This window comes from Balaenoptera borealis, assembly GCF_965194805.1.
Source record: "Balaenoptera borealis genome assembly, chromosome: 7".
NCBI classification, from domain to species: Eukaryota; Metazoa; Chordata; class Mammalia; order Artiodactyla; family Balaenopteridae; genus Balaenoptera; species Balaenoptera borealis.
In genome coordinates, this window is record NC_138864.1 from 62,563,321 (window position 1) to 62,851,678 (window position 288,358).

At 36.8% G+C, this 288,358-nt stretch overlaps 1 protein-coding gene across 11 annotated transcripts; it reads left to right on the top strand.

Annotated features, from left to right (window-relative positions):
- Positions 1-128,402: 128,402 nt before the first annotated feature.
- ETV1 (ETS variant transcription factor 1) lies at positions 128,403-223,509 on the top strand. 11 transcript variants are annotated; one of them, XM_082398467.1, is made up of 14 exons: positions 128,403-128,821; positions 128,920-129,116; positions 129,228-129,386; positions 130,185-130,272; positions 131,650-131,697; positions 140,971-141,024; positions 179,195-179,324; positions 183,581-183,769; positions 188,159-188,406; positions 205,227-205,293; positions 206,888-206,958; positions 210,005-210,174; positions 215,772-215,873; positions 220,754-223,509. In XM_082398467.1, exons 3-14 carry the CDS (start codon positions 129,342-129,344, stop codon positions 220,973-220,975), a joined length of 1,434 nt encoding a protein of 477 aa, XP_082254593.1. In that variant the 5' UTR covers positions 128,403-128,821; positions 128,920-129,116; positions 129,228-129,341; the 3' UTR covers positions 220,976-223,509. The 11 variants fall into 11 exon arrangements, with proteins under 11 accessions (XP_082254593.1, XP_082254594.1, XP_082254595.1 ...); XM_082398468.1 differs by having other exon boundaries at positions 129,255-129,386; XM_082398469.1 differs by lacking the exon at positions 128,920-129,116.
- Positions 223,510-288,358: the final 64,849 nt, after the last annotated feature.

The window sequence follows — 288,358 nt, forward strand, 5'->3', positions numbered from 1 at the left end:
TTCTCTAATAATTAGTGATGTTGAGCATCTTTTCATGTGCTTTGTGGCCGTCTGTATGTCTTCTTTGGAGAAATGTCTATTTAGGTCTTCTGCCCATTTGTGGATTGGGGTGTTTGTTTCTTTAATATTGAGCTGAATGAGCTGTTTATATATTTTGGAGATTAATCCTTTGTCCATTGATTCGTTTGCAAATATTTTCTCCCATTCTGAGGGTTGTCTTTTCGTCTTGTTTATGGTTTCCTTTGCTGTGCAAAAGCTTTGAAGTTTCATTAGGTCCCATTTGTTTATTTTTGTTTTTATTTCCATTACTCTAGGAAGTGGATCAAAAAAGATCTTGCTGGGATTTATGTCAAAGAGTGTTCTTCCTATGTTTTCCTCTAAGAGTTTTATAGTGTCCAGTCTTATATTTAGGTCTGTAATCCATTTTGAGTTTATTTTTGTGTATGGTGTTAGGGAGTATTCTAATTTCATTCTTTTACATGTAGCTGTCCAGTTTTCCCAGCACCACTTATTGAAGAGACTGTCTTTTCTCCATTGTATATCTTTGCCTCCTTTGTCATAGATTAGTTGACCATAGGTGCGTGGGTTAATCTCTGGGCTTTCTATCTTGTTCCATTGATCTATGTTTCTGTTTTTGTGCCAGTACCATATTGTCTTGATTACTGTAACTTTGTAATATAGTCTGAAGTCAGGGAGTCTGATTCCTCCAGCTCCATTTTTTTGCCTCAAGACTGCTTTGGCTATTCGGGGTCTTTTTTGTCTCCATACAAATTTTAAGATGATTTGTTCTAGCTCCGTAAAAAATGCCATTGGTAATTTGATAGGGATTGCATTGAATCTGTAGATTGCTTTGGGTAGTATACTCATTTTCACAATGTTGATTCTTCCAATCCAAGAACATGGTATATCTCTCCATCTGTTGGTATCATCTTTAATTTCTTTCATCAGTGTCTTATAGTTTTCTGCATACAGGTCTTTTGTCTCCCTAGGTAGGTTTATTCCTAGGTACTTTATTCTTTTTGTTGCAATGGTAAATGGGCGTGTTTCCATAATTTCTCTTTCAGATTTTTCATCATTAGTGTATAGGAATGCAAGAGATTTCTGTGCATTAATTTTGTATCCTGCAACTTTACCATATTCATTAATTAGCTCTAGCAGTTTTCTGGTGGCAGTTTTAGGATTCTCTATGTATAGTATCATGTCATCTGCAAACAGTGACAGTTTTACTTCTTCCTTTCCAATTTGTATTCCTTTTATTTCTTTTTCTTCTCTGATTGCCGTGGCTAGGACTTCCAGAACTATGTTGAATAATAGTGGTGAGAGTGGACATCCTTGTCTCGTTCCTGATCTTAGAGGAAATGCTTTCAGTTTTTCACCATTGAGAATGATGTTTGCTGTGGGTTTGTCATATATGGCCTTTATTATGTTGAGGTAGGTTCCCTCTATGCCCACTTTCTGGAGAGTTTTTATCATAAATGGGTGTTGAATTTTGTCAAAAGCTTTTTCTGCATCTATTGAGATGATCATATGGTTTTTATTCTTCAATTTGTTAATATGGTGTATCACATTGATTGATTTGCGTATATTGAAGAATCCTTGCATCCCTGGGATAAATCCCACTTGATCGTGGTGTATGATCCTTTTAATGTGTTGTTGGATTCTGTTTGCTAGTATTGTGTTGAGGACTTTTGCATCTATATTCATCAGTGATATTGGTCTGTAATTTTCTTTTTTTGTAGTGTCTTTGTCTGGTTTTGGTATCAGGGTGATGGTGGCCTCATAGAATGAGTTTGGGAGTGTTCCTTCCTCTGCAATTTTTTGGAAGAGTTTGAGAAGGATAGGTGTTAGCTCTTCTCTAAATGTTTGATAGAATTCACCTGTGAAGCCATCTGGTCCTGGACTTTTGTTTGTTGGAAGATTTTTAATCACAGTTTCAATTTCATTACTTGTGATTGGTCTGTTCATATTTTCTATTTCTTCCTGGTTCAGTCTTGGAAGGTTATACCTTTCTAAGAATTTGTCCATTTCTTCCAGGTTGTCCATTTTATTGGCATAAAGTTGCTTGTAATAGTCTCTTAGGATGCTTTGTATTTCTGCGGTGTCTGTTGTAACTTCTCCTTTTTCATTTCTGATTTTATTGATTTGAGTCCTCTCCCTCTTTTTCTTGATGAGTCTGGCAATGGCTTATCAATTTTGTTTATCTTCTCAAAGAACCAACTTTTAGTTTTATTGATCTTTGCTATTGTTTTCTTTGTTTCTATTTCATTTATTTCTGCTCTGATCTTTATGATTTCTTTCCTTCTGCTAACTTTGGGTTTTGTTTGTTCTTCTTTCTCTAGTTTCTTTAGGTGTAAGGTTAGATTGTTTACTTGAGATTTTTCTTGTTTCTTTAGGTAGGCTTGTATAGCTATAAACTTCCCTCTTAGAACTGCTTTCGCTGCATCCCATAGGTTTTGGGTCATCGTGTTTTCATTGTCATTTGTCTCTAGGTATTTTTTTATTTCCTCTTTGATTTCTTCAGTGATCTCTTGGTTATTTAGTAACGTATTGTTTAGCCTCCATGTGTTTGTCTTTTTTACGTTTTTTTCCCTGTAATTCATTTCTAATCTCACAGTGTTGTGGTCAGAAAAGATGCTTGATATGATTTCAATTTTCTTAAATTTACTGAGGCTTGATTTGTGACCCAAGATGTGATCTATCCTGGAGAATGTTCTTTGCGCACTTGAGAAGAACGTGTAATCTGCTGTTTTTGGATGGAATGTCCTATATATATCAATTAAATCTATCTGGTCTATTGTGTCATTTAAAGCTTCTGTTTCCTTATTTATTTTCATTTTGGATGATCTGTCCATTGGTGTAAGTGAGGTGTTAAAGTCCCCCACTATAATTGTGTTACTGTCGATTTCCTCTTTTATAGCTGTTAGCAGTTGCCTTATGTATTGAGGTGCTCCTATGTTGGGTGCATATATATTTATAATTGTTATATCTTCTTCTTGGATTGATCCCTTGATCATTATGTAGTGTCCTTCCTTGTCTCTTGGAACATTCTTTATTTTAAAGTCTATTTTATCTGATATGAGTATAGCTACTCCAGCTTTCTTTTGATTTCCATTTGCATGGACTATCTTTTTCCATCCCCTCACTTTCAGTCTGTATGTGTCCCTAGGTCTAAAGTGGGTCTCTTGTAGACAGCATATATATGGGTCTTGTTTTTGTATCCATTCAGCCAGTCTATGTCTTTTGGTTGGGGCATTTAATCCATTTACGTTTAAGGTAATTATCGATATGTATGTTCCTATGACCATTTTCTTAATTGTTTTGGGTTTGTTTTTGTAGGTCCTTTTCTTCTCTTGTGTTTCCCACTTAGAGAAGTTCCTTTAGCATTTGTTGTAGAGCTGGTTTGGTGGTGCTGAATTCTCTTAGCTTTGGCTTGTCTGTAAAGCTTTTGATTTCTCCATCAAATCTAAATGAGATCCTTGCCAGGTAGAGTAATCTTGGTTGTAGGTTCTTCCCTTTCATCACTTTAAGCATATCATGCCACTCCCTTCTGGCTTGCAGAGTTTCTGCTGAGAAATCAGCTGTTAACCTTATGGGAGTTCCCTTGTATGTTATTTGTCTTTTTTCCCTTGCTGCTTTCAATAATTTTTCTTTGTCTTTAATTTTTGCCACTTTGATTACTATGTGTCTCGGTGTGTTTCTCCTTGGGTTTCTCCTGTATGGGACTCTCTGCGCTTCCTGGACTTGGGTGGCTATTTCCTTTCCCATGTTAGGGAAGTTTTCGACTATAATCTCTTCAAATATTTTCTCTGGTCCTTTCTCTCTCTCTTCACCTTCTGGCACCCCTATAATGCGAATGTTGTTGCGTTTAATGTTGTCCCAGAGGTCTCTTTGGCTGTCTTCATTTCTTTTCATTCTTTTTTCTTTAGTCTGTTCCGCAGCAGTGAATTCCACCATTCTGTCTTCCAGGTTACTTTTCCGTTCTTCTGCCTCAGTTATTCTGCTATTGATTCCTTCTAGTGTAGTTTTCATTTCAGTTATTGTATTGGTCATCTCTGTTTGTTTGTTCTTTAATTCTTCTAGGTCTTTGTTAATCATTTCTTGCATCTTCTCAATCTTTGCCTCCATTCTTATTCCGAGGTCCTGGATCATCTTCACTATCATTATTCTGAATTCTTTTTCTGGAAGGTTGCCTATCTCCACTTCATTTAGTTGTTTTTCTGGGGTTTTTTCTTGTTCCTTCATCTGGTACATAGCCCTCTGCCTTTTCATCTTGTCTATCTTTCTGTAACTGTGGTTTTTGGTCCACAGGCTGCAGGATTGTAGTTTTTCTTGCTTCTGCTGTCTGCCCTCTGGTGGTTGAGGCTATCCAAGAAGCTTGATGGGAGGCTCTGGTGGTGGGTAGAGCTGACTGTTGCTGTGGAGGTCAGAGCTCAGTAAAACTTTAATCCACTTGACTGTTGATGGGTGGGGCTGGGTTCCCTCCCTGTTGGTTGTTTTGCCTGAGGCAACCCAACACTGGAGCCTACCTGGGCTCTTTGGTGGGGTTAATGGCAGACTCTGGGAGGGCTCACGCCAAGGAGCACTTCCCAGAACCTCCGCTGCCAGAGTCCTTGTTCCCACAATGAAACAGAGCCACCCCCTGCCTCTGCAGGAGACCCCCCCAACACCAGCAGGTAGGTCTGGTTCAGTCTCCCCCAGGGTCACTGCTCCTTCCCCTGGGTCCCGATGCGCACACTACTTTGTGTGTGCCCTACAAGAGTGGGGTCTCTGTTTCCCCCAGTCCTGTCAAAGTCCTGCAATCAATTACCACTAGGCTTCAAAGTCTGATTCTCTAGGAATTCCTCCTCCTGTTGCCGGACCTCCAGTTTGGGAAGCCTGACGTGGGGCTCAGAACCTTCACTCCAGTGGGTGGACTTCTGTGGTATAAGTGTTCACCAGTCTGTGAGTCACCCACCCAGCAGTTATGGGATTAGATTTTACTCTGATTGCACCCCTCCTACTGTCTCACTGTGGCTTCTCCTCTGTCCTTGGACGTGGGGTATCCTCCTTGGTGAAGTCCAGGGTCTTCCTGTCAGTGATTGTCCAGCAGCCAGTTGTGATTCTGGTGCTCTCGCAAGAGGGAGTGAGAGCACGTCCTTCTACTCCACGATCTTGGTTAATCCTCACAGACCTCAGTTTGCTTTTGGATAACCATAATGGTACTTCTTGCTCTTGAGTGTGGAGCAAATACCTATTAAATACATAAATTATGCTTAGTACCTGGCAAAAGTTTGCTGTCTGAGTTTTATTTGTACATCGGTTTGTTTGTACAAAAAACAATGTTAAAACTTTGGTGACTTGAAATGGACAAACTGAGGTTTCCCTTCTAAACGAAAGGAAAAAAAAAAGAGTAAAATGGCAATATAAGCATGAGAGTGTACCAGAAATAAAAGATTTCTGTGATGTGCTGTAGAATGAAAAATAAAATAAAAAGGAGTGACAATCAATGATTCTATTTCTCACATCTCCAAAAAGAATGTGGAGAAAATGAAATACATAGTAGAATACGATATTCCCAAAGAAGTTGGAGAGCCCTCAAAATCTTTCCATAATGGACTTCCCTGGTGGCACAGTGATTAAGATTCCATGCTCCCAGTGCAGGGGGTCATGGATGGATCCCTGGTCAGGGAACTAGATTCCACATGCATGCCACAACTAAGAGTTCGCATGCCGCAACTAAAATATCCCACAGGCCGCAACCAAGATCCCGAGTGCCGCAACTAAGACCCGGCACAGCCAAATAAATAAATTAAATAAATAAATATTTTAAAAAAATCTTTCCATAATACACAATGCCTGTCTCCTTCTAATGCTTTTTTACTTTTTTTTTCTTCTCTTCTGTTAACTCTCAACTCTGTTTTTTCAAATTGTTAAGAATTTATCAATTTTATCTTTTATCTTTTGGCTATCAGATGTATCTCAACTTTACCACTTAAAAAAAAAAAATCTCCCTGACTTTTAAAATTTTCCTCATTTTGAGTATTATTTTATTCTAACTTACAAATTCTTAGTCTTATAGTTTTCCAAATTTTAGTCTCTGGTCTTACTTTTTGGTTATCTCTTTCTCATTAAATCAATTGTTAGGTTTAAAATTTTGCTTTAATACCGGTTGAATGTTTTCCCTTCCTTTTAATAACCATATTTCCTTCTTAAAGTTACCCATTCCTTACTTTTATTTTTATGACTTATCTTGATCATAGCTGAACAGTGAAGAGAATGGCCATCATGTGTAAGAGGATGGCATCTTTTTTTGATCTTTCTGTTCTAATGGGTGCCACCCCTGTTTCCCAAACCTTGTTGTATTTATGTGTTTGTTTTAAATAAACAGTGATTTTTGTATGAGCAGAGTGATACAGAAATCCAATTTAGCTTTTTCCATACGCATAATTGTCCCAGTGCCATTTATTCCATAGTTTTGTCCCAATGATCTCTTAATACCATCTTTGTTATATATCATATTTTCATATAGGTGTTAGCTTCAGAACTCACTATTGAATTTTCATTGGTTAATTTTTCTAAAATAAGGTGTATATATATATATATGAGTATATGTATATAAACATATACATATATAGTTATATTCAGACACCTACATACATGCAATAACCATAAGAAAAATTGAGAGCAGTCAGGATTGTGATTACATGGGAGAGTTGGGTAGGAGATGCATCTGAGAGGGTCATGCAAAGAACGTCAAAGTTACTAATATTAATCTATTTCTTAGGGTCAGTAGCATGTACCTATGTATTCACTTTGTTAATAGTCATTAAATTGTACATATATTATGTACCTATATATCTTTTGTACATCTGTTTTATTTTTCAACAGTAAATAAATGAGCAAGATTATGATTTATTTTTCATGTTTGCTAAAATGCACAATCACATGGAATGCCAGGTAGAGATCTGAGACAAAAGTAAACTTCTGTTTTGTTTACTTAAGTTGCAGATAGTTGTGAACTATCTAAGCACAGACAGACATTCATTTTCTGGAGCTCCAAGTAGAAGTTCATGCTGCAGATAACAGTTTGGAAATCTTAGCCCCGGTAATAGGTACGTAGCCAGGAATGAACGAGTGCAGAGGAAATGAAGATGGCTCAAGACTGTAGCCTGAAGGAAACTTCCCTTCAGAAGACAAGGAGAAGCATCCAGCCAAAAGACAGCAAAATCCCTGCCAGTGAATTAAGAGCAGTTTGTTTCAGGCAAGCCCAGAGGGGAATATATTTTTTTAAAAAGCCAGTGGACAGTCTTAGTAAATTATGTTGGGAGATCAAGAAAGACACATTCAAAGAATTGCTTGTTTTTTCCACAAGGAGATTACTGTACCCCCGATGCAAGCAGAGGAGTGATGGGAGCAGTTCAGAAGGATTAGGAGTGAATAGAGAATTTTACCCTAAGAAATTCCTCACAAAATCTACCTCTTGTCTCCTAGAGTAAAGCCCATGATAAAATTTATAAATAGTAGTCAAACAAGCAATAATAACCTAAATTAGTAAACTGGGAAAAGGAAAAAGTATAGGACTCTATACCAGAGTAGAAAGAGAGAGCATGGTACGGATCCTGTCCCTCCCTGTGATGGTTGATTTTATGTTTCAACTTGACTGGGCTAAGGGGTACCCAGCGGACTGGTAAAACATTATTTCTGGGTATGTCTGTGAGGGTGTTTCTGGAACAGGTTAGTATTTGAATCAGTAGATTGAGTAGAGAAGATGGCTTTCACCAATGTGGGTGGACCTCATCCAATCCACTGAGGGCCGAATAGAACAAAAAGTCAAAGGAGGGGCAAATTGTCTTTCTCTTCTCCAGGTGGGAAGTCCATCTTCTCCTGCCCTTAGACATGGGAGCTCCTGGTTCTTGGGCCTTCAGACTCTGGGTATACCAGTGGCCTCCCCATTTCTCAGGCCTCTGTACTCAGACTGCATTATACCACTGGCTTTCCTTTTTCTCCAGCTTACAGACAGCAGATCTTAGGACTTCTCATTTTCCATGATGACGTGAGCTAATTCCTAAAATATATCTCCTCATATGTATATTATCAATATATGTATCTTACTGGTTCTGTTTCTCTGGAGAACCCTGACTTAGACATGCTGACATTTGCACAGACATTCCCGAGCAATATGGCAAAATCTTGAGTGAAGCCACCAAAGGTGGTACACTCTCTTTTTCTTCTTGTGATCATGAAACAAAGGAAACAGCATCTGGAAAGTGCTGTAGAGTTATGTAAAGTGGGGAAAGAAAACAGAAGATGACTCTGATAGAGAGAAAGGCTTCAGGACTATACATTGCATAAGAAAAATAATCTTGAATCACATGGGTACGGAATTAAGGCAGCACCTAGTTAAGGCAGATTTACTATAGGGTAATAAAGCTTAAGCTTCAGGTTTCCCTCACTTACGTGAGTCTCTTTTAAGGCCTTGAACCTAATTTTATTTTCATAATTTTGCCTTATGTTCCTTAACAAGGGCCCTAAAATTTGTATAAGCTCACTAAACGTCAGTTTACCCTTGCCTATAACTAACAAGAGGAAACCTTGGTAGTGTACATAAAAAATTCATAAAGGAAAAAGCAGAGATTCTGTTAGAAGTAACACCACCATCTCTACCCTCTTGACTGTTCCCTGTCCCACAGAAATTGGATAGAGACAATTATTCAGCCTTCACACCATATCTCAGGGAGAAAATAAAGCAGTGCTGGCCTCGATACTGCAGGAAAATAGCTAAGTTACTTTCACAATTAGGCAAGCAAATGTAGTGTCTAGATAGGCACAACCAGGAATAAGAAAGAAAAAATTAACTGTCATGGCATCTAAGCAAATACACTATGGCAAACAACTTAAGAAAGAAAGCATGGGAAGAAAGAAAAAGAGCTCATCCAATAGGAAATCATTACTTGAAGAACAAAATGAAATTCTTCCTAACTGCTTCACCTTGTAGAACAAATTAAGAAATGTGGTTTCTATAAAAAAGCTCCAAGAGGAAATGATAAGATAAAAAATAGTTTGAAAAGAATTGCAAATGTAAGGGGGAATGAGGATTAAAGCATCATAATAGAATTAATAAATTAATTAGAAACAAAGAACAAAAATGACAAAACTAAAAATAAAATTGCTGACATAGAGGAAGTGTTTGAAATAATCACAGATTTAAAAAAAAAGCTTAAAGAAACAGAATGAAACAATTGGACACGGATGATAGAGCAAGATAAGCTGACATTAATTTTTCTCTTAATGTTGAAAAACTCAACATTAGAACAGAAGATTATTTTTAAATTTAATACAAGAGGAGTTCCCTGAGATAAAGAAATAATTAAATCTGATAATTGAAAGAGAACCCTCTTCAAGGATTTGATATAGAAATCTCAAGACCAACGTATATTATAAGTCAGCTATTTAAGCGGTATTTTAAAGAAGTCTTTCTAGAGCATCTAGACTTAAAAATCAACTCATCTACAACAGGCTCACATCAAAATTCTCCTCAGCAAACTGCAAAGCCAGAAGACAATGAAGTAGTTTCTACAACAGTCTTAGAAAAGGGTGACCCAACAATATTATGCCCAAAGTATCAGTCAAGTATAAAGGCAACAGGGATGTATTCTCAGCTGTGAAAAATATCAGGGAATACACAAGCTAAACACCCTTCTTGGAGGGAAACAATGTTTGACAAAGAAATTCAGAAAATTAAGAGAAGGATGAAAATGAAGACAAAAGCATAAAATAATTAGTGGTAAACATTAAACCAAAAAAAAAAAAAAACCCACAGAAATCCAATTGTAAACAACATTGAGAATAATTATTTTTATAAAAGAAGTAAGTCATAGGTTTGCAGAATATAAAATATTAATAGCAAAATTCAAATGAAGTATCTTATTTAAAATAATATGTACAATATGATTCCATTTCTATAAAAAATATCAATCATTCATTTTTACATGTACTGAATGATATATGCATTTGCTTTTTATAAATGAAGATAATTTCAGGTATATTTGGAGATGTATTTGGAGATTTTTTCCAAATCTTTCATCTTTATAATTTCTCTGCAAAACTTAAACTTTATAACTTGTATTTATCACTTTGAAAAACAAAGTTATTTTAAAAAGTAAAATAATAAATTTCATAATGTTATCAGCGTTAAGGGTGGTAGACATGTGAATGATTTTCTTCTTTGTGTTTTTTTTTCTACTGTGTTCTGAATCCCCTCACCCCACTTTACTGTCAAAAAATTATAAAACATGCATGTAAGGAAAGTGGTAAAATGAGTAAATGTAAGAAAGTATTTGAAAAGCTTTGGTTAAGTCAGAGAAAATGCTATAATTGAAAGGAAATGTGGACTTAAGGCAGGGTTTTTATTAGAGGATTAGAGCATGTTTCTATGCTGATGGGAAAGATCCTATGTAGCTAGAAATAGATGCTGTGGGTGAAATGGAGATAATTAAGTGAGGGGCCATGTTCCTTGAAGAGGTTATAAAGGATGGAACCCAGAACGTTAGCAGAGTGATTGTCCTTGGAAACAAGGAGGGCTAATCATTCCACTGTAACAAAAGAGAAGAAGGAAAAAATGGGTACTAATATAAGCAGGTTGTTTAGGGATGGAAGATGGAGAGAATTTGCTTCTGGTGGTTTCAGTTTTTCTTAATGAATTGTATATTACCTGACAATACACTAGGAAGAAATAATATTCTATTAGACTAAAAATACTAGTTATTACAACAAAACAAATCCCAACTTCTCAGCAGCTGAAAACAACAAAAAAACCCACCTATTTATTGTGTACGCAAAACCAATGTGAATATTCCTGATAGACAAGTTATCTTTTTCGTAGTCACTCATGACCCAGGTTCTTTCCAACTTGTGACTTCACCATCTTCTAGGCCCTCACTGTGCTCTTCCATTCAGCCCGCAGAAAGAGAAGGATTGTATGTAGAAGATATTTATGGGCCAGGTCCCAAAGTGATGGATATATCTTCTGCCTACATTCCATTGCCCAGAACTCAGGAACATGACTACTTCCAGCTGCAAAGGAGGCAAGGGGAGCTTGTGAGTCCTGGAGAAAACCAAAATGATTTGGGGAGAAGTGAACCAATTTTTGCCCCAAGATAGCGGTATAAAATAATTTCAGGTAGTGGGGCAATAAGTCTATTTGAGATGTAATATGATTGTTGGGCCACACTGAGTGCAAATCAAAAAATCTTAAATGAACCATGTTAAATTTGTAAATGTGAATGTCAAAAGTGTGCAGCAAAATCTCCTTGGCTCAGGTGGGTGATTTCCTCGATAGCTATTCTGCAGTTCAGTTCACATACAGAAAAGAGAGCTGTTAGGGCTCATCCAGACCTACTAGTTGAGAAAAATAGAGGGAAAGCTGCACAACCAATTGAGAATATTTGCAAAAGCGAGATGTTATTTATGGACCATAGAAACCAGGCTGATCTAGGAAGCAGATGGATATTGAAAAAAGTGATGGAGTTAACATATCGGAGGTCTCAATGAGGTCAGATATTTGTAGCCATAGAAATATTTGATAGAAAAGCTATAAAAATGAAGTTGTTGATCTCACAGTGGATTACTTTGTCTATTTTAAAAGTTTCTAGTGATAACAAGGTTTATTCATATTATCATAAGAGGTAATGGCAGCACTAAAATGGATGGAAAAGTCATTGGAAAAGAGAAAGGCAGAAAACTGAAAGACCAGGGGAGAGGATTTGTACATATTGAAGTTGGAAAGAAAAGTGACATGAGTAGGGAGAAAAATTACTAGCTAAGTTCTAGCGTTCAGTGAATGAGCTGGGTGAAAGGAAGACTGTTAGATGACAGTGTGAATGAGAAGGATGAAGTAATTTATCCAGAGGAATAAATCTGAAAAAAATGAAGTTGAAGTAATGGATTGCAAGGAATATTGGAAAGAGGAGAAAGGAAACAACCTCAAGTGAAGAATAGGAAGAAGTTACTCCAGTAGATATCTGGAGTTTACATGAGGCAAGGAGAAGAGAAGAAAATTCCAAGAGGAGGTTAAAGGTACTAGGGAGCTTTGTAATCACAGTGGGCGAACTGGTAGTTGTGGGGTTTTTGTGAAGAAGACTGTGTGGGTGCTTGGGTCAGATGAATGGATACGAAGCACGGAGAGGAAAGTAGAATGGTAATACCTGGAAAGCTCCCACATCTGGTCGTGAGCGGGATGAGCAGAGATAGAAAGTATGATGCAATTATAAGACTGTTAAGTATTATAAGCGATATTCTTAGTATTATTCTGGATTCTTCTTTAAGGAAGCTGCTCATGGCATGAGGGGAGAATGCAGAGAAAAGAAATAAGACAAATGCGAGAATATTGGAAGGGTAAAATACAGTTATTGGTGATTGAGTAGAAGAGATAAAAGAAGTAAAAAAGGATGACTCCCTCATTTCTGGTTTAAACAATGGAATGACTGTTGGTGTAATCATCAAATATAGGAAACATGGCCCCAGGAGCATAGGTATCATGGTCTGTTTTTGTTTCTGAAAGAGGAAAAGGACAAATTAATTATTCAAATGGAGATGGAGTTGTTTCATTAAATATCTGCAAAAAAGTTCAGGAGAGATGTCTGTGCTGTGGATATAGAAGAACATCAACATTTGCTGGTTGAGTAAGAAGGGGAAAGCAAAGAAGATTCAGAAGAAACAGCCAGAGAAATAAGAGAAAAACAACTAGGGACCTGTATTATAAGAGTCATACAACAAGAGGGAGAGATAAATCAATAAGGTAAAAAAATGCCAACAGGTAAATAAGCAAGAAGGTTCAAAAGTGTTAATTGATTTGTGTGACATGGGACACATATAGTTCTTACTTCTGTAGTTGCCCAAAATTTTCTGGAATGAGACTCTACTGGATTTTCAGGTTTTCTGAAAATCATTCTACTATACTCAAATATATCTTAATTTCATCAATGTATGCCTAATCTATTTTTAAAAGATTGTATCAGATATAGTAATTTAAATAACACTATTATCAGATAATATATTTAAGTATAGCAATTTAAAAATACATCACCCTCTGCAAATGCCATTTTCAGTACAGGTACTAGTTCAATTTTTTAAAGTAAACTCCAAATACTCATCAATAGTGGAGAAATAATTTGTAAAGTAAAATAATCCATCACACATGATCATTATGCAGCACAGTTTCTGCATGAAATACAATATATGGGAATTTCGTGTGAAACTTTCTGAATTAGTGATTCAAATTTCCATTTCCTAATAAATTATTATACGTATAGTAAATATACCTTAAGTGACTATTTTTTCAAAGGCAAAAAAAAAAAAAAACCACAGAAATTAATGAAAATGTAACTTACGTGGGAAAAGGAATTTAACTTAAAACTGCTATAGATCCTGTCAGATCCTCAGATACTCTTTTACAATAATCAGTTACCAAAGAGAAGCTGAATTTGAAGCAGCAGGAAATGCTTTGACAATTTAGGAAATGCCTCTCTCAAGTCTGACAGCTTTATTAACACTACTATTTTTTTCCCTACAAATGCATATTTATTATTTACTCAGTACTATAATGACTTACGGACCCAGCAGATTCAAAATTTGTTTTTACAATACAGGGCTTGATGCCTAGTATGTGTCTACTTTTTAACCTTTCTTCCCCCTTCTTTTCTATTTCTTAAGGCAACCTTAGATTCATAATATATTTATTCCACGGCTGAAACGCAAGGCAGCAAGCTGTTTTTGTGGGTTGCAGGGAGTCCCAGATACTAGCTTTTTAAGACTGTCTAGATTATTTTCAATTTTTGGACCACAGAAGTCTACATTATCATACTTCTATTCTCATTTTGACAAGGATCATCAGGCAGCCAATATGGTTTTGGAAGGTCAGTAAGGCAATGCGAAAAGTAAAAAATCACAAGTGGCCAGCCATGTGAGAATATGTAAAGCTTTCTTGAGTTTGCTCATTGGTTTAACAAACTTTTAGCTACATTAGAACTATGTGGGAGAGCTAAGTAACTACACTTTCTCAGATTTGCAAGCCAAAGTCGATGGCAAAAGATTTTTTGCAAAATCAATCCTCTTTCTAAATGGGACAATCCTTTACGTTTATCCTATAGAGTTATTTCTTTTTAAATAATAAAGACAACACCAAAGGGAATATTTTTAACCAGTATAGCTGATTAAGAATTCCTCTGAATGATGTATTCCAATTCTAATGAACTAAATCAGCTTTATTAATTCAAAAATTATGGTTCTGGGACTTCCCTGGTGGCGCAGTGATTAAGAATCTGCCTGCCAATGCAGGGGACACGGGTTCGATCCCTGACCAGGGAAGATCCCACATGCCACGGAGCAACTAAGCCCGTGAGCCACAACTACTGAGCCTGTGAGCCACAACTACTGAAGTCTGTGTGCCTAGAGCCCGTGCTCCACAACAAGAGAAGCCACCGCAATGAGAAGCCTGCGCACCGCAACGAAGAGTAGCCCCCACTTGCTGCAACTAGAGAAAGCCCGTGTTCAGCAACGAAGACTCAACGCAGCCAAAAATAAATAAATAAATAAATAAATAACTTATATTAAAAAATCACCGTTCCACCTGACTGACAATGGAATATAGCTCCAGAGAACCATAGCATAAATGTTTAAGAAGAGGAACATTGTAAAAGGTCTGTGTGTGTGGCTTTGATTCCCAGCTCTGCCAACGTCTGTATGACTTTGCTGAAGTTACTTAGCCTCTCTGTGCCTCAGTTTCTTCATCTGTAAATGGGAATAATAATGACATCTTTCACCTATGGTTGAGTAAGGACTAAATTAGTTAATATATGTAAAGAATTTAGGACATAGCTTGGCACGAATTAAACTCTACCTGAATATTAGCTACAATAGATATTAGCTAGAATAAAATTTTTCTCTATCATTTTCAAAAAAGCGACCTCACTTCCGCTTAAATTTGGGCCATTAATTTCTTGGGCCAAGTTCTGCCATCATCTGTTGCAGAACTTGTAGCAAAGAAATTCCAGAGGATGTAACTAGTATCTGGGGAACATTACTCATAGGTCAAGCCAACAAGCATTTAGTAACAGCCTCCTAGGTGCCAGGTGGCTCCTAGTTGCTAAAGTAGAAAAAATGGACAAGTCTTTGCTCTAGGACTGCTCCATCGTATTTGCAAACATCTAAGGAGGTAGATTGCGTCAAGAAGTGATGGGTGCTGAGGTGCGTGTTCACCATGGAGACTGGGCATAGAGAGTGGTGGAGTCTGCTCAGGGGAGGCAAGCAAGGCTCAGAGGGGGTCCCGTGTGGACAGAACCTGAAGCCTGACTACAAGCCCCAGCCTATTTCAGTGATGACACATCTTAGCTCTCAAGGAACATGGTAAAAATCTCTGCCCTTTAAAATTAAATGTGTCATGGAACTTGACCTTAGCATCTCTCTTGCAATTTTAGGTGAAGCCATATGGGGTTCACACCAGCTCCAGATGCCTTGCTCCTCTTTAATTCCCTGTCACAAAAGTCACAGATGAGTACAGAGCCTCAGTGATTTGTATGAGGAAACCCATTACTTCCCCCTCCTTATACTTCTTCACAGATGAAATGCCACAAACATTATTCTCAAGGATAAAATGCTGAGGCGGCAGGGGGGAACACTATAGAAATATTTGAATATAAAAATGGATTTAAATGACAATACTATCATTGAATACATAGTTAAAGCGTAGATGGAATCATAGACAGTTGTCATAGCATTTAACTTTTCCTGTGTTTTAGGCTAATGTTCAAATCCACAGTTTCATGGTGTTTGGCTTGGCAGGCACATCCCACTCTGAGGGCGTGTGGCAGGGAAGAGGAGCCAGGCTGCTCGCAGAGTAGATGGATCCCAATTGCTTACTCATCTCGTGACAGAAAGGCTTTTTTTAGTTGTAGTGCTGCCAGCATGTAAAGTGAGGAGCAGCTGAAATGACTTATAATCATCTGCAGATACTTGGGGACCTTGGTACTTAGTGTTTAGACAAAGAACATCAGAGGAAGCATGGCAGCCTAGAGTTAGAAGGGACCCACTTGAGTTTACTACTCCACCCTTCACCCCTACAGTTAAGAGAGAAAGGATCCAAACCCAGGAAAGAACAAGTGCCCTGAACAAAATGGCACATCTATCTGGTACCAATATCAAGGCTAGAATCCAGATTTCTTGGATCATGTTTTATTTCCACTACACCATGAATTCTTCCTGATAATTATGAGTGAAATACAGTAGAGCCTTCATATTCTGGTAAAGTGCTTTCTGAGACTTTCTCAAATTTGAGAACACAGCTCTAAGCATATATTCTTTCAAATGCAATGGCATATAACTGAAAAATGCCAATGATATCTTTGGACTTTTCATGCACGTGTTATATGGGACTACTGTTTGTTTATACAGCTATTAAAATACGTGTCTCCAAAAGCAGGTTTCCTTCTGAAGTTACATGTTTCTTACTAGGAGTTAATTGCTTTTTCAGATTTTACTAAAGTTTTATCTTTCACAATAAGAACAAATTTTGGACTATTTAGAACATTTGCTGAATTAGATTCACAAATCACTTATTCTTGTTTTCATGTAGAACTTATGGTGGGCTTGAAAACTTCAGATTTCCAAGCCAACATATAAGATGACAATCCACTTTGAATTTATCCAAAATGTTAATTTATGGATAAAAAGGTTAATACTTTTAATGAATATCTGCCACTAGCAGCTGGATTTCTTTCCAGAGTCATTTTGCACAATAAAACACAGTTTTATAGCACTTCGTTAGGATTTTATAAACTATAAATGTTAGACAAGAACTCAAATCTACAGTGAATGTGGGTGCTCAGTGGTCATCTCACTCACTAGCTGAAGTTCATTTCTGTCCATCAGCCTTGGGCTGTAAGTCACTCTCACAATTAGCAAAAGTAAATATTGCTATATAAAACAGATGTGTACAATGACTCAGGAATCTAAAGCAGTGTGTTAAATGTATCATGTCAAGATATCTTTTACTCTTACTACATCCATCTTCTAGCCTGTACCTCAGAGTGCAGTGTTTTCCCCATTTCACAAGTGGAAACTGAATTAGCATTAAGTTTGATTACGTAAAGTGTGTCCCTGTGCACCTTTCTTTTTTTTTTTTTTTTTTAACATCTTTTTTGGAGTAAAATTGCTTTACAATGGTGTATTACTTTCTGCTTTATAACAAAGTGAATCAGCTATACATATACATATATGACCATAGCTCCTCCCTCTTGGGTCTCCCTCCCACCCTCCCTATCCTATCCCTCTAGGTGGTCACAAAGGACTGAGCTGATCTTCCTGTGCTATGCGGCTGCTTCCCACTAGCTATCTATTTTACTTTTGGTAGTATATATAAGTCCATGCCACTCTCTCACTTCATCCCAGCTTACCCTTCCCCCTCCCCATGTCCTCAAGTCCATTCTCTACATCTGCATCTTTATTCCTGTCCTGCCCCTAAGTTCTACAAAACCATTTTTTTCTTTTAAATTCCATATACAGGTGTTAGCATACGGTATTTATTTTTCTCTTTCTGACTTACTTCACTCTGTATGACAGACTCAAAGTCCATCCACCTCACTAAAAATAACTCAATTTCATTTCTTTTTATGGCTGAGTAATATTCCATTGTCTATATGTGCCACATCTTCTTTATCCATTCATCTGTTGATGGACACTTAGGTTGCTTCCATGTCCTGGCTATTGTAAATAGTGCTGCAATGAACATTGTGGTACATGACTCTTTTTGAATTATGGTTTTCTCAGGGTATATGCCCAGTAGTGGGATTGCTGGGTCGTATGGTAGTTCTAGTTTTAGCTTTTTAAGGAACCTCCATCCTGTTCTCCATAGTGGCTGTATCAATTTACATTCCCACCAACAGTACAAGAGGGTTCCCTTTTCTCCACACCCTCTCCAGCATTTATGGTTTGTAGATTTTTTGATGATGGCCATTCTGACGGGTGTGAGGTGATACCTCATTGTAGTTTTGATTTGCATTTCTCTAATGATTAATGATGTTGCGCATCCTTTCATGTGTTTGTTGGCAATCTGTATATCTTCTTTGGAGAAATGTCTATTTAGATCTTCTGCCCATTTTTGGATTGGGTTGTTTGTTTTTTTGATATTAAGCTGCATGAGCTGCTTGTAAATTTTGGAGATTAATCCTTTATCAGTTGCTTCATTTATAAATATTTTCTCCCATTCTGAGGGTTGTCTTTTCATCTTGTTTATGGTTTCCTTTGCTGTGCAAAAGCTTTTAAGTGCATCGAAAAGGATCTTGTTGTGATTTATGTCATAGAGTGTTCTGCCTATGTTTTCCTCTAAGAGTTTTATAGTGTCTGGCCTTACATTTAGGTCTTTAATCCATTTTGAGTTTATTTCTGTGTATGGTGTTAGGGAGTGTTCTAATTTCATTCTTTTACATGTAGCTGTCCAGTTTTCCCAGCACCACTTATTGAAGAGACTGTCTATTATCCATTGTATATTTTTGCCTCCTTTATCAAAAATAAGGTGACCATATGTGTATGGGTTTATCTCTGGACTTTCTATCCTGTTCCATTGTTCTATATTTCTGTTTTTGTGCCAGTACCATACTGTCTTGATTACTGTAGCTTTGTAGTATAGTCTGAATTCCAGGAGCCTGATTCCTCCAGCTCCAGTTTTCTTTCTCAAGATTGCTTTGGCTATTCGGGGTCTTTTGTGTTTCCATACAAATTGTGAAATTTTTTGTTCTAGTTCTGTGAAAAATGCCAGTGGTAGTATGATAGGGATTGCATTGACTCTGTAGATTGCTTTGGGTAGTAGAGTCATTTTCACAGTGTTGATTCTTCCAATCCAAGAACATGGTATATCTCTCCATCTGTTTGTATCATCTTTAATTTCTTTCATCAGTGTCTTATAGTTTTCTGCATACAGGTCTTTTGTCTCCTTAGGTAAGTTTATTCCTAGGTATGTTATTCTTTTTTGTTGCAATGGTAAATGGGAGTGTTTCCTTAATTTCTCTTTCAGATTTTTCATCATTAGTGTATAGGAATGCAAGAGATTTCTGTGCATTAATTTTGTATCCTGCTACTTTACCAAATTCAATGATTAGCTCTTGTAGTTTTCTGGTAGCATCTTTAGGATTCTCTATGTATAGTATCATGTCATCTGCAAACAGTGAGAGCTTTACTTCTTCTTTTCCAATTTGGATTCCTTTTATTTCTTTTTCTTCTTTGATTGCTGTGGCTAAAACTTCCAAAACTATGTTGAATAATAGTGGTGAGAGTGGGCAACTTTGTCTTGTTCCTAATCTTAGTGGAGATGGTTTCAGTTTTTCACCATTGAGAACGATGTTGGCTGTGAGTTTGTCATATATGGCATTTATTATGTTTAGGTAAGTTCCCTCTGTGCCTACTTTCTGGAGGGTTTTTATCATAAATGGGTATTGAATTTGGTCAAAAGCTTTTTCTGCATCTATTGAGATTATCATACGGTTTTTCTCCTTCAATTCGTTAATATGGTTTATCTCATTGATTGATTTGTGTATATTGAAGAATTCTTGCATTCCTGGGATAAACCACACTTGATCATGGTGTATGATCCTTTTAATGTGCTGTTGGATTCTGTTTGCTACTATTTTGTTGAGGATTTTTGCATCTATGTTCATCAGTGATATTGGCCTGTAGTTTTCTTTCTTTGTGACATCTTTGTCTGGTTTTGGTATTAGGGTTATGGTGGCCTTGTAGAATGAGTTTGGGACTGTTCTTCCCTCTGTTATATTTTGGAAGAGTTTGAGAAGGATAGGTGTTAGCTCTTCTCTTAATGTTTCATAGAATTCACCTGTGAAGCCATCTGGTCCTGGGCTTCTGTTTGTTGGAAGATTTTTAATCACAGTCTCAATTTCAGTGCTTATGATTGGTCTGTTTATATTTTCTATTTCTTCCTGGTTCAGTCTTGGAAGGTTGTGCATTTCTAAGAATTTGTCCATTTCTTCCAGGTTGTCCATTTTATTGGCATAGAGTTGCTTGTAGTAATCTCTCATGATCCTTTGTATTTCTGCAGTGTCAGTGGTTACTTCTCCTTTGTCACTTCTAATTCTGTTGATTTGAGTCTTCTCCCTTTTTTTCTTGATGAGTCTGGCTAATGGTTTATCAATTTTGTTTATCTTCTCAAAGAACCAGCTTTTAGTTTTATTGATCTTTGCTATCGTTTCCTTCATTTCTTTTTCATTTATTTCTGATCTCATCTTTATGATTTCTTTCCTTTTGCTAACTTTGGGGGGTTTTTTGTTCTTTTTTCTCTAATTGCTTTTGGTGTAAGGTTAGGTTGTTTATTTGAGATGTTTGTTGTTTTATGAGGTAGGATTGTATTGCTATAAACTTCCCTCTTAGAACTGCTTTTGCTGCATTCCATAGGTTTTGAGTCATCGTGTTTTCATTGTCATTGGATCCTAGGTATTTTTTGATTTCCTCAGTGATCTCTTGGTTATTAAGTAGTGTATTATTTAGCCTCCATGTGTTTGTATTTTTTTACAGATTTTTCCCTATAATTGATATCTAGTCTCATAGCATTGTGGTTGGAAACGATACTTGATACTATTTCAATTCTCTTAAATTTACCAAGGCTTGATTTGTGACCCATGATATGGTCTATCCTGGAGAATGTTCCATGAGCACTTGAGAAGAAAGTTTATTCTGTTCTTTTTGAATGGAATGTCCTATAAATAACAATTAAGTCCATCTTTTTTAATGTATCATTTAAAGCTTGTGTTTCCTTATTTTCATTTTGGACGATCTGTCCATTGGCGAAAGTGGGGTGTTAAAGTCCCCTACTATGATTGTGTTACTGTCGATTTCCCCTTTTATGGTTGTTAGCCTTTGCCTTATGTATTGAGGTGTTCCTACGTTGGGTGCATAAATATTTACAATTGTTATATCTTCTTTTTGGATGGATCCCTTGATCATTATGTAGTGTCCTTCCTTGTCTCTTGTAACATTCTTTATTTTAAAGTCTATTTTTTCTGATATGAGAATTGCTACTCTAGCTTTCTTTTGATTTCCATTTGCATGGAATATCTTTTTTCATCCCCTCACTTTCAGTATTTATGTGTCCCTGGGTCTGAACTGGGTCTCTTGTGGACAGCATATATATGGATCTTTTTTTTGTGTCCATTCAACCAGTCTGTGTCTTTTGGTTGGAGCACTTAATCCATTTACATTTAAGGTAATTATCGATATGTATGTTCCTGTTACCGTTTTCTTAATTTTGGCTTTTTTTTTGTAAGTCTTTTCCTTCTCTTGTGTTTCCTGCCTAGAGAAGTTCCTTTACCATTAGTTGTAAAGCTAGTTTGGTGGTGCTGAATTCTCTCAGCTTTTGCTTGTCTGTAAAGGTTTTAATTTCTCTGTCAAATCTGAATGAGATCCTTGTTGGGTAGAATAATCTTGGTTGTAGGTTTTTCCCTTTCATCACTTTAAATATGTCCTGCCAGTCCCTACTGGCTTGAAGAGTTTCTGCTGAAAGATCAGCTGTTAACCTTATGGGGATTCCCTTGTATGTTATTTGTTGTTTTTCCCTTGCTGCTTTTAATATTTTTTCTTTGTATTTAACTTTTGATAGTTTGATTAATATATGTCTTGGCATGTTTCTCCTTGGATTTATCCTGTATGGGACTCTCTGCACTTCTTGGACTTGACTCACTGTTTCCTTTCCCATGTTAGGGAAGTTTTCAACTATAATCTCTTCAAATATTTTCTCAGTCCCTTTCTTTTTCTCTTCTTCTGGGACCCCTATAATTTGAATGTTGGTGCATTTAATGTTGTCCCAGAGGTCTCTAAGACTGTCCTCAATTCTTTTCGTTCTTTTTTCTTTATTCTGCTCTTTGGTAGTTATTTCCACTATTTTATCTTCTAGGTCACTTATCTGTTCTTCTGCCTCAGTTATTCTGCTGTTGATTCCTTCTAGAGAATTTTTAATTTCATTTATTGTGTTGTTCATCATTGTTTGTTTGTTCTTTAGTTCTTCTAGGTCCTTGTTAAACCTTTCTTGTATTTTCTCCATTCTATTTCCAAGATTTTGGATCATCTTTACTATCATTACTCTGAATTCTTTTTTAGGTAGAATGCCTATTTCCTCTTCATTTGTTTGGTCTGGTGGGTATTTACCTTGCTCCTTCATCTGCTGTGTGTTTCTCTGTCTTCTCATTTTGCTTAACTTACTGTGTTTGGGGTCTCCTTTTTGCAGGTGGCAAGTTCGTTGTTTTTGGTGTCTGTCCCCAGTGGCTAAGGTTGGTTCAGTGGGTTGTGTAGGCTTCCTGGTGGAGGGGACTAGTGCCTGTGTTCTGGTGGATGAGGCTGGATCTTGTCTTTCTGTTGGGCAGGAGCACGTCTGGTAGTGTGTTTTGGGGTGTCTGTGACCTTATTACGATTTTAGGCAACCTCTCTGCTAATGGGTGGGGTTGTGTTCCTGTCTTGCTCGTTGTTTAGCATAGGGCATCCAGCACTGTAGCTTGCTGGCTGTTGAGTGGAGCTGCATCTTAGCGTTGAGATGGAGATCTCCGGGAGAGCTTTTGCCATTTGTTATTATGTGGAGCTGGGAGGTCTCTGGTGGACCAATGTCCTGAACTCGGCTCTCCCACCTCAGAGGCACAGGCCTGACACCCGGCTGGAGCACCAAGACCCTGTCAGCCACACGGCTCAGAAGAAAAGAGAGAAAAAAAGAAAGAAGGGAACAACCAAACCAAAAACAAATCCACCAGTGATAACAAGCACTAAAAACTATATTAAAAAAAAGAAAAGAAAAACGGACACACAGAACCCTAGGACAAATGGTAAAAGCAAAGCTATACAGACAAAATCACACAAAGAAGCATACACATACACACTCACAAAAAGAGAAAAAGGAAAAAATATATATATATATCTGTATATAAAAAAGAAAAGGAAGAGAGCAACCAAATCAATAAACAAATCTGCCAATGCTAATAAACTCTAAATACTAAACTAAGATAAACATAAAACCAGAAACCAGTCAGTCGCATACAACAAACCACAAGTCTACAGTTGCTCCCAAAGTCCACTGCCTCAATTTTGGTATGATTCATTGTCTATTCAGGTATTCCACAGATGCAGGGTACATCAAGTTGACTGTGGAGATTTAATCCGCTGCTCCTGAGGCTGCTGGGAGAGATATCCCTTTCTCTTCTTTGTTCACACAGCTCCTGGGGTTCAGCTTTTGATTTGGCCCCACCTCTGCATGTAGGTCGCCTGAGAGCGTACCTTCCCCACCCAGACAGGACGGGTTTAAAGCAGCAGCTGATTAGGGGGCTCTGGCTCACTCAGGCTGGGGGAGGGAGGGGTACGGATGCAGGGCGAGCCTGTGGCGGCAGAGGCCAGCATGACGTTGCACCAGCCTGAGGCGTGCCGTGTGTTCTCCCGGGGAAGTTGTCCCTGGATCATGGGACCCTGGCAGTGGCGGGCTGCACAGGCTCCCAGGAGGGGCAGTGTGGACAGTGACCTGTGCTCGCACACAGGCTGTTTGGTGGTGGCAGCAGCAGCCTTAGCGTCTCACGCCTGTCTCTGGGGTCCGCGCTGATTGCCGCAGCTCGCGCCCATCTCTGGAGCTCCTTTAAGTGGCGCTCTTAATCCCCTCTCCTTGCACACCCAAAAACAATGGTCTCTTGCCTCTTAGGCAGGTCCAGACTTTTCCCCAGACTCCCTCCCCGCTAGCTGTGGTGCACTAGCCCCCTTCAGGCTGTGTTCATCCCGCCAACCCCAGTCCTCTCCCTGCGATCCAACCGAAGCCCGAGCCTCAGCTCCCAGCCCCCGCCCGCCCCTGCGGGTGAGCAGACAAGCCTCTCGGGCTGCTGAGTGCTGGTCGGCGCCGAGCCTCTGTGCGGGAATCTCTCTGCTTTGCCCTCCGCACTCCTGTTGCTGCGCTCTCCTCCGTGGCTCTGAAGCTTCCCCCCTGCCACTCCCTGTCTCTGCCAGTGAAGGGGCTTCGTAGTGTGTGGAAACTTTTCCTCCTTCGCAGCTCCCTCCCAGTGGTGTAGGTCCCGTCCCTGTTCTTTTGTCTCTGTTTTTTCTTTTTTCTTTTGCCCTACCCAGGCACGTGGGGAGTTTCTTGCCTTTTGGGAAGTCTGAGGTTTTCTGTCAGCATTCAATAGGTGTTCTGTAGGAGTTGTTCCCCATGTAGATGTATTTCTGATGTATTTGTGGGGAGGAAGGTGATCTCCACGTCTTACTCCTCCACCATCTTGAACGTCTCCCCCTTTCTGAACCTATATATATACACAGTAGATATTTCAAGACCTGTAAAGTTTTTCAAGTCAAGCATGGCACATTACATAACAAACTCCTTTTTTCTCCCTCTTTCAACTAAAGAACTTTTAGCTGTTAGATAGATTGAGTCTCTGAAGAAACCCTTCTGTGATGTATTCAAAGTATTTTTGGAATGAGGCAACAAAATTTCAGCAAGTTCATTCCAATAGGAGAGAGCTTACTTCTTTTTTTTTTTTTTTCCACTTTTTGTAAAACTTTAATTTCTGAGCATTTGGTGCCAAAACCCAGGAGAGAGCTTATTTCCATGATCACCTCCCCAAATTTTCCTTTTGCGGTTTTTCTCTCTGTTCTTAGGGCTTTGATCCTTTTCTGAAATAGGCTTTTTTATCTCTAGATTACATGTCTTCAATGCAGTTGTCCCAGGTTCCTGCTGATCTTTATGGTTCTTTATTCTACTTCTTACTGGTTGGTAGTGATCTCTTTGTACTTAAGATATTTCTCTTTCCAACAGGCAAGTCCTCCTCTTCATGTCAGTACAATTTAATCTATAACTATTGGTGTTTTGGATAATTTATAGATTTGGTAGTACATGGAAGAGATTGTGCAGAATAACCTTTCCTTGAGGACATAAGTTATATGCAATCTTTTAAAATTTACAGGACTCAAACAAAACACTATAATAAATTTGAGCTTATATGCAGTCTTTTAAAATTTACAGGACTCAAGCTAAACACTATAATAAATTTGAGCTTATGAAACAATCACAGTAAAAATAATTGCTTCTTAGATTTTACATTCTATATTTGTGCTAATATTCCATATATGTTCAGAAATGAACTCCCAAATTTCGAAGATGTAAAAAAAAAAGTAACATTTTACATTTTCACAGGGCCTCACCCTTTCATTTGTGTTCTACCAAGACAGCTGTCCAATCTATTGGTATTTATTCTAATAGAATGAAAATCTTCCTTATGATTTCATAGTATTGTGTATCAGAAGGCAGAATTTTGAAGCCTTTAGTTACATGGGAAAGAGCAATTTTAAAGTGAAGAATTTGCCTTTCAAATGTCATTAGAAAAAGTAATTGACTTCATATAACCCAAAGCTTTGAAAATATATATATATATTATAGTTTGAAATAAGAGCAAGAGGTCTATTTTTAAAAAGAATATTATGTTTAGACTGAAATGTGTTATAACTAACATGTATTTCCTTGGTAATTCTTCAAAAATAGACTTAAGATATATGATCTAAATCAGGCTAAACAAATTATTTTCTGGGGCATTTGCTGAAGTTTTCAAAAGTAAAGCTAGTGTTTTGGGACTGAAGGTGGTATTATTAACCTGGAGTTGTTGTAGCCATCTCTCTACTGGGAGACTGTTGCCTGAAAATAAAAAAGAACCTATAAGAAATGGAGATTAGAAATGGAAGAGAGAGATCTTGCTGATTCCTAGACATTTCATTTATGAAAGTCAATATATTCCATTTATTTCTTAAGCAAAAATAGATGATTAAGATTTATCTGTCATGGAAAATTGACAACAGAAAAGAGAAACACCAAAGTGAATGAATAGAACAGTTAAGCCCACAGAAAGGAATATAATACAAGAAGTAAAAGAATTTAAGAATTATAATATTTTCAGAGTGTTTGGAAGTTACTGTACCTAGAAAAATAAAAAAGAGAAAATGGGATTGTAGGAAAGATTCAATGTATGAACAAGAAACAGTTAAAATGTCATTGCCAAAATAAAAATTTACTAGAGTAAAATCATAAATAGATGAAGAATAAATAGTACTATACAAGATAAAATCAAATTTCTGGACTACAGAGTGAAACCAAAAAAAGTTTAGGTATCAAGTCGAAAGACATAATGTTTTCAGAAAATACAGCATCTCATCCCCAGAGGGTTAGAAGGAACAGAATGCAAAGGAAGAAATTTGAAAAGAAGGAAAGAAAATGAGAGAGAGAACAGCTAAAAAACATTTTCCCAAGATGAAGAAAAGACTCAAGTCTTAAAATGGAAAGGAAATATCAAAGACAAAATTAAAATATAAGGAAAAAAACATATATAGATACATACTACATGGAAGTTCAGAATAAAAAGCATAGAATATCTTAGAGGCTATTTATTACAGTTCACCCTCTGACATCCAAAATTCACAACACTTCCACAGGCAAAATATTCTCATCCCCTCCCAAGATCCCTCAAATTCTCATCCCAAAAAAGTATATAAGCTCCAGGATCCAGAATCTCATCTAGATCAGTTCCAGGTAAGGATAAAGCACCTCTGATGTAGTTCCTTATTCAAATCACTTAACTACTATAACCATCCCATTTCATGGAAGGAAACAGAGATCTTAACTATTTATTGTAGCCACACAACAAGTCCTGGGAAGGCACTGGTAGCCCTCTGTAGGAGGTGATACAAAGATCTAAGGCCACTTAAGAAACTCCCAGGTCCTAGACCAAACCAATCATGTGTAAAAAAGAGGAGTTCTAAAATCTTTTAAAAATTAATAGTGTGTGATTCCTTCAAAAAAGAAGAAAAAAGGAAAATAAGAAATCAACCTCAGGCTTCTCATCACAAGCAGGAAGTCAAATGAAAATGAAAAAAGAAAAATTCACAGACATGAAATCTATATAATCATCATCTTTCTTTAACATGTTTTTGGAGGTCCTGGCCAATGTAATAGAGTAAGAAAAAAATCATAGGGAAGCAGGAGTGAGTTAGGAAATAAAAAACAACCAGTACAATTCCTGAGCTGACCATCACTTGGTGTCAAGCACAATTAGTTGCTCTGTCTCATAGAACTATCTTTAAAAAGTCTCGTCTGGGAGGAAAATTAAGCTAAAGATTTAGCCAATGACTTCTATGACCCTTTGGTCTCCCATAGGGAGCTAACACACCCAAACTTTTTGTTTTTAAATACTTGAGACTCAATAGGGTTTCATACCTTCATTATTAAGAAGGAAGTACTGAAGTCTGTGGCTGGGGTGAACAGTGGGAGCCTTGGCAAGACTAGAGATAGGTGAGTGAAAGAGGATCTAAAGCCTCACATAAGATGTGTGTAATACAAGGAGTATAAATGTTAGAAAGTAAGAGATAAAACTGCAAAACATATGATTGCCTTCTTTGAAATCTAAGGCACATCAAACTCTGATACATGGTTAATTTTGAGGAGAAGATGGCAATTGGTGGGGACCAAGAGAGGATTTTTATATTTTATTCTAAACATGTTGGTTTCAGTTCTATAATGGACAATTTCACTGTATAATCATTATTAAATATGAAAAAGTTAATGTATTTTAAAAGGGTACAGTCTTAGGGGGATTGCCCACATTTTTTTATGAGTTTTACCTTCAGGATCCTCACCAGATTCTCATGGTAAAGATCAGAGAAAAGTCCCCTTGTGCTCCAGAATGGCAAAAGGAGGAAAGTAACCATTTCAAAATATGACTAGAGCCTTCAGGTCTCCATATTGAAGGCGGATCCTCAAGGCAAACAACCTTGGCAAAGCCTTATCTAGCCTAGGGCGAGAGCTATTAGACAACTCCAGCCATGCTAGCCTTCCTGTCTACATAAAGGAAGGGAAAAAATGGTTAAGAAACTCTTCTGAAAGTCATATACCAGAAATTAAGGCCTCTTTAAAAAACCCGAGATTTAAGCAAAATATTATAGAATACTTCATCTCCCCAATGCCTACCAACACATCAACAGACCCTAAGACAATAACAGTAGATTACAACTAAGAGAGGTGAAAGACACCGACTTTAAGATGGTGTTTCTATGGAAGCCCAAAGGTAATAACAAGAACACTAGAAGATAAACATAAAACCTCAGAGTAAAGGCCTATTTATCTCAGTTCCTGTTACCTGATACATCTTGTCTGGCTTTAAACAAAAAAATTGCAAGGCATGCTTAAAGCTAGAGAAAACACAGTCTAGAGGGACAAAGCAAGCATTAGAACCAGATGCAGACATGGCAGAGATTTTGGAATTATCAGGCTGGGAATTTAAAACAGGATTAATACGTTAAATGCTCTAATGGAAAAAATAATTGACAATATGCAAAAACAGATGGGTGATATAAGCAGAGAAATAGACACACTAAGGAAGAATCAAAATGGAATGCTAGAAATCAAAATCACTGTAACAGAAATGAAGAATGCATTTGATGGCCTGTTTAGTAGACTGAACACAGCAGAGGAGTGAATCAGTGAGCTTGAAGATATGTCAATAAAATTTGTCTAACTGAAAAGCAAAGAGGCAAAAAGAAAAACAACAACAACAAAAAAAAGAAGATCCAAAAACTGGGACAATTACAAAGGTGTAATACGCACATATGAGAATAACAGAAGGAAAAGAGAGAAAAAAAATCAGAAAAAATACTTGAAGTAATATGAGCTAAAAATTTTTCAAACTCAATCACAGACACCAAACCACAGATCTAAGAAGCTTAAAGAATATCAAACAAGATAAACACCAAAAAATCTACACCTAGGGACATCATGTTCAAGCTGCAGAAACCAAAGACAAACAGAAACTCTTGACCTATGCAGGCAGAGGTTAAGAATTACATCATACATCTCTTCAGAAACCATGCAAGCAAGAAATGAGTGGAGTAAATTATTTAGTGTTGAAAGAAAAAGAAAGGCTGGGTCTGGATGAGTTTGACCTTCAGTCAGACCTTCATCTGGGTTTTCGATTGAGAGCCAGGCAGATCTCTGCTTCCTTGGTCCTGAAACACTGGGAGGGATTAATTTCCACCATTATTAGGTTTTGAGAAAAGCTTTTTAAACTTCTACCCTGTGGAGGTTCAAAATATGACATATATCTAGAGACAGAGATGGCTGTGAATTTGAAGCAGTCCCTCTAGGAGAACTTTCTCTTAAGCACCACAAAGCTACAGAATATTTCACTCTGCCTTTAAAATGTTTCTCAGTCCCCAGCTTCCCACACCACCATAGAAGTCAGCAAATATCCCAGGATGAAAGCCAGTCATGCGTTTGAGATTCCTCAAATATCAATCCATAATTTTAAATGTACAGTTGTTTAAAGCTCTGCTGGTTTCCCTTTCCCCCCAGTAGGGACCCTCTCCCTAAACCAAGCTAACCTCAGCTCATACTAATATTTGGCAAATACTCCCAGGAAAGGAAACAGCTAGAGGTCTGGAGCTCTCTCAGAGAACCCTTTCATTTCTGGAATTTTATTTCACTTAGTCTTTGCTAATCCAGAGTACTCTGATGTTCTCAAAATTAGTTTTCTTTATGATATCCTTTTTTTTAAGTTTAGTTGTTATATGTACCACGATATATTACATCCAACACAGAAACCACTTAATCCTTTAAAATATCCTTAATCCTTTAAAATATAGATATAAATTATATATAATATATATTTTACATATATTTTATAATGTAGTTTGAATGCTAGAATAAAAGTACAGGTTTATTCTTTATTACCAAAATTAATACACATATACAGGGTGTACATACATTAAAATGTTTCACTAATATTGATATGTGATCAGCAGTGTTTAGAGATCAGTTTATGAAAATTATCCTGTTACACTGCTCCAAAAACCACCCATATTTGACTTCTTAGCATGTTCACAAATCTAATCCAGAAGAAATTAAGCTTTTCAATGGTCTTTGCTGAAAAATTTTGATACATACATAGAATCTGATTTTATAGGACATATATATCCACAGAAATTTGCAGCTGTCCTTAAATAAAGATATAGCAATGTTCTGCATTGGAAGAATTTTTTTCTTGAAAGAATGATGAACTATAGGAACACTTTAAAAAAAGAAGATAAGAATCATATTCCTTTTTCTGAGAATCATTTTACTTATTAAAACAAGTAACCAATATACTAGTTTTCTTCTTGTTGAATTCTTGGTGTTCACAACTGATGGCCTAGTAAAAGAAGTATATTATGTTTCTTACTATTCAAGTTAAATAAATTATGATGAGCTTTACCTTTCATGAAGTGAGCCTAAACTGGTTGTTCTATTTCCTAGTGCATCTTCTACATATCTTCCAGATGTTCCCATCACCAAGATTTTTTGAATATCCACTCCTTTATGGTGGGTTCATATTTCTCAAACTTCAGTAGTGTTTTTTTTTTTTTTTTTTAATCTCTTGCCTTACTTTACTTTCTTGGAGTTATTCTGTGAATCTTTTTCTGCTGTTTGAAAAGCACTCAGCTATCTGAACATCTGGAACTAGAACTTTGCAATTAACAGTCACATTTTCATCGCTGGAAGCCTGATAGTTTGTAAACATCTTGTTGTTGCCTTTTTACTAGGTATGTTGAGAAACTGCACCATCTGGGTCTAATGAAGGAAATGAAAACTGAGCATCAGAATACTCATGGCACGGTTGCCCAAAGCATCCCTGTACCTTATTTCACCTTTGCATTTATTTTACCTTTCTTGGGCTAAGCGCTTTTTTCCTCTATATTGCTGAATTACCATTGACACAAAATAAGTAACAATGTCCTTTCAACAATTATTTAAAATTTAAATGCTTTGATAAAACTGGGGTTCTTAAACTGAGTTCTGAATTTTAATAAGACAACATATTTCTTTTGTGTATCTAGTCTTGTTTTGACTTGAACTAAATACGATTTGAGTATGAGATTTAGGAATCTCATACTTTCTCTTGGCTGTCTCACAAAAAAATGGGATCTACTTTAATTTATGAGGCTCTAGGCTACTGTATCTCAAACTCTGACCCCCTCACTACAGAAATATAAAATATCACTTTGCTGTATTTTTATGTTACTTTGTCCTGAAACCTTGCAGGGACAAATTAGAAATGACATTTAATTCCTTTAAATAATTAGAAATTTGCTAAAATATTAGACTGATTTTAGGTGAATCATTTACATGTAAATTAGGTTTTGTACTTGGGATTTTAAGTCAATAAATGAAATTGAAAATAGTTGAATCCATAGGTTTTTCAAATTGAGGTAAGTGGATTTCCGGTAATTTCAAAGAGTCTCTTTGGGTGGGGATTTAATGGAAACAAGGGTGGGGAAATGTGGATAATAGAAGTAAGCAGGGTTCCTCTAGGCCTTATCATGATCAGAGAAGCTTGACTTTCATCTGTTTTTGCATATTGTTTCTTTGTAAGATTTGATTTGAAAGAACTTTCCAGGACCTTAAAAAAAAAAAAAATTGAAGTCATTGACATTATCAGTGTCTCACTCTGGAGTCTAAAAACAAACAAACAAACAAAAAGGAAACCTAGAGATGAAGGGCTTTCCCAGAGGCTAATTCACAGCTAACCCATGAGAGAATTTTGACAGTTTCTCCTAACTTTAAGTTTTATGGTTATTCAAATGGACCAAGTAGAGAACTGAAGAAAGTACACAAAAATAGAAAGAAATATAGGAAAGCACCAAATTTATAACATCATTTAAATTAATAGAGAATTTGCAGAGACATTTATAAAATGTGCCATTTTTGAGGAAAAGAGTTGTTAATGACTATAGACAACTATCTATAGCTTCACTTCTGGAAATCTATATGTATGTGTGTGTTATTTCCTTAAAAATAGCCAAATAATTATATATGTGGTAAGATAGCTGGTAAAAATATTTACATCACTCTTTACTCAACAGTTCTTTTTTTCCTCAAAACTGTTCTGAAAATCCCCAATGTGCTCAATAAGCATCTTACCAAAAAACATTTTAAAAAATATGTTATAGTTAATATTTATTATCCAATATGGTACTAACTATTCCAACTTGGGATAAAGGTCTCAAAACCATTAAGATAAACTGAACAGACAAGTCCTTCAGTGTAACTGTAGAAAAGACAATAATAATTGAATACTGTAACTCCACAGTTGATGTCATAAAAATTATATAATAAATGGAAGAAGTATCAGATTTTAAAATAACTGTTATACCAGTTTTAATCATTTAGTATGAATAAAGGAATTGACCTTTCCTCTATATTCCTTAAAATCTAACAAATTTTTAAAAAATCTATCAGCATGTACTATTCTTTAGAAGAAGAATAGAACTAAAAAGTAGAAATCTCTTTGGTATAGGAAGACAGGCCACAAATGACAATTATTCCTGTGTATATGTCATTTCACAAAACCTACTAGTAGTAGGAAACAAAGTATACAATTTGGGTCAAATGTGCATGTATTATGGTGAAATAATAGATTCAGGAGTGATAGTGATTCCATTAGTCATTAACTGTTCCCTTGTCTGACAACACTGCATAATTAAATACACAATTAAGATGTCCTACAGATTACATTTTGTACTTTTGTAATAGTTGGTATGGATTTAAACAGACAGCTGAATCATCCCATAACATTAGCACAAACTTTCTTGTAGTTTTGTACTAACTTTACAATTCTTTTGCATCTCTGATCTTCAGCTATCTGTACTTTATGGTACACATTTACTGAGTGATTAACAACTATAATAAGTCTAAAAAAATATATCAGTAGTCAAATCTGAATCTTCTTCAGGGCAATTCTCCTCCATAGGTGTAAAGACCTGGGGAGGTTTTCATTTAATCTACCCATGCATTTGACATCAATATCAGTGGTTTTTAAAAAATTTTTAATTGTGGCAAAAAGAAAAATATAAAATTCACCCTCTTAACCATTTTTAAGTGTACAGTTCAGTAGTGTTAACTGTATTTAATTGTTATAGATCTCTAGAACTTTTTCATCTGGCAAAACTAAAACTGTATACCGATTTCCCCCTCATTGCCCATCCCCCAGAAACCACCTTTCCACTTTCTGTATTCATGATTTTGACTACTCTAGGTATCTCATATAGTGGAATCATATGGTAATAGTCCTTTTGTACTGGCTCATTCAACTCAGAATAACGTCTTCAAATTTCAATGATATTGTAGCATGTGACAGTATTTCTTTCTTTTTCAAGGCTGAATAATATTGCATTGTATGTATATACCACATTTTCTTTATTCATTCATCTGTCCATGGATATTTGGGCTTCTTCCAGTTCTTGGCTATCATGAATAATGCTGCAATGAACATGAGTGTACAGATATCTCTTTGATATTCTGCTTTCAACTCTTCTGTATATATGTGTATACCTAGAAGTGGAATTGCAGGATCATGTGGTAGTTCTATCTTTAATGCTTTGAGGCACCTCCATACTATTTTTCATAGTGGCTGCAACATTTTGCATTCCCACCAACTGTGCACCACCATTCCAATTTCTCCACATCTTCATGAACACTTGTTGTTGTTGTTGTTTTATAGTGATCATCCTAATGGGTGTGAAGTGATATCTCATTGTGGATTTGATTTGCATTTCTCTAATGATTAGATTTTAGTGTCTTTGCATATATTTGATGGCCATTTGTATATCTTCTTTGGAGAAGTGTCTGTTCTGGTCCTTTGTTAATCTTAAAATTGGGTTACATGTTTTTGTTGTTGTTTAGTTGCATTAATATCAGTTTTATCTTAAGTTTTATTAAATTTTACAGTATTAATTTCTACCCACAAAAACAGGGCAATTACCTATTTTTATATATAATATTATGACAGTTGGGACATGCAGCAGATAATCTTACATGAGCAAATCTCAGCACCTTTTTAAACTTTTACCCTCACAATTAATGGCCACACAGTGTTTATTCAGATTATTATGAATTTTTGTTCTCCAGATTGCACTGAGTAAATATTCCCTGTAAGTTTCCTCCTTTCATGTCTCTTTGGTAATAGACACATCCCGGAAAATGAGAATCAAGATACATAACAATATTAATATTATTTCATATGATCATAGTCAGAGCTCCTATCATTTTATCCATTTTGAGCACACAGACAACTCCTGAATGTGTGTATATTAGAATGGCTATCATCCAGCTCACTACTTAGTTCTTTACTTGAGGAGGAAGTTTCAACAGAGTGCTTCCCTCCAAGTGCATATGAGTCAAATCTAAGGGAGCTATTATTTTTCTCCAAGTTTCTCTCAAGGCACCAAAATTATATTAGCATTTCCCTTTTGTTATATGAGTTCACTGACTCCTTCTCCCTCAGTTTACAATCTCTTTTTTCTTTCATTTATCATTAATTTTCATCTAAACCTTTTCTGCTGAGATAGGTTCAGACACTGACCCTTCATATTGCTGGTAGCTAGATGAAACATCTCCTTTATTCCATTTCTGCCTACGGAGGGTCAGATTGAACAAATACTCCGAATGAGACTATCACATTCACTAGGCAACAAAACATTTACAGCCATCAGCCCCAACTTGGCAAGGTATGGAGAAGAAATAATCCATCCCACCCATCCCTTTGGAATTTTTTTAGATAGGTTCAGATTAGTAGATATAATTTCTCATTTTGGGCATTTCACGCTCTGGGACAGTAGCTCTAGTCTAGGAACTACTAAGACTGGCGTTGAAAAAAATTGTGCTTAAATATAAGTCTTGAATATAAGCTCCTGTATCCTCCCTCATTCCCTTTTCCCCAATTTCACCACAAATGCATAACAAGTTAGCAAATGAACACCCATAATTAGACCTCTTGATATTAAATTGCAAAATATAAGGCCGGAAGTTTGTAGACTAGCCCTTTAATCTTTTGTCACCATCAATCATTTTAAACAGGTATTTTAATTGACCATGTCAGTTATTATATAAAGAATATGAAATGTTCATTGAGAGTGATGTTTCTATACCCACTGTTGCATTAGGTGGATAGAGAAGTGAATGCCTTGATCTGATGAAATGTAACTGGGAAGGCCAAACTGGTACAGTATTTTTTTGTCCTAGTCTTTTTATAGTATTATCAGTGACTCCTTTTTGCCCCAGTCTTTTAATAGTATTAACAGCATTGGCTTCAGTTTACTGGGTATGGAAATCCAAACCCGAAACATGAATCAAGTCCTGTCAGTGTCCATTTAAGTACACTTCCCTACCCTCAGCCATAAGTAAAAAGCGAAAGTAATCTACTAGCCCACTATGTGCTGGCAAGGGTAAACTTTAGACTTTGCCTTTTCTGGTTGTTAAACGTTTGACTTTGGTGGGGGCTACCAGTACATATCACCATTTGGCACATGGTTGCATGACTTGAGTTCCCTTACATCTGTTCCTCTCACGGACCTAAGCTGTCACTTCAAGAGATCAAACTAGAGTGTCAACTTCTTGACTGTGATCATCTTCAGATCCTGGCATAGGGTTGTTTTGGTTAAGTCTCAGCATACCTTACTTTGATTTTATCTCAGAATTTCCATAGAGATTTTCAAAAAGTAGTATCCCTTATAAAGGTCCTTTTCATGACCCATTTTGTCCATTTTGCAGAACAAATTGCAAGCCCAAGAGTCAGTATACCCAAATAGTAGGGCTTTTATTTTTTTTTTTCCAGTTCTTTTATCATTGCAAGGAACAGAGCCTGTAATTCAGCTCTTACATGAGGATTTTACTGTTTGGTGTTTGCAGGGTAGCTGATTTTTACACTGAGTCATGGCCCAGCCATGGTTCTGGAATTGCACTCTCTAAACCAGACCAATTGCCTGGCATCTTTAGGCACCCGGTCAAAAGCATGCCCATTAAGCAGTAGCTATCAGTAAGTCCTCAGGCAGCTCTACCGTAGGTTATAGGAGAAATGAGACTACTTGCTTATGAATGCAGTGACTATTTCTTGCAGAAAAAAAAAAAAGCATGTTCTTGTACATACCATTTGCATTCCATCTTATGAGGGAGCTTCTTTAGGTGTTGCCCTCTGTTGGAATGCTTTCCTGCTATCACCTATGGTTATAGGTACTTCAGGTCTTAATACAATCTCAAGCATTTACTTATTTTGGCTGTCTGCAAAGGTGCTCAATAACAAGTCAGTAACTGTCTTTCAAAGGGAGTACGCCAGAGAACCTCATCTGATAATTTTCTAGTCCAGAAGACTAGATAGGTTGCCATTAAGTAGTAGTAGTAGGTATAGACTTTTGTGAGAGGCTCCAGTTGGCATGAGTGTAGGTGGCCAACACTTGTTAATGTCATCTCAACATTAGGGCTATGTAGTCATAAAGAAATAGCTTGATTTACAGCCGTCTGCTGTTCTAAGAACACTTGTTTTTGCTCAAGCTCCCAGTTAAATATGAACTTTCTTTCAACGGTTTTAAGGATTTTAGCCAACAGTATCCCAAGGCAAGGAGTATGAATTCTCCAAAAGTCAAGAAATTCCAATAGGCATGGTTCATACTGAGATACAGGCAGTGAAAACGATTTATTTTTAGTGATCTGTGATAAGCCATAGGTTACTCCCATCCAAGTAATCCTTAAGAGCCTCACAGCCTATGTGGGGTTCTGGATTTTTGTGGGGTTAATCAGTAATCCCTGATTATCATGTAATTTATGACCATAGTAAGGTTGCTTTGAGTTTGATCCTCAATTTCAGAAATAATTATAATATCATCAGTATAGTGTATTATAATTTTGCCAGTTGCATTAGACTTGGTCCCACCTCATTAGATTGTGACAGTATAAGGGAGAGTTCAAATATTCATCAGTTGAATAGTGTATATCATCTCACAAAGTGAGGATATTGAGAATACTGAGTTGTTGAGTCTCTTATAATTTATTGTTGGTGTCTTAATTCCATTGGCTTGCCTCATTGTCCACACCAGGCTATTATACAATCAGTTTTTGAGCACTAATATACCTGAATCTGATGTTTTCTGATTTGAGTTGGCTTGGGTAATTCTGAATCAATTTTGCTTGTCTAATTAGCATTTGACAAAGGGCAGATATCTTTTCATGTGTACCTGGTTAGGAGGAATTTTCATTCAGATATTATATCTATACCAATTATCCACTCAAGTAATGCAGATGCCACCAGGACATACACTTTTTTATCATACATTCCAAAATTTAACCAGACATTTATTTTTCCCAACTACTGTAGTATCTCCATATCCCCATACATTAATTCTACACCTGGAAGAGGCTTACTAGGAGGTCTAGGCAGTACTATACACTGTATTCCTTTATCTAATAGGCTTAAAGATTTTTATTCAGCCTTCAAACCATTGCACCCAAGTTATTGGGGTAACTTATTGGAGATTGGGTCAAGGGACCCTGACGTTCATGTCAATTTTCTTCTTATATTACAAACTTAATGTTAAAAGAGGACATTTTGACAACCAATACTGGAGCCTCATCAGAACTTTTCTTAGTTATTGGTCTAAGCTCAGACTGAGCGTATATGCCTTGAGGTTTTTATATCCTAGAAATTTCGAGGTTAGAGAGTTGTAAGTTCCTAAATTTCCTATAAAATTCCACCAAGCTTTTGGTGAACACACTGTCAATTTTCTCCTTTTACATACCATTTATAATTAACCATCTCAAGACTTCCATGTAATTATGCTCTGAATAGCTGTCTCCTTTTATTATGTTAAAGTCCCTTATGAGGAAGCTGGGAAACAAGATCTGTGATAGCTGCTTTTACATTTTCCTATGGTTCTCACAGCAAAAGTCACTTATAGTGTTTTCCTAGTAAGAGTCCCTTTATTACAGTATAATTATAGTTGGGTGGGGGACAAGAATCCATTAGGGATTTCATTTCCATAGTGGTAGAATGTCACAAGCAGGAACCTGTGGGCCTGAGACTTTCGTACTGAGCGACACAAAGGAGACTGCTTTGGTTAAATCCCTATCCCATCCATTCCCCCCCCGCAATACCAGCAAGAAGCAGTGAGAGCCCCAGTAGCATAAGATGAACCAAGAAGACCAAAATAAAACCATGAAGGCAAAAAAAACAAACAAAACAAAACAAAAAACACCACAAAATTAAACTGTCAATGGAACAAAACTAGGCTTAAATCTGCATGCTAAACAGAGTGAATGATTGCTAAAATAGAAGATTTAAAGATCTGATTGGAACCAGAGCCTCCTGACACAATGGAAAAACTTACAGGGTACAAGCAAAACTTATACGGTATAAGCAAAAATCACTTATCGTAGTAAGAACTAGGAAAATAAAAACTAGAATGGAAAAAAGACAATCAACTTATGTCATCACTGAGATAAATCAGATGTTGGAATTGCCAGTATTCAGTTTAAAGCAGTTCATAAAAATACTTCAAGATCAATTATAAATTCTCTTGAAACAAATGAAAATAGAAAACTCAGGAAAGAAAGGAAGTTATAAAAAAAAGAACCAGTGGAAGAAAATGGAAAATATAGAACTGAAAATTTCAGTAACAGAAATAAAAATCTTGCTGGATCAGTTCAATACTAGACTAGAGGTGACAGAGGGTAAAATCAGTGAACATAAGGACAATTAATAGAATATACCCAATCTTAATAACAGTCAGAAAAATAGACTGAAAAAAATTGATCAGAGCTTCAGGGACCTGTGTGACAATAACAAATATCCAATATTAATATCATTGGAGTCCAAGAACAAGAAGAGATAGACTAAAAGAGTGTTCAGTGAAATAATGACTGAAAACTTTCCAAACTTGGTAAAAGACACAAACCTACAGATCTAAGAAATCAGATGAATCTCATACAGGATAAACCCAAAGAAATCCACACCAAGGTAAATTATAATTTACTTCTAAAAACAACCAGAGAGAGACAACATGTTACATTCAAGGCAACATCAGTTCAAATGGTTTCTGATCTATATCCCTGAAGGCCAGAAGTAAGTGACACAATATTTTTCAAGTGCTGAGAGAAAATAACTGTTAACTATGAATTATATATCTAGCAAAATTATCCTTCAGGAAGGAAAGGGAAATAGAGATTTTTCTCAGGAGAAAGAAAACTAAAGAAAATTTTCACCAGCATATCTACTTTAAGGTTGTCTAAAGAAAGTCCTTCAAACAGATATGAAGTGATAAAAGAGAACATCTTGAAGGGTTAGGATTGAAGAAAGAACAATAGAAAGAGCAAAAATATGGGTACATAAAATAGATTAGCCTTTCCTCATGAGTTTTATAAGTTATATTTGATTATTGAAGCAAAAATTGTGATACCATCCAGTACTCTAGGCAGTGATATTTAAAGTAAGGAAAGTAAAGGGACCTAAGAGGAAGTGAAGATCCCACACTTCAAGATAAGTGGTAAAATATTTATACTAGTAGACTGTGTTAAATAACATTTATATATTATAATACCCAGAACAACCACCATGAAAGCTATACCAAAAGAACAATTTTAAAAACGTATAAATAAGGTAAAACACTAAAAATTGTTCAAGTAATCCATAGAAAGGAAGAAAAAGAGAAATAGAGAAATGAGAATCAGAAAACAAACAATAGAAGGAAAGACTTAAGCCCTAACATATAATTATCCTAAAGGTCAATCAAACGATAGTTTGGTAGAAAAGATTTTTATTTTTATTTATTTATTTAATAATTTTATTTAATTAATTATTTGGCTGCACTGGGTCTTCATTGCTATGCGCGGGCTTTCTCTAGTTGTAGTGAGCAGGGGCTGCTTTTCGTTGCAGTGTGCGGGCTTCTCATTGTGGTGGCTTCTCTTGTTGTGGAGCATGGACTTCAGTAGTTGTGGCACACGGGCTCAGTAGTTGTGGCTCATGGGCTCTAGAGCGCAGGTTCAGTAGTTGTGGCACATGGGCTTAGTTGCTCCACGGTATGTGGGATCTTCCTGGACCAGGATTGAACCCGTGTCCCTTGCATTGGCAGGCAGATTCTTAACCACCGCACCACTAGGGAAGTCCAGAAAAGATTTTTAAAATAGCCTGTTTAACCAGATTAGACTTTCTTCTCAAGTGCACACAGAACATTCTCCAGGATAGATCACATTGTGGGTCACAGAACAAGCCTCGGTAAATTTAAGAAAATTGAAATCGTATCAAGCATCTTTTCTGACCACAGTGCTATGAGATTAGAAATAAATTACAGGGAAAAAAGTATAAAAAACACAAACACATGGAGGCTAAACAATACGTTACTAAATAACCAAGAGATCACTGAAGAAATCAAGGAGGAATCAAAAAATACCTAGAAACAAATAACAGTGAAAACACGACGATCCAAAACCTATGGGATGCAGCAAAAGCAGTTCTCAGACGGAAGTTTATAGCAGTACAAGCCTACCTCAAGAAATAAGAAAAATCTCTAACAAACAATCTAACCTTACACCTAAAAGAACTAGAGAAAGAAGAACAAACAAAACCCAAAGTTAGTAGAAGGAAAGAAATCATAAAGGTCAGAGCAGAAATAAATGAAATAGAAACAAAACAATAGCTAAGATCAATAAAACTAAAAGCTAGTTCTTTGAGAAGATAAACAAAATTGATAAACCTTTAGCCAGACTCATCAAGAAAATGAGGGAGAGGACTCAAATCAATAAAATTAGAAAATAGAAGTTACAACGGACACCACAGAAATACAAAGTATCATAAGAGACTACTACAAGCAATTCTATGCCAATAAAATGGACAACCTGGAAGAAATGGACAAATTCTCAGAAAGGTATAACCCTCCAAGACTGAACCAGGAAGAAATAGAAAATATGAACAGACTAATCACAAGCACTGAATTTGAAACTGTGATTAAAAATCTCCCAACAAGATCAGCTTGGTGCTTTGTAACTGCCTGGAGGGGTGGGATGGCAGGGGGATGGAGGGGCACGTGAGGGAGGAGATGTGAGGATGTATGTGTATGTATGGCTGATTCACTTTGTTGTAAAGCGGAGGCTAACGCACCATTGTAGAGCAGTTGTGCTCCAGTAAAGATGTTTAAAAGAAAAAACAAAACTCTCCCAACAAACAAAAGTGCAGGACCAGATGGCTTCACAGGTGAATTCTATCAAACATTTAGAGAAGAGCTAATGCCCATCCTTCTCAAACTCTTCCAAAAATTTGCAGAGGAAGGAGCACTCCCAAACTCATTCTATGAAGCCACCATCACCCTGATACCAAAACCAGACAAAGATACTACAAAAAAAGAAAATTAGAGACCAATATCACTGATGAATATAGATGCAGAAATCCTCAACAAAATACTAGCAAACAGAATCCAACAACACATTAAAAGGATCATGCACCATGACCAAGTGGGATTTATCCCAGGGATGCAAGGATTCTTCAGTATTCACAAATCAATCAATGTGATACACCATATTAACAAACCAAAGAATAAAAACCATATGATCATCTCAATAGATGCAGGAAAAGCTTTGGACAAAATTCAACACCCATTTATGATAAAAGCTCTCCAGAAAGTAGGCATAGAGGGAACTTATCTCAACATAATAAAGGCCATATATGACAAACCCACAGCCAACATCGTTCTCAATGGTGAAAAACTGAAACCATTTCCACTAAGATCAGGAACAATATAAGGTTGCCCACTCTCTCCACTTTTATTCAACATAGTTTTGGAAGTTTTAGCCACAGCAATCAGAGAAGAAAAAGAAATAAAAGGAATACAAATCGGAAAAGAAGAAGTAAAACTGTCAGTTTGCAGATGACATGATACTATACATAGAAAATCCTAAAGATGCCACCAGAAAACTACTAAAGCTAATCAATGAATTTGGTAAAGTTGCAGGATACAAAATTAATGCACAGAAATCTCTTGCATTCCTACCCACTAACAATGAAAGATAAGAAAGAGAAATTAAGGAAACAATCCCATTCACCATTGCAACAAAAAGAATAAAATACCTAGGAATAAACCTACCTAAGGAGGTAAAAGACCTGTACTCAGAAAACTATAAGACACTGATGAAATAAATCAAAGATGACACAAACAGATGGAGAGATATACCATGTTCTTGGATTGGAAGAATCAATATTGTGAAAATGACTACACTACCCAAAGCAATCTACAGATTCAATGCAAACCCTATCAAATTACCAATGGCATTTTTTTACAGAACTAAAACAAAAAATCTTAAAATTTGTATGGAGACACAAAAGACCCCGAATATCCAAAGCAGTCTTGAGGGATAAAAATGGAGCTGGAGGAATCAGACTCCCTGACTTCAGACTATACTACAAAGCTACAGTAATCAAGACAATATGGTACTGGCACAAAAACAGAAACATAGATCAATGGAAGAGGATAGAAAGCCCAGAGATTAACCCACACACCTATGGTCAGCTAATCTATGACAAGCAAGGCAAGGATATACAATGGAGAAAAGACAGTCTCTTCAATAAGTGGTGCTGGGAAAACTGGACAGCTACATGTAAAAGAATGAAATTAGAACACTCCCTAACACCATACACAAAAATAAACTCAAAATGGATTAAAGACCTAAATGTAAGACCGGACACTATAAAACTCTTAGAGGAAAACATAGGAAGAACACTCTATGACATAAATCACAGCAAGATCTTTTTTGACCCACCTCCTAGAGTAATGGAAATAAAAACAAAAATAAACAAATGGGGCCTAATGAAACTTCAAAGCTTTTGTACAGCAAAGGAAACTATAAACAAGATGAAAAGACAACCCTCAGAATGGGAGAAAATATTTGCAAACGAATCAACAGACAAAGGACTAATCTCCAAAATATATAAACAGCTCATGCAGCTCAATATTAAAGAAACAAACAACCCAATCCAAAAATGGGCAGAAGACCTAAACAGACATTTCTCCAAAGAAGACATACAGATGACCAAGAGACACATGAAAAGCTGCTCAGATCCTTGTCCTCACGGTGAGACACATCCACCCCGTGCCTCTGCAGGAGACCCTCCAACACTAGCAGCCCACGAGGTAGTATTGTTTCAATGTCCATCTCGGATTAAGCATGTACTTGGGTCTGAGCCAATTAGTATATCACATTTCCTGGTTACAGTGATTTGTTCAGAGAAAGTCATGAGATCAGATTGGAGAAGAGGAGACACAATGAATTCTTGGTTAGGGGGGAATGCTGGGACAAGAATTCTCACTCTTTGCTACTGGACGTGAATGAGGAAAGTTGCAGTCGTGGGACCTCCATGGAGCTATCTTGAGACCACTGTGGGAGAGCCTTTATGAGATCAATATCTATGCAGAGATGCAGAGAGAGGAGCTAGATTTGGATGGCTTTGTTTGAGCCCTTGGGTCCAACTGTGCCTAAAGTCAGATTTACCCTTGGATTTTTCAGTTGTTTGAGCAATTCTCATTTTGCTTCATCTAGTTAGGGTTGGAGCAAACTGTACATCATATGTCATCAGGAAAGTGCAAATTGAAACAGCAATGAGATACCACTTCACATCTATCAGAATGGCCAAAATCCAGAACACTGACAACACCAAATGCTGGAGTGGAAGTGGAGCAGTGGAGACTCTTATTCATTGCTTGTGGGAATGCAAATGGTACAGCCTATTTGGAAGACAGTTTGTCAATCTCTGACAAAACTTAATACACTTCAGGACTAGCCCTCAGTATTTACCCAAAGGAGTTGAAAACTTATGTCTGCACAAAAACCTGTACATGGTTATTTATAGCAGCTTTATTCATAATTGTCAAAACTTGGAAGCTAACAAGATGTTCTTCAGTAGGCGAATGAATAAATAAACATCCAGAAAATGGAATATTATGCAATGCTAAAAATAAAATAGAGCTATGAAGCCATGAAAAGACATGGAGGAAACTTAAATGCGTATTACTAAGTGAAAAAAAGCCAATCTGAAAAGGCTACATACTGTGTGAGTCTAACTCTGTGACATTCTGGAAAAGGCAAAACTTTGGGAACAGTAAGTATATCAGTAGTTGCCAGGGGTTATAGTGGGAGGGAAGGATGAATAGGTGGAGTAGAGAGAATCTTTAGGGCAGTGAAAATACGTTGTATGTTCCTATAATGATGGATACATGTTATTATACATTGCTTCAAATCCATGGAATGTACAACACCAAGAGTGAACCCTAAGGTAAGCTATGGACTTTAGGTGATAATGATGTGTGAATGCAGGTTCACCAATTGTAACAAACATACCACTCTGGAGGATGTTCACTGGGGCAGGGGAGTGGCAGTGGCTATGAATATGTGGGACAGGGAGAATATAGGAAATCTCTGTACTTTCTGCTCAATATTGCTGTGAACATAAAACTGTTCTAAAAAGTAAAATCTATTATAAACAAAACAAAAAAAAAGATATATGCACTTCTCTGTATGTGTATTTCACTAATGTTTTTTAAAATCCTGGTTATTACAATGTCAAAACCAAATAAAATTATCTGAACATAAAAGAAAAAAAAGCTGCTCAGCATCACTAATTATTAGATAAATGCAAATCAAAACTGCAATGAGGTATCACTTTACACTGGTTAGAATAGGCATCATCAGAAAATCTACAAAAACAAATGCTGGAGAGGGTGTGGAGAAAAGGGAACCCTCTTGCACTGTTTGTGGGAATGTAAATTGATACAGCCACTATGGAGAACAGTATGGAGGTTCCTTAAAAAACTAAAAATAGAATTACCATATGACCCAGCAATCCCACTACTGGGTATGTACCTAGAGAAAACCATAATTCAAAAGGACACATGCACCCCAATGTTTATTGCAGCACTATTTACAATAGCCAGGTCATGGAAGCAAGCTAAATGCCCATTGACAGACAAATGGATAAAGAAGATGTGGCACATATATACAATGGAACAGTACTCAGCCATAAAACAGAATGAAATTGGATCATTTGTAGCAACGTGGATGGGCCTAAAGACTGACATAAAGAGTGCAGTAAGTCAGAAAGAGAAAAACAAATATCATATATTAACACATACATGTGGAATCTAGAAAAATGGTACAGATGAACCGGTTTGCAGGGCAGAAATAGAGGCACAGATGTAGAGAACAAATGTATGGACACCAAGGGGAGAAAGCGGCAGGGGGGGCGGTTGGGGGATGAACTGGGAGATTGGGATTGACATGTATACACTAATATGTATAAAATAGATAACTAATAAGAACCTGCTGTATAAAATATAATAAAATAAAATTCAAAAAAAATAGCCTATTGTTTACAGAATCTCATCATCTCAAGTTCAGTTACATAGCTGGGTTGAAACTAAAAGCATGGAGGAAGATATACTGTGCAAACATTTACCAAACAAACAAAAAGAAGTGGATATGTAAATATCCAGTAATATGGACATCAGAACAAAGAAAATTACTAAAGTCAAAGAAGGATGAGATCTAATGATTTTTTTAAAAATCAATCTACCAGGAAGATGTATGGTCCTAAATGTATATGCACCAAAAAACCGAGTCTCAGAATACATGAGGCAAAAAGCTAATTAAGCTGAAAGGAGACATAGACCCACAATTATAGCTGCGGACTTGAGCACCCTCCTCTTAGCAACTAATAGAACTACTAGGCAGAAAATCAGCAAGGATATAGAAGAACTGAACAGCGCAATCAACGAAGAAGGTTCAATTCATGCATATAGAACGTTCCAAATGAGCACAATGCACATGTTTTTCAAATACCCATGGGAAATTCATCAAGATGGGCCATAAAAAAAAACCTTAACAAATTTAAAAGAGTTGATATCATACAGAGTATGTTGCCTGACTGTAAGTTTAACTAGAAATCAATAACAGAAAGACAACAGGAAAATCTCTAAGCATGTGGAAATTAAACAACAAACTTCTTTAAAAAATTCATGAATGAAAGAGGAAGGCTCAAAGGAAAGTTTTTTTAAATACATAGAACTGAAGGAAAATTAAAATATAGCAAAATATGTTGGATGCAGCAACAACCATGTGAGAAAAATATATATAGCACTAAACGCTTACTTTAGAAATTAGGAAAGGTCTCAGATCAATTTTCTAGGTTCCCACATGGAGAATCTAGAAAAAAGGAAAGAGCAAAAGGAACCCAAAGAAAGGAGAAGGAGGGAAATAAAGAAAAGAGCAGAAATCAATAAACTAAAAACAAGGGAACAATAGAGAAAATCAATTAAACAAAAGTTGGTCTTCAAAAGAAATCTATAAAATTGACAAACCTCTAGCAAGACTGACAACAATAAAAACAAAAGGACACAAATCACTAATGTCCAGAATGAAATAGGGAATGTCACCTTAGATCCTGTAGCCATTAAAAGAATATTAAGGAAATAGGACAAACAACTTTATGCTCATGAATTTGACAACTTAGAAGAAATGTACCAATTCCTGGAAAACGGCAAACTACCTAAACTGAACTGAGGTGAAATAGATCATCTGAATAGTCCTATAACTATTAAAGAAATTGAATCCATATTTTAAAATCTCCCAAAGTGGAAAGTGGAAATCACCAGCACCATCTGGTTTCACTGGAAAATTCTACCAACACTTCAAGAAAAATTAACACCAATTTTACAAATTTTACACTATCTGTGTCAGAAATAGAAGAGGAAAGGACACTTCCCAACCTATTTTGTGAATGAGAGAATTATTCTGATACCAAAGTCAGACAGTACTAAAAAATGACAGACCAGTGTCTCTCAAGACTTTCTACATAAAAATCCTCAATACCAACATTAGTGAAACTTACCCAACCAAGTATTAAAAGAACTTTTTCCATGACCATGTGGTAACTACTCTGAATATACAAGGCTAGTTAAATATTTGACTATCAATCAGTATAATCCATCATACTGAGGCAGGAGACAGATGGGCCCCTGGGCAAACTGTTTGAGTTCGTTCCCTGTGGACCAATACTCCGAGAGGTGAATAACAGGACAATAGAGAGAGGAGGCTGGGCCCTGCCCAGATAGAAGATAAAGAGACCACATATTCCTCATTCTCAAAGTCAGGAGACCTCCCTGACTACACATGGTGCAGAAAGCCTCCTTGGAGGTCAAAAGGGGAATGATGCCAAGTGACTAGACCTACCCATAGGCCTCTTCCTTAGAATCCATCTTGGCTAAGAGATGTGCGTGCACACATGGGAAAATCCTGAGCTATACCAAAAACGGACTTTGAACCAGGCAAATCAAAATGATTGGCCAAAGGAAACCCAGAAGAAATACCCCATATAAGTGATTTAAACTTCCATGAGGGTGTGACTCTCTCTATGAGCTTGCCCATGTGTCTATCCACACGTAGTGTACTTCTTTTTTCCATAATAAATACTTTACTTATTTCACTACTTTCTGTCTTTGTGGGAATTCCTTTATGCAAAGCCGCAGGGCCAGGGCCTTGTCACTGACCACTGGTCTAGTGGCTAAGATTCAGTGCTCTCACCGCTGCGACCCAACCTCAGTCACTGGCTGGGAACTGAAACCCTGCTTCAAGCTGCTGCAGGCCGAGGCCACCCGAGATTAATATCAATAGTTTGAAAAGGAAATCATGTGGATCATATCAATTGGCCCAGAAGAAGAATTTAACAAAATCCAACACCAATTCAGGAAAAAAATTTCAGCAAACTAGGAATAAAAGATAGTCCCCTGAGGGCTTCCCTGGTGGCGCAGTGGTTGAGAATCTGCCTGCCAATGCAGGGGACACGGGTTCGAGCCCTGGTCTGGGAAGATCCCACATGCCGCGGAGCAACTGGGCCCGTGAGCCACAATTACTGAGCCTGCACGTCTGGAGCCTGTGCTCCGCAACAAGAGAGGCCGCGACAGTGAGAGGCCCGCGCACCGCGATGAAGAGTGGCCCCCGCTTGCCACAACTAGAGAAAGCCCTCGCACAGAAACGAAGACCCAACACAGCCATAAACAAATAAATAAATTTTAAAAATTAAAAAAAAAAAAAATAGTCCCCTGAATTGCTAACAAGCGTCTATACAATAACTTATAGCCAACATCACAGTACCTAATGGTGAAAGACTGGATCATTTTCTCTTAAGATCAGGAAGAAGGAAAGAATATCCACTCTCATCACTCATATTCAACATATTACTGGAAGATATAGTTACCGTAGTAGGATAAGAAAAGAAAATAGAAGGCACACAGTTTGGAAATGAAAAAATAAAACTGCCCTATTTGCAGCCAAATGGCTGCAGCAATTCCAGACTTCTTATGTGTATACCATACCGTCCAGAGCAAAAGAGAAATCTTTTCTTCCCTTCCCTTTCCAAACATTTGACTCTGAGCTGTACAGTTGTGGCCAGGAGGATGTCTTGCACTGAATAGCTTAGGTCTGGGTTACTGACCTTTCCTGAACCATTTACTCTGGCAAGGGTGGAGAAATTATTCTGTTGAATTTGTGGCCATCAGGACCCACACTGGAGCTGAGGAATATCAGTGCCAAGCAACAACATCACTATTGTTAATGGATAATTGGGGGTTTGGGCTGGGGGACAGTGCAACTCTCTTCTTGACAAGTAAATCCATCTGTGGAAATGACATTTTAAGATAATGTAAATGCTATAAAAATTATTCAACAGATAATGGGACAGATACTGACTGTAGGTAAGACAGGTGCCGTTTTTAGACAGGATGGTCAAAAAAAAAAAGCCATCTTAGAGAAGGTACCATTGGAGCTAAGGCCAAGATAAGAAGGAACAGGTCTTGTGAAGAGCTTGGGCAAGAACAATCTAGGCAGATCGATTATGGTCTGGTTGCTTATTTCGTTGTGTGTCTCCTATACAGGTCGTCACTAAAGATCATTGGACCATGCTGGCTAACTCCCTGCTATACCTAGCAGGGCCTTGCAAAGGTTAGGTATTCAAATGTTCCTGGTTAAAGAATGAGGAGGAAGGGAATTCCAAGCACAAAGACTCAGTGAAATGCTTTGGAACTGTTTCTGAAAGAATGGAAAAGAGAAAGCTGATTTAGGCCAATGGAACAGATCAACAAATCCATGTTACTTGTAGGAAAGAATGGGTAATCTCAAGTGCAACAGATGCGATGTAATGTGGGGTAAAAAGGAAAGGAGCTCAAATAAGTAAAATGGGCTTCAATTACAGAAGTTTTAGAATCCAAATAGAACTTAGCTCTGTTGTCCTATGCAGTAGGGAAGCATTATTAGTTGTTGAACAGTGAAATAGAATGATGAAAAATTAAATAAGACTCTTCTGGAAGGAATGAATAGGCTGATTGAATCGATAATTATGATCTTTAATTATCACTGTGTCATGTGTGAATAAAAATCAATGCTGTTGAAAGGGTACTAAATAAATCAGACTGTAGGGACTTCCCTGGCAGTCCAGTGGTTAAGACTCTGTGCTTCTAACGCAGGGGGCATGGGTTTGATCCCTGGTTGGGGAATTAAGATCCCACATGCTGCGTGGAGCAGGATAAAAAACAAAAAACAAATAAATCAGATGTATTCTAATAATATTGAGTGGCTACTATGAGTTATACACTGTTCTAACCACTTTATATGCACTTATTTGATACTCACATCACCTTACAAGACAGGTATTATTTTCCCATTTTGCAGGTGGCAGCTAAGGTACAGAGAGCTAAGAAAATTATCCAAGTTCAGCCAGGTAATAAGGTGTGGAGCTGAGTGGAACTGTACGCTTAACCAACATGTGATGTTACCCTTCCAGAGTCCTGTGGAAATAAAAAGCTTTTAGAGTTTTCAAAAGAGCAGGAATGGACAACATTTGGACTCATATGTTGACTATTTCAATTTTGGCTCAGTATCTCTAAGGAATAATTGAGTTCTTTTTCCAAAAGTCATCTATTAGCTCTTGAACTATGTTCTCCAGAAATTCAATTATAAAAAAACAAGGCATAAGGGTTTCACTTTTCTGTATATATTTTCATTTTGTTCTTTCCACAAGTTTATTTTTATCTAGAGCCTGAGTTAGACATTTAATATTTTCCCCTAATATCTTTTTTTTCTTTTTGCATTCAAGTATTTTTCACTAAAAATCTGTAGTTCTTACTTTTCGGGGAGTTTTCTTTCAATCTTTTTAATTTAAATTTTGTTGAACACTTAAAATTTCTGAACACCTTTGATTTATACCCAAAGTATGTAATTCTACTTGTAAGTAGTATGTTTAAGTTAAGAAATATCCCCATAAAATACTGCGTGTTCTTCAGAGCAAGAGTACTTGCATTAGAAATATATTATTCCGTACGTTCTTAAAATATATAGTTAAATAATATCTGTGTGCTTAATTCAGGAGAAATAATTTCTCTGATAATCCAGATTGGTACTCCACTTCTCAACAAAAATGCTCATGCCTTTATTCTTTTTATCTTGAGATAGTACAAGTGTTGATCTCAGTTAAATGTTATTTCAACAATATTTTTTAAGGCATTTTAAAAACTTTTTCCTTACATTTTACTATGAAAAAGTAAATTATGCAGAAAAACATTTTTCATGAGTTCTTTCAAGGTCACTCTCTAATATGGCATGACCTAGCCATAATTTTCTTTGAGGTAGTTAATATTTCGGTACTAATTTTTGATGTGCTGCAAATATCATATCGATCGCACACTATAATGTTTAATCAGATTTTCTAAGCAGAAATGCTCTTCATCTTTTCATATTCTATAAGATGTTTTACCTGTAATTAAAGAGTCAGCTATACTGAAAATCACTGTACTTTGCTCTTTCCAGTATTATTACATAATTATTGATTGTCGGACTACTTTTAATTCTCCCTTGTTAGTATAAACTATATCACTTAAAAATATTATATAAAAATCCCCCAAATATTGTGTTATATCCATTTTTCCTAAAACGATTGAATATTTTTATATCAGTGCTAATTTTAAAAAGAACAAATTGTATAGCAAATTTTTAGCTTGTTAGTTGATGTAATTAATGACTAAGCATATTTAAAAATAGAAAGGGTTGATATGTTATAGGAGCTTTGTTCCAAATCACCACCTTTTAAAGTTTTCTGTGCCAAAGTGGACCAACGTCTATGAATCTAATTTTGCAGAAATTTGTTGGGTATACTTCTTAATGAGATCAATCATTGATAATTATTGAAGGTATTTTGTCATTTTTTTTCTTAAATGAAAGAATTGACCTGCAGCCCCAGAGCATATGGGTATATCAGGAAAATTACTTGCTTTCTCAAAGGATACATTAACCTGCATGACTAACAATTCATCTGGCGAAACTTGAGCAAATCCTGTTTGAATATTTATTCTTTCTGTATGTCTTTGCTTTAGCTCATTGATTCATGAACCTGAACAGAGTTAAAATAGAAATAAGGACACACTAAGCTTCTCTCAGTCAGTTATTCCACATACCCTTAACCTTAATTATATTGGTTTGCCCTTCTCCTGTGGTTGTTAAATATTATAGTATGCAAAACTCTTCCTGGTACTATTGACAAATATGTCAAACCTTGTGTTCATCAAAACTGATCTAAGTGTTCTATACCTTGGCATGTACAGTCAGATCTAGGCCTTGAGGTCAGTTTCATGAAATTCCGTGGGAGTCAAAGAAAAGGGCAGAAGCATCTGAATCTCAGAGTGAATTAAGTGGTGTGTCCTGGCCGTTTGAATCCAGCTCTTGTGATCACAAGATATAGAAATTGATTGAAGTTAGCCCAAGAGAAATGGAATTTACTATAAAGAAGGTGAATCCATCTGAGTCCAATAAGGAGAAAAAAGTCACAGCAGTTTGAGTGTGTACAAATTTTAGTATAATGAATGATTAAATTAAGATAAGGGAGAAACTACAAGGATATACAGAGAACTCTATGGGTTAATTAAGGGCAGAGAAAAAGTATGCAGTGAAGGACAAGGTTGGACAAGGGGATTCCAAGGTAGGCGTTGAATCTTGTTGGAGAAGTTGTGGTTGCAGCCTCCTGGAAAGTTTGTGAGGTTACTTAGGTCAGAGATAGTCTCCCACAGCGGCTGGTCCAGAAAGATATAAGGTCACAGCTAGCCAAGATTCCTAAGTGAGGGTATACAGAGGGAATGGGGGCAGCTTTCAGTGGAGAATTAGAGCCTGTGGTGTCTGCGTAGACAGGGCCCTGGGAAGCAGCTTTTCCAGGTGTGCAGACAAGCTGATACTGGAGTAGGTGCACAGAGTGCTTGAGGGCTGCCGTGAGTCCTGAAGTGCTTGGTGTTCATAGGCAGGGCTGTGGGAAAAACTGTCCAAGGTGCAGGCCAGTGGGCAAGCACACAGAGCAGGGAACATTAAGTACATGGTGTGTTCCAGGAGAGAAGGCCACCTAGATGGTCACCAGAGAGCCATGGCTGCGTGGTCACTGAGGGACCTGAGTCACTGAGTTCTGGGGGTGCAACTGGGACAGTATCAGTGGATATCCCTACACATCCACCACTGACAGAACATACAGCAGGAGCCAAAAATAAAATACAAAATAACGGGCAGCACCCCAGAGTCAGCAGCCTTCTTCCTCCCCCCATGCCTCTCCTGTGTCCTCTACTGACAGTCTATTATGTGTTCCTGTAAGGGAGAAATGCTTGACGTCAAATCCATTATTGCAGAGCAGGTACTGAAGGGTGAATTTGGAGCTGAGAGGCACTCAAGTGATAAGTGGCACGATTGTGAATGGAATGAACCTATAACTGACACTAGAAAATCATAAGCAATCAAGTCTGCAATTAGGGACCCGTTCCTTTTTTTTGTTTCTCCTGACTGTAAGTCTTGTCTCAAGATCTCTCTCTTAAATCTACCCTTCTCTCCTCTTTCTTGGGTTCCTTCTTTATCATTGTAACTTGTATGTGTTCATCATAGTCTCTCTAACTGCTTTCTGTGTGAGACATTTCTGCTTCAACTTACATTTCTAACAGGTGTATTCTACCAGGACCTAGTGTCCAAGTCCTTAAAAGAGGGAATCTGTTTAGCAAAGTTCATTGTTTTGCTCCAGACATCATTAAGCATACAGATCAACTGTCCTCGAGACCATTCCTAGTCTAATAGGTTCTGCACCTGGGGATTGGGTCACATGGTATAAACCATGGCTCCCAGGAAAGGCTTCAGCAGGAGTCATAGAGAAATAATTCCCCATCAATTGCAAGGGGAGGAGCCACATACTGAGAGACATAATGATTGATGATATCGCTATTAAATTTGGTGTATATATATTATATACATGGCAAAATTTTCCTAGAAAGCAGTCAACCATATCTAAGCACTTTTATATTTTATTTCCTCCAGATATTTTACAAATCATATTCATAAAATTCATTTTCCTATCTCATAAAACATTTTCACTACACCATCTTCAGTGCTTTTATAACTTCTCTTTGTGGTATGCAAACATCAAAATAAATCTAAGAAAGTTAATTTATAATGAAAGAATTATATCCTGATCTTTCTTTGATGTACCTTTCTGCATTGCTGAGGATCTTTAGAGTTGTGAAAGAAGGAAACAACTGAAATCAGTCTAAGTCAGAGAGGGAGATTTGTTATCTCAAGTATCTGAAAAATACTGACTTCAGTTCCTGCTGGATTCCAGACTCAAATGGTGTTACCCATTTCTCAGGTCAGCTTTCCTCTGTGTTGGCTTCATCCTCTATAGTTTTTCTCTACATGAGGGCCCTCACTACTCTCGACTTCTATCGTTTTTAAAAGAGTGTCAGAGCAGTTTCAGGCTGTGATTGCTGCCCGCAGGAGTGACAGAAATGTCAAGGAGGACAAATGTCAAGCTGCCCAAGTAAAAGCAACAGAAGTGTAAAATTTGGTTTTGCTTATGTTCTTTTCTTTCTGTGGATTTCTTTAGCTTATATGTAAACATGTGATTATCTTTTTAACTGAAAGGGCAGCTAATTTACAAATAAATAAATACCCATTATTAATTTCCCTTTGATAAAATGGATGCACACTTTATGTGATCTAAATTGGTTTAGAAAACATTTGGTTTACTTATTGCTACTGTGCCATCCCTTGCAAATATCTCTATACCAGTGGTTCTCAACCAAGGGCAGTTTTGCTTCCTAGGGGATATATAACAATGTTTGGAGACATTTTTAGTTGTCACAACTGGGTGGAGAGTAGAGGCCAAAGATTCTCCTAAACATCCTACAATGCATAGAACAGCAGCCCACAGCCGACAACAAAAAATTTTCACCACTAAATGTCAGTTGTGTGAGGTCGAGAAGCTCTGTTCTACATGATCATGCCCCCTTCTCTCTCTCTCTCTCCTCTCTCTCTCTCAATCAATCAAGTATATATACCTCAAATTCCCTCTCAACCCAATATCCCAGGCAGCTAGTTCCAATAGGGACCATAGTTGGAATTCAAAATGAAACCTGTTGACTACTATCTAGAGCCTGCTGGGAAAACAGTAATTATACTGGGCCGGAGTCTTTTGGTTGCATGTGACATAAACAATATTTCGTCTCTCATAACTAACAAAAAAGATCGTTAATATAAGATACTATGTCTCATGAACTCAAGAACAAGAACGTGCCCGGGTGAGAGGAACCACTAGATACAGGGATGCAAATGTCACAGGATATTCTCAGCATCTCTCAACTCTGCTCTCCTTCTGTTAGCTTTATTCTTCACTCTTCTTCAGATCAGCCAAAATAGAGCTCACACTTTACATGTTACAGTTGTCATTAGAAAGAGACAAACAGTATTCTGGATGACAATGCTGAAAATCCCGAGACAGGGTTCTGGAGAACCAGACTTAAGTCAGATGCCCATTTTTGGATGGATAAACTATGACAAGGGGGACAGAGAGAGACTATCTCAAACTGCTCACCCACTCTCCCCGTAACCATACGTATGAGGATAGAAGGTAATTTTCGAAAGTAGGGAGTATTGGCCATCAGTCTCCTGGAGGAAATCAGACACCTGGAAAATCACACCTACCTGTCCTCATCCCCTTATGCTCACTTGATCAAAAAATTCTGATTGTCTTGGATAAAAATATTCTAAAAAAAAAAAAACCCTCTGGTAATTACTCTTCTAAGTATATCACTTCTTTTCTACCATATCCTCCCACACACAAAAAAGAATGGCATTAAAAAAAAATTCTGAGTTCAAAGAAGTTGGAGAAAGCCTATTCAACTACTATAAAACTTGAATTCTTGACTGTTTTTAAAAGATACATATAATCATTTCTGAACACACAACAAGCTTAAGCAAATAATGTAGATATTTTTCTCTAGTAGGTAGAAAATAATTTAAAATGAGGATGGCAAAGAAGCAAGCTAAATTGAACAATACCTGTCTAAGACTAAAATTAGATGCTTTATAATGAAGGTATAATTCAGATTACTGAAAAATTTATCACGCGTTTAAAGCAGCTAGTTCTCTTAAGAGAGAAGTATTTTCCTCTGTAACATAATGCATAAGGCTCACTAGTTCAGTAAGTCCCTTTTTTTCCTTTGGAAAATAAAAAAGTTCTATCTAGCCATATATGTCCAACTTATCTCAAATTCTAATACAGAACTTCGTTAGCAACTGTAGAAGAACCTTTACCATGACTTCTCAGTATAGACTCTAAGGTGATAGAAGGTAGACTGCTACCTGAAAAACTAAAAAATGACATGGCAAAAATTCCCCCAGCTACATCAATTTCACATATAAAGAAGAGGAAACATCTCAGGCAAGTATTGTGTTCCATATACATTAATTGAGAGGCATGTATTTGAGCAAACCAACATTCATGGCCTGATGGAACTACTGAAAATGAAATATTCCAAAATTATCTTAATGATAATTATCAATAATCATTTAAGATAGTAATAATTATCTTAATGATCATTATCATATCATTTCATTAGAAAGGAAAAAGACTCCAACCAAAATCTTACAGCTATTTAACTGAATGATAAAGTAAAAGGTCAGTTCAGTGGAAGGCACATGGTAAGAGGCAGATTAGGTAGGTGAATAAGTTGGGATGCAGGGCAGGCAATCATCTATTTCAAGTTGAGCTTCCATTGTGTGCAACCAAAGGGTCCGACTGAACACAATTCCCAGTTAAGATGATCAGAGTGTAGACTTCAACAAAGTCTATTCAGTGTGGCATACTCAATTATTTAATACATCAAATACATAAAAACAGCTTAGAGGGAATAGAAATATTTTCCCATTGTGTCTACTTCACGTTACATTCATTCCCTCAACATTTATTGGATGTCCTCTCTGTTTCTGACACCGTGTTTTTACTGGAGATAAAGCAGGGAACATAATCTTCTACCCTATTTTGTAAACTCATTAAAGTTTTTACGTTCTTGTGTGCTGCTCATATGCCCCTCAGGGTGATCATTCCCTCAGCTGCCAGGGGTTTTCGCCCCCTGAAGGCCCAGACCTCAGTCCCTCTCTGGGAACTGCTTTTGGTGTAAGGAGGCTGCCTTTTTAAAGTTATAGCCCCTCTAGCCGCTGCACTGGTGGCTGGTTGATGTGGCAGAACAAAGCCCTGGTCCTTAACCCAACTGGGACTAGTCTGCATGGCCTGGCTTCCAGAGTGCCTCCTTGGAGTCACCAAGACCTCTGTTGTGATTTCCTCACCGTTCAGCCTCTCCCTTTGCCCACTTCAGCTACTCTCACCCCTCACAGATGTTCTTCACCAAATTAACCTCTTGTCAAAAAAACTCAGAGTCTTTCCCAGGGAGTCTAGCCCACGGTACTTATTTTATAATCAGTAAAGTTTTATATGAAACACTTTAAAAGAAAGTAATATTGATTTATTCCAGAATTATCCAAACAAAAGTTGGCTAAAATAAAAATGTAAATGTGAAAAGTAAAACTACAATTTTATAAGAAAACAGAAAATAATTTTTATAAACTTGAGGTAAGAAAAATTTCTTACTAACAACTCCAAAATCACTAACACTAAAATGATTCTGAAGTAAGAATGTCTGTTCATCAAGAAATACCACAAAGAAAGTGAAAATAGAATCCACAACCTCGCAGAAAGTGTTTCAAATCATGCTAATAGTAAAGGATTATAGTTAACCAGATTAAAGATTTACATTAATAATTTTAAAAAGTCAACCCATGAAAAGGGACAAAAATAGATGATCTACTATTGATACTTCACAGAGAAGTTTCACAATAAATAATACGGAAAGTTTTCAACCGCACTAGTACTCAGGAAAACACATATTAAAATCAAGATGATGTTGGTTTTACTAACTACACAGGCAAAATTTAAGAACTCTAAAAGTTCTTGCTTTGGTAAAGATGTGCTACAATGGGAATTCTAATAAACTGCTAGTGGGAGTATTAATTGGTATAATCACTTTGATAAACACTTTGGCATTATTTTGCACAGTTGAATGTGATGATAACCTATGATCTAGCAATGTCATTCTTTGGTTAATATTATAGACACTCTTCTACATGTGTAATAGGAGACACATTGTTAATAATAGGAAAAAAACTAGACAGAAACAAAATGTTCATAAACAGGAGAGTGGATAAATGAACCATGATAGTCATTCTATGAAGGATTACACAGCAGTGAAAATGAATTAATTGCAGCTATGCAAAACAATACAGACGAAACTTAGAAATATTATGTTGCATGAAAAGAAAACTACAGTGTGCAATATTTTCTTACAGCTTAAAAACTAATAAAACTAAACAACATATTGTTTAAGAACACATATATATGTGGTAAAACTATTTTTTTAAAGAGGAGTAAAGCAAGGAAATGATAAATATAAAATCGAACATAGTGCTACTTTTTGATACAGTGGCACAGGGTTTGAACAGTGGAGAGGAGAACAGATAGTTTCATCAGTGTTGATAAATTCTAGTTCTTGCGTTGGGATTTGGGGTTAAGAGTGTTGTATTATCTGCTTTGTATCTTTCCTATGTGTTATATGTATATTCTTCTGTGGGTATTAACATCACATCATGTTTTTTCCAAAGAGAATTGTCCACATGATTTGGATACTAATTCAAACAAACCAAAGAAATATGAGAAAATCGGGGAAATCTGAACTCCAAACATCGGACTGACATTAAGGGATTTTTTGTTAATATTTTAGTTGTGCGTGGTTATGATTTTTTTCGAGTTCTAGAGTTACATCATAAAATATTTATAGGTTAAATGATACCATGACTAGGAGTATAATCAGTATAATCTGGGGGCTGAAGGGGAAGTTTAATGAAACAAGATGGGGCATGTGTTGATTCTTGTTGAAGTGGATTTTAGAAACACAGAGATTTATCAGATTAGTCTTTCTACTTTGCGGTAAGTTTGGAACTTCTATAATAAGAGAGCAAAAGAGAAAAGCAATTTATTTCCAAGTAAAATTTTTATTCAATGAATTTTAACTCTGATTCTGTTGAATGACAATTATTCTCTGTTAAAAAAATATTGCCACTTTTACAGATAAGGCAGGATCAGTTCCTTCTCCTAACTTCCCTCTTTGTCAATAATATTATCCTACTCTTAATCAGTCCAACTTAAAACTGCCAACAAGCTATTTTATGTCAGTGATCAATGCCATCAAGACCTACTAAATGTTTTCTATTGAAAAGCCTCTTGCTTATTTCACCTTATTTTTTTCAACAGCCTGCCCCACCTATAACTTTCCCCAGCTCTACTGGCTGTCATGTTTCTTACACCCTACTCCATCCACAAAGACCCTGTATACACTAGCATTTCTGCTCCCATGATCAAACTCTTCTACCTGTCCTCAGTAAGTAGCTAAAAATTGTTCCTTCTAATTCAAAATAGATTTACCTTTCAAGGCCCTTCCTTTCCTACTAAACCTTCCCTGACCATTCTAGACTTCAGTAACCTCCCTCCTCGTTGAAACATCTTCTTCGCTTGGCATTTATAATGCCATGCCCATCTGAGTATCCTTTTGATTGACTGACCTCTCCTGCTCGGTATTCTTTTCTGACTTCTGTTTTATTTGATGCCAGCAGATGTGAACCCATGGGATGCTTTCCTGCCCTATTTCTTTTTTTTTTTTTTTCTTTTTAATTTTATTTATTTATTTTTTTATTTTTGGCTGTGTTGGGTCTTCGTTTCTGCGCAAGGGCTTTCTCTAGTTGCGGCAAGCGGGGGCCACTCTTCATCACGGTGAGCGGGCCTCTCACCATCGCGGCCTCTCTCGTTGCGGGGCACAGGCTCCAGACGCGCAGGCTTAGTAGTTGTGGCTTATGGGCCTAGTTGCTCCGCGGCATGTGGGATCTTCCCAGACCAGGGCTCGAACCTGTGTCCCCTGCATTAGCAGGCAGATTCTCAGCCACTGCGCCACCAGGGAAGCCCTGCCCTATTTCTTTTATCTACTAAGGAAGCTCGTCCTGTCCCATGTTCATTATCTAAACACCAGTGACTCCAAAATCTATATCTCCAGCTCTGATCTTTTTCTCTTGAAATCCAGAAAGTAGAACTCTTGATTGTTCTCCCTATATTAGTCAGAGTTTGTTCAGGAAAATATTAACCACTCTAAGCATTTCATACAGGAAATGACTTAATTCAGGCAACTAGAGAACTATACAACCATTACCAAGTCTGGGGAAGCCCCAAGGAGGGATGAAATTAAAGTAAGCAGGAAACTACTGTTACCAATCTTAGCTGCCCAGGAAGCTGAAAGTCACTGGGAAAGTTCTGTACCTGCTGTTTCCAACGGCCATGCAGCTGCTTACAGCTCCCACCGAAAATTAACGATGCCTCCTCCTTGTCCGCCTTCCAAACCACACACAAGAATCCCTCACTGGCAAACCTGAAATCAGCACCTGCTGAAAAGTGAGTTGGAGTACTGTTGGTTCCATGTTTTCAGTCATTGCAAAACAGAACAATTTAAAAGTGTAGAGTTAATTGTGAGACAATAAATAATATTTAGGTGCAACCAAACTTCTTACTCCCCAGTCGTTCTAATTTAGTAAATACAATTCATCAGCACGGTCCATCAACTTAATCCCTAAAACTATGCTAAGCCTCCCCGCTTTTTGCCATCTCCACTGACACCTTCGTTGTCTAGGCCTCCATTTCTCACCTGGATGATTGCTAATTGTGAGAGTCTACTGATTTGTAGCCCATATTCCACTTGTGTCTGCCTACAACATATGCAACCAAACTGATCTTAGTAAATGAGATCATGCTGCTGCTCTTCTTAAGAACTTTCTGTGGTTTCCTATCCCACCTAGAGTATAATCCAAAATCCTCAATTTAAAATGTCTGGGCTCTACATCTCAACCATTATGCTCTAGTCACACTATCATTAAATTTCCTCAAATTTACCAAGTTTATTACACTGACCTGCAATATTGTGCCCTCCCCAATATTCACATGACTGGTATCATTTTGTCATTTACATCTTAGCTTAATACCTATCCCTGAGAGACTTTCTTTCCCAATCTAGAATAACAACCAGCACTTTACTTCTCTTCAATGCAGTCATTGCTGTCAGAAATTCTTCTATTTACTTGTTTATGTCCATCTTGTCCTCCAGCATTAAGTATCATACAAGCAAGGACCTTATGGATTTTGTTTACCACTATGGCATAGTGCCTAGAACAGTGTATGGAGATAAAAATTGCTTCATAAATATGTGTTGAATGACTGACCACTCTAGCATGCATTGTGATAATTGTTCTATTTTTAACATGATAATGATGTTTCTTATGCCATTACATTTTACTGAATACATCGGTCTTGATGCCAACCATTCCTTGTTGATAGCCTCTGCTAAAGAGTTAGTCCTTAAGACTCAGTCTTGGTTTTCTGTATATTCCATTTTCTTGCATAAATACTGGTAAATATTTTCCACTGCATGAATTAACCTAAAATTATTATACTTAATGCATGAGATGAGATAGCGGTATTTCTGACATTATTTTCTGAAAGATGTGAGGAAAATGTTAAATCCAAATTACTGATAGTAGCCATTAATCCTGAAATAGAGATTTGTTGAGAGAGTCAATGGAATATTATTTTGTCTCCAATTAAAATTGACATGTTAAACATATTTTTTTAAACAAGTGTTCGTCCCTAGGAAACCATTTTGTAAAATAAGACACTGACTGCCATTGTACCAGATGATATTCTAAGAGTGTGTCTGAAACAAAGACAGCTAATTCTTAGACTGACCAGTTACCTAAATTGTAAAAATATCCACTAGAGGATTATATCTCTTACGATTTACATGTAAGAGAGAAAAGTAAACAGCAGTGAAGCTGAAAGTTCCTGATATATAAAACCAGAAGTGGGGTGGGCGTGGACATGGGCTATGTTCAAGCCAAAGGCATGAGAGAATAAAACTCTACAGTGCAGAAAAGAATACATTGTCTGAAAGTAGGTTAGCAGGATGGGAGAAAAAATGGTGAGACCTGCCCAGAATTGCTGAATCAAGTTAATGGTTCAGTGCTTAAGTGAGGATTCACAAATTCTTACAGCCCATGTCCCCTGAACTGACTTGGAATTACCTGGTAATAAACCTCAGAATTCCTGACTTCCTGGTATATATACCCACAATCACAACCTCGTAACTTGGAGAAGCTTGGCTGAACTTCCCTTCTTTATATCAATATAAGCATAACTGGATAGTTTGCGGCTCTAATTTCCATATTTTTTGTCTTGTCATTTAATCTTTTATTCAACAAACATTTGTTGAGTAACATTAGGCACTGTTTTAAGTTTTAGGATAAGGTGTTGAACAAAAAAAGACAAAAATAAATTCCTGATCTCCTGAAAATTATGTTACAGAAAGTGATATTCCGTAAAGAAGATGAATAAGTTAAACATACTTTATAAGATAGTGATAATGCTAAGAAAAACAGAAAATAAGACAAAGGAAGGGGATATGAAACACTGAAGTAGGGAAGGCGGGGTGTTGAATTTCAAAGTGGCCAGAATAGACCACAGGGAGACCATTACTTTTGAGTAAAGACTTTAAGTAAATAAGAGCATTACTATGAGCACACTTGGAAAATCCTAGGCAGACAGAGGGGAAAACAAACACAGAGGCCTAGTGCCAGGTGTTTCAAAGACTAGCAGAATAAACAAGGGGAAGAATGTTAGGAGATGAGGTCAGAGAGCCTTGGGCATGAGGAGGTGAGACCAGGAGGGAGTGAGACGTAGAACCACAGATCACGATGAGCCTTTTCCGTCCCAGCACAGATTTTGGCTTTTATTCCAGGTGAGGTGGGTTATTGGAAGTTCTGAGTAGAGAAGTGGCATGTTCTGACAAGTTTTAAGAGCGTCACTTTGGTTACTGTGACAGACAATAGGTACCTAAGGGAAGAGAGAAAGGTGAGTTAAGAGGCCTTTGCTATAGTTGAGATGAGAGCTGAACGGTCACTTTAGACCAGGGTGGTGGCAACGGGGGTGTTGGGAAGCAACCAAATTCTACGTATATTTTGAAAATATTACTGAAAGAATTGGCTCTTAGGTGGATTTGGGGGGGTGAGGAAAAAAAAGAATCAAGATTTGGGTCCTGAAATGGGAAGACTGTAGGAAGAGCTGATATAGCACTAGGTAGCAGGCAGGTATATCAGGAACTCAGTCTTAAGCTTAAGGCATGTTAAATTTAAGACGTCAAATCTGAGTGGAAATGTCAAATAGGTCAGTGAGAGATAGGGATCTGGAGTTCTGGGGAGCTTTCTGGACTGGAGATATATAAATCTGATAGATAGTCAGAAAGTGGATAAATAGACAGATGTACAGACTATAAAACCATAAGACATGGTGAGCTTCCCTAGTCACAGCCCAACCCTTGGAGGTCAGTGAGATGAGAAGGAAAGCAAGTGAGACACTGCAGTCAGAAAGGTAGGGAGAAAAACTAGCCCACAGTGATATCCTGGAATCCCAGAGAAGGAAGTGTTTCAGAGAAGAGCAGTCCTCACTATCAAATGATGCAAATAACTCACCTAAGATGAGGGGCAGACGCAAGGAGATAGATCACACGTGGCTGAGGGAGCTTGAGTAAGTTCTCTCCTGAGACTTTCTATGTTCTTGATGGAGTGGAGAGCAAAGTCATCATCTGAGAGTAAGGATGGAGGTGGTGTTGGGATTTCCCTGTAAATTTCCAGTTATAATGCTTTTCACTTATTGATTAGTGCTCACTATTTTTGGCTTATGGAACTGACACAAAAAAATTAAAACGAGAGTGAGAAGATAGGGGTTAGAAGCCCTACTCCAGTCCCTATTGTGTTAAGTAAGTCACTTACTTTCTCCACTCTGCAAGATTCAGTTTTCCCATTAATAAAGTTAGGCTAATAATAGCTACTTAGTAGAGGAAAAAAATCCCTGATTGATAGAATTTGTGGTAAAGTAATTAGGAAATGATGAGTCTTGAGTACTTAGTACCTTTGTTTCAAGTATAATTTATGTGATTATAAGCTATATAGCTTAATATTTAATTTTATTAAACTTATTTCTGAAAATTTAGCAGTTGGTTCTCAGGAGCTGAGACAGGCTGGCTCCAGAACACTGCTGTATCTACTCCTGAGTTTTAGTAAGAATTGAATAAAATAATGTATGAGGGAGAGCTTACATTTGTTAAGAATCGATTCATACAAACATCAAGGATCATTATTATTGTGAGATGTTTTAGAGAAACTAAGAAAAGCAAAAGTTACAGTTCTCGCCTTATTTGTGTTGGAATTTACGATGCATCCTCAGAGAATAACTAACAAGTTAATGAACGAGTTAAATTTCCCTAGGTGAGAGAGAGAAAAGGCTTTCTGATCATAAAAACGGAGGGAGATTTTAACCTTTTGTTCACTCAAGGTCTAAAAAATTGATCAATTTAGTCGTTCTTTCTTGTAACTTTACTGTTTTAAACCTGCTTCTCTCTATAGATAGAAGGACCAACTATAAAACTTCTGAAAGATTTAAGTTATGAGTCAGTTTTTTCTGGAATACTGGGTAGCCTTCAATTTCAAGACTCCTTTCTATTTGGTAATAAGAGACATGGTGAAAAGGAGTTAACTAGTAACACTTCAAAAAGTGACATCTTTTTCATGGTACGTAGAAGGTACCGCATGTTGTTCAACTCTCTATATTTTATTGTCAGTTTGTGGCTCATATGTTGTTTTCCAAAGTGGAAAAATAAATATAAACTAGATGGTTGTTGAATACCTGTGGCTCTAGTTTCATAATTTCTGAATTAATTTACCCCATTTTTTAAAAAAGGAATATTTCTGGTTTAACCTCTCATAAAACACACCTTGAAAACAATCCCAATGGAGAGATTAAAGGTTGTCATAATATCTATTTTGGTGTATTATGGTTAGATTATGGTTAGAAGAGCTGGTATGCACTGTACCATTAACTTTTCAAGCAAGATTAAAATATCTCGTTATCATTCTTCCTCACTCCTTCACTTCACCCCACAAGTTCAAGAAAGACAGATACAGAGAAAAAGAAATTAGAGGATATTAGGGTCATGTTCATGTACAAATCGTGACTAATACGCAAATGACTATGTAACAGAGTATGGCTTTCCTAAAATAAATAATATTTATTTACCCTATTTTCAAGCCCAGTATTTTTTTGAATTAGGTTTGTAATGCCTTGACCTCACAATCAATTTGTTATTTATGTTGGGGCTTATTTTTGTCTGTCAGTATGCTTCCTTTTCATCTTCGGAACCAATCTGGTGATTTCTCACTGCCTATAGAGTTTTTTCAAATGCTATGGTAACATAAAAGACATTTTATGTCCACTTAAAAAAGCAAAACTCAAGGAAAAAAACAACACCTCAATAATTCCTCAGAAATTAAAAAAGAAAATGGAAAAATTTCAGTTATCTCTTTCTAGAAGTTGAGATGCTCTTAAGAGTAAAGATTGATGGAAATCTTATTCTTGGGGATCCAAATCCAATGTTACATTTAAAGGTTTTTTTTCTTTTAGGTTTACAAAAAGACACCTGTTTTTTTGGTATATTTCCGTCACAAGGACAATAGTGTCTAGAAAATTTCTCAACAAAAATGTGCAAACAATACGGAAGTTGATGTTAAATATATCAAAAGCTCTGTGAGAGAATTTTCACACATGTCTCTTCAAAGGCAATGTCAAAGTAATGGAAAGTGAGTGTTGTCTTTTCTCTGGCAGACACATATTCATACTACAGAAATTGTGTGTGAGAGATAAGAAAGCTTTCCTTTTCTGGCACAGGGTCAGCATTTTAGGATTGTATTAGTATGCTTTATTGGAAGATATTTACCCTCCCACCATTTAATAATACATATAAACTTATAAGTTTAATTTATATTCTTTTCAATATTGCTTTTTTAATATTGACATTATTATACCATTTTGATAATTTTAAGGAAAATTTCCCCCAATTCTTTTTATTTTGTCCTTGAAATTGGTTTAAAACACAAATCTTAGCAGATTATACAAATTTAATACAGAATATCAACCTATCAGAGATTCTTAACCTTTTTTTGTGCCATGGACCTTTTTGGTATTCACTTATTGACTAAGTTCTAAGAATGATGTTTTGTAATGCATAAAACAAAGCATATAGGATTATTAAAAAAAAAAAGCCAATTATATTAAAATGCAGCTTTTTAATTTTTTTTAATGGTGTGACTCTATTAACGCATTAAATAACTTAGCAATATGTAAAATCACTGTCAAAACAGTGTGAGCATAAACAATAGCTGGTGATATCACCAACAACTGTAATATGATTTTAAATATCTCTGATTTCTATTGATGATTAAATTATATGTAGTGCTACTTTGGTTGCCTGCATTTATAATTGAAGGAAATGTAAATTTCAGTTGGAGGATAATGAAAATAAAGGTGTAATTTTTCCTCATACAAGTTCACACAGCCCTTGAAATTTGTTTATGGATCCAGGGGTTAGTGGATGTGAGGTTAGGAACTCCTGATGTAGAATTTCATTTTAAAATGTCGTTCTTGTAATAGCTGCAATTTAGAATATCTTCCAACAAGTCATTTAGTCTTTTAGATTCCTTTTGCAGTGGATGTAGATTTGATTCCTTCCTTTTCTTTCTTCCCAACCCTTTAGCATCTGTTTGACTCAAATGCAAAACTCTGAATGCTAGTTGAGTGGCCAGTTTGAAAGGAAGCAAAAATGTCTCAGTTTTTCAACCTACATGGCATGACTAGGACATAATGTTTAGCTGAGGAAACCATAGCCTAGATTCCCTACTGCATATTAGTTGCATGTCTGCTTAACTGTTCATCTTAGGACTAGTTGTGCCATGAATTTTTTATTTTAAAGAAAGGGCTGAACCTTCACACACAAATATGAATAAGACCTTGTTAAAAGAAGAGAAAAATGAGGCTTCCCATTTATTTACCTTGATGAGATGCTTTGAAGATAATATATAAGAAAGGAAGCTGAGATGCTAAGAATTTAAGTCATTTGGTTCTAAATCACAGTTACTATGCAGTTAAACCTCAATCTGGTTTTCGGAAATTCAGTCCAGGGACTTTTATGTTCCCATTATGTAAAAGATTTTCTAAAATATTTTCCCAAATGATAAACATTTCAGTGAAATTATGTATATTCTTTCTTCTCTGATAAGTGATCATTACTTGTCATCTATATGATATCAAAACCTAGTATATTATGATTTTCTTTTGTCCATAAAGAACAAAGTTATAATGATTAGCCAAAAGGATTCCGTAAGAGACTATTCCATTACTTAATTAGATATAACTTATCTGCTATGAATCTGAGAGAATTATGGAAATGTTTGTAATTTTTGACAGTACTACAATATTCCCAGATAGAAAAACCTGTTGCAGTACAGACCTGAAATGTGCTCATTCATTTGGATAGTTCATACAATTAATATTATAGCATGTCGAAACTGAAAATATAACATGAAAAAAGATAAGAAAGCGAAATAACATAACGTAATAGCAGAAAAAGTAAAGACTAACTTCAGAATCAACAATTTAAGAGGTAGACACTCTTCTGATACCCAGTAGTGTAGTGATCCAAGGTTTGAAACAAGACATACTGCTCATGGAACTGAACCCTCATACGAAAATAACTTCAACAAGTAGTTTTTGAAAACCTACTGTATTGAAGGCCATTGGTATTATTAAAAAATGTGAAATGATGCCTGCCTTTAAAAACCATTCTCCCTGTGTGTCTCTGCTTCTTCATATGGTGATCTTTTTACAAAAACACCAGTTATATTGGATTAGGGGCCTATCCTACTACAGTATGACCTAATCTTAACTCATTATATCTGCAAAATCTCTATTTGCAAATAAAGTCACATTCTGAGTTACTGGGAGTTAGAACTTCAACATATCTTATTTTTTGGACTAAGAATATATCTTATTTTTTGGACTAAGAATATACAATTTAACCCATAACATGTCAATTCTGTTGATGTAAGAATGCTTTTTTCCTCATGGAACCATATGTTCAATTTTATAACAACAGTCAAAAGAATAGTCAGTATTCTTTTAGCTAAAAGTAACTGCAACCCTACTTAAAAAGAAAAAAAATTTGGAGGGAAGCTCACAAAATTAAAGAGAGTTGCTGAATCAAAGGGCAGCTCTGGGACTCTCTCTCTCTGCCTCTCACCTTTACTTCTCTCTGGGTACCTGATGACTATGGCTGTTATAAGGTGCTAGGGTCACAACCTAGCCTAGTCATAAGCTCAACCCTTTTGTCCAACACAGTAAGTCTGAAACAAGAGGAGAAATTTGGGGAGATATATAGGACTGCCATAACAAAACAGCACAGGCTTTAATAACAGACATTTAATTCCTCATAGATATACAAGCCAGATGTCCAATATCAAGGTGCCATCATGGTCGATTGCTTCTGTGGCCTCTTTCCTTGGCTGGTGAGTAGATGACTTCTCTCTACTCTGTGTGCTCACACATCTGTGTCAAAATCTCTTCTTTTGAGGGAACATCATTCATATTGGATTAGGGCCCACCCATATGACCTCATTTTACTTTAATCGCCTCCTTAAAGGCCCTATTTCCAAATACAGTCACATTCTGAGTTACTGAGCATTAGGACTTCAACATAGGACTTTCGGGGGAACATAAATCAGCTCATAACATAGATAAAGTCTGATAAGAGCCAACAAGCATTTGCCTGAAAACCACTGTCTCCTGTGAGGCAGCTGCTCTGCTAAACAGACTATATCATGGAATCTTTCCAAGAATCTCACAAGATTGACACTATTATTGCCCAGAATTTTACATATAAATTGAAAATTTAGAAAAGCTAATATTTTGTTGAAGGTAATACAGGAAAGCTGAGATTCAAACCTGAGTTTACCAGGTTCCAAATTCTCCATGTTCCACAACTATATTGTAATGACAGAATTTGTTTTGGGTTTTTAGTTTTGGATTTTGGCTTGCATTCGTGTTACTTTTTGTAATGGCGGAGAGTGATACTAAAACAAAGAACACATTTAATTCCTATAGTATTTTGCATTACAGACTTTTGGGGGCCTTAGAGAAACTCTTAAGAATTTTCAAATTGTCTCTTAATAAATAATCTTAGTTCACAGCTGCAAATGAGGCTGATTATTTCAGGGGAAAGTTGATAAAGTTATTTCTTAAGAAAACATGAAAAGTTTAAAGAACATATTTAATGATACTGTGGCAAAAAATTATTTTAAATGGAAGCTTATCTCAACCTACACGTTTTTACTTGGAGAGCTGTATTAACTGGCAAAATATATCTTATCTTTTGGTCAGTGAATAAAGACCATTTCAGTTCGGTGAATGAACTGAAATGGTGGCATCTATAAAATGACCTTACATTCCAACGGCCAAAATTCAGTATATTGTATTTCAGGTGGAGCATTTCTTACTGTTTATACTTGTATTTCCCAAACACAGAGCTATAGGAAATCTTCTTATAAAAAAAGGTAATTTTAGAGTCTCATTGCAAAAATAAACTGCACATTAATGATATATAATAATAAAAAACACTTTTTTCATAGCGCGCCTATGCTAATCTTTTGGGGGGCAGAAAGAAGTTTGTAGCTGGCTATAATATCAGGCTGATTATTATGGAGACTAAAGGGGGGAAGAGGGCCACATTCATTTGTTTGCTTGTTGATGATGTATGCTCCAGATCAATATCTGAGACCTCACATAAGGTAAGAAGACTAAGCAGTTTTATTTCATAATAGGTTGTGGAAAGCGACCACAGTTCACATTTCCTGACTTTGTGGTGATTTGGGGCTTTCAGTGGTTCCATCAACATAAAGAAAATGAGAGTCTAGTGATCTTCACCTTCATAGTTCTGCAAAAGTACATGGAAAAACTAACAATCAGGAGGAAGCAGACAGATCTATATGGTAGTTCAAGTTTCATTCCAAACTCCATCTGCATCTTCACATTATTTCAAAGTGCTTAAAACTTGTAAATATTATATAGGCCAAACTATTAGCACTTGGAACTTATCAGTTCTCTGAAAATTAATGATGCTGCATTGTCTTTGAGCAGAGGGAATGTTCTCTTGAATTCAGTGTGTTGAACTAACTACACTGAGTTCCTTTAATTGATGATCACTTACTATTAAACTAGCTTTATTTACTGAGAAACATTAAGTTCAGAATTAAGAACTTTATGACCTTCTCAGAATTAAGTTCAGAAGTAAGAACTTTATGACCTTCTCAGCTCAACCTTTTGAAAGGGTGGAATTGACAAATCTGTCTGATCATTCTTTTTTTTTCTGCAGCTTTATCGAGGTATAATTGACCAATGAAATGATAGTGTACTTTGTGAAGTGATTCCCACCGAGTTAATTAATACATCCACTAACTCACATATTTATGTGTTTTTTGTTTGTTTTTTGAGAGCTCTTAAGTTCAACTCTTAGCAAATTTTAATTATACAATACAATGTTGTCAACTGTAGTCACCATGCTATACATTAGATCATCCGCCCCAATTCATCTTATAACTAAAAGTTTGTACTTTTTAACAGCCTCTCCTTATTTCCCTCACCCCCAGCTCCTGGCAACCACCAGTCTAATCTCTGTCTCTATTTTTATTTTTTATTTTTTTCTGATGCCACCTATAGTGAAAACATGCAGTATTTGTCTTTTTCTGTCTGGCTTATTTCACTTAGCATAATGCACTCCAGTTTCATCCACAAATGGCAGGCCAATAATATCCATATTCATATTCATAAATACATCACTTTTTCATTATTAGTTCATCCATCGACAGAAACTTAGGTTGTTTCCATACCTTTGTGAATAATATTGCAATGAATATGGGACTACAGATTATCTCTTTGAGATTGTGATTTCACCATATATATATGGTAAAAGCTCTCACTTTGTCCCAGCTTACCCCTACCCCTCCCTGTGTCCTCAAATCCATTCTCTATGTCTGCATCTTTATTCCTGTCCTGCCCCTAGGTTCTCCAAGAAGTGGACCTACTGGGTCATGTGGTAGTTCTGTTTTTAATTTTTTGAGGAACCTCCATACTATTTCCCACAGTGACTGTACCAGTTTACATTCCCACCAACAGTGTACCAGGATTGCCTTTTCTCCACATCTTCACCAGTATTTGTTATCTCTTGTCTTTTTGAAGGTGTAGCCTTTTGAAGGTGTAAACTGATATCTCATTGTGGTTTTGATTTGAATTTCCCTGATAATTAGTGATGTTGTTTTCTCATGTACCTGTTGGCCATTTGTATGTCTTCCTTGAAAAAAAGGTCTATTCAGATTCTCTGCCCATTTTTAAATTGGATTATTTGGGTTTTTTGCTATCGAGTTGCATGCACTCCTTGTATATTTTGCATATTAACCTCTTATCAGACATGTGGTTTGCAAATATTTTCTCCCATTCGATAAGTTGTCTTTTTGTTGATGGTTTCCCTTGCTGGGCAGAAGCTTTTTAGTTTGATGTAGTCCCATTTGTTTATTTTTGCTTTTGTTGCCTTTGGTTTTGGCATCAAATCCACAAAAATCATTGCTAAGACCAATGTCAAAGAGCTTAACCTCTATGTTTACTTCTAGGACTTCTAAGGTTTTAGATCTTATGTTCAAATCTTTAATCAAACATTTTGAGTTGACTTTTCTGTATGGTGTAAGATGGGGGTCAGTTTCATTATTTTGCATGTGGATATCCAGTTTTCGCAGCACCATTTATCAAAAAGACTCTCCTTTCTCCATTGTATATTCTTCGCTCCTTTGTTGAAAATTAATCACACATATTTATTTCTGGGCTGTCTATTCTGTTGCATTGATCTACATGTCTGTTTTTATGGCGAAACCATCTTATTTTGATTACTATAACTTTGTAATATAGTTTGAAATCAGAAATTGTGGTGCCTCCAGCTTTTCTTTATCATGATTGCTTTGGCTATTCAGGATCTTCTGTGGTTCCATATGCGGTGTGATCATTCTTAATATTCCAGTAATCTAAGAATCTGATTAAACCAAGAGAACTGCAATGATGGCATAATGGAATATTATACACATACATATATATCAGGATTTGATGTTGGAAAGTTAGTAAGATATTAGCCAAAGAGTAAGACACATGGTGTTAATATTAAGATAAAAGTGTTAACATGTTGACTTTTATTACAAACCAATGTAAGATAACTAGTATTTGATTTCTTTTTTACTGATGTAATAACAGTTAGATGGCAAAAAAAAATTCTAGAACACCCCCGGCAGTACAGAAATAATAGAAGTGAATGAAATGCCAGCACACTGCATAGAACTACACAAAGCACAACCATTTCAAGCCCTTGAAATAATTATACTTGATAATCCTTATGTCTGGGAGCATACTAATTACTTAGCTTTCTAGGCAGAAAAAAAAAGAAAGAAACATCTCTTTTGGGGCTTTTTAAATTTGGTCTCCGGCTAAAATAGAGAGTTTCTAGCTTTACGTTTCCAAAAAAAGTTGTAGCTACATTGTTATCCTCACCCAAGAGCAGCATATTCGCTGCTGCTAATAAGAAAAATGTAAGAGATTTGGATCATCGTTGATCAGCCTTGACTAGTGGCAAAAACTCTGAGGCTTGCATAACCAAGGTGCTATATAGTTCTTTTATTTCCTGGTCCTACATGTTAATACAGTGACACAACATTTAGATATGTATTACCCCAAGCAAACTTTAGAATCTACTAAAGTTTATTATGGCCATAACTGAACTTTATATATGACCTTTGGTCTATACTGGGAATAAGCAATAAAGGGCCTTGTTTCCATCTATTTTAATTTTATTTCATGGTTCCACCTCAGAAAGGTTTAAACCATATTTAAGTGCCTGATGTACATAACCCTATATTGTTTTGATTAATATGTTGGCAGTTTTACAAAATGTTTGTTTTTAATTACCAAAAGGAACCAATCCATATTAAAAATTAAATGGTTGAATTTTTTTAAAGCTCTGGCTGCTTCTTAAGCTAGAGTTAGCCATAAAAACATTTTTGGCTCCCCTACAATAGAAGAGAGATTTATCTAAGCTACACTATTAAAAAATCCATTTAGGCTGTCAACAAGTATGTCAAATATCAACCGAATATGATTTAAAGATTCAAAGCCATAAAAGAGAAATATTCCTTGGATGGCTTTAGAATCTGTATGGTTTCAAAGAATCAGAGGAGAGTGACAGGCTGGCGCAAGGACAAGAAGATGATCAACAGTTACCTAGGGTAGTAGAGTTTGAGGGCTGGCCACATCCTCCTGTGTGTGCCTGTTGTCTGGCCCAGCTGGGCTATGACCTCCATTTTCCCTGATTCTGTTTCCTCTGTGTGTGCATTCCTGTCGAGCTTCTATGCCAGTTTACCTTCACAATTATGGCTTTATTAGTCTCATTTTAAGTATATTTTGTATTGTAATTCCATTTGTATTTTCCCCTAGTACCACTTTCCTTCTATCAAATACAGAGGCATTGATCATTTGCCATAATTTCTAGGAATAATAAGTGATAAGGATTTGATTCCAGCCCTTAGAGAGCTCACAAACTAACAATCGTCTGGTAAAGCTATTGAGGAAAAGCTAGACCATGAATAAACCTTTACAATGTCACCTTTTCAACTTCTTTTATTCCCAAATTCCTCTAAATACATTACTTAACCCTCACAGTCTCTTTTTCCATAGGTCAAAATTATTAGTCCTCGTTCGTAGATAAAGTAACATGCCTTGATTTTCAGTCTACTGCCATATCCATTAAATAAATAGCTATATAATAACAAACATGAATGTATTATCTTAGAAATTAGGTAAGATAATAAGAAATCTTTGATAAACTGAAAAGAAAATTCAAGAATTTTTATGTATACAGAAATAAAGCAGTGCAAATTTAGTGTTTACAATTGAATTGCCCTTGTGAAATCAAAATATGTACTTAATAATGGTGTTCAGTACTCTTTCCCTAATGTATTACAAAAACTATAATATGCCTAGTATACAGAATTATACTCAGAGTACCGTTCATATTGGATGAATAAACACCTCTTGATACAGCTACCAAAGTCATAACAATGTTGTCCTCTTTTCAGAAAAGCTTCAATTCACATGAAATGCTCCAATTCTTGCTCCTTTTGGCCTCTTGTTCCAGAGGTGGCTGGAGACTCAAGTCAAGTCAAGCTAGTCCAGATACTCCATCCTAAGAACATGCAATTTTGAACCCAGAGACAGGGAAAAGGGAAGTTTAGAAGGCTGAATCATATCAATGGCAATACTTTGCTAAGCAGCCCATGGCTGGCTACTGCTGAGGCCACTGATGCTGCTATGATCACAAAGCTTTTAAAATATCAACGATTCACCTCTTCCAGAAAAGGCAATGATGTATTACATTATCCTTCCAATACACTGCTGTGTTTGAGCTAACAGGAAGTAATTACTTTGAGAATATAATAAAATAGTAGACTTTTAGAGCTGAAAGAGGTCTCAGTTATTCATACTTGCTGTAAAAGATGAGGAAATTGAAGCATAGAGAGAATAAGTACTTTGCCCAAATTTATGAAAAATATTTATATGTATACATATGTATGTATATGTGTATATATATATATATATAAAAGTTTATATTTAAGTTAGCATTTCCTGCCTCAGTACAATGTGATAACAGGAAAGCTGGTATATTTCATCTTTTAAAGAATATTATCCACAAATTGATATAATTTGTTATTTGATTGAATTGAAAAATTGACCTCATATGACATGATAAAATATTACTTTCTTTGATTTAAGTTGCTAGAAATAGCATTTGAAAATGGCATTTGGTCATATGTTTGAGAGAACATATAGACTTGGTTGAAAATTTGCCAAATTGTTTCTGAAGTTCATCAGACATGAACCCTTATGTCTGATGTTGAGAAAATGGCCAAGATAGTAAGTGAATAAAGGCAAAGTACATCACAAATGCTATTATTTTATGAGAATAAAAGGAAAATATATTATGTGTTTTTTTTTTTAATTGCATAGAATGTCTCTAATAAGAGGAATTGTCTCCAATAAGAGGTTAAAGGAGCTGGCAGAGAGGTGTACAAAGAGGCTTTTCTCTGTATTTCCTTTTGTAAATTTTGTAACACATGTACATATTACCAAATCCTAAAAGGAATAAAGTTCATCAAGAAACATAAGTGTGCGAAAATAGCTAAGAAAATTGTAGGAAAATGACAAAAATTATTAGAGGGGACTTTATTATTAAATGTTAAAATAATCTATAAAGCTATTATCATTAAAACAGCATATTACCACAAGACAAATAAATAACTAGCTAGGTAGCATGGAATGAAGAATCCAGACAGAGAGGGGAATTTAATATATGGTTTTCAAAGGAGGATATCAAACTTTGAAAGCATTTATTAAACCTTGATGGGACAATTAACTGTCAGTTTGGGAGAAAAATAACATACCCCATAACAAAAGTAAATCCCAACTGGATTTAATACATAAGTAGCAACAACAAAGAAATGAAAAAAGTACTGGAAGAAAATATCTGATACCACTTTTATTACCTTGGGTATGTTAAAATACACCATGAATAAATTTATTAAAAAGTAGGTAAAAACTAAAGAACATAGAAGAAATAGTAAAGATACAAGCAGAACTTAATAAAATAAAAACAAATTTACAATAGAGGCTCAACCAAGAACAACAAAATTTGTTCTTTGAAGAAAACTATGTAATGTACAATCTTCTAATAAGACTAATAAAGAAAAAAAGAAAAAGACAATTTAGAAATGGAACATAATTAGGGATAAAATAAAGGATAAATGGTAGTAAACACTATGAAATACTTCATTAATATTAAAAGTATACAAAAAATGGAAAATTCCTAGAAAAAATATCTTATCAAAAGTGATTAAAACTTATGGAGAAAAACCCTGAAATTTCCTATATTCATTAATTAAATATCTTCTCACAAAGAAGGCACCAGTCTCAACCAGCTTTTTAGGAAAATTCTACCAAATATTTCTGGAACAGATAATTGAGAACATGTATAGACTCACCCAGATAAAGAAGAAAAGTTTCCCAAACTACATTAAGACTAACTAAGGGTATTATATTGCCAAATGGTATGTATAAAGTTAAACTACCACTTGTACACAGATACAACATCCCTAAGAAAATACTAGCAAACTACATCTAACATTATGTAAAGAAGATAATAGATAATCACCAAGTTAGGTTACCAAGGGAATAAATGGTATCAGCACAAGAAAATTTCTAAATTTCATTTACATATTAACAGATAAAGGAGGAAGGAAAAAAAATCATCTCCCTAGGTGCAGAAAACCTGCTGGAATATTAAAAACCTATGATGAGAACTCTTAGCAAACTTGAAATAGAAAAGAATGGTCTAACCTATCAAAGGTATCTATTAAAAAAAAAAACCCACAAGAATAAAAAAACTTACAGCAATCATCTGATTCAATGACAAAAAGAAGTTAGGGGCCAGACTAAAGTGCCTACAGTATGATGGGCTCATGGACCCTGCTAGTACAGGCTCAAAGAGAGTCCTTTAGGTACGCCTTCTTCCTCTTCCCATCTCCAAGATACTATTGGTAGCTTGAAAATGGCTATGGTTATTTGCATTACTGAAACTGGCAAATACTACAAATCAAGGATTTCAGAGTAGAGGGTAGGGGGAAAGTGGGGCTCAGTAGGAGGGATCTGGTTTGTCAAAACACGACCTAGTAGAGAGGGCTGGGTAAGATCAGTTAAAGAAGAAAAATGAATGAGATAGCAGTTGGGGTGGAAGAAATAAAACAGTCATTACTTAATGGTGTTATGATCGCCCACATAGAAAACACAACAAAGTACATGGATCATCTATTATAATTAAAAATAGGGTTTAGCCAGTTTTTTGAACATAAGAGTCATACCTGAAAAGAAATGAACTCAGCTACAAATATCAACATGAATTCAATTTTGGAAATATATCATTGAGTGAAAAAAGCAAGATACAGAAGAATATAAACAGTACAATTCCATGTTTTTAGAGTTCAAAAACAAAATTCAGCACCATGTTGTCTAGGAATACATACAAATGTGCTAAAATTATATTTTATGAAAAAGAGCAAGAAATGAGAAAAGAAATTTCTAGACAATTATTATCTCTGTCGAGTGGGAACAGGTAAGAGGATGTGATTAGGCAACAGCACACAGAGTTCTTTCATGAGAAAAATGACCATACGACCCAACAATTCCACTACTGGGCATATACCCTGAGAAAACTGTAATTCAAAAAGAGTCATGTACCACAATGCTCATTGCAGCTCTATTTACAATAGCCAGGACATGGAAGCAACCTAAGTGTCCATCGGCAGATGAATGGATAAAGAAATTTGGCACAAATATACAATGGAATATTACTCAGCCATAAAAAGAAACGAAATTGAGTTATTTGTAGTGAGGTGGATGGGCCTGGAGTCTGTCATACAGAGTGAAATAAGTCAGAAAGAGAAAAACAAATGCCATATGCTAACATATGTATATGGAATCTAAAAATCAAAAAAATTGTTCTGAAGAACCTAGGGGCAGGACAGGAATAAAGACGCAGATGTAGAGAATGGACTTGAGGACACGGGGAGGTGGAAGGGTAAGCTGGGACAAAGAGAGAGTGGCATGGACATATATACATTATCAAATGTAAAATAGATAGCTAGTGGGAAGCAGCCGCATAGCACAGGGAGATCAGCTGGGTGCTTTCTGTCCACTAGAGGGGTGGGATAGGGAGGGTGGGAGGGAGACACAAGAGGGAGGAGATATGGGGATATATGTATATGCATAGCTGATTCACTTTGTTATAAAGCAGAAACTAACACACCATTGTAAAGCAATTATATTCCAATAAAGATGTGAAAAAAAAAGAAAAATGAATGGAAAAATAATAGGCAGGTGAAAAACATTTGCAACAAATATAACAGATCTACTGTTGAGACATAAATATAGAGATATAAAATTTGCCAAATCATTAGATACAAAATCAATGCAAAAAAAGATGGCCCAACTCAAAAATGGGCAAAGGTTATGTAGCAATCGTTATTCCCACTAAAAATTAAGAAAGTACCAATTTAACATTTTTTACCCATATAGTTAAAAAATTTAAAAATATTTTGGCATGGATTGCTGAAGAAAAGATACTCTCAAAAAGTGTTGATGAGAGTACAAATTTTGATAGTCTTTTTTAGCAGGTAAATTTGTTTCTTATTACTCAATAATTCCACTTAAAAAATTATGCTCTATAGTAAAAAAAAAAAAAAAAAAAAAAAAAAATGTAAGTTTGTGCCTCTGTGTTTATGTTCATTGCACCATTGATTGTAATAGGGTAAAAAAAAAAAAAATCCTACATGTCTGTCAATGAAGAAATCAATAAATAAAATAGAGGAATATCCTGTAAGCTATTAAGATTAATGAGAAAGCTATGTATGTTGATCTGGAACAACGTCAGTGATATATAATTATCAAAATCAAAACATATGGCACGATGCCAGTTAATGACAGGAATAAAAGAACAGAGTGGTGGGAGCTGGGATTCTGGTGGACATAAAATAGTTAACAGGAATGGCCTTTGAGACTTGGGGTTAGAGGAAAAGTGTAGGGAATTTTCTCCTCTTACGTGACCTATTTCCCGCAAATGTGATGTGAATATGAATCAGTAATAATACATAAAAACATGGATCAACAAAAATAATAATTAGTGATTTCTCAGGTAAGTGAGGGGTGTTCTTGCTGATTCTGAGGAATATGCAATAAGTGTTTTAAGCAAGGATTGCTTAACTATGGGAAAAAGAAATATATTAGGAGCTGAAGTTATTGAAATGTGAGCATATTACTTTAATCCCAGTATTTTTTTTTTTTTTTTTTTCTGCTTTGGGCATATAAGTAAAATGCTGGGCATTTTTGTTGTTGGTAACTGAGGACAAATGCCAAAGCTAACATCTGCCAGGAAGGAAACTACTTAAAGTATCCTAAAAACCTTATTTTGATTTTTTAAAACCTCATAAGATATAGAAAGAGAAATTGGAAATAATTATGCATATATATGAAAATATATATGGGCATATATTTATGTCTCTAAATCAATGTTTATATATAATACATATAAATTTTTTCTTATATACAACATATATTTAAGTAAAATTTATATAAATATAAATGTCCAAATTTGAGATTCATTTAGAAAGCTGGGTAAAAGGGCACTATGTGGGTTACCTAGTCGTAAAAGATTGCCATAGTAAAATCCAGAAGAATTTGGAAGGAAGAATATGAATTTCCCAGACATAGTCCAGTTTAGACAATGTAGAAAAAAATTAATGATGGGTGTAGTAGGACACACACCTGCATTGCTAGAAATACCGCAAGGAAATGAGTACCAGTTGTGCCAGCCAGGGGATTTCCAGATAGGAAAACCCAGACAGGAAAGCATACATTCACATTGCTTGATCATGGTCTGCTCTCCAGCGAGGCTGGAGGAAAGCACAGGGCAAATCCATGGATTCTTCCAGCCCAGCAGTTCCCTCCTCATTCCTTAAGCCGCCTCAGTAAAGGGACACACCCACATCAAATGACATCCAGGGCTAACTCGAAGTCTGGAAGGAATCCCATTCTTACTTTGAGCATAATGTCTACTGCATATACTAAGTTCCTCTCTTTTACGTTGCTCCAATATACCTGCAGGCTTCATGATTCTATTTGAAAACTTTCTCATAATTAATCTTTTATCGACAGCTTTGCTTTTATTCTTTCTGTGGTCTTTCAGCTACTAAATTTATAAAGGTCTTGCTGCTATATGAGTAGGGAGGGATTCATAAGAATGTAGGTGTCTCTGTATCACCATTATCATACTAGAGTCAGTCCCAGGTAAGAGCTAAATAGAGAAGTAGGAAACACAAAAGTCTCCAGGAAATTGTCTACCTTGCTTATTGGGGCTATAGTTTGTTTTTATCCTGCAACGAATGTACAACTGGATTAGGTAATGCAACCTTCTCCTGGTTGTTTAGTTGTGTTTCTCTCAGAAGAGGCCAAATATAAACTCAGTTAAAAATGCAGGAGGTTGGAAGGTAACCACAGATTTTTCATCCCACAGCTGTGGTAATTTATCCTCCCAGGAAAGATATGCTAGTTAGGATGCTATTATAAATGGAAAACTCTGAGGGGAGGGAGCCATTTAATTCTGGGTAACTCTGAAACCGAGTAATAACTTCACAAATAGGAATTTCAGGTGAAAAAGATTTATGTATCATAGAGGAATGAGGTGAAATAGATATTCTGAATACAGCACAAAATTTTACATGTGAAGATAAATGCTGAGGTAACATACTTTGTTAAATCAGTGATGCTGATCTTTTTTTTCAGTTTCCTCTGCTACTCCTTTGTTTGGCACTGCTTCTCTTTCCTCTCCCTAGAGTTTCAGTATCACCCAATGTTCTGTTCTGCCTCTCTTTGGCTCTTCTCTCTGTTTATAAACGTAGGTTACTGAAGTGAGTCATTTATTCACAGTCTACTCCCAAATACAATATTTAGTCCTGGCTATTATACTCTCTAAAAATTGTAAAGACAGGTAAGAGTCTACTATTGGAAGAGACACTAAAAGCCATGTAGCTGTCATCCTATAACAAATCCCTTCTGCCACATCCCAAAGAACACCTACATCCCACATACACCTGACTCCTTCCTGTTGATAGAGCATTTCACAAGTTTTAAAGAGTTCTTTCTTGTATTTGATGGAAATTGACTCTCTGAAACTTCTGTATACGTATTTCATTTGATCTGTAGCATCCATAAAAAATAAGAGTAATGTCCCCTCCACATTACAACACTTCAAATGTCAAAAATAATGACCATAGCTCCTGTACTGTACTGCTCCTATACTGTCATGCCTAATTTTTTCAAGCATTCTTCACGTGACATGGTTTGGAGTAAATATAGCAGATTGCAAAATAATGGTTACAGCTTCCCATCCCTGTATGCACGTGCCTTTGTAGCTTGTCAGAAGAAGTGAGAGATAAGAGTTGCTCCACCGCTTTGAATCCAGGTTGGCCTTGCAGCTTGCTTTGACCAATAAAATACGGTAGAAGTGAAGTTATGAGAGGCTTGAATATAAACCTAAAGAGGTCTTGTTGCCTCTAGTCTCACTTTCTTGGAATCTGAGACATCCGTGTGAAGACGCCTGGGCTGGTCTCCCGGAGGATGAGAGTGGCTCAGCTGTTAGCCATCACAAATTGTTAGACACATAAAGGAGGTCTCCAGTCCTAGTTTAGTGACCAGATGACTATAGTTGCATGAATGACCCCCGACAAGACCAGCAGAAGATCTGCCTGGCTGAGCCCAGCTCAAATTGCTGATTTCCAGAATCATGAACAAACGAAATGATTGTTGTTTGAAACCACAAAGATTTGGTTTCAAATCTACCTACCAATAAATAACTGATACAGTAAATTGCCCATTACTCATTCCATTACTCCATCCTTGGAGTATCTATCCCTTGAAAGTATGATACAGAATACAGTATTCCCATTTCCAATCTGACTAAAGCAGAATAGATCAAAGTTAGCCTCTCCTATATTATACATAATTCATTTCATTTGTCAATGTTTCAAAATTGCTCTAAATTTTATAGTATCACATTTTCTGATCTCTATTATACCCATTCTTTATATATAAAAGTACTATAGACTAGAAAATGTTAAAATATGCTCAATACTTTATGATTTTTTTTTTAAGTATTTATAATTTCTCAAAATTTTTCTTTTGCTGCTTCTTTGGTAATTTAACTCCCTTCTCTTTTGTGTCTTTCCAGAAAACTCTCTTTGTTGGATGTTTGTCACTTGGGATCAATCCTTTGATTTTATTTTTTCTTTATTTTTCACTTCTTGCTTCATTGTTCTAATTTATGAGATTTTCTCTTTTTATCTTTCTACCTTTGATTTATAGTCACTGTCATACTTTTAATTTTAAGAGATTTCCTTTTATTCTATCATTGTTCCTTTATTATAGCATTCCATTCCCATTTTGGAGATGTAATAAATATTCTTATACCTCTGACGCTATTAAATGTAAGTATCCTTCTATTTCCTGTGTTAGGTCTGTTTCCTCTAGGTTCCTATTCTGGAGTTTTCTTTTTTGTTTTATTTGGTGTCTTTTTCTTTTGTGTCAGACTTTCTTGCAGTAACTGGTGATCTTTAGCTGACAAACCACATATAATAATAAAATGCTGAAAAGCTGAGAGGAGCTGGGGTGGGGAGGAGAGATTGGAAAGGAGAGACAGGGAAGTGAGGTTTGAGAACTTTGTTTACAATACAACATTTTACTTCCTTGCTTATATTTTATGTCATATGTATTCTACTCTGTTTCACATGCTTTATTTATACTGGAGCCAGGCTGAAGGAGAAAATCCTATCTTCTGGAAAAAGGAAAAGAACAATAACAAATTCATGTGATTGTTCTTGAAGTTTCTAATTGAACATAGCTTACGTATATGTCTAGAGTAAGTCATATAAACAAGTATGATGCTCATGATCTGCAAATGTATATTCCTTCCTCAGGGAGGCATTGCAAATGATACAGCAAGGAGCAGACATATATAATCCTTCTACTGGAAAGGAGATGGGAACAATATACAACCTGTAAAAATTACTTTTATAACAGTAGCAACTCGCCTGTATTTTTTGGCCTCAGTTTAATAATTGATTAATTGAAGATAACGATAATCATTCCACAAGATTGTCATTGAGAATAAATCAGTATGTACATGTTTCAAATGCTTGTCTTACCACTTGATGCATTGTGTTTAATTAGTATTGAATAATTATATTCTTCTTTTCCAATTTTAATGATCTTTATCCTGAGCTCTAGGACCCAGATTTTTCATTGTTTGATGTTTTATTCTCACCGTATCATTCCAGTATGTCATAATCCACTTGCCCTTAGTCTGAGGTTTGAGAATTTAGGGTGAATAACTGAGACCCTCATATGTTAAGACATAGTGGGGTTTTTTAAAAATTAATTAATTTATTTGTGGCTGCATTGGGTCTTCGTTGCTGCACATGGGCTCTCTCTAGTTGTGGCGAGCGGGGGCTACTCTTTGTTGCGGTGTGCGGGCTTCTCGTTGCAGGGCCTTCTCTCGCTGTGGAGCACGGGCTCTAGGTGTGCAGGCTTCAGTAGTTATGGCTCGTGAGCTCTAGAGCACAGGCTCAGTAGTTGTGGCGCATGGGCTTAGTTGCTCCACGGCATGTGGGATCCTGCCAGACCAGGGCTCGAACCCGGGCCCCCTGCATTGTCAGGCAGACTGTCAACCACTGCGCCACCAGGGAAGTCCTTTAGTGAGGCTTTTTTGTTTTCTCTTTCCTTCTCCAGGACTATTAGTTTCTCAGGAGAAGTCTCCTTGGGCTTTATGGCTGGTGTTCTGGGAACAAGGTACAAGGAAGCCTAGAGGGTCTCGAATTCACTGTGCTGACTGGAGCTTGATCTCCTTGCTTTCTGTCCCATTCCTCTCCAGCTCCCCATCAGACTGGATGTCCCTGAGCCCTGAGCTTCTCGGGCTCAGTTACTTCCAAGTAAATGTCCAGTACCTACTAATTATGGAGGCATTGAAGGGACGTAAGGCTGTGAGACAGTTGGACCCTGGGAGTGGGAAAAAGGCAACTACACTTTTTATATGCAAACTCTAATCCAATCTTTGCTTCCATGCCTCACATCTTAACTTCCTTGTCAACTTGCCCTGATACTTGCCTTCAAGTGCTGAGTCTCCCGGTACTTTGCACCCTGAAGCTGGGATCAGCCCTCTCCCCTGCAGGTACTTTACCCTGAGCTTCCTCCACTAATCTGGCTCAACACCACTCCCTCTGGTTCCCTTCTTCCAAAAATGGGCTTAGAATTTTGGCCCATCATTTTACTCCTCTGGTTCTCAGTAACCTTGTGAATTTATACCTTTTTAAATTCTTTATATAACACTGAAGTATAGTTGCTGTGCAATATTATTTAAGTTTCAGGTGTACAGTAGAGTGAATCACGATTTTTACAGGTTATACTCCATTTATAGTTATTATAAAACATTGACTATATCCCCTGTGCTGTATAATGTGTCTTTGTAGCTTATTTTGTACCTAATAGTTTGCACCTCTTCATTCCCTCCTCCTATATTGCCCCTCCCCCCTTCCCTCTCCTCACTGGTAACCACTAGTTTGTTGTCTATATCCGTGAGTCTGCTTCTTTTTTGTTACATTCACTAGTTTGTTTTCAATTCTTTTATTGGCGTTTCACTGGGATTCTGAAGAGACAAAAATGAGTGATGAGACAAATGGGTGTGAGGGTCAAAGGTTTGGAAAGGTTCAAATTAAGATAGAATATAATGTGTTATTTAAACTCTGTAGGGAATTTTCTGGTGGTCCAGTGGTTGGGACTCCACGCTTTCACTGCCAAGGGCGCAGGTTCCATCCCTGGTCGGGGAACTAAGATCCCACGAGCCGTGCAAAATGGCCAAAAAAAAAAAGTTTAAACTCTGTATATTGTCTAATTCTCTCCTAAAAATAGGATGCCAGTGATAACACTAAGATAACTATTAAAAAAAAGAAATCTGAGAAAGGTTAAGATATTTTATTTTTTAAAAGTTATGCCAACTCAGCAGTTCTCTAGATATCACTTAGGAAAACCAGAACTCTCAGACTTTGATGGTGCTCTTATTACAGAACTTGAAATACTCCTGAACTGAAATGCCATAGCATATCACCATCTTGGTCCTTCATTCTGCAATCACCATGCTTTAGATAGGGTCAACAAACTACAGCCCATGGGCCAATGATCTGTTTTTGTGAATAAAGTTTTATTGAAACATGGCTACTTCCGTTCAGTCGCCTATTGTCTGTGGCTGCTTTCATGCTACAAACCCTGGGGGTTACACCAGAATTGTGTAATTACAAAAACATTTACTGCCTGGCTCTTTACAGAAGAAGATTGTTGACACCTGCTTTAGATGGCTAAGTTGCAGCAATATAAGAGTTGGTGGCTATTTTGTTAAAAAATAAATAAGTGGAAAATCAGCTGTGAAGAGTAGCAAATATTTTCTTGTTATTTCTGAATTAGGTAAAAATGATTATTAAACTTATGTTACCTCTTATATATAAAAGGCAGGTGCAGTATAATGCCTCATGTGCAGACTATGTTTGGAACATACTAAAGTCAAAAACAAAACTCTGTATACCATTAATCTAATTACATAAAGGATCAAAGTATTGATATCTGGCAACCCGAATAAATTCTTTCATTTTAATCATAGTGGACACAGCACTATACAAGGGATAAAGGACACCTGAGTTTGATTCTTGTATGTGCTATTTACATACTCTATGGTCTTGAGCAAGTCACAATGCCTCTAAATTTAAATTTCCTTGTCCATAAATACAGGGGATTAAATTGCATGGTCTTGCATCAGCTGTGATTCCATAAGGTTGTGAAAGCAGGGCAGTTAACATCTTCCTTGCTTGCACATGATGTTATTAGGCTGTTTTACTGGTTTTCATATTTAAAAGAAAAGCATCAAGCACTAAAATGAGGAATACTGTGGCTATATTATGATTCTTCTACCCCTATACTTTATTTGGGTTCCCTTTGAAAAATCATTTATGCAATTCCATGCTCCAGTTTCCTTTTTACTAAAGCAGCAATAATAGTGTTTGTATTTTTAGTATATCAAGATATACTATTCTTTTTGGAAAAGCTGTTTGGAAAGACTTGAAAGAAAAGAAGTACGTGAATATTAAGTTTTGTTTTGAAATTAATTTAGGTTATTATATTATTTCAAAAAGTACTTACCCTTGCCCTTTAAAATATTGTATACAGAATGCAACTTAAATGCTAAATTTTACATAGTCCTTACTCATGTGTGAAAAAATTAGATATTCTGCATCGTAGACAACTCTTCTGAAATAATGTCACCATGTAATATCGCTGTTAGCTTTCCCAGCTGAGAAATGCTGTTTTCATGAATAGTGATAAGAGGGGAATTTGAATGGAATTTTACATTCTCATGCCTTGTTACATAAAATTGTCACTCAGGACTATAAATTTTATCCCTTTTATACCAAATATAAACTATCAATTTCAAATGTGTAGTATAGATTTAGATGCATTTCTTCCCATTTTTATATGTCAGGTAAACAATGTTAGGTAAAGAGAACTCTGAATATGATTAGCTAGCATTAGAAACATTTAATCTAAACCATGACCCCTTTCCATTACCATATAATATTAAAAACCTTACTGTTTATGTGCTATAGAGCAACTGGGAATGTTTGCCTTAGTAATCTAACTTACAGTGAACTTTTTACAGAATAAGAATTTTAAAAGGTCTAGAACTTTTAATACTATGGTAAAATTACTTCTCTTTTAAGTATTCTTTCTTAGTGTTTGATACCTACACTGGTAATTATAATACTCAAATTTTACCTGATATTTAAATAGAAAATATGAGTTCATAATAAATACACTATAAATGTTTTATAGGAGATGGGAACTTAGTGAAAAAGATATACTCGAAATAATCATACTATTGTTTTTTTTTAATTTGTTTATCTGTAGATAATGTAATGGGAAAATGTAGTGCTATTGTTGAAGATCCTGTCATTGTTTGCTGAGTTGAAATTAATTATTTAATACTTATTAATCATCAGTAAAGTTCCATGGAAACCCACAAAGCCTGATCTTTGTCTGAAGGAGTATCTGCTAATGTAGCCAACCTTTATAAGGAGTTACTAATGAAAGAGCTGGTGGAACAAAGGCAAGATATTGTATCAAAATGGAGTTCTTATAATACTGTTGTCCTTTAGACTTTCTCGCTTCCTCTCACGGTTCCATCAGAACAGATTAATGATGTGTACTATTTCACAGTCACAATTTAGGTACACATCTCTGACCTTGCTTCTATAATAATGGTATATTTTACCCCTATCCTATCATATTCACTTTTCAGTTCATTCACAGGCTTTCTAGGTTGTCTGTAGCCTTTGCTTCAAGTCCTGTGAAGCTCAACCTGGTAAACTTTTATAATAGTTTTGTTTTCCTCTTGGTTTTTTGTTTGTTTGTTGCTGTTGATCATTCTGAACATTGCAGCCACCATGACATTCTTATCTTAACTAATGAACAAGCTCTGGGATAATTGAGATTCACTTCCTACCTGCTGATAAAATCATAACTGGTCAAGAGAATCCTGCAGTTCACAAGGCCAGCTTCATATGATTTCTGAGATGCTTTCCATCATGCACGATGCTGTGAATTCATGGTAATACTTCACATAGCCTACTCTCAGCAGCAAGATACTAAACATGCTCCTGATTTCAGGACAACGGTGGATTCCTATGAAGCTGAGATGAGATAACTACTATCCTTGTTCCTCCAGACAACTTCTTAGGATTTGGGTGCAACGTTTAAAAATCAAAAATCTCTTCAACCTGTCTAGCTCAAATGGCCTGAGTGGGTATAGCTCACACATGGGATATCCATGGAGCCAATGTAATTAAAGCAGAGCGACCAAGATGAAAATGGCAAGAGAAAAAGCCACAATGTGTAATGGAAGAGGGGCAGTCATTTGCTGTGGGCCGCTTTTAAGTTGGCTCCCAATGTTGCCCACCTGCTGGCATTCATGCTCGTGTTTCATTACCAACGATTTAGTGTGAGCTGGACCTAGTGACTTGTTTCTGGTAAAGAAAATAAAACAGAAATCCTGGGATATCACCTCCAAGGTTAAGTGTAAAAAGACTCTGGTTCTAAATTTGCTTGACTTCTCTTACTTTCTTGCTTGCTTGATCTGATGGAAGCCAGCTGCCATGTTGTGAACTGACCTAAGGAGAGGCCTGTGACAAAACTAGGGGAGACCTCCATCCAACAGTCAGCAAGGAACTGAAACCTTCCAACAACCACCTGAGTGAGACTAGAAGAGGGTCTTCCACAGTGGACCCTTTCTATGAGACAACAGCCCTGGCTGATACCTTGATTACAACTTTCTAAGAGACCCTGAGCCGGAGGAACCAACTAAGTTGCCCCCAGATTCCTGACCTACAAAAATTGTGATTTATAAGCATTTCTTGTCTTAAGCCTCTAAGTTTTGGGGTAAGTTGTTATATAGCCATAGATGACTAATATATCATTTAAGATCCTGTAGGCCATTGTGGTGACTTTTTATCTCTCTGGGTGAGATGAAAAGCTCTTGCAAAATTTTGGGCGGAGCTGTGATGACTTACATTTTGAAAGGATTCTGCTTGCCGCTCTACTGGCAGTAATTTTAGGGGAATAAGGACATAAGCAAGAAGAAGAATATCTTAGTACTTTCAGGCTGCTATGACAAAAACATCATAAATTAGGTGGCCTATAAACAGCAGAAATATATTGCTCACAATTCTGGAGGCTTTAAGTGTAAATGAGGGTACCAGCATAGTGGGTTCTGGTGAGAACCCTCTTCTTCCAGGTTGTAGACTGCTGAGTTCTTGTTGTATCTTCACATGCTAGAAGGATCTACAGAGTTGGGCAGGGCCTCTTTTTTTTTTTTTAATATATTTATTTATTTATTTATTTATGGCTGTGTTGGGTCTTCGTTTCTGTGCGAGGGCTTTCTCTAGTTGTGGCAAGCGGGGGCCACTCTTCATCGCGGTGCGCGGGCCTCTCACTATCGTGGCCTCTCTTGTTGCGGAGCACAGGCTCCAGACGCGCAGGCTCAGTAGTTGTGGCTCACGGGCCTAGTTGCTCCGCGGCATGTGGGATCTTCCCAGACCAGGGCTCGAACCCGTGTCCCCTGCATTGGCAGGCAGATTCTCAACCACTGCGCCACCAGGGAAGCCCCCAGGGCCTCTTTTATAAGAGCCCTAATACCTTTCTTAAGGGCTCCACTCTCGTGTCCTAAGCACCTCTCAAAGACACCACCTCCTAATATCATTATATTGGGCACTAGGTTTCAACATATGAATTGAGGGGGCACAAACATGCAGTCCATGGCAAAGTTGTAAGAGGCTTTTGCTTGCTCTAGTTCAAGTGAGAAGATGCAGGCTTAATCTAGGGTGACAGCAGTGGATGTGTTAAGAAGTGATCAGAATCTGATACATTTAAAGAAAAAGCCAAAAGACTTTGCTGATGGAATAGATGGAGGGTGTGAAACAGAAAGAAAAATGTCAAGAACGTCTCCAAAGTATCTGGCAAGATGGATCTGCCATCTACAGAGATGGGGAAATGCTGCGAGAGAAGCAGGTTTGGAGGTGATGGATATAGGAGCTGAGTTTGACGACTGTCCATTGACTATGCCTAATGCACGTCCAAGTGAAGCTTCAAGTCATCAATTGAATGTATGAGTCAGATAATCAAGGGAAAGGGCTCAATCGCAAACATGAATTTGGGAATGTTCAGAATAACTGTAGGTGGTATTTAAAGACTTGAGTTTGGATAAGACCACCTAGAACTTATATATCAACAGAAAAAAGATCTAAGGACCAAACTGGGAGTCACCCCAAAATTTAGAGATCAGGGAGCTGAGGAGGATCCATAAGAAGGAGCCTGAGAGGAAGAAGACTGTAAGGAAATAGGAAGACTAGGAGAGTGTGGTATCCTGGAGGTCAAGAGAAAAACATGCTTGAACTCGCTGTGTTTAAGGAGGCTGACAGGTCAAATACAATAAGGACTGGGAAAGGACAATTCGTTTTAGTAATATGGATGTTGGATGTCATGTTGCTTGGTGACCTTGATAAAAGCATTCTGGTGGAGAGTTAGGGTGAATTGAAGAAAGACTAGATAGAGGGAAACTTTAAAAATATAGACAAATCTTTGGTGGAGTACTGCTGTAAAGAGAAAGGGGAAACAAATGGTAGCTTGCGGAATACGTGAGGATGAGAGAGATTTTTCTAAACTGAAAAAAATAAAACGAGTATTGCAGGCTGATAATTCAGTTAAAGAATATAAGTTGCTGCCAGAAAATGAAACAAAAGTTGGAGATAGAAAGTCATTCCATCAAAAAGAAAATGCACTTATTTATTTTTATAAGAAAAATCTAATGGGGATATTGAGTGGAATTGTGCTAAATTTATAGGATTCACTTGGAATGGATCAACATCTTTGCAATATTGAGTATTCACATCTGCTATCTATCTCTTCATTTATGCAAATGTTACATAAAGAGAGAATTTTCTAGAGATTTTTCATATAAGTTCTGTCCATTTTTTAGGTTTATTACTTTGTATTTTTTTGTTAGGAGTGGGATATTCTTTTTATCATTGATGTATTTTTTTGATAAATGTAAGAATATTGATTTAGAGGTATTCATTTTGTATCTGCTTTTCATATTTATACATTGGTTTTAAACAGTTTCAGTTGATTCTCTGGTCTCACAATAAATAAAATCATATCCTAAGTAAAAAACTGTGGCACCCTGTTGTCAGTCTTCCGTTTCTAGAACTACTGCCAGGCTCTCTCCACATTATCAAGTAATCAAAAAGTTTATACTGAAGTATAAACCAGAGGACATATGTAAAATGGGATCTTGAAGGACTATCTGATACATCTTCTGTCAGCCCCAAATATCTAGCACCTCTGATGAATGATTCTTTTAAAGGAATTAAAGAAATTCAGCCACTCTCATTTGATAGATTTTTCGAATACACATACTTTGTCACATATCAAAATTTCTGTTCATGGTACTGAGTAGACTTTAATTTTTCCCTTATGCTTGAAGGGTTAATAAGTTCCTGGAGGATAAAAGAAGATACACAGCAAGCTGGATACAAATGGAAAGGAAAGCAGAGAAATCAGTACCCACCAGGGCTCTGCATATAGTTTAGCACAGTGTCTGGGACATAGTTGGTTCTGAATAAACTTTAAATAAAATCTCCCGAGGAGTCAAGATGTCGGTGTGGGAAAATGTGGAGTTAGCGTCTCCCCACAACTAGGGTGCCTGCTGGCCGCTGGTGGGGAACTCTGACCCCCAAGGAGACAGGAGGAACCCCAGAATGAACTGGTAGGACATAGGGGGACCGAGGGGGGGAGGAGAAGTGGAGGCCAGACAAGATCGGTATCCCTGAACTTGGGGAGATCAGGAGAGGCAGGTGGGAGGGACTTTCCAGGAAGAGCGGGAGAGGAGCAGAGGGTGATCACCTGGCCCACTCGGACGGGGTAGCTTGCTGAGCTCCCAAGCCGGTTCCCCCACCTCCAAAGCCCCATCCAGGCAGTGTCGGTCCTGGGGGCATAGGAGGGAGGCCGGGGAGATCAGGAGTGGCAGGTGGGAGGAGCCATCCAGGAGGAGCGGGAGAGGAGCGGAGGGCGATTGCCTTGCCCACTGGGGCCCAGGGAGCCTGCTGAGCTCCCAGGCCGGTCCCCTGCCCTCCAAGGCTCCCCCTTCTCCCCCCCGCCCGCATTGGTCCTGGGGGCATAGGAGCGTGGCCTGGGAGATCAGGAGAGGCAGGTGGGAGGGGACTTCCCAGACCCCAGACCAGAGGAGCAGGAGAGGAGAGGAGGGTGTTTACCCCACCCACATGAGCCCAGGAAGCCTGCTGGTCTCCCAGGTGAGGTCCCCTGCCCTCTGAGACAAGAGGTGGGGGGCACGCCTGGACCCCTTCTGTTCCTTGAGCCTAAGCCTCATCCCCCACAGTTCCCAGGGCGTTTTCCAGCCCTGTGGGTCCTGAGCATTGGCCCCGCAAACCACACAAACTTTGCTGTTGCTTAGCCCCGCTCACCACAGCCAAGGCCTTTCCTGCCCCACCCCCACCTTTTTTTTTGTCTTTTCCCTCCTCCTCTTTTTTACTATTGTGGTACTGATGTACCTTCCGGTTGTTGATTCGTCTATATTTTTATTTTTACATTCTTTCTAACATATCTGCTTCCTAGTCTAATTTTATGTTTTACTTTGTTATTCTCTCTTTTTTTTTTCTTGCTGCCCCACATGGCTGGCGGGATCTTGATTCATGAGCCTGGGGTTGGGCAGTAGCTCCTGCAGTGGGAGCTCCAATTCCGAACCACTGAGTTAACAGAGAACCTCAGACCCCAGGGAATATTCATCGGAGTGAGGTCTCATGGAGCTCCTCATCTCAGCACCAAGACCCAGCTCTACAAAATAGCCTACAAACTTCAGTGTTGGAAGCCTCAGGCCAAACAACCAGTAAAACAGGAACACAATCCCACTCATAAAAAAAAAAAAAAAAGAGAGAGATGATAAATAATATGTCACAGATGAAGGAGCAAGGTAAAAACCTACAAGACCAAATAAATGAAGAGGAAATAGGCAATCTACTTGAAAAAGAACTCAGAGTAAAGATAATAAAGATGACCCAGAATCTCGGAAATAGAATGGAAACACGGATTGAGAAAATACAAGAAATGTTTAACAAAGATCTAGAAGAACTAAAGAACAAACAAACAGAGATGAACAACACAATAACTGAAATGAAAAATACACTAGAAGGAATCAATAACAATAACGGAGATAGAAGAACGAATAAGTGAGCTGGAAGACAAAATGGTGGAAATAACTGCTGAGGAGCAGAATAAAGAAAAAAGAATGAAAAGAATTGCAGGAAATCTCAGAGACCTCTGGGACAACACTAAATGCACCAACATTCGAATTACAGGGGTCTCAGAAGAGGAAGAGAAAAAGAAATGTTCTGAGAAAATATTTGAAGAGATTATAGTGGAAAACTTCCCTAACATGGGAAAGGAAATAGCCACCCAAGTCCAGGAACCACAGAGAGTCCCATACAGGATAGACCGTAGGAAAAACACACCAAGACACATATTAATCAAACTAACAAAAATTAAATTCAAAGAAAAAATATTAAAAGCAGCAAGGGAAAAACAAAAAATAACATACAAAGGAGTCCCCATAAGGTTATCGGCTAATTTTTCAGTGCAAACTCTGCAGGCCAGAAGGAAGTGGCAGGATATACTTAAAGTGATGAAAGAGAAAAACCTACAACCAAGATTACTCTACCCAGCAAGGATCTCATTCAGATTTGATGGAGAAGTCAAAAGCTTTTCAGACAAACAAAAGCTAAGAGAATACAGCACCACCAAACCAGCTTTACAACAAATGCTAAAGAAACTTCTCTAAGCAGGAAACACTAGAGAAGAAAAAGACCCACAAAAACAAACCGAAAACAATTAAGAAAATGGTAATAGGAACATGTATATCGATAATAACCTTGAATGTAAATGGATTAAATGCCCCAACCAAAAGACACAGACTGGCTGAATGGATACAAAAACAAGACCCATATATATGCTGTCTACAAGAGACCCACTTCAGACCTAGGGACACATACGGACTGAAAGTGAAGGGATGGTAAAACATATTCCACAGAAATGGAAATCAAAAGAAAGCTGAAGTAGCAATAGTTGTATCAGATAAAATAGACTTTAAAATAAAGACTGTTACAAGAGATAAGGAGGGACACTACATAATGATCAAGGATCAATCCAAGAAGAAGATATAACAATTATAAATGTTTATGCACCCAACATAGGAGCATCTCAATACATAGGCAAATGCTAACAAACATGAAAGGAGAAATTGACAGTAACACAATAATAGTAGGGGACTTTTAACACCTCACACCAAAGGACAGATCATCCAAACAGAAAATAAATAAGGAAACACAAGCTTTAAATGACACAATAGACCAGATAGATGTAATTGATATTTATAGAACATGCCACCCAAAAGTGGCAGAATACACTTTCTTCTCAACTGCACATGGAACAGTCTCCAGGATAGATCACATCTTGGGTCACAAATCAAGCCTCAGAAAATTTAAGAAAATTGAAATCGTATCAAGCATTTTTCTGATGACAATACTATGAGACTGGAAATCAATTACAGAAAAAAAAACTGTAAAAAAAAACAAATACATGGAGGCTAAACAGTGTGCTACTAAATAACCAAGAGATCACTGAAGAAATCAAAGAAGAAATAAAAAAATACACAGAAACAAATGACAACGAACACACGACAACCCAAAACCTAGGGGACACAGCAAAAGCAGTTCTAAGAGGGAAGTTTATAGCAATTCAATCTCACCTCAAGAAACAAGAAAAATCTCAAACAATCTACACTACACTTAAAACAACTAGAGAAATAAGAACAAAGAAAACCCAAAGTCAGTAGAAGGAAAGAAATCATAAAGATCAGAGAAGAAATAAATGAAATAGAAATGAAGAAAACAATAGCAAAGATCAATAAAACTAAAAGCTGGTTCTTTGAGAAGATAAACAAAGTTGATAAACCCTTAGCCAGACTCATCAAGAAAAAAAGGGAGAGAACGCAAATCAATAAAATTAGAAATGAAAAAGGAGAAATCACAACTAACACTGCAGAAATACAAAGGATAATAAGAGACTAGTACAAACAACCATATGCCAATAAAATGGACAACCAGGAAGAAATGGACAAATTCTCGGAAAGGTACAATTTTTCAAGGCTGAACCAGGAAGAATTAGAAAACGTAGACAGACCAATCACAAGTAATGAAATTGAAACTGTGACTAAAAATCTTCCAACAAACAAAAGTCCAGGACCAGGTGGCTTCACAAGTGAATTCTATCAAACATTTAGAGAAGAGCTAACACCAATCCTTCTCAAAATCTTTCAAAAAACTGCAGATGGAGAAATACTCCCAAATTCATTCTACGAAGCCACCATCACCCAAATACCAAAACCAGAAAACGATATCACAAAAAATAAGAAAATTATAGACCAATATCACTGATGAACATAGATGCAAAAACCCTCAACAAAATACTAGCAAACAGAATCCAACAGCACATTAAACTGATCATCCACCATCATCAAGTGGGATTTATCCCAGGGATGCAAGGATTCTTCAGTATATGCAAATCAATCAATGGGATACACCACATTAACAAATTAAGGAATAAAAACCATATGATCATCTCAATAGATGCAGAAAAAGCTTTTGAAAAAATTCAACACCCATTTGTGGTAAAAACTCTCCAGAAAATGGGCATAGAGGGAACCTACCTCAACATAATAAAGGCCATATATGACAAACCCACAGCAAGCATCATGCTCAATGGTGAAAAACTGAAAGCATTTTCACTAGGATCAGGAACAAGACAAGGATGTCCACTCTAGCCACTCTTATTAAACATAGTTTTGGAAGTCCAAGCCATGGCAGTCAGGGGAGAAAAAGAAATAAAAGGAATACAAACTGGAAAAGAAGATGTAAAGCTGTCACTGTTTGCAGATGACATGATACTATACATAGAGAATCCTAAAGATGCCACCAGAAAACTACTAGAACTAATCAATGAATTTGGTAAGGTTGCAGGATACAAAATTAATGCACAGAAATCTCTTGCATTTCTGTACACTAATGATGAAAAACCTGAAAGAGAAATTAAGGAAACACTCCCATTTACCGTTGCAACAAAAAGAATAAAATACCTAGGAATAAACCTGCCTAAGGAGGTGAAAGACTTGTACTCAGAAAACTATAAAACACTGATGAAAGAAATCAAACATGACATAAACAGATAGAGAAATATACCATGTTCTTCGATTGGAAGAATCAACACTGTGAAAATGACTATACTGCCCAAAGCATCTACAGATTCAATGCAATCCCTATCAAACTACCAATGGCATTCTTCACAGAATTAGAACAAAAAATCTTACAATTCATATGGAAACACAAAAGACCCTGAACAGCCAAAGTAATCTTGAGAAAGAAAAACGGAGCTGGAGGAATCAGGCTCTCTGACTTCAAACTATACCAAAAAGCTACAGTAATCAAGAGAGTATGGTACTGGCACAAAAACAGAAATATAGATCAATGGTACAGGGTAGAATGCCCAGAGACAAACCCATGCACATATGGGCACCTAATTTACGACACAGAAGGCAAGAACATATAATGGAGAAAAGACAGCCTCTTCAATAAGTTGTGCTGGGAAAACTGGACAGCTACATGTAAAAGAATGAAATTAGAACACTCCCTAACACCATACACAAAAATAAACTCAAAATGGATTAAAGACCTAAATGTAAGGCCGACACTATAAAACTCTTAGAGGAAAACATAGGTAGAACACTCTATGACATAAATCACAGCAAGATCCTTTTTGACCCAGCTCCTAGAGAAATGGAAATAAAAACACAAATAAACAAATGGGACCTAATGAAACTTAAAAGCTTTTGCACAGCAAAGGAAATCATAAACAAGACAAAAAGACAACCCTCAGAATGGGAGAAAATATTTGCAAATGAGGCAACCGACAAAGGATTAATCTCCAAAATTTACAAGCAGCTCAATATCAAAAAAACAAACCAATCCAAAAATGGGCAGAAGACCTAAACAGACATTTCTCCAAAGAAGATATACAGATTGCCAGCAAACGAAAGGATTCTCAACATCACTAATTTAGAGAAATGCAAATCAAAACTACTATGAGGTATCACCTCACACCAGTCAGAATGGCCATTATCAAAAAATCTACAAACAATAAATGCTAGAGAGGGTGTGGAGAAAAGGGAACCCTCTTGTACTGTTGGTGGGAATGTAAATTGATACAGCCACTATGGAGAACAGTATGGAGGTTCCTTAAAAAACTAAAAATAGAACTACCATATGAGCCAGCAATCCCACTACTGGGCATATACCCTGAGAGAACCATAATTCAAAAAGAGTCATGTACCACAATGTTCATTGCAGCTCTATTTACAATAGCCAGGACATGGAAGCAACCTAAGTGTCCATCAACAGATGAATGAATAAAGAAGATGTGACATATATACAATGGAATATTACTCAGCCATAAAAAGAAACAAAATTGAGTTATTTGTAGTGAGGTGGATGGACCTAGGGTCTGTCATACAGAGTGAAGTCAGAAAGAGAAAAACAAATACCGTATGCTAACACATATACACGGAATCTAAAAAGTAAAATGGTTCTGAAGAACCTAGGGGCAGGACAGTAATAAAGATGCAAATGTAGAGAATGGACTTGAGGACACAGGGAGGGAGAAGGGTAAGCTGGGATGAAGTGAGAGAGTGGCATGGACATATATACACTATCAAATGTAAAATAGATAGCTAGTGGGAAGCAGCTGCATAGCACAGGGAGATCAGCTTGGTGCTTTGTGACCACCTCGAGGGGTGGGATAAGGAGGGTGGGAGGGAGATGCAAGAGTGAGGGGATATGGGGATATATGTATATGTATAGCTGATTCGGTTTGTTATAAAGCAGAAACTAACACACCATTGTAAAGCAATTATAGTCCAATAAAGATGTGAAAAAAAAAAAAGGAATCTTTAAAAAAAAAAAAGGTACTGATGAACGTAGTTGCAGGGCAGGAATAGAGAGGTAGACATAGAGAATGGACTTGATGACATGGGGTGGGAGGGCGAAGCTGGGACGAAGTGAGCGTAGCATCGAGGTATATATACCACCGAATGTAGAATAGTTGGCTCGTGGGAAGCAGCAGCATAGCACAGGGAGATCCGCCCAGTGCTTTGTGATGACCTCAAGGGGTGGGATAGGGAGGATGTGAGGGAGGCTCAAGGGGGAGGGGATATGGGGACATGTGTATGCATATGGCTGCTTTGCTTTGTTGTGCAACAGAAACTAACACAATATTGTCAAGCAAATATACTCCAATAAAGATTTATTAGAAAAAAATAAAAGAAGCTCCCTCTACATGGCCTAGAAAAAACAATGAAAACTTTGTAAATGGACCTTGATTAGTAAGTGTGAAGTTAAAAGGAAATTTTTCTAACACTATCTTCTTCACTTGCGGAGCAAGGGAACTACCGGAAAGAATATCATTGATAAGAAATGCAAATAAAAATCCTGTTATCAGTTTAAAGTGACAACATACTACCATCACCTTTTTCTCAGTCACCATCTTCAAGAACAAATAACAATGAACAGTTGTTGGGTTTGAAACTGGAAAATTACAACTGATAACATATCAATTGCTGCTCCAACTCTGGAAAATTTTTGAGTTCATTTCTCCTTAAATTTTTGGAGGAAAGAATCTATTAATGATTCCCACTTTAGGCCTTTTTCTCAGTGCGTTTGTAAAGTCTGTTCTGGGTTGATTGGACTTCAAATAGTGGCACATAACATATTTAACTCATTTCCTTTACTTCAAGCACCATAAGCTACTACTGCTTCCATTATCATAAGAAATGTAGATAAATGACTGGCCCTTCAGTCTTTAAAAAAAAAAAATAGTAGCTTAGGTCAAGACATAGTTAAGAAGAATAAAGTTAAATCTGACTTTTAGCATGTTTTATTGTGGACCATTCCTTTCAACAATTAATGCTTCGACTTCTAGATGATGGATTTATTTTGAGCTGTCAGTTTTAAGATGGAAAGAAAAATGAGAGAAAAATGTTCTAGGCAATGATAACGTCCTACTTTAAAGTTCTTATGTGTTTGCTTAAATAGTTACAATAACACATGCTGCAGAAATTTCCTATATTTATTTTAGAATTACTGCTATGCACATATGTATTATTCTTGGTAGGATGGGCATCTTCATATCTAGGGCATCCCACTATGATGACTGATTATGTTCCAGCTGGTCTTTCTCTACTTAGGAATGAAATTTTTTACTGGAGTAAATTTAATCAGAAAATCCTGTTAAATGTGGCACTCGTCCCAATCAGTTGAAAGTTTCGAAAAGAGAAAGTATAAGAAGAGAGACAAAAGCTACAGTCTTTAATAACATGAACTTATCCAATGTGAGTTCTGAAGTTGGACAGTCTTTGACTTTTATTCTGAATTCATCACTTATTAACTCTATGACTTTTAAAGTGCTGTAAAACCCCTCTAATTCTTGGTTTTCTGTGACTTGGAGAATTAATATTAATAGCTACATTTTAGGCTTCCTAAAAGGGTAAAATGAGATACTGTATACATGCATTTAGCCAAGTGGGCAATAAGTGTTTCCTTTTATTGTTACTGTTATATATTCCAAACAGTGTCAAAGAATGATTTGCAAACCACCTGCATTGTTATCTCTTGAGGTACTTATTAAACTACAAATGCTGGGTCTCTCTCAGCACCAACTGTTTCAAGATCTCTAGGGCTGAGACCCGGAAATCTGCATTTTTCACAAGAACCCCCAGGTGATTCTTATGCATATTAAAACTTTTTTTTCCAATTTTAATCAGTTTTTTTTCGATTTTAAAAATTGAAGTATAGTTGAGTTACAGTGTTATGTTAGTTTCAGGGGTACAGCCTAGTGATTCAATTATACATATATATATGTATAATGTGTGTGTATATATATATGTATATACACACACACACACACACACACACACACACACACACATCTGTTCTTTTTCAGATTCTTTTCCCTTACAGGTTATTACAAAATATTGAGTATAGTTCTCTGTGCTATACAGTAGGTCCTTGTTGGTTATCTCTTTTATGTATAGCAATGTGCATATGTTAATCCCAGCCTCCTAATTTATCCCTCCCTCCCCTCATTTCCCCTTTGGTAACCATAAGTTTGTTTTCTATGTCTGTGAATCTATATCTGTTTGTAAATATCTTTTTTTTTTTTTTTGGATTGCACATACAAGCGATAGCATATTATATGTGTCTTTCTCTGTCTGGCTTACTTCACTTAGTATGATAATCTCTAGGTCCACCCATGTTGCTACAGATGACATTATTTCATTACTTTTTATGGCTGAGTAGTATCCTATTGTGTATATGTACCACATCTTCTTTATCCATTCCTCTGTCAATGGACATTTAGGTTGCTTCCATGTCTTGGTTATTGTAAATAGTGCTGCTATGAACATTGATGTTTATGTATATTTTCTTTTACTTAAGTTTTATTGGCATATAGTTGATTTACAATGTTGTGTTAGTTTCAGGTGTATGGCAGAGTGATTCATTTATACATACACATATATTCATTCTTTTTCAAATTCTTTTCCCATATAGGTTATTATAGAATATTGAGTAGTGTTTCCTGTGCTATATAGTAGGTCCTTGTTGGTTATATATTTTATATATAGTAGTGTGTATATGTTAATCCCAAACTCATAATTTATCCCTCCCCGCCATGTTTCCCCTTTGGTAACCAAAAGTTTGTTTTCAAAATCTGTGAGTCTGTCTCAGTTTTGTAAATAAGTTCATTTGTATTATTTTTTAAATTAGATTCCACATATGAGTGATATATGATATTTGTCTTTCTCGGACTTATTTCACTTAGTATGATAATCTCTAGGTCCGTCCATGTTGCTGCAAATGGCATTATTTTGTTCTTTTTGTATGGTTGAGTAATATTCCATCGTATATATGTACCACATCTTCTTTATCCAATCCTCTGTCAATGCACATTTAGGTTGCTTCCATGTCTTGGCTGTTGTAAATAGTGCTGCAATGAACATCGGGGTGCATGTATCTTTTTGAATGATGCTTTTCTCTGAATATATGTCCAGGAGTGAGATTGCTGGATCATATGGTATTTCTATTTTTAGTTTTGTAAGGAACCTCCCTACTGTTCTCCATAATGATTTTACCAATTTACATTCCCACCAACAGTGTAGGAGGCTTCCCTTTTCTCCAAACCCTTCCTAGCATTTATTCTTTGTAGACTTCGATGATGGCTCTTCTTACTGGTGTGAGGTGATAACTCATTATAGTTTTGATTGGCATTTCTCCAATAATTAGTGATGTGGAGCACCTTTTCATGTGCTTTTTGGCCATCTGTATGTCTTCTTTGGAGAAATGTCTATTTAGATCTTCTGCTCATTTTTTGATTACGTTGTTTGTTTGTTTTTTTTTTGATATAGAGCTGCATGAGCTATTTGTATATTTGGGAGAATAATCTCTTGTAGGTTGCTTCATTTGCAAATATTTTCTTCCAGTCAGTAGGTTGTCTTTTTGTTTTGTTTATGGTTTCCTTTGCTGTGCAAAAGAGTTTAAGTTTAATTAGGTTCCATTTGTTTATTTTTGTTGTTTTTTTATTACTCTAGGAGGTAGATCCAAAAAGATATTGGTGCAATTTATTGCAGAGTGTTCTGCCTATGTTTTCTTCTAAGAGTTTTATAGTGTCTGGCCTTACATTTAGGGATTTAATATATTTTGAGTTTATTTTTGTGTATGGTGTTAGAGAATGTTTTAATTTCGTTCTTTTACATGTAGCTGTCTAGTTTTCCCAGCACCACTATTGAAGAGACTGTCTTTTCTCCATTGTATATTCTTGCCACCTTTTTCATAGATTAATTGACCATAGGTGCATGGGTTTATTTCTGGGATTTCTATCCTGTTCCATTGATCTATATTTCTGTTTTTGTGCCAGTACCATACTGTTTTCATTACTGTAGCTTTGTAGTATAGTCTGAAGCCAGGGAGCCTGATTCCTCCAACTCCTTTTTCTTTCTCAGGATTGCTTTGGCTATTTGGGGTCTTCTGTGTTTCCATACAAATTAAAAATTTTTTTGTCCTAGTTCTGTGAAAAATGTCATTGGTAATTTGATAGGAATTGCATTGAATTGGTAGATTGCCTTGGGCATTTTAGTTATTTTAACAGTATTGATTCTTTCAATCCAAAACATGGTATATCTTTCCATCTGTTTGTGTGGTCTTCAGTTTTTTTCATTAGCATCTTAGACTTTTCATGGTACAAATCTTTTGCCTCCTTAGGTAGGTTTATTCCTTGGTATTTTATTCTTTTTGAGGTGACAGTAAATGAGATTGTTTCCTTAATTTCACTTTCTGATCTTTTGTTGTTAGTGTATAGAAATGCAACAGATTTCTGTGTATTAATTTTTTATCCTGCAACTTTACCCAATTCACTGATGAGCTCTAGTAGTTTACTGATAGTGTCATATTTTCTATGTATAGTATCATGTCATCTGCAAACAGCGATAGTTTTACTTCTTCTATTAAAGTTTGAGAAACATTACTTTAATACTTGAATTTCCTTTTTAAAAATGCTGTTTTCTTATCATCTGGCAGTAGTTTAAAGTCACTCTTTAGTAACTCCATTTTATCTTATCAATATGCTTTCTTCCTGAAAGAAAATAAATGCACATTGCTGGGGTTTGTATTTAAAATGCCCCCTTCCCTGAATAGCCAAAATGATCTTGATAAAGAACAACAAAGCTGGAGGTATCAAGCACCCTGATTTCAAACTATACTACAAAGCTACAATAATCAAAACAGTACTGTACTAGGACAAAAACAGATATATATATATCAATGAAACAGAGTAAAGAGGCCAGAATGAACCCATGCTTATATGGGCAATTAATCTAGGAGAAAAGTGGCAAGAATATATAATGGGGAAAAGACAGTCTCTTCAATAAATGGTGCTGGGAAAACTGGACAGCTGTGCAAAAGAATCAAACAGGACTACTTTCTCACACCATGCACAAAAATAAATTCAAAATAGATTAAAGACTTAAATATAAGACCTGAAACCATAAAAATTCTAGAAGAAAACATACGTAGTAACTTCTCTGACATCAGTAACAGTAATATGTTTTTGGATTTATCTCCTCAGACAAGAAAAAAAAGCAAAAATAAACAAATGGGATTAAATAAACTAAACAAACAAATGGGACATCAAACTAAAAGGCTATTGCACAGTGAACAAAACGAAAAGTCTGCCTACACCTTAAACTTACACAGAGCTGTAGTCAATTATATCTCAGTAAAACTGGAGGAAAAAATTAAATTAAATTAAAATGCCTGTTCCCTCCCCCCCTCACCTTAGCTCAGACCCATTGAAAACTGCTTCCAACTCCCCTTGAGTCTTCCTCATCTCTTTTCTTCCTGCATATAACCCGTTGGAACTTTCTAGCACTCACTATGCACACTTCAAAATTTTTAGTTGTTAATCATCCTCTACATGATAAAGTCTAAGCTTCTGAACATAGAAATCAAAATCCTCAAAATATAGCCCCTACCTCTCTTTTCAGCCATATATCTACCCTGTCCCTGACACAGTATACTCCACTGAAAGAAAAGAGAAAGAAAAAAAACCCTCAGCATTTCAAATAAATAGTTCTGCCCTGTTTCAGTGCCCTTCCTTCAGTCAACAAATGACTTAAAATTTCTTCCCGTTGAAATCATGTCCACCAAGATCCAGTGTGAATGGCACTTCCTCCCAAGAGCTTTTCCTAATCTCTTCAGCTGCAAGAGATTACCTTCTTAAAACCCTTAGTTTGTAATACTCTTATAACACTTAGATTTTTCTTTTTTGTATTATGTCACCTATTAAGTTTTTCACTTCTTACAGACAAAAAAACACATCATCATCTCTTTCTCTTCGTCCCTTGTTGTGCTTGGCATAAATACTGGACTCAGGATGGTTGTTTCAAAGGAACCACTGAATGAATTAATGATTGTAACATGTAACTTGCAATAATAGTTTTCTAGAGACTCTCAACTTATGAAATATTTATCTTTGGCACTTTTAGTTACTCTTGGAATGCAAGGGTGTTCTTGCTTTATCGACTGTACATGGACCTTAAAAACTACCCCATCCAACACTAGCACTACAGTTGAGAAATATGAGTAACACAATGACTTGCCCAAATCATACTGTTAAGGATGACACTGGATCCAGAAGTATATTGGACTAATTCTCTGTTCAGATGATTTATACACTTATTTCATTTGTATATATGTACATTTATACATTAGTGTATTTATTTTTCACATTTCTATAAGTGTCCTGTATAAGCTTATTCTATTGTTTCAACAATGCTGTATAATCGTCAGAGGTCTACTGGCATACAACAAGAAGCATTGATCCTCATGTTTAGGAGACTGATGTCCACTCGTCTTCAGCTGAACTACACTGAATTCTGCATTAGGCTACAATTCAGCTGGGCTTAGCTACAGACTGACGGTTGGGTTCAGGTTTTCTTCATGTGTCTTCTTTCTTTTTTTTTTTTTTTTTTTTTTTTTAACATCTTTATTGAAGTATAATTGCCTTACAATGGTGTGTTAGCTTCTGCTTTATAACAAAGTGAATCAGTTATACATATACAATATGTTCCCATTTCTCTTCCCTCTTGCATCTCCCTCCCTCCCACCCTCCCCATCCCACCCCTCTAGGTGGTCACAAAGCACCGAGCTGATCTCCCTGTGCTATGCGGCTGCTTCCCACTAGCTATCTATTTTACATTTGGTAGTGTATATATGTCCATGATGTGTCTTCTTTCTGATGAGAAACAAAAGGGGCAGCAGCTACCTAGGGCATGCTGTTTTGCTTTTTTCCTGATTTGTCAAACTATCATTTCTGCCCACATTCCATTGGCCAAAGGAAGTAATTTTTATTATGTTTACATTTATATTTAATATCTGAAATATGTATATATGTCAAAATGGTTTACTTCTAAAGATACAATTCTAGATATTCCTTGTAACAAGGCTAACTTGTAAGAAAATAAATGAAAATTAACCAATACAGAAATTTAGTTTCTGTATCTCCATTATGAAACTGAAAAATATATATATATTCAGTTTTGTCTTCATACTTGATAAAATGTTTATATGACTGGCCTATACTGATTATTCTTGATTACTCATATTTCTTCTGGTGTGAGAAATTACAATGACTTCATTTAAATGCTAGCAACTTAAATGGGTAAAACTATGTTTTAAAATATTGAGGGATTTGGATTTTGTTTTCCGTTTGCACCAAACAGAAAAATGAAAAGGTACAATTTTTAATCTGCAGTAATAAAATTCATGAGAAAATTGCTTAAGATCTGAACTTTTAACAATTACTCAGGTTAATTCTGATATACGTTACCCAAAATCAGTTTCAGTCAACCCTTCCTTAAAAGGGAAACCTCATGAATCATGTTTATATAGATACACTCCAGAATATTTTACACATTTAAATTGACTTCCATATGAAAATGCATCATTAAACAAAATATCCAGCATTTATTAATTTTACTAAAACTTTGCCTCTCTGAGTGATTGCTAGTGATTGCCTATAGTCTAATCAAAATATTATATGAGAAGCAAAATACTATATATCATACAATTTTATTTCAAAATTCCTACTACTTTGCCATGATACTTAGTAAGATCTATCACTATGCATTTAGCTATATTCTTCGTTAATAATACTGAGATGGTCAAACCCTTAAATTCCTTTTAAATCCCTTATATACAAAGTGGAACAGTTTTAGAAAGCTCAAAATAATGAGAATTTAGGGATTAGTTAACTGGTTTTTTTCCCCTAGGAAATTAATATGCAACTAGTAACTATCGTACAACACTCACACTGAAGACCTGGGGTCTGAAAACTGAAAATATAAAGTTGTTTAAATGGTGTTACTGTAACTTAAAAATTCAATACTGAAATTTCTCTAACTCTCAGTTATTTTATATTTGTTTGGGTTGGCTATCCAACCCAAAAATCCTTTGCCCAGTTTTATTAGAAATTTCATGTCAAAATGGGCCTAACAATTCTGACTTCTTTTTTCCCCACGGTTTAATAATTGTTGTTCTCTCTCTCTCTCTCTCTTTTTTTTAAGGAATTCTGAAGAGGGTAACCCATCAAGTATGTTATTTGCCCCCAGTTGCCATGGTTAGAGAAAAGGTAAGGTAGATTCCATAAGAAAGTGGGGCCCCCAAACTATCATTACATCATTAAAGAGGAAACACAACCACCGGTGCTACCTATAAATGTGTTCATAATTCAGCTGCAGTAAAGGGATTTACTAGATGACAGTGTAAAAGTGGTTATTTTCTATTCCTATCTGTATTTTTTGAAAGACCTGGATTTTTGTGACCTATACTGTATGAATATTTGTTTCAATTAAAAGATGCTTTCTCTTTCAAAAAAAAGAGGAAACAAACACAAAAAATTCATTTATTCATGCCTATCCATGTTGATTTTCTGCTGTCTCTATAAGGTGGGGTGGAGAGGCAGGAAGAATGTTCTGATTTGAAGTAATTTGTAATGAAAACTAATTGTCTATTTCTATGCATTTATTCAATGTTTTATTGATTGATTTTAACTAGAGTTTAAGTCTATATCAGGGAAGAGCTATGTGCAAATTACTCTGAAACTATTGTCAAGTTTGGCAGTGTTGGTGCTTTAAGAAATTCTTTGGTTTTCATTGGAGTCATTTATTCCTATTGATAAGGAAAAGTGTTTGAATTTCTCTAATACAAAGTCGCTGCACCGGGAGTTAATACTAACTTCACCAAAGTATACAATGGTAAGAATGAAGACGTCTCACTCTGGATCTTAGTTTCATTTCCTATAAAATGGGGAATTGATACTGTATCAGCTTCAGAGTCCCTTCTGATGATAGGATACTGGAGTAGTAAAGAATTGTGCTTAGCCATTATTTTTATATACCAGTGTTTGATCAGAATACAATGTACATTCATGGCAGAACGTGTGATAGGATAATTAATTGAAATATTAATTTGTGTTTCATTTTCACTGCTATGTAAGGATCAGAAAGAACAAGAATTATTTTTACTTTGACATCTCTATTACATTCCCATCCTCATTCCAGTAAGTGACCAGAATTTGTGTTCCTTTTGTTACCTGAAGATAAACTCACTCCCCAGCTTTTGTTTTCAGTGTATTGAGGGGTTATACTAGAGATTGGAGAGACAGAGAGAGAGAGGGAGAGAGAGAGGAATGGAGGAAGATGCAGGGTAGAGGAAGCATCAAAGGAAGGGGATGGAAGACAACCGAACCCTTGATTTATAGGGATCCAGGCCTCAGGCCTTGCAGAAACCCCAAGAGTACGGAAGAACCTGGGGGAGGTTGGTTGAGTACACGGGACTTCTAGGGAGGTTGCTCTTGAAGGACTTAACAAAGATTCCTTTCACTGGCACTACCTACCTTCAAGAAGAAGTGGACTTGGTCACTAAATCATAAAAGAAGAAAGCAAGAGAAGAAGAAAGGAACAGAGAGGAACTTCAAAAACAGCCAGAAACAATTAACAAAATGGCAGTAAGCATAAATTGATCAATAATTATTTCAAATGTAAATAGATGAAATTCTCCAATCAAAAGCCACAGAGTGGCTGAATGGATTTAAAACAAAAACAAAAGCAAAACCCATCTATATGCTGCCTACAAGTGACTCACTTTAGATGTAAGGAAACACACAGACTGAAAGTGAAGAGATGGAAAAAAGTTATTCCATACAACTGGAAACCAAAAGAAAGCTGGCATAGCCATATTTAATCAGACAAACTACATTTTCAAACAAATACTATAATAAGAGACAAAGAAGAGCATTACATAATGATAAAGGGGTCAATCCACCAAGAAGATATAACATTTGTAAATATTTATTCACCCAACATAGTAGCAACTAAATATATAGAGCAAATATTAACAGACCTAAAGAAAGAACTAGACAGCAATACAGTAAAAGTAGGGGACTGTAATATCCCACTTACATCAATGGATAGATCATCCAGACAGAAAATCAATAAAGAAACATCAGCCTTAAATGATATAGACCTAACAGGTACTTACAGAACATTCCATACAAAGCCAAGAGAATACAGTTGATCCTTACACAACATGAGTTGAACTGCTTGGATCCACTTATATATAGATTCTTTTTAATAAAGATATTGGAAAATCTTTTGGAGATTTGAAACAATTTGAAAAACTCACAGGTGAACTGCATAGCCTAGAAATACCAAAAAAATCAGAAAAAAGTATGTTATGAATGAATAAAAATGTAGATATACAAAATACAGGTCAATCATTTGTTTATGTTATCAGTAAAGCTTCTGATCAACAGTAGGTTATTAGTTAAGTTTTTGGAAAGTCAAAAGTTGTACAGGAATTTTTGGCTGCACCAAGGGGTCAGCACCCCTAACCACTGTGTTGTTCAAGGGTCAGTTGTATATGTTCTTCTCAAGTGCACATGGAAATTTTTCCAAGATAGATCATATGTTAGGCCATAAAACAAGTCTTAGTAAATTTAAGAGGATTGAGATAATATTAAGCATCATTTCTGACCACAGTGTTATGAAACTAGAAATTAATTACACAAGGAAAATTGGAAAATTCATAAGTATGTGGAGATTAAGCAACATGCTACTGAACAACCAATGGGTCAAAGAAGAAATCAAAGAATACCCTGAGACAAATGGAAATAGAAAAGTAACATACCAACATTTATGGCATGCAGCAAAAGCAGTTCCAGGAGGGAAGTTCATAAAGATAAATGCCTACCTCAAGAAACCAGAAAGGTCTCAAATAAACAACCTAACGTTACTACTCAAGGAACTAGAAAAAGAAGAAGAAAACCCAAAGTTAGTGGAAGGAAAGAAATAAAAGGTCAGAGCAGAAATAAATGAATTTAGAGACTAAAAAGAAAATAGAAAAGATCAATGAAACTAAGAGCTGGTTCTTTGAAAAGATAAACAAAATTAACAAACCTTTAGCTAGACTCACCATTAAAAAGACTCAAATTAAAAAAATCAAAAATGAAAGAGGAGATATTATAACTGATACCACAGAAATACAAAGGATCATAAGAGACTACCATGAATAATCACTTACAAATTGGACAACCTAAAGAAATGGATAAATTCCTAGAAACTTACAACCTACCAACACTGAATCATGATAAAATAGAAAATCTGAACAGATGTTGATTATTAGTAAGAAGATTGAATCAGTAATCAAAAACCTCCCAACAAACAAAAATCCAGGACCAGACTGCTTCACTGGTAAATTTTACTAAACATTCAAAGAATTAATACCAATCCTTCAGAACTATTCCAAGAAAAACTGAAGTGGAAGGAGCTCTTCCAACTCGTTTTACAAGGCCAGCGTGACCCTGATACCAAAACCAAACACATCACAAGAAAAAAAATTACAGACCAATACCCCTGAGGAACACAGATGCAAAAATCCTCAACAAAATATTAGCAAAGTGAATTCAAAAATACGTTAAAAGGATCATACGCCACCGCAATCAAGTGAGATTTATTCCAGGGATGCAAGAATAATCCAACATCCACAAATCAGTCAATGTGATACACCACATTAACAAATTGAAGAATAAAAGTCATTGGATCATCTCAGTAGGTGCATAAAAAGCATTTGACAAGGTTCAATATCCATTTGTGATCAAAGCTCTCAACAAAGTGAGTAGAGAGAGAACATACCTCAACATAATAAAGGCCATGTATGACAAGCCCACAGCTAACATCATACTCAGTGGTTACAAGCTGAAAGCTATTCCTCTGAGATCAGGAATAACACAAAGATGTGCACTCTTGCCACTTTTATTCAACATAGTTTTAGAAGTCCTAGCCAGAAAGATTAGGCAGGAAAAAATAACTCACCCATGGAAAGAAAGAAGGAAAAGTGTCACTATCTGCAGGTGACCTGATGTTATATATTAAAAAACTTGAGAGGCTCCATTAAAAACCTGTTAGAACTAATAAAAAATTTAGTAAAGTTGTAGTTATAAAATCAGTACACAAATCTGTTGTGTTTGTATACACTAATAATGAACAATCAAGGAAATTAAGAAAACAGTGCCATTTATAACTGCATCAAAAAGAACAAAATACCTAGGAATAAATTTAATTAAAGAAGTGAAAGACCTCTATATTAAAAATTATAAGACATTAGTGAAAAAAAATTAAAGAAGACCAAATAAATGGAAAGATATTCCATGCTCATGGATTGGAAGAATTAATATTATTAAAATGCCCATACTACCCAAAGCAATAGACAGATTCAATGCAATCCCTGTCAAAATTCCAATGCCTTTTTTCACAGAACTAGAACAAAAAAATCTTAAAATTTGTGTGGAATCATAAAAGACCCCAAATAGCCAAAGCAATCCTGAAAAAAAAAGAGCAAGGCTGGAGGCATCATGCTACCTGATTTCAAAGTATTACAAAGGTATAGTAATTAAAACAGTATGGTATTGGCATAAAAGCAGACACATAGATCAATGGAACAGAATAAACCCATACATATATGGTCAATTAATTTATGACAAGGAGCCAAGAATAAACAATGGGCAAAGGAGAGTCTTTTCAATGTGTGATATTGGGAAAATTGGACAGCCACAAGCAAAAGAATGACACTGGAATACTATCTTATACTATATACAAGAACTAACTCAAAATGGATTAAAGACTTACAGAATGTAAGACCTGAAACCATAAAACTCCTAGTAGGAAACATAGGCAGTAAACTCCTTGACATAGGTCTTGTTGATGATTTTTGAATCTGACACCAAAAGCAAAAGCAGCAAAAGCAACAAAAGCAAAAATAAACAAGTGGGACTACATCAAACTAAAAAGCTCTGCACAGCAAAGGAAACTATCAACAAAATGAAAAGGCAACCTACTGAGAGAAAATATTTGCAAATCATGTATCTGATAAGGGACTAGTGTGCAAAATATATAAAGAACTCATACAACTCAAGGAAACAAAAACAAAAACAATTTAAAAAATAGCAGAAAAAATGAACAGACTTTTTTCCATAGAAGACATACAGATAGCCAACAGGTACATGAAAAGATGCTCAACGTCATTAATCATCAAGGAAATGCAAATCAAAACCACAATGAGATACAACTTCGTACTTGTTAGAATGGATATTATAAAAAAGACTAGAAGTAACAAGTGTTGGCAGGATGTGAGAAGAAGGGAACCATTGTGTATTGCTGGTGGAAATGTAAATTGGTGCAGCTACTATGGAAAACGCTATCTCAAAAATTAAAAATAGGACTACTATATGATCCAGCAATTCTACTGCTGGTCATTTATTTAAAGAACACAAAAACACTACTTCAGAAAGATATATGTAGCCTCATGTTCATTGAAGCATTATTTACAATAGCTCAGATATAGAAGCAACTTAAGTGTCCATCAATGGATGAATGAGTAAAGAAGAGGTGGTGTGTGTACACACACACACACACACACACACACACACACACAGTGGAATATTACTCAGCCCTAAAATACAATGAAATCATGCTATTTGCAACAACATAGATGGAACTCAAAGACCTTATGCTAAGTGAAATAAGTCAGATAGAGAAAGACAAATACTATATATGTGTGTGTGTGTGAGTGCATAAAAAAGAATAAACCTAAAACTAAGTTTACAGGTCCAAAAACAGAGTAGTGGTTGCCAGAGCTGGGGATGGGGGTGGGATAAATGAAAGAACTGTTTGTTTGTTTTTAGTTTAAATAAATTGACTAAAAAATAAAATTAGGGCTTCCCTGGTGGCGCAGTGGTTGAGAATCTGCCTGCCAATGTAGGGGACACGGGTTCAAGCCCTGGTCTGGGAAGATCCCACGTGCCGCGGAGCAACTAGGCCCATGAGCCACAACTACTGAGCCTGTGCATCTGGAGCCTGTGCTCCGCAACTAGAGAGGCCGCGATAGTGAGAGGCCCGCGCACCGCGATGAAGAGTGACCCCCCGCTCGCTGCAACTGGAGAAAGCCCTCGCACAGAAACGAAGACCCAACACAGCCAAAAATAAATAAATAAAATAAATTTTTAAAAAATAAAAAAAATAAAGAACCAGCTTAACAACTAATGCTTCCATAAAATACACAATTGGAGAGATTTTAAAAAATAAATTAATTAAATTAAATTAAAATATAATTTATTTTTTAGGAAAAAAACTGGGCTTGGATATTGAGCATATCACTAAAAGTTATATTTGACTAAAGAACTGAGGCCTTCTTCCATGTTCCAGTCTTCCTGTTAAATACGTGGATTTCTGTGTGGTCCTAGAGAGGCAGATGGATGTTGCCAAAATGACTGAATTTAGATCTCTTACCAGCCAAACAAGGAGAGGCTTGGAGTCAGATGCAATTTGATTTAACGACAAGAAAGATAATGTGACATTTCTTGCTCATGTACTTAGAAACTGAAAATTATAATGGCTGCAAGTATTGAGCAATAAAAATTCCTTTGAAGATTAACTATAAACATAACTCTGAATAATTAAATTAGAATTATTTTCCTCTGCTACAAACATCAAAAGGCAAAGTTCAAACTATATATATCAAATAAACATATATGTTCCAATAGAATGAAAGTAGTGTTCTGTTTGTTAGAATGCATCCTCGTAGGTAAAAACTCTCTAGGACTCTTCAATGCACAGAAAAATTTAAAGCTCTCAAATTTGTTTTTACAAACTCAAGGGGTGAGACCTAACATAAAAAAAATACAGCATTCTTTAGCCCTTATCTGTGTACATCACTACACATTCAAGAGATTTGCCTCTACAAAGCTTTGTTATTTTGAGAGACAGCCCAGTGAACTTGTCACCATTCATTATGCAGTGGTGCGAAAAAAACTCTACTGTGTGTCAAGTATCCTAACTCTAGTCCCAGTTTCTGATTTTACATCTGTGGACTTGGTTAAATTGCTTAACTCTTCTGATTCTCAAAAGTATCCTCTGTAAGTGAAAAAGATTGTGATGAGAGGCTCCAAAGCTTCAGCCAACTCGAATTTTCTATTATAATGGTAATTTTTTCCAAATACTTTGTTTCCCTGGCCTTTAGCCAAATATCCTAAGAACTGCCATCTTAACTGCCATTCATGTATTAATGTTGAAAGTTAAAGCAGTCACTACAGTGATTCTCTCATCAGCTAACACTTTTGGAATTCCCTTTTCTTATTGTCTTCTGAGTCCATCTGAGTTACACAACAGAGTGAGTCTCAATACTAGTACGTTAAACTCACATCAGTGTTTGAACCAAAGCAACATTACCCACTTCGTTTTATTCACAAGATGCCCTCCAAAAGGTTTTAGTTGTTTCAAAGAAAATCCATACTCAAAGACTCCCTTATGTTAAAATTATTCAATAAGAATATGCTGCTAGCATTGATACCAGCAACAAAAAATGAAATCTGAAAGTGTTTTAGGTGATGGCGGTGTCTTTGAAATAAACATCATCCTTTAGTCTATATATTGTATTCAATTCACTAAATATAAGGAATGTATATTTGCCTTATTTACGATTTTCTTCAAGAAATGCCCTTTTCTAGAAGCATCTGTTAGGCATGTGCCCACTGCTAACCAAAGAGCCAAAATATCAAAGCGCCAGCATTCTTTTGAATTGAAAGGTCTAGAATGTTTGCTGGAAATCAGCTCAATAATGACACAATCACAATATGCATACATATTTTTTGTACATTAGCCTTTATCAATGGGAATTGTTTGCAATACTTTAACGAGACTAAAACAAGGGCATTCATTTGAACTCAATACTCAGAGGAGTCCACAGGATTTGAGGGCAGGAAAGAAAGCAGAGAAAGGTAGTAATTCCATTTTATAGTTGGGAAAACTGAAGCAGAGGCATAATTGAGTTCCAAAAGTTATGGAGGAGGTGATGTTAAATCTAGAACATAAAGAATTTTTTTTCAAGTCATAGGCAGTTTTATTGCAAAAGGACCCTGTACACATTTATCAGTTCTAGTACCTTAATAGCTACCCAGCGAGTCATTTTTTTGAAAAATATATAACTAATAAAGACATTTAAATTAACATAGCTCTGATATTGACTATGGCCTTTTTTTTCTTGTCTTTCTATCTGAGTAGAAGATCAGTGTCCCAAGACACCTTAAATAAAATCTATGTAAGAACAGTAAGCTTGTGAGGCAAATGCAGCTGCATGTTCCACTGCCCTTCCTCTCAGCCAGGAAAGATTATTGTCTGGTTGTTGTCTCAAATCCTCCCATTAAGACATTCTGGAGCCCCTTTCATGTATCAGGACCAAAATATAAGACTCCGAGAAATCAAGAGCAATCAATGTGGACTTCAGTTAGCATGTGACATCAACAGAACTGCTGAAATTTTCAATGGAAAATCCACAAAAATGTTGTACAGCAACAGTACTTCCATTAAAAAAAAAAAGAATCGTAAGCCATTTATCTTCCATTGGATGAAAAGAAATAAAGTTAGATTAAGTCTCGCAGTAAAACTTTCTGGCTATACTTTGTACTTACTGAAGTACAAGAATATTTAGCCAATAAGATGAGTTTTTGCCCATTCCCTAAAGGAAAATTATACGAATAACTAACACAAAATAGATAATACGGGGGTGGGGTGGGGGGAATGCAGTCTGTCTTGTGAAGTGTCTATAAAATTTTTACATCTAAACAGCAAAGAAATCATATCTTTGGTTTCTTTAACCCACAGAAAATAAGCAGTCAAATTGTAGAAACTTGTATGAATAGACAAATGTCACAAATATTTTTCTTTCTCCCCATATTTAAAAAATGTCTTTATATTTATATATTTATCTATGCACACATAGACTTACCCTAAAGTACCCATATTTTCAATCTCTGATTTAAAATTCTCACCTCATGGGGACTGCCCTGGCAGTCCAGTGGTTAAGACTTCGCCTTCCAATGCAGGGGTGAAGGTTCGATCCCTGGTTGGGGAGCTAAGATCCCACATGCCTTGGGGTCAAAAAAACAAAACATGAAACAGAAGCAATATTGTCACAAATTCAATAAGGACTTTAAAAATGGTCCACGTCAAAAAATTTTAAAAAAAATAAGTAAACTTCACAACTCTTTTTTTTAAAGACTTAAAAATTATGTCTGTATGTATGATATTATTTGGAAAACAAATCTTTTGTAATAGTGTATAACTACCTCCTGACAATATTAGCAGTCACTTCCTAAATTCTATATATTGCATTCACTTTACCAAACAGGAAATGCAAATTGCCCTTCTTTGTTATTCTTCCATTAAAGATATGCCATTTCATTGAATTAAAGACTTTTGTTGAACATAAGCCAACCATTAGAATGAGGTTATGAATACCAAATATCCATACGCGTCCTACGCCATTTCATTCTTAAAAGTGTGGGAGAATAGAAGGGAATAGAAGAGACTTATGAAGCATCCAAGTAGTTCTGTCCTTAGACAAGAGGGGACTCAAACTTGACAAGGGTCCCACACTTACATAGGCCATCACATGTATTTTTGTCCCCAAATATAATTTTGCCCTGAAAAGATTGATTAGCTTGCATTTAAACGTCATTTCAGCCATTCTTGGTAATGATCATATATCAGAGATTTTCTTTAGAACCAATGATGTATACAGCAAGTGTCATTGGAAGTTACACTTAATATTTCCCTCTTTTTTTTTTTTTTTTTTTTTTTTAATATTTCCCTCTTACATCCTCATTCCCCACACTCCATCACTTTTGTATTTTAGTAATGGCTAAATTGATAATACAAATCAAGAAACTATTTGTGCTTGTGGAGATTGGTGAGAAAATGGAGAGAAAGAATTTTTTAATGATAAAAAATATGTACTTATACTGTAGGATTTCCTTAGTTTCATAGTTCCTTACACACTTCGGATCAAGGAGGCTACTCTGGGCTCCCCAACTACAGCTACAGCTGTCACTCCATAGAGTTGAGGCCAACACTCTGGATTCCAAGGAAAGGTGGTAGTAATAAAGGAGAACTAAAGTGCAAAACAGCTGGTAGGAAGTTAAGAAATAAAAATAATTGTTGATAGTATGTAGCTGTTATTATAAGTGTATCATAAACTGGTCATTTCAATTAACAAAAACCTTATAAACTGGATGCTATCTTTATCCGCATTTCAAAAATGTAGAAACAGGGCTTAGAGAGATTAAGCAACCTGCCCAGGATCACACAGCTATTAAATGGTTGAAGCAAGTTTGGAATCAGGCAACGTAGCCCCAGGAATTCATCCTTCTCAGTGTCCACCTCCTCTCCCATCTTCTCTCAGCTGAATGCAACACATTTCTTTATTATTATTTGTCTTCCTGGGCAAGGAGAAGCCTGTTTCTATTCAGAAGAGCTTCAACTCCAATATCAGCTATTTTTAATTTGATAAAATAAATTGGTATAATCTACTAGAAAGTGAATGTGCCAAGCATTGATCTAAGCGCTTGACAAGAGATAATTCCTTTTATCGACTCTGTGATGGAGGTATTTAATTATCCCCATTTTGCAGAAGAACAAATAAAGGCACAGAAAAGTAAAATAACTTGCCCAAGGTCACACAGCTGCTAAGTAGAAAAGCTAGGATTTGCAACATGGCAGTCTGGCTTCAGAACCTACATTCTTAAGCAGGGCTGACTTCTCATTAGGCACATAGACATAGAGCCAAGGGCCTACCGTATTTTAGAGGACCATAAAAAATGTTTCAATTTAAGTTTCTTTTAAAATCAGAAGCAAAAAATGAATTTAATAATAACAAGTAGATAATAAGTATAATATCGAGTGTATAATGTAACTAATATCATAACACTGAATATATAATTTCAGATTTCTTATGCCAAGACAGTCTTAAAATATAACAATATAATTATATAGTTTTACTATTAATTTTTAATGGAGGAAGGAGCCCATGAAAGCAAAGATATTCAGGGTTCACAGAAGTCAAATCTAGCCATGTTCTTAACCATTGTGCTATGCTGCCTCTCATTAAAAAATAAAGTTCACAGTCAAACACTCTTAAGTTTTGTTGTAGAAATAACTTTCCCCAATAATTATCTGCCTATTATTTAGCATCCTTCATATTTCCCAGGCAATGGCATGCCATTATCTTTTCCCAGCCAAAACAAACTAAGAAATAAGAATCATCCTTTTCATGCAAATATCACTTATTACTTTTAAACCCATACTGACAATCACAAGGAAAAGTAGACACGATAAAAGGTAGCTGAGGTCAATTTCACAAAGCCTAGGACTCAAGTCAAACAAGTTCACTCTCTAAATGTGTGAGCCTGTTTCTCTTTCGTAAATAAGTTCATTTGTACCATTTTTTAAATTTTAGATTCTGCATGTAAGTGATATCAGTGATATTTGTCTTTGTCTGTCTGACTTACTTCACTTAGTATGATGACCTCCAGGTCCATCCATGTTGCTGCAAATGTCATTATTTCATTCTTTTTAGTGGCTGAGTAATATTCCCTTGTATATATGTACCACATCTTCTTTATCCATTCTTCTGTTGATGGACATTTAGGTTGCTTCCATGTCTTGGCGATTGTAAACAATGCAGTGAACATTGGGGTGCATGTATCCTTTTGAACCATGTTTTTCTCCGGATGTATGCCCAGGAGTGGGATTGCTGGCTCATATTGTTGCTCTATTTTTAGTTTTTTAAGGAACCTCCATACTGTTCTCCATAGTGGCTGTACCAATTTACATTCCCACCAACAGTGTAGGAGCATTCGAAAAGGGCATCTTTTGTGTTCACGTGGTAATATTGAATCAGTATAATTAGCAGCCCTCATTGTAAACTCCTTCAGAATTGATGCTTTTTTTTTGCTCTAATAATTTAAGCAAGTATTTTACAAACTGTAACCCATAGGGCTTTAGTCCTAAAAATGTTCTAAGAGGGAAAAATGTTAGATGATCAACTACTTCTGGAAATTTTATTGTACTGTCTCAATCCAGGTCCCCACCTTCCCCATCTCTAGGAGGCTCTAAACCACCACCATGGAGATTTAATTCACCCAGAGCATTAGTGCGTTGAAGGTTCTGATAAGAGCCAAAGGGTTATTTGCGTTCTTTTGTTTTGTCTTAAATTGATTTAATTGTGTTCCCCTCAGCATTTCTCAAACTTTCAAACCTACCCTGGCAACTTTTTCCTCTCCAGATATCTATTAGTATTTCAAGATCAAGTCCTTCCCTCAAGAAAAAACTTTGGGAAACTCTGTTCTGTTTATTGTGTAGTCACATTTGTCCCGACTACACATTAGAAAGTGCTTCAAACTAGACTTGAGCAATTATTCAGCAGCCAATTATTCATGGTCTTGAGGTGCCTGGGAGTCATATGAGCTGAAGTTTGCAGCTCTGTTCCTCCACTTGATGGCTCTGTGACTTCGGGTGATTCCTTGTACTTTTTTTTTTATCAGTTTCCTAGACTGTAAAATGGGACACCAGTACCACTGTTGCAGTATTGTTCTGAAGATCTAGTGAGAGAAATCATGCAGTATATAATATGCCCAGTGCATAGCTTAGCACAGAGCAGAACTCAATGTTTTTTTTCACAAATAAACAGTTAAATATTAACCAAAAAAAATTCTGATTAAAAAAAATCCTTTCCCATCCCAGTTTTATAAGTTCCTAGGTAATGGTAAATTTACTCATCTTGCGTTAGTGGGCTACCTGGCAATTTCCATGACTACTGAAAAATAATTTTACATGAGACTAATTATAAAGCAGATCAATTTTTAGAACAAATGCCCTTGAAAACATCTCTTTAATTTCCATTTAATTTGAACAGATTCATCTTCAGCCCTTATTCATGCAAAACTCCCATTGATGTCACTTCATTCCAAACTAAATTAGGTGATCCAAAGGTGAAGTAGAATCACTGAACAGACACAAGAATATTGTGCTTGTACTGTGGCTCCACAGCTTAAAAAGCCGGAAGAAGAGGACGCAGTGGAGGGAAAAAACAATGATCAAAATATTGAAAGGTGGGCTTCCCTGGTGGCGCAGTGGTTGAGAGTCTGCCTGCCAATGCAGGGACCACGGGTTCGAGCCCTGGTCTGGGAAGATCCCACATGCCGCGGAGCAACTGGGCCCGTGAGCCACAATTACTGAGCCTGCGCATCTGGAGCCTGTGCTCCGCAACAAGAGAGGCCGCGATAGTGAGAGGCCCGCGCACCGCGATGAAGAGTGGCCCCCGCTTGCCGCAACTAGAGAAATTCCTCGCACAGAAACGAAGACCCAACACAGCCAAAAATAAATAAATAAAATAAAATTATTTAAAAAAAAAAAAAAATTGAAAGGCCGGAACTTAGGTGAAAGCGTAAACGAACAAAGTAGAATTTTAGGCCTTGTCATGGACAGTTGAGACAGGATTTATAGAAAAGCGTAATAGATTCCATCTTGCCTTGAATGTACCTCTAGTTAACTGTATTCATTCAGTGTGTATTTGGTGAATGCTTCGTTTGAGCTAAGTCCAATTCCAGGCAGGCTTGTAAATAAAATAATCAACAAGACCACCAGGATCCACCCAACTTTCCTGGAGCTTACATCTTGTAGTGGGGAAGAAAGAGTCACGGAACAAAAACCAGGGCATATATGTAAACAAGCGGGAATATTTTAAACAAGCTAAATCCTATGATGAATAAAGCAGATTAATATGCCGGAGAAACAGTGAGTTACGGGGAAACACGGGGTGAGTCACGGAGGGCCCCTCTAAAAGGCTGCTTGGCTGGGATATCTCTCCTTCTAGCTTATGCTTTTCATCTATTGGGGGTGCCATGTTGTTTGTGTCTTCCTCATATAACACAGTGCCTGCTATGCTGTGATGATGAGTGCTGAGACCTGCCCGTAGCAGCTGCACTTCTCCATTTGCTGAACAGAGAATTTAATAAGAGGAAATAAGTTTCCACTTCAGCATAAGGGATTTAGTTTAGCTATTACTAAGCATATCCCAATCCTGAAGCGTTAAATCCCTAAATGGTGTTGTAATTTCAAGTTCTTGATTTCCTTTGGCTCTTGGTTTTCTCGGGCTGCCACAACAAAATACCACAGACTGGCTTAACAATGGAAATTTATTTTCTCACAGTTGTGAAGATTGGAAATCCAGGATCTGGGTGCCAGCGTGGTCATGTTCTGGTGAGAGCTCTCTTCTGGCTTGGCTTTTCACTATGTGCTCAAGAAGCTGTGAGTGGAGAGGGAGGGAGGGAGGGAGGGGGAGAGAAGGAGGGTAGGAGGAAGGGGGAGGGAGGGAAGGGATTTGAGAGAGAGAGAGAGAGAATGAGAGTTCCTCTTTTCCTTCTTCTTCTTCTTATGAGGCCACTAAACCCATCGTGAGGGCCCTACCCTCATGAACTAATCTAACCCTAATTACCTCCCAATACCATCAGATTGGGGGTTAGAGCTTCAACATAAGAATTTGGGGAGGGGGGACGGAAACATTCAGTCCATACACGCATCTTTAACAAGAGGATGTGTTTAATAAGTGTTTTAACAGTCATCCCTCAGAGATGACTGAGGTGATAGGAATACAGCCATGAGTAAGACGAAGTCCCTGTTCTCTTGGAGTCTTGGGTCTAATTGTGGAAGGCATTTTGCATAAATTAGAATGGCAAGTAAATCTGTGTTCGATCTGTGATAGATTGGACATTTGAAAAGAAAAGAGTTCTTATAGTCAGCCTCTAAGATTGTCACCAGTGATCCCAGCTTCCTAGTAGTCACACCTTTGTGCCGTCTCCCTCTCACGTTGTATTAGTCTGTATGACCAATAGTCTATGGCAGAACTGATGGTTTGTCACTTCCGAGATTAGGTGGTAAAAGACTGATTTCCATCTTGAGCTGTCTCTCGTGGATTATTGGTACTTGAAAGCCTTGTCATCTGCAGCCCTATGGAGAAACACACATGGTGAAAAACTGAGCTATGTGGCCAATAGTCCCAAGGAACTGAGACCACCAGCCACCACATAAGTGAGCTTGGCAGCAGAATTCCTAGCTCCAAATCGCAGCTTGACTACAGCCCCGGGAGACACCCTGAGCCAGAAACACCCAGCTAGGTTTCTCTTAGATTCGTGATTCACAGAAATAGTGAGATAATAAATGTGGATTAACTTAAGCCGTTAAATTTGGAGATAGTTTGTAACTCAGTGATGGATCACTAATGCTGGTCTTTCACTGCAGATAATTTGAGAGACAGTGATCTAGAGTGTTCTTGATCAGTGATCAGATATGGAAGGCTTAAGTAAGAATCAATAAGCTCTATATAAGTATGGCTCTATGTGTTGGAAAATAAGAAGAGTAGTGATGGCATTGATGACAAACTTGATGAGCTACTGATGCCCCTTTGAGCTCTAAGACTGAATTATCTAGAAACCAAGAACGGATATCTCGCATTACGTCACGAATGAGTCAAATAGCAAGAGCTATTGATAATGAATGTCATGGCCTTTTCCTCTGTTTTAACTGATAACACTTATTATTTTAAGAATTCTGATATTTCAGTAGGAGTGGGTGTGAGAATATGTATATGTATAGGAAAGAATATCTTTGTTTTAACTCTGAATGCAAAATTATTTTTAGGTCTCATCCATATACATACCTGCTTCCTGAATGCCTTTCTGATAATGCCTTCCTTTATGGACTCAAATGATGTCAAGAGTGTCAGATACAAATCTTTCCTAACAAAGGTAAGACTCTCATCATAAATAACTTATTTTTCTGGATGGACCATGTTGCTCCAAGATATATTTGATAAACTTATGAGCATTGATATTATTTGACACAAGAGAAACAGGGAGTAATTTCAATTTAGAATATAAAAGTGAACCAAGAATAAAAACCTGAGTTGTATTTAGAGTGTGTCATACAGATCCAAAGAAGATTTGTAGCTTTCTTTGATGTGCTCACATGAAATGCCTGTAGTCAAAGGGCTATTTTTAAACTTGAGAAGAAATTCAGGACAAAAGGAACATTTTAAATATAAAAGAGAATTCAGGAAGATCACAAAGAAGTGAAATCACTATTACAAAGTTCAAAGACACATTGTTCTTCAAATACCAAGAAACTGACTTAAGGATCATTGGTGACCCTCATTCAGGGAAGACTTTCTAGGTATTAAGGAAGTGATGGATACGAGGCTGTTCTTTTGCCCCCTTTGCAGAAACTGCTCTGTTTGGACAACTTTTCTGTTTTACTTTCTTGAGACTAATTCCTCTGCTGTGCACTGCCGTCAAGCAACATTTTCTCTCTCCTTCAACTACTATGCTAGAGTTTTTGAACTCAGCAAGGAGACCTTAACTGCAAGATAATTGGCATGTGGTGTCAGGCGTCACGTTGGCTGATCACTAGAGACCAGGGAGAGGAATCTGATGTGTCAGTCCCCTGCCTGAGCAGGATAAGTATTGGAGACCAGGAATTGACCTCCACATTGATGGGAAGCTAGAAAATTATTTTAAACATGGGCAGGAAGTCAGGCTGACGGTTCTTAGGTATTAAGGACAGTTCTAAAAGTCATCTGGAAGGTCACAGGGATATATCTGTGACATCAGGCCAAGGAGGACTGACCCAGAGAGGAGAAATCTTTTGTCTTATGTCAGAGAAAAGCTCTAACACACAGGACAAGAAAGGCAACTTCTATGAGTACCAACTCTGCGAGGCAATTTACATACTTTAGCTCATTTCTTCCTCACAGCAATTTTGGAAAAGAGGTTTTATATCCATTATATAGATGTGGAAACTGAGACTCAGAGACATGACACAATTTAGCCTGTGTTGGACCGGCATTCAAATCCATGACCGTCTGATACCAAATCCTCTTTCCACTACACCACTGTTTTTTTTCTTCTGAGTGACTTTAACACAGCCATTGACTAAAAATAAGATCAGGGGACTTCTTTCATAAGGGATCTCAAGGGCATCTATTACAAACCCTTCATGTAATACATTTAAAAAAGAAAGAAAGGTTACATTGGTACAAGTTATGATTCTGAATTATATACTTCAGATACTTTGCTGTCGGTCACAAATATCAGATCCTTAGAAATCACAAAGAATGTTTTTCTGTGTCAAAAAAAATGAAAGAAACCTATACATAGGAGAAATATATTTAGCTCAATGCGGCTTTTAATTTTCTTTCGATAATAATTTAAGAGCAAACTTTTATCAAAAAGCCATTTGTACTCAGGTAAATCGGCCCTTTTCAGTTGTCCAGCAAATTTTTATTTGTTTTCAGAACAGTCATTGCCTACAACATTGCTTAGTTAATATTTGAAATGTGTTTATATTTGTAGAGTGAGGCAGTTCAGTAGTAGGCTATCCATTCACTGATTCATTCATCCTACAACAAGCATTAAACACCTTCTATATGCCAGTGGCTAAGATACTTGTAATCAGGTCCTAAGTATTGAATGAAGGACAGTTATTAACATTTACACAGAATTTAGAGCTATGAAAAAATGCCAGCTCTGAGAAGCCACAAGAAGAAATTCTTCTAAAGCTACCTTGGGATTCAGAACTGAGGAAAACAAACTATTTCCAGGAGGACCACCCAGAGGAGGTACTTTGGGAAGCCAGCCTGGAAATAGTCCTCGCAATGTGTAATACACATAAAAGATTAACTTTATTGTTAGTGATTTAGATTGTTCTAAATCAAGTTGTGTTCCAGGAGAATAAAATTCCATTTCTAAAGTGGACTTTTAGAATCATTTTTTCCCTTTGTTACTAACCTGTCTTTTACATGAGGAAAGCACCTCCACCAAACCTGCATCTCTCACAGTGGTCCAGAAAACAACTACAAGGGTAGAGATTGGTGAACTCCACTGATGTCTTACTGTTTAATGTTACCAATGCCATGCCTTCAAATGCAAGTAGTCCTCTTTCCAAAGAAAGGTAAAAGATTTGTTTTGTTCCTTGTTCATTATTTATTCTAAAATTTACAAATCACTCAAAGTTAAGATCCATGACTATCTAGATATATTGTTATTCTATAAATGAAAATTTCTATGGTTCTTACAAAATTAACTCTAAACTGTGTTAGAGTTAACACATGTGTTCACCCCTTAAATGGATTAAAAGAGTTAACACATGTGTTCACCCCTTAAATGGATTAAAAAATGACTATGATACATGCATGTTGCAACAAATCATTCCACGTGCTAAAAAAATATGATTATCTTTTTTTATAAATTTCTTTATTTGGTTTTTTTTTTTTTTTTTTTTGGCTCCGTTGGGTCTTCGTTGCTGCGCGTGGGCTTTTGTCTAGTTGCGGTGAGCAGCGGCTACTCTTCATTGCAGTGGCTTCTCTTGTTGTGGAGCACGGGCTGTAGGCACGCAGGCTTCAGTAGTTGTGGCACGTGGGCTCAGTAGTTGTGGCTTGCGGGCTCTAGAGCACAGGCTCAGTAGTTGTGGCACACGGGCTTAGTTGCTCCGTGGCATGTGGGATCTTCCCGGGCCAGGGCTCGAACCCATGTCCCTTGCATTGGCAGGCAGATTCTTAACCACTGCGCCACCAGGGAAGCCCCCTATGATTATCTTTTACCTCATACCTCCAATCAGACCTACTAGAGGTACCTGTAACTAATAATAAGAGATGGATGTGTATTCTTTTGGAATGATAAAAATCAATATTTTTAGCTAAATACACTACCTATAGAAAGAGAAAAATAAAGGTATATATTATACATTCTCAGTGGGGGTGATATTGCCCCCAAGTGTTGAAAATTGGTTCTTGGAGGGATAGATGTTAGATATTACACTAATTTGTGACCTTCCAAAGGATTACAGGATATAAACAGGTATACAGTATATCTGTAGTATTAAAATTTAATGGGAGGGGGACAATCAGAAATAAAAAATGTCCACAAAGGCTCTTTGGGGGGCAGTAATGAAAAAATGTTGAGAAACACTGGTGTATAGGTATATATACACATATGTCTCCTATATGTGTATACAGGCACCTTTATGCACACTATTTTTTCTTTTGAACAAAAACAGAATATATGATACTCTGTATTCTTTCCCTTGCTTTTATTAACATGCTATGTCACATGTAATTCGGGATTGACACATGCAAATGCTTACAGGGGTCAGGTGGGTAACATAAATAACATAACATAAATAAGAAAAACAGGGATTAGGGAAGAGTGTGGACCATGGCAAAACTGAAACCCATGCTCCTTCACAAGAGCTTCACAAGCTCCAGCTGATGGTTGCTATTTGGGAATTTGGTCTCAGTGTTATCATATTCTCTGATTTGTCAAGCAGTAGTGGAAATCGAAATTTTACGTGTTGATGATGAAATGTCCAAGCATGTCAGCATTATGTGGGTCAAGCAAAACATGTCCAAACTAGTAAACATTGCAGGTCTCCCTTTGGATTTCTGGTAGAGGTCCAACCCAGGGTTTCCCCAGAAAGATTCAGAGGCCAACTACAACAAAATCCTCTGCAACAGAATTTTCATGTGATGTGCTTGCTGGGCCCAAGTTCAGGTCTACTGAATCAGAAACTCTATGGGTCCACCCAGGAATCTGAGTTTTTAACAAGGAGTTTCTTAAGTAATCTCAAGTTTGAGAACCAAGAACACAGCATACTTTTTAACAGCTATATAAGCACCATAATTGAATTCCAAAGTATGAAATGATCATACTATGTTAAAAACCATGTCCTTATTGGTGGGTATTGAAGTTGCTTCTAAATTTCCCCCTCTATACATAATACTTCAGTAAATGTCCTTATGCACATTGCTTTTATTTTTATAGAATAGATTTCCCAAATCAGGATTATTGGGTCTAATTAAGGTCTAATAGATACTGTACATTTTAGGGTCTAGTAGATACTGACTTCATACTTACTTTAGACATTTTAGGGTCTAGTAGATACTTACTTTATAAAGGTTGCAGAAAGTCACATTCCAACCAGCAATACATGTGAGTGCCCTTATCCCAACGCTAACATCCCTGGACATTAGAATTTTTTTCCAACTTGATGGGATAAAGATGTTTTTAATTTTTTTTAATGAATAATGTCTTGACTTCCAATGCAGTTAACAATTTTTTAAATCACATTTCCTCTACAAGGGAATATTGGAGGTATTCTCCTGCTGAGAATGGCAGGGTTAGAGTGGGAGCTAACACCTTGTACACAGTGTCAATTTTCTTGATACCCTTACCTTCTTCCTAGGGTCTACCCTCCTCTCAAATCCCTGCTTCTCTTCCCACAGGGAGCCCACTATAGCCACTCATTATCTTTCACTATTCTGGCAGGTTTCTAAGTTTTCCTGTAAAATTATATTCACCTGTTCATTCCTATGCCCACTTGTCTATTTAATGGTCTATCTTTTCCTTATCTATTTGATGTAGCTCTGTGCAAACTAGGCCATTAACAGTTTGCTTATAAAGAATTAAAAAAATTATACAGGTTACTATTTTACTTAATAATCAACCCAATTTGAACAAATTTCATTTAATTTTAATCATATTAACCATTTCAAACTATCAGTACCATTTTAGTTTCTTTCTGCTGCTTTTAGAAATGTGCTTTAACATCAGGCATTTTCAGTATAATGCTATAATAAGTTAACTGCAGAAAAGCCACTAATGAATTTTATTTTATTAAATAACAGCAAAGGAACTGTAAAGATTTAAATAGCTTTTTATGCAATCTAAAAACTTTCCAAACTCAGAAATGGATTTTTATGGGGGGCGGAGGGGGGAAGGTGGGCTTTCTCTCAAGAGCTCTAATTTCAAAACCCAAATGGAATTTCAAAATACAAGTAAATAAATGTCAAAGCCTCTTGGCCTCTGCTCTGCCATTCTATGCCTGAAATCCTGCCAAAATGAAATTTTCCATTCAAGAAGGACTAGCGTTTACTAAGCTGATTTTTAAAGACTCACTTTCAAAAGTAGTGGAAACTCTGTGCAACTTTTGATGTTCCTCTCTGCGGATAGAACAGCTGCCTCTGTAGACATTTTCCACAATGGTAACAATTTCTGAAAAACGAATTTTTAGCCCTTCCAATGCTTTCAGCCACTAGGTCTACTGGTTTTTCCCGGCGCCAAGCAGAGAAGATAAACAGCAGCCAAACTAAAAGCTAGTGTCTCACTAAGTATCACGGCACAAAAAGGACAGAAAGAGAAAGGGCAGAAGAGAAAGTGGGAGGGAGGAGGGAGCATGGTCCCACAGTCCACTTGCTAGAGGGAAACATTAATCTCAAAACTGTGTGCTGTTTCAACAAAACTGAGCTGTAGCGAGACTGGCTTGTCTGCTTAGTCACATATCATCATATTCAATTACTGTTAAGATCAAATAGTTAGTAAAGCTGAGTTCGTTTAAAGAATCCAAAGGGAAAATATGGAGCCCCTGCAATACGTAGTCAAATCCGAGGATTAAGGCTCAGCTTCTGTTGGTCAGTCCAGCGTAGGTGGGAAGTAGGGGTAGTGCTTTTGGGGGCCTGTGCAAGAGTGAAGTCTTGGCAAATGGCAACTAAAACTGTCAGCCAGTGAAACCTGCAGCGTGCCTGAAAGAAGCTTTAAAAAGTTAACAAACTATGGGATAAATCTAAGGTAGGAATGAAAATTAGAGTTGTGAGAAAACTGAAATCCATTTACTCTTTGACAGTCTAAAAGCAATGACTTGAAGCAGCAAGCCTAAGTTCCTAGCTTGTCCTTAAGGCTTTCTCCCCACTCCTTTATTCTCTTCCTTTCCTCTTTCGCAGCTTTTCTCATATGCAGTGTATGTACCCCGTAATTATCTCCCTGTGAGTCTTCCTTTAATTTCGGACTTATTTTTTTCCCCCCCTCTTTGTTGCTCCCAGACCTAAGCCTCCTTTTCCTCATCTTCTAGTATTTGTTCGTTGACGGAACAGAGAGGAGGTAGCGAGGCAGAAAAAGTTTTGTGGTTTGGAAAAGTTGGGCCTTTATTGTGTCATTTCCCTTGCCCCGCCACGCCCCCAACCACGTGACCAAGAAAGGCCGGAATTTTGTGAATGGAGCCGAAAGGTGGCTGCAGGGGCGGGAGAGGCTCCGCCTCTTTTCCTAAAGCGGCCAATCCCCTAGCGGAGCGCTGCGGGGTCAGCAATAAACAACAGTGGGCTGGGAACAGACGGTAAATTATTGGCTGCCGAGAGAACCTCGCGGGGGCTGAGTCTGAAGCTCCGCCCCCTCCCGGTTACCATCGTTACCCGTCAGGCTCCGGCAGCAGAGAAGGTCTTTGGAAACTGTTGCTCAGGTTACGGGGGCTGGGTTATCCCGGGAGTGCTAGGTGGCGGGACACCCTTGCCGCCTGACTGCACCCTCAGAAAGTACCCTAGAGCCTCACGATGCGAGCCTCGAGGCCAGGCTGCGCCCGAACCCCTCCCCGGCTCGTGTAAATGTGCAGTTCCCGCTCAGAATGCTTGTAGGTGCGCGCCTTAGGACAGGCTGACTCTGATTTATTACTTTCAGGGAACGCACGGTGTGTGTCCTTGCTGTCCACAGTTATTGGGTGTTTCCCCAGTAATAAGTTTTTTTTTTTAATATTAAAAATTGTTTTGACCCATGACCTCCATGGGTCCGGAATTGAGCCTTGTGCGCTCACACTCCGGTTTAACACGGCTCCATAACGTTCCATTTAAGGAAGGAAACTTTCAATTAGAAATTAAGAACTGCAGCACGTTTCCCAAAGGGCTGAACAGCTGCCGGAAACATCGTTTGGTCTCTAGCTCTGGTCGCCACCAGGATCACAAATGAATTTCAACACCACTGAGTCCCTGGTCCCATCCCCGAGGCCTCTCATCCCCGGTTGGGCCGAGGCTTCTTAAGTGACTCTTTTCATCTCTAAGCCCCGTAGGAGGGTCAGGGCAAGTGGTTTCAGAATTGCAGCCCTCACTTTTTAACGTCCTAGTCATTGTCCTTGAAACCCGACGCCCCTCGCCTCTCTCCCCCAACTCCCGGCTCTGGCTGTTTAAAAGCTGGAGAGGAAGTGAAAGCGTCAAGTACAGTAAGTGACACCCTCCGCCTCCGTGTATACATAACAAAAGCTCAGGAAACGTGCGGGTCGCTAGGATATCCGAGCCACCCCAACCTATCCCTGCTCCTCCCCACCTCCACCAGGGACTGGAAACACCTTGTCCCAGTGCACACGTGAGACAAATTTTATTTAAATACTTTCCCTCACCTAGATCGTTCTGTAGTTCTCCCTTCCAACGCAACCACTCCTGAAGCAATTCCTCTGCTTCTCCCAGGTGCTTTCCCCATAGATTTTACTGTCCCATGAAAGATTTACTTGAGGGTGACGTTAAAAAAAATAATGTTTTTGATGCGCCATAATGGTTATGGTGGGTGTTGAAAAATGGGAAGAGAACCTGGGCCAAAAACTTAGTGGGAACGAGGCTATAGTGTGAGGTGGGCTCCTTATCAGGTTCAAAGTAGAGGGACTGGAGATCTTGAGGGAGGGGTGGTGGGAGACTAAGGAGGCACGGTCTTGGTGGATCGCGCTTCGGAGTATATATCTGACCCGAACGAATGTGCTTTAGGAAATCAGCCCAATTAGTGGACCAAACACACCAGTAAGGAGAACTGGCGACTCGAAACACATGGCTTCGGTGTCCCCGAGCGCCTTAACAATAAGCAGCTGGTTAGGACGGCAGTCGATTTGCTCTGTGGCGTTTCCAGGCAGTGGTCACCGCGCCAGCCGGCGGAGCACGGGTACGGGCAGAGGGGCGCGGGAGATTCACGAGCAGGGGCAGCAAGCCTCCTGATTGACAGCCCGAAATCCGATCTTGTGAAAGAGACGCGGAGCCAATGGGAGGCAGCGATCCATCAGTTTGGATTGGAGGCCCCTGGAGGAGAAGTAGAGGAAAAACCACCGAATTGAGCTCTGTCAGAGGCGCTTTCGGCTTCCAAGGGGGAAGTGCTGGGCAATAATTAATGTTTTTATTAAAATTGGAGGGAATTTTTTGCAGCCGTTCGCCTAGCGTGGCCTTCAGGTGGGTCTATCCAACAACTTTTTATGTCTCTCCAGATAATTGCATGGTTGTGGGTTGCAAAAACTATCCTTATGAAAGAGGTGTCTCCGTCTCTTTAGTCCCGTTAGGTGCAAAGCAAGTCTCGTTGATCGCCATTGCTAGTTTTGCACACGTTTGCGAATCAGAGCTGCCCGGGGTACACCGACCGCGCAGGGAAACATCGAGAGTGTAAATAAATACATCGCCTCTGGTTCGGATTTTTGCTACTGCCGAAAATATGTAAATTGTGAACTCTCTTGGCTCTCTTTGGATCCAGGTGAAGGAGGCGGTGTAGGGAGGGTTATTTTTGTGAATGGGACTGTCGGAGGGTAATTAGCTATGCAAATTCAAGAGCTTCATTCATGATTTTTTTTTTTTTTTTTTAAAGCCTAAAAGCCATCTTGTTCCCCTCTAGGTTGATAGAAGTCCAGATCCCGAGGAAATCTCCAGCTAAATGCTCAAAATATAAAACACTGAGCCGAGATTTGCGAAGAGCAGCAGAATGGATGGATTTTATGACCAGCAAGTGCCTTACATGGTCACCAATGTGAGTGATCAGTTCGAAAGTTGCTGTTTATAAACTTGACTCCGACGGAGGGGGTGGGGTGGGGAGGAGGGAGAGAATGAGAAGGGAGGGGGCAAGGGGGCTGGGATTGCAGATACTTTATCTGCTTTGTTGCCACTGTAGGGCGACTCTGCTTCTAGAAGCCCAATCTTCAAAATGAGCTTACCTTTCAGTGATTTGGATAAGGCATAGTTTTGTTTTTAAGACTCCTTTTTCTGATTAAAGTGCTCAAGATGAGTGGAAGAGGAGATGGAGGGCAGCAGCAGCTGCTGCTCTCAAAGTTTTTGGCTGGGTTTGTCTGCCACATTGAAAAGAATGAAGTTGAGACAAATGCTGACACTTTTTGTTTATATGGGGTTTTTTTTTTTCATTGTCTCTTTTATATTTTTCATTTCACCACTCTGTTTTTGTTCTTTTTTTAGGGGGGTATCAGAGAGAATAAAATTCACTGTGTTTTAATCTAGCTTTGATCCAGCCTAAAACGACTTTAAGTGTAATTGCTTAATGTTGTTTTGATGTTGAGATACCATGAATATATGACTGATAAATAGTGTATTACCATCGGCACAGGGAAGCAACTCTCCCTGGCTGTTGAGTTCTCAGCATAAGCTTTCACTGTCAAATGAACACAGAAAATGATTATTGGAATTGATACGATGGACTTTTATTTTGCTATTTAGGGAGAAGATCCAGTAGACTTTTGTATGCATGTGTATTTCTATGTGTGTGTGACATGTGAGGTTTACATTCTTTTAAAGGATTTTATCTTTCCCTTTGTAGAATCAGCGTGGGAGAAATTGTAACGAGAAACCAACAAATGTCAGGAAAAGAAAATTCATTAACAGAGATCTGGCTCATGATTCAGAAGGTGAGGTTTGATTTTGGGCTGAATCCCCCCTCTTAACCTATACTTCCCACCCTCATAAAGAAGAGAAGCACTTCAGTCTTACCTTAAGAATAATACACTTTCAAATTACTGCGTTTAACCAAGACTTTTATTTGGAGCAATTAACATGATGTGACAGTTTGCATTGAGGGATATTTTATGGCTCTGTCACAAACTAATGCAAGAAGGAAATAAAAACTTAACAGTGACATCCTTCTTTTAATCATTCTTTTGTGTTTAAATACCTCTGTCCATATGGCATACAAGTAATCCCATACACTAAGGTAACAATTTTGAAATATCCAACACAGTGGGGTAAATTAGGCAGCTGTGCACACTGCTTAATTTCTCTTTTCTCCTCTATTAGAAGTTGAGCAATATAAGTGATTGTTTGATTTCCCATCCCCTTACACTAAAACCATATACTGTTATCAAACTTTTCATTGATGATTTTGATGACCACATGGTGAGGCCTTAAAATGTTCAATGAATCATAATCAAGGCCTAATTAGTAATTATAATACCTATTTGGGAAATTGGATTACAGATTCTTTTTATGAACTGTTGGTAGGAGGTCAATATATTATAAATTATTCCAGCCCTATGCAGGCATTCATAATAAACTTACCATACTTAGATTTAATTACCAAAGTTCAGTTTGCCATTTAGATTAGGTATATTGAATTCTGAAACATCCTCAAATCTTCATATAAGTATAAATAAGTTACACATGCCTCTCCCTCCCCACTATGACAGAATACACAGTTTTGGACTTGATAATAAACAGGTACCAGAGAATTATCTCTCTGACTTTTGTAAACCTATTACTGTAGAAATTTTCTTCTAAAATCTTGTATTTAAGAGTTGTCCCTTTTAGTTTTGAGGCATTGAACTTCAAAACATATAGAACTTTGAGAATTATACAATGTACTGCTACATATTTTATATAAGATTCGGAAGATAGAAATAAAACGTTTTTCAGTCGTTCTGATTTTTCCCCTACTACTGTTTTAGCAGTCGTTGAATATATTTAAGAAAGGTTTCTGTGGATGGACATGCCTTTTACCTCAGCCTTTTTGAGTTCTAGTGTATGCGTGTTGTTTGAGGTCCCTAAGCTTATTTATTAAGCTAACTTTTAAAAAGGGGGAAAAAAAAGATATTGAGAAGTATTGCTTAATAGGCATCAAAATGGGCAGGATTATTGATAAAATTAAGTTATAAATCCTGATTTCTTTTTATATTGACGCCCCTCCTCAAATTAAATTGATCTATAGTACTAATTTCATGACAAACATTTCCATTTAATGTAGGCTAAAGGATTGCCAATCTTTTGTTTATGTCTTTGACTTGTTTTTTTAGAACTCTTTCAAGATCTAAGTCAATTACAGGAAACATGGCTTGCAGAAGGTAAGGCAAAAAATTGCTTTCAAAGGAGGGGAAAAGCAACTCTAGAAGGGGAAAAAAAAAAGTCCTGAACTTGCTGTCTTAATGTTCAGCCCAATTAATTGAGCTCTAAAAGAGCCACCTCATGTGTCATGCATACATTAGAGCCTCTGATGAGTTTGTCTTCGGGGAATCTGGGACTGCACTACCCAGTGTCATCACAAATTACCAGGAGAAATTGCTTCCAGCTCACAATCACATCTGCTTTTGGCAAGAACTAATGCACCAAGACTTCAAGTTCTAAGCCTCTGTTCAGATTTTAATTGCAATTGATCAGGTTTATATTATTGTACCTCGAGAGACCTCCTAGAGCCAGAACTCGGCTTGCTGTTTCCTTTAGAACAGCGCATATCATTATTTGGTGTTCTGGTGGAGGACTTTTCTGATGGCAGAAATTAGTTTCTCTGGGTTCATCAGGACGGGATGCTTCAAGATTTAAGTGCAAGTGTCTTCTTTCCACCTTGTTCACAACACAGAACGTTAGGTGTGTATCCAATGCTAAGGAAATCCATGGCTTTAAAATAAATCTTGGGGGGATTGGAGGATTTTAAAAATGTTTTCTGTTTGTTACTATGATGTGATGTTTGTTGAAATTGACCTTTGCTATTATAACACTTTTATTAGGATTTATTTAATATAGCAAGGAGATATTTAAAGGCATTACTTTTATTTTTGATTGCTTTTTGATAAAATTTGTGTTGCAGTCTATTGTATCTTTTATTGTGAAACTTTATTTTATAGGAACAAGGAGATATTGCTTCAGTACAGCTTTATACAACTTGAGAAATGTCTAATGTTGAGGGACTTTTGTTGGCGTCTATAATTTGAAATTTTTCTTTTGGATTTGTTATACTAAATGTGAAATAATAATTTTATCCTACGATGTGTTTTGTGGGAAATACAAAGAGAAAATTATAGATATTTAGGTATTGAGTATAGTTGTGTTATTTCTGTCTTTGCATTACATGGGAAACATGCAATTTTTGGAACAGATTTTTAAGATGGTTCAAAGAAGAGAGAGGGTCTCTTTAAATGGAACCCAAGCATTGCTGTTGCTACTTTGAGGCAGACTGCTGTGTTTTTTCTAGTGGTCTTGCTTGCAGTTGATCAAGTTGCTGTTAGCATGTAAAATAAGTTTCTTTGTTTTGCTGATATTCTAGTTCTTCCAAAGGGCTTCTGCAATCTTTATAAAGCTTTTAAGTTAAATAGCTTTTCCAGTATCCCTTTGCAAGGGTGATTGTATTTGTATGTTAATGAAAGGTAAGTATTAATGAAAGTTTTAGTTACATTTAAAGGTCATTTTGCTTGTCACTGTAAATGAAACTTATTGCAGTAGATTACTTATTATTGCAACATAAGCCATATATTCAAATGTAACTTTCTCAAGAAAAATCTGCACAGAGGCTCTTGCATGAATTTTATCTGTTAGTTTTGCAAAGTTAAATGTTGTGAGAACATTATGTTTATGAGGGAATTTATTCGCTTATCCAGAATACCTTCAGATATCTATTTTAATTGTTCTGGAAGGTTTGTTGGTTCTTAAGATGTTGAAGTCTCATTGATTCCAAGTCAGTGCACTTGCTGGCAGATTTTGAATGTGCACAGCAACTCTGTTCCTGGAATTTAAAAATGTGGAATCTGTGACAGACTCTTACCATTTTATAATCAGTTTCAGTGCAGTGTTTTACTTTTGACTTGTTTTGTTTCTTTGTCCCTCAGATAAGTGATTTGGTAATTCATCCAAGTTTATTTTAAAACTCTGCACTGAATATTCTTACCCATGATAATTAACTTAACCTGTAAATCAGATCTGAAGATTTAGCTTTATATAAAATAAACCTAGAAAATGATTGATGTATTTGAAAGAACATGGACTTTTACTTAGAAAAGAATTTATAAGCTTAAATAAGTTCAGGAATTAATCCTCGGAGTGTTTTATTGAATACCCAGGTGGGCTCCTATTTACAAACCATGAGTAAGATTGCATTTTAGGATAATTTAAACATTTTTCCAGAATACTTTACAAATTTATCCTATCATAATATAAGCATAACATTAATTTTATTTTTAAAAATCTAAGAGTAAGAAGAGAGGTGGGTTTTTAAAATTGTCTGTTAATGGACTGCACATTTATTTTTAGCAATTTTATATAATTATGCTATTTGCATTAGCATTTTAACTTATCCCACATCTTGAACAATATTAGCTAAGAAGAGATCTCAAAATTATACTAGTTTATTTGTAGCTAGATCTGTTCATTTATGTTCTTCTGGTCATCCAGAAATTAAAACATTGCCAAACTGGCAGACTATAAACGGTTTACATATTTCTTTTCATAATTCTTTATCGCCAAGAAAGGGACCATGGAATTTTAAGCCATCTTGACCCTTTTTAAAAAGACCATTGGCAATTAACCAAGTTTCTCCCATAAGAATCCCACTGGGAAGTTAAACAGGTCTAAAAATGTTACTAGGCAGGAGAGTCAAGGTAGTCGTAATGTGTCATATGAATTTTTAAAAAATTATCAAAGTCCCTAAATACTTGGGAAATAATATATTGTTTCAGGTTTAATTTATTTTTTTCCTGTAAGGATTTTTATAAGGTAGACCCGAAGTGTAACATGGATTGCTCATAGGTAAATTATTATGGATTATGAAATGTGTTTTATGTCCAAGGAAAAATTTGGATAGATAAGGCAGGACTTATTTGAGGGTGGGGTTGGAACCAGTATTTTCAGTTCACTAAAGTCCTCTCCAAAAAAATATGCTTCCATTCTTCCACCAAATTTCTAAACAGGGGTCAAAAATATGTTTTTGAAGAATATAACTTTATATTAGTATCACTTTTGAAGTACTAACACTGCAATTTTAAGGTTTTTTAACATATACGCCACGATTTAAAATAATCACATCATATTCTGAAAAAAATTGAAAACGTAATGTTTTCAAGTGACCACAGTAGCAGTTAAAAAAGTGAAGAATGTGCTTATTTTAAATTTTGCCATAGCCACTGTATATTGTCATTTTACTGTGTACAACTCTTTATTGATTCTTTGACTTTTGAATTAGATTGCCACTGACAGAAAGGCAATTCCAATTATTTGATCCCATGAAATAATGAGTTCAAATATCAATTCTATCAACATCCTGGTAACGTCCTGTTTTTTTAAGTGGTGCTTTAAGGAAGGGCGTCCTAGAAATTCGTAGTTAAAATGGAACCTTTTGTGTGTGTGGGGGGGGGACAGAAATAGAAGGATGTAAAATTGAGTTAAAAGAGGATCACATTCTTTTAAAGTTGCTTGTTAAAGTTTACCTTTAACACAACTTAAAGAAAAATAATACATTTCATATGTATCTAATATAAATACATAGCAACTTTTGAGTGTTATCTTTGATGTTGGTCTAGATGTCCTTGAGGTTTCTTTTCATCAGTAATATTAAGGAAAATTGTCGACAGTGGTTCGCTGCCATCAGGGTAGAATGTTTTTCAATTGTGTTGTAAGTCAAGTTTCATGCTGCCAGGACACTTGAGTCAAAGTTGTGCCTCCAAGAATAACCTTTCTGCACTAAAGATTATTCTTACCTCATGCCCTCATGCCGATAAGCTTTTTTCCTTTTGTTATATGTGACCTTCTATTAATAGTCAGGTTTGCTGAAAAGTAGAGATGTCATTCTATCTCCTCAGTTCACTTTAGTGGCTGACACTAAATTTATAATCAAAATCATTTATTATGAATTTCCTCAAATAATATGTGCTCTTGTTACTCAATATACATAATGCCACCCATAATACACAGTAGTCATAATGTACTCATTTTTATTTTTTAAAAACTAGACTGTTTCTTTTTGAAACGGAACATAAATTGGGTATGTACTCATGATTTTTTTTTTAAATGTGAGGCAGTAAGGAGAAAAGGCTTTAAAAACTACATTATTTTGTGTGGTTTAAATAAAAAAGGAATTGAGAATTAGGCATTAAATTACAGAAGTTCATACTATTTCTTAGACTTGAGCAAGAGTCATTGTATGGGGGGAGGGGGGAGCTACTATCCATCTTTTTCTTGTACCAGGAAATACTCTAAACTATGAAACAAAGACTTCTTGTTTGGACTTGATTAAAGGTTAGCAGGTAGAGTAGATGTATTCTATTTCTCAACATTTATTGGAAGTATATAAATGCATTTTCATCTAGGGTCTATTTGCAAAATAGAAAAATTTGTTAAAAATAGAATTCGGATTTGGTGTAGCCTAGATATCGGTTTTCCCGAGGGTCCTAATACATGTTAATGAAATATTGCTGAGCTTTTCTAATTCAGTTACAGAAAATGTATAATTTCTTGAATTTCATAATATAACTTTATTTCCTTTGATCTGTGCACAACATTGTAATTAAAATAATAATAATAATAATGATAATAGTAATAGAAGTCAGACCTCAGTAGCATTAGAGAAAATATATGGGTAATAACAACAGCTCTGAGCTACACTTAAGTTTTCAAGCCTCTCTATAGGTTAGAGTTAGGAAATTGAAGTTGATTTGAGACTAAAGACAACTAAAACTTACTATTTTCTTTCTTTTAGAGCATACAGAAAGAATGCCTTTATCAATATTAAAGATGTTTTTGTCATGGGGAAAATGCCCCCTTTTTTCATCTGTTTAAATGTATTTATACTTCTGCATTAATTAATGCTTATACATTGGTACAATCATTTTAATGTTAAAAGCGATGTGGTATAAAAGCAGGCTTAGTGGCCTCATGATTATTTTCTTCCATGGCCTGAAGCTTCATTTTAGGATTAAACAAAATACGACTGTGTGAAGGTTGATTTTCTTGTTGTTTTACTTTTATTTAAAAGAAAATTTAAATTTCTTTAGAGAAACTTGTTTCTTAACCCTGTGAGAGTGAAATGCTACTAAGTTCAGCAATAAACTATTATAATCTTAAGATAAAAAGAGCATTTGAATAATAAGCAAGAAAAATAAGGTATTTCTTTAATGGTTTGGCTTTTTTTCCCCCTTCCTTCTTTCCTTCCTTCCTTCCATCCATCCGTCCATCCATCCATCCATCCGTCTATCTTTACCTCTTTTCTTTTTTCCTTCTTAGTTTTATACATTCAAGTTTCTGTGACAAATTACCCTATAAAGCAGGATGGGTTAAACATATGTAAATACATATATGGATTTAACTTTGTCATTTATTTAAACGTGTACCTTAATGGATTTGAGCTGTATTTGAGACAGAGCAATAAAACTGGTATGTTTATACTGCAAGTTCAAGTTGACTTGCTTTAGCTCTCTGGAAGGGTGTGACATGAAAAGATTGCGGTTGGGCCCCATGGCTCATGCTGGACTGTGTTTTTGTGAATGGAGGCGGAACTCCAGTTCTGCCTGCTCGTCTGGAGGAATTGCTGAGGAGATCAGCTGTCTCATTCACGGGCAGAAAGAATGACTCATACATCTTCCGCCTTGTTTGGCTCCAGGTCATTGTTACAGTGGATAGAACTGGTTTTAATTAAATATTAACCCCTTTTCAACTTGACATTTGTTTCAGTTGTAATTTTTCCACTTTTTCCCTAGCTTTAAAAGAAAACCTGACAGGCGCCTGGTTTGTAAGAAAAAGGGGGTTTTTACTTGTTTGCAGCCAAACTTAGAAAATATTTCAACACTCACCTTTCCTTAAGTAATGATTATTACTTTATTTGAAGGTTTAAAATAAGCACAAAAGACAGACAAACTCTTGTTTAAAAATTGTCCACTCCCCACCCCAGCCCCGCCCAAGAAATGTTACTTAAGAAAGTATATTAACATTCAAAATAAGGGTTAGTGATTCTGTGACATCAAGATTGTGATTAATATTTTCATGGGTTTCTTTCTCATAATATGTATTGCGATGTAGTAGAACGAGAGAGAAAGAGAGAGAGAGAGAGGAGAAACAACTTTGGATAATAATCTAGGTAAATAGCTGAGAGTGCAAATACTTCCCTTTTAAAGGCGAAGTCCTGAGACTTGATGGCAACTTGTCTATTAATGTGTGGTGAACTGATAGAAGCGCTCCAGCTATTACCAGTAAAATCCACATGCTTCATCTTCTTGAAAGCCTTTTATTGGTCTTTTGGTATATACTTTCTCTTCTCCTTTCGTACTCCTTCCCCTTCCTCTTTAATTACAGAGTGTGGGGAAACATTTTCATTCCCCAAAGGTGATTATTCCAAGCAGAGTTTATTATAGATAGCAGTGAAAAAACTAATTTATTTTTAGGTTGGCCTCTATTGTTAATTTTCCACTTTGGAGTTGGTGTGGCTTGCCGCAAATTTTCAGGAAGCTGTAGTTTGCTACTTCACAGAATTCCCTGTGAATGGAGGAAAAAAAAGGAAATGTACGATACGAGTGTGGCAATACTTTTTCATATTTTCCTTGCCCAGATCCAACTTGTGTTTTTCGTTAGCTGCTTTCCTTTGACTCTAACTTGAAGTTAGAGGTAGACTTCAGCTTTTGTCTATTTAAGTAGCATGCTGCTTCATTTGGTCTATTCAGTTTCTTAAGATTAGCTTCTGTGAAAATGTGAGTCATATGTTTTTTGTTAAAATTCTGGAATATGTTCAGGCATAAGTGTGAAGTATTTATTCAGTATGTTAAGGAGTTAGAACAGAAATAGCAGTTCTTATTCTTTTTTACAAAATTGTTGGTATGTAGCTATTTTCTGTATTTGTGAGGTATAACTTCTGGTTTCTTCTCCTTCTGAAGTTTTGCCTCCCCAACTCCCATCTCCCAACATACACTGCTTATCCATCATCGATTTTTACGCCTTTCTTGCAGTGATATATATCATTGAATTGCAACTTTGTCTTATGATAGTAAGAAAAAAAAAGTCTGGCCTTTGGGACAGTCATACCAGCATATTCTGTTACAAATACATTTTTTTTACTCACCCGCTATTTTTAACTATTCCTGTAAAGGGATATTACGTTTTTATTAGATTCTTGTAAATGTTGGCTTTTTAAAAGCATAGTGATTGCTGTGGTTGATAATTTTGCATCTCAGTAGTTATCTGGGTTTAGCTGTTAATTTCAAAGGAAAACCAAAACCTGTGGATATGGTGGGAAAAATGTGTAAGATTTGATTCTGTCTGCCCGCTGTTATTTATTAAATAGATATTAAAAACATTTTTGTAATTTTTTTGGTGAAAAGACTTATTTTAATGGATACTCCTCCACTTATAATTTGTGAGTCTTTGAGAAAAATCAGGTTTACTGTACTGTCAAAAAAATGTTTATAGCTAAGAGAATGCTAATGTACAAATTTTAGCTGCGATTTTGATCCGTCTCCAATATAATTCATTAGAAGTAATGATAATAAACTTGCATTGTAATGATTTGAGTAGTACTTCGTGTGTGAATTGAAAAAAAGGGATGGGTGGTGGAGGTTTGGAAAGAAGAATACAGGTAACGTTTCTTGAGTATCTGATATTGTGTCTGGCGTTGTGTTTAGACTATTCCATTTAATCCTCATGAAAAACCTATATTATCACTATTAAACTGATGAGTAAAATGGAGTTCAAAGAGGTTAAATAATGTTACGCAGTTTACACAGCATAACATAGAACAATGATTTGAAGTTTGTTGGCCTTTAGTTAACCTTGGTATCAGGTATTAGTGGAATCGGAAGAAAAAAGCACCTCTTCCTCCAGTACAGGCTGATCAAATAGGTATCAGTTCTAATTTGGAAAAAAGTGCTTAATTTGTTTGGTTTCCTTAAGTGGCAGAGGATGGAATTTGTCTTCAATAAACTTAAGTATTGGTGTACAGAAGAAAGTTGTTAGAAAATAATTGAACGTCAAACTGCATATGTCTTGGTAATAGGCAAGATTATCATTTGTTCCGCTCTTAATAATATAACATAAATTTTATTCAACCAAATATTTGTTTTTTTAAATCCTATTAAATAAGCTGATACAACAGACATTTTAATTCTATGTATGTTGTGTTCCTTTTTTATATAGAATTTTTAAAATGTAGAATTTCTTTTTATATGAATTTTTTTTCCTAACTCAATTACCAACACAAAACTTTTTCAACAAAGACTGATTATGTTAATAAGAATTCCCCATACAGAATAGGCACTTTTAAAAAAATTAATTGGCATCTGTTTTAGTATGACTTGATTGGATAAAAAGTTTCACTATTAGATAGTACTAGTAAAGTAATACTAGCTAATCAGGTTATAGCTAAAGTTAATTAGGATGATAACTCATTATAAACCCAGCTTTTATATAGTTTGTATGTGTGTAAGTGTGCATATTTGTGTGTGCAGATGAAAACTCATTTTTGTAATATGTCAATTTGGAATAGGTTATTTTGACGTCTAAATTAACTGTGATGAAAATATTCTAGAAGTGAAACATATACTTGTGTTTCGATTGCCGAATACATTAAGTACTTGCTCTTCAGAATTTTTTTCCTTTCCTAAAAATAGGGTAGTCATTTGACATTAGGACTGATGAAATAGTGATATTCTTTTGTTAGTGCTAAATAGTCAGCTGGAAAATATTTTGCATGAAAAGATGGAGTTTGTTTTTATTATTTATTATTTTTATTATTGTGACCATAATCATTGAGATATAATATTTTATTATATATGACCAAAATCAATGATAATCTTTTCATGTAAAAAACTTTGTCACATATTTTGGCCAAATTTAGGGCAAACGTTTTTAATTATGGTAGTCTAACTGGCAGTAGACCGAACATATCAAAAGCAGACGTTTCTAAAAAGCAGAGGGATATGTGTAGTAATTACACATCATTTGAAAGAATTGTGTGGTTAATTTAAATGGGTCGCTTAAGCACCGGCAGTAGGTGAATTGAAATACTTCTTCCTCCATTCTTGCAAAAACAAAAAACAAAAACCAAACAAAAACCCACTGCATCTAATGGAATTCCTATAGCTTCTTTTATTTTGCATGTTTCTTTTATTTCCATGTGGCAGGTGAAATTCACAGGGATTACAACTGCCACCATTTTATTTCTGACATATGTGTTTTCTGCTTGACATTGATGATGGCTTCTATTTCTCCTCCCAAATATTGCTGTCAATGCCATTTTAAATAGGAGCTCATTGGCAAATAATCATAGGTTTGGTCTCAGTCTAAAAAGCTCTTCCATGAGAGATCTTACTTGACATTCTTTATGCCTTGGCAGTTTCTCTCTTAATTTTGTTTTCATTTCTTTTTTTCTTCAGCTCAGGTACCTGACAATGACGAGCAGTTTGTGCCAGACTATCAGGCTGAAAGTTGTAAGTATAGTATGACTCATCTCTTGAACTTTTCTTTGTCTTTGTTTCCTGCTTTTATCCTTTCTCTTTGGTTGGTCTCCACTTCCAGTGTCTTTTCTTGCATTGTGTCCGTGCCTTTTTAGCTTACAGTCATGAGGTGATTGTATTTGTCAGGTTGTGACATCAGTAGAACCCCTGTAGGATCTGAGCAGAGCTTAGGAAAACTGATTGGATTGAAAGAGGGTTCTGTTCTCTATTTCGTTGATATCCTTGGAGAAGAAACAGGGTGTGATCCATGAACGTGCAAGTGTTTACTTCCAGCTTTTCAGTATGTTCAGCAGGAAGAAGTGTGTGTGCTGATGGGAGACGGTCAGTAGTTCAAATCCTTATGAGATTTATTGTATAACATAAAAATCTTAGACCACGCATCCTCTGGCTTATTGTATTATTTTACACTCATGAACTTTCACCTGCTTGGATTTGATTTTTAGCCTCATTATCTGCTTCCTGGTTGCAGTCACACAAATGCAAGTAGCCATTGGCTTCTCTTAGGATCCCTTCTGTGTTTCTTTCCCGGAGCCTTGCTCCAGGGCCTGTCATAGCATGCGAGAGGAGTGATTCAGGGGTTCTCCCCTCCTCTAATCGCAGAATGAGCATTTTGCCTGTATCAACATGGTTGCTTCGGGGTTTACTTCCCATATTTATGGTTTGCCTCTATCAGCAAACTGCAGCTATTGACCTGAGGTGTGAATAGTAAAGAAAAGGGTATAAATGCCATCCTGATTATCAAACTGACCTAATACATTTTTGTTCTTTTAGCACCAATTAAAGCTCTAACTTGTTTCATTTTTCCAAGCTATTGAGGGTTTCACAGGAGGCGGTAGCAACAGCAACAACAGATGCTTAATACCTTACAACTTATCCAACCCATATTTTCACACCTAATATCATAAATCTAACACAAATACCTACGTTACTTTGAGTAACAGATGTTCGTGTGCAATGTTTTCAACTTTTATGTTTGGTGTCTTACATTTCCCAGGTGTCAAGGGTTGTAAGAGGTTTCTTCCAGATTCTCTCCCGTGTTACATATTTTAGTTCGGCATCATTAAAATTTGTTTTTCATTTGTGGTAAAATATATATTACAGAAAATTTATCATTTGAATCATTTTTAAGTGTGCAGTTCGATGGCAGTCACATTGTTGTGCAAACATCAACACCATCCATTTCCAGAACTTTCTTATCATCCCTACTGAAAGTCTGTACTTACTAAAAAGTAACTCCCCACTTACCCTGCCCCCAGCACCTGGTAACTGCTGTTGTATCAGCTTGATTTTTGATCTGAGAAGAGAATTTTCTGTACTGTTTGATGTATTTATTAGACATAGGATTTCAAGAAACCTGTTCAGCTAAGGTTTAGACCTTAATTAGAGACTCTTAGAAATTCCCGGAAGGATGATGGCTAAGGATGACAGCTGGGCAAGGTCTCCCTTTCTTCAGTAAAGTGTGGGAAGAGAATGGTCACATTTCCACATGTCCCTTCCTGTGAGGCACTGGAGTTTTTTCTAAAAGCTAAACCTGTCATCTGAGTGGGAGAGTTAGTCTCATGGAGTCATTTTATATCTGAAGAAATTGGTAATGATTTTAATACTCTACCAAATGCCTAAAGGTATTTTTTTACTCCTTTTCTTATTTGCCCTCTTTTTGGTTTTTCGTATTCTTGATTAATTCGTCTCCTTGAACTCACTTTTCTAGGTTCACAGCCTATGATTTTTTCTTTCTTTCTTTATTCCTTTGATTACTCCGCTTCTCAAGTCACTCATCTACTTTCCCTCTCTTTCCCAGGGTTCTGTCCCCAGACCTTTCCTCTTCTTTTTCTTGTGCCATGCCAGCACAGTCCCACAGAACTTTCTGCGATGATGGGAATAATCTATGTCTGTACCGTTCAGCATAGGAGCCACTAACCACATTCCTCATTGAGCACTTGAACTGTGGCTAATGGGACGGAAGAAATTAATTTTTAATTTATTTCATTTTTATGACTTTAAATTTATGTGAACACATGTGGCTATCGGCTACTGTGGTCAGCATGCATCTGTCGAGCTATGTCTCCTACGTCGTTTTCTCTCGTGCGGGTCTCCAGACTGTCCCTGTCTACTGAACATCTAATGTCCCTGATCCACCACTGGGGTCCTTGTGCAAATAAGAAAAACGCAGCCCCTCGGGACTCGCCCCCCCCCCCCCGCCCTCAGCTGAGCATCAGCATAAAATACCATTTACATAGCACCCCCAGTTTTCTTTTTTTTTTTTAAATGGGGCAGAAGGAAAGAAGCTTTTTTTAAAAAAATTAATTTATTTATTTATTTATGTATTTATTTTTGGCTGTGTTGGGTCTTCGTTTTTGTGCGAGGGCTTTCTCCAGTTGCGGCAAGTGGGGGCCACTCTTCATCGCGGTGCGCGGGCCTCTCACTATCGCGGCCTCTCTTGTTGCGGAGCACAGGCTCCAGACGCGTAGGCTCAGTAATTGTGGCTCACGGGCCTAGTCGCTCCGCAGCATGTGGGATCTTCCCAGACCAGGGCTGGAACCCGTGTCCCCTGCATTGGCAGGCGGATTCTCAACCACTGCGCCACCAGGGAAGCTCCCCCCAGTTTTCAACGTGATGCTCCACTGACAGTTCACTCTCAGCGAGGCCAGTGGTGAAATCTTTACTTTTTTTCTGCCCAGCATCTCTCTTCAACTTCTGTTGACTTTCTAAGTTGATGGCATCACCAATCCAAGCTGAAAACCTTTAATTTATCTTCAGTCCGTCCCAGTTCTTTACCATTAACCTCCCTTTGCCTACCAAGTTGTTAATTCTACGTCTCAAAAGTATCTTAATTTCATGGCTTCGATTCCATTTCTAATATTTCACTGCCGTAGTTCACACCCACTTTCTGCCTCCACGGAACTTGTGAATCAGCCTTTCTGTTGGTGTTCTTGCCTTCAGGTTTCCCTCCTTGCAGTCTGCTCTCTGCAATGATACTAACACACAGCCATGTGACCTTGTTAATTTTCTCTTTAAACTTCTTTCAGGACAAAGTCCTAATTCTTTAGCTGTACGGACATTGTTCTATAACCTGGGCCTTGGCTGTCTTTTCAGTTTTAACTCTTGCTATCCCAGCACCCTGTGTCTCTCCGTTCTCTAAACTTGAGCCTTTCTAATTTTTCAGTTCACCGAACAGAGTGAGCTCTCTTATGCCTCTTTACCTTTGTACGTGTTCATTTTGCTTTAAAATTTTTTTAAATTTTGCTTTGCAGTCTGGTGTACCTCCAACTCCAGACTCAGCAGCGAGTTCACCACACTGAGGTCTTTCTTGACCTTTCTTTGCATCCTTACCCTGCAGAGTTAGACTCTATAGCATCTTGTATCTTCTGTTTATTATAATATTTTAGATACATGTCAGTAAGGCTGTGAACTTCTTGAGGATTAGGAGCATGTCATAGTCAGTATGCCTGGCATGTTTCAGAAGCACAATAAGTAAAGTTGTTGTCATAACCGTGATCAGCTTCTTAGTGCTGATTTTCCCCTAAGTATTTTCGAAGTTCTAATTCCCTTCTTAAGGTAGAAACGTCTGATCATGCCTTAAAGCATTATATATAGTGTCCTTCTGGAAAAACACGCTAAAACCATGAATGTTTAGCCAAGCACTTTCAGAATGCTGAAATTTTATTTTACTTCAATTAGTGAATATTTACAGTTTAACAAATATGGCTCTGGGACTTGTGAATAAAACACCTAATTATAAAGGGAAACCTATGAATACACGTAAAAATAAATCTGAAATAGTCTAATAAGAAGAAAGTGGAGGTGTGATTTATTTTAAGTTTCACTGACTTAAAGGACTATTGTTCAGATGATGGTGACCAGCTAATTTCAATCTTCACTGAGGATGGAACAAGAGGGAAATAATTTAAAAAGAGGAATAGGGCATATGGATTAGAGTCTAAAGAGCATTTCTGGATGGAGAAGGTTATCAAATATTGGAATTGAAAGGCTATCTTGTCTCCTAAATGCCCTTTACAAATGTTTGTTACTTGTCTGTCTGGAAAAGCTTAGTGGGGCATAGGGATCCTATCTCTAGGAATAGAAAGAAACTCCATCCCCTCTGTGTGGCCCGTCTAGAACTTCTATGGGGCTATTTTTTTTCCAATGGGAATAATCAGATTTCCTTACATACCTCAATCAAATAAAATGCTTCTGGTTTTGCTTTTATTGCTTTAGCCCTTTGGTAAATGTAGGTTAGGAGAATGAATGGCAAGTTTCTGCCCAGCGCTGTATTACAGAACATACATTCGACTGTAACGTGTATAAACATACGTAGAAGAGTGGTGAACAGAGCATTCAAAAAAATCTGAAAAATGAAATTAAACCATAACACTGGGGTATTTCCTAAAAATTTTCCTGAGCATTTCTTGTTTTTATTTATAAAGTTTTTATGTTGGAAACCTGGAATCTTAATGATGTCATGCTATATAGTTTGGTAACCTTTGAAGGATGCTGACGTTTGAAGCATGTATAGACATTAAAAACAAATGAAAACAAACAAAAACATCATACAAGCACATCCTAGGAATTGAATGGAGGCTAGGAAAACAATTATGTGGCTCAAACAAACTGTTTCTTAGAAATGAATCTTTTCAGAATTCAGACACTGTGGAAAAAAATAGAATAACTTTAGGATACGCTTTAGTCCAGAGGAAGTAGAATTATATCTCTTCAGAAAAGAGAATTAAAAGAGTATTTAGAATAATAGATGAGCCTTATTTTTCTAAAGTAGATACAAATTTGTATATAGACTGAGTTTTTGTAAATCATGTGTTTTAAATTCAATACATCAATAATCTTATATTTTAAATCATATACTTTAAATTTAGTTATACCACTAGTCTTTTAAAATCTACCATCCCTCATTTTCTTCATTTACAAAGTTGTGTGTTACTATTTTTCTAACTTGTTCGTTTCCATTTGATTACATTAGTTCCTTTCCATGTTTCCTCTACAGTGATTCACATGATAGATGATATTCACATTTACATTTTACATTCTCCCAGAACATTCCCAGGGGTTTAGCCAGGGTTATGCAAAATTCCCAGTAGGATAGATCCTTGTAACTCTACACGTTTCTTTCACACCCGAGAAAGAACACTGGAAGGCAAATCAATTAGAATGATGTCATTAAAGGAATAATAACCTTGACTCTTCTCTGATATATTTTTGAAAGTAAATATAAAAAGTTTGCAAATTTCTCTACTTTAACTGAAGTTTGTAACACAATGCTAGTGACCCATTCTGAAAGTAATCAAGACAAACCAGTGTGTGCGGACTCGAACTGTTTAAAGCCATTATTACACGGGTGGTACATTGTCTATGTAAATGAAAGTCATAGCTGCACTTCATCTTCTTAGGAATTTTTTTTAAAAAGAATAGCACTTGGGGTGCTTTTTGCAGTGAAGTGGAGAAAAAAAAAAATACCTTAACAGATTCATGTTACAAATCTGCTTCTGAAAAAAGCTGAAGTTAGGTCTATGCAGACCCTGACTGAATAATTCCTTTTATATTAACATGCGTTTGTCCTGGGTTGGAAAGTTCCAGTTAGGGTTTGTGTTTCTTAATTTTTTTTCTTTCTACTAAGCTACCTTCCTGCATTCTGTTCCTTTCTACACAGACAGTGAGTACTTTATAAAATTTACTTTTTGTTACTAATTTTGAAACCTTTCTTACCTGATTCATGTTTTGGATGTGACTGGTCAGGAAGATTTTGTCTTTTATTTCTCTAACTGCTTTTACCAGAAGGTGAGCACACATTCACAGAGGAATTCCGTTTCTGAGATTTGAGGAAATGAGTTTGTTACTGTGTTTTGTCTTCTTTTTAAACATTTTTGGAGGTAAATTTAAGCATGTCACTGTCATCAGACTTAAACTATCCATTTCAAGGATGAAGTGTCTTCTGCCTTTCTCACCTGGGATCATACGTATGTCTACGATCTCAGCCATTGCCAGCCCTTGAAGGTTGATTCCTTTGTGTATGGTTTTTGTTGTGGTTTTGGTTGTTTTTGGTCTGTTTGTTGCTTTGTTTTTTCTTTTTCTTTTTTTTTTTTTACAGTTTAAATATTTTATCAAAGCAATATATTGATAGAGTAGGAAAACACAAGTAAGATCATTCCCCATTTTTCACAGTTCTCTTCTCTAGAGGCAACCATTTTTTTTTCCTTTGTAGTTGGCTCACATACTAAATAATGTAATTGTATTGCAACTTATTGATTTATCAGTTTTAGGTTTTTTTTGTTGTCCTGTTCAGATAGATAATCATTTTGGGTAAGTTTAAATTATTTTCCTGAAAGTCACCAGCTATGTATTTTTACATGAATCCAGTAATCTTATTCACACTTGAGTCTGAATATGAATTATTTGGGAAGCTTATTCAAATGCAGCTTTATGGTCCCTATCTGTGAGAGTTTGACCATTTAGGTCTGGAATTGGGCCCTGTAATTTCTAACGAGCTGTTAGGTGATTCTGATGCAGGCCTTCCAAGGAACACAACGTTAGACATTTTACTATCCTGTTATTTACTTATTTGTAGAATAAAGATAGCAGCATCAATTTTTTGCAATTAAGTTGTAAGATGGACTTGGCTATTCATACACAATTCATTATGTAATAGATACAGTTTCTGAAGATGTTATTAAGTAATATATTGCCATCTTATTGAAATATACTAGGGAATTAAATCTATATAAAAATGATACTGTTGAAGTGGTTTCTTCATTTTTATCATTTTTACTTGAGTTATTTGTGTTTTCCAATTGCAAAGACTATTTTCTACTTATTTTCTCTTACCTTTAGCTATAAGAAAGTCATGGCTGATTGTAGATCCCTGTCATCCTTGAATCGATTCTACTTTAGAAGGCTACCTAGTAAATTGTGAATTTTCCCAATCTGGTTAGAGAGAACCAAGCATTGGGGGCCCCATCCTTTTCCATGTACATTCATTAGGGATTCTTATTATTAGATAGTCTACTCTTCCATTGGTAGTGCACATCTGCCCTATCTATGCCAGTTTTGAGTCCAGCAGCCACATTTTCAGCAAAAAAAATTTAATTTGGTGCTTGATTGTTTCACAAGGAACGTAGTTTTCAAACCAAAATAGAAACCCAGTGAAAAATAAGCTGCATCTTGCAATAATTTTCATTTTAGATAACCTCCCAGGAATCCACGAAGTTTTAGAGAAGAAAGAAAATCTAAATTATACACCTTGGGCCTGTTTTCTTAATCTGTATTTACTTATCCGTAAAATGACAAAGAAATAATCTCTCAGACCCAGGCCACGTTGTGATTGTGACTCTTTTTCCACGCTCAAGGGAAAAAAGGAAGGGTAACATCTAAATATGGTAAATGCTTGCTTGAATTTGAAAGTGGACTTTAGAAAAAACATAATTAATGGGGAAATGTATAAATAGAAATGACAATAAATTACTATGTACTTATAAGTAAACAGTTGGATCAATTTTATTAAGATCTGCTCTAGGAGATAGATCCCTTTCACAAATTTTGGTTCTACCGGTTTATTCTTCATAAGGTAGATAGTTCAGACTCAGTGCCAAAGTGAAAACCAAAAGACAAAGGAAAACAACCCCACCTTCCAAAAAAAATTGGAGTTTGTTGTTTCCTTATAGCTGAAAGCTAAAATTATGTATCTCAACCCAAGATTTTAGCTTTTTGTTTCCTATTTATCGTTCTTTGATTTTGCCTTTAGTATAACAAATTATCCTAGAAATTAACTTCAGAAACATGCTCAAAGGGAGTACGTCAACAAATGCTTTCCACTTAGCCTGCCTATAATTAGTAACAAATTATTTTTGTTAATATAATTATTAACAAAAATGAAATAATGAAAAGTGATCTGTGCCTTCTTTGGTTGAACGTTACTCAATATTAAATAAGTATATCATTATGCAGTAACTGGATTTATTAGTCTGAAAGCCAAACAGTATTTACTGGAAAATTTAGGTAAGGGATGAAGGTGGAAAAGTATTTGCAGAACCAAAGTTATGTTCTTTGTTCTAGTATTTTTAATATATACACAGATACATATATATATTGATGAATAAAAAAAGCAAAAACAACATTTATTAGTATTTGCAAATAAAGCCAAAGCAGTCATGAAAATGAGTACATTTTGGGGCCACCAAATTTATGTAAATTCATGAAATCAGATATAAAGGACAGATGAAGCGATAATCTGAGCTAAACTAGTACATGAGAATCTTTATGTTATAATTGTATGTTTAGTGTTCTTATGGGGTTTTATTTATATCATTCTTTTTTTCCATTTTTTCCCTTTTATAACATTAAACGTCTACTTAATATGCATAGTGCTTATTTGCTTCTGTCTGTTAATGAATTTTCTCCCAATGAGAGTTTGTGCTGTGTCTCACTAAGTAAAAATGGTTGGTTTGATGTGGTTGATTTTTAAATCTAATGAATTGTGCCCCAACAAGCACTACTTTGCTTTGGCATTAGCTGAGGCTTTTGTTAACTCAAGAATGTATTTATCGACAATTTATCAGGAGTGGCTAGATTAAAAATCCTACTTATATAATGTCTGATTAAAGTTTAAGAAAAACTACTTTTGTGTGCTAATGATTTTGTATGCCATCTTTAAATCTTATTTAAATCTAAGGTTAGCAGAGTTCATTTTGCCATGGATGCTACACTGTTAAACCGTTCAGGTTTGTTTCATAATCACTCCTAGTTGTTGAGTTTACAGTGCTTTTAAGAGCGATTTTTAGATCCCATGGAAGAGGTTTGAATTGTGATTGTTCCTTTATGTTTTATAGGGAAATATTATATTCATATTCCTGTTTGCAAAATTGGAGAGCTATGTATGCTTACAAATGTGAGCCATATCCATTATCTTCATTTTTATTATTTAAAATATGAATAATAAATCTTAGTAGTATAAACATTTTTATTTTACTTATGAGATTTTAATTTAACTTATTTACTGATACGTACGTCTATACAGTTGTATACTAAGGATGCTAAGTTAGTTTATAAGACACTAAAAGTTTATTCATTCAGCGAATGTGTTTTGAGCCTATTATATGCCATGCTTTGTTCTAGGTATTGCTGATACAGTGGTGGGCAAACTAGAAAAATATCTCTGCTCTCATGAAGCTTTTGTTCTTATTGCATGTAACTGGTAAAGTCTTATTCATCCCATGTTGAGGGATGTGAAATTGTATCGGGGTCAGTGTGTATTCATAGTCATTGTCTGTTCAGACTCTGATCTATTATGCTCTGAAGAAAATGTACTTAGGTGTTTTTTTCAAATTTTATGTTTATTTCCACAGAAAGCACTCTGCTTAAAGGTGTAGCCACTGGATTTCCCAGTGGATGACTCTCTGTGTTCATACCTCTTTAGCCTAAGCCTAAATTCCTGTGATGGTTGACTAAGAAGAATATGTCACAGCTTTTTAAAAATTATGTACTTTCATGTTAATATTGGGTTGGCCAGGAAGTTCGCGTAACATCGTATGGAAAAAGCCGAACGAACTTTCTGGCCAACCCAATACTATACGTTGTATATTACTATATACAGTGTATTAACCTCTACATTTTGAGATCATACTCGTTCTTTAAGATTCAGTTCATATGTCGTTTATTCCTTAATTATCTTAGGATTAATGACTTCTGTGTGCCCATAAATGCTTTGTGTGCATCTCAATTTAAACACTATTTCAATTGGCTTGTAGAGGATGGATCATATCCTACTCATCCTTGTATGATTCACATGTTGTGGGGATTGAATGAGTATTGAATTGAATGAATAGCTTCTTGGGTGCTTAGACTCTTTTTTAAAAACATATTCATGCACAGGTGGCTTAAGTTGTTTGAAATCTAACGCAGATATCTTCTTTCATTTTCCATGTTTCATTTTTATTTGAAGGATAATGGAAAGCTGTTTGCATTTGTGTAACATTAGAGTTAAGTCTCAGTTATCAGATTAGGGCTCTCTGATAAGTATTATTTAAGACTCATATCTCACATTTCTCAGTAATCTCTATTTAGCACGAATACTCTGAAGTAGCTTGGTATTGTTCCAATTTTATACAGAGGGAAACCTAGGATGTGAAATAATTCAGTAGGTAAAGCATGTGATGACTGATATGACAGAGGTCAGACCCCAACTCCTACTTGCTTTCTCTGTGGAAATCTTCCTTCCCTGAGAGCCCTTCCTTAGCCCACTTGTAAAGATTTCAAAACTGTTATTACCCTTGGGAAAAAACCTACATTGCTAAAAAAGAATGTTCTTCATATGGGACATCAAAATTGTTTGAAAATTCTTCTTATCAAGGTGTGATAAATTTACAGAGACCAAGAGAGCCAGGTGTTTGTCCCAAGAAAGATATTCTGTGAACTGATATGAGCTAATTACCTACAGGAAAGCAAGCTGGGAGGACTTGGTATTCGGGGACTATTGCCAATTCTTATCTAGGCTACAGTGCTTTTTTTCCTCTTCCTCAAATATTTTATCTTACTTTTCCAGCATTTGAGAGGTTTATGACAACACTATATATTTTAATGTTTATGTGCAGGTTTTGACTTCAGAAATGTTTCAGACCTGGCATATTTTCCTCACAGGAGGTGGAGGGAGAAGAATAGTTTGGGTAATTATGACAGTAGTAGTGTTCATGGAATTGCCAAACTAGTAGTAAATATTCATGAAAAACCCGAAGCTGCAGCTTAAAGAGACATTATAGATTAGTGATATCAACAGTCTTATTTTAAAGATGAAAAACTGAAATCCAGAAATATTATTGGGCTGTCTCTGATTTTAAAAAGAGTATATGCTCTCACTTGTGTGTAGGTAGAACAGCAAATAAAAATTATATGAACCTAGACGCTTTCACTTATATGTGACCTTTTCTTTATCAAATTTTCTGTTTGTAACCCTGGAATAAAAAATATTTTTCTCAACCATTTTCTCATTAAAGAAGGTACTTTTAAACTCTGCAACCTTATTAGCACAAATGTGTATTTTTCAGATAGAGGAATGAATTTAATTCAAGACATCTTTATGGTAGGCTTTTGTTTATCTGCTTTACCAGTTTTAGTGTGCCTGTACATAATTCGTAGTTTACTATTATTTAGGTTTTTCACATTAAGTATGATCAAAATCTATAAACTGCTATAAAATTCTGGGTACACTTTGATCAGAAAGAAATATATACCCTGCTCCGTCCACTTTTCCCTCTGAACTTTTCAACACTGACATTTAATCCTAAACCATAATATGCTCTTCTTAGATTGTCTTGCAGCTATAGAGCTGCCGGAAAAGCTGTGTCAGATACTCTCAAGGCAACTGGACTCGGTTAAAAGTGGCTCTTTCCTCTCAAGATGTATGGATAATATTGAAGCAGACCCTTCAATAGTGTTAGCTTTCCCTTTGAAATGGAGGTCATGCTGGGAAGTGAGCTGTTAATGCTGTTTGAGGTTGTTTTCCTGCATCCTCGTGGACACAACAGCCTTATTATGTTGATTTGATTTGATTCTCTAGTCCATGGCACTGGGGCTGGAATGTCAGGTGACTCAGTTGTCTCAGCTGACAGAGCTGCAGGGAGAGCCAAGTAACTGGATGTCATTGCTCCCTTTTTTCTGAATGTTTTTGCCTTCCTCAGTCTCTCCACATTCTTGTTTGCTTCTAGGGTCATCGAACCTTATTTTCCTTTCTGAAAGCTCTACGTTCATTCACCGTTTTATTGCAGATTAAAGGCTGGTGCATCAGAAGGTTATCAGCTAATCAATAAACTTCAGTCATCCCATCTTGTGATAAGACTGTTTCATTGATCAAAGTGGAAATTTAGGCCCTTAGCCTTTAAATGGCAGTTTCTGAAGGTTTGGAGAATGTGCTTATGGAACGTATAGCCCAATCCTCTTATGTATATTGAGAGGTAGTCATATGAGTTTATGTGTGTGTGATGTACACAGAAGCAGATCCACATATAAAAATGTCTTTCACTGTATTTTATTTAAAATATCGTTCTCACTTTTCTTAAATTTTTTTTTTTTCAAATTTTGATCAGTAAGTCTCTCTCTCCCTATCTCTCTAAATATATAAAACCTATTTTTGTGAAGACTGGTATTAAGATGTCTTCTAAACCCCTAAAGTGAATTTTCAATAATTGCACACATAGTAGAAAAAGGTTCAAATGCTGTGATTGTGAAATCAGAAAAAGAATACTCTTATTTTCATATTAATTATGTAGTTAAATAGATAATAGTTTAAGAATCTTAAGATTTCGCTTCTTTATTTTGGTAAATCGAAGCTTGCTCTTTTGGTTGAGTTCCTACCATTGCTTTTTTTTTTTCCGTAATGACAAGTAAGTTTTGCCAACAAATATTCATAGTGCCAGGCATTATGCCAGGTGCTATAGAATGAAATTTAAAAACAATATTTGTGATAATACTAACCTCTATTTGTTTAGCAATTTAGAATTCATAGATCATTTTCACACCCACGTCTCATTTGTACCTCGCAGTGGTCCTGGGATGTAGGCAGAGCAGACAACGTCATACAGGTTTAGTGAGATTTCCAAAGGCTCATAGATAGTGAATGTCAGAACCAAGACTCATCTTGTAGCATTTTCTCTTATACGCATCTGAGCAGAATGTGTTAACCCGTCATTCCTTGAAATGCTAAGACTAGACAAGTGAATAAAAAACATAAGTATTTTTTCCATTTGCATGTGTACATATATAAATTTATGTTTGTATAATATAATAAATTAAAGGAAAAATGGAAAACATCCAAAAGTTTCTTACTGTTTATAGATTTCTTCTAATTTATAACAGTGTACAAAATAGCATATATGGAAAGCACGGGTGGAGTAGACAGCCCTTTAAGTTCCCTATTACTCTATGAAAATCATGCTCATACTTTGAATTGTAGAGGTATGGTTAAGTCCTGTGTATACATAAGGCTTCAGCTTCAGGAATCCTGAATGTTTGATTAACAAAATAATGAAGCTCTCAAAAGAGAATTTTTAAATTTTGGTTTGGAACACTATTTCTCTTTGGGCATTGTATAATTTGGCCAGAAATATTTCCTAATATTGTGCAGAAATTAATTGAACATTATATTTGACATTTTGTCTGGTACAACTTTTTTATGTCTATTCATGCTGTTTCATAGTATTAATGCTAAAGCCATGTAATATAAACATGCGATCCTTTCAGGGGACCAAGGGCAGTGTACTACATAAGAGCAAGGCATTGGACCTAGGATGCTTGAGTTGAAATCTCTATTTACTAGGTGTGTGGCTTTGTATAAGCAACTTAAGATCATTGTGCCTCAGTTTCCTCCTGTTTAAAACCTGAATAATAATGTTCCCATCCCTTAGGGTCACTTGTGTATGTTTATATAAAATATGTAAGTAATAAACAGTGAGTAATAAACTACTATGCCATTTTAAATAAGGAGTTGAGCATTGGGATTTTGATATCCATGTGTGGGAACAGATCCTAGAACTAATACCCTGAGGATGCCTAGGCAACAACTGTATATGTCTGGCACATAGAAAACACCATATAAGCTTTTATTCTATATATACACAAATATATATGAAATACACAAAATATATAATTCATATTATATTTCACAAATGCATTTATTTTGATCAACTTACTTTTCTGTGTTGTTTTTGTTTGTTTATTTGTTTGCTTTTGCCATATTCAGAAATTATCTATACCTCCCAACTTACAGGCTTATCTACACATATTGTAAAATAGTATAAGAACGATTTGACCTTTTACTGTTGGTCACACTAAGCAGTTCAGTGCATATCCACAGTGATACTGTCAGAAGACACTCAGAAGTGTTGTTTGTTCAGACCTACTGTCATTTTGACTCTAAGGATTCATAAACAGAAAGTTGACCTAGAAACATTCGGTACTTGAAAAACAGACCTGGTTATAGGATCAGTTAACATCTTACGTTTAAGATTATGGGTTATGCATTCTGGTTGATCAAGGACACCCTGATTTGTGGGTCTAGCAAAATTGCCTGCATCTTCAATGTTTTTGTTGACTTTGAAGTTGATGTATTCATTGAAAGGGAAAAAAAGTGTTGACTTTTCAATTAAGATGCAACCTTTACAATGCAAAGTGATAATAATTATAGTGTTCACTCAGCCTGAAGAAAACATTTCACCAGTTAAATAGCAATAATCAAGATGAGAACTATATTAGAAGGGTGCTAATTTTATGATCCTCTCTTATTTAAATAATAAAAATTAATCCCCAGGACCTTTGCTGTAACACTACGTGCAATGAAAGGGTATTCAGCTTTAGATGTGGCCTCTGGAAGCCCATTTAAAAGTAATTGGTTGCTTAAGTTGTGAGTGACCGAAGATCATCCTTATCAAATAGGATGAATGAATTAGTTAGGCAGTGGCTGGGCTTCTACCAGACCAGTTGTGTTCGACCTAAGAATTGGACTCTGCATGCTAAATTTAAGAAAAGTTGATTCTAGCTGTACCTAAAACAGAACTGGAATTACTAACGTTGGATGCTTGTTCAGCACTGAAGTAAATAAAGATCTTAAAGTAGCTATAATCTCACAAGGCAACACGTTGGCTTTAGGTTCAAATCTTAAGTTCCACAATTTACCATATTTGTGATCTTGGGCTAATTACTTGTTTAACCCTTGTAAGTAAGAGGAGAAAGTAAATGGATTGGTGTAATGATTAAATGAGATATTTTATGTCAGGATTTTGGCATGCATGTTAGTATTTGATAACTCAGTAACTCTATAGAAGTAAGACATTATCGATGTCTATACTCTTTTGAGGCCAGAGGATTTCATAAGCTACAGTGACAGTTTCAGAATAGTAATGCTAATAATACAGTTAAAAACAATTGAAAATGACTGCATTTGATTGACCTAGCGGTGAAGAAGTTTGGTTTGTGTCGTCATTCCTGCTACCTAACCACCTGTTGGTAATATACCTACTCTAGATAGAGATAATGAATAGATTGTTCTTTAAAGAGTAGACCTAACCCTCCTTTCCATTATGCTCCATTACCAACCCATAAGGAAGAAACACTACAGCTGTAGCAGCGTATACATTACAAAATTGTGGAAGATCCTGCTCTTTCTCTAGTTGGTGTGGTAGGTTGTCTCTGCCCAGTGCTTGAAGTTTTTCCTGTAGGAAAGATAAACACTGTATTCGTGACTCACAATTGGAAAAAAAAAAAAAAGGTGGTTTGACAGACCCAACCATTTTTATTTATTTTATTTTATTTTTTTTGACAGAGGCACATTTAATTTACAGTGATTATACTATCTATTATTCAGCACAGTTTTAAGTACTACAAGCTCCCTGGAGAACAGGGGGGAAAACAATGCATGTAAAAAGAACCCAACCCTCTCCAAAATCACACAATGACAGAAGAATCTCAGTGACAAAATACAGTTCATGGCACAATAGTGTATTTTAAAGTACTTTACATTTCTTAATTCTCTATTTCATTCCCATGAGGAACTCAGTTTATTTATTGTTTTTTTTTTAATTTTTGAATTTTATTTATTTTTTTATACAGCAGGTTCTTATTAGTTATCCATTTAATACAGATTAGTGTATATATGTCAATCCCAATCTCTCAGTTCATCACACCACCACCACCATCCCCCGCTGCTTCCCCCTTTGGTGTCCATACGTTTGTTCTCTACATCTGGGTCTCAATTTCTGCCCTGCAAACCAGTTCATCTGTACCATTTTTCTAGGTTCCACATATATGCATTAATATACCATAGTTGTTTTTCTCTTTCTGACTTACTTCACTCTGTATGACAGTCTCTAGATTCATCCACGTCTCTACAAATGACCCAATTTTGTTCCTTTTCATGGCTGAGTAATATTCCATTGTATATATGTACCGCATCTTCTTTATCCATTCGTCTGTCAATGGGCATTTAGGTTGCTTCCATGACCTGGCTATTGTAAATAGTGCTGCAGTGAACATTGGGGTGCATGTGTCTTTTTGAATTATGGTTTTCTCTGGGTATATGCCCAGTAGTGGGATTGCTGGGTCATATGGTAATTCTATTTTTAGTTTTTTAAAGAACCTCCATACTGTTCTCCATAGTGGCTGTATCAATTTACATTCCCACCAACAGTGCAAGAGGGTTCCCTTTTCTCCACACCTTCTCCAGCATTTGTTGTTTGTAGATTTTCTGATGATGCCCATTTTGCCTGGTGTGAGGTGATACCTCATTGTAGTTTTGATTTGCATTTCTCTAATAATTAGTGATGTTGAGCAGCTTTTCATGTGCTTCTTGGCCATCTGTATGTCTTCTTTGGAGAAATGTCTATTTAGGTCTTCTGCCCATTTTTGGATTGGGTTGTTTGTTTTTTTAATATTGAGCTGCATGAGCTGTTTATATATTTTGGAGATTAATCCTTTGTCCGTTGATTCATTTGCAAATATTTTTTCCCATTCTGAGGGTTGTCTTTTCATCTTGTTTGTAGTTTCCTTTGCTGTGCAAAAGCTTTTAAGTTTCATTAGGTCCCATTTGTTTATTTTTGTTTTTACTTCCATTACTCTAGGAGGTGGGTCAAAAAAGATTTTGCTGTGATTTATGTCAGAGAGTGTTCTTCCTCTGTTTTCCTCTAAGAGTTTTATAGTGCCCGGTCTTACATTTAGGTCTTTAATCCATCTTGAGTTTATTTTTGTGTACGGTGTTAGGGAGTGTTCTAATTTCATTCTTTTACATGTAGCTGTCCAGTTTTCCCAGCGCCACTTATTGAAGAGACTGTCTTTTCTCCATTTTATATCCTTGCCTCCTTTGTCATAGATTAGTTGACCATAGGTGCGTGGGTTTATCTCTGGGCTTTCTATCCTGTTCCATTGATCTATATTTCTGTTTTTGTGCCAGTACTATACTGTCTTAATTACTGTAGCTTTGTAGTATAGTCTGAAGTCAGGGAGTCTGATTCCTGTAGCTCCGTTTTTTTCCCTGAAGCCTGCTTTGGCTATTCGGGGTCTTTTGTGTCTCCATACAAATTTTAAGTTTTTTTGTTCTAGTTCTGTAAAAAATGCCATTGGTAATTTGATAGGGATTGCATTGAATCTGTAGATTGCTTTGGGTAGCATAGTAATTTTCACAATATTGATTCTTCCAATCCAAGAACATGGTATATCTCTCCATCTGTTTTTATCATCTTTAATTTCTTTCATCAGTGTCTTATAGTTTTCTGCATACAGATCTTTTGCCTCCCTAGGCAGGTTTATTCCTATGTATTTTATTCTTTTTGTTGCAGTAGTAATTGGGAGTGTTTCCTTAATTTCTCTTTCAGATTTTTCATCATTAGTGTATAGGAATGCAAGAGATTTCTGTGAGTTAATTTTGTATCCTGCAACTTTACCAAATTCATTGATTAGCTCTAGTAGTTTTCTGGTGGCATCTTTAGGATTTTCTATGTATAGTATCGTGTCATTGCAAACAGTGACAGTTTTACTTCTTCTTTTCCAGTTTGTATTCCTTTTATTTCTTTTTCTTCTCTGACTGCCGTGGCTAGGACTTCCAAAACTATATTGAATAATAGTGGTGAGAGTGGACATCCTTGTCTTGTTCCTGTTCTTAGAGGAAATGCTTTCAGTTTTTCACTATTGAGAATGACGTTTGCTGTGGATTTGTCCTATATGGCCTTTATTATGTTGAGGTAGGTTCCCTCTATGCCCACTTTCTGGAGAGTTTTTATTATAAATCAGTGTTGAATTTTGTCAAAAGCTTTTTCTGCATCTATTGAGATGATCATATGGTTTTTCTTCTTCCGTTTGTTAATATGGTGTATCACATTGATTGATTTGCATATATTGAAGAATCCTTGCATCCCCAGGATAAATCCCACTTGATCATGGTGTATGATCCTTTTAATGTGTTGTTGGATTCTGTTTACTAGTATTTTGTTGAGGATTTTTGCATCTATATTCATCAGTGGTATTGGTCTGTAATTTTCTTTTTTTGTAGTATCGTTGTCTGGTTTTGGTGTCAGGGTGATGGTGGCCTCATAGAATGAGTTTGGGAGTGTTCCTTCCTCTGCAATATTTTGGAAGAGTTTGAGAAGGATGGGTGTTAGCTCTTCTCTATATGTTTGATAGAATTCACCTGTGAAGCCATCTGTTCCTGGACTTTTGTTTGTTGGAAGATTTTTAATCACAGTTTGAATTTCATTACTTGTGATTGGTCTGTTCATATTTTCTATTTCTTCCTGGTTCAGTCTTGGCAGGTTATACCTTTCTAAGGGTTTGTCCATTTCTTCCAGGTTGTCCATTTTATTGGCATAGAGTTGCTTGTAGTAGTCTCTTAGGATGCTTTGTATTTCTGAGGTGTCTGTTGTAACTTCTTTTTCATTTCTAACTTTATTGATTTGAGTCCTCTCCCTCTTTTTCTTGATGAGTCTGGCTAATGGTTTATCAATTTTATTTATCTTCTCAAAGAACCAGCTTTTAGTTTTATTGATCTTTGCTATTGTTTTCTTTGTTTTTATTTCATTTATTTCTGCTCTGATCTTTATGATTTCTTTCCTTCTGCTAACTTTGGGTTTTGTTTGTTCTTCTTTCTCTAGTTAGTTCCTTTAGGTGTAAGGTTAGATTGTTTATTTGAGATTTTTCTTGTTTCTTGAGGTAGGCTTGTATTGCTATAAAGTTCCCTCTTAGAACTGCTTTTGCTGCATCCCATAGGTTTTGGATCGTCGTGTTTTCATTGTCATTTGTCTCTAGGTATTTTTTGATTTCCTCTTTGATTTCTTCAGTGATCTCTTGGTTATTTAGTAACGTATTGTTTAGCCTACATGTGTTTGTGTGTTTTTTACGTTTTTTTCCCTGTAATTGATTTCTAATCTCACAGTGTTGTGGTCAGAAAAGATGCTTGATATGATTTCAATTTTCTTAAATTTACTGAAGCTTGATTTGTGATCCAAGATGTGATCTATCCTGGAGCATGTTCCATGCACACTTGAGAAGAAAGTGTAATCTGCTGTTTTTGGATGGAATGTCCTATAAATATCAATTAAATCTATCTGGTCTATTGTGTCATTTAAAGCTTGTGTTTCCTTATTAATTTTCTGTCTGGATGATCTGTCCATTGGTGTAAGTGAGGTGTTAAAGTCCCCGACTATTATTGTGCTACTGTCGATTTCCTCTTTTATAGCTGTTAGCAGTTACCTTACGTATTGAGGTGCTCCTATATTGGGTGCACATCTATTTATAATTGTGATATCTTCTTAGATTGATCCCTTGATCATTATGTAGTGTCCTTCCTTGTCTCTTGTAACATTCTTTATTTTAAAGTCTATTTTATCTGATGTGGGTATTGCTACTCCAGCTTTCTTTTGATTTCCATTTGCGTGGAATATCTTTTTCCCTCAGTTAATTTCTAGTGGAGGAAAAAAAGTATATCAACAATTTAGAATTCTGAGACCCAGCCATTTTTAAACCATGGTTAAGAGTCATTCCATTTTAGAAATTGTGTGAATTATTTGCATAGATGTAGTGCCAAGATAAAGATAGACAAATATTTAAGTCTTTATTTACATGGAATACAGTTCTTGTGCATAAAAATATGTTAAAAACCAAAACCATGATCCTTGAATTCAAATAACATAGTGGGAAGTTTGGAAGAAGAGGGTGAAATATGCCTGGGATAGTTAAGATACAGTAGAGAGAGGAGTTAACATAGCAGCTAAGAGTACAGGTTCTGGGGTCCTACTAGTTAGGCTCATGCCTTGATCTACTACTTTCACGTTCAGTGATCTTGGTAAGTCACTTAATCTCCCAATACTTCCATTTCCTCAGCTTACAAAAAGGCTCTCAATGGTAAGGATGCTATAGATGTGGAATAAGGGAACAAGCATGCAACTAATCAGGGCATTCATAATTATTGACACCATTACTATGATAAAATTAATAATAAAAGTCCTGCATGACTAACAAATTAAATAAATGTTACATAAGTTCTGTAGCTTTTTTAAGAGATTAATGTAAATTGGAGTAGTTGAGAATGGCTTCATGAAGCACATGAAACATGACCTGGAACTAGAAACCCAGATTCATGGAGTGAAAGGATCCATGAAATGAAATGAACCTAGAGATTATCCACCCTTCATGGGCAGTAGTAGTGAATACTTGCTTAGTGCTCCCTGTGTGCTGGGTACTTTTCTAAGCATTTTATATATATCTTCATGCATCATCCAATCTTGACAACAACCTTGTGTACTGCAAACGATTAGTTCCTTTTTTTCAGGTGGAAAGATTGAGGCACAGAGTGGTTGAGTGGATTGTTTCTGATCACACAGCGACCAAGTTGCAGGTCTGACTCTAGAGTTTACACCCATAACCACTATCCTATGCTGTTCCAGATAGAGTTTTGTGCCAAAACTAAGGTTGGTGAGGGAAAACAATTTGCTCAAGGTGACCAGTACTTAGTGCCCAAGAAGTTAGGCACTTAATCCTTCTTAGCGCCTAATTTGCAATACTTCTGTGCATCTGCCACCTCAACTGACTCTTCATGACTTGTGTGATTTCCCCAGTCATGATGGGAGGGCCCGTTAGGTGAGATGAAGGCCAGGTGTTAATTTCTCTGAAGAAGGCCTGAGCATTTTCTGTCCTTTGGGGAGAAAGGCAGCAGTATTTGGAGATCAGGTGGGCCTTGGATAGTGGGAAGATGAAGTTTGATAGGTCACAGTCAACATTTGTGAGTCAGCAAAAGTCAATCAGGTACATTTGGGATTTATTCCTAAGGACAAACAGGCCAGCCTGGAAATGTCTAAACATGAAATCAGATGCCATGTTATTGAGGAAGAGAAAGCGGAGAGAAAAAAACAAAGGCGCATAATATATATATTTTTTGTACATATATTTCAGCATATAAGCACACTGTAGTTAACCATATTTAAAAGAGATACATACTAAGTAATGCACCTGTGTCAGAAATGTTACAATTATGTCAATAGAATCTAATGTGGTAAATTGAAGAAATGTGCAGTGGCTAAGAATTTATATGCATGCAATTATAAAGGGAGAGGGGAATCAAGCTTTATCTGACTTAATATTTATCCCTATGCACACCCTCAATTTACAAAGCTTCTGTTAACTTCAAAGGAGCGAGGTGGAGAATGCAAACCAGGCCTGTTTTGTTTGTGATCATACACTTGTTTTGCGGGTGGTATCCATGTGTTTCTCCAAAGTTCATCTTTTCCATTTGCACACACGGAAGGAGAGCCGAGTCCTCTTTCATCTTCATATTTTTCTAGTTTCTTGGAAATGTCAATTACAAAGGAGGGCTGTATAAATCTCCTTTGTGTGGTTTAAGTGCTAATATAAGCTGCCGAACGTTATCAGCTGGCTACAGTATTTGACACACTTAATACTGACTTTACACCTGCAGTTATAGCAGATGCATTGGTAGGGCTCTGTGTTCTAAAGAATGAGATTATATTTCAGAATACAACATAAAAAAGAAACATAAAAAAGTCCATTCTACTCATGAGTTTCCTACACTGTGTTACGTCGGTAAAACATTAAGCGGCTTGAAAAAACGCTGTTTGTTTTCATTGTCTGTCATCCTCTTTGATCACTAAGTTGTAGAAAAATGATTACTCCTGTATAATTTGTGATCTACAGTAGGCATTATAATATTCGTTTATTCACATGGGCTTGCTGTTAACATCTAAGCGTCTCAAGAGGCAAATTTTAAATAGGTGCTTTAGGTTGACACAGCAGTAAATATAGTTTTGACAGTTTTAAAAGAAAGCAGCTAAACATGAGAATACATTGATTGTTTGGATATACCACCTCATTTGAGCATGGAGATCCATTTATATATACCTTACATCTTTAATTTTTAAAATCCACAAGGATTATTAGTAACTAATATTTATTTAAGTGAAATTTATGTGAAAATATAATCTAGTGCAGAATTTATTTCCCAGTTAGTGCATCTATATATTATGAATAACATAAAGACTTGCATTGTGCAAAGATTAGTATGATTTGATATGTATCTTGATGTTACCACAAAACGCTTTGTCCAAAGTAGAAGTAAAAAGATTTGTAATATACAAATATTATTGCCTCCGTGCTGTGATTTTCTATTTCCAAAAACACCTGTACAATACTGCTACCTAGTTATTCTCTACATTTTATGTTTAATGTGGTAATCTAATTTCCCCTTATTTGCAATTAGCAAGTCAAAGTAAAAAATGTACATTGGAAAGTTGCCATGACACTATTGCTCTGGAGCCAAATTTAGTAACTGGTGAGAAGTCTTGGTTCCTATCAGACAGGGCTGGTTCCTGAAGGACCAAGCAGAATGATCTTATTACATGGCGTTTTCCCCTGTAATGTAACCTCAAGGATGCACTTGTGAGATCATGCAGTAGGAAGGCTCTAGAGTAGGGGAAAAAAGGAACAGACTTCCTTTGAACTAGCAGCTGCGAAGTTACATCAACAACTCTATGAAGTGTAATAAAAATTTGGGGATAATTTTCTACACATTTAAGAAGCCCTTCTGCAATACTGTGAATAGGGTGAAAATTAAGGAAATTTCTAAGGTTATCAGTGTGTGTAATTAATGAATAGTTGTATAATACTTGATTTCATATTTTCAGCTATTCTCATGATTATATATCCCTAGATCATAGCAACTAAGTCACATATAATTGTAAATTTATATAAATATGTCTTGAGATAAATTGGGCTGCAGGGTATAAAAATCATATTTAAAAAGTTGTATATCCATGGTTAAAGTCTTTCTCAACAACTGTTCATTGTGAAGATTGTGAAAGTGGACAAGAGTAGTCTCTTAAACTCTATGTAATACCATAAACTGACTTGGTTCATTTGTGATTCATAACTCTCAACTGTTATGCCAATTAAAAATTAGAGTTGTCTTCCTGTAGAAAAAAATTAATTTAATCTATAATACATTTTTTTTAAAAACTTATATTCAAAGGAAGCAATCTATTTTTAAATAAATTTATTTATTTATTTATTTTTGGCTGCGTTCGGTCTTCGTTGCTGTGCGCGGGCTTTCTCTAGTTGCAGCGAGCGGGCTTCTCATTGCGGTGGCTTCTCTTGTTGCGGAACAAGGGCTCTAGGCGCGCGGGCTTCAGTAGTTGTGGCACGTGGGCTCAATAGTTGTGGCTTGTGGGCCCTAGAGCACAGGCTCAGTAGTTGTGGCGCACGGGTTTAGTTGCTCCGCGGCATGTGGGATCTTCCCAGACCGGGGCTCGAGCCCATGTCCCCTGCACTGGCAGGCGGATTCTTAACCACTGCGCCACCAGGGAAGCCCTGGAGGCAATCTATTAAAAATAAGTATGTTAAGAAATCACAGAAACCACTTAACACAATGCTAGTGTAATTCTGAAACTCTTCATCCCAATAACAGTTTTCTTGGGATGATATCCTTTAGCTGTGGAAATGCGAGCTGTGTATACACTGATTGTTTACATTTGCTTTCTGAAACATTTGCAAAGTAAAATCAGCTCCTTATATACTGTAGCTTATGTGGTATCTCTTGACTGTTTATTTCATGGCCATGGTTAAGCCTATCCAAAGCTCTCTTGGTTGGTTTTCTTTATCATCCTTTGGCTTGTTTGCTTATTTTATTTATGAAGGCTGGGCCTGTGTCAGTAGAGACTTTTTATAGTTATACTGATATCACTCGTGCTATAGATTTTTTAAGTTAATATTTATTGTTAAGAAATGACAAAAGGGCTTGATTGGCGTCTGGAGGTGCTGATGGTATTGTCACAGTTTAGGAAGCAAACACTCTACTTAGCTATGAGTCTCATTTTTTAAGAAAATCTTATGGTTTTTCATAAGGAAGTTTGGTCAGCAATATTATCTGCTGTATGAAAAATAACCTGCACTTTTCTAAATGTTTCTACATAATAATGAAACATTTTTTTCTTCATAAAGGCTATTTTGGGGTTAAAAATGTGGCTCCCAAGTCATAGTATTTACTTTTGTATTTCATGAATCTCCCTTTTCTTGGAGAGAGTTCTTAATCTGGTACAGTTAAATAACCATTTTTCAAGATGGGCAAAATAGTTTGGATAAAAGCTTTTCTTTAAGAATGGTAATTTCTCATGGAAAATGCTCTAGTGTACATTGAATTAAATATTACAGGGCATATTTAAAGAAAATCCCCAAATTTATCTTGGGGAAGAAAGTCTAAAAATTTTGTACCAAATTAGTAGTTGGTTTAAGTAAGATGTGTTTGTGGGATTTATCCTCATTAGTATTAACAGCTGTAACAATTGAGGCCAAGTGACAGATAATTTCTTTTTTAAGAAGGTGTTTATTGTCAGGAAAATTACAAAGTTTCCTTTGTAATTACTCTTTGTTATTTTGGCAGCCTGTAAAGTTTTATTGGCATTTACTGAAAGGTACTTTTTTTGGCTCTAGCCAGCTGCCTTTCTTTTTGGGGTAAACTTTTCTAGCTCTGGTATTCACAACATATTTTCAACTTTGTCTACCGATGGTGTCTTTTTGAACAAGGAGCCAAGTGGCTAATAATGTCTGAATTGTTCTCAATCGTGTCTTCAGGAGAGTGACATCAGAGTACTGCAGGTGTACTTCAGCCATTTGAGTGTTGTATCCTACTTATCCCGCGTATCATTTTGGTACTAAAGTGGTCAATTTAAGACCATGCAAATTACAGCCTCTTTCACATACAGCCTGGAGGAAAGGTATGTTGAAATTATGAATCGAAAGTGAGGATTCACTATTTTGAAAGAAAATAGAATCTTTCAAGCAGTACCGGGTCACCAAATCAGAATTGAAAGATTCTTTTCAAGAGGTGAATATTAAAAGAAGTAAAGCCCAAACATTGAAGAAATGGTGCTATAATAGAATTTTGTTAGACTTGGGAGTGTGACATATACATTTGGAATTTCAGTTGTCTTGGTGGTGGTATTCACTCCGTCGCCCATGTACCATTTCTCTTACCTCTGGGCTTATTTAAAGACTTTTCTAGTTCAAGCCATTACATGTGAGATGAATTCTAAATTTAGAATTATACTGCTCTAGTTCTGAAGACCACCAAATTCATTTAAGGAGGTCTTTGCATCACTAATTACTTATTTCATTGCTTTGAAAATAATACTGGAGAAAGTGGTTATACTTTATTTCATAAAAACTTATTTGACTACTTGTTCTTAGTGAGTAAGACTTACAAATCATAGAAAACTGCTGGTCTTTTTACTAATTATTATTCCAAAGTGATGACAGGCATGTTAGTAATTGGTAGTCTTCTTTGGCAATGAAATATCATCTTAATTTTGTTTTTTATGTTACTATGGTCTATAGAGTAATTAATGTAGAATTTTAGGTTGGAGCTTCATATTTGTGATTTAATAAAAAAGGAAAATTAAAGATTACATTTATCGTTTGCTACTTCTAAGTAAAAATATCCTTAGATGCTACTATCTGCCTTGGTTCTTCTCTACTGTCTGTTGTCTACTTTGTTTTTTTTTTAATCAATAGATTTCAAAGAATATATTTACCACCTTTTTTCTGAACCACTTGTTAGAGATCTATACAGATAGTTTGCAGAGGGTGGTACTCTGAGGTTTGTTCTGGAGAGCTGGACGAGGCAGGGGGGTGCAGGATAGAAGAAGCCCACCTTTTACACGTCCTTCCTATGGGAAGGACCTGTCTTCATGGTCACACAGTATCGAGGACAGAGCACTCTTGGTGTCTGGGTATTCTGCAGGGCCCATCTGTCATGGCCTTCTTCAGAACTTCTTCATGCTAGACTGAGAAACACCAGGTATTGCTGGCATCTTCCAAGTCAGCTAGGAATAATAATAGATACTGGTCAGCCTTTTCCAAGACAGTATTGTCCATTATTTGAAAGAAATTACAGAATTACAAGGTAGAGAAGTAATATTAATTTTTGTAACTGTATAGGTCTCAACGAGTATCCATATCAAAGCACAACGGAACAATTTCTGCAGAAGAGGTATCTTCTGTATTTATAAAAGGTCGTAAGTAGGCAATTGATGAAGTAGGGCAGTTTTTGAGGGGTGTGGGTTTGGGTGGGCATCTTGATTCAGAACTTCATTTCAGTTTATTAGATCTGTTTCTCAAATAGCTGCAGCTTGTTCAGGTTTGATTCCTGCCAGCTGGATATGAAGTACTCTCTGTTTGGGCTCGCTGTACAGAATCTCTTTCCAAAAAAATAGTGTCGTGCTGCTTTCCATCTACTGGACCAGTAGGGGAAGGAAGATCTGATTTGAAGCCAGTGCAGAATGCAAAACTGATTAGATTTGGATTGTTTTTACATTAGGTCTTCTTTTCCCTGTTCTTACCCTTTTCCAGATGGAAGAACCAGTTTCCCACCAGGACACTTTCTCCTGGCAGTTAAATTGTGAAGGTGAGGATCATTTAGCACCACTACTGCTGAAGTACTGTTATAGTAGGATTAGGCTTTAAAATTTAGAGGAATGAATCAACACTGTCCGAGGTCTCTCTATTTTTAAATTAATGGTGCTTGTGATGCTTTTAAACTAGGAGTATAACTTTTTGTCTTTTGATTCTGCTTTTTATTTTGTCAACATAATAACATTACTTTTCATCATCAGCTGGAAAGAAGGTGGTCCATGAAATGCCTTTTAAAGCATCAAGTGTTTTAAAATGTTAACCATATGTACACCTTTCTAATGTGCATTATGCACCCTCCTTTCTTGAATATAGTAGATTACACCCAATTTTGCCTTTTCTTGGTGATTAAGTCTCATTATGAATTTCAGTGACCACCATTTGCTAAAATGCAGTAATGCCCTCAGGGATTATTGAGGTGCTTAGAGCTGTGTGGCCTCAGAATGTTATGCCCTCTGAATTCTTGCATCAGATTTTTACATTTTTCTTTGACATCAGTAAGCAGGTACTTACACCCAGAGTTACATTTTAGAACTACAAGATTGCTTAGTCTGATGCTTTCGTTTTGGAGATGAGGAACAGAAGCCCAGAGAGGTTGCACACTATGCCTGAGGTCACACAGCTGGTTAGCAGTGGGGTAGGAACTAGGTACAGATTACTTGACTCCTTATCCAATGCTCATTCTGCCAGGCCACACTGTTTGCTTTTTCCTTGTGTCAAGGTACCTTCCTTATAGATTCTTCTCCATGTGTACATTTTTTGTTCTTGAGTGAGTAGTTGACTTGACATACTACTGTGAAGTAGTATGTGTAGTATGTGTGAAGTTTCCATGTGAAACTGAAACAAGATGAAATAGAAAACTTAGTATGGTAACACTCTAATGGTTGAAGTCCCGTTCCTATCATTGGTCACTTTACTTTCTTGAGTTTCAGTTTATCTTCTGTGAAAGGAAGTGCTTGGAGTAATAATGGTAATAACTAACGTTTCCTGAGTTCTTACCACATGCCAGGTACTATTCAAAGTTCTCCTGTGCATTACCTCATTTAATTCTCACACAAACCCCATGAGGAAGGTCTATGATAAGCCCCATATTACACAGGGAGAAACTGAATCCTGTAGCAGCTACCTAGTTGACCAGAAGTCCTTAAGCTAGTAAGTAGCAAAGCCAAATTTCATCTCCACGCTCTTAGCCACTGCTGTTATGTTTCTGGGTGATCTACGTGTTCTCTTTTAGCTGTCATGTCTAAATATTCTGGGTTTGAATCATAACAATGCCAATAGCTAATATTATTGAGCACTTATGTACTTTACACGTAGCGTCCCTTTTAATCTTAACAGCAACTCCACGAGGCAGGTGCTATTATCATGCCCATTTTATAGAAGAGGAAAGTGAAGTACACAGAGGCTTGCCCAGTCTTACAACTGGTAAGTAACAGTGGCAAAATTTGAAGCCAGGCAGATTTAAGTACTTGTTACCTTCACTGCTCTGCCCTATTGCCTGAGAACGAGTACTTGAGTACCTAAGCCAGAGCGTGTTATGAGTTTTGTAATAGTTATTTTTGCTGATTAGAGGTAATGTGTGTGTGTGTGTGTGTGTGTGTGTGTGTCTGGACACATGCACATCCACATCCACATGTGGAAACACACTGACTAATGATTTCTTAGCTATGTGTTTGATGAGGTGTAGAAAACTCTCATGCCAAGCATAGAAATGAGGGAAGTGAATTTAGTGCCAGAGATAATGGGGTGTGGAGTGGTAGCGATGGTGGGAACTGTGACAAATAGGAAAACACGGGTTGTGGCCAAAGGGGAAGCTGATATAGGGCTCAGTCAACTGCTGTCCTATTTTTCAGGCTGGAAAGTGGATTCAGTGTTGCTGGATATTGTGTTTTTTTCCTAGAGAAGCCAGAATTTTGGATTTTTAAACCAGAAAAAGATTTTTCAGCTGATTTTAAATGATCACAACTAATTGAAATTATTTGAAGCCACTATGTGAATCAAACAGAAACATTGGCAACCTCTGGTTTAGACCATCAGGACTGCTAGATAAGTGACCTTCAGATGAATGAGAGTTGGTTGCATCTCGCTATCACCACTGGTTTTTGAAGAGGGAGGGTTCCAAATCCAGAATACTTGTCCATTCTATTCTGTCTATTAAGATGGCATAATGGTAGTCTGCGAAGTAGAGAAAGTTGAATTATGAAGTGTACTTTTAAGAAATAACTGTCTTGCGTGAGGCTTTACTCTGTAGACTGTGAGGATTCCTGGCTTCTGATTTTGGCTCTGTCCTCAGCACTGGTTTCCACGTCTGTAGACACCACACCAGATTCTGGATGGGGCTGTGAGGTGCAGGATGACCTCCGGGACTTTTTCAAGCTCCATCCCCTCTTTTGTTCGGGTATGTACACCCCTCGCAGGACCATTCAGGAATCCCTGCAATGGAGCGTGCAATCCCTGTTACTGATAGGAGGAGTTTGGTATTAGGAAAAAAAGTTTGATATGCCCTTCTGAGAAAAGTGTGGCTTCTCTGAGATTCAGTTCTGGTTTCCAAACTGCCCAGGAAGTTCCTTGCATGTGCTGAGCATTTACTTCTGGGAGCAGTGCAGGGGCAGTTTGATGACTGTTTGCCTTCCTCCAATTAAAGTAGCTCCTCTTGTTTATATTTTTACCCATAGGGCATCCACTTAATGATTCCTTTAGCACAGAGGTTTCTGAGTACAAACGCCGGCTCAATCCCTAAAACTTGATCATATCTAATGTTTTCAATTTAAAAATTCTGAGGTTGATAACAAGAGGTGAGAGTCTCCCTTACTTTACCTTTGTGATTACTACGGGGCAGCGTTCTGTTGCCAAAATAACATCAAAGGACCAACTAGGTATGGGATCTATCCCCACTGATAATATTCCTTTAAAGAACATTGTATCATCTTTTTTGATAACTGCTCTACTCATAGAATATTCTTTCAGAAAAAATATATATCAACTTGCCGTGCAGTGGTCTAAATTTTTGTCTCGGAAATATTATAGGTGAATCTATTTCCAGATGCTGCAAATAATGGAAAATCATGGAAAGTGGAATCAGGGTCTCTGTCCTTAAATGTGTTTCAGTTTGCATTTTGATAGCAGTTTAGAAATGTTATCGCTTGTTTTGTCACAGACATAATTCACATCTTTCTTCGGGCACTGTAAACAAGAGAAATGGTTTAATGGCCCCATAAAGGCACTCTGCTGATAGCTGAGATTAGGCCCTTTAGTAATGGATGTCGGTGTGTGTATGTGTGAGTGGTATGTGTACACAGTGGGGGTGGGGAGGGCTTGGAAGAAGTAAATGTACTGGAAAAGAATCTTTGAGAGGCTCAGATACAGCAGAAGTGCCTGCCGATTTTCTGTAAGTCTTGGAAGATGGATTTACGGAGCATGTGACACTATTGTCTTTATTTGTACACAAGCCTTCCCCTTTGCTTCTGGAATTTAACCCGGTACTAATTGAGGTCATTGCCACCCATTTATCACCTGAAATTGAAGTGATGTTAACTTAAAGTGAATGCTTTTCATCTAGTGAGTGTATTCCCAACTATATATATTTGTATAAAAGGCTACATGCATTTTTCATGCCATACTTGTATCTGGTCTTAAATAACCTAATTTATGTATACCATTTACTTTTTCCCCTTTTTACAGAGTTTTTTTTAATTTGCTGCTATAGCCAAGTGAAATTATTTTACAAACAGTTTTGTGTCCACAGAATGATTTGTTTTGACTTCCTCAGCTATATTTTGTAGACAAGTGTAAAAAACTCTCTGCATTATACATAACCATGGTCTAAGTAAATGCCTTGAAATACCTCAAAACACATAAATTTCTAGTGTTTTAGAGCCTCAATATCATGTCATTTTTTTCACCATCTTTTTTGTGTATATCCCTTTAAATTGGCTACACAGGGCTGTACGCTTGATCCTGGCAGTCAGAGTAAACACAGGGTTAGTGAAGCAAAATTAAATATCCGTTGTTAACTAGTTTAGCTGTTCCCTATCACTAGCAGGGGTCACTGTGCCAGATCTTTCTCCTTTCTCATTGCAGACCATAATCTAGACTAGGGATCAGCAGACATTTTTTTCTGTGAAGGGTCATATAGTAAATATTTTAGGCTTTGTGGGTCAAAGTGTTTCTGTCACAAATATCCCATTGTTACTCAAAGTAGTCCTAGACTCTACCTAAATGAATGGGTAGAACGGTGTTCCAATAAAACTTTTATTTTCCAAACAGGTGGGAAGCTGGATTTGACCCATGGGCTGCAATTTGCTAACCCTTGTTCTAGAATACTGTACAGTAGACTATTCTAAAACAGACTTTTTGAGCAGACTAGAAATCGCAACATCAAACCCAGGAGACTCTTATCAAGGCTGTAAATTCCCAGCTAATATTGATTCAAAAACTACAGATGTGATTCAAAGACATAGTTTTGTTTACAGAAGAAGTGGTTAAAAATGTGATGTGCTTCTCTTTGCAGGGTAATTGTTTTGTACGCACAGAAATTACTGCTCTATTTCACTCTTAGGATAAGAGTTGGGAAGAAAGCAGAGTGAAAGGTCAGAGCTAAGACAACTTATCACTGTTTTTTACGTTCACGGTCCACATAGAGAAGGGGACCCATCACTTGTGACATTTTGGTTATCAGAATCAAGGGGAAGCTTTAGATGTTGGATAGCAATGTTTTTCCTTCAGTGGAATATGAGTGGTGTGAATTTTTAAATGCCTTTGGCCCCAGCAATAAATTGAAAGAAGGCAGAATGCCTAAAAGCAAGCATGAATGCTCTGTTTTCATTTAGATACAAGTGCAAGAATATATTATTAAGGTCATGTATACAGAAATATGCATAGCATACACATGAATTGATCAAACTTAAAGAAGACTGGCTAATATATTTATTAGAACTTTTCTTAAAAAAACAATGAAATAAAGCTCTAATTGGACTTCTGTGAGCTCTTGATGGTTAGGACTGTGCCTTACTGTTCAGCTTCTTCTATAGCTCCACATTCCCTGCCCCTTAGCAACTGGCATAATGTCTGCGCTGTAGTAAATGAATGAATTAATGAAGAAGTAAATGGATAAAGAAACATCTGATATAATGTTGTAGTGGTGCTCATGCATGAAGGAGATCTTAAGTGTGCTTATTCAAAAATACATTTGAATTGTATGCTCAAGGGTTCAAGAGTTGCTGCCCAAAGCCCATGGCTTTAATTCCTAGCCTGTTATAAGTTAGTCCTAGGTCTTTAGTTGGACATGAAGCTTAGCTTCTACATGCCTTTAAAAAAATTTTTTGCAAAATTGGAATGCTAATGTCCTTATCTTGAATGAGGAGAATCGAGAGTTGGTGAAGATTCTTTGAAAACTTTATAATACTATGTAAATTTGAGTCTTTTTTTAAAAAAAGCATTATAGCTGGTGTTTTCTAGCACTAATTCCAAACTCAACCAGAGTTCAGTGTGTTAACACCTACAGTTTAGCATATTATCTTTCTTAAATTTATATCATGTTCACTATAGAAATATAAACAGAAACTCAGTTCATAAGTTTCATTGTTTATTCTCTGGACTAACATGAACCAGTAAGTCATAACATGGTCTGTTTTCAATTTAGTGGTACCAAAAAATACTCCAGGGTCATGATTGTTTAGGAAATTATTCTCCTATGAGCAAATTTTTAAATTCATTATCTCCGTCTCTAATATTGTAGGTGTTCACGTATGACTTATATGTCTACCCTGAGCCAAAGACTTGGTTGTATACCAGCATTGTTGCATTTGCAAAGCCAAGGGCATTGCTGTGCTCCAGGGGAATGATGACAAGAGTGGGCCTCTGGTCAAAAATGTGGGCAGAAAAAAATGGAAGCCAAGATGATGCCTCATAGTTCTAAAATGAAAACAATCCCTAATCTAACAGATACTTTACGATGAATACCATAACCCCAAGTAAACTGTGTGAATTAAGAAGTGGTTAAGTTTATTTTGGAAGTGCATTTTTTAATGTCCTGGTACTTTGGAGCGCTTACATTTAACCATTAGAGGAACTCAGTCATTGTGAGTCAGCCTTAAGATGTGGTTTTAAAGGTCAAGCCTCCATCAAAGAAAAAATGCAAGATGCATCTCTTGAGAGTTCTCTTGGCTTCTCCCCCTAAAAATCTGATTGTCCAGAGGAGTTGCAGGTCATAAAAGTTTGCATGGTAACAACGTGTTTGAGGAAGACGGCAGATTTCGTAGATAAATGATGTGAACTGTCTGAAGTCAGGGATAAGGATATATTATAATATCACTGGGAACCATCACTTCTTTGTAAATGAAATGAAGGAGTTAACTCACTTGATTTGATACACTTGAAGAAGGAAAGATTCACTTTAATTAAAACTACAAACAATGCCGATGCCTGTAGCCCTGGTTCCAGAGCCAGCCAGGACGGGACAGTAAGCGAGATGAAATGTACCTAAGCAGCCTTGGCAGCAGGCTGGAGCCATGTTCAGCGAAAGTAATTTAATTAGTGTTGATCATGACTCCAGATGATGGTGATTTGATAAGGAATAATTTAGTACTTAACAGCCTTTTACATGCACCAACTCCATGTGGGAAGGTAAAGCAAATTGCACAAAATGAATGTGCTGCTTCCACTTGTGACTGTGCCAGTGAGCTGGAAAACTGCCTGTTCACAGACGCTCAGGCTCTCAGCCCTGTGATGAAATACCCAACACGGTCTCAGCTCAGCCCTCTCTGGTGGGAGTCTCTGTACTACCCTTACTGAAGAATGATAAACAAGAGAAGTCATTTTTGTGGTCTAAAAATCTCGAGGAAGCAGAAAAGTGAAAATGAGGAAAATAAAGTAGCTCCGGTTCTTGTGCAAAAGATTGACACTCTTAGGTTGGCTTCTTTTTTCCCCTCAACACAGCAATTAAAAAAAAAAAAATCCTAGCATTTGGCTTACGATTAGAAAAAAAAAGTCATGATTCCAAGGGCACACAGTGATTAAGAGGCCCACACGTGGAGAGAGTAGGGGAGCCCTAAACTTCTTGGATGAACCTGTGAGAATCCTTGAGTGTTGGTATCTAAGAAAAAGGAAGTCATTGTTAGTTGTTTTGAAAACGTCTTTTCAAGTACTGGACCTGTTTCAGTGCAGCACCCACTGGATCCAGGTGTTGCCAAAGCATCATAGTGGATTTGAAATTTGCCCGGTTATGAGAATCACCTAGAAAATTTTATAAGATACACAATCCTGATCTATATACCAGCTTTAGTGAATCAGTTTCTGGGAACAGGCTATGAGTTTGCTAGGGCTGCCATAACGAGGCACCACAAACTGGGTGGCTTAAAAAATGGAAATTTATTGTCTCACAGCTGGAGGCTAGGAGTCTGAGATGAAAGTGTTGGCAGGGTTCTGAGGGCTGTGAGAGAGAATCTGTTCGATGCCTCTCCCCTAGATTGTGACGGTTTGCAGGTAATTTTTGGCGATTCTTGGCTTGTAGAAGCATCACTCTAATCTCTGCCTTAATCTTCACATGGCGTTCTGTGTGTCTCAGTGTCCTAACTCTCCTTTTGTACGAGGACACCAGTAATACTAGATTAGATCCCACCCTAATGACCCCATCTTAACTAATTTTCCAAATAAGGTCACATTCTGAGGTGGGGTTAGGACTTCAAGATAAAATTTGGAGGGGACACAACTGAACCTGTAACACATGGAGTATGGGAATGCCTGTTTTTTGGGGGTTTTTTTTTCAAAATTTCCCTCAGTAATCTGATGATTGGCCAAATTTGGGGGTCCCCTGTTTAGGGATCTACTTGCCTCTGATAGCACTTTGGGAATCCTTATGTTCTTTCTTCTAAAGTCACTTCGGGAAACTCATGGGGCCAGTCTGAAAGCACTAGAGCTCCAGATGGTGTATCTACAAGGATGGGTCATGCCTTTTGCTTCTAGGTTGATATTAATGGACATTTTGATAGGAGGCTACTGTCCTGCTAGCAACCATTCCCAATGGTACCCCAGACTTGTCATTCCTCCCGTGAGTCATCTGGAATTATTTATTATGTGAAGTTGAAGCACATTATCAGATGTCTGTGCTGGAAGAGGAGGCCACTAGACATTTTCAAACATCTTAATTTGTATAGCATTGCTTGATGCTTCTCATACTTTTAAATCTTTTTATGGAGATACACATTCATTACAATGCAAAAATCTTAAGTGTATAACTTGATGAATTTTACATAGGTATATACTCATATATACACCGCCAAGAGCAAGATATAAAATAATTACAGCTCTGTAGTAGGTTACTAGTGCCCTTTCTCAGTCATTAACACTCCCGTCCACCAACAGAAGGAGATTCGTTCACTATCCATTAGTTTGGTCTGTACTTGAAATTCATATACTGTGTACTCTTTGTATACTCTTTTGTGTTTGTCTTCTTTTACTCAACTTACCATCTGTGAGACCATCCACGTTTCTGCATGTGTCATCAATGTGTTCCTTGTTAATTCTTGTGGAGTATTCCATTGTATGAATAAGCCATATTTTGCTTATCCATTTTTCTGCTAATGAACGTTGGAATATTTCCAGTTTTTGGTATTATGAATAAAGCTGCTATGAACATGTACTTTGGTAAACATATTCAATCCTTTCTCTTTGATATCTACCTCAGAGTATAGTTACTGGATCGTAGGGGAGATTTATATGGAGACTTGGTAGATACTTCAAAAAGTTTTCCAAAGTGTTTTTGTCAGCTTATACTCTTAGCAGCATATATAAGCAGTTCTTATTGCTTTAGGTCTTCTTCATATCTTGGTAATGCCAGTCTTTTTCAGTTTAGCCATTCTAGTGGGTGTATAGTGAAAACCTCATGTGATTTTATTTGCAGCTTCCTGATGAGTAAAGATGCTGAATACTTTTTCATATATGCTTGCTTTGTTGCTCATTTGTTTGTTTTGTCATTTGGGTATCTTCTTTTATGAACTGCCCGTTTGAGTCTTTTGCCCGTTTTTAATTGGGTCTCTTGTTTTCTCTTATTAATTTGTAGCAATTCTTATTATGTTGAATATGATTTCTTTGTCAGATCTTTCTATAGCAAGTATCCTCTTGGTGTCTGTAGCTTAGTGTCTTGATGAAGAGAAGTTCTTAATTTCAATGAAGCCTAATTTGTAGATTATTTTCTTTTATGGTTAATGCCTTTTGCATCCTGTTTACTAATCTTTTCCTACTCTATGGTCCCAAAGACTTTTAAAATATAGTAATGTTGAATATGGCAGTCTCTGGTATGTTTGATATTTTGATAAATATGATAAACTTTGCATCATACTAGCAATTTATTAGCTTTTAAGTTCTTATCCATTTTCATTCATATAATTTAGATCTCATTTCTCAGGTATAATGATTTGTTACTTAGTTGAATGGCAAAGTGAGTTCCTTTGATGTTGCTACTGCTTTTTCTTAGGAAAATATAAAACCTACTACTTAATCTAAAGTGCTGAACTAAGGTATATACATTTTGTTGTATATGTTCAAGCAAGTAATAAACAGTGGAAAACTATTTGTTAAGAAAGCAACAGATGCCTGGTTAAGATATTACAAGATTGCATGATGCAATATTTGTCATTCTAAGAAGTAGCACACACACACACAGAGGGAGAGAATTTTCTTATAGAATACTACTTTAAATATTTTGTGATTTTTTTCCCCCCACATTTTAAAAACATTTCATCTTGCAAATTCAGGTAAAAGTAAATAATGTAATAAACTCCCACCTATCCATCAGTCAGCTTTTAACATTTATCAACATTTTTCTATTTGATTCTTCCCTCATACATTTTTTTCTAGAGTATTTTAAAGGAAATCCCAGAGCTTATTTTTTATCTGTAAATATTTTATGAAGCTTTAGCTTTAAACCTTTCTTTTTGGTACAACTGCCATTTCATTATCACATCCAACAAAATTAACAATAATTTCTTAAACATCTGATACCTAGTCCACATTGAAATATATCTTATTTGTTGGAAAGGTGTCTCTTTCAGTTGGTTTGTTCAAGTCAGAATCCAAACAAGTCCTCACGTTACAATTGATTCTTGAGGTTCTTAAGCCTCTTCTATCTTAACGTTTTATAAATTATAACTTTCTGACTTGGTAAAGTTAATGAACATACGTACCCTTTGAATATGAAGAGACATGTAATTTCCCCTTTGTTTCTATTCCTCTAACTCTCTACTTTGAGTAGGTATATTAAACACACATTCAATTAGAAAAAAATACTTTGAAATAGACCACTCAGCGAAATAATTGTATTATTATTTATTAAGTGTTCCTTAGGCAACTAATTTAGGTGAAATTTGTTTACTTCTGTTTTCTACAGTGTTACAGATGTCTCTTGAGTACCAGAGAACATTTTTGTCAAAATTATGTGCTTATATAAACAAATAGCATTTATTTTCCTGGAGCTTGGTAGCTCTTGATATCAATTTCTTATACTAAAATTATATATGACTTTCAAGTTAGTACAAGTTCATAATGCTGCAATATCATAATCAAGATTGAATGGCATCATAAGCCACAAAGTTTCTCTTGTAGTATCTTCCTTTATAGTATATACACTTAATATTTTGTTTTACTCCCAGGTTTTATAGGACTTGGAGTAGCTATTCACAGTGTGTCCTTCTTGTGTTTATCCTTGGTAATTCATACCTGTGCAAATTGTATGAAAATAAAATTCATTCTCATGTCTATTTCCCCCTTATCTTTCTATTCATTTTCCATTTATACTAAAACTTCAGTTATTCTGAGGATCTCTAATATGCATTTTTTCAGTTTCATATAGAAGAATAAAAATATATAATCTTATTTATTTATTGGTTTGAAAGCTATGATTCCACCCCAAATATACATATTTCTTCATATTTTATGATATTGTCTTTATATTATATTGAACAATAATGACATATGACACTAAGTCATATGAAAAAGGAGGAAACATCATTTCATATAGAATAATTGTTTTGTGGTAGATTATATATGAAAAATAACTTTAACATATTTCTCACAATGTATCTTCACACTTCTGGTAAGTAGTTAGGCAAATAGTTTTATCTGTATTTTTATATACGAGCGCTGGCCTAAAAAGAGGTCGAGTTTTTTGTCCTTTTGTCCAAAGTATCATTAGTTACCCTGAGAACTGCATGCATCTGGATTTTCTTTCCCATATCCAGTTGTTATTCCATTAAACCATTACTATGGGTGCATTTGAGATATTTTCCTTTCAATAATACTTAAAATGATGTTCCTGTCTTCAGTTAATTCTTGGATAATCAGTTGTATTTTTTCTGCTTTAGTCATTGGAAACCTTTCTGAAACGTTTTCAAGCTTACTTTCTGAAAACTGAGCTTCTAGTGTTGTCAATATCAGCTAAGCCAATTACAAGTAGTTCATTTGACTTTAAGTAATGAGAGAGAGTTGAAGCATGCATTTCGTTATGCAATAAAAGCAAACAATGAGTATATGGAGATTCTCCAGAATCTTTTCTTGCATGAAATTCATCCAATGTGATTTTTCTTATGTATGAAAGTTAATATGAAATGTTAGTGACATTTTAACCAAGAGGAGTAGAACAGATTAGTGTACTTAATTCCTAACTGTATTTCATTTTTGTGGGTATTTGTGTTTTGTTTTCTAGTGGCTTTTCACGGCCTCCCACTGAAAATCAAGAAAGAACCCCACAGTCCATGTTCAGAACTTGGCTCTGCCTGCAGTCAAGAACAGCCCTTTAAATTCAGCTATGGAGAAAAGTGCCTGTACAATGTCAGGTAAAGCAATCAGGTGTATAGAGAAGGCCTGATGGTTCTTATTGAAACACAATTCCAGCATAATATAAAATCTCAAGTCATATTTTATGAGTTACATCTTCAGCATATAACAAGCTAATTAGGTTATGTGTTTAGCAGAACTCGGAAGGACCATTTACTGTCTGATTACATACTTTCAGAATCATTTTAATTAAAGGTCAAGTCAGAGACCTATCTTTTTTTTTGGGGGGGGGGTCTTTGTTGCTGTGCGCGGGCTTTCTCTAGTTGCTGCAAGTGGGGGCTACTCTTCGTTGGGTTGTGCAGGCTTCTCATTGCAGTGGCTTCTCTTGTTGCGGAGCACGGGCTCTAGGCGTGCAGGCTTCAGTAGTTGTGGCATGCGGACTCAGTAGTTGTGGCGCACGGGCTTAGTTGCTCTGCGGCATGTGGGATCTTCCCGGACCAGGGCTCGAATCCATGTCCCCTACATTGGCAGGCAGATTCTTAACCACCGCGCCATCAGGGAAGTCCCCAGAATCATTTTAAAGCAGTCATTTTTATCCAAATCATGAGTTGCTTTTCTACTGTAGTGGTGCACTATGGGATTGAAAAGAGGGTCTGGGGACTTCCCTGGCTGTCCAGTGATTAAGAATCCGTACTTCCACTGCAGGGGGCACTGGTTCAATCCCTGGTGGGAGAACTAAGATCTTACATGCTGTGCGGTGTGCCCAAATAAATAAATAAACAAGTAAAAGAGAAAGGTGCTTCCTGTGTCTATCTTCACTTAAAAAAAAAAGAGAGAGAGAGGTTCTTACTTTGCATGCATGAATAGCTACTGAAAGTTCTCATTAGAAAGAAAGCATTATGCACTTTAGATAGAGTGTGTAGGAAAAAATGAACCATTTGGCAGGTCTAAGCAGTACATTAGTTATCTGACAGGTTTTGCAGATGATCTATAAGATGCATTCATGGACAACTGCAGTAAAGTTAGAATTTTATAAGGCTTAGCAGAGGCTATTATCTATTAAAAAGCCAGTTGTTCCTTCGGATGATAATAAAGGGTGGAGCAGTAGAAGTGCATTGCTCATTTGTTGGAAAATTTGATAACATGTATGTTCATTAAAAACCCTTCATAGTAAATTGCATTCTACTGCTTTTCATATCGGTCTCTAATTGCGTACGGAAAAAGTTGGCTCTGTATATTGTATGTTATTACTCTCAATTATAGTAGAGACGTACGTAGTTCTTTAAAGGAGTTAGTTTAGAAACTTATAAAAATGATTGCAAATATTTGTGGTCTTATAAATTATGTTGATTCAAGTTCATAATACATTATAATCCAAAGGAGTCTTCTATTTCCTCAGATTTTTTTTACATATATTCTTTTTTCTTTTTGTGGAATAATTTTTTTTTCTTTTTATTTAAATTGAAGTATAGTTGATGTACAATATTATATAAGATAGAGGTGTACAAGATAGTGATTCACAACATTTAAAGGTTATACTCCATTAATAGTTATTATAAAATATTGGCTATATTCCCTGTATTGTACAGTATGTCCTTGTAGCTTATTTTATGCCTAGTAGTTTGTACCTCTTAATCTCCTACCCCTGTGTTGTCCCTCTCAACTTCACTCTCCCCACTGGTAACCACTCGTTTGTTCTTTATATCTGTGAGTCTGCTTCCTTTTTGTTATATTCACTAGTTTGTTGTCCAAGATATTTAAGATTTGAGAAACTTCGATTTGTGCAGTCTCACAGTACCTGACCAGTGCTTGGATATTCTATTACTATTTGTCCTTGCAAAGTTGTCTTTTATATCTGCTTTCCTAGGAGGTTCACCAGAGCCTGAAATGGTGAGGCAGTTCAATTGAACTGCAAAGCCTTTATAAAACAGATCTCTTGTAGAAGCCAACTATTAAAACATACTGAGTTCAGATAAAACAATATTGATCAATCTGAGTTTTATTTTTATCGTGTTTTTAATTTTTGCATTTTCTCCTTAAGAGTACTGTGTATTCTCAGAGTAATTATTTAACATATGGAGGAATTTTTAATTAATAAACCAAATAGGTATAGAATTGCCATTGCATTTTAGCATTGATCGGAAGTGTGACTATGAAATAACTGCTGCTTTATGGACGTATAAAGAAGAAAGACATATCGGACTTTCATAAATTAACGGTAGAAGAATTACCTGAATATTTTGAGGTTCTTCTTGGGGACCAATAATTCCCACAGTGATATATGGATTAAATTTTGTTATTTCCATTTCTATACAAACAGTGTGACTCAATACAGCATTTCATAAGGGAAAAAAGTAATATTCTAGGACAGGAGATGTATCATTTTTTTCTTTTTATGTGGGAATGAGACAGGTGAACCATTTTATAAAAGAAGTGGGTTCACATTCAGAAATATTGGTAAGGGAAATAGGTAGAACCAAACATAATATGAGTTCCACTGACTTTGCTTTAAAGCAAGCAAGACTTATGCAGCACATACTCCTTCACTTCTATAAAGTATTTTTGCACTTGGATGTTATTCTGTTGTGTAGATGGTGCAACAGGGTAAATTATTACGTAAGTCAGTTTTTTTTTAAAGTTTCTTTTTTAAAGAAAAATACATATTAATGAATGCTTTTTATTTTAAAATGAAATACAGTATTTTAATCTAGAACATCTTTTTTTGTTCAGAAATTTAAGTAAAATTTGTTTTCAATAAAGTATTTTTTAGATTACAAAAATTAGTTAAATCATATTCCTGAGAGCTACGCTAAAGAAAGCAACTTAAATTCATAATGTATATAAAAACAAGCTTACTCATTTTATTATTTTGTAATTGTGTTCAGAAGTTAGACGATGATAACAGGATTTTACTCTTAAGAACATTATTTTGTACCTGTTCTTTTTTTTTTTTAATTAATTAATTAATTAATTTTTTTATTTTTGGCTGTGTTGGGTCTTCGTTTCTGCGCGAGGGCTTTCTCTAGTTGTGGCGAGCGGGGGCCACTCTTCAAAGCGGTGCGCGGGCCTCTCTCTATCGCGGCCTCTCTTGTTGCGGAGCACAGGCTCCAGACGCGCAGGCTCAGTAGTTGTGGCTCACGGGCCCAGCTGCTCCGCGGCATGTGGGATCTTCCCAGACCAGGGCTCGAACCCGTGTCCCCTGCATTGGCAGGCAGATTCTCAACCACTGCACCACCAGGGAAGCCCCCTGTACCTATTCTTATACTCCAAGAAAGTTTAAAGATATCAGAGACATAAATCTTTATTAATTTGCCTCATAAACCTTTATTATCCTATGTGAGGAAATTAATGCCAGGCGTCATTTATTTTACATTAAAAAAATGACAGTAAGGCAGAAGCATGGCCTTCTTAGAGTTCTACCACAAATAAAGGCGAGCCAGGTATGATCCGCATCTCGTTAAACTGTTAGTTCTTATTCTAAAATCTTATTTAATATAGAAGGATTGGGCTTCCCTGGTGGCGCAGTGGTTGAGAATCTGCCTGCTAATGCAGGGGACACGGGTTCGAGCCCTGGTCTGGGAAGATCCCACATGCCGCGGAGCAGCTGGGCCCGTGAGCCACAATTACTGAGCCTGCGCGTCTGGAGCCTGTGCTCCGCAACAAGAGAGGCCACGATAGTGAGAGGCCCGCGCACCGCGATGAAGAGTGGCCCCCGCTTGCCGCAACTAGAGAAAGCCCTCGCACAGAAACGAAGACCCAACGCAGCCATAAATAAATAAATAAGCAAATACTTTAAATATATATATATATAGAAGAATTATAATATCAGAAATATTTAATGATCTAGAAAAGATCTATGAAACTTGCTTAAGGAGACATATCAAGAATAGATGGATGCTGAACTGGGCGATTGGGATTGACATGTATACACTGATGTGTATAAAATTGATGACTAATAAGAACCTGCTGTATAAAAAATAATAATAATTAAAAAAAAGAATAGATGGAAATAATATGCTACTGCTTTCATTGACAGAGATGTTCCTTATACTGTGTTGTTTGTATGTGTATTAAAAATAGATGTTTTATATTTATGCTGTTGCCAAGTTATACATTCATTATCCTATTTTCTTTTTAAGTGTGTGACAGTTTCAAAGATTACATGTTCTAGAGCTATGGAAACCAAAAAATACGAAATTCCAACTTCCTTAAGACTTCAGCCAAAAATATTTTTTCTTCCCTTGGGTTGGGGGAAAGAAAAGTTTTAATTGCTCCCAAGAAGCACATGTTCTCTTTTCTTTCATTCCTTGGGTAGTGCCTATGATCAGAAGCCACAAGTGGGAATGAGGCCCTCCAACCCCCCAACACCATCCAGCACCCCAGTGTCCCCCCTGCACCATGCGTCTCCCAACTCAGCTCACACTTCAAAACCTGACCGCGCCTTCCCAGCTCACCTCCCTCCATCGCAGCCCATTCAAGACAGCAGCTACCCCATGGACCACAGGTAACTGCAAGTACCATTTTAAAAAAAATTTTGGTTGGAGTATAGTTGATTTACAATGTTGTGTTAGTTTCTGCTGTACAGCAAAGTGGTTAAGTTATACATATACATATATCCACTGTTTTTTTAGATTCTTTTCCCATATAGGCCATTACAGAGTACTGGGTAGATTTCCCTGTGTTATACAGTAGGTCCTTATCAGTTATCTATTTTATATGTAGTAGTGTGTATGTGTTAATCCCAGTCTCCCAGTTTATCCCTTCTCCCACCCTTACCCTCTGGTAACTGCAAGTACCATTTAAAAAAGCAAAAAACAAACCAAAAAAACAACTGTTTTTAGCATTCTTGGAAGAAATTCCTATTACTACCAATTTCTAAGACCTATAGTAAATTCAAGGGGAGTGTATTAATTTTGCACATCTGTGCAAAATATTTTTAGGAAGAGCTTGCTCTATCTTTAGCTATAAATAATTTGTGGAGAAGGTCATTTATAAACATTCCTTTATAAACATTTAAATTGGTTGCTAAAATGGAAAATTAATCTATATACTGACATTTGAACATTTCCCTTTCGCTTTGCTTGAATTAAATTGCTTCACTTAAACTTTAAATCAGATCATCCCATTTTTATGAGCATATGTGTGTACTTTTTCTATAAAGTTAGGAGACTAATTTTAGTAGGTGGCTTACAGAATTAGGTTCTTTACCTTAGATGAGTGGTTTAGCTGTACATAGTTTTGCAGAAGAAAACTTATTTGATAGAACTATCTTTCCTCCTTTCCAGGTGATGAATATTTAATGTCAGTAGAGGCATGACCCTGAACACTGAGAATATAAAGAGGTAGAGACTGAACTAGTATTACTTAGAAAGGAACAAGGCAAGACACAACGTAGAGCTAGAGAGAATGTTACGGTGGGTAATTCTCGACTCCTAGAGATGAAAAAAATTCGTATTGAAATAAAATATTGGAGGACCTTTAGAGGCCTTAATAATACAACTTAAAACACAAGTCAATTATGTATAGCATCCTTTCTTCCCCTTCTACCTTGTACTTATATAGAGTGAGTGGTGTGCTGGTAAATGGTTAACAACGGGCTCTCTGGGAGAAAACCCAAGGACCTTGATCTATAGCATTCTCTCTATGAGAGAAAACCCAAAGACCTTGATCTATAGCATTCTCTCTATGAGAGAAAACCCAAAGACCTTGATCTATAGCATTTGATGAGTCTGGATGTAAATATTGCCCCCATGGCAGACTCCAGGCTATCACTGTGATAACCTTGAATGTGGAATTGCAAAGAGATGTGTAGTAACATGCCATGAAACAGTATTTCTACCAAACAGATACAATAGACATAACCTCTAGAGCATAATTAGTATAATTAGCAGTAAAATGTAGTAAAAGAATTAGGAAGTGATGAGTGTTTTCTGCCTTTGTTTTAAATATAATTTTTAAATAATTATAAATTTACATAATTTAATTGTTAACAATGGCTGTGTCTAAGAGTTGGCTCCCAGAATTCCTGAAAATTTAACAATAAGCCCGTGCAAATTGGCTCTGACACACCATTATAAAAATAGCTCAGCCAGAGGAATCTCCCAGATCAGCAGAGGAAACCAGAAGATGTGCCACTGGCAACTTTCTGAAAATAAGGGAATACTCAGATCTGCTTTTTATAGGTTATTTAATGGGACTCAGTCTCAAGTTCAGTAACTCTTTTGATATGAAGGTAAGATGAAAGCATTCTTTCCAATGTGAGACCAAGTAATAACTTTCCTACCTTGGTTTCCATCCCTGAGTCCTCTTGTGCTTTAGTTATGAAATGCTTCCCATTATCTTTCCCTTCTCACCCTGTGGACTTGAGACTTTGTCCGAGTGTAATGGTATGTGCATCTGTGTAAACAGTTTTGTAAATACAGATGAAAGACATCTTATTGCCGGGTGGGCCATTCAACAGATGCACATTGTGCAGGGCTGAAAGGGAAAAAGAGGACGTCAAAGAAAAGCAAGTTTTGTTTTGTCTACTTCTGGTGACTTCCCAGAGTTCTTGATCGCTCGTCTCACACCTCAGATGAGGGCCAGAATTAGAGATTGCATAGTCGGGTGCTCTGTGCAGAATAGTTCTTTCCTATGGAAGGTGATTGCTGAACAAGCAGTATGGCTGTTTTTAGGTGACCTAGCTTGAAATGCTGTAGCCAAATCCATTTTAGTTCCTCTACTTGAAGTCAAATATTTGAGACTGAGAACAGCCGGCCCGGAACTAGGAGAGGGAAGCTCAGGGTCTTTTCCCACTGCCCCCCACTGAGTGTTGAGGACAGCACCAGCTGGCCGATCCCAGGAAAATCTCTGAAGCCGTATGCTTCTGAGGAGGATTTCTTGGAGAGCTCTCGCCAACAAATGACAGTCCCTCAGTTATAATTGGCAAATTTGCTCTGGGAACAGATCCTTTCCCCCAAATAGCCCCATCCAGCCGAGGCACCCCACCTCACTCTGGGAATGCGTCATGACCAGCTGGGCAGCACCCCGCTTCCTTTCCTCAGCCTCGTTCTGCTCCTTGGGCCAGCCCTTTGGCACTTTTTCCTGAACCCACTGTGCAGGAGCCCTATCTCTTTTTCTCAATGTTTCCCACCACTTAAGACACTGTTTTTCTTTACCCAGGAGTTCATCAGCACGCTCTCCTTACCCATGAACTCTCTCCGGAAAGCTTCCGGAGTCGCTTTCTCTTTACAATTGGTCATAAGAATGATACCACAAACTTGTAGTTTCTTATGAAGCACGTGTGTTTGATATATTCGTGGTCCTCAGTGAGTACCAACTGGAATCATGTTGACTTGTGAAAACAAATGGCTTGATTTTTCAACAAAGCTTTTAGTAGAAGTCTTATTATCTTCCTTTGAAGGCTTCCCAAGTGAGCTGGTTTCTTTTTTTAACTTCAACTTACAGTTTTCGGATTCATTCCTTGACAGTTCTTAATGATAATTTGTTTCTTTTTTTGGCTAATGAAATAAGCAAGAGAAGGGAAGTGAATGCAGTGCCAGTCAGCCCATTTTGCTAGATCTGAGTTTCTAAGTTTATTTTCTGCAGGTGTAGGTGGAATTTCAGTGCTTTCCATGGCAGCCAGAGAGGCTAGAGTTAAATCACAGGGTGGAGTGTTCTTAGAAATGCTAAAGCAATTGCCTTGCCATTCTTTCGCTTTTACCTTGTTTTCATTTAACGTTACCAAAATTAAATGTTAACTTTCCAAATTAAAGTCTGAGGAATGCTTTTGGGGGCGGGGGCGGGGGAGTTAATAGGCTTACATTTGCTCATAGAGATGTTGGGTAGGTTATTTTTAAGCACTCCTGGGCATTTTTAGAGCTGTTAAATCTTTAATTAATCCACATCTTTGCGGTGGGTCAATGATATTAGGATGAGAAACACAGAACTGAAGGAGGAAGTAATTAGCCAATCAGTACACGGGATAACCAAGAAGGAAGGAGCGTAGAGACTCACTCTCAGCCTTCTGCCAAGGCCTCAGAACTTCCTTATGACCTAACAGCACGACCTGTCCCAAAGCTATGTGATGCATGCGTGTTCCTTCCATCATTGGAGGTCTGCTGCAATATTTTATGTTTATTTTTTATCAACCTGATATTTTGTTTGAAGCTCTTGGAAGCCAGTGAGTTCTGTGTTGCTGTTTGACAGTAAAGAAGTAGTCTTTTAAAACTAGCTTGGATTTCGGTCTCTATAATATTTCGCAGTTTAATTTCTCACTAGAATACAGAGTTATTTAGGACATTGTTGAAGAGGTAAGAGTCCTGCACACTTGAGAAGAAAGTCATTCCCTCCTTGCTCCCTTGATAACTGATGGTAAGGGAAGGAAAACCAATAAGGAAGTTTTTATTTGGTTGATTTTGTTTGTTGGTTGGTTGGTTAGTTTGATAACAGAATTAAAAGTTGGAGGCTGCAGTTTGAAATCAGATTCTTTCTGGTTCCCCTGTTTTGTTTTGTTTTGTTTTTCTTGTCTATAATTAATTTGAGACCCTCTTAATAAGGAAATCTGGCAAATGATCCAGTTGATTTCTAGTTGGGCATTTTAACTGTTAGAGTGTGTATTTCTTGCAAACACTACAGTGCTCTCCTAGCCTTCCTCGAAGCACATCTTTAACTTTTTCTCGTGTACTGAAATGGTGCTGAATGGAACTAATTAGAAGGGGAACACAAGATGTATTATGATAAGAAAGCACAGTGCTACTGACCCAGGAAGGAGATATCTAGTCTTTGTTAAAGATTTACACTTCGGGTCAGCTGGTGTCATGTTCATTAACTAAGCAGTTAAAAATCGTGCCAGTATTTTTAAAGGGTATTCCTTGTTACTATTTTATTTGAAACATGCTCTCTTATTTCCCAGATTTCGCCGCCAACTTTCTGAACCCTGTAATTCCTTTCCTCCTTTGCCGACAATGCCAAGGGAAGGACGTCCCATGTACCAACGGCAGATGTCTGAGCCAAACATTCCCTTCCCACCTCAAGGCTTTAAGCAGGAGTACCACGACCCAGTGTATGAACACAGTACCATGGTTGGTGGTGCGGCCAGCCAAAGCTTCCCCCCTCCTCTGATGATCAAACAGGAGCCCAGAGATTTTGCATATGATTCAGGTAGGCCTGTGCTTTAAGTTATGTTTAAGATATCTTTTCAATTGCTTGTCAGTTTCATTAGTGTTGGCCACAGATTGGGTGGCTCCTGACCATTTTTTGGTGGAATCTTTCTGATTTATTCCTTCTTTGAATCTTTCTCTCTATGTGAAGGGTTGGACTGTCAAATCATTTCGGTATGAGCCGATGGGTGAAATAGCGTCTAGAAATGAAACCTGTCCAAAGAAGAGTACAATTTGTAAAATTACGTACACTCTCAGCCCAAGAGAGTAACATGATCATTCTTTTCTTGATTCTGGGCTTTCTTTCCATTTGCTCCTGCTGCACTGTTTAATAGCAATATTTACAGAAAGCAGTATTCTTCTGTACTGAGTAACTTATTGCTTATAACTGTTTGTTTGTTTCTTTATTCTTGTGGCAAGATTCCAAGGGTCCAGAAGTAAGGATTCTTCCATATTGGGAGAGGAATAGCAAAAATAGCAATAATAAACTTAGCTCTAGTCTCACTGAGCCTGAAAGATCTCACTAAGTAGTACATCAAGATGGAGAATTGGGGTTTCCCGAAAGTAAAAAGCACTTATGTCTATTGTTAATGTTACCACCAACTTTGCCAATATTTGACCTTAAGAACTCAGAAAAATTACTTAACTATTCTGTGCTCATTTCTCTTGTTATAATCTCAAAATCAGGACACCTGCCTTTCAGAAATCTCAGGAATTTGGGGAAAAAGTATGAAATAAAAGCTAATGCTTCTAAGAAGGGCACCAGGCAAAATATTACTAACGTTATTGTAAGCGTGGTCAATAGATGGTTGTGGACTTAAAAATATTTGAAAACAATGTGACCTCCTTTCATCTGGATGCAAAGTTATGGCTGTTCTTTGTGAAAGAACTCTTGCTTCTCTAGGCATAACTCTGCTGAGTTTTTCTATCGGTTCTACTTGACGAAAGAAAATTGTCTCCTGGTCTTAAGTTTCCAACTTGCGTAAAGTTACCTGTTTTATTTTAAACTGGTCGTAAAGCTCAGCAAGAAGAAGCCCTACCACTGAGAGTCTCCCTCTGGCCACCCTTCCTCATTGGGCAAGAAGTTGAAAAGGACTAAGGGGAATTGCCCACTGAGAGGCTCTACCTCTACTTCTGGAAGGTACCCCAGCTACCCAGGACCCATGAATTCCCTGCCCAGCCAGCCATGAGTCCACTTCCAGGGCCTGAGCAAGTCTATCCCATGCCTAGTTTTCTGAAGGCAGATCACACTGTTCCTGTGTGTACCTCTAGGTCCAAGGAGGTGGCCAAGGGACAGCTGTTTGTGGGAGGATGCGGATGAAGCTTGGTTGTGCCCATATGTTTGGTGTGTGAGGCCCCCATGGTGTGGAACAATGTGGGGATGAGGGATAGGAAGAGAGGCAGGAAGGGGGTGGGGTGGGCTTGGGGTCTGAAGACTGAAAACTGGCTCCATAATCATCCTTGTTCAGCACTAATCCTAGAGATTTTCCCAAATTCTAGGTTTGGCCTGGCCTTCCAAGTTGTTATTTTGTTATAGGTTCAAGGAATAGGAGGAGAGAACATATTTATTTATCGGTTTGTTTGGCTGGTTTATAGTTTAAAAATTTAAACATATGGTGTGAGGGACTGTACTTGAGTGCTTGTCCCAGGCCCTGTAATTTGGAGGCGGTCCTAGAATGTACCATAGTGTTTACACTTTAGAACCTTTTATGTTTGTCCATGATTTACGGGCATAATTAAGAACCCTGCACTACAATGGGCTTTATTATAGATACGATTCATTTCTCTCTGCAAGTTTCTAGTCCTGTTAACTGATGTTATCCTTACTCTCCAAACCAAATTTTAATTTGCTGCACAGTTTTTTGAATTCATCGTGATTTCAAGAAACTTTACATGGAAATCAGGTAAAATAGCCCAAATAATTGATTCAAAAGGACTTGTAAGGCATAGCATTTTTAGAAATTTCTTGGTGTTTTTTAGAAATGTTTTTATATGTATAATCTCAGAAAGATTATCATTGAAATCATTTTCTTGATTCTGTGGTTTTCCATACATATATATATATATACATATACACACGTATATATATATATTTTTTCCTTATATTTATATTGTATATACAATTATATATAACATGATGTTGAAGACGTGTAACTTTTCTTAAGAAGATGTGAACCAAACAAGAAAAAGATTTAAATAATCCATCGAGGGCAAAAAAATAGGAACTGGGGCTGTGAGGTTCAATTGCATTATTTGTGGACCATATATAATATGAATTTCAGAGTCAGCCACGGTCTGACCCTCAAAAGCACAGATTCAGTCACTTCTAACCTAAAGAAGGATAGTCCATTCCTTAGCTCAATCTGCTATAATAAAATACCATCATTGGGAAAGCTGAAGTAACAGACATTTAACTTTCACAGTTCTGCAGGCTGGGAAGTCCAAGATCAAGGTGCCAGAAGATTCATTTCCTGGTGAGGCCTCTCTTCCTGGCTTTGCAGATAGCTACTTACTCACTGTGTCCCCATGCAGCAGAGAGAGGGCTCTGGTCTCTCTTCCTCTTCTGTTATAAGGACACTAATTCCACCATGGGGGCCCTACCCTCATGACCTAGTCTTATTCTAATTACCTCTCAAAGCCCCCGCCCCCCTCCAAATACCATCACTTTTGGCATTAGGGCTTCACAATGAATTATGGGGGACACGATCATTCAGTCTATAACAGTCCAGTATCCTATTTTAAAGGTACATAGGACATCTCTTTTGTAAGTTGCCATAAACCTTGCAAATGACTTGTGGAATATTTGTTTAATTTTTGTTTGTTTGTTTAATATTTGAGAAGCTGTTAATTTATGTTACTTTCTCCCCTGTAAATTATATTTCAGATTGCTAAAGTTGGACAACACCTTTGAATTCTAATTTCCATATTGCCAATAAGATACACTTCAGTTTCGCTTGAATAGTTAAATAGTAAAGTTGTATCTTCTGGATGGATGTGGTCTGAAGAACTGTAGTTACTGTGTAACCAGGGCAGATGAAAAATTAACCTGTGTGTTTCAAAATATGTTTTACTGGCCACCAAATTGCTGCAATTAAGTTGACGCATCTGTATACGTCATACATTGCCGTCAACAAGTACGATCTCCAGATGTTTTGTTTTGTTGTCATTAGTTCTTTCATCCTTGCTGACAGAATATTAAATAACCTTTTTAGGAAATCGAATGTATTTATCACTGAATCATTAAGTTCCTTGTTCACTTATTGATGTTGAACAAGTAGCACATTAGAAAGTACTTTATGTGATTTAAAGACAATGCAAAAAACATTTCATAGTCCATTTGCTCAGCATCTGTGATCCAAAGGCTGTCCTTTAAGAAGGCCTCTAGAGCTCGTTCTTGCTTAATTCAATATAACATAAGTGTTGTGAAAATAAAAGAAGCTTTGTAAGTGAAAAGGTAGCATGATTATGCTCTAATAAAGCCTGACATTAATTACGATATGGGAAATGGAAGGTCTATTAGTTATAATTATAATTACAGGAATGCAATTTCAACTGCTGAGTATTTAAGCTAAAAAATTGCAAAATATTATGTTAGTAGGGTAGAAATTTTTATTCAGGAAAAGGGACCCATCTTGGATCAGAAGACACTGAGGAGATAAAAAAAAATTGATATTTAGGGCCAATTTGGTGAACCAGTACAGTGTGATCATGATTATATGATACTAAGTTCTCAACAGTCCGATTGCATCTATTATTGTTGTTTTCCTCCTCTGTTTCTCTAGCCTAATGGTGCTGCATAAAGCAAGACACAGGTTTTTTGTTGGTTGGTTGTTTTTTCTTGAATCCAACCTGATTCCCCTCTTTTGCCCCTATGGCCAAGTGACTACGTAAAAAGCGTTGAATAAGCATTGTGCGCTTCATATGGATGCAGTGCTCCATTTTCATAAAATCGTGGCTATTTTCCCATTTTCATGCTCGCATGTGAGGTTTTGCAGATTCAAAATGCCCAATGAGGTAAATATTTTAGATACTCACAACAACATATTTTATTAGAGTTGTACATGTTCGTTGATTCGTCTTTTGTTTTGGTTTTGGTTTTGCATAGCTTCGGGTAGTATTTTTAGGAAGGTGGTGGGCACATGAAACTAAGGTTTGACTCAAGAAAATATCAGCACACAATGTTCACGTGCTTTGATTAGTAGGTATTTTCACTCTCAGAAAATTATCTTAAGGAAGGGGAGACGCAGGATGAATGTTTAGTGGGGGGAGGAATATTACAGAGTAATTGAATGGTAATGTAAGTTACGGCTATCAATAACAAATATTATGCAGCCATTAGAAGTCAGGTTTTTAAAAAATAATTAGTGAAATCAGACTATTGAATAAAAAAAATTATACGTGTAAAGGCCGACTCATGCAAAATAAGACTCAGGACAGAAATAATGTGGTTATATATGCGTGGTGCTATTATAGGCAATATTTATTTTGTCTGTAAAGTGCTTTGTCTTTCAATAGTGCTTACGTACTGCTTTCCTAATCAGACAGAGTACGTATTATATTTTAAAGTATCAACCAATTTAGAGTTGAAGAAAAAAAGTGTCCAAATTAATCCCATCAGTCCTATAAGTGAAAAGGATGCTAAGTTAAGGATGACATAGTCGCATTCATTGCAAACCAGACTTTCTATTCGTTTGTTTCCAGGACTGCCTTAGAGAGGGAAGAGAATGAATGTGCTACTTGGTGGGTTTCAGGTTCATCCCTGCACTGTCCTTGCAGTCCCATCATTTAATGCTATTACGTTCCTTTGCATTTTTGGGGTGTCTTAAAAATCTTAACCAAGGAGTTGATTGGAGGGGGTGATACATTAATAAGGTGTTTTTAACACTCAGCGCCTATTCTATTACTTTAATTAGTTTAAAAGATACCTCCCAGCCCTGTGGTGGAGCAGTTTAAGCTAGGAGCTGGGAAGGAAGAGGGGAAAGAGAACTTTCAGGGACAGAATAAGGTTTCTGAAATAAGAAAAAGGGGGAAAGCGTGTGCTTGGAGCTTCGGGAGAGGAGGAAGTAGTTGTAGAGGGTAGGGGAGAAAGCTGACATCATGTTTTCTGAAGAAAAAGTTTCTGTGTTTTTTAATTGTGTTTTTCAGGGCCATGAGTCCTGGTACTGATGAGGCCTTCTTTCAGTTTGGAGGCATGTCGCATGTATGTGGTAGTAAATGTTAGCGTTATTTTCAATTGGGGAATTGACGCAAATAGCTGTTTCATAGAATCATAAATCTTTAAGCTCATGAAAGCTCTGGGGTATCACCTAATTCACATTCGTTCTTTACGCCCTATTGTACAGATAAAATGTCCGAGGCTCATTCAAGTTAACTTACCATCAGTTACACAGGTGTTGTGTGAAACAGCCAAAACCAGAACCAAGGTTTTCTTATTCTTAGTTTAGTGTACAGTCCACAGCCTATCTTTCTATATAATTGTCCAAAATAAAGTACAGTATATCTAACAATATATTATTTATCCTTTTCTCTAATTTTTAGAATGAGTATTTGCGTATGTTTTTTAAAAGCTCTATGTGACCCAGGACAAAGAAAGCATTTGCCTTAAAACTTAAGGTGTGCTTCTCCTAATGTGGGGGTATTTGTTTCACATTAGACAGTCCCCAAATTTTATTCTAACTGTTAGGTGCTCACTGCTGTAAGATAGGAAAATATAAAACTTCAAATCATATTTCAGATTAAAATGCGTTCTATTTCCTTTTTAAAAATATACCATAAACATTATCAAAAATTGAGATTGTCAGAGAAGTAACTTTTCCTAATAGTTCTTCTGGAAAAGGCTGAACAATAATTAGAAGGAAAAGTAGCAAATTGATGGCCTAGCCAGCTCTAAAATTCTTTGATTGATTATATAAACTTGGAGTTTGTCTGAGCCTTCTTTCTTACTGGACTTCACTCTTTGTTAAAACACTTGATAGCTTGACGGCTTAAAATTTAACTGTTAGCGTCATTTTCAAACTTTTGTCAGATGAATCTATTTTTCAGCAGAAAGCTTTTGAAGGACTGCGGTATCTAAAACAGATACAGGACTTCCCTGGCGGTCCAGTGGTTGGAACTCCACGCTTCCACTGCAGAGGGAGAGGGTTCGATCCCTGGTTGGGGAACTAAGATCCCACATACTGTGTGGCATGGCCAAAAAATTAAAAAACAAAACAAACAAAAGAACATATAAGGAAAGCTTACATTTGGAAAAATAAGACGGGCTTTTTCTATCTTTCATTTTTAAATCCTAGCAACCCTTCCCAAGTTCTCCATATACTTCATTACCTTAGGACTTGGATGAAGGCCAATAGACAAACCTTCAAATTTAGAGAGTAATTATCTGTACTTAGCATGTAGAAAAATTATATGTAGGCAGAGAAATGATAAAATAAATGCACAATACTTAGCTCATGTTAAATATGTTAAAACTAGGAATACATTTAACTTTCATCTGTGAGAGCTGACAAATATATCTGGTACTCACATAGGTCCAAGCTGGCACTGTAGTCATAAGAGTTAAATAGTTTTGCGTTTCTGAAATGGCGAGAGAAGATTTTTATGTTGTAAATGTTATTCTGTGTTTTGCTGTGTTGATGGGTACTCATCTTAAATAGCAGAGAAAATAGCGAAGTAATTCCTAATGCTGCTCTTAGTGAGCATTGCTTGGGATTCCCCTTGCAAAGTTTAGAATATGGTTTTAAGGTTAAAGTTATAGGATGAAATCAGTAGATAACAGAGCAAGAAAAACATAATTGTTTTCTGCAGCCACATAGAAATATGAGTAAATAGTGCTTTATGTGTTTGGAGATGATTTGTCAGGGCCTCAATCAACTGGCTCAACTTGCACAAAATTACAAAAAAACAAAAAACAAAAACCAAAAGACACCAAAATTCAGAAGGCAAAATGTACTCAGTAGTTTATTTCTAAACTGTTACTATTATGATTGTTTCTACTACTACTGTAGTAATATCTCATCAATTCTGTCATCAGGATATATTATTTTTTAATGATTTCTTATTATTTACTTTTTAAGAGGAGATATATATTTTAGGGAAACTAACTTCATATATATTTTATAATAAATGTTTTTACATGTTTTCTGAACAATTGAGTTATACATAAGTAAACAACCAAAAATATTGTTCAAGAAGTACAAGGAATGCAGTGATGAGAAAAGGAAACTGTTGAAAAATGCTCATTAAAGTTGGATGGAACAGAGAGAATAGAAGTAGAGGCTACTGATATTTATTTTGAACTTCCAGGCTTGCTATAAACTAGCTTCTTCATTTCTGAAATGGAAGGCCCCATGATTGATAATTATAACTTTAATTTTTAAAAATATGAAATAAAAACATTTAGAAATATCAAGCTTTACTTCATCACTTTTACTTACGTATCTTTGAACCACCTTAAAAACTAATTCTTAAAAGAATACTGGAATTTTTTAAAGCCAAAAAAAGAGAATGTTATTTAAGAATTAATAATTGAATGTACGTTGACTCTTCAGTGGTCTTTCTCTGTTCCATGTTTTCTCTGGATGATAGATTATAGGATTCCTTATCATCTCCCCTCCTGGCTGTGTCAAGTATTTTAATTTTAGTTTAATTTTAGTTTAAAGTTAAATATGGTGGTAACTTGATTTATTCTCTATCATTTTATTAGCCAGATATTAGAAATTGGAAGATAAATATTAAATTATGACACCATAGTAGAAAATCTTGCACACATTTAAAACCAAAGACCATGAATTTTTCATGTTTCTCCTCATTCCTTCTTCTATAGGCATAGCAAAGATCCTATGAGAAATCAGTTAGAGATATATTCAGGGATTGTTGACTGCAACCATTTCCCAATATGGCTTCAGGTCACTGGAAGAGAAAAGTATTTTCTTCCCTCTGGAGTCAGGGACCAAGTTACAGATGGGTGATAAAACCCATTATATGTTTTAACAGTGTTTGGTATTGAACTGACTCTTTACTCTTTACTCTAGATATTTTTAAGCATTACCATCTTTAGTAATTTCCAGCACAGCGATGATTATGGTTCCATGAACTTTGGCTTTTTGTACCTGATATTTAACACTCCCAAAGGCCAAGCCTTGGCCCTACTCCATTACTAAGCGTCATTTGCTTATGGCCACATTTTCTCCTAAAACATGGCAGCTGATTTTTTTCCCTCCTTACTTTGAAACCATTGCTCCAAGAATTTCAAGTGGAGAATCACTTGGGAATTTAAAGGAATGAGCTATTGATCCTTCAGAAAAAATTAACATCTTACCTGTTTCTCTAGCATCCAGATATAATTTTCTTTTTCTCAGTGTGTGATTTGTGGGCTAGTAGATCACTTAATCTCTGATTTTTAGGTGCTTAAATAGTGAAAAGTGATGGTGATGCCTTCCTAATTGATTTTGTTATTATAATAGAGCTCACAATTTGACTTTGCTTTTTATTGCTTAGCAGATCTCATATGAGTTTTCCTCATTCAGTTCTGGGCTAAAATAGCAAATCTCCCCCAAACAGTACTTTGGTCCACTATATCAGTTTTTCTAAGAAATACTTCAGTATGCTCTAAATCTACAGTTACAGTAAGTGGCATTGGCTAGTGATTTGATTTGAGAATTGAGACTATGGTCTGGATGTACTCTTTATGCATTAACACAGGTCAAACGGACAGGGACTGTATTTTAAGTCAGTAATGGAAGGCTGAAGGCTGTCTTAAACCAATCATATCAGTTTTACCCATGACTGATTGATCCCTAGGGGCAGAGCCCTGTAAGCATTTCTCTTACATGAATGGACTCTGTAGAGCCTGGAGTTTCATTCATAAAATGGAGACTGAAAGGAAACACACACACACACACTCACACACACACTCTTACTCTCTGGAATGTCCATTTATACAGAGCTGAAGGGTATAGTGTTCCATCAGCTGCTGCTTTTGCCGGTTGACTGGAAGTAATGATTAATGCTCATTGGTCCTGCCTGCATGTAACCTGACGCTATTTATGGCCTTGCAGTGTTCCTAATGTATAGTGAATGAGAAGACAACATTCTCAAATCAGAAACATAAACAGGAACTGGTGGGTCTGAATTCCATTCAAATATGTCATTTCAGCCACACAGTGTTTGTCTAACTTGGATTTTACAGGCAGGAAAGGGGGAAGGGAGGGATAATCTGCTTGTGAGTTGAACGAGCATGAAAAAAGGGAATTAGAACAGGGAGGGGGGGTGTACTTTTTTAGTGTGGGATTTTTAGTTTCTTTTTAAAGAAAACAACCAGGATGCTTAGGCCCAGAACTGCTTATTGTGAGTGGGTGAGATGAGCATACAACTGTTTTCATATGTGCAACTAAGATTTGCAATTAAATGAGACAGTTTAAGGATGCGCATTTGGATTTCTCCCTCTGTGTGTGTGTTTCATAAATGTGAACAAGAGAGGGAGGATAAATATTTATTTTTTACAAGTATATATCTGAGTATATATGTTTAGGTTTAGAATATTGTTATAGAATATTTTACACTTAAAGGATCTCTATACTTAAGTGACTTAACTATTTAATAGTTTAGAGAAAAGGGAGACTTTTTATTTCATAAAATATTTTTACCTAACATAGGCATAACTTAATTGAAATCTTTTCAAGGAATTTTTTCAGATTAAATAGATTATTGTTTTTATCATGTGTGTACATGTGTGTAAATTTTCTATTTAATTGCTTCTAATACACTCTTGAAAATTTTACAAAGATAGCTATTCAAAAACACATGTGAAAAACAAAGCAAGGCAAAACTGAAAGAATGACACGCGTAAGTCATTATGATTTATTTACTATTCTCTTAAGTTTAGAAAAGTATCTTTGAACATTCCATTCTGCTAACCCTTCTTTTCAGTGTGTGGGCCCTCACAGTTCACTGTTTTCATCCACATGTTTTTGTTATTCTTAGCATTAAAAAATAAAACCACCCACTTGGTATGACACTGGAAACATTATACTGAATCCTGGACCTGTTACCTCTTTACTACTAATGTCATTTTGAGCATGTTTTGTTACCTCTTTTGTCCTCAGTTTCCTCATTCATGGAAAGGGGAAAATAATTCCTATACCTTTTGTGTTTTTGTAAGGATTAAATATGACTATGTTTGTAAAATTGCTAATATAGTGTTAGGGGTCCAGGCAATTAGAATAAGGATTTCTGTTGATATGATTTTATCTTAACTTCTAGAGATTTCCTCAGACTGTTGCTAGTTCTTGAATGAGATGCCACTATTATTTCTAATATTTATAAATACACTTTGGTGCTAAAGGATAAGACAAAATAAGAGAGATATTCTTATGTTAAAACAATCATATTGTGCATGGCCAACAAGATAGTGTACAATTATGCTGTTTCTGACGTAGTGAAACAATCATACTGAACTTACTGCTAGTGTTATTCATGTTCAAAGCAAGTAGACTAAATCATCTGAATATTGAGGTGATCCAAGGAGAAATGAGTGAGAGGACAAAGCAATTCATGATGTATTTGTTTCAAATTGTGTAGGTTCCAGAAAGGGAACAATTCAGTTTTGAAGCTCATCGTGAAAAATTCCCCCACTTCAGAATTTTTTTTGTGGCCCGTTTTGGCAACTAATGGCATCTTTTCTCATATATTTTTTTAAACTTCCGTTAATTGTCAGAGTGCAATAATATCTAACAAGTAGTCAAAGTTAAAATTGTGCTTATTTTGTGCAATTGTGTTTCCTATCATTTCAACTTTATTTTCAACTCTAGCTTACTGAAACCTTCACAGGCTTGTAAAACTTGTAAAACTGTGAGCCAACTAGATCATAATAAGCTAATCCTCTTTGAATGTGGTGGTTATTTGTGTAGGATACTGTCCCCTGCAAAAAAAAAAAAGCAAAAAAACCCAGATGCTTACAAGAGAAGTTTGTGGTTTCTTAGGTAAAATTCTATGCTGTTATTTTAGGTTATGTAGCCTTTAAGTTTTAAAAGCATCTGAATGCAGATAACTGTGTTACTTTTTTTTTTTTTTTTTTAAGGTTTTGCAAGCACTGTTCTAGGCATACAAAGACTGACATAGTTCTCTTTCTGTCCTCAAAGTCTGTCAACAGTAGATTCAGTACATCTGATCTGTGGCAAAAGAAATATCTCTGCAGATTTTACATTACTTATATTCACAGTTTACTAAAAATCCTAATGACAGAGCTCCCATCTAAGTGTGAATGAAGTAATACCAAATGCATCACTCTCTTAAGATTTCAGCCACCTCCAGCTTTTCTGCCTTCTTCACCTGAGTTTCAGTGACTAAGTTGTTATATTCGCATAGAGCTTTTGTGACTGACAACGGGTAGATCTTATAAAACTTGACTTAAAGCCTTCACACTTGAATTCAGACATATTAATACCGGGCCTTATTTGTTAGAGTTAATTACTTTCAGGTTTGTTCTATAAATAGATTTGGGTGTAAAAAAAAATCCTCAGGTTAGCATCCTTTTTAGAACACTTTATAAAAATATATTTTCTTGATTAGCAACACGAAATCTCTTCACGTGGCAAGTGGAAATGCAGAGTACAAGGATGCTACACTAGTATGTATGTGAAGACCTGTGCATTTAAATGCATCGTTATGAAGCTCATTTATTTACGCACTCTGGAAAACCTTTGGATTTTAAACATTAAACTGAGTTTGCCAGGAAATGAGAAGAAACAAACTTAAGTTTAAGAAAGACAAAACTTAGGCAAGATCTGTCATAATGCTCTTCTTTCTTGAATGAGATTGATTCCTTTAGTTCTTGGTACAGCTCAGTATTTGTTTAGATGATAAATAAATGTCTTTGAAAACTTGTTTACACTCCTGTGTTTACATTGAAATACACACACACACACAAACACATTTCTCACCAAGTACCTGTTAATTTCACATGTATGTTGACACACACATTTTGGCCCTGGAGTTTTAATTTCCACCATCATCATTATACCATAAACATGTTTAGGTGGACTTGATCTTGTTACATCACCTCCTCAAGGAGTTAGTTAAGTGTGTAATCAATCCATCTCTGCAGTGCACACTCACATGAAAGCAAAATCACATTAAAATACAACATCGAACTTATTTCTATTTTACTGGGATTTCTCATTTACTCTCAGAGATTTGAATGCTTAATTAAGTTATCACACTGATTGTTTCTCCAGGAATTTAACTAGAAGCATCAAATGAAAGCAAGGTGCTTCTTCCCTCTTATTTAGAGTTTACAATCTGAAGTGTTTTCAGCTTTGTACACTATTTGATAACAAACAATTTCAGCAGATTATAGGGATGTCTCATACAACTGTGGCTAATAGTTTCTCTCTGATCCGGCCTGTTACAGCTCCTAGAAACTTTAGGCAGACCATGCCTTGAAGAAGAAACTTCATCCTGTACTATGGGGTAACGCATATGCAAATCAGAAAGGTGCCTAGCAAATTCAAAACTGCACTTTGTGGGCAGACCTTTGGTAAAGCTTCCCAAATCAGTATTATGTTTCCCAATACAGTTTTACAATGCAAGTCAAGAAACAGCTTTTTAGTTTCATACTTGCTTATCTTAAGTTAAAGGAAATTTTAACTGCGTTACTAAGGCGAAAACTAATCAAATCAGTTAGTTTAGTGTGTTAGTTTACTTCTTCTTAACTTCCGCCACAGTGACTATGGCTAGCGCATTAAAATGACAACAGTGTTTTGCTGCTTTGAATTTTTGCAGCATATTAGATCAGCTTTCATCACCATGAACTCATCTGTGACAAATTATAGGCAGTTTAGTTTCTGCAAGCTGATTTGGCCCCGTCCTAAGGTCATGCTTAAGAGCTCTTTGATCCATAAGTTTCCAAATAATAAAAAAAATCCTTTACCCTAAATTAAATATACATAATTCAATTTACAGATTGAATTTAAAACTTTTTAGACTAAAGCCATTTAGCATCAAATATCAGGGAGTAATACTGTAAAAAGAAGCTCAAAAGAGGTACCTCCAAATATTTTGAAAATATAATGGAGCTTCTCACTTAAACCTTATAAATCATAAATTTATAATGAATTTAAAATCAATTTATTTGAAATATCATAGGTTAATAGATTTATGAAGAATACTACTGAATAAGTACACGAATAAGCAGTGTCAACCATCTCAATAGATACATGATTTAAGAATAGCAAATTAAGTTACAAAAATAATTTTGATATGTAATTATTTCTAGTTTTAAGTACGGTGACTCACACAGTTTAAATACTTGTGAGGTTCACTTAAAAATAGATTCTGTTAATAATAAGTACCTTATATTGAATCCTTAGTGTTAGCAGAAAGTGGGCAGAATGTTGCCCGTGGCTTACTCCATACGGTCTTCCAAAAACCCTTTGAAGGAAATCACTGTTATTCCCATTTTACAGATGTGGAGGTTGAGAGTTAAGAGGTGTTAAATAACTAACAAAATGTTATACTCCCATAAAATATCAGAACTGAGATTCAAAACCAGGTCTCTTAGATGACAAGGTGAATGTTTGTAATCACTGCTGTACTAATGATCCTAAGATTATAATTATGGATGCATATTAAGACAGTGTAAATATGCTGTCATCTTAACGTTTGTGAATAGGATAAACTGCAGCTTATTATTGTCACTGAATTATGTAAGTTTTATTTCATGGATAAACATAAACGAATACGTATGAAATGCCTCCGTTCCCTGCTACAAAACATTTCCCTTTGAAGTCGCCACTTAGCTAGTTTGGATCTGAGTTGAGCATTTAGCAAAAGTTAAAATGTAATGCCAAACTTCATTGGTTGGATTTTTTATTAGATAAGGTAGAAATGAAAGCAGCAGGCAATTTAATTAGCAGTAATTTTTCTGGGCAAGTCATTACTTTGATGAACTTCAGAGCAATGTTTATGGCTCCTAATTAACCATGTTAGTCATTTGATTGAATAATCACTTTGGAAATGTTTCTACAATTTGATTAGAGTCTGACCCACTCTGATGGTCATAAATTAACTGATATCGCTTTAGGATAACATGACTTTAGTTACTTTAGGGGAATAAACTTCTCCTAGCCATATTTTTTTCAGGCTTCTCTGGACCATATAGAGGACACCGATTTTAAAGATAGACTGGACTTAAACAATGCTGGCCAAGTGTCTCAATTTCAAGAGCTAGATGTTAATTTTATTTACTCTGGGGTGTAATAAATAGTATTAAGAACTGGCATAATCACAAATATATTCTCATGTATGCATTTTTTTCTAAATTGCTGTTCAGTGCTTTTTTGTTTAGAACTTAGACCACAAGTTGAGCCTTTGGAAATGTAATGGAGGTTCCGGCATTAGCCATATTTTATGTCATGAATTTATGATGAATTTTAAATCAGGATAATTTAAATATCATAGAATAATAAGTAGAATTTATGAAGAATATTACAGAGTAAGTACAACAAAAACCAATAAATCAGCTAGTTCAATAGATGAGTATTAGTGAAATTATCCATCAAATCCTATCTTTGATGTCAAATGTCTAGTTTTCCAGGATTATGATTATTTCGTATGATGTTGGGGCACTTTTATAAGCCGACCCTTCAACTTTGAATAGTGGGTTTCTCAGAAACGCTTGCATTTTCTTTCTTCCGCTTTTTCTCCCCCTTTGGGGAGGAAACTACATTTAGTCACACTTAATATATAATAGAGTTTAACCTATACATTTCCTAGCTGCCTCCAGAGCCAGCCAGCTGTTTTTACAGCCACACTCCAGCTGGGCAGCAGTCAGTAAAAGTATTTTGTGGCAGGGTGTCAACATTGGTACAACAAAATGCTTGCCTCTAAGCAGCTGGGGAGCTGATGGCAGAGTCATTAACACTCTCCCTTCCAGGCCCAGCTGCATGAGGGAACTTACGCCTTGGTAATAAATCAAAATAACATTAAAAATTAACTTGAAGTACCATTGGTTAAAGAGTTGGGATAAAATGCATTGCTAATCATTTGGTAACCCAGAAGATCAACTCCACTGCAACCCTATTGTAAGCACTGATATCAGAAAGCAAGGTTTAACCCTGTAGGGTCAGAATTATATACTACATAATACTTTATATAAAGAAGGCGCAGTGTAATAAAGTGTTTGAAAATGAGTTTTACACTATTTTCGGCTTGTAAGCTATTGATTGCTACATACTTTTCAGTATTACTGCTATTAGGGATCGCCATTAAGCTATTTTTGACTAAAACCACATAAGATAAGCTTTTTTCTGTGAAATAATATCTCATATTTTGGTTGATATTTATCACTAGAAAAAATTTTAGAACATCAGGTAGACTTCAAAAATGGAACATTCCAGACCAAGAAAGAATGACATCTGGGCTAAATAGTGCTCATTATCTATTACAGCATGAAAGTCTATAGATGGATAGTTAAAGAGAGATAAGGGCCTTTGGATTCCCATTCATTTAAATGTTATTATTACTTGTTCAGAAGTTAAGTGCTTACTACAAGTGGTGGAAAGGAAGATATATTCTTATATTAAATAGCACACTTGTCATATATATTTTGTACATTTATTTTTGTACACGTTGTTTTAAAAACTTAAGTAATACATACAGAAGATAGCATCAACTTAATCACATGTGTATATATTCCTGTGGAACCTATATATGTTGTATGTGGGGTTGGGCCCAGGTTTTTGGTACCTAAAACTTATAAAATTTGGGGAACCCTCTGAAAGAAAAAGAAAATGAAATGACATATACAAAATTAGGCATAGGATTTCAGTAGGGCTCTTGCAAGTAGAGGGTCTTGAGGTTGAAACTTCACTGTCTTCACCATGAATAGACCTCTGGTTATGTGAGTGAACTTCTATATTCAGAGTTAAATAACTAGGGACGATAATAGACTCAGATAACATCTCACCCAACCCTTTGTTTTATATAAACTTAGACACAAAATGGCTTATCTAAAGTCATGTAGCTTTATTAGTAGTAAATGAAAGACTTGAATTTTAATCTTTTGTCTCTTAATCTATATATCTTTCCTTTTCTCCATATCTAAAGCTACTAAACACATTAGATACACAGCCATCACTATGACTCAAGTTTAACCATTAACCAAGTTTATTTCCTCAGGGATGAGTTAACTTGGTCACACAGGCAAGGCCTCACTCTTAAGGTAACAATGGTGTTTGCTATGAAGTTGTTGGCTTTCTCTTTTATAGCCTCACTGGTTTTGAATCTGACCTGTGGGCTTAACAAAATGAAAGGCCAGTCATGTTTCTATCTGAAGAAAAAATAGCAGTCACCTTAATAGGCTGGAGTAATTTTAAGAGATATAACAATTTCGTCTTCTCATAATAATTTCTAGCCAGTGTTCATGAAATAAACTATGAATGAGTCTTTTATTGATCTTTGCTTTGGAGGACATTGAGTATACAAAGTTATTCCATACATGTCCTGATTAACTCATGACACTGTTTGAGGGCACAATCACATTTATGCAGGGTTGCTGGTAGAGCCACCTTTACTTTAGTAAGGTTGGTGTGGGTAAAACTTTGAATTCACCTGCCTGTTCAGGAGAAACAGTATTCACCATGATATGCTTCTCAACCTTACGTTTCTTGTGTGGGCCCTGCCTGAAATGTTAACTATGTGTTGACAAGTTCCCCTCAAGAGACTCGTGTCAGTTTCTGTTACTTTCCTTTCTGCACTCTGTCCACTGATAACAGCACATTTTCAGCTCCAGACATCTTTGACCGATGTTGTTTCCTCTTGCAGAAGTGCCTAGCTGCCACTCCATTTATATGAGGCAAGAAGGCTTCCTGGCTCATCCCAGCAGAACAGAAGTTAAGTTTTCCACTATTGAAATTCTTGTAAATACCTGTCAACAGAATTGGACATCCTAAGGATGCTGTCAGATTATCATTATATTACATGGGAAAAATCACTTATGTCCACTAAACCATTATTTTAAAACTTTTCTTTTTAAAGTAAAAGGAAGATTTTTCAGGTCATGATCTCTTATATTTGGTTGTTAGCATGAGTCATGTGCATATAAACAGCTGAAAAGTGGACTTCTCTGTTCTTTTTTGCCAAGAACTACATCCTTTTGAAAGAGAACATGTGCTTTTATAAGATCACCTTACCTTACTGCTTTCTACTGAAATGTATCTTTGAGGAATTTTCAGTTTTGCTTTAGAGACCTAAGTCATTGTTTTGAAATAAAGCACCGTTGATTTAAATACATTCACCTTTAAATATCCTAGATTTTACATTTTGGGACAAGTAATTGTTAAGAATGGACTTTCACATAAGAGACTTAGAAAAGGAGTTTCTGTTGTGGATGTATTATGGTAACCGTGGGGGGAAAGTTTTGTTCTAATGGGCATGATACCTGCAAAGTAATGAATGAAAATGATTTTATCTCGGTAGACTCCCCTTTAAAGTATTTCTGGAATTACGTGCATGGTCCTTGATGTCAACACTATGTATCTTCAGTGAATGACTTACATCCATCCTTCTAGGTTGAGTCCAATATTGGTTGTTTTGTTTAAATAACATTAATAGAAGTAAATCCCCATGTTTAAAGGATAGTATTATGAGATGGTAAATCCAGAAAATAGGAGACCAAAAATTTTGCACAAATGCAATGTAATTATTTTTGCTATTTTTAGTATTATGTACCTACCACAGAGACCAATACTTTTGAGAAAAAGAACTGTGACTAAACTATGGGAAATTTCTTCCTGGTGATGAAAGATAACAGCAATTAAATGAAGGTCCCACAGTCAAGGATATTTGGGGGAGAAAATGATTGTGAAAAGCTGTCAATTTATTTCGCATTTTTCCTATGGACTTAGTTATGTTACAGCAAAAAAGGAAAGTTTTTTTTTAACTGCCTTGGCTATTGAAGATGAAAACATGAGAAGGTTAACCTAGCTAAATATTCCTCCAAAGAAGTAAGGGGGTAAACCGTACCTGTTTCAGTTCATCAGGGTCATAATGCAAGGTACATGGCAGTAATTCACTCTGATTTCCCTCTCATCTGGTTGAATAACAAAACTTGGAAGAAAATGGAAAAGGAACTGATACGTTATACATCCCAGGTTTGCCAGTGTTTACGTAAGCTCTATGCTTCTGTTAGTAATAATATAAATTGCTAACTCTCATGTATTACCATGTGCTAGGCAGTGTTCTAAAGTTGCATATATTAAATCATTTAATCCTCACAACAACCCTATAAGGTAGATGCTTTATTATCATTCCCATTTTATAGATGAGGAGACTGAGGCACAGAGGTTAAATCATGTGTCCAAGGTCACGGAGTAGAAAAGTAGAAGAGTCCTTTTCTACCTCCATTTTTGCATTAATGGTTATATTTTGATTTATTTGTGAGTGTTATTTCTGTCATGAATAAATGTATTTCGTTTACCCCCCACAGGCTGCATGTTTGAAAAGGGCCCCAGGCAGTTTTATGATGACACCTGTGTTGTCCCAGAGAAATTCGATGGTAGGTTTTTCATTGTGTATCAAGTTTTGATTTCTGTAAGAGGGCGTGGAGAGATCACCTTCGCCTCTCCTGAAAGCAGTCAACATCGCTACTTAATGATTTTTATGCCCATCACTTACGATGCACTCAAGTCTCGCTAAACTTTGCCTCTTATAAATTCCCTTTCCTTTGCCCATTAAGAAGCCTTTTTCTTTTGTCCTATGAAAGATCCCATTTTTAGAGTTAGACAGAGTATCATTCTTGCTGAGCTTTATGTAGAATAAGAGGGCCCTTTCCATTGCCCGGCTGAGAACATGCAGCTTGTTGCTCGAGATTTATTGAAAGCTGATCCCGTAATTAACAAAGCAGAGGAGAAGGCATGCTACTGTGGATGCATGGATGACTAATGCAGAGGCTCTTGCCTTTTATTGTTCATGAAAAGATGCATTATGGAACACAGGAACCATACAGCTGCCCATTTAGTTAGTGATTGTGAGTCCTCCTTTTTTGTTTTTTCCCTGGGAAGATGTTCATTACTAATGTGACATTACTTTGTAATTGCTCCAGATGGAGTTAGGAAAGCATCACCCTTTTAATATCACTCGCTGTGGCAATGAAAATGAAAATATCACCCCCCCCCAACACGTTAGAAAGGGGTGTCAAGTTAGAATCTTCTTTTCTTGACAAACGTGGCAGCAGTCAGCATCTACACAGAGGCTTGGGTAAAAAGTGAACAGTTGATTGACTTAGTGGTTCTTCAGAGTGGTCTCCATATTTCCTGCTTTGATTGTTTAACAGGAAACGAGCAGGGGCCCTCTGATTAGCTGATTGCACAAACTTTGGGGATCATGGCTGTAATGACCTGGTAGCTCTCAGGGGTTTTTAATTGTCATTATTTAAACAGCAAAGTGTATGCGCAGATTGCTCCTCAGTCTCTAATTAGTTGCTTGAGGTCTACTGTGTTCCCCAGGCTTTCGCTACAGGTAGACTTTTCAGAAGGGGTGGTATAAGTCTTGGGAAGATCTGTTTCCTTAGCCTCCCTTTAAATTGCTAAATTCATGCCAAGGTCACAGGGTTAAACTCCAATACAGATCACTTTTTCAGCCTTACTCTATAATAGATGTTAGTTTTAACCTTTGAGTTTCAGAGGTGTGATCTGTGTTATTTGATTCAGCATCATTCGCAGAGCATCAAAATCCTTAAAATCCAGCTTTTTCTCTTGAGATAAAGCATAAAGTCTACTTTTTGGCATGACCTTCATCAGTTTCTTTCACTCTTAGTGAGCTTAACATTTTAAGAAATCTCGATAATTAGTATGGGCATGTAAGGAAGGAAAATAGCTCAAAACTGTAGACAGGATTATGATATAATCTAACAGGGCAAAGTCGAAGTCACTTACATGTTTGAGGAAGCTGACTGTCTTGATTATTTTTTCCCTTTGGCTTTTAAATACTCCTCAATTTTATACTAAGAAAATATTTTTGGGAAGATAGTATTGGGCTTACATTTTATAAGGAATAGAGAACAAAAGAAAGAAGAACAAAGGGTTATTTTTTCATTGTACAAGGCCAGTATGATCAGTCACACTTATAGGCAGAAGCAATCTAAAGTTTAGAAAATCTGACAGTGTTTCACTCTATCTGCATAATTGCTCAGTTACCCCCATGAAAATTTCTAAATCTCAGAAGGAAAAACTGAGATAAATAAACCTGTCATTGAAATCAGTATGAAGAGACACTTCTATATTTTATAGTTTAGACCAAAACAACATAATGATTTTTAGCAGCTGTTGAGTGAATAATTTTATTTTGGTTTAGGTTTTTAAAGTGTTCTTTCTGTAATTATTTTAAGAGGTGTATTTCTGTCTCTTGACCAAAGGAAATTTTTAAAAAGCTTGTGATTTGGTCTGGTTTGTAATTCACACTTAATGTCAGAAGATCGGCTCGAATATATTCCGTCTGAATTGTTTCTTTAGTGAAGGAGAGAAATTCATGCATTAATATTAAGTGATATGCTTGTAGAGCCCTAGACATTCAATCCCCAATGTGACTAATTCCACATATTTTTGAGACAGTTTGCTGGAGATAGAAGTAAATAATCAGTAGTCATGAAACTGAGTTGTGGTTTTTTTTTTGGTTTGTTTGTTTTTTGGTAAAATCAAAATATCTGGCCAGATATTCCAAAGAATTGGAAACTAACACCTTTGCTACTGTAATCTATTTAATAGAGTTTTTTACACTTTGTATGAATAACAAATGTAGCACAAACAAACCTTTCTTGTTTAAAAATATAGATAACAGAAAACTCTGGTGTATTCTTTTTTGTGTGTGTATATACATTATAAAATTGGACTTTTAGAAAAAGAATAGCAAGCTAAACTCAAATAAGTGCAATACAAAGAAGAGAAAAGGAAAAATGAGAGAATTTTCATTTGCTGCCAGTTGAGAAAGCAGAGTGCCAGTGAAGGTGTGGAAGAAAGGTGGTATACCGGTAATCCAGTATGCCCTGAATTACCCATGACATTGTCCTAGTTTTTATGTAAATCACAGAGTCTAAGATGCTGTTAACTTTGCTTTGAAGTATTTGCACTAAAATTTTCACTAGTTTGTCATGTGCAGGTCAATGAGGTATTTACAAATTGCAAAATTTAATTTGTGCAAATAAAATGCACAGAGCTTAAAATTACTCCCTCTGCATTGTTACTTAGAGCAGTAAGTAATAGCATTAACAATGAAGGAAAGAAGTATGATCGGATACTATAGTTTTTAAAATAGTATCTAAAGAAAAAAAAGTTGTACAGCATTTTTATAAGTAAATGACATCCATGGATTTATTCTGCCCTTTGTGCATTTATAGTAACCTTTATATATACAGTTGTGTGTAAATTTGTAGATCCCTGGGTTATATTCACGCTTTTACCTATTTTAAATCCCTATTTAATGGTAACAGTATATTTCATAGAAACCCTTAAATTGGTTGTGGTGTAACCATTTTAGTGATTGGTTTAATATAAATTTTATGTAAATATCATTGCTAATCATAGAAACTTAAAATGTTTTTAATTTAGGAGATATAAAACAAGAGCCAGGAATGTATCGGGAAGGACCCACGTACCAGCGGCGGGGATCACTTCAGCTCTGGCAGTTTTTGGTAGCTCTTCTGGACGACCCTTCAAATTCCCATTTCATTGCCTGGACTGGGAGAGGCATGGAATTTAAATTGATTGAGCCTGAAGAGGTGAGTTTAGTAGATTCTAGTTAGGAAGATCAGATATGTTCTAATATAAAGAAACATATACTTGATTAATATGCCAAAAAAGTATTTTTTAATTTTAAAACTATAGGGAAACATTTTGAATTAAAAGGTGGGCCAAAAAAAAAAAAAATAAGCAGGGATATATTTAAAATAAGACATGAATATGTTGCAGGCTTTTTCCAGTTGAATACCATCCTACAGGAATTGAAGGAAATCAACCAGATTATTAGCATAATCCTTTATTCAAGAGAGCAGGGCTTGGGAAGTCTCTAAAGGTGCATCTAAGTTGGGCATGTTTGATGGTCTTTGAGGAAGAGAGGAGATGTCTATCAAAGTTCAACTAGTTTTGGGTATGGAGGAATTGTTCTTGAGAATTAGCAGTTATTATTTGGACAATCTTGATTTTTGTCAAGAGGGTTAGAGAGGAACATTTAGAGAACAAAGTCATGTGTAAGAGGGTGTAGGGGAGACACAGCTGTGGGCGATAAAGGCACACAAGGGCCACAGTGGGAAATTCTCACTCCTTAAGTGTTTCTTAGGAGACACAGACCTGTACGACCATTGTTTTCCTTTGATTATTGGTGACATCTGTTTTGAATCAGCTGGGCTGTGTACACTCCTTTGGAAGGTAGGAATAAAGTTTAAAATGTCACCATAATACCTAAGAAGACTGGATAGAGATAATACAGGTAAATGGAACACCTTTCATTCTGTTCAGCTGTCTTACTTACTCCAACGCTCCCCCATGCACATACCAATGGAGTGTTTTCCTGAAAAACCTCTCAGTTCAACTTTTATTCTTCCCAGGGCTAACTTTAGGCTTAAGCCTACTATTTTTTTTTGGTTGCGGCCCATGGGATCTTTGTTGAGGCATGGAGGATCTTTTCATTATGGGGCGGTCTCTTCGTTGCCGTGCTCGGGCTTCTCTCTAGTTGTGGCATGCAGGTTTTCTCTCTCTCGTTGAGGTGCGTGAGCTCAGTAGTTGTGGCACACGGGCTTAGTTGCCCCACGGCATGTGGGATCTTAGTTCCCCAACCAGGGATCTAACCCGCGTCCCCTTCATTGGCAGGCAGATTCCTTACCACTGGACCACCGGGGAAGTCCCAAGCCTACTATTATTATTACAACATAACCTACTGAATAGCATTTTGGACCTCAAAAGAAAGGTGACTTTTATATGAAATGTTTGTGTCTTATTAAAGATGCTTTCTCTGCTACTGTTAAAATTGACTTCAGTTTACGTTAGCTGAGAAGGCGATGGAAGACTTTTAGCTAACATGCCTATGACTGATCATATTGGCTATAGGATCTGAACACCTCAGAAAAGTCGAAAAATTCAGAGAGATATCCAGCTATTTTTTAACTCAAAGTGATTAGTTTCACGTAGACTAGACATCTACAAGCTAGACTAGGCTAATGGGCCTATACATCTTGCATTTTCTGCTCTATGAGACCATGTATTTAATCATAATCAGATAACGTGTCCTAATTTGATATCCAGAAGATAAGGTGACATTACTTATTAAGATTTAAGAGATTATCCGATTCGAATATGTATTAAATAAAGTATGAAATCAGAGGAGATGGTTAGCACAATTAAGTGTACTCCGGGTTACGTCAATACGCTGGTAGCATTCGAGGGCTCAAGTTAAATCAGAAATTCAAAGTATCCATTATTGAGTATAGGCTAAATGTTTGGGTGTTTGAATTTTGTACTGCATCTAAAACTTAATTTGGCTGTCAAAAGAAATTCGTTTTTTTATGTAGGTGTACTTAAATGATGTAAGTGAAAGAACCGCAAAAATGTGAAGCACTAGAAATTGAGACTAGAAACACTTAACGTAAAGTAATTTGAAAGCCCTTTAACATGATGGGAATGTGTGCTCTTCACCTCATGAAAGATGTTAATAATCTCTGCAAGAGTTGGTTCATGCTAGAACTGAGGACGTTCAACAGGGATTTATATCAATTACTTCCGTCCATCTGTGATTAAAATAAAGCGAGCAGAAACAGAATTTTTATTTTTGCCATCTATCTGTTAAGATAGGGGAAATGACTGAATTATGTCAGTGATTATTGATCCACTCAGAAGTGTAAAAATACTTAGGCACGTGATTAAGTTCTTTATGTAGCAATTGTTGATTTTTAAGCTGATCATGTTTGAACAAGTAGAATAGGAGACTTGACCAGGGGACCATTAAGTTACATCAAATTATGAATTTCTGTGATTTTTTTTTTTTTTAAATGCCGGGAAGGAATACAATTACTTCTGTTCCATACGACAAACCAACATTTAGACACCTTTTCTGTATCAGACTCAGAAAGTAAAAAAGGACCGGGGAATTCAGAGTCAGCCTAACTCCCTGGCAATTGTGCAATAAGCACTCAACGTCTCCTAAGGCCCTTTGTTCAAAATGAAACATTCCATTTCTGATTGCTGCATTGCTCACTGCTACAATTGCTTCCATCAGGCAATGACTGTGCTGTTTATGTTTAAATTTCTTCTTTGGAAAATGTTTGTGAAATTTCTTTAGTCTCTGTGGCCCATGGTCACCCTCTTCTTTCAACTACACAGCAGTTAATTGAGGGTCTGTGACAGCACAGCTCATGAAAGGTGGCTCTGAAGCCATCCTTGTTGGAATTACTCATGAGTTCCACTTTTTATATTTCCTCTTGCAGTTTAAAATGATACTGAGTGAGACTGCAGTCTTGCGCTGATTATCTGCTCAGTGTGTTTGGATAACTTTAGCAAGCACATAATCTTTAACATCTCTCTTTTTGAGATATTTGAGATAACGAGATGTTATTTTTTAATTAATCATGGGTTCTGGGGAATTGTTCCAGGGAACAGTTATTGACATAGCGAAGCATCTGTAGGACGCAGAGTAGAAGTCTTCTGATAATATTCAAGCTTGTTGAGCTGGAAGAGTTATCGAGAAGTCTGATAGCCAGGCCCTGATTGTGGTTTCTAGCTTTACTGTTGCATATTCAAGCGTGATTTTAAAAAATAAATTGAATAATAATTGAACGATTGCATTTTCCTGTTTAATTCATTTGGTAATAAGGGTAAATGCTAGAGTGCTATAGAGATATTTTCACTCTCCTCATTAACAGCCGAAGTTTTCTTTTGAAAGAGTGTTAAAAGGAAGTTACTGGAAGTATTGCCACCATCGTACCTACTCCATGTTGAAAATGGTACCTTGGCTTTTTTTTTTTTTTAACATCTTTATTGGAGTATAATTGCTTTACAGTGGTGCGTTAGTTTCTGCTGTATAACAAAGTGAATCAGCTATACATATACATATATCCCCATATCCCCTCCCTCTTGCGTCTCCCTCCCACCACCACCCCCATCCCACCCCTCTAGGTGGTCACAAAGCACCGAGCTGATCTCCCTGTGCTATGCAGCTGCTTCCCACTAGCTATCTGTTTTACATTTGGTACCTTGGCTTTCAGTGGCGCTGGATATAGCGGTGATTGATGGGTCATATGTGAGGGCTGAATGGACTTTCTTAGTTGTTGGATGGTCTAACCTATCCTGCAAATTATTTATGTTACCTGTTAATTTTAAGTTTCAATCTTTTAAAAAATTTTTATCATGATAGGAACACAACATGGGATCTATCTTCTTATCAAATTTTTACGCATTCAATCCAGTATCATTAACTATAGGAACAGTGTTGTACAACAGATTTCTGTATCTTATTCCTTCATCTTGCACAGCTTGTCTGCATCTCCCAGGCATATGAGTATGACCCATTTCCCTCAACTTTGTAATGAATGTGATATTGAGACAGCTCTAAGAATAAATTTGATTGTTTTAAAATGTCTACTGATACCCATGGTGCTGAGAATTAACTGGCATCCTAAAAGTCAAACTCTGCTTATGGTATTAAAAAAACATCTTTCTCTCCCCAAAGGCTTCCACTGTGTTGTCTTGAAGTTTGTTGCAGGTATTTTACTTTCTAGGTGCCTCCTGGTGAGCCTCTAGAAAAGTATCATTTACAAATGCATAAGTGTTCAGAAATTGTTGTTCAATTTAAGGAGATACTAATAATTTATTTTCACATCCCCTCCAGGTTCGCAGGCTGTTCAGTTGTCATGTCTATTAAAGGTTCACTGATGTCCATTGTTAGCTTTTTAAAAGATATTTTATTTAGAAATTATTGCTTTCACTTCTTATTGCCATCCGCCCATTTTGCTATTGCTTAGAACATTTACATTAAAATGAAGTTTATCTTTGGAACATTAAGATGTACCTGTCACAGTGACTCTCTGTTTTGATATATAGTCATGTCCCTGTGAGGTTACATCTCTCTGCTCTTAAAAAATTATACTGATATATGTGACTAAATTACATGGTATCTTCATTCAGGAAGTAGAAATTAGTGAGAGAGAAAATAGCAAGGATCAGTGTTTTTAAAAGAGAAGAAAAAAAAAAAAACCCCTGGAGAAAGGTTATTGCTAATGAAGTAGAGAGAGACAGAATGATCTCTTTGCAAAGCATTCTGTTTTAGTATATTACACGTAGCAACAACTTGGAATTCTGTGAACATGAAGGAAAACTCTAACCCTATTTAAAAATGCTCTCTCAGGGTTACCTAGGTACGCATGGCAGCTGCAATGTCTGCTCAGATGAAGCAAAAGTGGAAATTAATGCGAAGGTGACTTCAGCTGGGGTCACAGAAGCAGGCCACCCTGTTCTGGATAATGCTGCAGCTAGCCAGGGTAGTGGTGAGGTAGGGGATACAGATATGTTGAGGAAGGAGGTTTTGCTGAAGCTCTGTTGAAGAATTCCCCCTCTTTGCCAGAAAAGTTGCTCCTCCAAAGCCACATTATAAAAAGCTCGGAGATTGTTCACTAAACAACAAAAGTGGATATTCTGCTTTAGAGATTTTCGTCTGTGGACTCATATACATGGTGACCTTCTTATTTTTAGCCTCTGATTACTGTTCTTTAAATGAATGCTTAATTCCCCAGTGTAGTATTGGCTACAATTTTATTCTGATGCTGCTTCAGGCAATAAAAATTATTTGCAGTTCAGCTTACTAACTTGTATACTGTTTCCTCTGCTGTACACACTGTGCCACTTGTTCACTCTTTTATTCAGTGTCATGCAGGAGATCTGTTTTCCTTTGGTTTATCATAACCTCAAAAACACCTTTACAAAGAGATCGCGAAGCTGCTCTTGATCTATAGTTTTTATCTGAAAAGAAAAAATAAGAAGGAAAAAACAGACAGGGTACCTCAGAATGCGAAGCATGCCTCATTTTGGTGAATTGCAGCCTGTCCATTACCATTGTAAATACATTCCCTTATTTCCATTTAATTTTGTATCTAAAACAGTAGTGACAAAGAATTCTATTGTGATGCTTCAGAATGATCACTGAAGGCCTGGTTTAAAAAGCAAACCAGGACACAGGATATGCAGATCATGATAGCTTTTGTGTCTTTACTTATGTTTTTGATTTGGATGTGTTTTAGAGTGTTTGGAAGTAATTAATGAATTAACTAATTTTTATGAGATATGTTGATACGTTAATACTTAACACTACAATGTCATTCTGTTTTGGTGGCAGGTGGCCCGGCGTTGGGGCATTCAGAAAAACAGGCCAGCTATGAACTATGATAAACTTAGCCGTTCACTCCGCTATTATTATGAGAAAGGAATCATGCAAAAGGTGAGCAGCTAATACAGCATTAAAATTCACTGAAATGTTGCACATTCATCTGCATGTCATACTTTAAAGCCACGTATCATTACACTGCTGAAGCAAGGTTTTCGCCCACTTTAACGTATGCTTAGCTGTTGGTTTTGCTATTACAAGCCTTTCTGTTTATAAATTCATGGGCATTGTAGACAAATGTGTAATAATATCATATACAAAGTAGTAGACTTTCTGGAAGTCCCCACTTTCCTGTGTTTGGTAGAAAAAATGTTGTTTTAGTACTAATATGGCAAGCATATATCCCCAGAAGTTGTTGATATTTTGCTACATTCTCCACAAGTATATAATTTTGAATACTAACCGAATTGTTACCTTTTCCCTCTTGTTCTGATTCTTAAAACATTCAGAACATTGCTTGTTCTCATTCTGAAAAACATTTTTTCTTGGCTGATTTCATGACTTGACAGCTTAACATCTTAAACCATTGATTAAAAATAAGTATTTGATCTTATTTCATTGGTATAATGAAGTTAAATTTATTTTATTTCAAATGAGTGTCTCTTAATATTTCCAGGTAGCTTTTTTAAAAGGTGTGAGATAAAACAAATGAATTACACCTAGAACAAAATATAAAATTTTTGAAGAAGGTAATGAATAAATGAATAAATAAAGATAAAACATTTGGGTATTTGTTATTGTTACATCCTTCAGCCTTGCATGCATATTCAGTCTGATAGTCTTGACTGTGAACAACGTTTAGGATTTATTCATCGTGAATATTACATTATAGTTTTATTATGCATCCTTGGTTCATTTGGGGGGACACAGACGAATATTACAGATTGTGGCATAGTTTTATGTCACCATGGTTCTGCCAAGAAAAACTAGACCAGTTGGCCCATGAAACTTACTAGAAGACAGGGAAACGGCATCATTGAGTTTTCTAGACCAAAGGGAATCTGTGCTCTGGAGTTGGCCAGCCTGGAAGTTCGAACTTCGAAGATCCTTAAAAGATAAGGCTGAATTAGATTCTTAATTGCTTCCTATTTCCCTGAATCTCACCTTCAAAATGTAAAACCAGTTCCTATCTGCTCTGTCTTTTCCATCTCAACCCTGGAGTCGTTTTTAATTCCTCCCTTTCTCTCATCCACCACTCCCATTTGCAGCCAACCCCTTTCAGATACATCCCATTCTTTTCATTTTCATCACCATCTTCCTAATTGGGCACATCGAGTGGGATGGCACAGTAGGTGCTCTGCAGGTCCCCTGGGCAGTGTTACACAAAATGCAGTCATGACTTTGGTTTGCATGTTATCTTCTCATTAGGTCACCTTTTTTGAACAGATTCTTCTGCTACTAAGCAGTGGTATTCTTACCTCGTGAAGCTGCTGTGATTATTAAATGAAATAATGTACTTGAGACACTTGCATTGTACCTGGCGCAAAAGTCTTCAACAAATGGTAGCTGTGAATGCATCTCACACCCCGAAGCCAAGGCATATTTAGCTTGTGTGTCTTGACCAGTTAAGTCCCTTACTAAATGGAGCAGTCACAGAGAGCTAAAAAGTATCATAAAATGTCTAATCATACCTCAGGTTTTAGACACAGTGTTCGAGGGGGTATCTGCAGGATGACATGTCTGGTCTTAAATACTCTCAAAGGTGTTCAAACTTACGCTTATTACTGATACCATCACTTCCATGTTCCTATTTATTTATCCAGTTATCACATATCCTATTTACTTACCTCTTACTTTAATAAATGAATAAGGCAAGATGCTATCAAATAATCAAATGACAGCATAGATGTTGAAAAAACAAAGAAAAATGTTATGGCTCCTCACGTTTTTTCTATTAGGCTGTAATTGCCAAAGGAAACTATTAGCAACTATTTATTTGTCAGCTAATATAGGAGAGCAAAATGTTGTACATCACAGGCCTTTTGGGGTATTGCATATGATATAAGGAAAAACAGGTCGTTTAGATGTGAAAAATGCAAAAGTTGAAGTCTACTTATTACTAGCACAACAATCAAGACTTTTGACAATTTTTACACACATACATACTTATTCTTCCTTGCACGTGTTGAGCCGGTCTACTTGCTACTCTCTGACACACCTGTGACTCTCTCATTGCTTCACTCTTTTTAGAATGTCCTGCCTTCTTATCTTTACCTGTTAACATAATGGTTAAGTAAGTTCTAGCATAGTCATTCAGAGGAAAATTATGCAGTCCTTTAAAAAAAAAACAAAACTCTGATGTAGAATTATATATTTTAATGTATGGGGAAAATGTTTATCTGACCACGGTTGTTCATGAACTTAAAACTCTGTGTGTATGTGGTGTATGTAAAAGAAAATTAAATGGAAAGATTAGAGAATAAAGTAAAACCCAAGTGGATCTAAACATCAAAGAAACCCTGATTATTTTAGTAGTCATGAAAGAAATAAGAAATGAAGTAATGATCATTATACCTTATAGACAGTACATGTATGAATTTCAAAATTTAGAAATGATGGGAAAAGTATATACAAACATTTAAGCATTGGTTATTTCTGGTTGATATAATCAGATTATTATTTCTTTTGGCTTAATCTGTAATTTAAAATTTTCTTCCAATGTCCCTGTATTACTTCTGAAATTTTAAAAGTTAACACACACACAAAAAAAAGTTAACACATAATTTAAATAGCTAGTCTTTCAAAATTCATGTTTTATCTATCTAAGCATTGCAATTTGTGTATACTGAATGTATATAGCATTTTCCATATTGTAACTGAATAACAGAAGACGTTCTGTCCCTTGGTTGGTTATCAGCCCTTGTTCTAAACTTTGTGGCATTTAACATAGTCCAATAATTATAGTAGTAGCCCTAAATATGTTTACTGTAAGGAAAATAAAACAGTGAGTCAAGGCAGAGTCCTTAAGAGGTTTTATAATCTTGATTGCGTATTATACATTTTAATTCCCCACAGTGATTTATCGAATCATTTCTAATTATAACCAATAGCAACAGATTGTACAAAAAAACTTCCAGTATCCTAAAGCAAATGCCTCCTTCTCAGCGGCTGCAGACAAAACAAAGCAGGTTATTAAATGCTCTGAGGTATGCAGGCCATTTATTTTATTTTTATTCTCAAAGTGCTTTGAGCAAAGAAAAAAGGGAAACGAGGATTTAGTATAGTTAAGCTTTGTTTCTGATATGGTCTATTTTTACTTTTATGGCAGTTTCACCATTTCACCTTTAGGAACTTAATTTCCTTTTTATAAAGGACTAAAGTGAATAAATTTATGCCAGACTCCTCTGTTTGCCATGCCCTGTGCTAGAGACTTCCATCTTAGTCTTGCAACAGGCTTTCCAAGAAGCCATTCCTGACTCCATTTCACAAAAAAAAGGGGAACTGGGGGCAGTTTAAGAAACATGTCCAAATTCATAAAAACTAAGTCTTGGCTATTTTCAAGCCTAAGGATATTCAGAGTATTTGAATTCTCTAAATTGATTCCTCTTACAGGGTAAAAAAAATCCAGGGCAAAAAAACATTCTAAATCTGAGTCCAGAACAGCAGTGCTCTTTGGTAATTTTTTTTTTTCTTCCCAAACATGCACAGATAGTTTATAAACTATGAACTCACCATATCCCCACATCACACAGCAAGTAGCAGAGGAGTTGAGTAATTTTCACCTTTCTAAAATTACTGAACTCTACATAGACACAAAAAGTTACTGCCAAACTTAATACAAAGAACTGTATTCATCCACTCCTGCCCCGCCCAACCCCCCTGGATTTTTGAGAAGCTCAGCATTGTCTATTAATGGCAGCAGCGGCAGGGCCGTATTTGTTCCACTCAATTGTTTATAATTTCCTAGAGAAGCATTACTCTTCAAAATTTAAGTTTGGGACATGTTATTTCCTACAAATTAGGCCACTTCTCCTTTATTTCAGGCAGCTGTCACATTTCTTTTTTTCATTTCCTCCCTATGCATTGTGTATTTTAAATGCCTTTCACTTTTTTACACCTCTTACTTCAATTTGACACTTTATATACATCCTTAACTTCTGTCTAAGGCATCTTGCTTTCATTTTTAAAAGTGATGTACCCAGGATAATGCTGCCCTCTTGATCCATCTTTCATTTAAATGAGGCTATGTATCTTTTTTTTCAGGTGAGAATATACAGTGCAAAAGAAAAATAAATAAATAAAAAAAGAACAGTTCACCCTGCGAATCAGTGAATCACTAGTCTAGTCTTATTAGGAACACAATACATTTTTCTTCTAAGGTTTGGAAGTTTAGTTTTTCTACAGTTTCAGAAATATAATGTTAGGAGGGAGGCACTACACTTTAAAGGCCTGGTTATTTTATAAGTACTATAGATATTACCTTTTCAAACAGAGGGGAAAAAATTGTAATGTGAAGATGCCTGCATGAAATCATTGATTTTTTTTTTTCCCCCAAATAGCAATGTAAGTTTACACTTACATGAAAACAAGCAAACTGCTAAGCTTTCTAGAATATATCTGGAATGAATGTAATTATTACTCAAGATCAACATTTTGCATTTCCCTCGATTGAACCGTAGTTTATCCCACAAAGTGAGGATTATTTTTCTATCTGTTAATACTTAACTGCTTCTTCTTTTGTTATTCATCCTTTCTGGAGTATTAAATCATGTTTTTGTTTATTTCTTTCTCTGCCCTTCCAGTCTGGGATGGTGAAGATGAGTTGTTGGTTTTTTTTTAAGCTGAGATGTAGTTGACATAACAACCTCACATTAGTTTCAGGTGTACAACACGATTGGATATTTGTATCTCTTGCGAAATGCTCACCACACTGAGTCTAGTTACCATCCGGCACTGCACATAAGGATGGGATTTCTCTTCCATGTTTCCCTTAGGTGGCTGGAGAGAGATACGTCTACAAATTTGTATGTGATCCAGAAGCCCTCTTCTCCATGGCCTTTCCAGATAATCAGCGCCCACTGCTGAAGACAGACATGGAGCGTCATATCAACGAAGAGGACACGGTGCCTCTGTCCCACTTTGACGAGAGCATGGCCTATATGCCAGAAGGGGGCTGCTGCAACCCTCACCCCTATAACGAAGGCTACGTGTATTAACACAAGTGACAGTCAAGGGCCTTCTCGCGCTTCTCCTCTTTTGCAAGATGCAGAGAATCTCCGCATTCTCTTCAATCTTTGTCTGATTTTTGTTGTTTGTATTTTATTTTTAAATAATAATACACAAAAAGGGGCTTTTCCTGTTGCATTATTCTATGGTCTGCCATGGACTGTGCACTTTATTTGAGGGTGGGTGGGAGTAATCTAAACATTTATTCTGTGTAACAGGAAGGTAATGGGTGAATGGGAGGGGGGATTGGGGGATTACTTTTTACTTAGGCTTGGGATGGGGTCCTACAGGTTTTAAGTATGATGAAGCGATATCATGTTGATTTGATTTCATAACAACCTAGAAAATGTTCATTTCCTCTGGGTGTCTATAGTACACAGTTAATTCACATTGTGTAAATATCCACTTGGAGACTATTTGCCTTGGGCATTTTCCCCTATCATTTCTGAGTCTCTGCAAGGTGTACAAAGAAAAACTACTGTAAAAGGCAGTTTAATTGTTAGAAATGACTGTTTTTGCACCTCTTGTAAAAAGGTATCTAGAGATTGCATTTGCTGCTTTTTGTTTCGTTTTGCTTTATATATGACTCATAGAGGATAACCATAAAATGGGTAATTCTCTCTGAAGTTGAGTAATCACCATGACTGTAAATGAGGGGCACAATTTTGGACTCTGGCTCCAAACTGAGTCACAGGCCAGTAGCAGTATACGTATCTGGTGCCACCTTGCTCTTTAGGTACAAATCATACTGTTGTTAAAGTATTTTGAAGCTCATTTCAGTTAAATAATGATATTTTTCATGGTCCTTTGAGATCTTCATTTAAATGTTAAATCTGGGATCACAATGAAGCAAAAAATATCTTATCTCCTTTTGCTTCCTTCAGTACATAAAAACATTATTTAATCAATAAGAATTAACTGTACTAAATCACGTAATATGCTGTTCTAGATACAGCAAGCACTCCTTAAGAAAAATATCCAATACACTAAATAGGTACTATAGTAATTTTTAGACATGGTACCCATTGATATGCATTTAAACCTTTTACTGCTGTGTTATGTTGAAACATATATAAATATTAGATAATGCTAATGCTTCTGCTGCTGTCTTTTCTGTAATATTCTCTTTCATGCTGAATTTACTATGACCATTTATAAGCAATGCAGTTAACTACAGATAGTATTTCAGGACAAAATAGATGACTCGAACCATTTATTGCTTTAAAAATAGCTTATGCCATGCTATGCTGTAAGCAGCTTTTATGCACATTGACAAAATGAAGAGTAAGCTTCAGCTTGCTAAGGGAAACTGTGGAAACTTTTGTAACTTTTGGTGAAATGGAAAATTATTTACAAACTGTCAAAGAATATGAGGAAGTTGCTGTATGACATAGTGCTGGCACTGGTACTATCCATCATCTTGTTTTGGACACTCGTGTAAATGTGGTTGGATTGTTTGAAAGAAGATTTAAAGATTTAAAGTTTCAAAGGTTTTTGTTTTGGTTTTGTTTTGCATTTGGAGAAAATACTGAAAGCAGGGTATAACAAAACCATAAGTAAATGGTGTTACAGTATCTCTGAAGAGCTTGCTAAAATGATTCAAGAAAGAAACACGAATTTTGTTCAATCCATCAATATCCCAGAGGAACAAACATTTTTAAAGAGTCAATAGCAAAATTTAAAAAAACTCCTAAACACAAAGCCAGAATCGACTTATAAAAGCTTTTCATGATGAACACAGGAAAAATTGTTGAAAGATGATCTCCTGGCTACCCATTTTCCAGCATGACATGGATCACAACTCATGTCTTTAAATTGAACAGTTATTGGGAAACCCACATACCATAATCAATACTACTCACATTTAATCCTACAAAAAAAAAAAAAACCATATTCTAATTTCAACATATCTATGTAACCTGTGATTTTAATGCTTGTTCTACATTTACATTATATAGCATTAGGCCCATTATGGGCTAATAAATATGCCTTAAAAATCAGAACTTTTTCCCCCCACTTTGCTCATGTGGCCATTTACAGCACTTAGAATAAAACAGATTTTAAAATATTCAGCTAAAGTTTTACTGGAAAGAGAATTGACACATTTGGAGAAATTGAAAGTGGGTCCTTAAAATATGATCTAAATGAAAATTATATTGAGTATTCTTTTTTTTCTCTCTTTTTCTTTTATTCTTTTAAAAATTCTAGTTCTAGTTTGACAGTGAGAAAGAATTGGGCTATGAGTTATTTTAAGGAATCAAGGAAGAATTGGTATTGATTATATAATATTTAAGGACAAATTATATATTTTGCTGTTTACGGTAGTAACTCACTGAATGAAGTAAGTAATTGGCCAACATTAAGTATATTTCTCATACAGAAGGGTTCAAGACATTGCATTATAAACTCTTGGGAAATGTATCTAAATTTTTTTTTGGGGGGTTCTGTTCTTATTCTACTTTTTGTTTGGTTGTATTTTTATTTTCAGATAGATTAATAAATCTGGCAGCTGATTTCTGCAAGATTCTTGTGTTTTGAATTTCTAATTGAATTGGCTATTCAAACATAGAAATCAACAACATAACATCTTCCTTCAACTTGGTAAAGGAAACTAAAAGAATTATCTCCCCTCATGTTTGCTGCCTTTTGATGCTAATACCCAACAGACTAATTACAACAAAGAATGTCACCTCTCCAATAACTAATGAAAGATGATTTTCTTTAAGTTATGCCTATAAAAATGCTTAAAAATAAAAATTCACACAGCTGACAGTGCAGAGCAGTTTTCTCAAATTATAGAAAGTTCTTGGGGGTCACTTAATTGAGACTCCTTTTTATAGATTTTTATCAGTTTCCTGCAGATGCTATAACAAATTACCACAAATTTAATAACTTAAAGCAACACAGATTTATCCTATTTTAGTTCTAGAGATCAGAAGTCCAAAATGAGTCTAAAGGGGCTAAAATCAAGGTGTCTGTAGGGCTGGTTCCTTCTGGAGGGAAGAATCCCATCCTTACTTCTACTTTTAGAAGCTATTGTCATTTCTGTCTCCTGGCTCCTGGCTTCCTCACTCCAATCTCTGCTTCTGTGGTCACATCTCTTTTTCCTCTACTGTAGTCAAATCTTCCTCGGCCTATCTCTTATAAGGATATCTGTGATTACATTTAGGGTCTACCCAGATAACCCAGGATAATCTCCCCATCTCAAGATCTTTAACTTAATCACATCTTTGACGTCCCTTTTGCCAGGTAAGTTATCATTCACAGGGATCAGGACACAGGTAAGGGGAATGGAGGAAAAGGGGTGGCTGTTATTCAGCTTACCACACACATGAGACACTGTGTATTAAAAATACCGATTGACTTACGTATGGACAAAAATGTTCTATTGATGGATCTAGGGTGAGAAATTACTGAAGAACATTTTTGTTTACCATTGAGATGGTCTCACTTTACTCTGCATAAAAAGTAATGAAAGCATTCTGTGTTAAAGTTCACCTACTCCACTAAAGCATCTGATAATCACATAGAGCTTTTAGATTATTTAATTCCCCCACATGTAAAAATTATGTAATGAGAGAAAGAAATAGTGTGATAATTACAGAGTTATAGCATAGTTAATTATGTTATCCAAGTCAGATTATTTTTTTTAATATAAATTTCTTTTGGTGCTAGTATGAGTTGTTACTATACAACCTTAACATCTACAAGTTATTACTGTTTAAGAAAGAATGATATATAGAATATGTTTGTTACTCAAAAGAGCAATTTTAAAAGATGAGTCAACTTATGTTTATATGACAAGGAAAGAAATCTATTACCAGATGTTTTAGCATTTGGCCAGATCATAGGTGCTTCTAAAATGAATGTTCTATCAGGCAGCATTTTCAGAGCCTATAATGACAAAACATTACAGAGGGGAAGACCATTTGAATGTTTCTTACTTGGTATCTTAAAAGAGAAAAACTGAAATTTGAAAATAAGAAATGAGTGAGCTATTTTCCAGTTGCAGTTTGATATGAGGAAGGGGAAAAATAGAATTGTAAGAAAAAAATAAAGATGGGTAAAAATAATAGAAGGAAGTTAAAGAAGGCAAACGAACATATTGAGCAATTGTGATAAGAATTACATAAAAGCCAAGTTTCCATAAGACATCAGTGTTGGACATGATACTGAAGAATTTGGCTCAGTTTACTCAGAACTCAACTAGTACATACTTTTAGGCCTTAGCTTTTTTTCTTTTTTCTTTTTTTTAATATATGAGACTCCTTTAGAAAGATTTATTTATTAAAAAAATTTTTTATGGAAAAATATAGTTTAAGAGGAGAATTTGATCAGAGTAGTGGATGCCTTTACTGAAAAATATTGACGATTTTAGAATGTTCCATTAAAAGTATACATAGAATAGCTGTGGTTTATAAACTCATATGTAAGATAGGGTTGTTTTTTTTCTTTTTCTTTTTGCATATAGACTCCAATATTCTTATTTAGTTCCATCCTAAAATTATGTTTCTATGGAGAAGAAATTTTTAATTCACTTGGATGTATTAAAATTATACTTACGGTTTGAGAAAACATTCCATGAAGTTTATGTGATTATAGCAAATAAATATGCTCAAAATTTAAAATAAAAGCCCAGAAACTGAAAATATTGCACTATTGTGATCACTCTGGGAGGTGGCACATGTAAAACTGATAAATATCATCTAAGTTGTTGACTTGCTTTGAATCATTTTAATCATTTAATTTATGACCAGTGTACTTGAGTAGTGTTTTGCCCTCCTGTCACTTCCCACGTGTTATTCTTTTTCTGGTAATTTAGGTCCCAGGACACCTGATAACTATTTTTCTAGTACTGTGTTCTAATCTCTTTAAATACATTGTTTCACTTAATCTGTTCAGCAACTATATCAGGAAGAAATTTGGGGAAAGGAACTATCTAAATTATTTCAGTGACTCCCATGTGCCAGCTAGCGTGCATGCTTGACAGATGTTACTGCTTCCATCACTGATTGGCTTTGCGGAGAAGCTGAGGCTAAAGACAAAACCAGAATGTCATTGTGTTCAAAATGTCATGTGGTCACAGGCAAATTCATAAACGCTGCTTTTTTTTTTTTTTTTTTTTTTTTTTTGTAACCTGGACCTAGCTACTTTCTTGATTTAAATTTTAAATAACTTAAAAATGTATGTAAGTCTCTCCTCAGCTCTGAGAGGGACGCGGTGGCCATGCACGCCCCAGGGGACAGCCCTGGAGGGGCAGGGGGCGGAGTTGGCCAGCGAAGCTCTGGAACTCCTGATCGCCAGAGTAGTTCAGGTAGCCCTGGAGGCGAGGGTGGTCACCGGGGCCCAGAAGGCCGGGGTGGGCCTGGCAGAGGAGCAGTGATGGAAGCAGCTTCCGCTGGTCCCAAGGGTGAGCGGGCACCACGTGCCCTAGGACGTGGTGGAGATGCAGCACCCGCGGCTGTAGGGCCTGGAAGTGGACTGCTGGTGTTCACACTCAGTGCCTTTCCGACCCGCCCCCCCCCCCCCGGGGGTGGGGGCAGACATGCCCCGCAGATCTCTGATCCCAGATGCCTAACGCCACCAAGGCGTGATTCATAAGGAATATACAGTGAATGGCAGTGCCCTGGCTATTAGATGGACTGCTGAAGACCTTGTCCTCTTCCTGATTTCCATCAACTCCTTCCTGGATCAGCTTTCCCTGGTGATTCGGAATATTTGGCGCTTTGGGCCCCCGCCTCCCCAAAGGCTAGGCGGAGGAAAAGGGGGCTGAGGCCTAACCTTGTGTCCCCTACTAGGCAAGGCAGAGGGAATTCAAACTTAGAGTAATTGCCGCTTTGTTATTTGGGTTTAATTTTTTGCCTCTACTGGCCCTTGGTATCTCTTGGTTCACTTGTTTTGTTTCCCTGCAGCTTGAGAAGTGGGATGCTTCAATGTTTATTACTGCAGAAAATAAAACTTAGCTACTAAAAGAAAAAAATGTATGTAACAGTGACTCACATGTTGCTGAAACACAGTCTTATTTAAAATGTATTTCTTTAAACATCTTTGATTAGTCTTTATAGAAAAATCTGAAAAAGAAATCAAGTACTACTTAAACAATAGCAATATCATGACATGAATTTTTTTTTGAGTCTTTAAGCATTTAGAAATCAAAATGATTGAAGTACCACTTTGGTTTTTCCACTGGAGAAGGATACAGCTTAATGATCCCCAAAGAGACAGATCAACTTCTTCAGAATGTTGTAAACACTGCCCCCATGACTTGTGCTATTAGACATGACTTCTGAAAGTAATAGATTGCCCAGAAAACTTTTAAAGCATGGTAGATTTGAAGTCATGTGATTCAGAAGAAGCAACAAATGAATTTTTAACGTAGAAAGTAGAACTGAAATCACAGCAACTATTTTCCAAAGAAATCTTAATTTTTAAAAACTATCACATTGTTTTAGAGGGGACTATGACATCTTATGTACGTTTAAATTTTCTGAACAGCCAGTAAAACTGTTTGTCCTATGGAAAATTTAATTGACAGAAGACAAATAAGGCACAAAAAGATGGGGAGAAAATAAGATAATGCATGTGGCATTACATTTTTAAAAATTTTTATTTATTATTTATTTTTTTGGCTGTGTCGGGTCTTAGCTGCGGCACGTGGGATCTTTTGTTGTGGCGTGCAGGCTTCTCTCTAGTTGTGTTGTTCTGGCTCCAGGGCGTGTGGGCTCTGTAGTCTGCAGCATGTGGGCTCTCTCGCTGAGGCGTGAGCTCAGTAGTTGTGGCATGGGCTTAGTTGGCCCACGGCATGTGGGATCTTAGTTCCCCGACCAGGGATCGAACCTGCGTCCCCCTGCATTGGAAGGCGGATTCTTTACCACTGGACCAACAGGGAAGTCCCGACATTACATCTTAAAACTGCAAAATGCTCTCCTACTTTTAATACTTGAGAAATATTTTACTTGATATTTTAAAATATTAAATTCTTTAAATTTTTTCTATTTAAAAAAGTTGTAGTAAAATATATGTAACATAAAACTTGCCATTTTAACCATTTTTAAGTGTCCGCTTCAGTGGCATTAATTACATTCTCAGTGTTGTGCAACCATCACCACTAGTATTTCCAATCCATTTAGATTATTTTATTCTTAAAGTATTTTAAAAAAATACTATAGGAGATACTTTGTTATATATTAGAATTAGAAATGTAAAAAATGCAACCTTATGCTTTCTAATAATTCACATTACTTGTAGGTCCTTTATTAATAGGTTGGCCTTGATTTCATACTGTAGTTTAATAGCGTTATTAAAGAAAAAAAAAGAACTTTATGTACAAACACTATTTCTACAAAGTCCCAATGATTGCAGGGAAAAAAAGTTCATTTAGATAAGGAGCTTACTGGATGTTTTGAAAATAACTCAGTTATTTACATCTGTGTTAACAAATAAAAACAGCCCAGAACCTTAAAACAAACTACATCAAACAGAGAACTGATCTTTTGCACTCTTGTTTCTTTAGTTTGAATGGACAGATTTGATTAACATATCATACAGACACAAACATACTGAAGCTATGCTCTTTAATACAGTGATAATTTCAGGTAACTTTTTTTTTAGGAAAAATTTCCCAAACAGAAACATGTGAGATTTAATAAAAGTACTGAATTAATGTGAAATCAGGTTAACAAGATACATTGGGCATCACGCCACCACCCCCTCACCAAACACTAAGAACTTGCTAAATTAAAACAGAAATTGAATATTTTTCTGTGACTTTTCAAATCTCATATATTCCTTTCAAAATCTGTCCCCTGAAATATGGTGCTTAATCACAAGGTGACTTGTTTATAATCATTCACTTATAGAGTAAATTTTGGTTTATTATTGAAAGCACAGCATCTGAAGAGATAAGAGTCTGTTATTTATTTTTTCCTCAGATATATAATACCAGGCCCAAATGTGATAACATTCCAAATTTGTTGATTTTTGTTTCATGAAGAGCTTGCTTTGCAGGTGTAACAAATAACCCATAAGATTGCCATTTTAATTATTTCACATGCCAACCTTTGAAACTCACCATCACGAAAATTATGAAGGACTTCCCTGGTGGTCCGGTGGTAAAGAAGCCACCTTACAATGCAGGGGACCAGGTTCGATCCCTGGTCAGAAAACTAAGATCCCACATGCTGCGGGGCAACTAAGCCCATGCACCACAACTCACACACCTCAACGAGAGCCCACGTGCTGCAAACTACAGAGCCCACGTGCCCTGGAGCCTGTGCACCACAACTAGAGAAGAGAAAATCCTCAGGCCACAACTAGAGAGAAGCCCACGCACCACAATGAAGAGCCCGTGCACCGCAACTAAGACCCGATGCAGCCGAAAATAAATAAATCTTTTTAAAAAGTTATGAAACAATCAACCGAAAAAAGAATTCTTCCCTAGAATTTACTGTTTAGTTATTTTCATAAAAATTTGTGATCATGTAGAAATCCTGAGGCAGTTTTCCAAAACAAGGAGAAATATGAAAATAAATATTTGGATAATTTAGATCTCAAAGGAGAAATACATTGCTCACTAATTTATTCATTGAGTGAGTATTAATCCACTCATATTAGAACAGATTTTGGATTATTCATTTCAATTTGTTCCGTGTTGGGAAATCCATTGATTTCATCCCTCAAAAATCCCCAATTATGAATCTTCTACAAATTGGTCTTAAACATTGCTATAAAATCAGTTGATTGTGTGCTTACTGCATCCAAATTAAGTTACCCCACCCCATAAGTAGACTCTGTGGAAGATGTAGTAGATTTATAAAAGCGATTCCCGCCCTCAAACTACATAAGGCTAACCCACGTGAATCTACCCCACGCTTAGAGAACTATGGATGTATTTACCAAGTTCTAGAAGAGTATAATCTAAGAGGAATAACGATGAGAACAAACCAATATGCATAAAGGATAGGTACTATATTAGTTCACTGGGGCTGCCCTAACAAAGTAGCACCAGCAGGGTGGTTTGAACAGCAGAAATGTATTATCTCAAGTTCTGAGGCTAGACCTCCAAAATCAAGGTTTTGGCAGGGTTGGTATCTTCTATGGGGCTCAATCTGTTGCAGGTCCCTCTCCTTGGCTTCTAGCTGTTCTTTTTCCCATTTCTCTTCATATTGTCTTTCCCCTGCATCTGCCTCTGTGTTCACTTTCTCCTTTTCAGGATACTGGTCATATTGGGTTAGGGCTCACCCTAATGACCTCACTTTAACTTACCTCTGTAAAGACCCTGAAACCATGGTTAAATCCATTTCACCTGCCTTTACTAATCAAGGCCATTTTAAGATGTGCATGCCCTCCAGGCCGCAGGTAGCCTAAACGATAAGTTGTTTGCCTGAGTTGTTTTCTAGGAACTTGGTGTCAGCTGCCTCTAAATCAATCTGAATCGAAGACTGGTTAGGACCGCCAACCCTCCAACTGGGCATGCGCTAGCGTCCTCTCCGTGACCTGAACTGGCAGAGGCCGGTAGCTTAGTTACGCCTGCGCAGAACCACACACCTTCCTCCAATCACCTTTCCCCATGCTCCCCAGGCCTCAAACCGCCCTGCTTTCTTATTTGTTATCCCATCGGCACCCTGAGCCCCTTGCCTTCAGGGAAGGCGGAAGGCGGCTTTGGGATTCGTTCTTCTGCTCCTCGCTGGACTGCCTTGCGAGTAAACCGTCTCTTCTCTGCAAACCTCGGTGTCTCAGCGCTTTGACTTGACAGGTAAGACGAACCTGGCTCGGTAGCAACCTCGTCTCCAAGTAAGGTCACTTTCAGACCTGTTGCAGTTAGGACTTCACATTTCTTTTTGGGGGAGAACACAATTCAACCCGTAGCAAGTTATGGTCAAGCGAAAGTGAAAGAATCCATTAAAATGAAATTATTATCCATTACATGTGAGATTTAAGCTTAAGAGAGAAATTACAACTGTATCTTTTTTATACTACATGACTAATGTGGATAAAGATATTGCATAAATATAACAAAGGCATTGCCCTTTATTTTCAATGAAGATGTTCAATAAATTTGATTTTCATCGTCCTCTTGTCCCTCTACCAATGAACACTTTTCCTTAAAAAAATGTTATAGGAGAATAGAAGTAAAGGGATTACTCACATAATAAAATGAAAATCTAATAAATTGTAGGGGGACTTCCCTGGCGATCCAGTGGTTAAGACTCTGTGCTTCCAATGCAGGAGGTGCAGGTTCGGGCCCTGGTCGGGAACTTAAGATCCCACATGCTGCAAGGTGCAGGCAAAAAAAAAAAGAAACGAAACTGTAGGGATGATAAATGGGAAAAATAAGTAATACGAAAGCAAAAGAAGAAAAAGTGGTACCCTAAAAAAATTAGTATGTTGTTTCTGTTCTCTGGTTTTTAAGACCTAGAAACTTGCTATGTGCTAGGAGAAAAATCTATGAACAAAAACACTATAAACTTTCCTAGGCTAAAATGAGAAGTTAGATGAGGAAATTTGCGTTGAGCACTACTTACAATTTAAGCACCATTGAGCAATAAGCAGCCTGGGTTTACACAGAACAAATCATGCCAAACAAACCTGATTGCTTTTTTTATTGAATTACAAGATTAGTGGATGAATGCAAAGTGGGAGATGTAATACATTTGGATTTTAGCAAAACATTTGATACGGCGTCTCATGAACTCTGAAATGAATTCAAAGAGTCAGGAATATTAACACTGAGGTAAGGAATAGAAATTAAATGAAGGCTTGCAAAGAGAAAGAAGTCATAATCTACCATGATATGGCAGCCTGGGAACACATCATTATAGGTACTACAGCGATCACAGGATTTATTCAGTCCATATTAACATTCATACAGCTTTGTCAGCCTTGATAAAAAGAAATGGAATAAAGGATTCAGAATGCACCCCAGGATTTCAGGTCGTATGTACAGTCAATCCAGATTTGGGGGAAGGAGAAAATAGACTTAGCCTCAAATGTTTTTGATGCCTTTAAAAATAGTTATTTATATCATTGGATCATTTAATTCACTTAATGCTCCAAGGTTTTGTCGTGATGCTATTATTTGATCCCTTTTCTGTGTCTCAAGATGAGCCAGTTTTTTACATCATCCATAGTCTTACGTAGGGTAAGTCATACTGTACTTTAGTATAAGTCTGCCTGGCCTTATGCTAAAGATCAATGAAGAAGATAATACAAGCTCTCTCGGTTGCCCGACTTTTTAGCGTTCAGGAGACTTAAATCCCACCACCGTGTGTGGACTTCACGTTAGATACCGCCCTCAACGTGCAAGTTAAAAGGATACCTAATTAAGTAAATAGGAAGGAGTAGAAGCATTCCAGTGAAATTCGCAGTTGATAGCTAAATTGGGAGGTGCTGCTAAAAGCAGTGAGACCAGTAAAATTACAGCTGGTGTCCTGGCACAGCTGAGAGATGTGTAAGTCAAATGCATAGCGCAAGAGTCGCTTGGAAAGGAGAAAAACATTCAGCAGAAATGCCGGAGGCGACAGGAAACAGTAACTTGCGTGTGAGTTTACAATGTCAGATATCACCCAAGAGATGTAGCAGAATGTTTGATCTATTAGATGAGTTTGAAAAAGATTCATCAGTTTCTAATATCATGCTTAAGTCCCTTCTGGAAGACTGAGTTTATTCCCTTTGGAAACATCCTTTTCCAGAATAACAAAAAGGTACAGAGGGAAATCAGAGCATAGCAACAAAAAATGATTATGAAGTGGCAGGATAGTCTCACAATGAAAGACCAAAATGTGTGTAGTATTGGTGAAAGGAAAAGGAATTACACAGTTAATCTGCAGATGTATAATATCTGTTAAGATGAGTAGCAAAAGAGAATCAGTATTTTCTAAAGAGCAAGAAAACAGTTGAAAAAACTGAGAATAAATTTATAACCACATTAATAAAAAATTAAAATCTTGAGAAGGGGAGACACTATATATCTGAGAAAGTCTTCAAATTTCACCCTTTGATTAAATAATTGACTTGAATATGCCAAAAAGTTAGAAATGCAATGGCTTTCTTTTTGGTTATCAACTTTTTTTGTTGAAGTATAGTTGATTTACAATGTTGTGTTAACTTCTGCTGTATAGCAGAGCGATTCAGTTATACATATATAAATATACATACATTCTTTTTTTCATATTCTTTTCCATTACGGTTTATCATAGGATACTGAATATTGTTTTCTGTGCTATATAGTAGGACCTTGTTGTTTATCCATTCACTATATAATAGTTTACATCTGCTGATCCCAACCTCCCACTCCATCCCTTCCCAAACCCCCTCCCCCTTGACAATCACAAGTCTGTTCTTTATGTCCTTGATTCTGTTTCTGTCTCACAGATAGGTTCATTTGTGTTATATTTTAGATTCCACATATAAATGATATCATATGGTATTTGTCCTTCTGACTTACTTCACTTAGTATAATAATCTCTAGTTGCACCCATGTTGCTACAAATGGCATTTATTTCCTTCTTTTTTTATAGCTGAGTAGTATTCCATTGTATATATGTACCACATCTTCTTTATCCATTCATCTGCCGACTGACATTTAGGTTGTTTCCATGTCTTGGCTATTGTGAATAGTGCTGCTATGAACACAGGGGTTCATGTATCTTTTTGGATTAGAGTTTTGTCTGGATATATGCACAAGAGTGGGATTGCTGGGTCACATGGTAGCTCTATTTTTAGTTTTCTAAGGAACCTCCATACTGTTCTCCATAGTGACTGTATCAATTTACATTCCCACCAACAGTGCAGGAGGGTTCCCTTTTCTCCACACTCTCTCCAGCATTTATTGTTTGTAGACTTTTTAATGATGGCCATTCTGACTGGTGTGAGGTAGTTTTGATTTGCATTTCTCTAATAATTAGTGATGTTGACCATTTTTTCATGTGCCTATTGTCCATTTGTATTTCTTTGGAGAAATGTCTGTTTAGATCTTCTGCCCATTTTTCGATTGGGTTGTTTGTTTTTTTGTTGTTGAGTTGTATGAGTTGTTTGTACATTTTGGAAATTAAGCCCTTGTCAGTCTCATCATTTGCAAATATTTTTCCCATTTTGTAGGTTGTCTTTTTGTTTTGTGTATGGTTTCCTTTGCTGTGCAAAAGCTTGTGAGTTTGGTTAGGTCCCATTTGTTTATTTTAATTTTTATTTCTTGCAAATCAAAACTACAATGAGGTATCACCTCACACTGGTCAGAATGGCCATCACCAAAAAATCTACAAACAATAAATGCTGAAGAGGGTGTGGAGAAAAGGGAACCCTCTTGCACTGTTGGTGGGAATGTAAATTGATATAGCCACTATGGAGAACAGTATGGAGGTTCCTTAAAAAACTAAAAATAGAACTACCATACGACCCAGCAATCCCACTACTGGGCATATACCCTGAGAAAACCATAATTCGAAAAGAGTCATGTACCACAGTGTTCATTGCAGCTCTATTTACAGTAACCAGGACATGGAAGCAACCTAAGTGTCCATCAACAGATGAATGGATAAAGAAGATGTGGCACATATATACAATGGAATATTACTCAGCCATAAAAAGAAACGAAATTGAGTTATTTGTAGTGAGGTGGATGACCTAGAGTCTGTCATACAGAGTGAAGTAAGTCAGAAAGAGAAAAACAAATACCATATGCTAATACATATATATGGAATCTAAAAAAATAAATGGTGCTGAAGAACCTACAGGCAGGACAGGAATAAAGATGCAGACGTAGAGAATGGACTTGAGGACACAGGGAGGGGGAAGGGTAAGCTGGGACAAAGTGACAGAGTGGCATGGGCATATATACACTACCAAATGTAAAATAGATAGTGGGAAGCAGCTGCATAGCACAGGGAGATCAGCTCTGTGCTTTGTGACCACCTAGAAGGGTGGGATAGGAAGGGTGGGAGGGAGACGCAGGAGAGAAGGGATATGGGGATATATGTATACGTGTAGCGGATTCACTTCACTGTACAGCAGAAACACAACATTGTAAAGCAATTATATTCCAATAAAGATGCTAAAAAAGTTTTTTTATTTCTATTGCCTTGGGCGACTGACCTAAGAAAACATTGGTATGATTTATGTCAGAGTATGTTTTGCCTGTGTTGTCTTCTAGGAGTTATATGGTGTCATATCTTATTATGGTGTCATGTCTTATAAGTCTTTAAGCCATTTTGAGTTAATTTTTGTGTATGGTGAGAGGGAGTGTTCTAACTTTATTGATTTACGTGCGGCTGTCCAACTTTCTCAACACCACTTGCTGAAGACAGTGTTTTCTCTACATTGTATATTCTTGTCTCTTTTGTTGAAGATTAATTGACCGTAGTTGTGTGGGTGTATTTCTGGGCTCTCTATTCTTTTACATTGATCCATATGTCTGTTTTTGTGCCAATAGCACGCTGTTTTGATTACCGTAGAGAAATGCAATGGCTTTCTGAACAAGGGTTTGCCAAGAACTTAAGAATTTTCTTGACAAACTGAGAGATTCAATAACTTATTTGAATAAAAATTCAAATTCCAATACACATTTTTCATATATCCATTATGACCATAACTATTGGATCTGCATGTCCCTTCCTTCCTCCCTTCCTCCCTCCCTTCCTCCCTCCCTCCCTCCCTTCCTTCCTCCCTCCCTCCCCTCCTTCCTTCCTTCCCTCCCTTCTTCTCCCTATCTCCCTTTCTCCCTTCTTTCCTCCCTCCCTCCATTCCTTCCTTCCTTTCTCCCTTTCTCTCTCCCTTCCTCCCCCTCTTTCTTTCTTCCTTCCTTCCTTCCTTCCTTTCTTTCTTTCCTCCCTTCCACCCTCCCTCCCTCCCCCTTTCTTTCTTTCCTTCCTTTCTTTTCTTTTTCCTCCCTCCCTCTCTCCCTCCCTCTCTCTTTCTCTCTCTCTTTCTCTCTCCCCCCCCCCCCCTTTTTTTCTCTCTCTCTCCCTCTCTCTCTCTTTTGGTATGATTAACCTGCATGTTTTTAAGTGGTTTGTGTGCTACCCTGTTTCTCAACCAGAGCAGTGGGCATTTGGGCCAGACAATTCTTGAGCAAGACTCCCGTGCATTATAGGATGTATGGCATCTGCAACCCCCAGACACTACATGCCAGTAGGTCCTCCAGGTCCTCCAGTAAGGGTTTGTAACAGTCAAACCCTTACACGCACACATTTCTAAGTTCCCCTAATGTCACCCTCTACCCCAGAAAAGTTCAGAAAAGTTTTAAGCACACTCACCATAGCAAGCTCATTAACTAAGGTTTCCATATTTAGATTTATTGTCATACCTGCTTGGGGAATTCAAGGGTTGGTGTCACAAGAACCTTGTATCAGTCAGGATACATTAGCTTGTGCTAAGTGGCTTACAAAAACAAAGTTTATTTTTCTGTCTACATATCCACCATAGGTCAGCTGCAGTCCTGTCTCAGACTTTGTTTTGATGGTGCAGTCTTAAGGCAGAACATTGATGGTTGTTGTGGCATAGGGAAAAATAACATGGTAACCAGCTTCTGCTCTGAAGTTACACTAGCACTTCTGTTCATACTCATTGGCCGAAGAGTGTCACTTGCCCATGCTTGAGTTCCAGAGAATGGGGATATACAACTTTTCTGCTGGGAGGGGCATTTAATATGAGTAAACAAACCGTCTTTGGCTCTTAATATTCTTTTTGAATTTCAAGGAAAATAACGTTGGAATTCATCATAAAATTTCCCATAGTGGAAATGACACCTTTAAACAAGGTGATGGTTGCTACACCAATATTCATAGTAAAAATTTTAGGGAAACATGGAACAGAACTGCTTTGCATCTGGCCATGCAGAGTTTTCTAGAGATGAGAGGGTCAAAATTACCACACCAGAACTTGTCTCACTGACTTCCTTACTCCTGTTACTGTGATATGTGTATTGTTGTGTTTATAAAACAAGTAACTCTTAATTACTTCAACATATTTATTGAATAAGCTCTGAAAATGACAAAAAGAAGACACAGCTTCTTTTGAGGAAGTCAGTGTCAGAGGCAAGAAAGACACAGAGATCACTGTCTGTAATTCAATGTGTGACATTTCGTATTACAAATATCTAATAAATATCTGAGTACAGTTATGTGAGCAGTTCATCTTTCTTGAATGTGGATATGGAGACATCTCTATAGATGAAATGATGTAGGGCCCAAGCACATAAATTTGGTGGAGAATTTCAGGTAGATAATAGAGACTGGCAAGTGAGGAGAGAGAGAGAGAAAATCTGGGATTGTCAGAATCTTCTGGGAACCTTTCTTAAGCTATGCATCCCCATCCCCCAACTCCCCATGATACAACAGAAAAAAGCAGGAGACATGCTCATCCTGATAAAACTTCCAAGGTGATTCTGATGCACGCACAACCCTTACGAATATCATCACCACCACCACTCCATGCTTTGATCTGCTCTCCAGTAGATCAACAACCCACCCAGCTGGGTTCTTTAACATTGGAATCACTTGGGGTTTTGTTTTAAAATAAAGATTCCTGAGTTTCAGATTCAGTAGGCCTGAGATAGGGCCCAGGAATCCTAATCCCATGTGATTCTACTATAAGTGATCCACCAACCTCACTTATGTGGGATACAGGATATGAGGAAATATGCCTGGGGTTGAGGTTATTGGGAGAGGCTGAAACTAGAGCTTGAAATTCTTCTGTGGAAAGATAAGGGGTTCAAACAGAAATAGAGACACAGACATAGAGAACAAACGTGTAGATACCAGGGGCGAAGGGGGGGTCGGATGAATTGGGAGATTGGGATTGACATGTACACTATTGATACTATGTATAAAGTAGATAACTAATGAGAACCTACTGTACAGCACAGGGAACTCTACTCAGTTTGGGAAGGAAATCCAAAAAAGAGGGGATATATGTATATGTACAGCTGATTCGCTATGCTGTACAGTAGAAACTAACAATATTGTAAAGCAACTATACTCCAATAAAAATTGAAAAAAAACAAAAACACTAAAACCAGAAAAAAAGAAGATAATGGGTTCATGCGGCCTGTAAATATGGGGATCCACTATTCTGCCTACTGCAACATGCAGGCATAGAATTGCATAAAATTCATAGGATTGCAAACCAGTAGGAAAAAAATTCAGTTTTATTGTATGTAATTTAATTCATAAAATAAAATGGCTCAACTGATTCTTAATATAAAGCAAGTTTTAGAAACTCAGCTTTTGGCCAAGGTGAGCCATCAAAGTCTATTAAGCATAAGTATGAAGAATGATATTTTTGTTTAAAAAAATGTTCTTTTGTAGATGTGTGAAGGGTATATTGGGGGCTCTGGAGTGGAGACAAGCTCATCAATTAGAATGCAATTAGTTACAGCAAGAGATGGATGAGGATCATAATTAGACCCTGGAGCCTCATTTTCTAGAAATTGTGACTTCCTCTGGGAAGAGCCTAAGAGAAGGACCCTGGGTTTATGCTCCTCCCTTTCCCCTACCCAACAGTAGTGTCTGCTTTCCATGTTAAAAGCACAAGGAAATTGTGGAGAATACAAAGCTATCATCTTCACATCTGTTCTCAAGAAGCTTAAAATCTGACATTCTACGTGATGGAAAGGAATAAACCAAGAAAGAAAGGGTGTGTGGGAAGGTTCTGAGCGCAGGCTTGGTCTGGATAAGAACAGTGGTACCCTGGTGTGGAGAGACTGCTTTTAAATACATTGCCAATGATTCTAGGGAGGCCGGCATAATACCCGCACCTGAAACAAGTTGGTTGGAGGGTCTTTGAAATTCTGCCCCAGATTGCAGCTCAGTAGTAGCATTGTGGCTCATTTATAAATTATAGAAGAGACTACAGGAACAGGTCTGTTTGAACAATTATTCAGTGTTGGCATTCATTGCAGAATACTGTGTGAGCCTGAAGATTGGAGTTTGCATGTATGTCTTTATTCTCTACCTATCATGATCCATCAACTCATCCTAATAAAAAAAGAATTCCAGGGTTGAGGTTTTGGGGCTTCCAGCTTGAGGAAGATGGCCTTTAAAGCATTATTGAGTAGAGTGTCTTTGAATGTAGTTGAATACACACACACACACACACGTATATGTATTTAGGCTAGTGAATCAACCTGGCTCTGTTACCGATGCTTCCTGTTTTAGGTCCTAAAGAGCGAAAGATTGAAATCAGGAAGTTAAAAGAGCAAAAATAGCCCTATATACTTCTGGCATCCATCACTTAGGGCCTATTAGAATAATTGGCACTGAGAAACAGGGTAGCTGAAAACTTTTGATGCCAACAGAAACCAGATAAGAGGTAGACTCTGGTCTGGTAGCATCAAAGCATGAACAGGAGTGGATGGGGGCTGGACAAGGAATGGAACAAAGCAAAAGGAGTATCTGGCCAAGGCCCATCATCAAGGTGAGCAGAAGCCAGTGCATCAGGAAGGATCTTAACAGGACCTAAAAGTTGAGTACAGCCAGTCAACACACGTAGGTAGACCACACCAAGGAAAACTGGAAGGAACCTTCTTATCGAGCACTAGATGCTTCTGATCAGAAGGGGCAGTTTCTCCTGTGCACGGAGAGGGTGGGTTATAATGAAAATACTTAGAGAAATTTGAGTTCTAGGTTGATTTGTGGGGGACTTAGAGACAAATACAACCTTTTAGTAACACTTGGCCGCTTTTTCTGTCTTTAAGAGACTTCCCGATATTGCTCTGTCCTGCCTTTTTAGTCACTCTTGTCAGTCCCCTGTGTGTGTTCTTCTTTCTCTGCTGACCATCCTTGGCCTTTTTCTAGTCTCAGTTCATGGATTCTCCCTGGATTATCTCTTTGAAGCCTGTGGTTCCTATCACCACTTATTTTGATGTATTCTAAAAATCTAATTCTTAACCCCAGCTCCACATCCCAATTTCAGATTTCCTGCTGGACATCTGGGTGTTCCACAAGACTCTCAAATGTATTGTGTCCCAAACCGAACCCAACAATTATCCTCTCACAGGCCCTTTGTTTCCCTGCACTGGTCCCACACCTCACCCTATAAGCATTTACTCTGGAAAGTCTTCTACAACTCACCCTCCAACTGTATCTCCTTGCTTATTCTATCTGTATTTTGTATTAGTGTCTCATAACTAATTGAAATAATAAGTTGTTTAAATTTGACCTTGTGTGATATGTATTTTAATAAAATAGTAAGCAAACATTGAATAATTGTGTCCTATTGCTAATTTGTTAAACACAGCAGGGACAGTGGGGCAATGGAATTCCAAATATCTTATGTGCACAGACATGAAGATGACCAGGGATATTAATGGCTGGGCAGTCTAGAGCCGATCTTTACCCCTGTATGTGGCACAGTAGGGCACTATCCTCTGTGTCTGTCCTCTAGAAGCAGAAGATAAAAGCCATAAAGATCACGTGCGAAATTATCCCGGACTGTGTTGACTGGGTGTGTCAGACCTGACTTGCAGAGCCTATAATGTGTCCACTGTTTCCTGCTTCAGGAGAACCCAGTCATTTTGGTTCTGGCATAAGAAATATCCCAACCTTGCCTACGGGTTGGAGGAAGGGAAAGGAATAGTTGTGTTATATTGATATTTTTTATTTCGCCACTATACTTAGGCCGGAGGGCTAACATGCTTAAGAGAGTGATGGGTTAGAGAAGAGGAATACAAACTGTACACACTGCTGAGAGAGTCTGGCTCTCCCGCTGAGCTCTGTAAGGTACTGGATTGAGTCCTTCCGTGACAGGCACAGAGGCTGAATATGGGGATGCTCTAAATCTGACAGTCAAGTGGTCTTGAGGGAGCTCTTCTTATAAATGTACAGTGTTACTGGTGGGTATTAGTATATATGGAAGACACTGTATTAAGACTGATTTTGACCCAGAAAACTCTTTTGGGTTTCAGGTATTTTATCTACAGTTTCCTTCAAGAACATTTTTAGTTTTTGCTTCTGGCTCTGTTCTCCTTTTGTCTCCAGAGTAAGAATTCTATCTAATCTCAACTTTTGCTACTAAATCTGGGAATAATTCTAGAATCATCAGTTTATAACCTGATTTATTGACCTGGATGACTTTCTGTGTTCTTGAGTATAACTGTACATTGTGACTCTTTAAAGTTATGTATAGGTGTTCTATGATTTATTTAACCAGTTTTCAAATTTGGACACTTAGTTGCTTCTAGGGGGTTTTTGTATTGTTATAAATTTTAGGTAGATTTATCTTCGTATTTTTATCTTAGAGTTTTGTTGTTGTTGTTGTAAATTTCTTAAGAGTGAAAGCACTGGATCACAGGATATGCTGTTGTAGCATTATTTTAACTTTTGCTGAAGTTTTAATCAACCAGCAGGAAATCTGTGTCAAGGTCATTTTTGAGAAAACAACAAAGCCATATTCCTGAATAAAAGGTAACCATGCAACAACAAATCAGTGAAATTTTTTCAGTTAAGATAAGTGACTGGAAGTTCAGGGTAGTTTATTGAATATTAGAGTAATTGATTAGCTACAGGGAGATGTAAATATACTCTGGGCTTAGGAGGAACATTGGTAAAGACCTAGGAACATTGTCTCCTTTTTCCTTTTGAAGAAAAAATTTTTTTTCTTGTAGTGAATAATATCTTATGGCCATAGAACCATAGAATCCCAAAGTACATGCAGACTTAGGCATAGCTGTTTACATCAAAAGGGGATAAACACAGTGGTGTAGCTATATATAGCAGGAGACAGAAGGAAACACCAACTGTATGTATGGATCTCAAAAGACGCAACACAGAGAAGGAATGAGGGAAGAAAATAGCAGAAGGCAACAAGACAAAGGAGACACAGAAGGTAGATAATCTACCATCGTATACAGGGGTACAGAAAGTATAGGATCAAAATTAGTTTGGATAGAAAAGAGGAACCTAAATATCCAACATTGGAAAGTGGTTAAATATATTGAGATGATTGATCAAATTTGAATATGGGCTATATATTATGTAATAGAATTTTATTGACATTAAATTTCCTGATTTTGATAACTATGCTATAATGTATAAAAGAATGTCCTTGTACTTAGAACATGAGTGCTGAGAAGGGTGAAGGCCATGAAGTTTGCAACATACTTTGAGATGGCTTAGAAACATAAGCGTGCATACACATGTTATGAACATTGTGATAAATTTTAAAATGTGACTGAATGTTAAAAGTTAGTAAATTTGGGTGAAGGAAATAAAGGAGTTAATTATAATGTTACTGTAACCTTTATGGAAATTTGAAGTTATTTCCAAATAAAAAGTTGAAAGAGGAGAAAATAAGAATACTTTCTATTCCCTGAAGTTATTAAAGAATGGCTTTAGTTATTCAAGGATGAATTTGTAACTCAAAATGGACCAATCATAACTTTTCTTATAACTTTTCTATTATGATCCAGCATCAAAGACTGTCTTTGGGGTCACAGTACTGGAAGATGGAAGTTTAGAACTTCTTATCCAGTCACATGAAACATGTTTAATTGGCAAACTCCTCTTCTGCTCCATGGAATTTTAATGGGGCTGCTACAGAACTAGATACTTAACCCATCTTCCAGCCCTCAGTGTTTAATTCAGGGATTAGCATGAGACCAAATCCAGGTCAATCAGTGTACTCCCCATATTTTTTGAGCAAGTAGTACTATAGATGACTGTCTCTTGCCTTTGGAATTTCAATGCTAGAATAATACAGATTTAGAATTGCTTGGGTCAATGTTACTAGGTCCCAAAAAGACAGCTTATTTGCAGCAGGAAATAATGAGATCAAACATGTAAAATTAAGCAGAACTGAGCTAGGAAAAAAAATGCAGAAACATCCATAACGTATTTTCAGTCCCTGGTTCAGTGATGCCTGAAACCTGAAGATCCAAGCACAGACTTCCTAGTTATAATAAATTATAATAAATCAACAGATTCCCTTTAGTTTTAGCTTAAACTAGTTTATAGTATGTAGTTGTTGGTTTGGATATTCTATATTTGTCAATTATGTCAAATTGGTTAATTACGTTGTTCAAGTCTTTTATCCTTACTGATTTATCTGCTTGTCCTATCAGTCACTGAGAGAGTTGTTTTAAAGTCTTTCAATATAACTGTGAAATTGACTGTTTCTTCTTGTAGAACTGTGAAATTTTTCACTATTTTGAGACTATGCTAATATGTGTGTACATATTTAGAATTATTCTAGTTTTATAGTGGTTTTACCCTTTTATCATTGTGAAATGTATCTTTGATCTGTAATAGTGTATCTTTCCTTAGAGTATGCTTTGTTTAATATTAGTGTGGTTTTAAAAACTTCCTTTTATGTTGCTCTATAATTCTTTTATCATTCTTTTATTTTTAACTTTTCTGAATTTTAAAATTGAAAGTATCTCTTACAAGCAGCATTTATTTGAGTTTAGTTGTTTTCAAGTATTTAAATCTTCATCTTGTAATTTTAGTTCATTTACATTTAATGTTTTTACTTATATATTGGTGTTTAAATCTACCATCCTATTTGTTTTCTATTTCTTCTATCTGTCCTATGTACCTTGTTTTCTCTAAGTCTTCTTTTGTTTGTATTTAATTGTTAAATTCCATACCCATTAGCTTGTTAGTTATACATTCTTGTACTATTTTTACTGTTACAACATTCCTTGACGTATTAACATCCGCCCTAGAGATTACAACACACTTTTTTGACTGATTAAAGTCAAATATAAATGAATACCTTTACTATTTTCCAGACAATATAATGATCTTAGAACAGTATATGTTTTAAACTTAAAACATCGTATTTCTTTTATACTGTCAATAACTGTTTAAGTTTGCTTATGGATTTCCAAATACATTGCTCTTTCAAATACTTTTTCTTCACTTTTATGCTTCCCTCTTTTATCAGTTTCATCTGCCTGATAAACTCCCTTTAGAATTTACTGAGCAAAACATGTGGACAATGACGGTGTCTGATCAGAGATGAACATAGCCCTTTTCTGGAGATGCAGATCAGGGATAACTTACAGCTGTGTCTAATTCATTTCAGTTGAAAAGTTGGCAGTAGTATGTAGGTGGCTGTTAGAGCAAACAATCTCATAGACCTCTCCTGGTTTTTGACTCTACAGCACTCTTCTGTCTTAGAATTTTGGCCGCAGTTCCTAACACTGTCAAACTTCCAGATCTTTATTTTGGATACATAGACTGCGAACCACATTGCATTCTGTCGGGCAATCTACCTGACTTCTCTATGGCCAAAACATCCATACAGGGACAAGATTAATCTGGTTAAACTCAAACTCATGAGGCTGGAAGTTTTACTGAACGATACTTACTAGCTGATATACGTTGAACAAAAATTACCTCCTGATTTATCTGTACTTCCCAATACCATGTAAATTACAAAATATCTTTTTGTTTTACGCTCAGTCAATTCATATAGTTAATTTTCCATGAAAAACTGAATTATGTATGTTGCTGATTGTATAAAATCAAGACCATTTAATATTTTTTGACATTGAATTTCAAATTTGTTAATGTATACACATTCTAGCTAAGTCTGAAAAGTTACTGACAGTTGTTCAATGGGTTTTGTCTGCACTATTCAACTATAACATTCCTTTGAGTAAAAAAGCATTTCATGTTCTCAGCATAAAGTTTTGTTACTGAGAGTGTGCCTTTTACACATCTGAACAGCCTGAATTGAGTTTTATTTTGAATTTTGTACCTGCTTCAAAGATTATTGGCACACAGGTAAAGCTTTATGAAAATACATGGAGGTTGTAAATGCCATGAAAATGCCACTTTTCTACTCTTGAAACATATGTCTGTAAATGACAGATGATTATTGATTTGTTGGTAGAAAAATGCACAAAAAGTACCGACCTCACCCACATCTCCACTCATGTATCTCTTACATTTAGCAGAGAAATCACAAATACTGTATACTTTTCAACCAGAGCACTTAACAGTTGATGGTGTCACGGCTCCCATGTGTCTCTCCATTTTGATTCTTCAACTAGTCTCATAAGTAGGTCCCTTATCAACTCTGGCTCTCTCCCACATACTTTGAACTGAACACAGGTAAAATGATACTTTAGAAAGGATTACACTCGAAAGAAAAAAACTGTCCTTTAGCATGTTGTCCTTTAGCATGAAGGAAAACCAAATGCAACTTGCAGCAAAATACATGTTTATCTCTCTCAGTCCATCAGAGAGATGAAAAACGGCTACTCTTTTTACTTTTACCTTATCAAAAGCTTCAATCTGTTTGTTCCCAGGCTTTACAGCCCAGCCTTGTGCTATTGTATATTGATTGTGCCTGAGGGCACCTCCTTGTGGAGAACAATTGATTTTTCTTTGTTAGCAAAGCGATTTTAATAGTCTTTCTACAGGCTGTCATGTTTCAAGACCCCAGAATCAAGATGCACTTGTTACTAGAACTGAGTGATCAATCGCTCAACCCACGGAAAATGTGCCTGTCTGCTGTGCTGAAACACCTCCACAGCAATTACTCAGAAGGTGACTTTAACTTGTTTTGATAAATATGCTGCCTGGGAGTCTCAGGTGGGTTATCTTAAGAAGTTTTGCCTCGGAGCCCGAAGTTAGGTGTTTTGTTTCATTGCCATTAAGAGAGCTGAGTTGCAAGAACAGAGTTTTGCTGTTTAATGTTACTTTAGTAGTTTCATGCCAAACTTCCTTGCCAAAGAAACTAGCCCAAAGTAAAGGTCACTGCTTTGAAGAGTGAGTGATGATGGTAACTCTATGTGTATTGCCCTTGATATTTGAAAACATCTCCTCTGGATAATTGTGTGGCAGGACTAAAAAGTCAAAGGTAGGCTCTGGAGCTTACTTCTGTACAGTCGCTGTCTCTTCTCCTTGAGCAGTAGTGACTACTGTTTCCTTAATGTCATACAAAGTATCCCTTTTTTTTTTTTTTTTTTTTTTTTTAACCTCTCCATGAATCTGGCTCAGAAGGTTTTTCTATGTGTGTATGGAGGCCACTCTGTGATCTATAGCCACGCTAAATTCTTTAAAAACTTCTAGCAAGTCTTAAGTGTTTGATTCATGCCGTTTAAAGAACTCCTGCCTCTAGGTCATTGTTAATGGGACCAACTTGTAAAAGTTTGTCGCCTTAAAGAAATCTCCATGCTAAAAAGTTTGTTCTGCTACAGCTCAAAAACATGAAGTGACTGCCTGGAATTTGGAGTTAGTCCCAGTGTTCAGGTGCAGGAGAGGTGACCGCTTTTCAAAGAAAGACCCAAACACACTAACATTGTCTTCTATAGGGCTTGTTGGGCAGGCCTGGGATCCAGGTCTGTACAGTGAACAGGAGGAAAGAAGGGCTCTGAAACAAGGCTCTGATACCACGGGTATATGTAGGAGAGAACTAACAAGATTCTGTGAATTAAGATCCAAGCAGAACTTGTTTCAGGAGTCATTTTATCTGACATGATCATTATTTCTGCAGGAAACCGGATGTTCGATGCTCCTTTTTAAACTTTATCTTGCATATGTTTGTACAAAAATTGTCTTCATCCGGGGCTTCCCTGGTGGCGCAGTGGTTAAGAATCCGCCTGCCCATGCAGGGGACACGGGTTCGAGCCCTGGTCTGGGAAGATCCCACATGCCGCGGAGCAACTAAGCCTGTGCGCCACAACTACTGAGCCTGCGCTCTAGAGCCCACGAGCCACAACTACTGAGCCCGCATGACTAGAGACCGTGCTCTGCAACAAGAGAAGCCACCCAATGGGAAGCCCGCGCACAGCAACGGAGAGTAGCCCCCGCTCGCCGCAACTAGAGAAAAGCCCCCATGCGGCAACAAAGACCCAACGCAGCCATCCTTGTGGTGCCTATGCATCTGAGCCATCTTCATAGTCCCCATGCCTCTGCTTTGTTTTTCTTTTGTAGAGTGAGGCTTTTGCTTTTGCCTTAAGGTTTCCCTAGGGAATTAACAGGTCTTGTCATTTTGTACAGCTTTTGCAGCATGGATCAAACATTGGCTTACTATGCTAATGTGTGAAGAGAAAAAATTAAAGCAGGTGAGCTTTAATGAACAAATGTGTATTTTCTCTGAGTTTGATTAGGGTGTGTGTGGTTTTGTTTTCTTTTGTTTTAATAAATTTATTTATTTATTTTTGGCTGCACTGGGTCTTTGGTGCTGTGCGCGGGCTTTCTCTAGTTGCTGCAAGCGGGGGCTACTCTTCGTTGCGGTGCCCGGGCTTCTCATTGGGTGGCTTCTCTTGTTGCGGAGCACGGGCTCTAGGCACGTGGGCTTCAGTAGTTGTGGCGCATGCACTTAGTTCCTCCGCAGCACGTGGGATCTTCCCGGACCAGGGCTCGAACCCGTGTCCCCTGTATTGGCAGAAGGATTCTTAACCACTGCACCACCAGGGAAGCCCTTGTTTTGTTTTTTAATTAACATGCAGAAAGTTAAGTCCAGTTCTCACAGATATTAATCAAATAAAAATTGCTACTCATTCTTGAAAAGGTGCAAATGTAAAATTTACAAAGTGAGTGGAGGCTAGACCCATGAGAAAAATGTTTATCAGCAGGTTCATTAATTATTTTGGATCTGGAATTTGGTTTTGTTTTTTAATAGTGATAAGAATGGTGGAGTACTAGGAAAGTTGTGGAAGATGCTATTTTACTTTAAAATGAGAATATGGTGTTTCTGTATTTTATTGTTTTCAATAAAACCTCTTAAGTGTTTTGGGAGAAAAACCCACAGAACTTCTAACAAGTCTTGCAGAATCGTGTTAGCACTTTTAAGCTTGAAGCCATCCTGTACCATAGTATTATTAGCTACCATTGTTGAGAACGTTGCACGTGTTATCTTAATCAACTTTCAGTCAGATTCTTCAAGGTATGGGCTATAGGTCATGCTTTATAAATGCCATTTGAGAGAAATTTGTGAGAAATTACGAAACATCAGGTTACATACATACGTAAGTGACAAAGGCGGTATCTGAGCCTCGTCCAACCTCTTAACCACAGTATTATGCTGTCTCTCAGTACGATGGTGTAAATGTGACTGGAAGCTGGCAAGCCCTTGCCTGGCTCCCAACCGCAGAAAAATCCCTGCCCCCCCCTTAAGGGGAGAAACCTTTTCAATTCAGTAAGCATTTTGGGGAGGTCTACTACATGTTACACAGCATGATAGACTTCGGGGATAAAATAGCAAACTAAGAAAAATACAATCCCTGATTTCAAGAATCTTGTCATGAAGTAGGGAGAGGGAATTGTCACTGAGGGACTCAGCAGGGGAAAATACTCCCTGAGCCTGGAGTCAGGGGAATGTTTAATGAGAGAGATTGCTTTTGCATAGGCCTGGAAACACAAATCGGGTGGTTAGGAGTTTAACTTTGCCCCCTACCCCCAAATTCATGTCTTGAAGTCCTAACTCCCAGTACTTCACAACGTGATGTTATTTGGAAACAGGGTTTTTGCTGAAGTAGCCGAGTTCAGATGAGGTCATTAAGGTGGGTCCTAATCTGATTTGTGTCCTTATAAAAAGGGAAAATTTGGACACAGAGACACAGGGAGAACGCCATGTGAAGGTTGGATTTATGTTGCCAAGGAAGGCTAAAGGTTGTCAGCGAACCACCAGGAGCTAGGGGAGAGACTCGAACAGATTCTCCCTCCCTGCCCTCAGAAGGAACCAGCCCTTTCAAATAGACTCCTAGAAATTTGCTAAGCTTGATTTCGGACTTTTAGCCTCCAGAACACTGTGAGACAATATTTTACCATCGTTTAGGTCCCCCAGTCTGTGGCACTTTGTTACGGCAGCCCTGGCAAACTAACACAAGGGTTTTGACCAGAATAATGAGAGAGAGAGATTTTTTTGGTTTGTTTTGGTAGTAGACACAGGGGGAAAAAATAGCAAAATTTGAAGATCAGGAAATACTTGTCGTCTGAGGAAGCAGTGAGAAGCCTCCAGTATTTCTGGAGTGGGCAGCCCAGCAGCGCTTTCAGAATTGTGCTTTAGGAAAACTCATGTCACATCATAGGTAGGAAGACTGACAGATTTAGCTGGCCCCGAAATTTTTTGCAGGTGGAAGTCAGCAAGGAAGAAGAGAAGGTTGCTTGACTTGAGATTATTTAAAACTGAACTTTCTTTAAAGATGGAAGCAACTCTGGCCCTTATATTTGTAGATGAGGGAAGAAGCCCCTGTCATTTTGCCTGATGGCTTAGAACCAGGAATAATGATGCAATAGGTTAGATTTATAGAAGGCAAAACATTTTAGAAATGTTCTTTCTCTTTCCACCCGTTCAGGTCTTACATGGGTAGAAACACCTGTCGCTGGTCAGTCGGCAGACTTGAATTTGAGTCAGCTTTGCAGTAAACTACATAACCAGATTGGTTAATTTCTCCAAGTTTCTCGATTTTGGTTTTTTTCTTAGAAAGAAAGTGGTGGATGTATTGGTAGTTCTGTTCCTTTCAGCTGTAATAAACCCTCTCCTTAAGGAATGTGGTGAGTTTACCTTCGCTTTAGATGCTTTTTGTTTCATCCTGTATCTCTTTCTCAGTGTTTTTAGGCTGTATTAACATAGTTAAACCTTTGAATAACCTTGAATTTTAAGAGGGAGGTTGCCCACCCACTGCTAATCCGCTCATCATTTGAAGTGCTCATAGAATTTACATGGTGTCCAGAGACGCAAATGCTGTAAGTAAATGTGTTGCAATCCCAGCTAGCAAGTGGAAAAAAGTCAGAGATTTGAAGGAAATAATAAAAGTTCTTCAGAAACCAAGTGAAATTTCAGAAACATAAGTAAAAGCTAGCTGAGAAATAAAAGGAAAAGAGGAGATGGGCTCGTACAGGTGTAGAAAAAGAGGAGTGTAAAAATCTAAGTAAGCAGCATCTAGGCGATGAACAGGTGCAGCAAGAGAGGTGCAAAGATTAATGATTTATTATGGAAAATTCACATCAAGGGTCTGTTTCTAGCTCTGTTACCGAAGGGGACTATTCTCACTAAGTGAAACTAATCAGTGCTGATTACTCACATCTAACAGTTTTAAAGGGGTTAAGGGTAAAGGAGGAGAAGAGGTGATGTAGGCTTAAATGCTGTTTCTATATGCGTGTTCTCATGACTGAACAAATCGTTTGCCACAGCAGTTAAAAGGAGGCAGGGGTCAGCAAACTGTGGCCTGTGGGCCAAATCTGGCTGACTTCTGTATTTGGAAATAAGCGTTTATTGGGACATAGCCATGGCCATTGTATACATATTGTCTACGGTTGCTTTTTCACTACAATGGCCAAGTTAAATAGTTGCAACAGAGATCATTAAGCCCCCAAGGCTGAAAATACTTACTATTTCACCTTTTACAGAAAAAGATCTCTGACCTCTGCACTAAAGGATGCTTAAAATGCATTTTTTGGCCTACGTATTTTTTTAATTGAAATATAGTTGATTTACAGTGTTGTTAATTTCTGCTGTATAGCAAAGCAATTCAGTTATACTATATATGCATTCTTGTTTAATATTCTTTGCCATTATGGTTTATCACAGAATATTGAATATAGTTCCCTGTGCTATACAGTAGGACCTTGTTGTTTATCCATTCCATATATAATAATTTGCATCTGCTAGTTCCAAACTCATAATCCAACCCTCTCCCACCGCCCCCTTGGCAACCACAAGTCTGTTCTCTATGTCTGTGAGTCTGTTTCTGTTTCATAAAAGTTCATTTGTGTCATATTTTAGATTCCCCATATAAGTGATATCATATGGTATTTGTCTTTCTCTGTCTGACTTACTTCACTCCGTATGACAATCTCTGGGTCCATCCATGTTGCTGCAAATGGCATTATTTTGTTCTTTTTTATGACTGAGTAATATTCCATTGTATATACGTACCACATCTTCTTTATCCATTCATCTGTCGGTGGGCATTTAGGTTGTTTCCATGTCTTGGCTGTTGTAAATAGTGCTGCTGTGAACATTGGGGTGTATGTATCTTTTCAAATTAGAGTTTTTTCTGGATGTATGCCCAGGAGTGGGATTGTGGGATCATAGGGCAATTCTATTTTTAGTTATTTGAGGAACCTCCAAACTTAACATATGTTTTAGAGAATTCTCAGCTCTGGAAATTTGACTGCTTGGGTTAAAATACTTTTTCTTCTGACTACTAACCTTGTAGTCTTGGACTAGATGGTGCCACTCTTCAACTGTGAGTTTTCCTCGTGTATAAAATGGGTATAATAATAATCCTTCTCTACTAGGGTGGTTGCTAGGACCAACTAAATATGTTAAGCATTACAAGCACCACTGCTCCTGATTCTCACTCCATCTGTGCTATTGTATTGCTTCCCTATTGGTGTCTTCCAGGGATTATTACAGTTTCTGTCATCCATGCTGACCCTTTACTACATACATTTGTGACCACCAGGCATTACAAAGGTCCTCAAAGTTCCAAAGTTTCACAGCTATTTGTAGCAGTTTAGAATAGGGTGGCACCATTTTGCTTTAAAATTTGTTAGAGGCATGCCAAAAAAGTACACATTGTGCTCCACAGTTTTAAAGTTTTCACTGAAATTGTCCTTTTGTTTTAAACTTGGAGTCCTGTCTCTCCGTTAGGACCCAGATAGAAATCCATGGTGGTGGGCCAGTGACAGCCTGACATGAGAATCACTTTTCCCTTCTGAAAACAAACATCTTGTAGGTAATCAAGTTGGTCCTTGAAAGCTCTCTTTTTCCTTGGAATGAGTTCACGCCCTGGAGACTTCCCAGTTCCCCATGCAAATAGTTCTCTTTCTAGTTCCTCTTCATCCTTTTTACAGGTATTATCAGAATATCTGAACTCCAACAGATGACACAGTTTAGGCTAAAGCTGGTGACTCCTTTGCCCTTCCTTACTATTTTACCCTTTATAGTATTCACAATAGGGATAACTGAATATATTTAGAAATAGTTGATATACTTTAAGATAATATCAATTGCTAATATTTACTATGTGCCATTTACTTATATGCATTTGTTGTAAGCCAGGTACTGAGCTAATCACCTTAATGTATTGATATTTTATCTAATCCTCAAAAACTTCCAAGGTATTGTCATTATTCCTAGCCAGGTACTGAGCTAATCACCTTAATGTATTGATATTTTATCTAATCCTCAAAAACTTCCAAGGTATTGCCATTAATCCTACTTTATACATGAAAACTAAGTCTTTTTAGGAAGATTAAATAAATTGACTCAGGTCACAGTTAGTGGTAGGGCAAGGTTTTGAAACCAGAGCTTTTTCATTCCAAAGCCCCTACTGGTGAGCGTCACTGTGATTGTTTCTCAGTATCAGTAATTGTTATGAGTTTGAATTGTGTCTCTTAAAAACAGATGTGTTGAAGTCTTAACTATAGCATGTGACTTTATTTGGATTTAGGGTTGTGGCAGATGTAATTTATTAAGTTAGGTCATACTGGAGTTGGGTGGGCCCCTGATCTGATATGCCTGGTGTCCTTATAAGAAGACGGCTGTGGAAAGAGAGAGACACACCAGGAGAACCCTATGTGACAAAGAAGGCAGAGATTTTATTTATACAGCTGCAAGCCAGGGAGCGCCAAAGATTACTAGCAAACCAAGAGAAGCTAGAAAAGGCAAGGAAGTATTCCCCTATAGGTTTCAGAGAAAACATGAAACTCCATCCTGCCAGCACCTTGATCTTGGACTTCTGGCCTTCACAAGTGTGAGACAATAAATTTCTTTTGTTTTAAGCCACCCAGTTTGTGGCACTTTGTTATGGCAGCCCTAACAAACTAATACTGTGATACAGATGGAGAAACTCTCAGGAAAAAGATGTTACGATGCCATGAATAGAGAATCCAAAATATAATACAATGAAGAGGGACAAGAGACTCCAAATAAAACAACTTTCTAAGGAGGAAGAGACCAAAAAAAAAAAAAAAAAAAGTTGAAAAGTGAGATGTCTGATGACATCTGATTTTAACAGGACATCCATGAAGAATGAAAGCAGGGATGTGTAAAACCAGAGTAAATCTATACAGATAAGTGAATTCGTGATTAACAAGGTGGTTTAAACTTGGTGGCTTGGTGATGGTGACCTGGGAAGAGGTAGTTACATACAACTAAAGACCAAAGCTAAGTAAGTGCAGATTGGATTTAATGTAAACTTCTCAAAGTTAAAATGACATCCAAATGTAGCATTCTGTAAATGGCATCCAAAGAAGAAAATACACTAGAGCTGTAGTTTAGATCTACAACCATAAATTGCCTGATTAAAAAATAGCTAAAATTGCTTTCTATTGAAATAGTCTATTATTGTTGCCTCTCGCATCTCAGCTGAACTCTCACTTTTCCCAGTAATGGAATACAGCATCAGGGTGCCCGTCCTCTGCAACAGACTCAAACAAATTTACTGTGTTTCCATGTGGTTCCAAGTAATAGACACATCCTAATATGTAGGTGTTTTAAACAATTCATAAAAATATAGATTCATTCAAAAACATGTAGGTTTTTTTTTTTACTGCAGTTAATTTGAAAATGGTCAACCTACTTCTGAAAATTAGAGTGGTGTATGCAAGAAGCGTGTGAAGTATCAGATGTGCAGATAAATGCTTTACATCCAAAGCCATGGTCCTTTTTTTCTCTTTGCCTTGTAGCTGCTTGGATTTCCCTTCCTTTGATCTTGTCTACCTGACCAATCCTTAAGGTACGGTTTAAGAAAAACTTCCTGTGTTAAGAAGCCTTTGCAAACTGCCTATCCCTTAGCCCATGTCACTAATCTCTCCTTTGTGCTAACGGTACACTTTAAAAATATTGTGTATTATGTTATGCGGCATACTTGTGTGCCTAGCTGTAGGACGTGAGCCCCTTGAGGGCATGGCTACACCTTACTAATATTTATATATCTGACATCTAGTACAGTATCTGGCATATAGTAGCCACTCTCTAAAGAACGAATAGATGAACAAATGTAATTTGAGAAAAAAAATATTAGGGGAGATGCAAAAGAATTTATCAATCCTATTCAGATCTAGAGAAGATCAAGAATAGGCTCAGGATTCAGGCAGAGATAACATGAGTGAGAAGACAGAAACGCTAAATGCCTATTCTGTTTCCAACTTGTGTTTAAAGATGAATCCTCTTAAAAATGAAGCCAAGATCATGGTTGAGAGGATTTAAAATTGAAGATCAATGAGGTGGCTATAAAAGGCACTGGACTGGTTTCAGTGAATACAGGTCTCTAAGATTAGGTGAAGGACATTATCAGGTTTTAAAGAAAAGATTCTTTCAAGTCACTAGGTTATTTTGATTCTTTCTTCACAGTGTTGACCAGGAATCCCTCAGGGCTATCACTGTAGTGATACATAGTGACATTTGATTATCATCAGTTTAAATAATACAACGGCCTAATTTTTATCTTATTTTCTGCCTCAGGTTTGTCTACTCTTCAACCCATCTTGCACACTACCTTGTTCATATCATTCCTCTGTTCAGAAATCTTCACTTGTTCCCTACCTGCCTACAGACCAAAGTTCATCTTTCGTAGCCTTCAGTGGCCTCTCTGAATCCATCCAAACCGTTGTTTCAACGTAATTCCCCATCATCCACAGGAATATCCTTACTCCATTTTATTTTATTCTTTGGGAAATACAGTTCATTAAGTCTATTATTAAATATAACTTGATTGTTTTATTTTTGAAAGACTATTTTGATGCTACCACCTGATAACAGAGGACCCACAATTTCTGGAAATTTTCATCCTCTCTTGGCCCCTTGATATTTCTGGGAGTCCTCTGGAAGATTCTGCCATCTTTGTGGTTGCAGCAAAGTCTCCAGTTTTTCCCAGGAAGCTGTCCTTCTCTGAGAAGAACCTAGTGAGTGGTGTCAATCATAGTTTGAATTGTGTCCTCTGCTCTAGGTGGTCATAGCTTACCCCAACTCTGGGGTGGTTCAGGACTACATTTATCTCCTATATCACTGTCAAACTCATTACTTAGTTCATAATATCCATGTGGCACTTACCTAATTGGCTTGTTTAATAATCCAGTTCGGTTGATTATTTCTAATACACTCAGCATCATTACTACTCTCTTTATCACAGAGAAGAGGCTGGAACTATATTTCACAGAATTTACTTCACTGCGTGTCCCTGGGTTAGAGTTTCTCCACATGAATCCCTTGCATGCAATTTGAAATGTGAATAGAAGTAGCTATTATTTTTCTTAGGCAAAAGCAGCCACACCTGTGGACAGACACGATTCACCTTGCTGCTCTAGGTTGATGTCTTAGAATTCTTGGACTACTAGAACAAAATACCATAGATGACATGGCTTAAACAATAGAAATTTATTTCTCACAGTTCTAGAGACTGGGAAGTCCAAGATCAGAAGTCAGCACGATCAGGTTCTGGTGAAAGATTTCTTCTGTCTTGCAGACAGCAGTCTTTTCACAGTGTCCTCACGTGGCAGTGGTGGTGGGGTGGGAGTGGGTGTTGGTGGGTGGGGTGGGTCTGAGTTGTAGAGCATGGTAGACAGTAAGCTCCGGTCTCCCTTCCTCTTCGTATCAGGGCACTAATCCCATCATGAGAGCCCCACCTTCACAGCTTCATCTAGACCTAATTACCTCCCAAAGGCCCCGCCTCCAAATACCATCACATTGGGTTTGTTAAGTCTTCAATATGTGAATTTGGGAGGGGACACAATTCAGTCTATAGCAGTTGAGATATTGAGTGGAAGCATTCGGGAGATTCTTGAGAATTTTATCAGCTTCCTGCAGAGTTATTGAGAACCATCTACTTCGGTGCTTTAGGTTGAGATTGAGGACAGCAGTTTCCCTGACCTTAGCTCCCAATCCTCCCAATGATTTTCTGTGTTGCAACCTTTCACATTTAGAATGTAGAAAGTAGCTTTTGTTGAAGGGAGAGAGATTGGATTTCCTGCTTTGACCAACACATGGCACTTACGGTATTGAACTCTGGATCTTGCCTGGTGTTGTGAGAGTCCTTGCACTCCTGCATGTCTTGTTGGTATACCAAGAATGCAAGACCCTGACTGCTGTTTCTCAGGGTTGTGTTCACAGAGAGCAGCTTTAACAGATTAGGTAAAGCCTCCCTCTTTGATGAGCAGCAGGCTTGCTTATTGCTTACTATGAAAGTAATAGATTCTCTAGTTCAGTGTTCCTCTGCTATAACACAGTCTACTGAGTGTGCAGATATCTATCTGAGCCCTCTGCATCCCCCCCGGCCCCCAGGACTTGGGTGTGGGGCAGTAGGAATCAACACAATCATGTTGACGCTCATGCTGCTTGCTGTGTCATGTATGATTAATAAAGTCCTTGGTTTCTTTTTTTTTTTTTTAAAGTTTTTTTCTTTTTTAAATTATTATTTATTTATTTATTTATTTATTTTTGGCTGTGTTGGGTCTTCGTTTCTGTGCGAGGGCTTCCTCTAGCTGCGGCAAGTGGGGGCCACTCTTCATCGCGGTGCGCGGGCCTCACTATCGTGGCCTTTCGTTGCGGAGCACAGGCTCCAGACGCGCAGGCTCAGTAGTTGTGGCTCACGGGCCTAGTTGCACTGCGGCATGTGGGATCTTCCCAGACCAGGGCTCGAACCCCTGTTCCCTGCATTAGCAGGCAGATTCTCAACCACTGCGCCACCAGGGAAGCCCAAGTCCTTGGTTTCTAAACCAGGAGTCTCTTGTCTTCTGCCGGTGTCTATGAAGCATAAATAGGCTAATATACCAGTTTTAAATGGAATAGAATCAGATTACAAACTTGACAACTGGGTTACAGTTTGCATCCCAAATACTAAAGAGGAGCACACAGCTCCATGCCTTTCTTCTGCTAGGTGATGACCTTTTTGAAGACAGAAATTTCAATTTTATTTTATTCACTTTTGTAGCCCCATAGCTCTATATATTTTGCAATTATATTAGTATTCATTAAATAGTTACGGAATGAATTAATGAAAGATATTAATACATATTGCTTTCAACTCTTCCCAACATTTATTAGCTTACCTCAGGATCATTGTAGAAGCACAGATTAACATGGCTTCATCTCTGGAATTCTGATTAGTAGAAACTTTGATTTTTTTTTTTTTTAATTGTGAGCATTAAATATACTGGAATTTGTCAAGTGACTTATATGTTGTAGGTTCTCAAAGTTAGTTATGTACTTCTCCATCCCATTTTTCCATATCATTCATTTTTTTCCCAGTTTTATTGAGATATAGTTGGCATACAGCACTATATAAATTTAAAGTGTACAGCATAATGATTTGACTTACATATATTGTGAAATGATTTCCACAATAAGTTTAGTTAACATCCATCATCTCATATAGATATAAAAAAAAAAAAAAGAAAAAGAAAAAAATGTTTTTTTTCCTTGAAGTAAGAACTCTTTAGGATTTACTTTCTTCACAGTCTTCACACTTACACATCAGTGTTAACTATAGTCATCGTGTTGTACATTACATCCTTAGTACTTATTTATCTTATAACTGGACATTTATACCTTTTGACGACCTGCATTCAGCTTCCCCTCTTCCCCTGTACCCAGTCCTGGTAATCACAAATCTGATTTCTTTTACTGTAAGGTTTTGTTTTTTTTAGATGCCACTTATAGGTGAGATCATACAATATTTATCTTTCTCTGTCTGACTTATTTCATTTAATGTAATGCCCTCAGGCTCCTTCCATGTTGTTGCAAATGGCAGGATTTCCTTTTTTATGGCTGAATAATATTCCACTGTATATATGTACCACATCTTCTTTATCCATTCATATGTCAGTGTACACTTAGGTTGTTTCCATATCTTGGCTATTGTAAATAATGGTGCTATGAACATGGGGGTGCACATATCTCTTCCATATACTGATTTTAATTCTTTGGATATATACCCAGGAGTGGGATTGCCGGGATTATATCTTAGTTGTATTTTTAATTTTTTAAGGAACCTCCAAACTGTATTCCATAGTGGCTGTACAAATTTATAATCCTACCAACAGTGCGCAAACGTTCCCTTTTCTCCACATCCTTACCAACATGTTATCTCTTGTCTCTTTGATGATAGCCATTCTAACAGGTATGAAGTGATATCTCATTGTGGTTTTGATTTGCATTTCCTTACAATTAGTGAGGTTGAACACCTTTTCATGTACCTGTTGGCCATCTGTATATCTTCTTTGGAAAAATGTCTATTCAGGTCCTTTACCGATTTTTTAATTGGGTTGTTTGCTTTTTTGCTATTGAGTTATATGAGTTCTTTTGTATATTAACCCCTTATCGGATATATGGTTTGCAAATATTTTTTCCCATTCCGTAGACTGTCTTTTCATTTTGTTGATTGTTTCTTTTGCTGTGCAGAAGGTTTTTAGTTTGATGTAGTCCCACTTGTTTATTTTTGATTTTGTTGCTTGTGCTTTAGGTCATATCCAAAAAATCATTGCCAATATCTGTGTCAAAGAGCTTTTTTTCTATGTTTTCTTCTAGAAGTTTTATGGTTTCAGGTCTTATATTTAGGTCTTTAATTCATTTCAAGTTAGTTTTGTGAGTGGTATAAGATAGGGGTCTAGTTTCATTCTTTTACAAATGAATATCCACTTTTCCCAGCGCCGTTTATTGAAAGACTCTTTTCTCCAGTGAGTTTTCTTGGCTCCTTTATCAGGCATAAGCTGACCCGTACCTGCGTGTGTTTATTTCTGTGCTCTCGCAAGTGGTTCATTTTTTAAATGAATCATTAACAACCTTTGTTCTCTGGATTATTTTTTCATATCAGGAGTTTCAACTTAACAATTCTCAGAGATTGTTGCAATTTTCTTAAAAATTCCCGACTGTCCTGGTGTGTGGAATGAAATTAGGCCTATATAAGATGAATTCAAAGAACTGTTATTTTTCTTGCTTTCCTAAAGTAAATGTATCATCACTATCAACTCCTGTTTGCTGAGAACCTTGTATACTGAATGACATAGGTAGCACCTCTTCTCTACCTTTTTTGGCGCTATCATCTCTACGGGAATAAAACTACCTTTAACTTTATAATTCACACTTTTTACACCAACTGTGAAGGCTGTGAGTTTTCAGATTAATATTTTTTTCCAGACAGTCCAAGGTTATCCCAAGAAATTCAGCAGTTAACTCTCACTGGAAGCTTCTGGTGCCCTCTCAAGCCCAACTGCAACCCAGTCTCTGGTTCCATAGCTGAGAGTCAGGATTCCATAGCTCTGCCTTAGAGAGCTGGCAGGAGGCCATAAAAGTAAACCGGTGGGTAAGAATCAAGTGAAATGGGCCAAGGTGGTGGGATTTACCAGCCTTTAAAGTAAGAGCTTAGCTCTTTGATTTTAGAAAGGCAGAACACATTTTGGTTTTAATTTTCTAATTTGTGGTTCTAAATGCCTCAAGATTTAGTCAGGGAATAAGCCAGTGGTTAAACTTCCTTTTTCCTGGGGATATGAGCTGTTTGAGTCAAGCCACCAACCCATATCCCTGCAAATGAAACATATTTGCGTTTCTCATGTGTGTAAGCCTAGTAAATGTTGATTGCTTTCAGCTCACTGACACAGCTCCCCCCGTGCTTTCCATTTTGTTACCAAATAATAAAACCTCAAACAGAGGCACCATCCCTGGGCTTAACAGGAAGCATGACTCACACCTCTAACCACCAGAGAAGGGAAACAGCAGTGGTGCACTTAGCTGGTTTAAAATGCACATTAGCACTAACTTTGTAACATACATTGGAAGCAGTGGTCTTCCCAGCACAATCTTTTCCTCCTGAGCATGGTTAAGGGCTGAAGGGCAATCTTACTTCAGTAAGGGAATGTGTGAAATAATACATACCACGTTCTACTTGCCCCAGCAGAAGAACCCGAGCACAAGGATTTACTAATTATACACTTGCTTTTCTGCATCTTTGCTTATGTATCAGGATTTTCTTTTGTGGTTGAATGCAAAAAAGCTACAACAACTCATATTGACTTAAACTATAAAGGCAATATTTTGTATATTTTGGTTCACATCCAGGTTAGGACTTAGGCAGTGTTTGATGCACAGTATCTCTTTTTTGATGACTGTATTTCTCTAATTTTCTCAGGTGGTTTCTTGTTTGTTTGTTTAGTCATGGTAGGAAAATGGCTGCAGAAGTGTTGGGATGTATATCTCTAACCACAGGATCTGGAATAATTTATCTTTACTCAACTATTGAAAAAAAGGAGTAGGCTTTACTAATTGAACAGAATTAGGTCACATCCCTACCTCTGACCCAACCACCAATCACTGTGCCCGATGCTGAGGCTTAGGCCTGGACCCCTGACTACCCTGAACCTGTGCAAGAGTGACGGTGTTAAAAAAAAAAAAAAAAAAAGAGTGACGGTGTTTCATGGAACGGATGAGGCCACTTAGCCCTCTCTGCTCATTCCCTGAGCTGAGACAGGGTGTCGCTGCCAATGCTAGCCAAACCAGAGTACTGCAGCATGGCACTGGCCTGGTGCGTGTAGGGAGGAAAAAACCCAGGGTCTACTACAGTGTGGAACCAAGTCTTGGCCTGAGATTAAGGAAATTGATGTTAAAGACTTAGCTTCAGCCAATTATCTTGTGATTTTGCCAGATCTGATCTGATCTGATCTCTCAGTTGTATGTTAATTCCTTTTACACAGGATTTTTTTAAACAAAATTACTCCCGGGCTTTTGGTTGTGTTTTTTATTTTTTCTTTTTTTTAAGAAAATTCGAATCTAGTTCACACAACCTCATTTCAAAACCAAAAGTAATTCAGTCGCTTTAAATGCCATATGGAATAAATAAATGTTTCAAAACAAATCAAACTTAATTCCCTGTAAAAATCATCAGCATTGGTAACTCTGATTAAATATGTAAGGCCAGCAAAGGCCAAGGCTTTTGGCAGGCCTATAAAGGAGAAATGAAAGGAATTAGAAAGCAGGAGTCACTTTGTGAATTAAAAAGTGATGGCAGAATTGTTATTTTTATAACTTCCCAGAATAAAAAAAAATGTGGGCTTGCAGCTGAAAATTGGCTGGTGATCAGACCCTGGCAGACTGAACAAGGGCACATGAACCGTGTATCTGGATCATCTATTTCATTAGGACACACTGAAAATAACCAAAACTGGAGGGAAATCTTACCACCAGTTAGTTCAGTTCAATTCAAGAAACAAATACCGATTTCAGCAAGCACTCTGTCCCAGGCTTAGCATTGAAGAGATGGTAAAGAAGAGGAAGAGATTGAGTCTGTCATCAAAGAGTTTACTATATTAAAGAAATGAAGCAATCATCTAACATTAAAAAATAATTTTAAAGTACCAGCCCCATTTTAGAAGGAGAGAGTGATTGTGTTACATGGGTGTCAGTAGTGATATCTACCATGTATATGGAAACCCACCTATGCCAGATAGTGTCTAGGATTTTACATTCTATTAAAAACAAAAAAGCAATCCATGAATTAAACTTTACAATTTAAACTTACTGATAAAATAATGGACAGACAGAACAGCTTACATACCTTGCTCAAAGTTACCCTGTTCCCAAGTGGCAGAGTCAACATACAAACTGAGGTTTTCTTATGGCTCGACAGTGAGTCCCTTCTCCCACAGGGTGCTCTTCCTAGGAACCTTCTCCAGGTTAGCAGTTTGAGGGTATTGATCAAACATCAAAGTCAGACAGAAGTGAAGGAAAACTGAGTTCTTCACCTCCAAGGAGATGTATATCGCAGAATCAACCTCTGACCAGATTTTAACAATCCAAGAAAAAGCGATCTGTGAGATATACACATATATATCACAAAACAAAATACGAAAAAATCTAAAGAGTAAGTAAATATATAATATACATATATAAATATTTTATATATAATACATAAAGTATAATATAAATACACATTAAATATATATAAATATTTACCCTTTTTAGATTTTTCTTGTGTGTTTTGTTTCTCCTGTACCACTCAATAGGGAAAGAAATTGACCCATCCCTACATCAACATAGAGAGGGAGATCATTCAATGTTTATTTCACAGATAATTGTTGACTGCCAGCTTTGTGTTAGTTACCAGAGAGATGAAGTTCACTAAGACGATTTTTATCCTCAGGGGGTTGATAATCAAGTAGGAAAAACAAATTCATAATCCATTACAGTACAAGATAGGAGTCATAAAACAGACATGTATATAGCAAGAGAAAAATTGCAAGGAGAAGAACGAAGCGGGAAGTAAAGGAGAATAGGAATGGGACGGTTCACAGTTGGTTAACTTGAGGATTGAAGAATTTGCTAAGCAGATAAGAGGAGGTGGAGGAGAATTCCAGGCAGGAGAAATTCCATTTACATGGATATAGAAACAGCAGGTCACCTTGGCTGAATTTAGGCAAACTCTGGGTTGAGGTGAGATTTAGTTGGGTCTTTTTTTCTGTATGTCAGTGATCTCCAAAATTTTGATTGTGAAACCCATCAGTGAACATTTTTGAATATGAACATCCAAGATATGTGTATTTCTGTGGTTATCACTGTTGTCCCATTCTGTAAATACAGGTAAAACTCGGCTTGTATCAAATTAAAAAACCAATGACAACAACAGCAATAATAGTTGTAACAGTAAGTGCTACCATTTATTGGTCAGGGAACTTCCAAACTATTTTAGGTGCTTTTTGTGAATTAAGTCATATGCCCTTTTCAGCAACCCTATACAATAGATGCAGTAGTAACCCTTTCTCGTTATTAATGGGAAAACCCAGGTATAAATATGTTTTAACTTTTTCTACCCTCAACTTCATGGATCATTTTGCAGTAAATATTAACAGAGACCAGATGTGGTTGTGACATACAAGCCTTGCTCAAATATCTCAAGGAATATTATTGGGGGTGCTTGAAAACGTGTGTGTGTGTGCGTGTGTGTGTGTGTGTGTGTGAAGATTGGTAAGAGTTAATGTTAAATGTCATTGAATGTCCCTTCCTGTCTTTGGTGTTCCACAAAATAGTTTTTGCAGCTCTGTGATTAAACAGGTAACCTTTCTGGACCTTTATTTTCTTTTTTCTGAACTTCACTTTTATCTACTGTGATTGGGCAACTCTGTATTGTTTTTTCCTCACATAGTTTTCAAAATAACATTTTTTTCAAATTATAAATTTGTCATCTTTCCAATGTAGAAAATTTGGGAAAAAAGAAAAATATGAGGATAAAATCATAGATGCATATTCCACCAACCAAAGAAAACGCTGTTCGCATGTTACAGTGTATCCCTTACAGTTCCAGGATATCCATCATGGGTTCTTGACAAGTTTAGTCCTTCAATTAAGGCCTCCCTCCACCTCCCCACCCCTTCTACATCAGCACATTTTTCCTTTATACATGATAATTTAGTTTACTCTTTGCCAGCTTTAGATACCGTAATTAAGCCAGATTTCATTTAAGACTACTTACTTACTGATCTCTAGATAAGAGGAAATTTCCAGCCCTTTGCAAGAAAATTTCTCATAATTTCCTTTGAAAGCCAACATATTTATGAGAGTGCTTTGCAATAAATCCCCTTCTTTTATATCTTCTAAATTAAACCTACATTGTGTTTTGAAGTCTTTAAAAGTTATAAAAACAATTATTATTTCACCCATTCCACTGTACGAAGATGCCTGCCCACAAGAAAGGGAAACCAGTTATGTAAACATTTAAGTGGAGTAAAATGCACTAATGTTCTTATAAAAGTATGTAGGCCCTCAGTACTGGGATTAGTAATAGAGATGGAAAGACCACCAAGAGAGTATTCATAGGTCAATACATGTGAAATACATCTTCCGATATGTTTGTAAATGTCAAGACTGCAAGCAGTTTAGTGCTGGGGCTCCTGGGGTTTGGCTGTCTGGGAGTAGAGTGAGACCAGAGGAAGGCAGAGAGGGAGACTAGAGACAAGAACCTGATTATGGGGAGTCCTGAAGGGCACGTAAAGGATGTAAGATTTTAAATGTAGGCAGCAGCTGGCAAACCTGGATTTAAATCCTAGTTTATCAACTTCCTCAGCTGTAATTTCTTTATCTGGAATAATAATTATAAGTAACATTTATAGTTTAGAATTACACAGCTAATAGCACAGTCAGATTCAAATCTCAGCGTTGTGACCTCAGAGACCATTTAACTGGGACCTCTACTGTAATAACTCTCCAGATGAGGCGGATAGTGAGTGTAAAATTAGGGGCATGGCCCTGGAGGCAGAATGCTTAGATTAGCTATTCTCAAAGCATTGTCTGGGGTGTCCTTAGGGTGATTGGGGTGGTCCCTGAGATCTTTTTAAGGAGTTTGCAAGGTTAAAATCCTGTAATAATAGTAGTAGGAAGTTATTTACTTATTTTCATTGTCTTGACAGTTGCATTCATGGTACAAAAGCAATGGTGGACAAAACTTCTGGTATCTTAGCACAACTAAAGGCCTTGGCACCAAATGGTACTAGCAGTCATTGCGTTCCTTACCACCATTCATTCACTGAGGGGGGCAAGCCATGGAAATATTAATCTTATTCAATCTCAGGGTTTGAGTTCATGTCTGTTTAATATTTTGTATGAAAAGATGAGAAGTACTCAAAGAACGTCTACTAAATATTAAGGTAGGACAGTTATTTCAAAAGCACTTGGGTGATTGTTTCAGGTGCAAGCTGAACTAGCCATCTTTTTCAGGAGCACTTGAAAGAATGGTACATAGACAAAACTGTGGCCATTCAGACTTGGATGGTAGACACGTTTTTTTGAAAATGAAAAAAGTGAGCTTATCACTTCAAGGAAGACAGCTGACAAGTTTGATGTCAGTGAAAAAATTTAAGTGTTCAAGAGATAATTAGAATTCTGGGAAACATATCCATTACTTTCTAGTACTAGAGATTTTTCTGATGAGATTAATGGTGATATTAATGAATGTGATTTTTTAAATATTATGTGATAAACGGGGTCAATAGTTGGAAGATCTGCATAATTCAATAAATTACGATTTTCCAAACAGCCAATGCTTGATGTTACGTGATAACAGATACATTCAAAATGCATAGTAAACCAATGGATTTTAATGTAACACATTACAGAAAGTTTATTGATATGATTTCAGATACCACATTGCAACTATTCTTTAAGAAACTGCTACTTGGTGAGTTTACTATGATATCAAAGAGGAATATTCACAATTATATGCAAAAGTTATTAAAATACTTCTCCATCTGTTTGATTATATAATAATATGAATCGGGGTTTTCTTCATTTACTTCAATCAGTACAACATATTGTATCAGGTTGAATGCAGGAGCAGATATGAGAATCCAGTTATATTTTATTAAGCCAGACATTAAAGAGATTCATAAACATTTAAAACAACAGCACTGTTCTCACTGTTTTTTTCTGTTTGTTTGTGTTGGAAAATATAGTTATATTTCATAAAAATATGTTATTTGTAAAAGAAGAGAAACTTTTTTAAAGGATAAAATAAGAAAACCGCCAGTTCCAGGAATGGCAGTAAAGATCCAGAGGGGGATTCTCATAGAAGAGGAGACATAATCTGAAGGAAGTCCTGATTGACTCTATGAAAGTACGGGAAGAGGGTGCTCCGTGGGTTGAATGCCAGTTTTCTCAATGTAATGACTCTAAAAATCATGTTACATTTTATTATGATAAAGAATATAGGAGGAACAGATTTGGAAACTGTGGGAGGGGAAACGGTAATTTTAGTCTTGGACATGTTGATTTGGAACTTACGGAGGACATACATTTAACGACCTTGATTAGGACGTTGGAAATATAAGTCTGTACCTGAGGGATTTGTCTGGGCAGGGGATATGAGTTTGATATGTGTTAGCAGCTCCATGTATAAATTAATGGGATGGACACAATTAACTAGGGAAAACATGTATCATGATACAAGAGGAAAACTGAGGAGCAGTCCATCCTGCTAGGGACAGGTGGGGCGAGGCAAGTGCAAAAAGAACACTAAGAATGAATTATCAGAGGAAGAAAGAGAAAATGTTTAGGAGAAGAGAATGTTTCTGCGAAAGAGAAGACAATGTGTGGAGAGGAGAATGAATGAATGTTTGTGATGAGACTTTCAAAGTCTTTTATTTTTTAATTTAATTTATTTTTTAAAATTAATTTTTACTGGAGTATAGTTGATTTACAATGTTATGTTAGTTTCTGCTGTACAGCAAAGTGTATCAGTTACACATATATCCACTTTTTTAGTTTCTGTTCCCATATAGGTCATTACAGAGTACTGAGTAGAGTTCCTTGTGCTATACAGTAGGTTCTTATTAGTTATCTGTTTTATATATAGTAGTGTGTATATGTCAATCCCAATCTCCCAATTTATCCCTCCCCCCTTTCCCCCTTGGTAACCGTAAGTTTGTTTTCTACATCTGTGACTCTCTTTCTGTTTTGTGAATAGGTTCATTTGTACCATTTTTTAAGATTCCACATATAAGCGATATCATATGATATTTGTCCTTCTGTGTCTGACTTACTTCACTCAGTATGACAATCTCTAGGTTCATCCATGTCACTGCAAATGATATTATTTCGTTCTTTTTTTTTCCTCATTTATTTATTTATTTATTTATTTATTTATTTATTTTTTGGCTGTGTTGGGTCTTCGTTTCTGTGCGAGGGCTTTCTCTAGTTGTGGCAAGCGGGGGCCACTCTTCATCACGGTGCGCGGGCCTCTCACTGTCACGGCCTCTCTTGTTGTGGAGCACAGGCTCCAGACGCGCAGGCTCAGTAGTTGTGGCTCATGGGCCTAGTTGCCCCGCGGCATGTGGGATCTTCCCAGACCAGGGCTCGAACCCATGTCCCCTGCATTGGCAGGCAGATTCTCAACCACTGCGCCACCAGGGAAGCCCCTATTTCGTTCTTTTTTATGGCTGAATAATATTCCATTGTATATATGTACCACATCTTCTTTAAAGGAGTCTATTTTAAATGCTGCAGAAAGAAAGATAAAAACTGAAGAGAGTCCATTAGTTTAGGCCAGTGGTTCTTTTATGGTAGTCTAAGCCAATGGTTCTCAAACGTTAGCAGGCATCAGAATGGCCTAATGGGCTTGTTAAAACAGAGATTATTGGGTCTCAGCCCCAGATTTTTAGTAGGTCTGTGGAAAGGCCCCAAAATGTGCATTTCCAACAAGATCCCAGTTGGCACTGATGCTGTTGATCGAGGTACCACATTTTGAGAGTCATTGGTTTAGGCAGTTGGAAGATCCCTGTCAGTCTTTAGCAGAGAATCATAGTGGGCCTGGGGGACTAGAGTGCAACGCAGTCAGAAAGTACATTCAGCAGTTCCTGTTATTCTTTAAGAAACTTGACTTTGAAGATAGATAAGGCAGTTGCTGCTAAAGATGAAGGATATGGGAAGGAATATTTGCAATGTAAACAAATAAATAAATAAATAAAATGGTAATGACTTGAAATTGTCTGTTACTGGTGTTGAAGTAGGCAGGAGAGTGTTTAATGGTGTAAGAACTTGCAGAAATGGCATCCAGAGTAGAGGTTTAGGAACTAACACCGAGCAACAATGTTGGTGATAAAGATGGCCCAATAAGGGCTACTATATATGATAGGTGCTCTGGAAGGTGTTAGATATTCATTATCATGGTTAACATTTTCAGTAACCCTGTAGGGTCGGTGCAAGAACAGATCTTTTTTCTAAGATCTATGGGAAGAAGGAAAGTATGGCTTACCTATGGGTAAGCTAATTGTCATCAGGTTTGAATTTAAAATAAATTATTGAAATTCAGAGCAGAGCAATACCTTGGAATAAAGCAATGGAGAAGGGGCTGACATGGTTTAAGGAGCTGTAGTAGGCGGTGATCCCCATTTCCTGATCTTTACTCCCTTCTGTAATTCCCTTCCTTTGAGTGTGGACAGGACCCTAGTGACTTGCTTCTAAAGAATATCACAGAAGTGATGGGGTGTTAGTTTCAAGATTAAGTGGCAAAAAGACAGGGGTCCTCTGTCTTGTTCTCTGTCAGATTGCTTGCCCAGCCAGAGGAAGTGGCCAGTATTTACTAGCAGCCTATGGCCAGCCCTTGGCTTCACTGACTTAAACCTCCACTAGAGTGTAATGCTGTTTTTCTCAATAATATAAAAACAAAATCAGTTACCAGATTGTGAAATTTCATTTTGAATACACAAACCTAAGTTGTAAAGTATATATGCATTTATATTCACTGTCTAAAGTGTAACTGCTATTTGGCTACTTTTATTTAGAATTATGAGAAACTTGTGTGAAATCTACCTGCTTATCCCTTTTTATATCCTATTGGTAAAGACAATTCTGTATGCAGTTTTAGTGAAGATATATTTAGCATATTTCTCACTCCACAGATTCAGAACTTTGAATCAGCTAATCTGATGGCTTAAAACTATATGTTTGTTCCCTTGTTAGCTGCAAACCCAGATAAGAAAAGATGCTCTTCTGAGTTTAAAGAGGACTGCTTTTTAGTACATAGGCAGATTTTGTTTTCTCTCTTAGCTTTTAACTTAGCTTTAGATAGAATACATTTAAATGTATCTTTCTATCCATCCATCCATCCATCCATTCTTCCATATATGTTCAACATATACTTAGCTCTTGAAATTCAACTAAATTCAATGCACTTAAAAACGAACAAGTCCTCCTTTACAGTCATCTCTGTACCACCACCATCCGTAAGAGAAGAAAAATGATATTTTTATGGTAAAGCATGCATCTTAATATTACGTATCAAATATTATTTAAGCTCTGTGATTATTGGGAATTTTCCGTCAAAGATAAACACTAGTGAACTTTCTTTCCCCTCTTCCTCCCTTTTTATACCTGCCGAATACAAGCAAATACTAAAAGTTACATTACAGACATGTTCCTGAATCAAAGATTGATAGGAAAGTAAAGATAGATACTTTTTAAGCAAGTGAGAAAGATTGCTATTCAACTTCTGGTAGCATTGAAAATAACATTCACATAAATTGTTTAAACAGGGAAATATATTGAACAAACGCACATTTATATTCAAAAACAATCAGAGGAACTAATTTGTTAAGCTGATTTAAATTTCATCAGTTTTTTACTTGAGGGATTAAAACATACTGAAAAAGCCATAATGATCAGTTTTACTGGAGGAAAAAATAGATATTTCCCATGTTCAACATCTCTAAAAAACTGCACAGTTACCTATGCGAAGAGGTTTCTCAGTAAATGGATTTACAAGGAGCCTCAGTGAGAGGATGGATACTCCTGGTAACTTTTGAGATAGCATGGGAAATTTAAGGTAAATGATGCTAAAAATACGCTACAATAGTACCTAGTCTCTGCTCCTATAATAAAATGATCACGGCAGTTCTTCTTTACCATCAAAGCAGATGGCTGTAATGATTTTTCAAGCCATCGTTAATTCATTTGCAAACAACAGAGATCGTTCGGCAAATGTGTACTGAGAATAAGATGTCACTGTTCATAAATGCTCCTAAAGTTTGTTTTGTCCTATCATTACTGGAAAATGGTGTTTACCTAAGTTAAATTATTTGTGTGAACCATCCCTGTGACAGTGCTGCAGTTATAATAAATGACCTGTAACGTGAAAATGAACTTCACCTGGGTAAAGTGGTGGTGGTAGTGAAATTGACCTCATGGAGTAAGTGAGCACATCTGTGTCCTTTAAATTAAAATTTTATGAAAGAAACGTTAGGACTTTTCCTATTTTGAGAATATGTTTACTAGGATATACTTAAGGTATCCTCCATAAGACAGAAAATACTATATATAATGTTAATAAATCCTGAATTATATGTTTTATAATATTATCATTACAAGTTCTTTGAATAGTTTAAGTATCAAATAAGAGATGATTGAAAACTTCCAGCACATGTCATTCAGAGTAAAGCCAAGTTAGCAGATTTATCAAGGCTTTTGTAACACAGCAATACATTTGTATATGTTGATTGGGCTTTTTTTTTTTTTAAGTTGTTTGTCAGCTCTGGTTTTAACCAGAGAGTAAGTCATAAATAAAGTACATATTGTTGCTTGTTTGCTAATAAAAGCAATCTTCTGCACCTTAATTTGAGTTTTTGAAACTTTTCACAAAACTTTGGGTGGTTTTTATCAATATCTTTATGGCCTCAAGTTAGAAGGTGATTGGGGATTTTAATCTTGTCCATATTATACATTACAGACAGATCTGAGGGAAAAATCTTTCCCAGAACAAGCATTTATCACTTATTGATGTGAGTAATGTTTCCAATTAGGGCACACAAGCCTTGTTTTCTTTCTTAACTGATCTTACTTGGACTAAAATATGCTTCATGATTTGTGATTGATGGTTTGCCAGATAAATCATTTAAAAGGTAGCAAGGATAGACAAAGGTGTTGGGATGGCCCTGACTATAATAAATAACATGAGATACGTGTTAAGAAAACTGTGAAATTAGATATTGAAGAGCATTGATGCTTGGGGTAGAAGATGCTTTGACTCAAGCTGGAATTATAAGTAAAATAAAGTTGTATTCTGAATTGCTTAGACCAAGGAAAGTTACAGGTGGTATTGGTGATGGTCTGTCCTCTTGTTTTCCTGTTGCTCTAATCTAATTATTGTTCACCTAACTTTCACCACCCAGAAAAAGATGTAGTGCTTTTAATAATTATTTTGAATTGAAGCATGTCTATGATCCAAACTTCTAAATAATCTAAACAGGTTATAGCTAATTGTATTAACCTTGGTTTTAATTTAATTTTAATTTTACTTAAAATAAGTAAAGTGTACTCTCCTGGCATATATGCCAAAGCTAAAGAAATCAAAATAACTGCTCAAATAACCCTTGTAACATCTCAACATCCATATCTACTTTGAGAAATGTTTTACTTTTGTTGCTGGTCCGTCCCTCTTCTCTTAAGAAGGGTCTCTTTAGGAAGTAAAGTATTATTTTACTAGCTGAGTTTACAAAAAAAACTTTTCCTAACAATGTGTCCTCCTTAAAGAAAAGTATCTGATTTTATTTAAAACAAATCATAGAAAACAAATATTTTTACCTGTGAATTTTGACAAGTTATATTGATCATAAATAGAATTTGGAAGTAATAGTTGTTCAAATGGAGGAATCAGTGGTTACTTCATTGGGTGAGATTCTCTGTAAGAAATCTCCCTGTAGTCTAAATAACTTAGCAGGAGAATATGTTTTCTTTGGACTTGTTTTCTAACTTTTATGGTTAATTAGTTCATTCAAAAATATATATCAGGGGCTTCCCTGGTGGCGCAGTGGTTGAGAATCTGCCTGCCAATGCAGGGGACACGGGCTCGAGCCCTGGTCTGGGAAGATCCCACATGCTGCAGAGCAACTAGGCCTGTGAGCCACAATTACTGAGCCTGCGTGTCTGGAGTCTGTGCTCCGCAACAAGAGAGGCCGTGATAGTGAGAGTCCCGTGCACCGCGATGAAGAGTGGCCCCCGCTTGCCACAACTGGAGAAGGCCCTCGCACAGAAACGAGGACCCAACACAGCCAAAAAAATAAATAAATAAATAAACTCCAATCTCTTTAAAAAAAAAAAATATATATATATATATATATATATATATATATATATATATATATCAAACCCTTTATATATGTGCCAGGCATTGTTCTAGGTGCTGGGAAGAAAATGCCGAAGAAGACAGTGTCCTAAAGAAATGTAGCTCCATCCTTTTTGGTCCACAAAATTTTATACCATCACTTAACTTGTAAAGGTGTGTCAGTTTTTGCAATTTATCAACCCCCTTTATGTAACCTAGCAAGTGAGGGATGACCTGCCAGGTTCAAATGCTGTGTGTACCCAACACTGATTGTTTAATGCCAAGATTGTCAGAGTGTGATGTATGGAAATTCTATGCTTTAAAAATGTGTTATCGTACTTCAACTAAAGAGAAAACAACCCTACAGAGAGAGAAAACTAGGAAAATGTTTAAAAGAGCGAAAAGAATTCATCAGTATCAATTTAATATCACGTTGTGATGCTGGACCAGTATTTTTAAATCTTGACTTTAACACCCATAATGAAGATTGTAGTTAGTACCTGGGAGGTAATGCTAGGTAACCTGAGCTCTTAGGATTAAGGTTTCCCTCTGAGAATGAAATTAGACACAATCGTCATGCAACAACTGAGATCAGTCAGCTATAGAAATAGCTGGACTAAAGCCGTAATCTGTGACTAAGGAGTCTAGAAACAACTAACAACAAATTTCATGACTAAGTTCTTGGGTGGCTGCCTTAGCATGGCTAAAGCTGTTACATACTCGATTTTGTTTGATCCTATCTGTAAAAGAAAAAAGTATGTTGTTATAAGAAAACTTAAAAAAGCCCAGCAAAATCTCTGGTAGTTTTGAATGTCCTCACCTTGGCCTGAATGTGCCATCGTGTTTCTTTTTTCTTGCTTACCAAGGAGTTGCCTGGTTATTAATTTAACTTTTATACCTATATTAAGACAGGCTGTGATCCCATCTTGATCACATCTCTGATAAGGGTGCTCTAATATCTTTGGAGGCTGGACTAACAGTAAGTTATGAATTGGACCTGGTCTAAGACAGGAAGTTGTGGCCTTTGGTCAAAGTGGAGAGAGGATGACCTGTCTAGGCTTCCAACAGGATGTATCTGTGGACCACATTCAGTTATAATCCCTGATGGACACTCTTACACTGAGACAAGAATCTGTTGAGAATCACATGGTTAAAGGAGACTTTTAAGATTTCCCTTTTTTTTCTTTATAAATGAAGGCAAAATTTATCTGGTGATCAAAGTGTATGTGTGCACATGTATATCTATCTATATACACAGATACATATGGACTCACACATATGCATATACATATTATATTCATATCTACATATATCTCATATATGTGAGTACAAGTATATATGTATATATGTGTGAGTACATATATGTATATATACACATATATGTACATATATACACACATACATGTGTATATATGTATATATATTTATGTTTATATATTCCTCAGGTAACAACTTTTTTTTAAAAAGAGAGGATCATAGTTTACTCTTCTATCCTAGAGGTGATACTGTCTTTTATTTTCTGTCTGAATTTTCATCAAATCAGTTGCTCAAGATAGTTCCTCAAGCAGAGAATTTTGTGCTTGTCAACTTGTTCAGGAGCTCTTGCACTTTAAAGGCTGTAAAATATTTTAGGGCAATTTGTGATTTCATTTCAAAAAGTACCCTGAATGTGGAACAGAAGCTTAGCTTCCTCAGCTCTGAGAGAGCTCAGTGATAATGGTCGGGGAGTATGCATACTGTTTAGTTCAAGCAAATTCCCCTAAAGAAGCCCTGGGCAAAGCTCTTTGGGAGCAAGATAAAGCCTTTAGTAATTGCGAGGAATATGGATCTTGTGATTGTCTCATATTCCCCTCTCATCATCCCCCTGTGTAGGAGCAAAGAGTGGAGGGTGGGTGGAAGGCACCCTGACCCCATCCCACCTGCAGCTGTGCCCTGACTGACCCCATCATGAAAATCTCCTCCCTCCTGCTACGCTGATTGTTGCGGAGAGCTCCGCCTTAAGCCTAGCTTTCCATGCTATTCCTGTGTCAATTAAGTTGGTTTAGGAACGGGTGAGCCTGGCCCAGGAAACATGGGTGGACGTTAAGCCACTGGGGAGAGAGCTCCTCACCTTTCTAGGCGAGCTGGCTGCAGCCTGCAGCAACTGTCTTTCTGGATGGTGTGGTTTGTGGATGTGGATCTTAAAACTGTGGCAGCATTTGAGACCGGCTCAGAACGAACCTGATGCTAGGAACTTGATGCAGAAATGGGGAAGAGGAGGTGTCTTAATGATATCCTTGAGCTGCTGAGTCAACCCCAGATCTGAAGCCCTATCTACCTCTGCATCATCCACATATATACACTAATAGATTCTCTTTTTTGCTTAAGTCAGTTTGACTTTTATTTTCTGTTTCTTATTGTATAGCGTTCTTTGTGAGGTGAGGACAGGTTTCCAAACACAGTATGGTCCTTTCCCCCCCTTTTTTAGACTCAGATGAGCACAGATTGCTTTGCAGTCCTTGAACCTGTGCCCAAATACCCTTTCCTGTGGCTCAGCTTTGGCGAAGGAAGGTGATCCTTGCTGTCTGCCATTAGCTTAACATTGTAGAACGGCGAAGGGGATTACATTTTTAAGCTGGAAAAAGAAGTGAACATTATTATTATTTGTCAATTATATGTCAGTGAAGCTGAAATGTAAAAAAAAGTGGACGTTATGAAGTACTTCTACTTCTGGAAAAACGGTTATAAAATACACAATACAAGTGACGCCTGTACACCAGTAATTTACACCAAGGGCTGTTTGAAAATCACTCACAGAGCTACGCTTTGGTAAAGAGGCAGATTCCCTACCACACAGTGACTTTTGTCTCACTTTGAATAGAAACTATTAATTCCTATTTCTTTGTGATTCTTTGAAGTATGTCATTCTTATTACAGGGAATGTCATGAAGAAAAGGCAGCAAGCCTCTGCATGAAGAGCTGTGAAATTCATTCGTGAGTAACAACAATCAGCTCGTTTATCTGACACAGTGCCCACAAAAATGGTACAAGGGTACAAGATCCAGGGAAAACTAGAAAAAATCTAAAACAGCCCCAGAGGAGATGTGCCTTCCAACATAGTGTGGTGAAAGAGGTCTGAATGGTGCGTCTGGCACAGTGACACCAGCGATGGTTTGAGTGAGGATAATTCAGCCTGAGTTTTCATGTCTGGTGCCAGAAAAGCAGCTGGCATCATGGAGGGAGTCTTCTCCAATGAAGGAGGAGAGGAGATACGGTGGCATTTAGCACAGAAAGGTCTTGGTTTGCAGTTTCACTATGGAATGAATGCGATGTGGCACCAGCATGCTGTCTGGCACCCAAGTGTTGGCTTCCAATTTAAAACAGCTCTTTGTGTCCCTGTAAACAGGGAATTTCAGTGAGAAAAGCCAGAGCAACTAGAGCGGAATAGAAGCTTAAGAGAGGCAATACGATCATACAGCTGATGTTTCATGGCCTAATATGTGAAAAACCTTACAAGAGATAAACAGATTAACTTGAAAACGTATTACAAATCACATTCTGCTGTTGGGAAAACCATGGTAGTGTCTCCTATCTGACTGTACACCATAGTGGCTCTTTGGGAACCATGGTCTCTGACCAGCTTTCAGGTGATTGTTCTATCTTTTTCTATGCTGGGCTCTGCCTTGCCACACTCTCTCACAATGGCAACAGTTTCAGGTATAGAAGAGAACTCTCTATTTATAGGCCAGAAATGGAGTTTTAAAAGCTCATTGCAGAATGTTTATAAGTCCAGGATATACACTGAAACAATGAAGACAAACAAAGGCCAGGAAAAAAAATAGGGTTTAGAAGTACAAGCTAAACCCTTCGTGAATGTAGGCTACCTTTAAATAAAAAAGACATCAATTATCCTTCTAAGGATGAGACTTCTTTGTATATTATACTTTTACCTTTTTTCATTCTTATTTTTAAAGAAATCTGTTCTCTCTGGATGATTTCTTGTTCTTAGACATTACATATCCCTTTCCCACTGTTGTCTTCAACAGGCTTATTCTAGAAGTTAATTTTGTTGATGAATATGCCATCTTTCAGGGACCTTGGAGCCACCTTCTTGTTACTGAGAAGATGCCAATTCAAATTTAGTGGTTTATTTCTTTGAAAATAATCAGTAATTTTTACTAACTCAAAAAGGACACTTTTTCTAAAACACACAGAAGAGAACATTTTTTCAGTGACAGTATCTGGCCCTGAAACAGACTGGAGAGGAATAAATATGAAAATAGTTAAATTGATGGAAATAATCAGCTAATTGGGCTTCATGGTACACATCTGAATTGAATTATTATTGAACTGAAATTATTATTTCAACTTTATACATGGGAAAAACCGAGACAGCATTTGAATAAGATTAAATATTTGTGACCGGAGTAAAGGAAACACATATTTATGTGCTTCTATTATGTGTTATGCACTATGAAAACTAAACATGTTGTGTTATTTGATCCTTGTAGCAAACAACTTCTGGAACACAGTGGCTTAACCCAACAGAAGATGTTTCTTGTTTCCACAGCATATTTGACATGGGTCAGTAGGGATGCTTTGCACCAATTCAGGGACCCATACTGCTGGAGGAGCTTTACAAGAGCGTTGACATCACAAAAACAGGGACAGAGAACACATTTTTTTGTTGTTCTTGTCATGGTGAGAACATTTAAAGTGTTCTTTCATAGCAACTTTCAAGTATACAATATGGTATTGTTAACTATAGTCACCATGCTATGCATTAGATAACTGGAACTTACTCATCTTACGACTGATGGTTTATGCCCTTTGAGCAGCCTCTTCCCATTTCCCCAACACTCCAGCTCCTGGTAACCATTAATCCATTCTGTTTCTTTGAGTTCAACTTTGTTAGATTGCACATATAAGTGAAATCATGTTGTATTAGTCTGACTTATTTCACTTAACCTGTTGAAGACTTTTTTATTATAAATAGATGTTGACTTCTGTCCTATGATTTCTCTGCATCTATTGAGATGATAGTATGATTTTTGTCTTTCTTTTAGTGTGAAGTATCACATTGACTGATTTGCATTTATTGAACCATCCTTGCATTTCACTGATGACTCCCACTTGACCATTGTGTATAATCCTTTTAATGTGCTGTTGAATTTCATTTTTTAGTATTTTGTTGAGAAATTTTACATATACTTTCATGAGGAATATTAGCCTGTAGTTTTCTTTTCTTGTAGTGTTCTTATCTGGCTTTGGTGTCAGGGTAATGCTGGTATTGTAAAATGAGTTTGGGAGTGTTTCCTCCTCTTCAAATATTTGGAAAAGTCTGAGAAGAATTGGTGTTAATTCTTTTTAAAATTTTGGTAGAATTCACCTCTGAAGTCATCTGATCCTGGGATTTTCTTTGTTGGGAGCTTTTTGATTACGGATTCAGTCTCCTTACTGGTAACTGGTCTGTTCAGATTTTCTATTTCCTCATGATTCAGTGTTGGTAGTTTGTGTATTTTAAAATAATTTATCCATTTCTTCTAGGTTATCCAATTTGTTGGCATATAATTATTCACAGAAGTCTCTTATGATTCTTTGCATTTCTGTGGTTTCAGGTGTTTTGTCTCCTCTTTCATTTATAATTTTATTTAAATCTTTTCTCCTTTTTTCTGTAGTAGTCTAGCTAAAGGTTTGTCAATTTTGTTTATCTTTTCAAAAAATCAACTCTCAGTGTTTTGATTTTTTCTATTATTTTTCATTTATTTCTGGTCAAATCTTTGTTATGTACTCCTTTCTGCTAACTTTGGCCTTTTTGCTGTTGAAGCTCTCTATTGAATTCTTCGGTTCAGTCATATTTTTCAGCTCAATATTTCCATTTGGTTCTTTTTTACGTTTTCTATCTCTTTGAACTTCTCATTTTGTTTTTATAGTGTTTTTCTGATTTCATAAATGTTTGTCTGGGCTTTCTTGTAGCTCTCTGAGCATCTTTAGAACAATTATTTTGAATTCTTTGTCAGGAAATTCATGTATTTCCATTTCTTTAGGGTCAGTGACTGGAAGTTTCTTGGGTTTCTTTGACGGTGTCCTGTTTCTCTGATTCTTCACAATCCCAGTAGCCTTGCACAGGTGTCTGCACATTTGAAGAAGCAGTCATCTCTTCTAGACTTTATGAACTAACTACCTTCATCTGTTGGTGGGGGCATGCTGGAGCAGGCTATGGCCACAGTGGTGCAGGGTGTCAAGTTCAAGAGTGTGTGGTGTGTCCATAGCTCAGGCCATAGAGGTCAACAACTGTGTGGTTCTTGGTGAGCTCTCTGGGGGTCCACTTGAGTTCCTGCAAGGGCTGTTGGTGTCCTCAGCAGTGCCCCTCAAGTCCAGCAGCTAGGGACCAGGGCAGGCAGCAGGGGTACCTGGGCCAGCGGCGTGACATACTTGGCTGTGGAGGCCAGCTATAGGTGTCTATGTAGTGACAGGGGCCAAATACAGACGCTCCCTTGGTGGTGAGGGGCCAGGGTCAGCAGCAAGGGCTGGGCTGGACTGCCTGTGCACTAGCAGCTGTGGGTGCCTTGGCTGTCAGTGCACACTCCTGTTGCACACTCCCGTTGCTGCAGTCTTGCCACAGGGGCAAGTGTGGCAGTGGAGGCCAGTGTTTCACGTTAGGCTGGGGTCATGCAGGTGCATAACTGGAGGGGCTGACCTCAAGCTGATATGGTGGTTGACTGCAGCCATGCGGGTCTAGACTGGTGTCTTACACTGGTGCAGCCAAAGAGCTGCTGGGGGTCCTAGGCCCTGGTAGTGGATGGAGGGGGTGGGGAGGGACTCAGGTGACTGGCATCTGCAAATGCAATAACCTGTAGGGTGAAATCTAGTGAAATCTGCAGTGGGTCCATGGCAGCCATTCTGGCCATTGGTTTCTTCAACAGCAGTAGTGGCTGAGGTCTTCTGCAGAGCAGATCATTGGGAACTGTGGTCACGCCTGTAGCCGATACTGGTAGTCCCTGCCATTCATCCTGATTCCTCGCTTTCTGTGTATGTCTCAGCTTTGCCAGTCTCTAGGTGGAATGAAACTGAAGTGGGTTCTGTTTTGAAAGACTGGGGAAACAAGTCGCTCACCTCAGTCTACTTTTCCGATTCAGGGAAACTCTTTCTAGCTGGGAGTTCCCTCTTAGTGCTGAGCAGTGCCAGCTGGGAGGATGGGATGATGCAGGCAAAATGAAGCTACTCTTCCTTCCCTTTTTGTGTGATTATTTAGAGGATTTTTGTCTTACTGGGTTGCTGAAATTTCTTAGGTGGACTCCCGAGCTCTCCTAGAGCTGTTTCTGTTCATGGATAGCTGTCTAATTGTTGATCTTTTACGCGGAATGGAGGCTGGGGTCTCCTACTCCACCATCTCAGTGAGGTCACTCTCCATTGACTCTTCCATCGTCCATTCAGTCGTGACACATTTCATTCGCTAAATGTGGCCACACCTAACTTAAAAGAGGCAGGGAATTACAATCTTACTGTGTCTTTAGAGGAAAGTCAGACTATATTTGGAAAGTCCTAAAGATTACCACAATCTTTATTATCCTGAGAATACAGAGAGTCAGAGGGCTTAGATAATTTACCAAAAATTATTTACTTGTTCCCTGACTTTTTTCTGCTATTCTGATCACTACATGGTCTCTCACCCCCTAATTATAGATCTGAAGTATGGCTTGGTTCATTTTGGGGTTTAAAAAACACTACAACTAATTGCCATATCAAGTATTTTGTTTAATAAGTGACTTGTAATCAAAGGCTTGAAATGAAAAGAAAAACAAAAATAGTGCATTGTCACTTTTATCGTATTATCACTTGTGATCTCTATCCTGACTGTGATTACTTCTAAATTTTCCCATTTTCTCTGTAAATTCTTACATGCAGGGATTTGAGACTTGGCGATTTTAACTCTTAAAATTTTTATATCTCTCTCATCGTTAGTTGAAAAAATAATGTAAGCAAATTAAAGACAGTCATTGATAAGCCCAAATAAATAGCACCTATAAGGAATTGGAATATAAACAGTTAAAGAGTTGAGAAATTATACTGTGAGAGAAATTCCCAAACTGACAAACAAACACAGCACATTGTTGCTCTGCATTTAAAGCAAAAGTCATGACCCATCTTAACAGGATCTGGGCTGCTTGAAGGGCTCCAACCCCCAGAAAGAAAATCTTCCTCCATTGTACAACTCATATTTCGTCAAGAGAAACAAAGGCCAAGGGAGATTTTATCAGAGAAAAGAATTCTGAGAAATCCGGTTAATTGAGCAACTTACTCATTGTCAAGGGAGAGAGTAAGGGCTCTTCTCATTCTCAGGACAAAGCCTGTGCTTGGATTTTAATTATGGTTTTCCTGTGCCCTCTTTCCAGACATTATCAAAGATATCCTGTTTACCCTCCACCATGGTATATTGATTACGTTGAGGATGGTTAAATTAATCATGTATCATGGTTTGTTTATTGGATATCAGGATGTAATAATTGGGCAGTTCTGAGTTGCCTCCTGGTGGGATGGAGTGAGACCTTTTTGGGTTGTATATGGGATAGTGGTATCATGTAAGGCCAGGCAGTTTTGAATGTTTATTTGGGGAGAGTTGCATGTATAGATGCTGACAATCAAGGAACAGAACGTTATAAAAATATATTTCAATTTTGGTCTACTGTTCAGAATCTCTGTGGGAAAAATCCGTTTCCTCTCCTTAGTACATGTGATTTATGTAGACTGGCAATCCCCACTCGTAACTTCCAGCCTAAGGATAAGCAAAAGACCAAGGCTTGTCCAGGGAGAGTGTGCCATCCTCTTACAGAGCAGTTGGTTGAAGAAAGGATATTAATACCAAGCAAATTGATTAGAGTCATCTCTGGAAAATCAGAGGGAACTCTTGCTAAATAAAACATGCTCATTTCTATGAAATTGCCAGCAATAAGGACAGTATAGGGCTAGAAATTTGAGTGGCTTTTAAACATTCTGAATATTAAAGTTTCTGAAAAAAAAAAAGGTTATGGTTTCTACGCTATAAGAGTGTTATGAAGATTAAGTAATGTTTATGTAAACATCAGTCTGTGGCTTTGCCTAGTTTACAGTAGATATACATTAAATGTTAGGTAAAGCTAAAGTATAAAGATGGAAAGAATGTAGGGATTTCAGGTATCCAAAGAATTATATCTCTGCAAAAATTTTGGCTATATTGTAGGATTTGACTCATCTATTATCTCCAATTATAGCTATATTTGGATAACTTGGTATTGAACTAATCAAAGAGTCACTACAAAAATATTCTCTTCATGACAAATAACGGGTATGACAAATGCAATAAACTTTGTACATCAATAGAGTGGTATTATATATGCTCATGATGACTCTGGAACCTGCAAGTTTTAGAAGTTGTTCAACACATTTTTAGTGTTAAATGCATTTTATTTCATCCAGATACTTTGATCTTACTTCATCATTAATGGAATACATGCCCTTGTAAATTTGGTATGTGTATAACAAGAAAACCCTATCTCCTTGTATTGTGTCACTGTTTTTTTTTTTTTTTTTAATTATTAACACCTTTAATTATTATTTTATTTTTATTTTTTTATTTTTTTTGGCTGTGTTGGGTCTTTGTTTCTGTGCGAGGGCTTCCTCTAGTTGCGGCAAGCGGGGGCCACTCTTCATCGCGGTGCGCGGGCCTCTCACTATCGCGGCCTCTCTTATTGCGGAGCACAGGCTCCAGATGCGCAGGCTCAGTAGTTGTGGCTCACAGGCCTAGTTGCTCCGCGGCATGTGGGATCTTCCCAGACCAGGGCTCGAACCCGTGTCCCCTGCATTAGCAGGCAGATTCTCAACCACTGCGCCACCAGGGAAGCCCCTCAGTGTTTTTATTCATCTTGAAATTTTACTAATAAGACTCATCAGAAGAGTGTTAATATGTTCTATGAAGAGGCACATTGTAAAAAAAAGTAATTCATCTCTATGCTGCCTGTCTTAGCTTGGGCTGCTATAACAAAATACCATAGATTAGGTGACTTAAAGAACAGATATTTATTTCTCATAGTTCTGGAGGCTGGGAAGTCCAAGATCAGGGTTCCAGCATGGTCAGGTTCTGGTGAGAGCCCTCTTTCTGACTTCTGCTGCATGCCTTCTTGGGTCCTCACATGGCTGAAAGAGAGAGCTCTGGTATCTTCCTCCTCTTATAAGGCCACGGAGCCCATCATGGGGCACCCCCATAATGACCTCATCTCAACCTAATTACTTCCCAATGATCCCATCTCTAAATACCATCACACTGGATAGTAGGGCTTCAATATTTAAATTTGGGGGGACACAGACATTCAGTGCATAAAACTACCTAAACTCTATTCCCAGCAGTTTCTTGAATTATTACTCTAATTTCTATTCAGTAAAAAAGATAGGCATCAGATTAGATGCTGGCAGTAATTATCAAGTGCAAAACACCTGCTGTTAAACCAAACTACTGTCTCTACTACATGGGCAATGTTTCTGATAACTGAGCTGCTTGTCTTCATTGTTCCCCAAGAAGGCGAGAGCAAGTCTTTACTTAACCCCAAGAGTGACAGTTTTACATCTGAGTCATGATTTAAATTGTGGTCTCATGGCATAAAGGCTCTCAGCACTAGAGGCCCAGTATTATATACTTTCATTTGAATGTTTTCCGGGAAGAGTAGGCGAAGGGTGTTGGAAACCAGAAAATTTGTCAAGTATACATTCATAGGTATTTCTTCTATAATTTAAACACAATGGCTGGAATCCAAAGAATGAGCATACTGCCTTATGAGAATTCTCTCCTTTTAACTCTTCATGCACCTCATGGATTCCACATAAACATTCAAATCGAGAACGCTTCACATCTGTGTATAGGCCATCCTCTACCTACTTCAGGCCCATTATGACTAAGGATTAGGACTCAGTTTCTTTTGGTCTCTGTGTTTTGCAAAGTTAGAAATGAAAGCAGAAGAGAGCACATGGACACCCTGAATACCAGGCACCAGATTCTCAAATGTCTCAAACAGAAATCCTTAACTTCCAAATGTGAAAAAAAAGGTTTCTATAAAAAAATTTCGGATGACATGAATGTTTTCATAAGGCCTGATTTTGTGTCAGGCTGTGTAAAACTGGATCCCACAGCCCAGAAAGAGGACACGATGAGAGAGGGAGAAGAAAGTGAAAGAGATTAAAAAAAAAAATTATTTCTTTCTTTTCCATTATGGTTTACTACAGGATATTGAATATAGTTCCCGGTGCTATACAGTAGGACCTCATAGTTTGTCCATTCTCTATCTAATAGTTTGCATCTGAAAGAGGTTTTTAATGGATGGTTCTTTTACAGATAATTCTTTTCCTTCCTTTCAGTTTTATCTTTAAGTTTAGCATTTATAGACTTAAATAACAACATTAGGATTCCCTTGAAGATAATCTCCTTTGGATCATCAAAACCACTGGATTCATGAAGACTTAGCTAGAAATATCTGAGTTTAGCCAAAATAAGCATTTTCAAAATCCTTTTCACTTGAAAAAATTCTTCAGTGGGATGTGTAATTCCACATAGTCTGTAGGGCTTTCATTTTTAAAATAACTTTTGAGTGGCATATAATAAATATATTTTAAGTAAATAAATAAATATAAATATATATATATATATATATATATATATATATATATATATATATATATATATATATATATAGCTTTGGATTAATACATTATCCAAAAATATAAAATATTTTAATGCTATTTTTAAGAAGAGAAATAATACATAAAAATATAAACTGCAACCGTGTCCATTAAAAATAAAAGCTTTTTATTTTAATTTCATTTAAAGGCCATAATTTAATGAAAAGTAAATTTAACAACCTAAGGGTACATCATATGTGGTTTTGTGAATAAATATCTATAAAATATTTTTAATGCATGTTACGAGAAAAAAGTACCATTGTGACCAGATATGTAGAGTTCTTGCCCTTTACTTTAAAAATTAACTGATTTATTTTTATAATTTTTACATTTTGTTTCTAACTGAATAGATAAGAAATGAGATTTAAGCTGTTATTTGAAAAGTCTGCAAATAACATATTGTATGCAGTGTGATTTTTTATTTCCCATGATGCTAAGCCATATTTAATACTCATTACATTAGCTTATGCTTTTCAAATTGATTTTTGAAGTACTAAACATACACAAGAATTTTGATCTGATGAAGGGAAAATTGAACAAAATTTGCAGAATTATATCATTATGCTCCTAGTTTCCTTATTGCATTTCAACATCAGTGGGCCTTGTGCTTCCTGCCTTTAATGAATGGTTAATTATGGATATAAATTAAACAATATTTGACTGAGAATTTAAAAAAAAAGCAATGTGCTGTTTAAAACTAATGTACTAGCTGAGATTATCAGCTGAGTCAGAAATTAAGACTGAGTCATGAGCCAGCTCACCTAACCTCCTCCAAACACCGAAAATGCCCACTTGAGGACGCATGGAGGGTCTGAAAGTGTTCCTTTATACAGGAAACATTTCTTAAACAATGACTTTATTTTTTATTTAAGAATGGAAATTTCAGTAGAGATCAATATTATCTTGAATTTTGGGTACTTTTAGACCTGTGAACCAATGGTTGGGAAAAACTATTCTAATCCAAACTCTTCAGTTTCCCCAGGAAAAAACTGAAGCCCAAAGAGTTGATGTCTTTGCCAAATGTTTAAAGGTAGTTAGATAAACATCTAAAAGCAACTCATAGGTATTTGCTTTATGTCATTATTATTGGCATTAATATTTTTAGTCATTTATCATTATTGATATTAACATTGAATTTTTATTTCATATTATCTGTATTATTGTTATTCAATCAGGGTAATAAAGAAAATTTAGTTCCTCTCCTTAGGGTAATTAGATTATTGTCATTAATATCAAAATTATAGCAAAATTTGAAATTAAAAGGAAAATTACTAACATTTTCTATTTATGAAGATTAGAATATTGTTTATTTTCTGCTGTGGAACTGTGCTGGGTTTTGCACATAGCCTTTGAATCTTAATTATTTGACTAACTTGTTCCATCCCATATTAAAAAAAAAAAAAAATCTCAGAATTTCTGGCACTGATTTTTCAAAAATGTATTAGTAATTTGGACTCCAAAGCTGATCTTAACGTATAAAAGAGTGAAATAAGAACTGAGATAATTATTAGTCATATATCTAACTGCTCAATTCTTTGCACCTAGAAGATCCCAGATTTGGAGAGAGAAGTTCCCATTTTCCATTCTTAGTTTGGTTTGTTTTATTTTATGTGTATCAAAGTCCAACAGAAAAGTGGACATCCCAAACAGAGGGAATTAAATATACAGAACGGGTTACACAGTTGATGAAAGAGCTAGGAAGCCAGAGAATGGTAGAAAACACAGAGATCAGTACCGGCAGGAGGCTCCTGCCGTCCCTGAAGTGGAGGATCAAGGCACGTGGAATTCAGGAAGCGTGGCTGGACTGCTGGGCCTGTGTGGGGCTATGGAGGACACTTAGCCACGCTGAAGATGCTGCCCCAGACGGTGAGAGAAGGACAGAGGTAACTGGGCTTCTAAATTCCTTCTGCCCTCCGATTTCCCACTAGTACTTCACCTCGACCCAGCTCAGACAGAAGCACACCCGTTTCCCCTGCCCTTCCCCCATCTTCAGCACTGGGAGATGTTGCCAGTGATACAGTGCAGAAGTGAGGAAGGCTCTTGGAACTCTGATTTACTTTCTTTTTTTTTTAAGGACACGGGAGACAGTGTTATTGACTTCTTCTACGATCCCAGTGTACCTTCCGCAAAACTTTTTGACACACATTTTGTCATAATGAGTTACTTGAAGAGGTGCCTCCCTTAGAAGGTTGCGACCTTCTTGAGGAGAGAAGCCATCTTTTCATTTTCAGTGCCTGCAGTATCATCTTGTATATACCGTGCACCATGCATACCCAGAGGCATGGAAAATTAATCTGCCAGCTCCCATAATTAAGTGATGCCTGAATGACAGAAGCTAGAAATAGAAGAGAAAATGTCCAAGGTAGCAATGCCTGTGCCTCATAGTTACATACCTTCAAGCATCAAACAGCTCCTTGGAGAGTTTTTGCTAATGTCGCTGCTGCCTTCATATGGAAGGAAGCACTTAATAAACGCAAACCTCTGCATCTGAAGATTGATACTAAACAGAACAATCTCTATGGGCCATGATCACGCTATGTAGGATAGCTATTTCACAGACAGACAGACAGACAGACACACACACACACACACACACACAACCTTTTTCCTGCATTCTTAATTTTAGATTTGGTTTGATTTTATTGTCTGAGCTATGAGTCAGTCAGTAACTGCCTGCTGAATTAACATGGCTTAAGAAAGGGAGCTTCTAAGCTTCTCTGTCCTTGCTCGCTTGCCTAGATTTGACAGGTGGAATGGTGACATTGAGGTTATTATTGAAGTGTGTGTTCTGTTGACAATGGCTCCTGATTTGGAAGAGCGACAAACACTTTCAAGTCAGATTTCCCACGAAAAGTGTCCCCAGTAGGCTCTGTAAATGTACGTTGGACCATATAGTTTTTCTCCCATGCATTTGTTTGCTCCACACATGTTCATGCAGTGCCTGCCCATGCCTCATATTATGTGCTGAGAATACAAAGATGAAAAAATGTTTTGCATTTGGTCCTCATGAAGCAGAGGGAGTTCAGAGTCTTGTGGAAAGTGAGCCGCAAAAACAAGTGTTTAAATGGACACTATACAATCTTTTCTAACATAGATGTACGTAAAAGGTGAACTAGAGGGGTTGGTGAAGACGTCACACAAGAGAATGTGTTTGAGTCAATGGGATGAGACACATAACGAAAAGGCAAAGTGAAGATGTACAAAGACATGGAGGCATGGGAGAGCATGAGATTTTTCAAGGAACTCCAGTTACTGCTTTTATTGGATAAGGGACAGGAGAGAACGTTGAGGAGATGAGACTGAAGGAGTGAGCTGAAGCAAGGATGAAGTTCTTTATGTGCCAGCTAAGGAGTTGAGAGTTTCATCTTGTAAGTCCTGGTAAGCCACTGAAAGTTTTTGAGCATGGTATAAATATTTCAAAGATTTTTCTGTTAGCAGTAAAAGAAATGTTGTGCAGTGGAGATGAGGTTTAAAAACAGGAAGTCTAATTAGAAATAAATTTTAATAATCAATGAGGAGTCTTTCACTTGAAACTCATTAAACAGATACTATATTAAGAGCAGGCTGGCATGAGACTAGTCACTGGGCATGTCCTGAGGACCAAAGTGGTCATGGGCCCTGCCTTTGTGGAATCAGTTCAACGATGATAAAGTATAATGCTGCAAGGGCAACAGTGGAGCTGGAGAGAAAGGGGTAAACACAAGAGAAGATTGAAGATGGATGAAACTGGACTTTGGGACAACAGTGTGTGGAAAGATAGAGACATCTAGGATGTAGTTATGAGTTGAATTGTGTCCCTCTGCCCACCATCAAATTAATATGTTGAAATCCTAACCTGCAGTACCTCAGAAAGTCATCTTATTTACAAACAGGGTCATGGGATGTAATTAGTTAGGATGAGGTCATACTGGAGTAGAGTGGGCATCTAATCCGATATGATTGGAGTCCTTATAAATAGGAGAAATTTAGACACATGCACACAGGGAGAATACCATGTGAACGTGAAGGCAGATGTTGAGGTGACGTGTCTACAAGCCAAGGGTCACCAAAGATTGGCAGCAAACCACCTGAAGCTAGCAGAGAGGCATGGAATAGATTCTCCCTCCCAGCTCCTCAGAAGGAGCTAACCCTGCCAACACTTTGATCTTGGACTTCTAGGCTCCAGAACTGTGAGAGAATAAATTTCTGGGTGGCTTAAACAACCCAGTTTGTGCCATTTTGTTTCAGAGGCCCCAGGAACCTAATATAGATGCTTCTTTGGTTCCCAGCTTGACCAATTTTACTTTATAGTAAGAAACATGATCTGAACTTGACTTCTTCCCATTATGTGTCATCACAAAGGAAGCTTCTTTCTTTTCTGCCTCCCTCCTAAGTTCTGAGACTGCTGCTTTCATTATTGAACTTTTACTATTCTTGTCAATTGTATTTGAAGTTGGAAATGGACAGAATTATGATTTCTGGTGCTAGTATTGATTCCTGTTTCAGACGCTGTGGATTTACTGCATTCTAGCCCTGAATCACTTGCAGAGCTATGCTAAAAATTTGGAAAAAAATTTTAAAAATTCCTTCAGATTGTTCTTTTGGTTAGGCCATGCAGTTCTGGAATTAATGGAAATAAGGTATATTCCCTGCTAATATAGTTATATGAACAACCTATGTGTATAACCTGTCAAGCAACTTGATGGTTTATTGCTTTATAATACTTTAAACTCCACCTTAAAAAAAGGCACCAGAGTCTGTTAGCACTTTTGCTTGATCTTCGCAGAATACTATGAAAATAATAATAAACCTCTAGGTAGAATAAACAATTTGCCTGTGACAATTGCCCAAGTGCCTTCTGGCAAGTCTAGTCCTTTCTGCTCTCTTTAAAGTTGCGAAGTGCAAATTGCTTCGCAGCAGTAATACATTCTGGCCAAAATAGGGGAAAAGTACGAGTTTCACTTTAAAGTTGAGGTTGATGATTGAATCGTCTGAACTTCATCAGTGGTTTTGTGAAATTGGCTCTTTTCTAAGGAAGCAGTTTTTGCCTACAAATCAGATTTTAAACTATTTTCCTGTATTACTGTTCAATAAAAAATAGAATTGGGGAGAAAATATGGTGATGCATAACTTACGGTCACATTTTAGAGGACACATTTGCTTAGAATGTAATGTGTCTTGATAACTACTACCGTTTTCATTCAGAATGTTACACGTCCCCCAAGCAAGCAGTGTGCTGGCC

Bases quoted from the DNA above. Each gene is read 5' to 3' on its own strand.
- ETV1 (XM_082398463.1), top strand. From the start codon at position 129,638: ATGAGTGGAAGAGGAGATGGAGGGCAGCAGCAGCTGCTGCTCTCAAAG. The intron at 129,725-130,184 runs GTTGAGACAAAT...TTCCCTTTGTAG, and splicing joins GCCACATTGAAAAGAATGAA to AATCAGCGTGGGAGAAATTG. The intron at 131,698-140,970 runs GTAAGGCAAAAA...TTTTTTCTTCAG, and splicing joins GGAAACATGGCTTGCAGAAG to CTCAGGTACCTGACAATGAC.